The 280,971-nt window shown below is 36.8% G+C and overlaps 4 protein-coding genes across 4 annotated transcripts in view; 3 read left to right on the top strand and 1 right to left on the bottom strand.

The window, feature by feature from the left end:
- Window positions 1–58,429: 58,429 nt before the first annotated feature.
- Window positions 58,430–99,876, bottom strand: NUDCD1 (NudC domain containing 1; the record flags this gene model as incomplete). The annotated part of the gene is made up of 10 exons (XM_084230115.1): window positions 58,430–58,722; window positions 60,719–60,878; window positions 63,309–63,434; window positions 65,468–65,612; window positions 70,596–70,800; window positions 74,398–74,577; window positions 77,625–77,805; window positions 78,385–78,570; window positions 86,101–86,255; window positions 99,759–99,876. 10 exons carry the CDS (start codon window positions 99,874–99,876, stop codon window positions 58,430–58,432), a joined length of 1,749 nt encoding a protein of 582 aa, XP_084086241.1.
- A 1,914-nt stretch (window positions 99,877–101,790) lies between these two features.
- On the top strand, window positions 101,791–109,701 carry ENY2 (ENY2 transcription and export complex 2 subunit; the record flags this gene model as incomplete). Its single annotated transcript, XM_084230789.1, has 4 exons — window positions 101,791–101,858; window positions 105,854–105,924; window positions 107,218–107,292; window positions 109,625–109,701. 4 exons carry the CDS (start codon window positions 101,791–101,793, stop codon window positions 109,699–109,701), a joined length of 291 nt encoding a protein of 96 aa, XP_084086915.1.
- Window positions 109,702–120,464: 10,763 nt separating this feature from the next.
- Window positions 120,465–259,884, top strand: PKHD1L1 (PKHD1 like 1; the record flags this gene model as incomplete). Its single annotated transcript, XM_084229761.1, has 78 exons — window positions 120,465–120,540; window positions 122,601–122,690; window positions 131,724–131,868; window positions 132,767–132,875; window positions 135,011–135,068; window positions 136,076–136,169; window positions 139,213–139,266; window positions 140,115–140,188; window positions 141,347–141,389; window positions 144,916–144,986; window positions 146,166–146,276; window positions 147,239–147,328; window positions 156,339–156,607; window positions 157,787–157,878; window positions 160,617–160,776; window positions 161,059–161,194; window positions 161,953–162,096; window positions 163,556–163,713; window positions 164,998–165,111; window positions 166,550–166,699; window positions 167,757–167,881; window positions 173,076–173,239; window positions 174,071–174,243; window positions 177,107–177,254; window positions 177,753–177,907; window positions 178,206–178,328; window positions 178,996–179,101; window positions 182,346–182,456; window positions 183,476–183,640; window positions 184,549–184,670; window positions 186,883–187,015; window positions 187,433–187,628; window positions 189,366–189,508; window positions 190,248–190,352; window positions 191,025–191,213; window positions 192,038–192,208; window positions 192,765–192,991; window positions 193,663–194,647; window positions 196,356–196,604; window positions 197,290–197,439; window positions 199,156–199,330; window positions 200,272–200,428; window positions 200,759–200,915; window positions 202,063–202,142; window positions 202,651–202,780; window positions 203,793–203,922; window positions 207,150–207,391; window positions 208,548–208,684; window positions 210,123–211,152; window positions 212,446–212,637; window positions 215,777–215,928; window positions 216,833–216,992; window positions 217,534–217,705; window positions 219,487–219,575; window positions 219,933–220,078; window positions 221,844–221,973; window positions 223,327–223,445; window positions 224,620–224,749; window positions 226,153–226,326; window positions 227,127–227,230; window positions 228,163–228,292; window positions 235,539–235,660; window positions 236,954–237,044; window positions 237,528–237,676; window positions 237,758–237,880; window positions 238,416–238,527; window positions 238,608–238,724; window positions 241,848–242,013; window positions 244,763–244,995; window positions 245,178–245,345; window positions 246,690–246,847; window positions 247,969–248,104; window positions 250,928–251,272; window positions 254,737–254,888; window positions 255,261–255,407; window positions 255,975–256,128; window positions 257,722–257,973; window positions 259,778–259,884. The coding sequence occupies 78 exons, from the start codon at window positions 120,465–120,467 to the stop codon at window positions 259,882–259,884; spliced, it is 12,846 nt and encodes a 4,281-aa protein (XP_084085887.1).
- A 12,314-nt stretch (window positions 259,885–272,198) lies between these two features.
- EBAG9 (estrogen receptor binding site associated antigen 9) overlaps window positions 272,199–280,971 on the top strand; it is a gene marked incomplete at its 3' end in the record, with an annotated part of 12,537 nt that continues 3,764 nt past the window's right edge. Inside the window, exons 1-5 of the mRNA XM_084229352.1 lie at window positions 272,199–272,296; window positions 273,923–274,001; window positions 274,761–274,919; window positions 275,934–276,041; window positions 279,600–279,691. Of these exons, the coding sequence (XP_084085478.1) occupies window positions 272,214–272,296; window positions 273,923–274,001; window positions 274,761–274,919; window positions 275,934–276,041; window positions 279,600–279,691 (521 nt within the window). The 5' untranslated portion in view covers window positions 272,199–272,213. The remainder of the gene's footprint in view (window positions 272,297–273,922; window positions 274,002–274,760; window positions 274,920–275,933; window positions 276,042–279,599; window positions 279,692–280,971) is intronic.

Raw genomic sequence — 280,971 nt, 5'->3', positions numbered from 1 at the left:
ATTGAGAAATAATTTTCTTACAGAGATAGTTAAGGCCAAATGGATTGTGCTGAGATAACCTCGTCTGTGAGATTCTGATTTCAATATCCAAATAATCTCTTTTTAAAAGGGTGGCCATGAATGTTGGTTGTTAGAACATACATCTGGATTAAACAGTACAGCTAGAACAGTGCATTGTCACAACTGTCAAATCTGGATTCATCAAGAAAACAAAAGACAGTTTTATAGCCAATAAACAGCAATCCATAAAATGATTGCCTGTATGATCTCACGGAGGAATATCAGGGTAAAGCCCATACAATAGGCTCTCAACTGGAGTAATGGAAATAAAAACACTTTGAAAATTGTAAAAGTTAAAAGACTGGAAATAACATTGATTTAAATAGAATTCCTTAACTTTGTTGAGCCCAAAGCAACACCCATAAGTGATTATTTTGTTTCTCACAGAATAATGGATTTGATTCTTTTGCATGTGCCTGCTCTCTGACTTACAAAGAAGAGGGTATGAATTTTCTCAAGAATGTTATGGAACTGCTATAGATAAGGATGGATACTTTCTAAAAAAAGAAAACCAAATACAACATGGCACTAGAATAAGATTCCACCTAACCTGAGATCTGCATTCAGAAGTCCGTGAGAACATTCTCTGCATTCCTGGAATGGCACTAAATGTACCAGTAAAGGGACCAAATGTTTATCCCCTAGCTAAAAATAGAAACCACTCCCACTTTCCTATATGTAGAATTTTCCAGAAAATATATCTTAAAAGTGCCTTTAATTGGCCCTGCCCCAAGAAATTCTCAAATCCCAAGTGATTTTGATGTCCAGAGGCCTCTGAGCACACCATGCAAACACCAGGCTCTGCTCCTCCCATATAAAGTCTTCGAGGCTCTTGTCACATAATTCTTAACAAGAAACCACATGTTCAACTTCTTAAGGATGTAAGTCTATATTTGTATTTCACAAATTATCTAAACTTAGATGGTGTGCCTACATTTCTATTAAATAAATGAAGAAATCAATGAATCCCAAATGAAGGATTACAATTTTTAAAACTTCTGGTGATGCCCAGTTTTCCCCTAGATCTATCCTCACAATAAGATAATTTTGTTTTCTTTTTTAACATTTTTCCCAGCTCATTGAAAGGCACGCATTAAGTATGCTAGATAATGGTTCGAAGAATCTCTTACCTATGTCTAATGCTTAAAAATTTCAGTAGCACTTTTACATCCTCATTAATAATTCTCCTAATTTAATAATGAGAGCTAAAGAATAATACATTATCTCTGCCCTTAAGGACATTATAAAATTAAGTGACAACATATTAACACAGAGATATATAAGAAACGCAGAATACATAATTAGAAATCAAACTGTATGATTTCAGGTTCCAAATAACTATCAATAAGTTCATCAGAAGTGTATTCAGTGGGGCCAGGAGTCATTGAGGAGAATGTTGTAGAGATGGTGGGGATCCTTTAAGGGTACACTTGATTTTGATAGGTAAAAGACAAGTCATGTGGGAGAAATAAGATGAATGAGGGCAGGGCCTCAAATAAACCTCAAGCCTGTGGGCTTTGAATATGTGTGTCCAAAGCAAATCCATTATGTGAGGGTTTGATGAAGGAAGGCAGTACTTCACATTTGCAGTACTTCACATTTGCCCCACATAAGCCCCACGTAAAAGGAGAATAAAGAAAGTCACACACCTACCTGTACCTACATTTGGTGTGGAAATATTGACCATGTTATGAGAATTAAAATTCATCTGTCAGCTATGTTTGTTTCCTAAACTTTGTAAACTTTATTATCTGTAGAAAATAAAGTACATTATTTGGATCATCTATAGATATTCTTATAGTCTTAAATTTCCAAGTGAAGGTGTATGTGTGTAGCTATGTTTCTATATTGTAATGTCACCATATATTTAAAACTATTTGAATCTCTGTATATTATTCAGGGTCCTTACCAACTCCAGATTTAGCCAATTATGCTAAACATAGAAATCAGAGCTAGCTTGGGGACCTAGGCCCTTCATAAACTTAAGCTTCAAGATTCATTGTGAAATTGAAAAGCATGTAGTGATTAGCTTTAGATTATTGTGATAATATCATGGAACTTGCATGATGCTTATGAAGTGCTTCTGAATGTGTTGGCTCCTTCTATCAGTTTTAGAAAGTTGTATTCTGACTTTTACCTCATTACTTGGGAATTAATCATTGTGTCCTTGTGGGAAGAAGATTCTCCTTTAAGAAAGTACAGTATTATGTTCTCTGCTATGGGAAATTGTGTGTCTGTTCCAAAATGTGTATTGTGAGCAATAAAGCATCAAACTGAAAGATCTGGCTCCTTAGTTTTCTTTTTCTTCCAAGCTATTTCATTTTTGGTGTAATTTGACCCTAAACCACTTGCCCAGAAGACATCACTTCAATTTGTTTTAATCTAATGGCATCCAACATGTATCTCTGTGGGATTTTTAAAATGATGGAAATATACAAATGACATTTTCCATTTTAATAACAAACTGAATATGTATTGGAGCAAATATGATAACACACCACATCATCATGAAATAATATTAATATAATATTCTCTTTGAATCTGTCTATGGATCTAAATTATTTTAAAATAATATGTATGCTAAAAAATGTTGGTAATGGAAATCCAGAAAGAAAGAAAATCTAGAATGTTTCCCCTATAAGTCCCCAAATTATTTGACATTAAAATATTTTTTAATTAGCCATGACAGAATTAGGGAGAACTTCTTAATAAAAAAGCAAAGCTCATAATTGTCAAAGCATAGTTCAAGTGCAGCAGGTTTTTTTTTTTAACAAGTTTTTGAATAGCTCTCACTTCAGTCAGTTTTATATTTTATTATAAAGCAGTATAAGTGAGAAAAGCCCCACCCTAACCCCAAACACACACACACACACACACACACACACTCCTATAGAATTTATAGAAGTATAAAATATAAGATATCCAGAGTGACTAAGACATATTTCTCTCTTCAGTAGTTACTAGTTGACTCCAAGGACTCTCTAATGATTCTGCCTTTGCTTAAGCTACCCCCCGAGAAACTCCAGCATTGATGATGAAATGGTATTTCAATTTTAACCCCACACTCCAGACCTTAATGCCACATGTCTTTTTTTTTTTTTTCCATGTAGGGTAAGGGATACAATTGGAACAACTTCCAATTTCTAAGAAAAAAATTCAAATCAACTCTTGGTCTAAAGATCTTTGAAAATAAGAGATACTATCAACAGCTAGATTATTCATTTGTTTCCTTGTTTAGGTTCTGAGTCCTATTAGCTGTGATTAGACAGAGGTATACAGAACTATCTTAAGCTATTACCCTAATGGTCAAAAGAAAGGAAGAAAAACAAGAATAAAAATAAACAGGATCAACTAAAATAACTTACAAATAGCATAATCTGTGCTGGATCTAATAGAGAAAAGCTTCTTTCAGAGTTCAATATTCAACATTTAGTATGAGCATCATAATTTTTTTGCAATCATTCATTTTTTCTGGGAAGAGTACAATTGGCCATGAAAAGGATTTGAGACAGGCTGAAAGAATCAGTGCCTTGCTTGGAACATTGAACACATTTTTCTTAATGCCAAGATATGAAGGATGTGAAAACTGATTTCTATAGCCCACTGGTGAACAACAGCTTCTTTCAAATTGAGCATTTGCTAAGGATGCCCGCATCATGCATTATTCACATAGGCGACATGCTTCATACAGGCCTGCTGATCAGAAATGACAATGGACGGATTGCTATCAATTAGTGTCATTTAACTTCTTATGACAGTTACCTATGTTTGGGATTTTATAAAATATAATATTGGTATGTCTTATAACTGGAATGATATAGTCAAATAGAGTGACACTTAGAACACTCAAAGGAACTGGGATCAAGAATCGAAACTGATGCCTGAATTAAACAAGCACTAAGAAGGGAGATGAGGTGAGGGCCACCAATCTATAGAAGCAGAGAAGGAATTCAGCCTATTAGGAAAAATGGTATCCACATAAATCAATTTAAGGCAATAAATGAGTAATGAGCATCTATAATGAACCAAGTCTATGACAGGCAGCATACAAAATACATTATACATACTAGATATTAGAAAGTTTCTTTTTGATTTAAAGGTTATCAAGACCACCTGGAGGGCCTCCCTGGTAACGAAGGGGTTAAAGACAGCACTGTGAAGCTCTCACCAGCCACTGCAGCACAAGTTGGATCTCCTGCCTGCCAGGGAGCAACCCACATGGCGCAGCAGACCTCTCCTGTCTCCCCAGCGCTCCCCTCAGCTGTGATTTCAGTCGATCCTCCTGTTCTGCTCCCCACTTTGTCTCTGGTGAATCCTCTCACTCCCCACACCTCTGGCCTACACCCCAGTTCTTGTATGCATAAATAACTAAATCTTAAAAAAAAAAGACCACCTGGAAGAAGTTAGTGATACTAGGAGATTTAACTGGGGAGATATCAATGTAAATAATAATCAGAGATACATTAAAGTGTGGGTGATGGTGCTGTGCAGGGGGTAATGTGTTGTGCTTATATGGACTCAACTGAATTCACAACTTATTTGAGAGGCCAGAATTGGTCCAAATCTGTAAGGTGAGGCCAATGACTTCAGCCTTGAAAAGGGGCATTTGGAGACTCAAAGACCAGACAGACCTGACCGATGTCAGGCTGCTTTTTTCTCACCCACTTGAACATTGTGATTACTATTCAGGTGTAGGAAAATCCCAGTCTGTCTTTTCAGGGATAGAATGAGCAAGAACACATGCTGCCCCAGCTTTGCTTATGTACATGCCAGAGCAAGGTAGGTCAGTATTTGAAGAATTTGAATATCAACGTTGAGTATTTTAAATAAAATTTCTTATTGGATAAAAAAGAATGAACCCTGTGTTTACTAGTTTTAAAACTCACATTAGCTAAGATTGAAATGGTTTCCAGAAACAAATAAAAATTATTATGATCTTTTTGTTGCGTGCACGTGTGTGTATATGTGTGTGTGTATGTGTAGAAATCATGATGACAAGTGGTGGCACATGCTGTTTATAGTATAACAACTGAAAGCATTGCTTTGTTTCAGGACAATTTATCTGCTGAGACATATACAGATTTTAAGGGGGAAAGTTTTCATCATTGTGGTGATGAGCAGCCACACCCCGACTGTGATTCTCCGAAAGAGGAGCCTGTCAGGAATGAGACACTGAGGCTTTCCCAATTCCAGTGGGAAAAGGAATAAACTGAAAAGGAATACGATCTGTGTTCATTAGCTGTTATAGAAATTAATCCGTCCATTTTGGGAAATATCAAATCAAAATATGGAAATTTACTCTAAAGATTTTGAGGCTTTAGAGAAAAGTTATCTAGGTTGAAAACCCAGTTCTACAACTGTTATCATTGTGATCTCACGGTGACTGTGTCATTTCCCTGAGGATCTATAAAACAAGCAAGTAAAGATTCAGATTAAGTATGCATGAGACATTGATGCAAAGTTTTTGGCACAGCGATGCCCACATTAAGTGCTAAATAAGGACAGATCATAGTAGAGAATTTGTAAGAAATTTTTAATAAATTCCAAGGGATTGGAACCACCATGCTTCATTAAGTTATTTGAGGCATGTGCAAAGCATAAACATTTCTAGTTCTCTTCCCAATCATGGAAATAAGGAATACTACATATCTCAGCTCCTCTGCAATTAGGTGGTTCCTGTGATTAATTGTGGCTAAATGAACTAATATGCAAGTTAACCTTTGTCGCTTCTAGGCAGACATACTTAAGACACAGTGCTCACTGATCTCTTTTTCTGGAAATATGCTGACATGTGTCATGATGGGGTGACAGGATTTAAAAAGCTTGGCTCAGTGATCGCTCAGATGGGGTCTCTAGAGAGTCATCCAGACTCACAGCAGGCAAGATATCAGCAACATGTGGCTTCATGGCAGCAGTGCAGTGAGACATTATGTTGTTTGTAACTGCAGCATAAACTCACCTATCCTGGATGATACTTAATGGAGACAACAACACAGTGCAGACGTAAGACAGACATAGAGCACATATATATAAGAGGCCTGGGCATTTGTTTTAGCCCTTTTGGGTTACTGTGAAAAATTACCATAGACTGGGTGATTTATAAACAAAGATTTTTTTTTTAAGATTTATTCATTTATGCATACAAGGGCTGGGGTGCAGGCCAGAGTTGCAGGGGGTGAGAGGTTTCACCAGAGACAGAGTGGGAAGGGAACAGGCAGATTGAAGTACACTGCTGAGGGGAGCAGCAGGTGAGTCAGGAGAGGTCTGCTGCACCATGTGGGTTGCTCCCTGGCCGGCCAGGGATTGAACTCCTGCTGCTGAGGCTGTGGATTGCTTCATTGTGCGGCACTTTAATCCCTTTCACCACCAGGGAGGCCCCCCAAAGACTTCTTTACCAAGATTTCTACCTTCATGACCTTTTTCATGTGCCAAGGAAGCCACTTTTTCATACCATCACCTTGGGGCTTAGGATTTCAACATATGACTTTGGGGGGAAAACAAACATTTCATCTTTAATGGTGCTAGAGTCAGTTAGACTTGGGTTTGAATTTCCATTGGCGATGTACTGAGCTCAGTTTTCTCATTTAGAAAATGCAAATTATAATATCTACTGTGCAGGTTGCTGTGAAGAATAGAGAGGATCAATGTAAAATAGCGACTCGAGGGAGGTCACCACCAGCATCATCATATTACAAATAACACTCGTAAGTAAAAAAAGCAGTCACCTCTCCCATTGCTTTCTGCTTTTCCTGGCTTTGAAGGGTCTCCTGACATTCCAGGAGATTTACACAGCTGCACAGTGTGCCGGCAGAGTACATTGGTGGAAAACAGCCATTCGTTTAGGAGGAGAGGAATTGATGGAGAATTATAAGTAGCAAAAAGAAGTCTCACAAATGAAAATCCACTCATACTCATGTGAGAAACTTCTTTTTACCAACAATATTTTAAAAAATTAAATGTATGAAAATCTTCCTTTGCCTTCTACGGACATATTATTATACCAAAAAGAGGCCTCCCTGCTTGAAGAATGTGCAGTAATAAGAATCAATAACATTTATTCAATACTATCTATTATACCCCAGGCATTATGCCAAGCATTTTACTTGTATTATCTTGTATAAATCTCCCAATGTCTCGTGAGATATGTACTACCTACTTCCTTTTAGAAATGAAGAAAATCCACCATAGAAAGATTGAGAACATATCATGTGCCAGTCACTGTGCCTAGAGCTTTGTGAGAACTGAGTCCATACAAACTTAGTCTAGACATGTCTAGAAAGCAAAAAATCTTAGTTTGACTAATTGACATCCTAATACAAGTAGTATTTGGGAATTAAACAGGGAGATTTAGCTGTTAAAATGTTAAAAGCAAATGTATTCAGTGATACGTATTCTGCTTTCCAGCTGTTTTTTTGAAATACTGACTAGTCTGAGATCACAAAGCATTCTGTGCAGCAAACCTAGACGTGTCGGATTGCTTCAGTGTGTTTGGAGGGAGACCACACTTTACCTTCCCCTTCAACCATAACCACAGTTACGGGTTCACAAGCTGATGGGATCACAAAATTCAATTTTATGGTCAAAGGCTGCTGCATTACTCTCTCCATGTTTTAGAGACCATCAAAATTATTCATTCCTTTCTTTCACAAGGATCTCAGGAGAACAAGATCTAAATCTTCAGCTGCAGGTAAATACAAAACAGAACTTTCATTAGCAAATGAAGAATACAAACTAGAAGCTTAATTTTGGTTTCCACATGCAAATCACAAAGTAGCCACTCAGCCAGGCCCCCTGAACCCAATAAGACCAGAATCAACTAAGCATTTTTAAATGGAATCCTAGAAGTCATTTTCCCTCTTTGCATATTACCTCTCCTGGAGAAAGTTCCCCAGCAATTAAAGATGTTGAATTCCTGCAGAGTGCCTGTTAACACAATGAAACCATATACAGAAAATTGGGAAACACATCACAGCATCAAAAACCATAATTAAGAAAATTGTGTTTAATGCTTTTCTATGAATGTGAAAGACTGAATAAAAGACTGAGCTACCAGCCTCTTCATCCCAAGAGAGCTGGATACAAGAGAAGTTCATAGGACCCCTGAAGAGCGAGAAGGAAGAACAGTCAGAAGCCGACCCATATCAGGAAAACAGAGCAGCCCAGACACTTGCAAACAGAAGTAAAAATGAATGAAATTGCAGCTCAGGTGCATGTTGCCAAAACGTTAGCCTGGGTCAGAAAGAGGAAATAAAGTAGACTATCCTGACTGACAAGCATCTTGGAAAATTGGGGCTAGTGGCATCTGAGGTCTAAAACTGGGTTTTCCCTGTTTTTAGTTACCTGGCCTCGGTACTACTTGTTGTCCTTCTCGTGACTCCTGCCCTACTCACTTTTTTTTTTAAATAAATTTTATTTTTATATTCCCCATACAATTGCAACCCCCTATTTTGACCCCAAGCCCTCCCCTCCCCGCCTCCTAACCCCCATAGAGTGTCTCTGGTTCATAGTTGTTTGTTGATTTTGATATTTTCTTTCTTATAGTTATTCTTTTTCCTGGTCCCTAATTTAAGTTTTCTAGATTCCTGCTATGAGTGAGACCATCCGGTATTTTTCTTTTTCTTTCTGGCTTATTTCGCTGAGCATGATCCCTTCCAGCGCCATCCATGTTGGGGCAAATTGCATGTGTTTATCTTTTTTGAATGCTGAGTAATATTCCATGGTGTATATGTACCATGGTGTATATGTTTTCATATCTTTGTGCTTCCCTCGAGGGCAGGACTGGTGCAAACTTGTTGATTCTAAAAGAAGAAAGCAAAGCAGCATTGGACTGGGCTCCCAGAGGCCCCCCAAAACCTGGTTGGCAGAAACAAGACTAAAATCATGTATTTGGGAGGCAGATGGAATCCAACATGACCTGGGTGAAGAAAACAGTCAAGGATGAAGAACGATGAGGGTCCATCGCTTGGGCAGTATTTGCGCTGAAAAGGAACAGTTCAGTGGTTCTTGTTCATAATCTGCTAGACCGAGTGCCATGTTCCAAACAGTCTCCAAATTTACTTTACAATGATTCTGTTCCCCCAAGTTGAGCCTTTTCAGTCCATAAAGGTCATTTAAAATGCTATCAGGAACATTTAAACATATGCATCTGGAGCTCCTTGAAAAGAAATACGTGTAGAGAAAATACATATTTAGGAATATTTCTGAACATTCAACATTAGAAGATTGAGTGAGTTATGATATTCTTATAGATCGGGCACCTAAAAATATTTGGCATAGGTGTAATGATCTGATTTTACATATATCTACAAATGTGTGTATAATTTGGATAAATACTAATTTTGTGTAATTTTTTAAATTCCTTTACCTTTACCAAGTGAGAAATTGGTAAACATCAGCCCCTGTTTTTTTTAGGGTGAGAAAGTGCATGCTGAAATTAATGTAAAACAAAACCTTGCAGAATTTGATCAGGTCATGATCTCAGAATCGTGGCTAGGAACCCAAAGGACTTCACAAGCCATCACAATTTCAACAACAGAACGCCTGGCTTTCCAGGATTGCCCCAAACAGACTTTATGGGTAAGAAATCGCCTTGGGGCGCCTGAAATAAATTACCCTTGATGAAGGGGCTAGCTAGCTAAACTCTTGACCACGCCTTAAAACCAGAACCAAAAAGTTTGGTGGGAGGGCTGTTTCCAGCACCGCATGCGGCTGATTTTGGAAATCGCTCTGGAACTAGCCCCTTGGGGCAAACACCCCTTCTACTCTTTGAATGCACCACTAATAGGTTCAGCAGATACCCCGAGGGAACCAGTTCTCAAACTCTCCACCCACAGCTGTTGGTGACTGCTCCATTCAACTGTATGCAAAGCACTTGGGACAGTATCAAGTTAACAAAATTGCAAGCATTCCTGGCTTTTCTAAAATTCATGTTATACCACTTTGCTCTTACAAATGACCGACAACAGTACCTGTCTTCACTAACAAAAAGAAAGCTGAAGAGCATTTGACCTTTACAACAAAAGGCAAAAAGGCAAGTTGGTGCTCAGCGTTTTCCTTGCAAGAGAACTAGAGACGGCTCTACCCCACTAAGCTTCTTCCCTGGTAACTACTTATTCCTGTTTTTACTCTGTTAGTGTTATTTTAGGTTTGATGTGTTATTTGATGTGGGTCGGTAGGTTATTGTGGGGAGAGAGTCTGGGAATGTTTAAAAATTTTTCCTTCTAACAGAATGGTAATGGCTCCTTTGCTCCACACCATTTCAACTCACTTGCAGCAGGTGTCATCAGAAAGCTCTACTTGGAAACCTGTGCTAAGAATCAGCAGCCTTTGAGCTAATTGATGAGCATAAATTGATCTGTAGCTCCTTTTCTTAGAAAGAAGCAGGGTGAATTTCTATCCACACGTCTGTAAAAAAAAAAAAACAAACATTTTATTGCTCCATGTCACCTGCCTCTACTGTCTCCCAAAAAAAAGTAGTCATTTGTGCATATTGTTTAAAATTTATGTCTAATTATTATGCAGTGTGATAACAATTATGTAAATCACCAAATGAGTCAGATCAACTTTAAGTTTTGTTTGAGTACAACACAAAATTGTGTGTTCTCAGGCTTCATAATTAGCTGTTCCTATAATATATCAGTTGGTATGGTTTGGGTTGCACTAGCTGAAGCCATGATTCACCCAGGTTTACAAATACGGAACTTATAGCATCAACAGCAGGGTGATTCTTTTTTTACTAAATTTGTTTATTTTCTTACATCACTGTTCATTTTTGTACATTATTTGATTTCTGCCCTTAGGTGTAGTCTCCATATTCTCCCACCACCACAGCACCCATAACCCATCCCCACAGTCCCTTGTGCTCTTCCCTCCTCTGTTTTGAACCCTCTCTCCTTCCCCCTCCCCTGCTGTATGCCTCAGACCTATGGTCAGTTTGAAGGTTTTATCTTTTTTCAACTGCAGGGTGATTAGATTCAGTGGCTCAAGCTACGCCATCATCAGGCGCCCAGGATTACTTTTGTCTTTCTACTATGTTATCTAGTGTGTTGGTTTTCTTGTTCTAGTCATAAAATAGCTGCCAGCTGCAAGGTCTGTTGTTCACATCTAGAAGGAAAGTAAGAGAGAAATAGTGAGAGAATGTCAGATGCCGACCCCTTTAGGCTAATTATTTTCCATTGTTGGTACTGGGGATTGTGTCAGTTTCTTCTCAATCGTATAGACTCTGTGGTGCAGGAAAAATACCTGAACAAAATCAGGATTGGAAATAAGCAGAGAAAGGTAATGAATGTCAAATAATTTGACAGCAGTTTTTGGCTTAGAAGTCATGTGGGGAGTTTATTTTTCTGAGGAAGTACACGTAGGAAAGAAAGAAGCTGTCAACCAAGAATCACCTGTGAGTGGCTCGCACACTTAGAAAATTGCAAACAAGTCTCTATGTTGTAAACAACCTGGAAGAGCAAATTTCTAAATGTCTTAAAAGATTTGTCGGGCCTCCCTGGTGGCGCAGGCAGTTGAGCCCAGCGCTGTGAAGCTGTCCGCAGCACCTGCAGCGAGAGTTCTATCCCGGCAGGCCGGGGAGGGTCCCACATGGCAAGGCAGACCTCTCCTATCTCACCCGCTGCTCCCCTCAGCAGTGTATTTCCTCAGTCTGCCTGTTCTGGTCCCTGCTCTGTCTCAGGTGAATCCTCTCACCCTCCCATGCATCTGGCTTGTACCCCAGTTCTTGTATAAATAAATAAATCTTAAAAAAAAAAATTTGTCATCAGTATGCTAGTAGTATGAAAGAGAAAAGTTAAGTGAGCTCACAGATCACTTAATTGACCCAGCAGTGTTGGGCCAAAGTTATACTCCCACTAAATTCAAAATATCCCATTGTACTCAAACCAAGATCTAATTCCTTAACTTTTCCTTTCTTGTGGGTGAGCTCTTTACAATGAGGCTTTTCCATCACCTCTAAAAACTCAGTTGCTGGTGACATTACCCTGTCTGCCATCAGACACAGCTGGACATGTCTGAAACTAAACCCCTGGGGTGTACAATCCAGGCTTCTATCCACGACTCAACTATGTTAGCAGCCTCTTGCATTAAAAGTAGAATTAAAACAAGAATGATCAATAGCCTGAATATACCCAAGTCTTAGCTGTTCTCTGCAGAGAGTTAAATAAATGATGGTTGAAGCTAAAATCCATTTTACCAAGTAGAAGAATTGATGTTAGCTGATTAAAGCATAGCCTGTTGGAATCCAAAGGCCAGTGTTTTATCAGACGTTGTGACCTAAGGCAATTATCTGAGTTTAAAAATCCTTCAGACAACAGCTGCCTCTGAAGGTTCCCTCTGAGGGCTCGATTAGATTACACATTCTCCAATTCATAGACCCATGGCAATTGGAGTCAATGAATGTGTGAATCATGAAAGCTCATTTATTATGTAACAATTTAAGCTTCCACCACGTGCAAGGAACTGTGCTAAGTCAGGCCACCCATATCCACAACTATAAATTGGCGTGTATGGCTACAACGAAATATGCTTTTTAAATTATAGATCTGCAAAGTGCTTTGCAGTCACAGACTAAGTGATAAATTCTTTCTGAAGATATTAGGGCAAAGGAAAAAGTCCTTAAAATACGTAAATTCTTGAGATAGAGAAAAGAATTGAAAATGCATTGGTAGGGAAAGGGAACTTTATGGGCAAAGGCACAAGATATGAACAAATGACAAAGTCAAAGAATGTTAATGGGCAAAAATGGTTAAGATTTCAGGAAGAAGGGCCTCCCTGGTGGCACAAGGTGTTAAGCACAGCACTGTGAAGCTGTCCGCAGCCTCTGCAGCAGGAGTTGGATCCCCAGCCCGCTAGGGAGCAGCCCACATGGCGCAGCAGACCTCTCCTGTCTCACCTGCTGCTCCCCTCAGCAGTGTACTTCGGCCAATCTGCCTGTTCTGTTCCCTGCTGTCTCTGGTGGAATCCTCTCACCCCCCGCACCTCTGGCCTGTACCGTGGTTCTTGGATGTATAAATAAATACATCTTTAAAAAAAAAAAAAAGATTTCAGGAAGAAAATGGAAGGAAAATGAATACTGAATAAATAAATCTAAAAAATATTTAAAAACTTTCCATTTAAAAAAAAAAAGAAAGTAACAGAAGTAGGACTACAACTTAGATGCATGAATTTTGATTACTTAGCTATCAAGTTGGAATCAAATTTTTAAAATAACAAAAGACAAAGGAATTGAAATGTAATTGGAATTATATTTTGATTTATTGCCTGTTAAATAATTCTGTAGCCTCAAAATACTAACACATTTCCTAAAAAGGTGCTATTATCCATGGGGTCCAAGAACCTCTGAAAGATGCATTTCCATCAGTGACACTGTCTGTCCTTGTCCTACCCTCTAGGACATCTCTGAGCGTACCATATTATGAGTGGTCTGGAGTTTGTGAATCTAGACCGAAACCATTTAGAACTACTTTGTAGCAAGCACATCAAATACTCATATATTCTTGCCAACGAATCCACAAGGGAGATATTATGTTCTCCATGTTATGGAGGAGGCAACTCCATTCCTATGAAAAGAACTAACTCCAAATTCCCACAGTTGTCAGTGACAGAGACAGAATTCAAAGTAGGCCTGACTGCAAATTGTACTCTTTTGTATAACATCATAATGCCACCAAGAGCCCATTTTAGACAGGTGGCCTTCTAACATTCAGTGTAACAACCATTCAGAAAAACAAAGACATGTGCACGCCAAGTTTAAAGAACAGGGTTTTCAGAGACATATCATCAAATGAGAATGACATTCAAGATTCCATTCTGATTGCTCCTCTCCGGAGAATTTTAAAGATCAGAGCTCATAATAGAACAAAAACAATAAAATTGGCATGATGCAACAGTAAATTGGTTTGGTAAACCCTGAGAGCTGAATCCAATTTTCCTTCTTATTTTAGTCTCAGAATCTGTTTGTGAAACTACTTGTGACATAGGTTCAAATTCTGTTTTCCAGTTAATGTTTTTGCTCCCAGGAGTCCATTTCTAGATGCAACACATGTTCCTTCTAAATGACTCATTATTTGAAACCTAGAGAAAACCTTTTAGGAAGTCAGCTTTTTTGTTATCATTCCCAAGCTTCAGAAAATTCACATATTTCATGTGGAGAATTTTTGTTTGATTTTGGTTTTGTTTTGTCTTTTCAATGGGCTGAAAGGTCAGAATGGCATGTTTTATTCTGTTATCACTCATGCACAATACAATGAACATTCATGTTCTGAGAGAGCATTAATAAAATATCTACCTACCCTCCTACCCCAAACAAGTTTTAATCTGTGACTTCCTTTAAACTAACTGAAGCAAGACCATGGCTAGCATAATGGCCATATCTATATTTCGTAGATATAAATGGGGTGTAGTCATAATATATGATTCTTTGTTTGAGATAAAGAACAGGGAGAAGCTGACTCCAGGTTTTTGGTTAGGCTGGAGGATGAGAGAGGGTTTAATTTTGAAATTTCTACAAACATATATCCAGCGTAGGCTGTACACCTGCACTCTTTGGATGCTGGGGAGAAAGTGATGGGCAAAATAATATAGAGTCCCTGACCTGCTGTGGTTTATGATCCACTAATATGTTGAGGCATTAAGTGGAAATGTCTAACATTCTGGAGGGGGATCTTGCTAAGAGAAATTTTAATTGAGACCCATGTAGGATTATTCATCACTAAGTTAGGTGATTGATATAACCAAGGACAAGACAAGAGGGGCCCCAATGGTTGTTGCATTGTGTTGGGAGAAGACAGACAGACGTTAGCCAAGAACTTTGTGATGGATCAAATAGATGTAAATCCTCTGAGGATACACAAACCAGGGTAAGGAGAGAGAAAGTGGGAGAGATAGGTAGACACAGTATTTTAAATTGTCTCTCCCACAAAGAAAGAAGGCACCATGGCAACCACTGGAAGGAAATTTGCATACCCAGAGAATAACAATACCAGGCATTGTAATTGAGGCATTGGTTGGTGTTTCCTAGGAACAGATAAGAGGCCAATGCTATCAAAGCTCAGTGAGCTGCAGGAGGCTGGGATTCAGAACCCAATGGAGTTCACATCCAATAGAACCTTGTAGGCCATGATAAAGACCAGACTTTCTTATCAATGAGTTGGGAGTTCCTTGGTGATTTTTGAGAACTGATGTCACTTATGTAAGTTAGGACCATTGGCTACTGGGTAAAGATATTTTACACAGGGTTAATCCAAATTATTTGTACTGAATAGCTTACTCTAAGTAGTTATTTTTTTAAAAGATTTATTTATTTATTTATACAAGCAGTGGGTACAGTCAGAAGCGCGGGAGGGTGCGATAATTCACCAGAGACAGAGCAGGGAACAGAGCAGGCAGATGGACGAAATACACTGCTGAGGGGAGCAGTGGCGTGGCAGGAGAGATCTGTCATGCCATATGGTACCCTCACCTGAGGCCAGGAATCGAACCGGTGCTGCAGAGGCTGCGGGCAGCTTCACCACCCAGCGCTCAGCCACTGCACCACCAGGGGAGACCCTCTAAGTGGTTATTATACAATGAAAAGCTAATGCTCTCTCTCTCTGTTCTTTCTCCTTCCCACTCTCCCTTCATAGAGTCCTTCTCAGCATCCTGTTGGCCTAGAAGAGCTGCCTGTATAGTTAGGGCACTGTTTTGTTTCAGAACCTAACAGGGAACAGGATGGTGCCTCAAGAGGAAGCAAGCAGATTAAAAATTACTGATGTAATTTTTCAGAAATTAAGGTAAAAGAGATCTTTGCAATCCCTTGCATATTGTGCATCTTGAAGTAAGACTTCAAGGCAGAAGTCTCTTTGAGAAATAGCCATTGATTTCCGTGGAGGCTGTATCTGGTGCCTCAATAACTAAAACACAACAATGAGTGGGGTTAGGGGCTTTGACTTGCATTGTGAAGAGAATAGTGAAGGAAAAACCCCTATGCTCCATTGGGGAATGAAGGAAAGCTAATTTGACTGCCTTTCTGAGGAACCCAAATCTACCTGAGGTGTGCAAAGAGAAATGGAAATAGCTGAGCTTGGGCAATGCCTAAACGTGAGAGACAACTGCAGAACAGAAACCACACTGCGTTTTGAACTCAATTTGCTTAAGGCAAGGGAATGAGAAGCCTTGAAGTTGCTTTTACTAAGAGAAAGATCTTCTGCCTATACAGCTGAAGGCAGGTGTGTGTGCTTCTCTTTTTATAGCAGACATCCTTATTATTATTTGCTGACAGATACAGTTCAACTAAAATCAAATAGGGCCTTTTCACTTCCTCAATCCTTAAGCCATGTAGCCCATGAGGGTTCTGCAAGGATCCCTCTTGTTTCTTGCAGAAGCTCCATATTCTCACCCCTGCTACATAGTGGAACCACTTGTCATCAGGAGTGCAAACAATAATGTGCTGCCACCACACACCTAGTAAAATGGCCAAGATCCAGGGCACTGGCACTGCCAAGTGCCAGTGAGGATGTGGAGCAGCGGGAACTTCCATTCATTGCTGGTGGCAATTCAAAGTGCTGATACTTTGAAAGCCAGTCTGGCAACTTCTTTCAAAACTATACATGGTCTTACCATACCACCTGGTAATTATGCTCCTTGGTGTTTACTGAGTTAGGAAAAAAATACACACATCTACACAAAAACCTGCATAGAAATAGTTGTAGCTGTTTTATTTTTTTTTAATTCTTTTTTTTTTTTTAGAGGCATGTTTTTATTTATTTGTTTGCTTGTTTGTTTGTTTTGTTTATACATGCACTGGGTACAGTCAGAAGCGCGGGAAGGTGAGGGAATTCACCAGAGCCAGAGCGGGGAGCAGAGCAGGCAGAAGGACCGAAGTACACTGCTGAGGGGAGCAGCGGGCGGCAGGAGAGGTCTGCATGCCACGTGGGATCCTCCTCCGGTGGCCAGGGAGCAGCCGGGGATTGAACCGGCGCCGCAGAGGCCGCGGGCAGCTTCACAACCAAGTGCTCTACCGCTGCGCCACCGGGGAGGCCCAGTTGTAGCTGTTTTATTTGCAATTGCCCCATCTTGGGAGCAACCAAGAAGTCCTTTAGCAGGTGAGTGGATAAATAAACTATGATAAATTTAGACAATAGGATGTTATTTAATGCTAAAAAGAAAAAGAGCTATTAATCCATGAAAAGACGCAAAGGAAACTTGCATGAATAATACTAAGGGATAGAGGATCAGTCTGCAAAGGCTGATAGTTGGACCTAAGTCCAACTATATAACATTTGGAAAAGGCAAAACTAGGAAGAGAGTAAGCAGATTCGTGGTTGCTTGAGGATAATGGGGTGGAAAGACAGAACAGGCAGAGCACGGAGGAGTTTTAGGGCATTGAGTTACAACACTACAATGCAGACACGTGTTATCATGTATTTGTCCAAATCACAGAATATACAACACTAAGAGGGATCTGTAATATAAACTGTGGGCCTTGAGTGATAATGATGGGTCAAAATAGGTTTATGGGGTATAATAAGTGCCGTTCGCTGGTACAGGATGCTCAGAGTGCGGGAGACTGTGCTTAGGGGCAGGGAGGGCAGTGGTTACCATTGTTCTCCAGACTTTCTCCTCAATTTTTCTGTGAGCCTAAAAGTGATTTGGGGGGTTGGAATGATGCCCCAGATACAACCCCAAAGAAGTTTATTTATTTATTTATTTAAATTTATTCATTTTTCCTATATTTTTTAATTTATTGCATCATTCATTTTTGTACAGTATTTGGTTTCCCCCCCTCAGGTGGAGCCCCGTAGTTTTCCCACCACCATAGAACCTGCCACCCATCACCATAGTCCTCTGTGCCCTTCCCTTCCCTGCCCTGACCCCTCTCTCTGCCCCTCCCCTGCTTGGGCCTCAGATCTAAGCTTTGCCTACAAGTTTTGTCTTTTTCCTGCTTCTTTGTTTGCTTTCTCTATAGTCCGTCATAAGTGAGACCATCCAGTGTTTTTCTTTTTCCCTCTGACTTATTTCACTTAGTATAGTCCCTTCCGGCTCCATCCATGTTGCAGCAAATGGCAGGAGTTTACTAAAGATTAAAATTTTACTGGTCAGAGGAGGGAGCTGAGCTTCAGTGTGATTTTATAAGTTCTCCATGTGATGCTGAAGCACTGCCAGGTGAAGGGCCCCTGCCAAGTAAACATGTCAACCAAGTGTCAGGCAGATAATTAATTTCTGACTCTTGGCTTTATTGCTGAATTCTAATTAAATTAGTATTTATACTGTTCTTTGTAATTCCCTGCCAAAAGGCATTTATAACTTTTCCCCTCTGTGGTATTAGTAAAATGTCAGTAATTAATCCTTCATATTGAGAAAAATAGGAAATCAAAAATTCAACTTGCAAAATTAAGGCTCTAAGTTTATGGTTTGTGCATGCCTTTAAACAACATCTTTATTTCTTCTTATCCTCATTCCCTTCTAAGGCCTACAACATCAGTATCACAGCAGGATTCGAGGCTCTAAACAAAGTGAATTGCAGCGTCCTCTTAGTCATTTCACTATCAAAAATGAAGAACATCAGAATGAACTTTTCATTTAATGATCAGTAATGATTGAGGAACAAGAGTAACTCCGCCAGTGGATGTTGGACAGATTTTTTGGGGGCGGGGTGGTGACAGATGGTGTTTTTTGGTGTACACAGGGCACAGCACATTTTTTTCTTTTCCAAGCTTTGTCTTCCTTAAAAGAGAAGGGTCTTTATTATACTTAGTCTTTTTTCTGGTCCCTTATTTAAGTTTTCTAAATTCCTGCTATAAGTGAGACCATCCAGTATTTTTTTTTTTTCTTTCTGGCTTATTTCAGTGAGCATGATCCCTTCCAGCTCCATCCATGTTGCTGCAAATTGCATGAGTTTATCTTTTTTGATTGCTGAGTAATATTCCATTGATCTTCTTGATCCAGTCATCTATTTTTGGGCAATCAACAAGCAACTATAAATCAGAGACACACGACAGGGGAGGGAGGGGAATAGGGATTAGGGTCAAAATAAGGGGGGTGGGTGGGAATTGTATGGGGAATATAACCAAGATGAAAATGCATACATTGTGCAAAAATGAAAAATGATGTAAAAATATATAAAATAAAATTTAAAAAAAGAGAGAAGGGTCTAAGAAACCAGGTCAGATGCTGCTTTGGAAAGCCCTTCAATAATTTGACAGCTTGACAGAATGAGTAAATTATTTATTCACCACTTGGCCTTATACTGTGATATAGCCACAATTAACTAGATTCTTCCTCCTCTCACTAGTGCCTTCTATGTTTCTGTGCTCTAAAGAACAGCTAAATATGGACTTTGAAAGGAGCACCTTAATATTAGTAGAGCCTGTTAGTAATCAAACCAAAACCACCTATAAGAATCTTAACAGTTCACATTTCTTGAATACTTATGTGTCAGACTTTCTGTTAAGCATTTAATATGAATTACTACATTTCTCACAATAATCACATGACATAGGTGCTATTTTCAGCCCCACTTGGCAGGTTGAAAAGAACACATCTCCCATGCTGTAACTCCAAGGCCAAAAGTCCAGGATCACGCAGTCTTCCCTGTGGGCGTTCCTGTGTGAGCCATCTAATACAAATATGATTCCAAGTTGGAGAATATCTGATAATTCCTTGCACTAGAAATTCATACCTAAAACAAAGTTTCCCTTACCAAAATTATGTAGGCTGCTAAGCCAAAAAATTTTCTGAGGTGCTGGCAATCAACCAGAAAACCAAGACCCTGGTTCTTACCTTTGCTACAGATAAGATTCATCTATGGAATTGTAACAGATTGGAAGCATCTCTGCTCTCAAACTCAGAGAATCTGATTTAATTGATGCAGGTTGGGACTTAGGCATTGGGATTCTCATATCCCAGTTATGTAGCTTCCCAGACCAGCTACACAATTGGCAGGGCCCATTTCAAAAGAAAAACATAGGATTGTTGTTAAAAATTAAGAATAATGTGTCTGAGGAGGTGACCCTATGCCTCTGATTAAATACAGTGTTGCAAACCAATGTTCCTAAAAAAAAAAAAAAAATGGCAAATATAGATAATGTTAAGTTGGTAACAGCAGAGCAATAGGCCATTGCCTTTCTCTGGATGAGATCCACACAGTTCTTTGGATGACGGCACAGGTCACATATCCATGAAGCCAGCCACACAATGCTAGTATGCTGAAAACTTTGAGAGCTATTGACCCAAGGGGTACCCCTGGCCAGACCCCACCCCTGTGGCTTGGGTGGCTCTGCATTATCATGACTGTCATTATATGCACTGAGCTGTTTGCAAGCATCATGTAATCCTCACAATGATCTTATCCAGAAAGACTTGCAATCGCATCCCCATTTTTCAGATGAGATAACTAAGGCTTTGCTAAGTTTCGTTCCTGGGGTCCCTGAGGAATAGTCAGGGATGGAACACAGCCCACAAAGATTCTGGATTATACACTCTTATTAATCAGTCTATTCTGGAACAACTTGAGTTAAGTAGTTACTTCTTTAAAATTCTCTGTTTGGGACCTCCCTGGTGGTACAAGGGGTTAAGTCTCAGCACTATGGAGCTATGGCCAGCCATTGCAGCAGGAGTTCGATCCCCTGCCAGGGTACTGACCCACATGATGCAGCAGACCTCTCTTGTCTCACCCGATGCTCCCCTCAGCAGTGTATTTCAGTCAGTCACTCTGTTCTGTTCCCCAGTCTGTCTCTGGTGAGTCCTCTCACCGGCCCCCTCCCCTGTACCTCTGGCTTACACCCCTACTCTTGTATGCATAAATAAATAAAAAAAAATCTGTTTGACCATAGTCCTAAATGTAAGGAAAGCACCATAAATGGAAATAGATTTGTGTCCAAAAATTCATATCATTTAGTTTACTCTCATGATAACACTTGAATTTTTATTGTTTTTTGTTTTTCTTTATTTCTACTTTGCTATTATATTGTGTATATTGTGTGTACCCTGGTTAGAATATGCCTAGACATATATGAGAGTATCACTTGTATATAATGTCATTTATAAATCTTGGGAAAGGATGCAGAAGCCCCAAACCTCTACCTTCTACAGCTTCAAATTCTCTCTGGGCTTGATGATACTGTTACATTCTGTAACTGAGCAAGAAGAGAATTTCCGAACCTTGACTCGGGAATCTTAAATAGCTTTGCTTACTGTGAGATTAATCAGATTCTCTTTCTAGGGATCAATAGTTTAATTTAGTCCTTGTGGAGACTTTTGAGTGTGGCTCTATTTCATCATTCTATAGGATGCTCCTAACCTTTCTTGTTGAGAAGGAAGTCAGTATATGCAACTCTCTCATATGGAAAGATAATATACTTTCCTCCCCACTCACCAGCGCAGGCTGCTTGTGACATCACTGTATCTTATTGCAGCTTTTGTTGAAGGTCCTGAAATAATTTGTTACATTAAGGCCTTACCTTAGACCATGAACTTTGGTACAGAGACTGAGTTCTATGCATTTTGTGTCTCCAGCTTTAGATAGGGTGTCTGACACATACTTGGTTTTCAGTGTTTATTAAGTGAAAGAATGCAAGCAAGAGTGAAGAAATATCTTTCTCTCAAAAAGAATAGATCGTGAAACTCACACATTCATCTGTTATTTGAATGCCCCTCACAGACTCTAATCTTGCCCCCTTTTTATGACTTGCTTCTGCAGCTAGTTTCTATAACTTCTGACAGCATTTCACTTATTTTCATTTATGTTCCACTGTAGACTCTAAATAACTCCTTATTTTTACAGCCGTCATTTGTAGTTTATGGAAATTCTTCGTAGAGTTTGCTTGTGCTGCTTCAGAAAGTTGTCTTGAGAACTACTATTTGTCTTAGCTTTTAGAAGGATTTTGATTCCTAGCAAAAGGTTGTGGTGTTGGAAAGTGTAAATTCATTATTATCCAAGCTCTTGACAGTGGCTTGGGACTAGAATTATTAGGATAGTTTTAGCCCCCCCTTTGTGATTTTAATCCCTTCCCATGCTATTTCCTCTTGGTTTCTATTTCTTATTCTTGCCAGGCAGTATCATTTCAAAAGCATCGACTATCACATAAGGTAGAAATTTGAATTTACACTTATAATCAATCATGCGGCACTTTATTTTGTTGATTACCCAGATATTTATCGTCACTTGTTTTACAAAGACATTTGCATATAAAGTTAATCTCCGGTATTAAGCTTCTGCTTTTTGCATTATTTTTTACTCTGTGAGTATTGATTAACATGGAGGCACATACCCCAAACCTAGTCTTTCTATCTGATGGTCATCGATACTTAAAACTCTTGGTCACACGTATGACATTTTCTCCTTAGGGGAGTTTCAGTTTTTTCGTATCCATGTCTGGCTCACTGATGTGGTTTCAGCATTCCGTTCTTATGTTCTGACATTCATGATTTTCCATTTTTTCTTATGAGTTTAACACATCATTTTGTGTTGCTGTAGCACAGACAGCTCTAATAGTACCTTAGTCCATAATACTCCTAGAAGTAGACTCCTTCATTCCGTTCTGATTTCTGGTATTAACTTCTTCCTCTCATCACGTATCATCCCTTTGTTTATTTGTACAACTCCTATTGAAACTTAATATCATACTGAAATCTTGTACAGAGAATTAATCATTTATTTCTATATATTAGTTCATTAAGTATACAACATTCCCTTTTTGCCCCAATATCACATTGTAATCTATTTATTATATGCTTTTGTGTCTTAAGTTCCTTGACGGTAGAGGTCAAATAACACCCAACTTTATTTTTTTTTTCACATGTCCCTACAACAGTATCCTGCAGATAATAAAAAGGATAATTATTATAGAAAGAATTAAATTCCTCTTGGTTTCTTAATGTGCACTGCAACACCTGATTGGACCTTCCATGCAGACTGGTAAACTCATGCTAGGCCAACAATGGAAGGGGCTTCACTGTGGCTGTTGTTCATGGAAGGACAAAGCAACTAAACTGTATTCTTAGTTTGTTTTTGGGATTTTTTTTTTTGCATTCAAAAAGAGGATTTATGTTCATAGAAACAAATTAAGAAACTGTGGCTTCCCTCTTTTCCAAAAGAGTAGGTAACATTGTGATTTTATTGTACTTTCTCATCAGATTCTTGATTTCTTTGTTAATAAATGTTCTCTCTCTCTCTCTATCTCTCTCTCTCGGTGCCTTTACCCCTCTTAAGCTTTAAGTTTACATATCTGTTAAATAGATCCATGACTGATTTTCTTTTAGAGAAGCACAGCTTTTTCACATTTTCCTAAATATATATCAATCACTCTCTATATTAATTCCATTTCAGTCCTGGAGGTGAGAGAAAGAAAGGCAGTACTTGATGTCTAGGAGCAAGCTGAGTATCCCAGCTAGTCCTTAATGCTCTCCTATTGAATATAAACAATTTCACAGAAGTTCAGCATTAGACAATGTCACTCCATGAGCAGGATGAATCAAGACCAAAATAGGACCATTCCATAATCATGCCAATGACAAAACACAAATGTTGCCCAAGGCACAAAATACCAAATACCCCTCTCCCAGTTAATATGAGTGACTGCAGCTTCTTAACCAATTATGAATTTAACCTCAATCTAACCTCAATTTCTCTTCCTAAATAAGATTGACTAAGCTATCCAGTCATAGAAATAACCCTGAATGCTGATGGCATGCAATTAAAAGCAAAATCATGCTTTTAAAACTTAACACAAACCCAAATCCCATAATGTTTTCCCTAACATTCTTTCATTGAGTGTGCTCTCCCTCATGTCAATGAGCCATAAATCCAACTTGTCAAATAACTGGAATGTTCCTGGTAATCTCTGGCTGAAGAGTTATAGGCAAGGATGTCTTTTATTGAGTTCATGGTAAACAAGGATAAAAATTCACTTTCCCCCGCTAGCTGACACATCCAATGGCATTGATGAGAAAGAAAGAAAAAGGAAGAAATTAGAAAGCAGGTGGGTAGGAAGAATGGAAAATTAGGGAGGGAGGGAGCAGGAAAAAGACTTAATATTCCTAAAAATATGTTGGAAGAGAGACTGGCTTCCTATATATGGTTTTTGTTTGTTTTGTTTGTGTTTTGTTGTAGCCACTTCTGACCCCACTTCCAGACCTCATGAAGGGTACTCTGAGGCTTGGACCAGCTTCCAGATGTTACAAAAATTCATAAGAGAGCTTTAGTATATCAACAACCTGTACCTTCAAACAGATAGAAATTACCTAATAACCCAATCTTCTACATCCCTGTGGCTCAGAAGTAATGATAAAAAAAAAAGGTTTACAATCAGTGCATGGAGCATCTTTTAGTGTTTGCCTCCTATGTGTATGTATGCAATGTGTATACATGCAAGAGTGTGCTTAGGTCAAAACTTCTAGAACCATCTTTTTTATCAGTTTTGCCTTACAGATTTCCCTTAGCAAGTATTTCCTAAAGATTTTCTACATCTTTAGCAATGTTTATGGGTAAATGGCAGGGAATACGGCAGATGTGGTCCTTGAGTCAAAAAGAGCCCAGTAGGTATGACACTACCATCCTTAGTAGGGCCTGCTTGCAAAGTGGATCCTTCGTGGCATCTGGGAACTTGGTTCTCAAGTGTTCCCAGTCTACAGTTCATTGTTAAGGGCTAGACTATAGCTAGTTAATTTATGTTGCACATAAGCATCTCTTACCAGAGTCTGTTACATACTAAACACGCAATGCTTATGGAACAGTCTCCCTTAGAAGTCCTGTCCTCTGTGTCTCTAATGGACTTCCAGGGGCCCACAGTTTGCTGCTTTTCATTGCTGGAGAGAAAGCGAATTCCATGTGGCCCTTGTAAGGATAGCATGAATGTAAAGAAGCCTGAACAGGAATTCATGATTACACAGCCAGGAGTGCATCTATATAAAGAGTTTCATGAGCATTTCTAGGGAAACTGAGGGAGGTTAGGGTTCTCCTGACATAGACTCTCATAAGTTTCCTAATCTACTAGTGAAGTTTATGATTTCTCAACTACATTGTGTGGATCTCTGGAGACCAAAAAATAGTCTCAAGGACTCAGGAGCTCTATCAAATTTTTAAATTTTGTGTATCTATGTTGATCATTATTCAACAAAATTAATATGAACTTATTCTAAAATGTCTAGATAAATGCCTTATTGTTGCTAATGCAATATAATTTCAGTACCCATTGAAAAGAACAGGGGTGGACTAAATACATCAATGATGTATTCTTAGTCAGTGAAGATCAAATGAGATTTTAAATGGCTGTTGGAACAGACAGCAGTAATTCTAAGAGAGATACTTGCTAGGGGGGAAAGACTGGCACAATTAAAGAATTCCATGACACAAGAAAACATAAGTGTGTCAAGTTTAAAAGAAGTCACAGAGGGCCTCCCTGGTGGTGCAAAGGGTTAAGCACAGCACTATGAAGCTATCTGCAACCTCTGCAGCACGAGTTCAATCCCTGGCTGGCCAGGAAGATACCCACATGGCACAGCAGACCTCACCTGTCACTGCTCCCCTCAGCTGTGTTTTCAGTCAATCTGCCTGTTCTGTTCCCCACTCTCTCTGGTGAATCCTCTCACCCTCCCACACCTCTGGCCTGTACCCCAGTTCTTGTATGCAAAAATAAATAAATCTTTTTTAAAAACTTAAAAAAAATAAAAGAAGTCACAGAATAGCAGTCAGTGATATAGCCTCTTCATAAATGGCACTTTGGTTTCAAAAAATGTCAGCTGCCACATAAATTCAATATTATTAGTACAAATTATATCAGAGATATCAGAGTGAGGTATTGTTTGAATCCAGATAAATGACTGAATATATCTCTCTTTCCTTAAGATGATTTGGCATAACTTAAAAACAGTCACAGTCTATAATCTTTTTAGCCTTATCATCCTTTCATAATCTGTCAGTCAACCTGCGCATAAGCTGGTGGTCAGATTTTTGGAACAAAATTATTCCAAAGGTAGATCCAGTTGTAGAAACAAGAAGCTGACTCTGTTTCAGTCTTAAATTCAAATGCAAGGCAAATTTAATATTTGAAATTCCTCTGTGAGGTGACAAAAACTAAGGGTATGGATTTTAAAGAAAGTCAGAAAATGTAAATTGCTTATAAATGTAGATGGAAAGTAGGAGTGAACGTGACAAAAAAGAGAAGAACAATAAACAAGAGTAAGTATGTCAGCAGAAATATGTCTGAGAATAACTAATACATCCTGGAAAGGTCAGAGACATATTATGACTTATATTTGATGAGAATACAAAATCTAATTATTATGACAAAGTTTGTATAAGAAACCCATGAATCTTTTTCATCCTCTATGCTAGAATCATTAATCAGAGTTAACTGTGTATCAACTTTATTTTCCAAAGCTTAAAAATCAGCCATGTCCTATTGCATAAACTGTCAATGGAGTTGACCATATGGAGGGGGCTACATATAATGGAAATATCTCTCCAGATTTAGGGGGTTGTAAAAGTGTAACTTAGAAAGTTGGGGATGAAGGACTAGCCACAGATGTGCTTTCTTCCTCTGGGAGATGTCTAAAAAGAGTTGCCACAACCAGATCCCTTTCTGAACATGCTAGTGAATGACGTCATGGTATTTCTTTAAGGCAAGTCCATTCTTTAAGATGTTCTAACTATGGTCTATCTAAGTTGCTTATTGTAACTAAACATGGAATTTATAATTGTATGGAGGATAGCTCACAGGAAAATGCCGTAAGTTAGCTCATTAATGGGGTATGTGATGGAGAAGTTCCATTACTAAAATGGCAAGTGATAATACCCAAGCATCACTTAGAACCTCATATGCTCTAATATACATTCTAACATGGGAAGAAAGAATTTGGGTAACGTTGTTGATGTACTTAGACTTCTCATGTTTAATGTAGTTGCTTTACGCTCTGAATTTAACAATTCAACCTTCAGTGTCATCTCAGAATGAGAAGTTGTTAGTTTAGAAATAAATGGGAATTCACTGGGTAAAACCATAGTGAGAGGTAAAGAAAGCTATGGACAAGAAGTTACAGAAAACCGCAGAGAGAAAAAAGTTTGTGAAAAAGTACATTTAGGAGTGGTGACCGAGGTTTGGGTAGAGCAGAGAAAGATGTAGTAAGTAGAAGCCAACCCACAGAAGGACCTTTGGGCTATGAGAAGTTTTGTCATTCATTCTCAGAACACAGGAAACAAATGAAGTGACTTAAGAATATAAAAGACAGGCTCCAGGTTGTTTTGGTGGTAGGTGTGTTATAGTAACAACCTCTGGAGAGGAAAATCCTATACCTCTAACACACAAACAACATTGTAAAGCAATCTTACCTCAAATAAAAAAAGAATGTGTTGCTTCACTTTACCCAACAATTTTATAAGCCATTTGATACCCTAAAATAAATACCTGCCTGCATAATTTAGGTAGAGTACATTCTATTACACAAAGTAGAATCTATTTTCCACAACTAAATGCCAAGCAATAGTCACTAACATTGTTATCTGGACTTTAAATATTTTCTTTGCTTTAATTTCGTCAGTAGGAAAAAAAAAATGGTAGCAGGGAAACAAAAGGACTCCTTTCTGGTCCATAGGAGTCCGACTTGCATATGACCTACACACCTCCACAACATCTTGCATCATTCTCTCTACTCCCACCTACAGGGTGCCTCTGCAGACAGCTGGCAGCATGGCCCCATGGAGACAAATCTATACTTAATAACTGAGAAACTACACAACAGACATGCTGACTATATTTAGACCTCACAAAGCACAGCGGGAGGGTTTAAATTGAAGCTATGAAATCGAAATTGAAAGACTATTAGTTCTAATTTAGTATTTCATCCAGATATACAACCTGCCTGCACCCAAGAGCTTTTTGCTCTGTTAAGGATTTTGTGTTGAAAATGTTTGTGGGTGGGCGTGGTGTATGTAGCCCGCAGTGATGGGAGTGAGTTGATAGGAAAAAGCAGAGGACAGAAAGGGAGAGGTGGTGTGACCTGGCCTTGGGTCCTCCCATCTTCACTCCATTGCTTTAATTCTTATCCTCACCTCTTGGGCCCGGTATTCCTTTCCCTTCCCGCCCTTCTGCTCCATATGCCCATCTTTACTTCTACCTCAGTCCTTTCCTCCTCCACCTTTCTCTCTTTTTGTATCTTAATCAAAAGAAGAAAGCAAACTAGCAGAACAAAAATATTCTGCAAGAGATAAATAAACTTCTACTCCTACATCTACTTCTCTTCTCTCCTATATTCAATTATTTTTACATGTCAGAATGACACAAATGAAAGGAAAGAGAAAGGAGAAGCCATGCATTAAAATAAGAAACTGGGGCCTCCCTGGTGGCACAAGGGGTTAAGATACAACCTATGAAGCTATCAGCAGCGCCAGGGAGCAAACTACATGGCGTGGCAGACCTCTGCTGCCTCGCCCGCTGCTCCCCTCAGCAGTGTATTTCATCAGTCTGCCTGTTCTGTTCCCCGCTCTGGCTCTGGTGAATTCTCTCACCCCTGCACCTCTGGCCTGTACCCCAGATCTTGTATGTATAATAAATATTTTTTAAAAAGAGAGAGAAATGGTCTCTGCTATTTGCCCTTATAACTAGAGAAAAATAGTTTATTATTCCAAGTCACTGAGGAGTTATTTAGCAAGCATTCATCCCATTCTATGAATGGAATGTTCACCCTAAAAATGGGTTAAGAACTGGATAGAATATGCTAAATAAGACTCAGTCCCCCCACTCAACCAGTTAATAAGAGAAACACAATACTACAATAATGGTAACAAGATATATCAATAATCCAGTTTGAGTCAAAAATCCTAGTCATCTTTCATTTGTCTCTAGAGATAACTGTTATCCACCCTGCTTTCCCCTGTGGGTTCACACATATCCTAATAATTTATTGTTGGATATTTGTTACCTCCATCTCAAGTGTTTGCCTTGAAAATTTCCAGGGAGTCCATCTATAGAATGTCTAGGGAAACTCTTTTGGACTTAGCTTACCTGCAAAAGTCTTCTGTAGCCATCCTTACTCACGTTTCACAGGAAATCACTATTGATTGACCTTTTTTTTCCTTCCTTCATTTTGTCACACACACACACATACACACACCCCATTATCTGACCCGTGATCAGGTCCCATTTCTATCTCCAGAAAATATCTCAAATTCATTTACTTTTCTTTATTTACATTAAAATTCCCTAAAGAGAAAGGAGGAAGGGGGCACCTCCTTGGTGGCTCAGGGGTTAAAGTCTCAGTGCTACCAAGCTATCACCAACACTGCAGCATGAGTTCGATCCTCAGCCAGGGAGCTAACCCACATGGCACAGCAGATCTCTCCTGTCTCACCCACTGCTCCCCTCAGCAGTGTATTACATTAGATCTAAGTGTTCTGCTCCTCACTCTTTCTCTGGTGAATCCTCTCACCCCCCGCACGTCTGGCCTACATCCCAGTTCTTGTATGCATAAATAAATACAATCTTTTAAAAAAAGAAGAAAGAAGGGGAATTTTGATGCTTTACCTCCAAGATCATCTCAAATCTGCCCTCTCTTTTTCTCTCCATTGTCACTATTATAGTCCAAGCTACCGTCATGACTCAGCTGCCTATTGCAGTAACCTCCTAATAGTTCTCTGTGACCCTTCATCTCCTCAGAGTAGCCAGAAGCATCTTTTAAAACATAAACCAAATCATCAAAAAGATTTCAATTGCATTGAGCATAGAATTCAGACTTCCTTCCATGGTCCATCAAATGTTACATACTCTGGCCCCTGCCTAATTTTTCAAAATATCCCAACTGCCAGACTAATGACGAGGACACTTCTTTTGATTCTTGAAACACATGACTCAGAGCCCTTGTCTGGAATACGCTTCCTCCTGACTCTCTATGGCTCTTTTGAATCTTAGTTCAAACTGTTCCCTGCCCCAAGAGACAAACATCCTATGCATGATAGCTACCTCCATCAAGCTATTCTTTTTTCTTTTTTTAAGATTTATTTATTTATGCACACAAGAACTGGGGTACAGGCCAGAGTCATGGGGCGGTGAGAGGATTCACCAGAGACACAGTAGAGAACACAACAGGCAGATTGACCAAAGTACACTGCTGAGAGGAGCTGCAGGCAAGTCAGGAGAGGTCTGCTGTGCCATGTGGGTAGCTCCCTGGCCTGGGATCGAACTCGTGCTGCAGAGGCTGTGGGTAGCTTCATATGTTGCGTCTTAACCCCTTGTGCCACCAGGGAGATCCCATCAAGCTATTCTTTATCATATGACTTAGCCACCATAATATTTATTATTATCTGTACATATTTTATTCATTTACCTCTTCCCAGCTCACATGTAAGCTTCCTGGTTTTTCAACTTTCATGTATTTAAAATGTGAAGCAAACTTCCGTGTAATGAAAAATTATCCTGCATAGAGAAACAAATGTCTGTGTACCTTAGGCATCCAGAACAGTGTCTAGAGTGTGTTTGGCACTCAAATATAGACATAATAATTGACGCAAGGTATTGCATAACTCTTAACACAGCCCTGAGGCCAATAGTTGACATATCATTGATTTCCTAAGTTAAGCCACACTAATGTGTCCATCTATATTTTATCTAAAAATGGTTCTGGGTAAGCCCAAGTCTTCAAGTCTTATTGCTCTTAATTTTTCTAGTGCAAGGAAGTTACCCCAGTTCTTTGATCATGTGGTTTGTCTTTCTCAGCAACACATTGTTTTTTATTGTTGCACTTGTTGATTTTAATATACTAAACTCAATTCTCAGAAGATGATCTTTGCCTGTGACCATCTTTGCAAATATCTATAAATGATGGTGGTAAGAAATAATATCTTCTAATTGGACATTTTGAAATCATTTGTTTAAATTCAGGAGCAGTCAACTTGCCAACAGCCTTTCTTTCAAACTGTTTTACCACGAAGAAATAAAAACAAAAATAATCATTTCCATTCTGAATAATTCTAACCATCTACATATGGTTATTTGGGCAGTTAGAGAATATTTACAGAGAATGAGTAATGTCTTACTTAAACTCCTTCTGTCAATTAGCACATTTTTAAAAATCAGATGCTAATCTCTCCTTTAGGATAAAAATAAACAGAGTTTCTCCAAATTGTCCCAGTTTGTTTAACTTGAGTCTTTATTTTTCCCCAATTGCATTCACCTAAATGCTTTACAGTTTGTAGGAAATGAAGTCAATTTTTCAAGTTCTACCTCTATAAGCTCAACATTTACATAAAATATCTTCATGAAATCTTCATTAGTTCCCATTGTATTTCTATTATACAAATTAAACCACAGAAATCCTTTCATTTTCTCAGGCATTCTGGTCTCTTGTTTTTGTTTTTTGGGTTTTTTTTTAATTTTTGAGTCTTTTTTTTATTTTGGTGGGTTTTTTTGTTGTTTAATCCTTGAATTATCACCTTGGCCCCCTTTTAGGCAGTTGAGGGTTACAATTAGCCAATACCAGAATCATCACACCTGTTCTTCTACCAAATGGTGGAGTCTCTGATGAAGTTGTCAGGTAAAACTGAGACCCCAGGTTCTTTTCCTTGGTTCTTTTATAGACAATTGTCAGTTTGAGAGAATATTTGAATTGCGAATCCTCTGTCCCCCCAACCATGCTCAGTCAAGAGTTTTGCGAAAACAAAAGCAGGAGACAGGTGGAAAGTGGAAAATGTTTTGTTTTTTTTTTTTTTTTTTTGACTTGGCTTCATCACCCTGCAAAGTAAAAAAAAAAAAAAAAAGTCAAAAGCTGCTATAGCATGTCTAAAACCGGAAAAATTATGGCAAGAAAAAAATTCTCTGAATTCAAACTCTGTATCTTGGAGAACTGGAATTGTGCTGCCCCGCCATTTCATCTTGATCATCAGAGTATCCTAGAAGGGTCAAGAAAACTAATTGAAGTCACACTATAAACAACACTGGGAACAGCAATAGAAAGAAACCAGGACAACAAGCATAATGTGCGTTTGCTATTATTAACAGGTGGTGGGAGAAAGAAGCTTCTGCTGAGTAGTGGGTCTATTTAATGTTCCAAGTGCGTGATGATGGCAGGGACGTGGCGGGTGGTGAGGGCGGCTGCCCACCTCTGGTTAATGAGCTCCGACAGGGAAGCAGTTTGTTCCCATGTCCTGCAGCGTGTGCAAGAGGACATTCACGGGGTGACTTTTAATTTACAAAGCCTTAGCTACCCCTGCTCCTTCCACATGGCAACAGCGGGTCAAAAATAATGGAGGATTTTTGGTTTTGAGCAGCAGTTTGGTGATTTGAGACTTCTCAAAAATCTGTTTATGGCTTGACTTTACTTATCCTTTAGTTGCCAAAATATTTTCCTCATTCCTTCTGCATTTAACTTTTTGCATTTTTAATCATGCAAAAATTCAATTTTTTTACTGTGTTTATTTTTAATTGAGGTAATATTTGGATCCCCCCCCACCCCCGTGTTACCACCACCTTCTACATTTATTAATTGGAATTCTTCTGTAAGGAAAAGCCACCCCTTTACCCTTGTTTGTTTATTCAATGATGTTTTTATGTCAGTTTGAACTCATGTATTTTTATTTTATTTATACTTAATCATAATCCAGTACTTTTGCAACTTTTTGTTGCCTTGTTCAAATTGTTCCAGCTTTGTCCTTTGGGAGCTCTTTCAGATTAGGCCTGGTGTTTTCCAACATGACTCTCTTCACATTCTTTTTTGAGTTTTTTCAAGTGTTTGAATTTTGATTTGTTTTTAAACATATTTCCAGTTGTTGAATTGTTTGTTGGTTTATTTTGCCTTTTTATTTAGTTCTTCAAATATCATAATTGGTCTTACAATTGAATAAAATCTTTACTGGGATATGTATTAAATTAAATTTATTGATGTATAACTTATAAAAGTAAGCTGTACCAATTAAAGTATAAATTCTATGAGAAAGGAACAAGAAGCTATAAAGCAGAAAGGAGATCAGAGAGATTTGAAGTGCGAAAGGATTTAATAATATGCCAATATTAATTTCTTAGTTTTGACAAAAGTGTCATCATTACACAAAATGTTGATATTGACACCAGGGTGTCAAGAGCCAGCAAGGGAACAAGGAAACAGTTTGCAAGGAAATAGGTCTCACAATTGCATTATTTACAGTTGACTTCTGACAACAATGTGAATGAGCTATGAAGCAAATTCACTCCAGAGCATTCAAAATCCACCCTGGATTTTGTCTTGTGATAGGAAAACTAGTTGAGTTTACCTGACTTCTGACCTACAGAACTGTGAGATAATAAAATAATAAAAATTTATTTTAAGTGAAAATATCACATTATATTTAAATATAAACATTAAAATAATGTTTGTATTATAATAAACAATTTATGTTGTTTAGTTTTTTTTTTTTTTGCACAATGTATGCATTATCATTTTGGTTATATTCCCCATACAATTGCACCCCCCCTTATTTTTTTATTTTTTTTATTTTTTAATTTTCTAGAGGCATGTCTTATTTATTTATTTATTATTTGTTTGTTTGTTTGGTTTATACATGCACTGGGTACAGTCAGAAGCGCGGGAGGGTGAGAGAATTCACCAGAGCCAGAGCAGGGAGCAGAGCAGGCAGAAGGATTGAAGTACACTGCTGAGGGGAGCAGCGGGCGGCAGGAGAGGTCTGCACACCATGTGGGACCCTCCTCTGGTGGCCGGGGAGCAGCCGGGGATCGAACCGGCGCCGCAGAGGCCGCAGGTAGCTTCGCAACCCAGCGCTCAACCACTGCACCACCGGGGAGGCCCTATGTTGTTTAGTTTTAAGCCCTTGTTTTTGTGGCAATTTTTATGGCAACAATAGAAAACTAATATAATAAACAACTGTTTAAGAACCTGTAATTTAGTTAGTAAAATAACAATGTTAATTTCCTAGTCTTGACAAAAGCGTCATCATTACACAAAATGTTAATATTAGAGGAAAGTGGATGAATGGTATATAAGAATGCTTTATTTTTTCAGTTTTTCTGTAAATCTAAATGTATTTCAAAATAAATCATTTCTTTAAAAAAATCTATGATAAATGTCTACATCTGTGAAACCAGCTTCACAAGCAAGATGAAAACCATTTCTAAAAGCCTAAGTGTCCTCATGTCACTTTGCAATCATCTCTTCCCTCTGCTCTGCTCCTAGGGAACCCTTGATTTACAGTCTGTCATGTAATATCAATTTGCATTTACTAAAATTTCATAGAAATACTTCGTTTTCTTTTACTTGTTGCCCTACTCACTCTATCTTTTGGAATTTAGTTTTTGTGATTGCTTCATGGATTATATGTGTCTCTCATTTACCCCAGTCTATATAGAGTTAAATATAGAAAACACAAAACAGAATCATTTGATATACCCTCATCCTTTATTTATTGTTATATTTTCATTAAATACATATATGGGTGTAGATACATATAGATGTATAAGCAGTTACCAAACTGAAAAAAAAGAGAAGAAAGAAAAGTGTATATATCATTTCATTTATATTTAGCCCCCTGTTCATCATTCCTACAGTTTTTCATTTCTCGTATAGTTGAGTTGCCATATGGAATCGTTTTCTTCTACTTGAAGAACATTCTTTTGTATTTTTTGTAGTACAGACCTACTGCACTGATTCTCTCAGTTTTGGTGTGTTTGGAAATGTTCAACTTTATTATTGAAGTTTATTTCACAAGATGTAGAATTATTGGTCACCAGGCATTCGTCATAACATTGTTTTTCTTTGTAAAATGTTGTTTTCAATATATTCTCTTCGGGATATTCTTTTAATCTTTTGCTTTCTATAGTTTGACTCTGATGTGCCCAGATTGGTTCTCTTTTCATTCAGCTTGAATTTCATCAAGCTTCTTGGACCTGTCTGTTAATGTTTTCCACAAATATTGGAAAGGTTTCGCTGTGATTTCCTCAAATGTTTGTTTGCTCCCTTCTTTCTTTCTTCTCTTTCTGAAACTCCAATTATACATACATCGAATTGACTAGTAATACTCTACTGATCTCTGAGCCTCTGTTCATTCCCTGATAAAAAAAAGGAATGAAGAACTGAAACATACAATAACTAGAAGAATTTAAAACATGTAAGTAGAAAGTCAGACTCAAAATGCCTTATACTGGATGATTCCTTTTATGTGAAACATGCTAAACAGACCAAAGGGACAGAAAGAAGATTAGGGATTGTCATGGAATGGAGAGAAGTAGAAATAGGGAGCGATTGCAGGTTACCACATCACACCCACCACCAGGCATCACAGTTCTCATCCGTAGTCATTGTGCCCTCCCCACATTCTTTCCCTTTCCCCACACCCCATTTTATAGCCCCAACTCCACAGATTCCTGGGATTTGTTTTGACTTGGTTTTGTGTAACCAAATGTTTTGTTTCTCTATATTCCACATATAAGTGAAACTTCCCTTTTTCTTTCTGACTTATTTTGCTTAGGCTTATCTCCTCCAGTTCTATCCATTTTCAGAGGATTTGAAAAGGCATTTTCTAAAGAAGACATACAGAAGAAAGACATACAGGTACGTGAAAAGTTGCTCTACAGCACTGAGCATAGACAACGCAATCAACCCTGTCATAAGACACCATCACACATGTTAGAATGGCATTCGTCAAAAAGACAAGAGGTATCAAATGCTGGCAAGAATGTGGGGGAAAAGAAACCCTTGTGTACCATTGATGGGCGTGTAAATTACTGAAGCCACTTTTGAAACAGTATGGAGGTTCATCAATATACTAAAAATAGAACTAACTTATAATCCTGCAATCCTCCTTCTGGGTATATATCCAAAGGATATTAAAATAGATTGTCAAAGAGATATCTGCACTCTCACATTCATTATAGCATCATTCATGGTAGCCAAGACATGGAAAGAGCCCGAGAGGCCATCAGCAGATAAAGAAAATGTGGTATGTGCAATGGAATATTCTGCCATGGAAAGAATCATCCTCTTTTTGCAACAACATGGATGGACCTTGAGAACTTTAAGTTAAGCAAAATAAGTTAGGCAGAGAAAAACAAATACTTCTTGGTTGGCTTATGTAGCATGATATAACGCAAAATAGCAGAAAAGTGAGTAGTCAGGGTAGATGGTGGGAATTTTGGAGAGGTGGGCTAACGGCTACAAAACTTCAGCTATAAGAAATCTGGGGATAACATATAGCTTGGTACTATAGCTGACAACACTGTAGGGTATGATTGAAATTTGCCAAAGAGTATAGCTAAATGTTCTCACCAAAAGAGTAAAAAATATGTGAGTGGTAGATAAGTTAATTATTATGTAGATGGAAGAAATCCTTTTGCACTGTCGACAGGTATCAAATTATCATTGTGTACACTTTAAATATCTTATAATTCTATTTGTCAATTATGTCTCAATGCAGCTAAAATACACAAATAAAAATTGTAAAACTAAATAAAAAGTCACTTGACAAAAGTATCATAGTGAGTAGAGTGCTGAACATTAATTATGGATTGGGAACTAGCATATAATTTTCCATCTTAGTAAGGGGCTTTTCAGTGGGTTGAAGAGAAAAGCCAGAAGTAGTGTATGAGAAGAATTAAAAATCAAGAAATTAGAAATAGCTATATTCTTTATTTCTTAAGAAAGGAAAGACACAGGGAGACAGATAAAAAGGGATAGAGGATTTTATTGAAAAACTAACATTCTGAGCCAGCATTTAAGAACATTTCTTAAGTTGTTTAACATATAATTTTCCAACCAATGAAACTATGAAAAGGACAACTACTATAATTGAGATTATTTAGATCTTTGAGAAGGAATATGTATTTTTTTTCTGGCATCATAATCCCTTCTCTATCCTTACTTAATAGCAATCTAACATGCATAATAGTTTCCCTAAAATGAGTGGCTTTAACCATAGTTGCTATTTTATATTCAATTTCCTACTGACAATGTCTATGGCTTCGTATAAATTTAGTATTTTGATGCTATGCCAACAGGCTATGAAAATCTTTCTCAAATATAAAGAAGTAATACATCACATACAGGTAATATATATTTTACTTTCAATTTTCTGTCTTTCAAAAATGCCTTTAATTTTGCTACCAGGTTGTAATGAAAAGGAAACAAGTAATTACGAAAGAAATAGGCCATGTGACTTAGTCACCCCCTGCTTAAATTCTCTTATGTTTGGAGGAGCACACAAGTGAAAGCAATTGAGACAATAGAAAGGTTTTTGCAATAAAGAGACATGAGAATTAATTAATAGAAACCCTGTTTAAGTGAGATCAGGAGGTGATAAGAGAGTTCCCTCCCCTACCTGTTGGAAGGAAGAAGGAATTTCTTTTTACCCAGCAATAGCTCCTCATAAGATAAGTGGGTGCTGGCTTTAATACTGGGGAAGTGCCTTTTTATTGTTGTTTCCATATAAACCCATTTTGTTGGTGAATTAAAAAAAAATTCTCTTAAGTTTGGCTTTTTACGTCTCCGGTAAGAAAGCTTCTTTAAGTTTGTTATGTGTTCTTATAAACTAATTTTTAACAGCTATATTTTTTGCTAATTTGAAGGTTCTTACCCACTTTTTTTTAAAAGATTTATTTATTTTTCTACAAGAACCAGGGTACAGGCCAGATGCACGGGAGGGTGAGAGGATTCACCAGAGACAGAGGGGGAACAGAACAGGCAGACTGACGAAATACACTGTTGAGGGGAGCAGTGGGCAAGACAGGAGAGGTCTGCCGCGCCATGTGGGATTCTCGCCAGCCGGCCGGGATCGAACCCGCGCTGCAGAGGCTGCGGACAGCTTCACAGCGCGGCGCTCAACTGCCTGCGCCACCAGGAGGTCCTGTTACCCATTTTTCTAAGCACCTAAGATACTTTAGAGAACAAACCTGAGAAATCCACATCCTTCTTAAACTTACATTGTAGTAGAGTAAGACAATAAATGGAAAATCTAATCATGAAATGATAAAGTATGCTCGAGGTAGTCCTAAGATACATTCTAACAGTGGTCAGATAAATTCATGCACATTTATATATGTTACATTGGGACTGCAGCCAAGGAAGCTTCTGGACTTGGCTGTGGTCAGGACTAAGAATGGGCTCTCCTGCCTGAGCAGTGTGCAGGAGGCTGGCCCAAGCAGCCTTGCAGGTGTTCCTGATCAGGAGTGCTGCTCAGGAGTGGGGGGAGTTCCTTGAGCAGTAGGTCGGGCTATGGCTTAGCTCACCTGGGTAGAGCTGGAGCCAGTCAAGCAGCTCTCCAGGTGATCCGGTCAGGAGCTCGGCTGTGGGGCATAATTTAGCTCCCCTGCTTAGGGAGGAGCAGACCAGGCCCCGGAGCCCGACAGGACCTTCATTTAAGGACCCAAAGAAACCAAGCTGCATCACTCCGAGTTCGTGGTCAGATGTGACACCGTCTTGTCTTGCAGAAGGACAAAGCCGCTGGCTGGAACGACTGCTTGGCCGCTGCAGGTAGGACCCCCTGACCGAGAGCTGAGAGCTGGTTGCTGCGAGCTCCTCCCTGCTCCTCTGCCAGTTTCAGTGCTGCAGAATCCTCTGCTAACTTTGTGGGGTCATATTGAATTAGGGGTTCTCAAGAAGTGACCCACACTGCTGGTGAGCTGGATGTCCACCCTGAGTTCTCTTTTCCCGCTGACTCAGGGGAGACTTGTTGGCATGATGCTGGCCTGGCCTGGAGACAGGGCAACGCGGCCCTCCTCCTATCCTTCCGTTGGTCTGTCTTGGTCTCTGTGGTTTAGTGGGGTGCTTCAGTTTCACCCCCATATCCTAGGCTTTTCCCAGCAGTGTCTCAGTCATGCATAGTAGTTGTTATTCTGAGAGGAGTAAAGTCGGAAACAGCCTATGTTGTCATCTTGGTGACATCACTCTCCTGGTCTGGATAATTCTCTGTCCTGGGGGCTGCCTTGTGGGCTGCTGTTGCCTAACAGGATCCATGTTCTCTACTGCTAGATGATAATGACACCCTCCACCCTAGTGTGACAACTAAGTCTCCAGACATTGCCAAGACCCCCTGGGTAGCAAAATCACCCCTAGTTTAAAAGCATCTTGTTAGAGGGAGGCTAGAAGGAGAGATAAGTGGCGATGGTGTTCAGAACTTTGTTACTACTCTCATCAGTTTTGCCTCAGAGATAGTAGTTCTCGTTTCTGGCTGCTTTCAGTGCTAAGCATCAACTTCATTATGGCCCTGCAGAGGCACTGGTGGCTGCCACACTGGGCAGTGCCCTTCCTCAAAGTTGTGACCACTGGTAACTTGCAGCCTCTGCTTGGAGCGTCAAGTAACCCCAGCTGGGCCCATTGTTATCCCAGCTGCAGATGATGGGTTTAGGGACTTATCCTATCATGGCTCATCAAAGAACCAGCTGTAGGTGGGTTAAGTACCTGCAAAGTTGTTTTGAAATCCAGTGCCTCATTTGGCAACCCACACATAGTGTCAAGAGGTGCCTGTATTATCTTTATTTTTACTAGTTTTAATTGTTTTGGACACATGTCCTATTTTTCTATCTTGGGTTTTAAATTGAAAATATACCCATTCTGACATACTTTTATCCTTACCAAAAATGCAAGTGAACCAATTATTTTGGTAGTTGCCAAACCATCAGCAAAGGCAGAAGGAGCTTAGGACATATGTGTTCTTTGTTCAAACATCTTTGCCTAAATTTGGGGAAGTCAGATTAACTTAAGAAGTGGGTAATTCCACTCCTAGGTATTTACCCAAAGGACACAGAAACATCAATTCCAAATTGCACCTGCACCCCTATGTTTATAGCAGCACTGTTTACAATAGCTAAGCCTTGGAAACAACCCAAATGCCCAAAAATAGATGACTGGATCAAGAAGATGTGGTACATATACACCATGGAATATTACTCAGCATTCAAAAAAGATAAACACATGCAATTTGCAGCAACATGGATGGAGCTGGAAGGGATCATGCTCAGCAAAATAAGCCAGAAAGAAAAAGAAAAATACTGGATGGTGTCACTCATAGCAGAAATCTAGAAAACTTAAATAAGAGACCAGTAAAAAAAATAACTATAAGAAAGTAAAAGTCAAAATCAACAAACAACTATGAACCAGAGACACTCTATGGGGGTGGGGGGCGGGGAAAGGAGGGATTAGGGTCAAAATAAGGGGGTTGCAATTGTATGGGGAATATAAAAAAAAATTAAAATTTAAAAAAAAGTGGGTAAAGAGAGGGACAGACAGAAGCTAGGAACCAGTCACAATAAAGGTTTACAGTTTCACAAAATCCTTAAAGATTGATTTAATGCTTCATATATTGAGTTATGGAGAATTCAAAAATTGCTGTACTTAAGCCCCCTGGTTTTATGAGTCTTTGCAGTCAATGTCTGCCCTCTACCTGAATATACCTGGTGAGAAAAGGAAAGGACCTTCTTTAGTCACTGTCTTAAATTCTGATCTAGTTTGGCTTGAGACAAGTAACAAATGAGCTCTTCTTTCTTCTGTGACAAAAACGGTCCTGCCAGTACCTTAGGTAGGATACTTGCTAAGAAGTATTAACACTTGCATCCAGCAAATAAAAGCAAAAAGAATGTATTATGAGGATATTGGAGGATCTCACCAACACATTGGAATGTTGGAAACAGGGTCTTGAATTTCAATGGGACTTAATATTTTCTCTCCTGCCTGCACATCTGTTGGTTTTTTTCCTTGTAATCAATCAGCTTTCTGGCCAAAACGTTCAAGTTTTATAGGATCCAGCTTCAGTGACCAGAGAAAAACTGCTAAGTGTTCTGTTCCCAAGTCCAAAGCTATGAAGCAGAATTCTTAGGTTTTAATCCTGCTTATTACTCTTCAAGTGTCCCCTAAATAGAAGTTCATTTAAGAATACAGAGCTCAAATAATAGACAGCAATTATGCCTGGGGATGTCAGGCAGTGGTAACAGACATACATTTCACTGAGCATTTGAAGATGAGAAGGAATTGGCCAAAAGAAAGGTGGGCTACGCATACCTGACTAAAGGAACCACCTCTGCAAAAGTGCTGAGGTCTATGAGGGTCTACAGTATAGAGAGAGTTCAGTTTTCAGTGTGATTGGAGCATAGGATGCCTAGGAGGAGATTAAGCTGCAGCAAGGTAGGAGCAAACAGGTTGCTAAGGATTTTATGTGACTGTCAAAATTCTCCTATGCTGTATAACAGATTAAATTTAACATATCAGCAACGGGAGATAAAAAGCAGTCTCAGATTAAAGCTATCGCCATAGTTTCCAGACACTAATTTAAAACAGTGATTCTTAATTGGGGGTTCCCTTGTCCCCTAAGTGGATATTTGGCTGAAGACACAACTTGGGCTGAAGTCATTTTTGGGGTTGCTGGGTTCAGAAAGTGGGGTCCTTGGATTCACTCTGGGAAAGATTCCCCAGAGCTCCCCTTTCAGCAGTACCTGCTGGTTTCTTCACAACACAGAGATATTACTTACATCCAAAAGGGCAGGTTTATTATAAATGGAAGAGAAGAAAGGACATTTGCATAGACTCAAGTGGGCAGAAAGGGCCACCCCAAAAGGGGCAGGTTTGCTAACAGAGGGGCCTGCAAGGTCGCAGGTAGGCAGAAGTACTGCTGCCCCAACCCAGGGCATACATTGCACTGATGAGTCTTGTCTTTGCGAGGGGCTCATTCCTTCGTGAAGCAGTTTGCTGTTGATTTTGGATAACTATGTAGAATTTATGTAGAATTTGAAAGGGACCGGAGATTCTACAATGGCCCTCAGTCTCCGTATTTTTATCTCCAGGTTACGCCCTATGACACTAACAGCATCTGACACTTTGCTTGGGTCTGTGCCTTGGCACCTAAGGATTTTTAGTTCCTATAGCTGGTTTAAAGACTATGTACTTACTACCCCCACTTCCAGGCCCCTGCATTGTGTGAGACCATTCTGGTCTTGTGGCGCCTCCTTTCCAACTTTTCTCTCCTTAACCTCCATCATCCAGTGGGTAGAGGTCAAAGATGCTGCTAAGCATTTTATAATGCACAGGATAATCTCCACTATCTAGAACCAATCAGTGCAAAATGTCAGTCATGCTGAGCTTCACATGGCTAAGATCATGATTGTGGGGACTGCAAGGCTGGTAGAAATGTTTGAAAGTAGATGACTACACACCAGCTTTTGAGAAAACAAGTTTAATGTGTGACAGGAGACTGGAGACAAGGCTCTCAAATTGTTCTCAAGGATGGGGCATTGGGCAGTATTTATGAAGCTGAAGATAAAATGTATAAAATACAAGTTGGTAGAGTCTGATTGGTTATTTTTTGCTAAGTCATGGTGTAACTTAAATTTGGAGCCAAAAATGCAACAGACTAGGCAATCCCTGCTTCTGAATGTTATCCAGATTGACTTTGAGTCCAGTGTCTTAGTTCTGTCTTTCATGGCTTCTTTTGGTCCAGGCAATGAGATGTCATTTTAAGAACAATGAACACTCTTCTGGGTCTGTGATCTGTAATATCAAGTGATCTGTAGACTTATTATGGACTGGGAATTTTTTTCCTTGTTTTAAATGGGTAGGGGTATTTTTGTCCCATTGTTGCCAGCCCACTGGCAGTTCTTGCAAGAAAGAGCAGAAGACCATTATGATTTCAGGAACAGATGATGTTAAGGGTCACAGTGACTCAGAGGTAACTGCCTGAGGATCTTGGGTGTCACTCATGCCATTAACTGAGAACATATGTATGGTTTGGGTGATAACAAGCATTCATTTAAGATCCTATCCCATTGGTATGCTGCTCCCACCAGAAAATTCAAAATGGATCATCAAAGAGGAATTTGATTATATATCATCTCTTGCTACTGTAATAAAGGGAAACAGAAGCTCTGTTAGGTCTTTAGCCCTACAGCTGCATAATAGTATTGAATGAAGCCCATAGACTATTGGTCATTATATATCAGAATGACAGACTCTTATATATTCTATCCAGGGAGATATTTAATACTGTTACAGGGCAACCCCAATGGGAAATGAATTGGCCTGACTATGGGTCCTCACCCAGACGCTTAAAAGGGACTTATAATGAAGGCCTCCCCTGGTGGCCCAGCAGTTGAGCGCTGGGCTGCAGAGCTGCCCACAGCAGCCTCTGCAGCGCCAGTTCAATCCCCGGCCACTGGCGAGGGTCCCACATGGCGTGCAGACCTCTCCTGCCGCCCGCTGCTCCCCTCAGCAGTGTACTTCGGTCCTTCTGCCTGTTCTGCTCCCCACTCTGGCTCTGGTGAATTCTCTCACCCTCCCATGCTTCTGACTGTACCCAGTGCTTGTATAAATAAATAAATCTTAAAAAAAAAAAAGGGTAACTTATAATGAGACTCAACTGCAGACACACAAAAAGGATAATAAAGGGTTTGTTTACAAAAACAGGGAAATGAAGAAATGAATAGCTTAGGTAGAAAGAGATCGAGATAAATTGGTGAATGCGTCCTACCAGTTCCACTGAGCTGGAACCCCAATAGCACACTGAAAGCTGGTGAAAAACCAAGGACCTCCAAGGACCATGTGTCTGGTTATATATCCAACTTGGCTGCTTAACTCCTCCCTTAGTTCCCTGCAATCTTCCCTTCGGTGGTGATGGCATTATAGGATTTGCAGTCCTTGGTGTCTTGGATCTCTCTGGTCTGAGGTGGGGGTGGGGTCCATAAAACCTATCTGTGGAGTTTGTTCAGGACTTCCTTTCCCCCCAATGATACCACTAATATATATTAAAATTAATAGTGTTTATGCTCTTTCTGTCCATCTGATTATTATTCCTTAGTGATTCGATACTTTGAGTAAAAGTATACCAAGTAGGAAATGAAAATTATTTTAAGATGCTATCATATCTGTTATAATCTTCATATAAGTTCTTTCTATTAAAGGAAATATATTTAAAAATTGGCAAAGACCCTCAACTAAACTTAAGTCAGTTTCCTGTAAGTCCTCTCAGTTTTGATGTTGACATTCATCCTTGTCAGACTGCATTCATTGCCCCGTTTTAGCAAGAATATTGCTAAGTCAATTAGAAACCCCATTCTCAATATCTGATCAAATTCCTCATGCCCACTTCTGGTAATGTCATCACTCTGGAGCTACTTCAGCAAGACTCCTGTTAGGTTTATTAAACAAACATCCCTTACTACCTGTAATGTTCATCTTAATAATTTTCCATCCACTGATTCCCACTCTGCTCTTTGGTTATAAATCCCCACTGTATTATATTTGGAACTGAGTCCAATTCTATACTAAAGTCTGTTTTCTTGTATTACAACAGTTCGTGAATAAAATCTGTTTTTACTGCTTTGACTACAAACCAATTCAGGTACAGTCCTAAAATGTGAGTTTAAGCAATCTCAAAAAACCTAAAGACCTGCCTGGTCCCATTACTATGCTAAGTGGTTATGTCAGTTAGGAACTAACCAGGAAGAAGCAGTTGAACATTTAAAACAGAATTTAATGCAGGCCAGTGTTTACAATGGAGATGGGAGAGCTGAGAAATCAAAGAGCACCCTGAGGCAAGGCAGGAGCTTTCAATTCACAACTTAGAGTTACTGCTCCTAGGCCAGAGGGATGATAAGGAGATGGGAGGGCTGAATCCCAGAGCTCAGGGCACACATCAGAAGCTGACACCACAGTGCACATGGTCAGCAAGAATTGGGCCCAAGTAGAAAAGAGACTGCTGCCAGGTACATCATCACTCAGAGAGGAGACTGGCATGGGTTGGGAGGGAGGGGTACCCTGGCTTCTCCCACACTTCTAATCCCCAACCATCATCACCCATTGGTTGTCTCCAACTGGGAAATGCCATCTATAGAAATGCCACCCACCTGTGACAGAGCAGAGCCAGGGAAAGGCAAGGAACTGATCTGAGGCTGGAGATACTATGGCCTAGGAGAGTGGTTCATTCTGTATTTAATTCTGCAACTCTCAATAAGGTATTACCCACTTGTACAGCTGAGGAATCCTAAGCTATTTCCGTTACTTGCCTAAAGTCACAAAGTCCATCAAGGATGATCTGAAAGTTTTACCAGAGTCCATACTCATCCCCCAGCAGTCTTGAATAGCACAGTTGGGGTTTCCAGACTGTAAATCCTGAAGAACAACTCCGAGGAGGACCGATATCCTCTGGGAAACAATACCAGGAGATTGTCTAAATCAGAGAGATGCTCCTATAATGTAAAGCTCCAGGACTACAGGTCCTGAAACCCAGCTGCAGACTGTGAACCTTTTCATTGCACAAAACAAAGGTTGTAGCCTCACTTTCTACATAAAACATTATTGTTCTACTTAATGGGGCTACCATAGACCTAATAACCCCAAGGATTTGCAAGCATGTTAATGAAAAATACACTAGGATTTTAGAAGTAATTTAGCCCAGGGGAACTGAGTTTGGATACAAGGGAGATTTATTCTTGGTAGTCAACAAAGAGCTGTTACCTGGGGATGCAGCGCATTAGCACAGATGAATTTATGTGATAAGCTGTGCCTGCAAAGAGCAGAGCCTGAAGACAAGTAGAAGGGGACAGAAGTGGGGGGTTGTATGAAGGATGACAAGAGGCAAAGGGAAAAGGGAAAATGAGCTGCCTTGCAGAGGCAATATAATTCAAGAATAAGGGAATTGCCAGGGGAAGCTTATTGGGTGTGTATTGTTACTATTCATTTTGCCGCTTCCCTATGTATTTCTTAAATGCGTGTTGCATGACCATCTAGTTTGACAGTCCATATTAGCAAGCTACCTTCTATGGGTTTATAATGTTAAATAATATGGAAAATTCTTCTTGGATTCTTGTAGAACAGGTGTCTATATATTCCGATCTCTATCCTGATGGGTTAATAGGGCTACAGATAGTCCATGGTTTCAGCTAATTCTGCTGGAACCCAGTGACGCTCTGACACACAACTCCTTAATGATTAGGGTTTTTGTCGCTGATGTTTCTTTAGGATCATAATTTAATCTTGGTATTAAAGACTCATCTAGGTTTGGGTCTTCTACACTTATTCACTTATATTAGCCTGAAAACTCTTCTTCAGTTCTGGGAAATTCTCTTCTATAACTGTTCAGTGAATGCCCATCACAACTTTTGCCATCACAGTTATTTTTGTTTAAAACAAATGGGTAGGTCCTCCCTGGTGGCGCAAGGGGTTAAGCACAGCACTAGGAAGCCATCTGCAGCTACTGTAGCACGAGTTCTATCCCCAGGCAGGGAGGTGACCCACATGGTACAGCAGGCCTCTAATGACTCTCTCGCTGCTCCCCTCAGCAATGTATTTCAGTCAATCCACCTGTTCTGCTCTCCACTCTGTCTCTGGTGAATCAACTTCACCCCCACCCCCAGCTCTTGTATGCATAAATGAATAAATCTTTAAAAATAAATAAAACAAATGGATAGATTGCTTCTGTGAATATTCTGGGCTATTTGGTATCTTGGTCCCTTTTATGATCCGTAAAGATCTCTAGCATAAAGAATCTTGGCAGGGAGTTTTAGTGAAGCATTTCAAGCTAAGTCACTTAAAATCTACTTCATTGTGAACCAACAGAAACCCATTGGAGGGCCTCCCTAGTATTGCGGGCGGTTGAGCGCAGCACTGTGAAGCTATCTGCAGTCTCTGCAGCACGGGTTCCATCCCAGCCGGCAGAGAGATATCCACATGGTGCAGCAGACCTCTCTTGTCTCTCCCACTGCTCCCCTCAACAGTGTATTTCCGTCAGTCTGCCTGTTCTGCTCCCCACTCTGTCTCTGGTGAATCCTCTCACCCTCCCGCACATCTGGCCTATACCCCAGTTCTTAGATGCATGTATAAATCTTTAAAAAAAAAATCAACCGTTTGTAATGTTACAAATTTACCCAGATTCTAGAATGAGAAATACTTTTCTTGGAAGTTCCAAAATCTTCAATTTCCTTAGCTATCTTGAGGTAGCTAAGGAACTAGTTCTGTTTGTTTTTTCCTTAAAACAGGCAACGAATGTTTTTCTTGAAAGATACCATCTGCTTCTATGAGCAGGATAGAGGAATAAAAGGAAGCCTGCTGACACAGTTGGCCCATGGAGACATTTAATTAATCCCTCATTTACTTTCAGCCTCATTCACTTTCTCACCTAACCAAATCAGAGCCCAAAGCCTCTGCTGTGTTCCATTTTGGTAAACTGGCCCCCGTATCTTCAGTATTATGATTCTCTCTACCTGTTACATCATCAACACACTTTCAATTTCTTTTTTTCAGAAGTTTTTCTTTAAATACTTAATTTTTCTATTTATTTGAAGGTGCGGTCTAGGCTTTTATTACCCATTCATGTGAGCATCTAATCTATAACATGGTAACAATAACAAATATTTTTACTGGTATTGCATTTCTTCCTTGTTTATACATTGTCTTATTTCAAACAGGATTTAAGATAGAGATTGCTTTAAAGATACAGTTTTTTGTCATCCAAATACTTATAATTTTTTAAAGTTTATAATATTAGAATCCTTATATTCTAAATAGCAGGCTGCATATAGTTGTAGCAGGTAGAATAACTCCCCCTCCCCAAAATGTCCACATGCTAATTGCCAGAACCTGTGTTTGTTCCATTACAAGGCAAAGGAACATTGAAGTTGCATTTGGAAATAAGGTTATTAACTCAGCTGACTTAAAATAGGGAGATGATAGACAGCAGACCTCTGCTGTCTCACTCAATGCTTCTCTTTGTATATTTCAATAAATCTGCCTTTTCTGCTCTCAGAAAAAAATAGGGTGATTATCAAGTGGATAATTATCATCTGGGTTATTCAGGTGGACCCAATGCAGATGAAAGGGTCCCTAAAGGTAGCAGAAGGGAGCAGAAGAAAAGCCCAGTGTTAGAGTAAATGCAACATGAGATAAAGTGACCACCATTGCCAGCTTTAAACATGAAAAAGAATTCAAGCCAAAGAATACTCAGAAAGTCAAGGGAACAAATACCCCCCTACATCTTGTTTTTGCCCATTGAGAATCATTTGAAACTTCTGATCTCTGAACTACTAAGTTTGTGTTGTTTTAAGCCACCAGATTAGTAATAGTTTAGTAAATACCTACCATGTTAAAGATTCTTTCTGGGATTGTTTAGTGCAGTTCAGATTCAAATGGGCAAACCCAACTTGCAACTGTTTAGTCTTCATTTAGCACAATAGTTCTCTGTGTGAAAGCCATATCAATATATACTAGTTTTTTTAAAGATTTATGCATATAAGAGCTGAGGTAAGGCCAAAGGTGTGTGTGTTGAGGGGGGAGGGTCCTGAGAGGATTCACTAGAGAGAGACTGGGGAGCAGAACAGGTGGAGCTACTGAAATATACTGCTGAGGGGAGCAGCAGGAGAGACAGGAGAGGTCTGCTGTGCCATGTGGGTCAGCTCCCTGGTTGGGGATTGAACTCATCTTGCAGTGGCAGGCAATAGCCTGATAGCTCTGTCTTTAACCCCTGTGCCACCAGGGAGGCCCAATATATACTAGTTTTTTAATGTGGTTTTAAGTACAATTCTTGGATAAAATTAAGGAGTAAATATGCCACATTAAATAACCTAAATATTTATGGCGATGTTGAATTTTTATTAAAAGCAACATTTCCAACTCAGCCTTGATGCTGAGTTGGTGCTTTGAACTGTCAGTTAGAAAAGTTGGCATTTATTTGCCTTCAGACTACTGTCAGTCCTAGGATCAATATTTATTAACACCAAAGAGAGAACATTTGCTCCAGGACAGATGGCTTGCACCACTCCTTTCCCCAATTCTCCATAATGAGTCAATCCTTATGAATCATTGTTCCAGAGTCCTACCAGGAATGCAGTGGAAACCACTAGTTAAATCTCTACCAGAGCAGCTCACTCCTCTCATCTCAAAAATCTGTCACTACAACTGGCTACATACACAGTATGAAGCCAAATAGGTCAACAGACATTGCAGTTTTGTTCATGACTCATGGATACTGGGTAAATCAGGGAGCTCAACAGGTTGCTCAGTCTTTGTCAGAGGTCTTTCGGTTAAAAAAAAAAAACAAGTACTTTTAGCCCATGATTCAACACAGGTAGAAATAATACCTTGAGAAATTCAAGGCAGGGGACAGAGAAAGGAGCCAAAATTGCAGGAGAGGGTTCACAAACAACAAAAAAGAAACACACACACCCTCAACAAAAACAAAACAAAAAAAACTATGAAAGAATCATTGCCTGAAGGATGACAGTTCAGAAACAGTTGGAGGGCATTTTTTTCCTTTTCAGTATACAAAATTATAATAACCCTTTTAGAGCTAATTAGAATTAACATACAGCTGAGGTCACTCTTCAGATCACTGGGGAAACCATTAAAAATCATGCATTTGGAAGGAATTAGAGTTTTGGTGTTTTTTTTTTGTTTTTGTTTTTGTTTTTTTTGCTACTGTAACCACTATGGAAATTATCTAGCCCCACCCCACCAAGCATGGCATAAATTCATGACTTTCTAAAATTGCAAACCAAGTTGTCCCATTGATTTGAATTTTTTTTTCCTGTGTATATATACATTTTTGTTTTGAAGTAATGTGGCATTATAACATTATATAATTTTCAGGATTTAAATATTTTTAATTACTTTCCCAGAGTTCTGTCTCTAAAACTACTGAATACTGAAAACGGAAAGAAAAAAGCCAACAAAAACAAAGAAAAATAATTGGGGCACAAATACAATGTGCCCCAAACTCCTTCCCCTTGAATTCCTAGAGACTTGGGACACACATGCTTTGTGACAACACTTCCACCACAATCATCAAGAAGTATGTAGAGGCCTCCCTGGTGTTGTAGGGGTTAAGTCTCAGCACTATTACCCATTGCTATTAGCCGGGTTTTACCTGGCCAGAGAGCTAACCCATACAGGTAGCAGACCTCTCCTGTCTTGCCTGCTGCTCCCCTTGAAAAGGAAATGCTAAGCAAATAAATCTTTCCTGTTTCCTACTAAAGGGTCTTAGGGCTGGTGCAGTAAATAATCCAATGCAATTGTAAATAACAAGTTTGCTTCCCTAATAAGCATATCTAAAGGAGGTGACATTCTAACACAGTCGAAGGAACCAGGGCCAGGCTGATTGATCTCCCTGGCCATCCTCAGATATCTGCAATTTTCCCCTTTTGTGAAGAACTTTTGTGATCACTGACCGATGATGTTATCAATGTAAGATGGTGATGTATAAAAGAGACCCTTTGTCTCTAGGTGGGAGCTCAGACCTTAAGGGACTGCCCGGGTCTGAGACCTCATGCTTGAGTAATAAAGCTTCTCCTGATGTCACCATTCCTGAAGTACCTCTTGTTCGTCCCCTGTCCAGGTAAAAGGCTAGAATTTATTTCTGTAACATTCTCAGCAGTAGATCTGCCTTCGCTGTTCCCCACTCAGGCTCTGGTGAATCCTCTTACTCTCCCCCCACCTCTGGCCTACACCCCAGTTCTTGTATGCATAAATCAGTAAACAAAAATTTTATATGTATGTAGACAAATCACCACCTATGTGTACAAAGCAGATTTAAAAAGTGACTAAGAGCTCACTAGAGTCTATATTGCCTTGCTTGAAATCCTGGCTGTGTTGTTGACTCAAGCACATTATTTCTCAGTGTCCCAGTTTCCTTCCCTATAAAACAGTAAAGGGGCTGTCATAAGGAAAGTGTTAACATGTAAAGTACTTGTAACATGTAAAGTGGCTGGTGCAAATGCTGAATATGTATTATTCGTAATTTCTATTATCCTTAGAATTCTGGGGTGCCTCAGGCTCCTGGGCGAAGATTTTGCTTGTCATTTAGATAAACGGGTAAATTTAAGACAGTATTACTTGTCTTTTATTTCAAAGTCCCTAAGATTTTTGATGGCTTGGGTTATTTTGTTTGTTTGGTTGGTTGGTTTTAAAAGAATTCTGTCTTGGGCCTCCCCGGTGGCGCAGTGGTTGAGCGTTGGGCTGCGAAGCTGCCTGTGGCCTCTGCAGCACCAGTTTGATTCCCTGCCAGCCGGCGGCTAGGGTCCCACACAGCACAGCAGACCTCTCCTGCCGTGCCAGCTGCTCCCCTCAGCAGTGTATTTCGTCAGTCTGTCTGTTCTCCCCACTTTGGCTCTGGTGAATTCTCTCACCCTCCTGCGCTTCTGACTGTACCCAGTGCTTGTATAAATAAATAAATCAATCTTGAAAAAAGTAAAAAAATAAAGAATTCTGTCTTTAAATTGTGGAAAGCTAAGCAATTTAAAAGGCTGAACTTTTCAATGCAGGATGTCCCAAATTGATGACAGTATATTTCTTCTTACATCTTGTTCCTAATCCTCAATGTATGATAGAAATGTTTACATTTCCTTCCTCCTTTGTCCTTGTCTTCTAATATTGTCCACCTGTCCTCTTTTGATTGCCACTGTCATTATTGCCACTCGGTTTCTCATAAACTCTTGCAAGGAATGTTACATGGTCTCTTCTTGACCTCACGACTCAATATTCTCTGTTGCCTACATACTGTTTTATCAATAGATAAACCTATTTAAGTACCGCTGTTAAAAAAAATTAATGAAGTAACTGGTTTATAACATTACGTGGGGTTCAGGTATAGATCATTATAAATCAATAATATATTTAACACATTGTTACAGCACTGAAAGTCAAAATCTATCCTTCACCATAGAATTGACTTCTTTTACCCAACTTACCCTACTCCTTCCCCCTTTTCTGGTAACTACAAATTTGGTTTTATAGTGTGAAATTACATTTTTTAGTATACTGTTTTCTCTATATACATATATGAGTAAAATCACGTGGCATATATTTTTCTCCAACTGATTAAGCCTAATAGCTTCTAGGTCCATTCATGTTATAAGTGGCAGGATTTCATCTTTATAGCTGAGTAGTTTTTCATGGTGTATATATACCTCACCTTCTTTATCCAATCATTTGTCAGTGGGCATTGAGGTTGCCTTCACCTCTTAGCTATCATAAACTATGCTGCAAGGACCATGATTTTCTTGAGGTTTTTGTAAATATTTGTGGTTGTTTTTAAAGATTTTATTTATGCATACAAGAACTGGGGTACAGGCCAGAGGTGCGGGGGGGTAAGAGGATTCACGAGAGAGTGGGGAACAGAACAGGAAGACTGACTGAAATACACTGCTGAGGGGAGCAGCGGGTGAGACAGGAGAGGTCTGCTGCGCCGTGTGGGTTTCTCCCTGGCCGGCCGGGAATTGGGGACCAAACTCATGATGCAGTGGCTGCCAAGAGCTTGATAGTTTTAACCACTGCACCACCCCAGAGGCCCTTGTAAATATGTTGATGGAGATAGGAAAAATATCATTTGAAATTAGGACTGCATTTTCAAATTTCAATGCATGATTTATATTCCTCTAATAATCAAAAGTGATGAACATCCTTTCATGTGTATGTCTTCTTTAGAAAACTGTCCATTTTTAATAGGGTTCTTTTATTGTTGAGTTTTGTATGTTCTTCAGGTATCTTGGATATTAACTCCTTGCTGGATTTATGATGTGTAAATATCTTCTTACTTAATAGGATGCCTTTTTGTTTTGATGATAGTTTCCTTCACTGTGCAGCTTTTTAATTTGATGTGGTTCCGTTTGTTTATTTTTACTTTTGTTTTCCTTGTTGTTGCAGTCAAATCCCCAAACACATCTCTAAGGCCAATGTCAAGGACCAGGTAGCCCTTGTTTTTCCTTTTTTATGGTGTTAATTTTTACATCCAAGTTTTGAATTCATTTTTGAATTAATTTTTGCGTATGGTGTTAAATAGTGTTCTAGTTACATGCTTTCGTTTGTGACTGTCCACTTCCCCAACACCATTTACCGAAGAGGTTTTCCTTGCTCTGATTTATGTGCTTGGCTTGTCAGCAAGTAGTGTAGCTGATGTGCTGTTGTGATTACAGCTGCTGCTTTTCACCCCAGTAAACCTTAAACTGCCACAAGTTCTTGTCCCAGGAAGCCACAAAAAGGAATTCACAGACTTCTCAGATAAGCAGAAAGAAGCAAACTTTGTTCAAGAAAGTAGAGAAAAGTTTGTTTAGAGGAAAAGAACAAAAGCAAAGCCTCCAAGGTAAGGATGCCAAAGAGGGGCAAAAGACACTAAATGGGCCTGTGTGTCAGGGACATTCAAACCCTTTTTTCTCTATTCTAAAATCTCATCATCCTCTTTGTGATTGGCTCTGTCAGTGGCTCTATTTCCCGGGGCAGCTGTGTCCAGCTTACAGCTCTTAGTCTTTCTTTCACTGCCCCGTCCAAGGTCTCTTAAAATTTACTCTTTGTTAATCTTAAATTTTACTGCTCTCATTAGCCCTCCTAGATTTCTGTTATCTCGGAAGCTTTTTTTTAACTCTTCCAAAGTTCCTGCCTGCACTGTCCCTGAAACTGCCTAAATAACCCTAATTTGCCCTAGGACTCATTAATCCATAAATGTGTGGGTTCCTCAGCTCTTAATTCTGTTCCACTGATATGTTTGTTTTTTGGTTCTGGTTTTGTTTTTTTTTAAAGATTGTTTTAGTTATGCATACAATAGCTGGAGTACAGGCCAGAGTGTGGGAAGTGAGAGGATTCACCAGAGACAGAGTAGGGAGCAGAACAGGCAGACTGACTGAAATACACTGCTGAGGGGAGCAGCAGGCAAGTCAGGAGAGGTCTGCTGTGCTATGTGGGTAGCTCCCTGCCTGGGGATTGAACTCGCCCTGCAGAGGCTAGAGACAGCTTCACAGAGTTGCGCTCAACCCCTTGAGCCACCAGGGAGGCTCCTATGTTTATTTTTATAACAATAAAATGCTATTTTGATTACTGTAACTTTGTAGTATAGTTTGAAGTCAAGGAGCTCGTTATCTCTATTTTTGTACTATTTCCTGAGGATTATTTTGGCTATTTGAGGATATTTGTAGTTCCAATAAATTTTAGTTTTGTTTGTTCTATATGTATGAAGGATGCCACTGAGATTTTGATGGGGATTACATTGAATCAGTTTGCTTTAGATAATACGGTATTTTAATTATGTTAATTCTTCAAAATGATGAGAAAGGAATTTCTAGTTTGATCTCTGAACCTAAGCTGGGTGGAGCAAGGTTAGTACTTGGATGGGAAACCAGATAGACTTTTAAACCATATACAATTTGTCACTGGTTATTAGTACAAAGAGAACAGTTTTATTGACATAAAATAAGAATACTTAATTTTGTTGTTCTGGAGGAATTATGCAGAGAGAAAAGCAGTATTTGTCTTTGTTTGCAAAGGTATATTTTACAAAATTGTTTCAGATAGTATAAAAGAAAAGGCTTAGTATATGAGAAAAGGCTTTTTTAAAAATTCAGTTGTTTTTATGATCTTAAAGTGACTAAAAACCTACAGTTGCCAAAGTTCTCTCCATGAAATTTTTTTTAAAGACTTATTTTTATTTATGCATACAAGGACTGCAGTGCAGGCCAGAAGTGCAGGGGATGAAAGCATTAACCAGAGATAGAGTGGGGAGCAGGCAGATTGACTGAAATACACTGCTGAGGGGAGCAGAAGGCAAGACGGGAGAGGTCACCTCCCACACAGGGGATAGAACTCCTATTGCAGTGGCTGCTGATAGCTTGGTAGTGCTGAGACTTAACCCCTTGAGCCACCAGGGAAGCCCCCTCTCCATGAATTTTTAAAGATAAAACACATTAGTAAAAGAGTAAAGCAGAATTGTCCATGAATAATGAAATAATGAAAATGCCCATGGTTAAAGACTTGACAAGAGCAGATTGTCATTCTAATTATTTTGTTCATGTAATTCTAGACTAAGTTTTTCATTCAATTTAGAATATCAAATAAGTCTACTATGTTCAATATTTCTTTTATAGAAAAGGAGAACATATCTTACATGATTTGGAAAAAAATTTCCTAATAACTAAGACAAAAAGATGTTACTTATAATTTTTTTTCTAATCAGTATGTCAAAAGTTTTAAGGGTTTGAAACACTTAAATAAGATCAGATTATGAGACAATATTTAATTATCCATTTAATCAAAAGATTTCAAAGGCATATACAGAAGTGCCACATAATTTTATGTAAATCTTAGCTCCAGTTTTAGTTAACTAGGCTTACTTAAAGATCCAAAGATAAAGATAAATATTAAGTAAAAATTTAGCTTGACAGGTAATTGCTAAAAGGTAATGAAAAACCTTTATCAGGAGTTTGAGTGTTAAAAAAAAGTTTTGTCCTTTTAATTGGGACAAAAGCAAGTCAAAGAAATCTATTTTAATCTTAGACTGTTTGATCATACATAATATACTTCAATTTTTTTAAATCCATAATTTGCTAGTTTCACTTAGCTTTTGTTCATTTTTTTTCCCACAGACCAACTGTTTTACTTGAAAATAAATTACACTTTTTTCTTCCTTTAAAAGCAAAAGAAAGGCCATATTCTTTATGATCATACCTAAATCTCTTCATTTTCCTTGTTTCTCCTTTTCTACTTTTCCAAACACTCATTTTTCTCACTCTTAATAAAACATTTCTATTCCTTATGTTTTCAGTAAGAATCTTATTTTCCTTGTATACATACTTTCCTTATTTTCATTAGTTTTATATACACTAGACCTTTTAATTCTTAAAAACTAAATTTCTAGTGAAAAATTAAAAATTGTGGATTGTCTACTATATTCATATTCTGTGGATTGGCAGACATCATAAAACTTGTAATTTTGGAAGTATACTTTTCCTCACAGTAAATTTCCCAATGTGGCACAAATATTTCTGATGTCTTAAGTTTTTTAGTAATGATAAAACAAAAGAGTAAACTTAGGTTCACTAATTAATGATTTACCATCAATTTTATTTGGAGATAGTCTAGACTTTCAATGAAATCTCGTAACTTAGCAAAACTCCAAAATCTAGGTTACCAAATAGTTGAGAGTGATTAAAAACTATTGCTGGCATGTTAATTTAGATTTTTTAAAAAGATTTATTTATTTATACAAGCACTGGGTACAGTCAGAAATGTGTGAGGGTAAGAGAATTCACCAGAGCCAGAGTGGGGAGCAGAACAGGCAGACTAACAAAATACACTGCTGAAGGGAGCAGCAGGTGAGGCAGGAGAGGTCTGTTGCACCATGTGGGACCCTCGCTGGCGGCCGGGGATTGAACCAGCACTGCAGAGGCTGAGGGCAGCTTCGCAGCCTAGCACTCAACCACTGCACCACCAGGGAAGGCCCTAATTTAGATTTTTTGTTATATTTATATTTACCTACGCTATTTACTTCCATTATGTTTAGATTAACTATTAAAATGTAGGTCATATTAATCAATTATTATTTTAATCTATATTTCTTGTTAGAGAACATGAATTATTTTGATTAATAAACCCATCCAGGTGGAATAAAAATATTACACTTAATGTTAATTGTAAAGACATCCCTGTTTGCATTAACTCAATCTAAGCTTATTTTCATTACCAAAAGTTATCCCGAATTATATTAACTTGAAAAGATTTGGGTTAGTTTCTATCACTTTTCTAATGTTTAGAAATAATCTCTATAAAAATTTATAAATCAAAACCCATTTTACAAATTACCTTGGGTAACACCATCTGGGCAAAGAAAATAACAAATATATGTGAGGCACAAAAACATATAAACATCAAATGAGACATAAACACAGATCTTATGACTTTCATTTAATTATTTTTACGTCATGAGTCAGGTGAAATGCAAAAGCTCATTTATAAGAACAGACTCAAATTTTGTCTCTGGCAATTGGAAAAGTTCAGATGAGCGCCTCGATGACTAAGCTTAATATTTGAGGAGAGACATCAGTATTTTTGTATTTGTGCTCAGTGGGTTTTGGCAAGGGAACCTGATAGCTGCTTTGATTAAATAGGGCTTATTTTTTTATTCTTGTCTCCTTAAAGTTTGCATTTTAAGGGAGACCTTGAACTGCTCTTAGAATTTCATTTTCTGATCTTGCAGAGGTTTATAAGGTAAAAATTCCTATCAGCCTAAAGAGAGTAGTTGCAACAAAGACTTTAAATAGGGTAACTATAACTGGGAGGAGACAAGGGAATGTGGATGGAGCAGGTCGAAAAGGTGAACAGTAGATCAGCCCGTTCTGCTCCCCACTCTCTAGTGACTCCTCTCACCCCCACTCCTGCACCTTTGGCTTACACCCCAGTCCTTGTATGCATAAATAAATCTTTAAAAAAAAAAAAAAAAGAAAAGCCACTATCTCAAGTTTAGATAGGTGTAAAGTAAACAATTTTCCAGGTAAATGCATGCCAAAAGAAATCCTAGGAAATAAACTAAAATTCAGGGCAAAAAATACCTACTATACTCAGGAACTTTTTCTTTTCTTTTTTTGTTACGATAATCTCTGCTTTTTTTTTCCATTTTTTTAATTTTATATATTTTTTACATTTTTCATTTTTGCACAATGTATGCATTTTCATCTTGGTTATAGTCCCCATACAATTCCCACACCCCTTGGAACTTTTTCTTAACTGCAGAAATATAACATGTGACAGACTGTTATTAACAGTCCAAGGAATCATACTTCCTGCTATCGGTACCTTTATGTAATCCCCTCTCACACACTCTCTAGACTTAACCAGGTGACTGACTTTGTTCATTGGAAGATGAACAAGCCTCATGCAAGCAAAGGCTTGATAAGCTCTGTTGTATTAGGCTTGCTCTTTTGGAATGTTTTCTCTGTCATGGAAATAAGCCCAATCTAGTCTACCAGAGGATGAAAGGGCATGTAGAACAGAAATTTCTAATCAAGATCATTGAATCATGAAAAATTAAGACATTCTTGTTTCAGACCACCAAATATTAGGGTGCTCTGTAGTGCAGCAATGGAGAAAAGCTATAATTTGTGGAACTTCATCGTGTCTCTGTCTGCAAGGCAGCAAATGCATAAAAGTGAAAGAAAGTTATATACTTAATTAGAAAAAAAACACATAGGTTTTTCAGTAAACTTTAACAACATTAGACCAGCTGTACCCCCGCTGTATTTTCCCCCTTCCTCAGCTATTTGGTCCATTTAAATAAATATTACAAGATTCAACAAGTAGTTACAAGACTGTTATCCTATACATTCTGTAGGTATAGCATGTAGAACCTGTATCGATGAACAAAGAGTACACGAGAAATATTTTTATTTTTAAACATTGAATTGTACATTTCATATAAAAGATGGGAGTCTAATCTGTTTTTAAAAATTAATTATACATGCTAATGCTATCTTTACATTTTTTTTTTACAGAAGCCAATGTTCTCTAAATTTACAGCTTCATTCCACAGCTTTTATAAAATCATAATCTCTTACATATATTTCTAAATCCCTTTAAAAAATAAATTCATACAAGATGTTTTTATTTAACACATTAAAACTTAATTGATTATAACTGCCCAGCTTTCCAGCTTCCACTGAATATTTTTCCAGTATAGAGAAGCCAGTAAGTTGAGTAATTAATTCTCTGTATTTACCTTTATTAAAAAGAGGTTTTTGGTAGTGAGAACAAATAATCTCTCATTTGTTGCTTGAAAGCCTAAAATAGGATCATTGGTTTCTATGCTAGCTACTTGCTGCTTAGCAACCTGCCCTATTTGTCTGCCTTCCTTTCTGTTGTAAAGTACAGTGGACATGGGGGTGGGCTGACGATAGATGAATACTCGACGGAGACACTCACAAAGGGCTGCATAAGAGTGATTTGGAGCACAGGCAAAAAATTTTTTGTCTCTCTTGGATGCTTGAACGTAACCTGCCAAGAAATGAGAAAAACTACATATTAAACAGGAAGAGAAAAATTGGGACTTAACATAGAATATTTCTTAACTTATTACAAATAAATATGCCTAAATATATATACATTTTCTTAATACTCAACATTGGTTGAATTCTCTCGCAACTGGTGCAAAAATACAGCCTTAATACCCAATGAGCAAAATTGATACAGTTTCCTACGTTTAAGAAAACTGAGTTCCATGTAATTAAGTGAATAATTAAAACACTAAAAATATAAACATGCCAAGCTATCTTTATATTGCCAATATAATAACTAGGCTTATCAATCACAGGTGTGGCATTGCAGAATCTTTATTTTCTTATCAAAGAGAAAAATGTTTACAGGATATCATTATAATGCAGCCACTTCCCTAAAAGTACTAATAAAGCCAGTACATTCTCTTAATAATTCTATTTTAGTGATATTTTTATACGCCAACACTAACACTGTAACAGTTCTGTTGTACTTCAGCTCCTAGAAGTAGAACCTTAAGACCACTGAAAGCTTAAAAGAAAGTTCAGGTATCTAATTTAAAACTTAATTAGGACAGGGCCTCCCCGGTGACGCAGCAGTTGAGCGCTGGGTTGCAAGACTGCCTGCAGCCTCTGCAGCGCCGGTTCGATCCCTGGCCGCCGGACAAGGGTCCCACATGGCGCGCAGACCTCTCCTACCTCTCCTGCTCCCCTCAGCAGTGTACTTCAGTCCTTCTGCCTGTTCTGCTCCCTGCTCTGGCTCTGGTGAATTCTCCCACCCTCCCGCGCTTCTGACTGTACCCAGTGCTTGTATAAATAAATAAATAAATCTAAAAAAAAAATTTAAAAAAACTTAATTAGGACATCCCTTAAAATCTAATAATTCTTAAAAAGATAAAATTTTTCTAAGTTTATCTTTAAAGATTAAAAGGGCACTTATATTTTAAAATATAAATTAGGACTTTCAGATTGGGACAATATTACTGAATGTAACAACATGAAATAAAAACTATAACAGTGATGTGAATTGAGGTTTTGTCAGACAATGAATGCGCAAACCAACCACTGAGCACAAGTAGATCAATACTGGTTTTTTAACACAAAGCAAGTTTGGAGGAAAAAAAAGATGAGGTAGATACCTATTTGAGAAGTTTACAAAGAGCTCTCTAGGCTAACTTTGACAAAACAACATATATAGTATTTCAAGACTACAATATCTAATGTAATGTTGATTTAAGTTTTCCTCCTACTGTAAAAAAAGGGTAAAGAATTTTAAAAATAGGCATGCAGTGGAGATGTTAGATATTATGCAGTTAAATTTTGATCAAACACTATTATTTTCACTCATAAATATTCACTTGGACTTTGAATTAACCAGCTTAACAATCTATATTATTGACTATAAGAATTTTCTCCCACACAATACTAACATATTTTGACAATCAATTATTGTATAAATCTATAATTATATAGCTTAAAAATTTCAAGCCCTAGTTTTAAAACTGGCATTTTCCCTTTTATCCTTCAATGTAAATTTCATTTCTGCTTATCCCCATTTTTCCTAAGTATTTTTATTATAATGGTTCTCTTTTGCACTTAAGTTTCATGGAAAATGGCTCCTAATGTTCATTACCGTAAAGCAGTGAAATTTCTCTGAAGAAACCTGAATACAAGTTCCATGTAGGTATTATCAAGTCCCTTGTTCATATTCTAATACCAGACAGCTTAACTGGAATAAGCAAATGACTGATTAAAATGACCAAAGTGGCTAGATAATCAGATTTATATTCTATGTTGATGTGCTGTACCAGCATAAAAACAGATTAATCCTACTATTTCAAATTACCAACATTCATTAGCAATAGCAAAAGCACAAATCAACCCAAATGTAATTAAGATGGCTCAGATTTTAAAAAAGCAAAAATAAACCTTAAGAAATATATAACATATTGGAAAAAAATTATATATTGGAAAAAGCCACCAAAAAGCTTGCTTTCTACCTAAAGCATTGAAAGTTGCTATGTGTTCCCACATGTCGTCTTGTTTGCTGGAGTGTGGCTGCCAGAGGAGGGCATCAACATCATGGCGCAGACAGAAGCAGGGCATTTCTTTAGGATCCACTATGACAGAGAAGAGGTACTGGTTGCTTCCAAGATTCACCTAAAATAAAAGCAACAAAAATCTTAATTCAACAACAAATTAATAAAGAAGATGACAACACCACAAATTACTATGTCAGCAACTATTCTAATTTTTTTTATTTCTACCCGTAATGTTTGGTTATTTATCAAAAGAAATTATTCCAGAGTTCAAATATTAATGTTTCATAGTTCAGGAACACAAGTCAGGGATAAACTTCCATGGAAGTCAAGCCAACGAAATCCTTTGTTTCAAGATCACTTTTCACTCTGAAAGATACCAGCCTTCCTCTTCTCCTTAAAGTCTTTCATGGGATCTTAATTTCCGTAGAAATCTGCATCTACCTCCCTTCTTGGTTCAGCCACAGCAAACTTACAACACTAGAAGTCATAGTAGGAGACTCCACGGAATGTTCTTCTACACTGAAGGAGAAAATAGTGCTCGAACTGCTGTTCTAAACTTTTATATACCTAATTTGAATGACTCTTCCATAATGCTCTTGGGAGAAATGTGCCATGAAGTCCATTTTAAAGCTGAGAAAAGTGATATACAGGATTTTTAATTTGCCAAAGGTCAGCCTGGTAATTAGTCATAGGGTTGCAATTTGAACCCTAAGTCCTGTTCTTAACCAATCTACTAACCTCTCAACTGTTAGTAGCTAGTTTAAACCATAATATAAGACATCAATTATGTAAGTAGAATATTATTTAAGCCACAGAATACAAATATCATGTTTACAAATGCTAACTAATTGCCAAGAACAATAGCTACAAGTATTTATAGGCATATTCTATATGCCAAGGATGTTATAAATACTAATCTCAATGATCAGAAAACTGTTAAATGTCTGTTAAATGTCTTTTAAGAGGTGAAAAACAGACTTGAAGAGCTTGAGTAGCTTGTTCAAGCTACACACAAAAAATTGCAGTGGGATTCAAACTCAGACCTATTTTTTTTTTTAAAGATTTACTTATGCATAGAAGAACTGGGGTGTAGACCAGAGGCGTAGAGGGTGAGCGGGTTCACCAGAGACAGAGTGGGGGGGTGGAAGGGACAGGTGGATCTATTGAATACACTGCTAAGGGGAGTGGCAGGCAAGATAGGAGAGGTCTGCTATGCCCTGTGGGTCACCTCCCTGGCCAGGGATTGAACTCAGGCTGAGACTTTACCCCCGTGCCATGGAGGTCCCCAGATCTGTCTATTTACACATTTACTTTGGTATACTATGTAACAATTAACAGTATCACTGTCAAGACTGCTATGTTACAGGCATTGCTATACTCATCACTTCTCATTTTAATACAAAATTAACAAGGTGAGACTCATAAGTGGATCCCATCTACTGCAGTACTATATTTCATGGAGACCGTTTACAATGATATGGTTTTAATTTTGTGGTTTTATCGTTTTCTTGCTCAGTTTTTTGTGTATTCCTTTTCTTTGATCTCAATATTAGAGTGCCTTTCAAATTGAGGGAGTGTCTAATGTTTGCAAACACTTTTAGCTTCTGTTAGTCTGAGAAGGTCTTTATTACCTGGCTTTTGCTGCATCCACTAAGTGTTGCTATGTTGTACTTTCCATTTTCAATACATTTTTTAATTTCTCTTATATTTCTTCTTTGACTCATTACTTTTTCAGTAGCAAGTTATTTCACAGATATGTGAATCCTGCAGTTTTTCCCCTTATAATTGATTTCTAGTTTCATGTCATTGTGGGTTAGAGAAGATGACTGACATTACAGTATTTTTACACATATTTAGACTTGTTTTGTAGCCTAACATATGATCTATCCCAGAGAATGTTACATAGTGTTTGAGAAGAATCATTGCTTTGGAAGTGCTGTTCTGTATTTATCTGTTAAGTTCATCTGGTCTAATGTGTCATTTAAAGTTGACAGTCACTTACTGATTTTCTGTCTGAATGATCCAATCATTTTTGAACATAAGTATTACTTTTAACTACTATTATAGCATTGCCATTATTGTTCCCCTTATGTCCATAATATTTGTTTTATATATTTAAGATGTCCTATGATCAGTGCACTGATATTTACAAATAATTGTAATCTATAGGACAACCACTAGACACACACCCTAATATATCAAGATAATGCCAAAGTATACTCCAACCATTAAAGCAGAGATTGAAAGAGCACTGGGAAATGCTTATATCATAATATTAAACAAGGAAAAACATGAAGTTATACTATAGGATCTTAATATATTGGAAAAAAACACCAAAGAAAACAGTCAAATCAAAGATATCAATATGCAGTTGTATCAAAACAACACTGCTTACTAGCTGTAATAGGACAAAAAGTTGCTTCTTTACAGATTGAGATTTATAACAACTACTAATGAAGTCATCTTTGCAAAATATATGTCATTTAATCAGCTCACCTGAATAATTTATATTCACAAATTTTTAGAAATATCATTATCAAGAACTTACCACATGAGTTGTTTTTGATGTAATACCATCGAATCTGCATAAACTTGAGCTCTCCTCAAAGAAAATATCACATTCTTCTAACTCTTGGGCATTACAAGGAGGTTTTTCTTTATCTGGATTTGGATTCTTTGGGGAGGGAGGGATGATAAGCAACAATAAGTGAATGGATTTCTTCATTTTTAAAGTTAAGATTATAGCAATAACTAAAAACTAAATTTTAGACCCATGGCCAATTGAAAATTATAATAAAAACAAAAATGAAGGAATGTTGGAATAGTAAAATATTAAAACAGCTATTATAAATGTTCTATAACTTAAAGAATAAAGAAAACATGAACATATGAGATATATGGATGATTAAAAAAAGAATCACAAACGTTTAGATATGAAAAAATACCTGAAATGGAAAACAAAATAGATGACTGACCTAACTGGGCAGTATAGAAGGAAAGACCAGTGAGCTTGAAATACAACTGAGTCTATATAAAATGAAGCATAGAGAAGACAAAAATAACACATAGGACTGCAGAGACCTGTGGAATAATATCAATGGTCGAACATGGGTAATTAACTAGAATGGGTCAGGAAGAATGCAAAAATAAGACAGTTTTTTTTCAAATTTGATGAGAACTGTAATTGTATAGATTTAAGAAGGTCAAAGAATCCAAACATACAAACATTAAAAATAATCACTGCAAGTCACATAATGAAATTGCTGAGAAATCTTAAAAGTAAAAAAGTCAAACAAATGGAAACAAAAAAAAAAAAACCGTACAGACCAATGTTCTTTAGAGATGCAAAACTCAACAAAATGTATTAGTGGGCCAAATCCAGTAATATGTAAAAAGGACAACATATCACAACAAGTGGAGGTATTCCACAAATAAAGAAAATGCATTTGACAAAACCATGAAACTTTTCATGATAAATTCTCTAGAGATACTAGAAACAGACATGATAAAAACATCCACTTAATGGTGAAATATACTTTTTTCCAAGATAGGAGAAAAAAGATAATGTTTGCTTTTATCATTTCTATTTAACAGTGCATTCTAACCAATACGGTAGGGCAAGAAAAAAACAATTTGAAAAAAACACCAACCACCTTGCAGAAGTCAAAATTCTGTTTTAGTCAAATGTAACAAATACACTGGTATCTGGGCATAAGTAACTTAAATATACCAATATATTGATTTGAAATCATGTTTAAAAGTCATTTTGCAATAATTACCTGCACTCCCCAAACAAGTCCTATCACTGTTACTATATCTCCAAAGCTCTATCACACTATTTATCTATAATATCACACTATTTATCACACATGATAGCATGGTTTGCAAGCATACTGTTAAGGTTTTGTAGTCTTATGTGTGAATAGCAGTGATCCCCGAAATTTTCAACTACTGCTAGCAAACAAACTGTTTCTCCGTTTTTATTGTGTTTTCTTTTCACACTTAATATTCTCATTTCTTCTTTCTACCTTAGAATGTAACTTACCCTACAGTATAAATAATTCTTCCATATAGTCTTCCTTATAATAGTTCTAGATGATATTCAGCCAAACATTTCACATATGCTAATATATATGTTCATTCACTTAAGATTATTTAACTGAAATTGTGGTACATTGCTGTATATGCACAAAGTCTTAAAGTTATTTCATTTAAGTTATCAAACATAGAATATATTCCTCAGAATCTGAGCTGAATGAATATTGTAGTCATCGTAATCATTACCATGAATATACTTTGTCAATCAGAAATATTGTAGTAGATGTGATATATACCTTGATATTACAAGGTTACCTAGAAAATTTCAGTGATAAGTAGAATTTCATACCATCAAGGCATATCATACAATCAACTTGTGCCAAGGACAGAAATGTCAGTTGATTCTTCTAAGGAATAAAAATAGTCATACACACATGCATAGGTACATACAGACACATGCTCTATACAACATGCCCCCCCCCCCAAACACACACATATTCACACAAGTATAAGGAATATTAGAATTTTAAGCCATATACAAACACCAGGCCAGCTAACCTGACTCTTACATTAGAAAAACCTAAGGTAACATATGAAAAACACAGCATAATCCTCACAAAACATACTTCTGGATTCTGGGAAAGTCATACCACTGTTGGACTTGCTTACCAGTTCTTCAGAAGTCAAATGCATCAAACGCTCAGCTATTGCAGCACATTGGGCTGAGTCTCTTATAAGTTCCCCTTGTTTATCACCAACTACTAGCTCTGGCCATGTTAGTCCTTCATTCTTCTTAATCAAAGAAATCTCCAAGCTAGAAGTTGAAATGAGAAAAAATGGTATTAGCAATTATACAAATAATCAATAGCAAACAGAAGAATCTTCCACAGAAATTACCCCTCTGGCATCTAGAGGATGTTTTACCAAAAATCATGTCCAGTTTATTTTAATTTTTTATTGAGGTAAATCATGTTCATTTTAGCTTTGCATGATGGATAACTTATAACCCAAGAGTAAATAATTGAATGAGTAAACAAGAAAGTAACTAGAAATGGTGTGTCAAATTGTCAAATGGCTTGATGAAGGGAGTGACAGGATATAGTAAGACTATCCAGAAAGTACTAAAATTTAGAGGAAAGTACTGAACTAAAGTAAAGAAAGGTAGGCCAGCAGCACTGGAATGGCGGGGCGGTGAATATGGTGGCTGGCTAGGGGTGGACATGTAAAGTTAATCGGAAAACGTCTAAAACTAAAGGTACTTCTTTGTATGTGAAGTCAACAATTACCTTTATATTCACAAACAGTAGCAATAATATTAATCTAAGGATGAGGCTGGTTAAACCAATGTTAACTTTTAAAATACATATTTTAAAGAAATATGGGAATTGAAAAATTTTAACTTTGGTAATATGGGGGGGAAGCTAATGTGGTCTCTGTGAACTTATTTAAAATCTAATTCGTGGGCCTCCCTGGTGGCGCAAGGGGTTAAGTACCGCACTATGAAGCAATCCACAGCCTCTGCAGCACGAGTTCAATCCCTGGCCGGCCAGGGAGAAACCCACATGGTGCAGCAGACCTCTCCTGTCTCGCCCGCTGCTCCCCTCAGCAGTGTATTTCAGTCAGTCTGTCTGTTCTGTTCCCCACTCTGGTGGATCCTCTCACCCCCCGCATCTCTGGCCTGTACCCTAGCTCTTGTATGCACAAATAAATATTAAAAAATATTAAAAATCTAAATCATACATCTAAGTCACCTAACAAATTATAAATGCACTAAAAAGTACCTACCAGGGAACTCTGAGATTAAAAATTGACAAGCTAAAAAGGGAGGCTAAATCAGGGCAGATTATAGACACAAGAGATTAGGAAGTTGTCCATGTGACTCTTGAACAAGGGAAATCCAAGTTGCTTTGGGAGCTAGTTACAATACAGAAAAAGATTGGGTGGTGGTAGTTGTTCCACAGCAAAGCAATTTTTTAATTTTGTCACCTTTAGTACATATGTGCCATGATAACCCCGTGCCCTGGAACATAATTGCAAGCAAACAATTGTTCAAACACAGTAACTATTGTCATAATTACCAAATAGATCACGCAAACTTAGCTATTCTTTTTCAAGGTTGTTATCACCAACTCATGAATTAATTACAGCACTTTAAATTTGCTGAAACTACTTATTTTAAGAGACTATACAAAATAATCTCTTATGTAACATGAGCTCCAATAATAGCATTACAATTACCACCACAATCAATGCCCAGATTTAGTTATATCCTTAGGAGAAAGTTAATCTTGATAATAATAATGACAAAGCCTCTAAGTATAATGCTTACCATATGCCCAGTGTGCTGACTGAAGTACTTTACATGCTTTAACTTATTTATTGCTCACCACAACCAAAAAGTAAGTACTATTATCTCTGCTATACAAGTTAAGAGGGAAAAAAAGCACTGAGGATTTAAGTAACTTGCCAAGGTCACAAGCTAGTAAAGCAGTCTGGTTCCAAGTTCTCGCTCCTCGCTACTGTACTATTCTGCCTTTCTGAGAAAATAAATGTAATAACTATAAAGACTTTTTCTCCAGTGACGAGAATAAATACTGTTCTTAGTAGTTGCTACCTAAATAAGTTAGAAGAGTTCATAAATCAGTTACATGGAATTTCTCAACTATCATAAAGCTGCATACCTAGTCAGTGTACCCCTTTTAGCACAACTGTATTTCTACATTTTAAAACTAGTATAATGTACTATCATTTAAGTGAAAAGGAACATAAAAATCCTATACATTTTAAGCTGCAGACTAGTTAACAAATCCTTCCTAAGTGAAAGGGAACATTATTTGAAAATGAGATATGAATAATTTAATCAAGTACAGAGAAAAGCATGTGTTTTAAACCAATAATACCACCTACACATCACTGTAATTATCTTTTGTAACATAAAATTGCAATCAAATAGCTCAAATTTAATGGAAAACAATACTGGTGCATGTTCATGTATTAAATGCCAAAACTATCTGCATAAGGTCCAGCTATTCTCCTAGACCTTTGGCTGCTTGATGACATATTTAACAACATGTTCTGGCTGGCTTGCCAGTTTATAAATGCCACCCACATCTCTCAGGTACATAAAATGTTTAAATAAGAGTATGTGGAGATATAAAATATTTTTTAAAGAACATTTCAGAGAACTGAATTATTGAAATAATGTATTAAAAAGTAATAGTCACCAGATATCTCCATTAATAAAATGAATTCAGAGTATCTGCTTTAAAGCTTAACCTTTTTTTGAACTAGATATTTACGTTCTAGACTCCCAGAATATAGACACATACCACACTCAAATGGAGTAATCAAGAACTACAGTTAGAGTAAAAATACATAATCTACACATATTTGACCATTTTTAAAATTAATGCTTAGTTCTATTAACACATCACAGAATTTAATAATTACAAAGATTTGATATATTATGAAAAAATAATAGTATTAATCCAAACAGTGGGGAGTGAAGTATCTGACACAATGTATTTCTAAAGAGGCGGGGACAGGATTAGAGTTTTGTAAGACACTTAATTTTTTGACATAGTCCTTTCATTGAGGTGTAAGCTATAGACAAAATAAGAAGTGTAGAATTCACTGAATTTGACAAATATATATACCTGTGTAACCCAATGAAGATAGTAAACCATTCCAAGATAGTAAACCATTCCACAAGTTCCCTTTTCTAGTTCATCTGCCTATATCTAAGAGATAACCATTATTCTCATCTATATCAGTATTAATTAGCTATACCAGTTCCAGAACTCTGTATATGTGGAATCAAACAGTATATGCTTTTGTGTGTCTGGGTTCTTTTATTACACATAATGTCTCTGAGATTCATTTATTCTCTTGTGTTTCAGTAGTTCATTCTTTTCTTCTACAAAGTAGCATTCCATTAGATGAATATACCATAGTTGTGTTTATCCATTCACCTTTTCATGAACATTTTACTTATTTCCAGTTTTGGCTTTTAAAAATAAGAATGCTTGAATATATTTCTACTTTTTAATACTTTCATTTCTTTCATATTCTCAATGTCTAGGAGTAGAATTCCTTTGGTTTCAAAGCAGGTATATGTTTTTTTTTTTTTTTAAATTTTCTAGAGGCATGTCTTATTTATTTATCTATTTGTTTGTTTGTTTGGTTTATACATGCACTGGGTACAGTCAGAAGCCGGGAGGGTGAGAGAATTCACCAGAGCCAGAGCGGGGAGCAGAGCAGGCAGAAGGACCGAAGTACACTGCTGAGGGGAGCAGCGGGCGGCAGGAGAGGTCTGCGCGCCATGTGGGACCCTCCTCCGGTGGCCGGGGAGCAGCCGGGGATCGAACCGGCGCCGCAGAGGCCGCGGGCAGCTTCGCAACCCAGCACTCAACTGCTGCGCCACCTGGGAGGCCCATCAAAGCAGGTATATGTTTAATTTGTTAAAGTGCTAGTTTGCCAAAGTAAGTGCATCATATTCCATTCCTACCAGCAATGCACAAGTTGTTAGTGATCCACACCCTTGCCAACATAGGATACTGTCAATCTTTACAGTTTTATTATTTTTTTTTAAAAGATTTATTTACTTTTATACAAGAACCAGGGTACAGGCCAGATGTGTGGGAGGGTGAGAGGATTCACCAGAGACAGCGGGGACCAGAACAGGCAGACTGATGAAATTCACTGCTGAGGGGAGCGGCAGGCGAGACAGGAGAGGTCTGCTTCACCATGTGGGATTCTTACCGGCCGGCAGGGATCAAACCTGGCACTGCAGAGGTTGCGGACAGCTTCACAGGGTGGCACTCAACTGCCTGTGCCACCAGGGAGGCCCCAATCTTTTTAGTTTTAGCCATGCTAAAACTAGTGTCTCATCTGGTTTTAATTTGTATTTTCTTAATGACTAATGATTATTTTTTCATTTTTCATATTTTTTACTAGACATTTCTGTATCTTCTATTTTAATACAGCAATTCAAATAACTTAACCACTTTTAAAAATCTACTGGCTAATATTCATTTGTAATGGGATTCCCTGATACATCAAGATGTAAATACTTTGATAGAATATAAGGAATATTTTTCCTAAGTCTAGATGTGCCTCTTTTTTTCTCTTCTAAAGACATCAGTAAGAAAACAATTTTATGTATAGAAAACTTTTCTTTAGAAGATGAATTTATCATGTGTTTCTTAGTGTATGTGTCCTGAACACACAATTCACAAAAGAAATGTAAATGGATAATTTACATAAGAAAATATCATTCACTATTTTCAGTGTCCCATTCTACTTGCAGGTATTTATTCACATATATTCTTGTGCATGTGAATTTTTTAAATGGTTGTGCATTTGATAAGAGTAAAACAGAATGAACCATAAAAGGTTATTCAAAGTCAATAAAAACTAGTAGCATAACTGTGTATGTTGAAAACCTTTTTGCTAAAAAAATACACTACATGAATATCCATAAAAAAACTAATAGTAAATGTGGAAAGAGAGGTGACTGGAGTCTGAGTCAAAGCAAAACCTTTCACTGTATACCCTCTTATTGATCTTATTTTAAAGACTAGGAATGTGTTGTAGTCAGTAAATTACAATAATTTATACTAGTATCTTTAATCTTCACTAGACTTACGTTCTTTCACACAAAAATTCTAGTCTTAGGAAAAATAATCAGCTATACAGATAGCCCTACTGTAGTATTCACCTTTGATATAACCACTGTGGGAAGGATAAGAAAAATAATAATGAAAAATAAAATTTTAAATGTAAATTATAAAAATACCTATTATTATCTTTCATTATCCATGTACTGCTTTCATGATCAATAGATGAATAGAGATTTCCTTCCAAAAACCTCTGGTCCTTTACCACAATGTTGATACGATCAGGCAAAAACTGTATTTTAATGTCCTCCTTATTACTATCTTCTGGAAGCCGTATTATTACTGTCAAATCGTCTTCAGTCTGTTGCCAATAATACAAAGGTTCTATTGGGAAAAGAAAATGCATTGTGTAATAAAAAGCGTTGATAATGTGACACACAAAATTAGACTCAAACATCTATCTAAAAGAATTTTATTTATCTTACAAGAAAGTCATTATAAAGAACACACATAGACCTCTTTGGGGAATTTTCACTCAAAGGAGTTAAAGCAGTTTCATTGGACAGGTTGCCCTTCCAGACTAACCCAATATTCAGAGGATAAGAACTCATAAAATACTAGTGACAGCAATTCTTTACCCCCCATTCCTTTTTTCCTTGCCTCTTAGTACCTCTCTCTTTCTTCCCCTTACATACATACACACATATATGGTGGATTCCTATTCAAAGGATTAACAAATGTGTCATAAACCACAGATTGAAACTTACATCATTGCCTTGATTTGTCCATGTGATTTATGCCCTCTGTGATATAGAAGACCACTATTATTTGATGGGATATACATCCACACAAAACAAAAGCTCTATTTTCCTTACAAAGGCATTGGCTAGTCTATCCCATGACTTGTTGCATGAAATCAATTACATTGGAAATTCAAGGGCTATTAGCATATTTGGCTAAACTCCCAGTCAAAAAATCCTTTCTTCACCCTCTCAACCTGTATCCTAAAAAAATCAGTTACTAACAAAACCTACCATACTATAGACTCACCATACTATAACCATGGAATTAAAATATAGGTCATAAATGCAAAATGAATAAACATTTGCATAATGGCACCCATAGGCATTAATCTGTCCTCTTATCAAGAAGGAACATAACATACTAGATTAGGAAGGAATTCTCAAACTGACTAGTCCTGGATCATAGTCCGACCATTCATTAATTTTCGTATACATACTTGAGCTTTTTTTTTAATATATTTTTTAAATTTTTATTTATTTATTTATACAAGAACCAGGGTACAGGCCAGATGCGTGGGAGGGTAAGAAGATTCACCAGAGACAGAGCGGGGAACAGAACAGGCAGACTGACGAAACACACTGCTGAAGGGAGCAGTGGGCGAGGCAGGAGCGATCTCCTGCGCCATGTGGGACCCTCGCTGGTCGGCCGGGATCGAACAGGCGCTGCAGAGGCTGTGGACAGCTTCACAGCACTGCGCTCAACCACCCGCACCAACAGGGTAGGACCCATACTTGAGCTTTTTGAGTAAAAAAAAATTTTGGTATACAACTGTATGTCAAGCTTAATTTTTCTAATCTGGAAAATAAGATATTACCAGCCTCTAGGACTACTGGCACTTACAAGACTTAATGCATATTAAAACATACAATCTCAGGCCTGTTACATTGGAAATTCAAGGGCGTTAAAGCAATTTCATTGGACAGGTTCCCCTTCCAAATTCTGTTATCTAAGTATATTATAAACTAAATGTGGGATTTTTTAAAATTTTCCCTCTTAGCAGATACCAGATAGGCTCAAAGACACTGGTGTATCTTCTTGCAGGGTCACTTTTACTTTGTTAAAACATTTAACAAACATGTTATTATAGAACTAAATAAAAGAAATTTCATAACAGAATTGCTACTCTGAGGTAATTTCTGACTTGCATCACTTTCTTTAAGTAGTCTCTCAGACCTTTTTTTTTTTTCTCTTTTGACTTTAGAAGTACTTTTAATATAAACTCAAAGAAAATATCTGAACTATAGCTGAAAAAATAACTACAAGCTCCTTAAGGTAATTGGTTTTATTCATCTGTGTACAACAAAACTTAACAAGGCAGTTTATAAAAATGACTCAATGGATATTTATGCCAGATACAGCAATAGGAGAAGCCTACCCCCCCCAAAAAAAAAATCACAAGAGCTCTTTGTATAAATTAAAAGTCAGATTTTTTAATCCTCTCTTCACTAAATGTATACTATCACCTAAATTATAGTATCAGTTAGTTGCTTTGAGTGCCTCTACATTTTCAATTATGTTTTAGGTCTTACAAAGAAAATGCTATTCTTTATATCATTATGATGATACTAAATGGGCAATAGACAATATCAGTCTTCTTGAGGTATACAGAAAATAAAACCGGTGTATATCCACAAGAGTATTTAAAAGGGGGCCTCCCCTGGTGGCGCTGTGGTTGAACGCTGGGCAGCGAAGCTGCCCGCAGCCTCTGCAGTGCCGGGTCCCACATGGCACAACAGACCTCTCCTGCCGCCCACTGCTCCCCTCAGCAGTGTACCTTGGTCGATCTGCCTGTTCTGTTCCCCGCTCTGGCTCTGGTGAATCCTGTCACCCTCCCGTGCTTCTGACTATACCCAGTGCTTGTGTGTATGTATGTATGTATGTATAAATAAATAAATAAACATAAATAAATATAAATAAATAAATGGAAACATTAATGAACTATTCGTATTTTTTAAATTACACTTTTCCCTTCAGCACTGTAGAAATCCTATGACAAAATGAATATGGAATAAATTTTCCAATAGCTATTAGATACAAGAAATTAAGTGAGAGCTGTTCATTAGAAGAAAAACAGAAAAATGGACAGGACTTGAGGTTTACATCAAAATAGACACAACGATGAATTCAGGAGGAATTCAAAATATAATGTGAGATATCAACAAGAAAAATACCTGGATTGGCAGTTAATGATGTAAACATATGTTGTGTCCCAACTACAACACTGCAATCTCTTGGAGCCACATGTCTTAGGTACTAGGCAAAAAGGTTCCAAGGATTAAGACACTTTTTCATCCCTTTGCAATTACTCATCAAAAGGGGTAGTTCTAAAAGGCATGTGGTCGAGATCTGAACAGCTCTGCTGGCTAAGCTCTAAGAGAGTGTAACACTCTAACGAAGACAAAATAGACCTTTCCTTAAAAAGGGATCTTAGAGATAATCTAACAAAAAACATATCACACAGGAGGAAACCAAGTTGTTAAGAGGCCAAATAAGGGGTCATCAAGCACAACTCTTATATTCTAAGATATGTATATAAGAATAGGGAAAATTTTTTCAAATATTTAATATATTAGTAGTTCAGTACTTTCCAAAAATATTTTTTAGAAAGCTATACTTTAAAAACAAACCATTACAATAATTTGTTCAGTAACATTAAAGGCACCATCATAAAGTACTGTTAAAATCTTAAGTAAAACATGAGCAGTAATGATGAAGGTATTCTCTTTAGTATTTTTAAAAGAATGTTTCTCTGTATATTTCTTTTGAAAGAACTTATCTCCTTATTACTTGTTTCATTCTAAAGCATACAAAAGTTAAAAACATGAAAACATACCTACCATGAACAGAATTTAGCATATTTGAAGAGTAATAGCTTCAATACTAATATGCTGGATTCACAAATACCAACAAATAGTATTTATTCATTTAATATTAAACATGTTAATCAGTTAAGTTTATAGATTTTTAAACATTTTTGGTGATTACAGAATTATATAAGCAGTTCACCCTATTTAGGTGGTATTACAAAAGAATATCCTGGGAAGTACACATAAATAAAAAAAAAATACATACCTGTAACCTGGTAAAACCTATAACCTACCTGAGAAGACAAACTAGATATGAGTATGTATGTACATAAGTACACACAAGTTTTATGAAGACTGGAAGTAAATATACCTTTGATTTTCTCTGACATGACTTCATCCTTATTTTCTTCAAGATCTTGATCACCTTTTACAAATGTGAAGGACTTGTAGGAGACAACCATCAGACCATTCCCATCAGACTCAATAGCAGCATAATGTGGCACTGACTTGCCACGGAGAATATCACGCTTAATAAGTTCATATTTATTTTCTATAAGAAAATATTTGAGAAAAATTACAAAGAAATATGAAAATATTCTGGAAAATACGTATACAAGTTAAATATTCTAATGTTCTTCTAAAAGGCACAGTATTAAATATCTTATGTGAAGAGAAAAAAATTTAGAACTTTCTGTAAAAAAAATTCCTATGTTCATACACTGGGTCTAATGAAATTTGCTCTGGATTGTGCTAATTTGGTAGCTACTAGATATAGGCTGTTTAGGTAAAATTACACAAAACTTGAAACTCAATTCATCAGTTAAACCAACCATATTTCAAGTGCTCGATATCCAAACATGGCCAGCTGCTTTTATGCTGAATGGCACACATATAAAACATGTCCATCTTGCAGAAATTTCTACTCAACAGTACTGCTATAGATCTGGAAAGTGACAAACTGAAATATCAACTTCTGAAGGATCTACCTGTTCCTGAAATACAGCCTGCCTACTTTCCCAGCACATATAGGAATGATAAGCATCTTCTGAAAGAGCCACAAACTGAAGATAAGGGAAAAGTGTGGTGTGAATTGTTTTTCTGCCCATTCTAGCTACTAGAAATGGTTTTTCTTAAAATGAATTGTTTACAGTAATGATTTTCATATACAGAGATAGAGCAGAACTACATGGCTGTCCATAAGCAAATATAAATAAGGGTATATAGAATTAAGATATGAACAACTACATTCTGAAAGTTTCTGGTAAATTAACTGCATTTTTATTCTATGAAAATAGTTTATCTTTTGCTTCAAAAAGTGCCCAAATATTTCAATTGAATTTATGCCTTTACTTATCTTGTTGCTCTATTCGTGGGTTGTACGTGTAAGCTTCACACTGAGGAATTAAAAATAATGTCATGTAAGTTATGTTAAATCTGTACTAAAATATCTGTCATTTTTACTCTAAATCCTCATCTTTACTTACACGTTCATTTAATACAAATTTAAGATAGAACTAAAAAGCCTTCCTATTTTTCCTTCTAGGGTACATGTAGGACAGTTCTACCTGTCTCTAAAGACCCAAACCTACAAAGTATATATTTTATAGGGTACCTTTTTCCAACATATGTAGAACAGAAAATAAAGGGTGGGTTTCAAGTGAATTCTATGATTAAGTTAGACAATTTAATTTTAATACAACATTTCCTAACTCAAAACTTTCAGAAAAGTCAATAAACCTTAATGTGTAATGGGGATATTATGTGCCTACATTTTCAAATTTATTTCACCATTTATTATTTCAAATTTATGTCAAATGTTCTACTCAACATGGTTTAGAAAAACACTAAAAAGTAAATTAAAAAAATAGAAAGGAATAACAAATTAGTAGGAGCCAAGACATTAAAAAAAGAAAGATTAAGTAAACCACAGGAAAAATCTATAACTACAACCTTGGGAGAAAACAAAGGGTGAGTCTAAATATATCTGTCCTGTTGAGACAAGGAACCAAAGATGAAGGAACTAGAGCAAAGTGTCACTGTGTTCTGAGGCAATATGATGCTTGAGCTAAAGCTGCCATTGAACCAACTGTTAGAGAAGACAAGGAACATTTCTCCTGTAAGGTACTGCGTTATAAACTTTACTAAAAAATTTAAAGCTATTATCTAAAGCAAAAATCTGCAAACTACACCTGTGAGCCAAAGCTGAATTTATGCCAATTTTTGTATGGCCTGTGAGCAAATAATGAATTTTACATCTTAAATGGCTAAAAAATAAAGAATGTTTAAATACATGCAAAAGTTATATAACATTCAAATTTCAATGTACATACATAAACTGGAACATAGCTTTCCTCATTCTTTTACAAACTGTCTATGGCTGCTTTTGCACCACAATGACATAGCTTAGCAGTGGTGACACAGATTGCATTGTTACCATGCAGCCCTTTAGGGAGCAAGTTTTCCAGCCCCTAAAGTTTTAAATTACTATGTTCCTCCAGTGATCAACTACAATATTAAGAAAAACAACAAAATTTGTTAAACACTTCAGAGAACAAATCTAGATTTACTCAGCTTTCTTAAAAGCTGGTTTTATACACACACATACTTATATATATATGGATACACACACACACACATACACACTGTCCCTAACTATGTACATATATGTAAACATGTATATATACACACAGAAAGTATGTTCATTGTAAAATAAAAGGGCAGGTCTTCTTAGGAAACAAATTTTAACAACCTTCAACAGATTGTAAACTGGCAGCTATGATAAATTTTTTTCTAGAGATCAGTGGTCATGTGAGCTGTTGAGTTAATTAATTTAATAAAAACTACTGAGAAAAAGAGGAAATTCATCATGAAAATAAGCTCCATTAATTCTCAACTACAGGAAAAGCCACTGGATGACTCAGTAAAAACTGACCACTGGCAAAGAGCAAAGTTATATCATCAAAGTAATCTTAATTAATAAAGGAAAAAGTAGTTTTTAATGTCCAAGTCAGAAATTTAACAGTTTCAAAGAGACCAAACGTCAGAATTTTTCCACACATGGAAGCACTCTGGGTAAAAAAAACTTGCAGGTTTCCTGGGGGCCAAAACAAATGGCTAAGTTCAATTCACTTTAAAAGAAATCAGAGGTGTTTTTAAGGAAATAAAGGTATTCATTTCCATACAGGTAGTTTTATTTCATTTCTATTTCAATTGCACTGCAATATGAAGTTAATTTGCATTTAGTTTTATATACAAATTCTTCTGTGTGTGGATATATGTATGTACAGAAGAATATGTATGTTTCGTATTGTATATTAAATATATACACTAAAAATATTCACTTTAAAATTCTTCAAAATTTATGTGATTCTATCTTTTTATACAAAATGTCATAACTGTGAAAGCACATTATTATTTTTTTCTGTAACCTACACCTACAAAGAAGTGATCTACAGATATTCTTGCTATTCGGTTGCAGATACTAAAATCGTAACACAATGTCCAAGAAAACTCAAACAGCATTTACATAAACAACTTTGCCTTTCAAAACATCCTAAATTATGTCTACTACGGAGATTGAGAATTTTGTTGTTTTACCTTTATTTTTCTTACTGATAGTGACCCACTCCAAAGAAACATAGAAACCACTTCCTTTCATATCCAATTCTTCTTTCTCTATTCGAAGAAGTAGAGTAGCTATTGAATGTTCTTCAGCTTTCAGCAAAGAGATACTATGAATTATGATAAAAGGATTCCCAAGCTCTTCATTAAACATTATCTACAAAAAAGGTTACACACACACAACAAATGTACAAATTACATGAATACATGAGGAAATACATAGAATTCTGACAATCCAACAATCAATTTAAATACTACTTCATACAAGGAATACAAAAATGAAAAAGGTCTAAGTAAAAGGTGCAAAGTTAAATAATATTTCTTGAAAAAAATTTTCAAAGTTCTGTTTGTTTAACAAAAAACTGTTCAGTACTATTGGCTTAAAAACAAAGAAAATAAAGCACCTAAAAGAGAAAAGGAACTGAAAGCAATCTCCTTGAAAAGAATTCAGTGAAACAGTGCTCAATACAAAGAGAGGACACCAGTAGATCAATTTTCATTCCTCCATCTCTTCCCGAGTCACATGATTTATTTCTGCTTTCTTCCTCTTAAACTCCTGGATAATGTAGTCTTGTATGGTTTCTTCCTATTATTTTTGTTCTGTTTTAGTTTGTTTTTCGGTTTGTCTTCAGGGAGTTTACAAGAGCCAAAGGAACTGTAGAACACATCACTAAAACTCTTATCTCAAAAACAAAGTCCCTTTACATTTAAAGATTTAAGAAACAAAAAAACTTACCTCCCATTTTTCAGAATCATTATTTCCACGTTCACCTGTTGCAATGAGATACAATCTCCCAGTTCCATCTGACAAGGCAACCCAGCTAGAAGATGTGAAATGGACAGATGCACAAAGGCGATTGTCATAAGCTGTCAAATCTGTAGGAAGTCGAAATACCTCTCGGGGTTTTCCTAAGGCAGTGTCCTAAAAAAATAAGTCAAATGATATAAATGAATCCCTCCCTCTTGATCTGTAGTGGTTCCTCTTTGCGAATAGAGTAGGTACCTAATTGAGTATGAGCTGTACTACACTCACTTCTAACTAAATACTAAAGAAGGGATGTTAATGTGACTTCTCCAATTAGGTAATGAGAGATTTGAAATCTTCTATCTTGCTCTGTCTCTCGGATTGCACATGCTAGGTAGACCTGTATGGGGAGAAACTAAGGGTTCCTGCCAAAACCAGTTCCCTGAGGGTGAATCATTTGGGGAATATGTCCTTTACCCAGCCAAGCCTTCAGATCACTGTAGTACTGACTGACATTTAACTACAATCACGAGAAATCTGGAAATGGAACCACAAAGCTAAGCCACTCTCTGATTTCTGACCCACAGAAACTGAGAGATGACAAGGATTCACTTTTTGTTGTTGTTGTTGTTTTTTCTTTTTTTTAAAGATATATTTATTTATACAAACACTGGGTACAGTCAGAAGCGCGGGAGGGTGAGGGAATTCACCAGAGCCAGAGCGGGGAGCAGAACAGGTAGAAGGACTGAAGTACACTGCTGAGGGGAGCAGCGGGCGGGGCAGGAGAGGTCTGCACGCCATGTGGGACCCTCGCCTGGCAGGCAGGGATTGAACAGGTGCTGCAGAGGCTGCGGACAGCTTCGCAACCCAGCCCTCAACTGCTGCGCCACCAGGGGAGGCCCTGTTTTGTTTTTTTTTAAAGATTTATTTATGCATACAAGAGCTGGGGTACAGGCCAGGGATGCCGGGGCTAAGAGGATTCATCAGAGACAGAGTGGGGAACAGAACAGGCAGATTGATGGAAGTACACTGCTGAGGGGAGTAGCGGGAGAGTCAGAAGAGGTCTACTGCACCATGTGGGTTGCTCCCTGGCAGGCCGGGGATCGAACTCGTGCTGCAGAGGCTGAGGACTGCTTCACAGTATGGTGCTTAGCCCCCCTTGCGCCACCAAGGAGGCCCCAATATTCACTGTTTCAACACAGCTTTCACCTACACCCACTGCTCCCCTCAGCAGTGGGTATTAGTAGATCTGCCTGTTTTGCTCCCCACTCTTGTCTCCGGTGAATTCAGCAGAACATTGTGCTGAATTATCCCCCGTACCTCTGGCCTACACTCCAGTTCTTGCACACATAAATAAATAAAAATAAATCTTTAAAAAAAAAAATAGAATCCTTGATTTGTGGATTTCATTCAGTACCCCAGAACTATTTATATCATGTACATATTAACAAAATTTAAGTAAACTATGTCCTTACGGCCTCAAGTTTTCTGTAACCCTATATTTCTAAAGCATACAATTTAGTTTTCTTTGAAACATTACCTTTCAATTTTGTACTCCTATTTTATTGATTTATAAAACAGATAAAATAACTCGCCCATAATGCCACTGCTAGAAGATGTCGGGAGCAAGATTATGATCCTGCCTGACCCACCTGGAAAGGTGATGGTCTTCCCTGTATTCTAAACTTTCTTGGGAAGAAATCACTTCCCAAGTGAAATGATAATCTTGTATCTCATTGTGACTTCTAGGTACTGCCCTCTCCAAAATAAAAACCCCACCATGAATGCAACTATTATATTTTCTTCAGGATAATATTTTTTCAGGCTAATATTCATATTTTCTTTAAGCTAATAACATACCGCATTTTATTTATTTTTGAATTTTGTGTGTGTGTGAAGAACAACTAGGGTGTAGGCCAGAGGTGCAGGGGAGTAAAAGGATTCACCAGAGACAGTGCGTAGCAGAACAGGTAGATCTACTGAAATACACCGCTGAGGGGAGCAGCAGGTGAGTCAGGAGAGGCCTGTTGCGCCATGTGGGTTAGCTTCCTGGCCAGGGACCGAACTCAGGCCACAGGGGTGACAGTGCTGAGACTTAACCCCTAGGCCAGCAAGGAGGCCTGTAGAGGAATGATGGCCAAAGTGCAGGTATCTATGAACTGACAGATGGGTAAAGGAGAGTCTTGGAGCCCTCGGTGGCTTTCTCAGGCTTTTATTGAGCTTTACATGTATTGCAGCAACCAAGTACATGGCAGGCAGGGGTGCCAGGGGGCCAGGAGGCCGGTAGGTCTTCACTCTGGGCTTCTCTGGCTTCTTTTGCCCTTTCTCTCTCCTGCTTCTTCTGCTTCTCTCTTGGTGACTATCTCAATATTCCTCCCATGACCCACAGAAGTAAACAACACAACAATTTAACAACTGCAGGTGGCCCATCAGGCAGGGCAATCGTAATGGTGGGAGGGCAGAAAAATCATTTATCAAACCATTTACCCTATAAGGCCCCATATATAGTATTTTAAATTAGGCTGTTGCATTTAGAAAACAATCCAATAGTTTTAATGTCCACAGGCTGTAGACTAAGTGACCCTGTAAATAAACACTAAATATGTAATATGTAAGCTGTATATATTTATGGAAAATACCTCAAAACAAGGAAACCAACAAGCATTTTTCAAATAAATAGACATTTATAGAAAGAAAGATGGAAAAGAAATTCAATAAGGATGTCATTTACTGGTGTTATTAGAAATTGACATTTAAAATTTTGCCCTTTTAAAAGGAAGTAATTTTTTTCCAGAGAAAGGCTATCATCACTAATTATTGGGGGGAGGGGGGAATCTTTTTTCCTTCTTTTTTGTTCCTAAAGCTTAAAGATGTTTTAAATTAATTGGAATTTGAGTCATTTGATTTGTAACTTAAAGCTTTCAATAATGAATTAAGTACACACAGTTCTGACAACTTAATCATCCATTTTTTTTCTTTAGTTAATTAACTCAACTGTAGACTATAATCTGATATTCATGTCTCAAGGTGATCATAATGGCATACAACTGAACTGGACAACTAAGTACTTGAACCTGTCACTACAAGACACAGTCTTACAAATACTCACAGATGGAATCCATTAATTTTGCTCTGTATCTTTAAGTGCAATTTAAAGAGGTACCGTGAGATGATATCCTTCTACAGTAGCAGAAACTAGTTCAGATAGGAAAAAGTTACGACAGAATTAATTCCCTAAATATTAGGAAACGGAACACATTACTTTAAGCCCATAATACCATAATAAAATGACAATAAAAACTAAATTTTAAACACTTAGTTTAAAATTGTGTTTGGGATTTCTGTTTTTTGCTTTCTTGAAGCATTTTTTATGTCCTGAGCACATTTCCTCCCAATTGACATTTCTCTAAAAGAGGATTGTTAATCCACTAGTTAAACTTGAAAGTACAATGTCTCCTAAAAATCAGTGTTAAGCTGCTGCCATCTGCTGGCAATTTTAGGTAATATCAAAAGGACAACACAATAAATGGATTTTCTTTCTTAAACCTTCACCGTGGTCACATATAGTATTTAGATAGCCCAGATTTTACAAGGGCAGGCATTTGCAAGCCAGTCACAGGAATCCACATTTTATCAAGCACCTCAGATAATTTTTGCTTGTGGTCCAGTGGCCAATTTTGAGAAATTCTGTACAGAGTACCACACTTTGTTACTCATCTGTAACCCCCTCTCCTAGTCAAGTACAATACAGAATCTTTCCAGTCTTTCTTTTTCACATTTCTCTGCTTCACACAGAATGACATGACTAGTCGTTCCAGCCTCCTTTCAAAAACTGTCCTTGCCATCCTCATCCACCATAGTCTATATACTACTTAGGCCCTACACAAACTCTGTGTTTCAGGAAACCAATGCAGAGTATCCATAGGGTGTAAAAATGAGTGTGGAAATTTGCCGAATAAGCCTCTTGAGTTGTATGCACACACAGCTGTCCCAATCTTCATAGGAAATTAGCTGATCATTCAAAACTGTTAAGGTGACATATCCTCTGAAATCTTTCCTGAAAATTTCCTCCCTCAACTCTTACCATTTTCCCTTTCTACACTACGTCTGCATTTTATCCCTGTTTCCACTGCTACATGCAATTCATTTGTGTCTTTGGCTATGAAGCACATAGTAGTGGTCTATAAAATGTTGGGGAAAAAAATAAGTATTTCTTATTCATTAAAATTAAATTATTTACTCAATAAACCAAAGATTCACACCTGTACCTAGAGAGGAATAACAACAGAAAGATCTTACCAAGACTGTAAAACCAGAACAAAGTAGAAGACAGTATCAGAGAAGGTTGCCTGCTTCACGCGAAATGGGAATAGGAAAGCGGTCCAGAGGCACTGGACCCAAAGGCTAATGTGCTTGGGGAAAAAATAGAGGACCACTTGGACATTGGAAACAAACACTGACTATGCCACAAGAGACACTGAGGAAATTCAACTCCATACAACAAAAGAATGGAGTGATGTCTAGAGACAGCAGCCATTGTTTGAGCCTGCAATGCTCCCACATGTGGCTGGCAACAATAGGAAGGAGAGAGCAGATGAGTGCAGAGGCACAGGCTTAAGTGAGGGGAAATAATGAGCAGAGGAGCTTGGATGTCCAGGTAGACCCAGTTCCTCAGTGAAGGATACAGACTCAAAACTGTACTCCGCCTGCCCTACCTCTTTGTGACTTAAGATGATCCTGTAAGGTACAAGAGCATAGTGCCACAGACTGTAGAGACACAGGTCTGGAAACCAAGAGAGGAGAGTTCTCAGCACAAGCCACCCCTTGCATACCACTTTCACTTATGACTGGACCCCACCAAACTCCTCCTTGATCCAACTCAGTAAGTGCAGATTATCTCTCAAAAAGATACTACAGTTCCATCTGCTGAAAAAGTAGAAATTCTGCACTCTTAGGACATGGAAAAAACAGCAAGCTGGAAAGCTACAAAATAGGCAGCCAGAAAAATAAAAGACATGGCACCTTGAGTCCTGAAGGAAATATTTCACCACTGAGACAAAACAAATCTCCAGAATGTAACCACAAAGACATAGAAGATCTTATCTATCAAATAGTTCAAAATTTCCAAGAGAAATGGAAGAAAACAGAGAAAAGCTGATCAAAGATATATGAGAAAATTCAGAAAATGAATAAATGTCCTAAGAAATAAAATAAAGGAAAAGAAGATAGAAAATGAAGCTTTAAATAAGAAAATAATGGTGGGCCTCCCCTGGTGGCGCAGCAGTTGAGCGCTGGGCTGCGAAGCTGCCCACAGCCTCTGCAATGCTGGTTCGATCCCTGGCCACTGGCGAGGGTCCCACATGGCGTGCAGACCTCTCCTGCCACCCGCTGCTCCCCTCAGCAGTGTATTTCATCAGTCTGCCTGTTCCGTTCCCCACTCTGGCTCTGGTGAATCCTCTCACCCTCCCGCACTTCTGACTGTACCCAGTGCTTGTATAAATAAATAAATCCTTAAAAATAAATAAATAAATGAATAAATGAATAAATAAAGAAATAAAAGAATGGTGATGTGCAATGTAAAAGATCAACAGAGGAAACAAAAAATGCTGGGGGAAGTATGGGAGTAGATAACCAAGTAGAAGATTGAATCAGTGACTGGAGTATGTAAAACACAAAGAATCCAGGTGGGGCCTCCCAGGTGGCGCAGCGGTTGAGCGCTGGGTTGCGAAGCTGCCCGCAGCCTCTGAAGCACTGGTTCGATCCCCGGCTGCTCCCCGGCCACTGGAGGAGGGTCCCACATGGCGTGCAGATCTCTCCTGCCACCCGCTGCTCCCCTCAGCAATGTACTTCGGTCCTTCTGCCTGCTCTGCTTCCCGCTCTGGCTCTGGTGAATTCTCACACCCTCCCGCGCTTCTGACTGTACCAGTGCTTGTATAAATAAAAAAATAAATCTTTAAAAAAAAAAATCCAGGTGGAAGAAGAAAGGGTAATAAAAAAAAAATTGAAGAAGAAATATCTGACTCTATGAGGAAAGGCAATATAAAAAGGGAATTTCAGAAGGGGAAGTGAGGAGGGAACAGAGAACTTACTCAAAGAAATTATAGATGAAAATTTTCCAAACCTGAACAAGTAAATTTACGAGTCCATAAACCTAAAAGAAAACTGGGTTATCTAAATGTAATGAGACCATACCAAGATACATACGGATAAAACTGCCAAGAGTTCCAGACAAAGAATATTGAAGCTGGGTAGGAGGAAGAAGCAGGCATCTTATAAAGATACCTAGATCAGCTTACATAGAATTTCTCTGAAAAACCACGATGGGCAAGGAGAAAATGATGATGTATTTAAAATACTAATTTAAAAACTGTCAGCCAAAAAAATATATCCTGCAAGACTCGCCTTCAGATAAGAGGGAGAAATAAGTGTTCTTAAACAAAGCTGAAGGAGTTTGCAAGCACTAGATATCCCTTCCCAGAAATGTTGAAAGGTGCTCTTGCATCTAAATAAAAGAACATTGAAAAAAAACCTGAAAAAGGAAACAGAACCACCAAACTTAGGAGAAAATAGCAGTAGCAGATCTTCAAATATCCATGATTACCCTAAATGTACATGGACTGATTCACCAATCAAAAGGCGTGGCTTGTTAGATCAGGAACAAAACCAGCTTACCTGAATTCTAAAGATAAACATAGGTTCAAAATAAGGGGCTGGAAAACAATCCTACAAGCAAATAGGACACAAAGAAAGGCTGTGACAACCATACTTATAACAGATGACATAGATTTCCAGATTAAAAAAGGTTATAAGGGACAGGAATGCATGCTGTGTAATGATTAAGGGAACGATACATCAGGATACTTAACACTCAGTATATATTCATGACGTGAAGTAGCATCAAAATATATAAGGCAAATATCAAATGTGAAAACAGATACTGGGAAAAACATAATAAAGGAAGGGGACCACAACACCCCATTTTCACCAATGGACAGCTCAAACAGAAAATAAACAAGAAAAGAAGAGCCTTAAACAAAGAATTAGACCACATTAGACCCCCAAAAAGCTGACTACATATTCTTTAAAGTACACATGAGACATTCTCCAGACAAATCACACATGCTGGCTCAAAAAACAAGTATCAATAAATGAATAAATTCATGAAAATTTAAATCATGTTAAGTATCTTCTCTGATCACAGTGCTATCAAACTAGAAATCAACCACAAAAATAAAGCAGAGAAAATCTTCTTACATGTGGTCATACCATTCATTGTAGCACTACTTACAATAGCCAAGTTATTGTAAGTGCCCAATGACATATAAACGGTTTAGGAGAATAATACAATACAATGAAATTCTGCTCAGTCACAAAAAAAAAAAAAAAAAAAAAGAAACTTTTGCAAAAGTAAAATAAAAGTAAAAATTGCCAAATCTCTTATAGCCGCAGCTATAACACCTCATAAAAGAAAGGCCAGGCATAAATAATTATATCAGCATTGAAATAAAACCCAGTAGAGTTAGCTGCCAACAGAAACTAAGGGAAAAATTTTAATTGAGTTAAGCAGAAGTGAAGCCTTAGAGAGACTAATTATAGAATTCTATATATTAAAGGAAAAGGTACATCAATTCTCTGGACACCAAATTCAAAATGAAAATTAAGATTCAAATTTATTATAAAATCTTAGCTTTATGTAATTTTCCTTACCAGCATTACTTTTAAGTTCATAATTCTTCCAAGGTTATCAATGTAGTAGACGCTATCTTGAAACCATGAATCACAGTGTAGGTAATTATACATTCCAAAAGCGTGCATATGTTCCAGTGTATACTGATCATCTCGAAGTTTTACTTCTGCCACAGCTGAAACAAAAGAAAAAGAAATAAACATCAAGGGTCTTTCCTCAGATGGTTCTTTTCTGCAGAATGCCTATAAGGCAAAGAAATCACAGAATGCTAATTACAAAGGCCTTCAGGACAACTCACTACACTTCATTCAAAATAATTTTTCAAAAAAAATTTCTGGACACTTACTAGGCAGAGGATAAACAATAAAACTGACATGGTTCATGCCTTTATAGAACTTACGGTATAGGCCTCATCAGAGATAAGGCTTTATCAAGTTATAACCCTCTTTTCTCTCAGGTACCTCTTCCTTGTAATTAGGAATTAAATGAACAGAAATGCTAAAATTGAATGATTTCCTACCTGCTGGGCAAATATTAAGTCTACTTTATTATAGAAATACCTTTTTGGTTTTTTAAAAAATGTTTTACCATTGGGGCCTCCCTGGTGGCACAAGGGGTTAAGCACAGCACTATGCAGCAATCCACAGCTTCTGCAGCATGAGTTTGATCGTCGCCAGGCAGGGAGAAACCCACACGGCGCAGCAGACCTCTCCTGTCTTGCCCGCTGCTCCCCTCAGCAGTGTATTTCAGTCACTCTGCCTGTTCTGCTCCCCGCTCTGTCTCTGGTGAATGCTCTCACCCTCCCATACATCTGGCCTATACCCCAGTTCTTGTATAGATAAGTGGATATTTTAAAAAAAAAGAACTATTAAAAAATAATGAAAATTATTTATCATCATACACTTATGGAAATAAATATAAACACAAATGGTGACTTCTCCAATGCTACACCACATCTTTCTCAAGAGTACAGAAAATATTATACCTGCAATAGAAACAGTATTTTCTATGTAAAGAACAGTGCTTTTTCCATGAGGGTATACAGCTGCTTCCCCAATTTTACATTTTCCAGGTTTATGGAGATATAAGTGGCATAAAACATTGTATAACTTTAAGGTATGCAACATAATGATTTGACGTGTATGCACCACACTAAGTTTAGTTATCACATTCATCGCCTCACCTAGTTAAAAAAAATTTTTTCTTGTGAGAATTTTTAAGATCTACTCTTTTAGCTGCTTCCATAATTTTAATCTGTCGAATGTGATTCTTGCTTCTCACTCCTCATGCCTTTCCATGCAGACAGGAACCCGGTGACCTAGAAATAATTTCTGCTCCAACAGAAAACACAGAAGTGGGCTGAGCCAGGTGGAGGGGGTGAGGAGACAGGGAGAGGGGGAAGGAGAGAGAGCGGGTGTGTGTATGTTTGTGTAACCTTACACTAACATAAAAAATCACCTTACTGCTTTGGGTCTGATTACAAGTCTTTTCTTCTTTTACCAGAATGTACATGTGTTCCTACAGCTATTACTACCTGGAATCCTGAGTGACTTTCATTCATTCACTCATTTATTCAGCAAATATTTTAACAGGCAGCAATGATACAATGAACAAAGATACAAAGATACAATGATACAAAGAACACAGAATCTACCCTCTTAGCATTTATGATCCAGGTGGGGAAACAGACATATAGTCTATCAAACAATCACATAAAGAAATGATTCATTAAGCTGTGATAAATGTTATGAAAAACAATTCCCTGGTATCATGAGAACAAATAACATTAGGGGTTGATCTACTAGCATGCTAATGAAAGTTTTCCAAAATCTGAACCAAGAAACAAAGGCTAAGGAAGAGTTAATGAAATATATGTACCTATTCTCCCCTCTTCTCTCTTTCCCCCTCACCCCTACTTCCCCCCACCCCTCACCTCCCTCCTACTTATCACAGGCAGAAGGAAATGCAGGCAAAAGTACAAAAGTAGAAAGAAAGACAAGTATTCAGAGTGGTTGAAATACAGAGCACTAAGGAGAACTCTACATGGAAAGGCTACAAATAAATGAAGCCAGAGAACTGAGTAAAAGAGCGGGGTCATGATTACGTATACTACAATATGGAAAACATATAGGAGAAAAGCAGGGGTAAACCCAAGATGACCCATTAGGAAGCTAACACAATCCTGGGTAAAGGATGATTAAGGGTTAGAGGTGTTTCAGAAGTAAAATCATCATAGCTCGATGACAGATTTCATACACTGTTATTATATAACTTGAGGAAATGTTTATTTTATAAGAAGCTAGTCGAAATACATATCCCATTGATTAGGAAGGTAAAAATCATTAAGTTCATTTTTTTCACCACTATGTGGGCAAAACGTGATACTGGAGAAAGTGTACTTGGTAACAGAATGGCCCAGAGCAGTAATATTCTTGATACTTGTGTCAAAGACCCCTGGGCAATTCTCAACAAATCAGAGGCTCCTGAGCCCTGTGCCTTCTTATAACACATTATCTAGGAACATAGGGCTCTGGAAAACCATTGGGTAACTACAGCATAGTCTAAGTCTTTGATAGTTGCATTTTAACAAGATAATTTACGGAAGTTATTATGACACAGAAGTGAGCATAGGGCGCATTACAGACTGTTTTGTAAAAGATGTTAATACACAGAAAAAGGTTACTTCTCTGGCCCCAAATGAAAAAGGAAAGCTATCAATGCAATAATCATTTTGAGTATAAAAAAGGAAGGCAGAGCAACAAAGAGAAAAACTGTCTGGAATATGACAAACTTAACCATGGGCAGTGCAATTTTGCAGAGCCCTCTGAAGAAAGGAAGTGGAAAGCAAGGAGTCTCAAATCTCTCCTAGGATCTTTAAAATGGTTGAAGAGGAGGAAATTCTTTATTAGAGGGTTAAGATATATATTAGTATGTAGTAATATTTTATATATTAGTATGTAGTAATATTTTAATTATTTAATATTATATCACATCGGAAATAAGGCATTGCTGAAATCTCCTTATCTGTTAGCCTTTCAAGAAGAACTTAGGCCCCAGCAAGGAGAAAGAGTCCCCTAATCTTTACCTTAAATTCTTAAAAAGCATGCATGGAACATCAAAACCCATATTTTCATTCATGAATTATTTATTGCATATTCACTATGTGCCAGACACTCTCCTTGGCATTGGGCAAACACTGGTAAATAAAACAGGCATGATCACTGCAGTACTATGGTTACAAGGATATGTTGTGTCTTTTCAAAATATACTATATCATGCTGAACTATACGGAATTGCCAATATTCAACTCTTCTGACACCAATTATGATTATATAACAATGTAATATTTATTATTTGCTAATATTACTCATTTTCATATGTAAGTAATAGAACACATTATTCAACGATACTTACATAGGCAAAGCACAATAGTAAAAAAAAAAAAAGTGGGGACAGAAGCACAAAATATTTACAAAGGTCACTGCTTAGGCTATTATTCATCTTCCAGAATCAAACCAATGAATCCTTTTGCATACTCAATTTGCTATTTATGTACAAAGGGACATTACCAAAAAAAAAAAGTACAAGTTTGTATATAGGTTTATCCTGCTATCCATAAGCAGAACATTCATATTTGGTACGACTTGGTAGGTTATTTTTGGAACAGGGAACACTGAAATACTTTGACAAAAATTAATGGTAACAGTGTTCTCAGACTCAAAAAATAACCCACCAAATAGGAACATTCTACTTTCAGACAGCAGGAGAACAGTATGGGTCCTGCAGCAAGATTTATGGAACAGGGAGGACTAGAATTAGAAGCATTGCTCCCACTAAACTATTCTATACAATGCAGTTGCACACAGAACAAATTCACTGCCTAGCTTTCCCGTATTTTCCTCCAACAGAGTCAGTGTAAATTTCACAAACTTTACATACATAGATACAATGATTACCTGGCTCTTCTCTCCCTTTACCTCTCCTTGCCCTTAGAAAAAGCCCTAATACCACATAGATTAGAAAAAGCATGAGCTCTAAGGATAGGTGTTGCCATTCACCAGTAGCTTGGTTAAGGTACCTAACATTTTTATCTGTCTCCTCATCAATAATAAATGTGAATAAATAACACCCAATAAAAGTATTGACAAGCTTAAATTAAAAACATGTCCTTAAGAAAAAGTGCTAATTTCCCTATTTCTCTTTCCTCTTCCAAGGCTAATTCCCACATAGGTGATTATGATTTGACTGACTCTTTGGAATGTTTGAAGTAACTCCCTCAAAGTCAGGAAAGGACAATTTAAAAGGATTAGAGGGAACCTGGTTGGGTACTCACACAAATCTGGGCTGTGACTATTCCTACCAGGCAGACTAGAAAACTCCTAACACATGGGAGAAGGGGTAGAGTACACAGAAAAGTCTATCTCAAGAGTGGGGAATAATTAGCCCTAGACTTGTCTCAGTAATGGAAAATGATTAGCATTGCTTCAGTCTAGCCTAAAAATTACAAAAGCAAGACACAATGGCATCAGTCTGTTTCCAAGTAAATGAACTTTATCCCACAACAAAGATCATGAAGATTTGTAAGAATACAAAACGTCCTCCACCCAACAAGGTAAAATTCACAATATGTGGCTTCCAGTCAAATATTACCATACATTCAGAGAAAACAAAACCCATTAGAATAGAATAACCAATCAACAGATGCTCAACACATAGCTGGCACAGAAGTTATAATTAGTAGATCATAACAGTAAAACAGTTGTTAAAGTACATTCCATATATTCAAAATGTTGAGATATGAAAGATGTAAAAATGATTTAAACCAAACTTCTAGAGATACAAACTATAATACTTATGGTGAAAAATATACTGAGTGGGAATTAATGACTGATTAGATATTACAAAAGACTAGTGAAATTAAAGGCATTAAAATAGAAACTATTGGGCCTCCCTGGTGGCACAGGGGGTTGAGCGCAGCGCTGTGAAGCTGTCTGCAGCCTCTGCAGCTCCAGTTCGAGTTCCAGCGGCCAGGGAGATACCCACATGGCGTGGCAGACCTCTCCTGTCTCGCCCGCTGCTCCCCTCAGCAGTGTATTTTGGTCCTTCTGCCTGTTCTGCTCCCTGCTCTGTCTTTGGTGAATTCTCTCACCCTCCCACGCATCTGGCCTGTACCCCAGTGCTTGTAAAAATAAATAAATATTAAAAAAAAAATAGAAATTATCTGAAATAAAACAAAAATCCCAAAGCAAAGAAAGTGAAGAAAAAGATGAACAGCTGGACTACATCATATTAAAAAGCTTCTGTACAGCGAAAGAGACATTAACCAAAACAAAGAGACACCCTACTGATTGGGAAAAAATTTTGCACACAATACTACTACTGATAAGGAACTGATCACAAAGATCTACAAAGAGCTGACAGGACTCAACAAAAACAAAGTAAACAATTCAGACAAAAAATGGTAGAGAAGGGAGTAGGATCAAAACCAGAGGGGTGGGAATTGTATGGGGACTATAACCAAGATGAAAATGCATGCATTGTGCAAAAATGAAAAATTATGTGAAAAATTAAATAAAAAATATTTAAAAAAAAAAATGGGCAGAAGAATTAAAAAGACACTTCTCCAAAGAGGAAATGCAAATGGTCAACAGGTATATGAAAAAATGTCCAACATCATTTGTAATCAGGGAAATACAAATCAAAACCACAATGAGATACCACCTTACACCAGTGAGAACAGCACAAATTAAAAAAAACAAGAAAGAAATATTGACAAGGATGTGGAGAAAAAGGAAATCTCTGATACCACTGGTGGGAGTGCAAACTGGTCCCACCACTATGGAAAGCTGCATGGAGGTTCCTCAAACTACTAAAAATGGAGCTTCCATATGAGCTAGCAATTCCACTCCTAGGAATCTGCCGAAAGAACACAAAAACATTAACTCAAAAGGATACCTGCACTCCTATGTTTATTGCAGCACTATTTACAACAGGGAAGATATGGAAACAAACCAATGTCCCAAAATTGATGACTGGATCAAGAAAATGTGGTATATATACACAGTGGAATACTATTCAGCAATCATAAACTCATGCCATTTGCAGCAGCATGGATGGAGCTAGAAGGGATTATGCTCAGTGAAATAAGCCAGAAAGAGAAGAAAAGGATAGGATGGTTTCACTTATTGGAGGAATGCAGGGGAACCACAAATAAGGGATCAGGAAAAAAAATTAATACATTAAAAAACAAAATTAACAGGCAACTATTAATCAGAGATACTCTGCAGGGGAAGGAGAGGGAGAGGGATCAAAACAGGGGAGGGAAGAGCACAAGGGATGATGGTGATGATGCACAGGTGAATTGGTGGTGGGAATTTTAAGGGGACTACACCTGAGAGAAGAAAGCATGCATTGTACTAAAAGGAGAATGATGTTAAAAAAAATTATTTATTTATATATATATATATAGATATATATATATACACACACATATATGTGATATATATGAATGCAGGGTTGGAAAACCAAAAAAAAAAACAAAAAAACAAAAAACAGATGAGCTAGGATCAACTTTCAGCAACTTAAAAATCAGTAAACTGGAGTTCTCAAAAAAGAGGAGGGAAAATGTAAGACATAATGACATGAAATTTTCCAAATTTAATGAAAACTACAAACCCATAAATTTAGGGGGTTAAGAATCATGAGGACAACCTAAGAACCCAAGCCTAAGAATCTTGAGGACAACCACACCAGTGCATAACTAATCAACCTGTTCAAAACTCATGTGAGGGCCTCCTGGGTGGCGCAAGGGGTTAAGACGCAACCTATGAAGCTCACCACAGCCACTACAGCACAAGATCGATCCCCAACCAGGGAGGTGACCCACATGGCGCAGCACACCTCTCCTAACTCGCCCGCTGCTCCCCTCAGCAGTGTATTTCAGTCACTCTGCCTGTTCTATTCCTCACTGTGTCTCTGGTGAATCCTCTCACCCCCACACCTCTGGCCTGTACCCCAGTTCTGGTATGTATAAAATCTTAAAAAAAAATTCATGTGAAAGAAAAAAATTAAGGCAATCAGAAAAAACAAGACATGTAATATATAAAAGAACAAAGATAACATCAGATTCTCAACAGAAGCAATGCAACTGAGAAGAGTATACCCCAATCTAGAATCTCACACATGGTAAAATATCTTTGAAAATGAAGGAAAAATAAAAATGTTTCCTACATACAAAGCCAAAATGTGCTCTCATCAGAAATCCACATTATAAAACTTACTCAAGATGATGGGAAATTATACAGATAAGATATGGGTCTACATAAAGGAATGAAGAATACCAGCAATGGCAAATATAGTGGTAAATAAACAAAACTTACATTTACATCTCTTTAAGAGAAAATTAAACTATTTCTACAAAAACAGTAACAATGTATTTTATGTAATAATACATGCAAAGTAAAATGCATAAGCCCACCATGAAGGCCAGGAAGAGAGAGATGGAAACAAACTACCATAGCTGGCCCTCAACCCTCAATCAATGGTTTACCTTCCGTAGTTGACTGAAGTTCAAAATTATTACATACAATAATATATTTTGAGAGAGAACACATTCACACAACTTTTACTAAAGTATTTAAGTTGTTTTAATTATTATTTCTTATCTATATTGTGCTTAATTTATGAATTAAACTTTATTATATATATTTGTGTATAGGGGAAAAAAGTTTTTTCAGTATTGTCCATTTCAGGCATTTACAGAGAGTCTTGGACCATATACCCCACAGATAAAGAGGTAAGGAGAGTGCTGCTGCATTGCTGCATTGCTGTATTTTAAGGGTCTTATACTATATGTGCAGTAGTACAGACATACCTTAGAGAGACTGCCAAGTTTAGTTCCATATCACCACAATAAAGAGAATATGACGATAAAGTGAGTTATGAATTTATTGGTTTCCCAGTGCATATAAAAGTTTAAACTGGTCTCATAGGTGTACAAAAACACTACTGTCTGTGTACATACTGTTGGAAAAATGGTTCCAACAGGCTTGCTCAACACCAGGTTGCCACAAACCTTCAAATTTGTCAAAAAAAGTATCTGTAAAGCACAATAAAATGAGGTGCAATAAGTCAAAATATGCTTGTACAATGCCACTTGAATATACCATGTAATAAGTTAAAGATGTATTCTACAAACCCTAGAGCAACTACTGAAACAACAAAACAAAGAGCTATTAAGCCAACAAATGTGACAAAAATGGATTCATTAAAAAAAAAATTCAATCCAAAAGGCAGAAAATGGGAAAATTGCATCTTCCCAAAGATTAGATGGGACAGAATACCAATAGCAAGATGAAAGCTATAAACATACTAAAATAAATAATGACATGGAGTGTAAGCAGTCTAAATTGAAAGAAAAAGATTGCATAAAAAAGCAAAATCTAATATTTCTGAAATAATGAAAACATGTGAAATGCAAAGATACAAATAGGTTAAAAGTAAATGGCTGGGAAAACTGTGTGTGTGTGTGTGTGTGTGTGTGTGTGTGTGTAGTAGGGTACCATTAATCAAAAGAAAGCTGCAGAGAGTAGATTTCAGAGCAAAGAATACAAGGACAAAGGTTATTTCATAATGATAATGGGGTCAATTTATCAAGAAGACAAAAATAATGTTTATGCAACATAAAAAAGTTTCAAAAATATATGAAACAAACTTATACAACTGCATGGAAAAAATTTAAAACCCACAGTTACAATCAAGAGATTTCAGGATCTCTCATGCAACAATGAACTCAAAATGATAATGCTGAGTAAAAAAGCCAGACTACCCCCCCAAAAAAACATAAACTGTCTAATTCCAAGTATATACAGTCTATAAGATGCAAACTAATCTATAGCCACAGAAAACATATCAATAGTTCTTTAAGAATGGGGGGTAGTTGTGGGAAAGAACTGAGGACTGGTTACAGAAGGGCACAGGGAACTTTGGGGCATGACAGCTAAGTTTAATACCTTGAGTGTCATGATGACTTTAAGAGTACAGTAAGTCCTCACTTAATATTGTTGATATTAAGTTTCTTGGAAACTGTGGCCTAAGCAAAATGGTATATAACAAAAGCAGATTCTTGAATAAAGTCATTTCTGCCAGCAGCAGCCAGGATAATATTTTCCTCAGGTAAAACAACTTTATTCAAGGAACTGTTGTATACATATATCAAAACATGTGAAACTAAACACTTTAAAATGTGGTTTGTTGTCGATTATATCTCAATAAAGCTTGTAGGGTAAATGAAAATTATCAGGATTTTCTGCCCTCCCGCCATTAGCATTAATGATAGACCCCTGTGGTCCTACATGCAGGCTCGATGGCAGACACCTGGAGTAGGATGTGGGCCTGCATAGGTGGGCGCACCTGGGCTGAGACTGGGCATATAAGGGTAGCATCATGGGGACGCCAGGAAAAACAGCAACGCCAGCAGAAGCAGCAGCAGAGAGCAGAGAAGAGCCCACGAGAGAACACTAGAGAGGTCGGAAAGAGTGAAGACGCGCCGGGCCTGGGAAGCCTGCCAGCCTCCTGGTCCCCCAACCCCCTGCCTGCCGTGTACATGGGTGCGGCACTACAAATGGTGTGAAAAGCTCAATAAAGCCTGAAAAGCCACCGACAGCTCCAGGACTCTCCTTTACCTGTCTGCCGGATCATAAAGAACCTGCTCTGCACTTTCCTGGCACTACAAAGCTGTTTGATGTGTATGTGATATAATGCATCAGTCACCAGGTATGCTCCAGTCCTAGTGATAAACATTTAAAAAAAGATGAACACAGGACAGACACCAAATGCCACAAATGTAATTACAAAGTCTAGGAGGTATCAGCTACTGTAGCAAAGTATAGTACAGATTATATCTCATAGATTCTAGCTAGGTAGTCAATAAAGGAATCTCTCAGGAAGGAACATGCAGTCAAGATGAAAGTAGAATGAGTTAGCTCCATCAAATATAGGAGAAAATACACACAAAGACACATAGTAAATGATGATTCTAGGGTGGGGGGAGTCTGTAAGACGAAGGTCCAGATATGTAACTGCTGCATCAAAGGGCAATTTATAGAAGAAATATTGTTTAGGTTTTTGAAATTGAAAAAGGTAGACATTTGCTATTTAAGTAAGGGGGAATTTTTGATAACATTATTAAGACAACATCCTAAGCTCTTCAAGTTCAAAAATCACATCTTCACCCTCATAACTTAAATGCAGAGCTTTTGGCAAAATTTAAATCTCTACTTAGTAAAGTAAGAAAGAGGCAAATATATGACAGCTGAGCTGTTAAGACTCACAACAGTGTTACCCGCTAACGGTTTGTTGAATATAAACTCCTTGGGTTCGCAGAAAAGAAATCAAATTGTCAGGAAAAGCTTCTCAATCATACCTTATTGCAGGGCCAACCAAGTGCAGGGTGGGCAGAGCCAGGAGGCTGGCAAGCCCCGAGCCCAATATGCATGCTTTCTCTCCTTCTCACAGTGGTGATGCCACACCCCTATGTGATGCCACCCTTATATCCTCAGCCTCCAGGCTCATGTGTGCACACTTACACATGCCCACATCATACTGCAGGTGTCCACAATCAAGCATGCGTATCCCAAACCCATTCTCCCAAGCCCCATCTGCATTCAAGGCTGCAGGTGACAGCCACAGCAGCTAGTGGCATAAAAGCCTGACCAATTCACTTACTCTACACTTACCATCACTACAAATGATAGTTTTTAAAAGAACTAACCTCTTCTTCATCATTCTCAAATAATACTTAATGAAAAGCCTTTCTGTGAACTATTGGAGAAAGCTCCAACTATCCAGTAGTCTCCATTCTTCTCACCTTCTAAACTCATCTTCCGAACCTTCACAGATCTAAGCATCTCATCCGCAAATCTGTCCTATTTCCTATTTCCCTTCTATATTTAAAACTCTTAAATGACACCTCATCACTTCCAATTATACACCCCAAACACAGAATGTAAGACCAAAACTGGTGAAATGACAAAAGGACAATCTAGTGATGTCAATAAAAGTTTATTCAATTTTTAATATATTCAATTTAAAGAATTATGGGATTTCATTTCCTACTTTTTTGGTGTTAAAATATACTTTGTTTATGAAATAATTAATGAGTGCATGATAGCTTTAAGAAACATCTCCACTTTGCAAATTTAAAATGTGGCAAATCTATGACAGCTGAGTTTTACTTTTTTTTGTAATGGCTAATGAAAAAAGTCTGGCAAACTCTGACCTGCAAGATAAAATTCAGAAGAGAAACTGTGCTCACACCTCTCTTAGTCCTCTTTCACTTTCCCAAGAGATTTTTTTGCTCCAATGTCCTACATACATCAACTAATTCTTTCCCTATATTCGTGATTTTCCATAAAAGCAATAATCTCAACTCCTTTTCTTCTTCATTCACGCCATCTAGTACCTACTATGTCAAGCCCTTAGAACAGAGGAGTAACCAAAAGAGATACAAATTGTCTTCTTGGAGCTCATAGTCTACTTAAGGAAACAAACATAAAAAACAAAAACAGGGCCTCCCTGGTGGTGCAAGGGGTTAAGACGCAACCTATGAAGCTGCAAGCTATGAAGCTGTCCGCAGCCGCTGCAGCAGAGTTCGAGCCCCATCCAGGAGCTACCCACATGGCGCAGCAGACCTCTCCTGACTCGCCTATTGCTCCCCTCAGCAATGTATTTCAGTCACTCTGCCTATTCTGTTCCCCACTTTGTCTCTGGTGAATCCTCTTACCCCGTCCACCCCCACACACACCTCTGGCCTGTACCCCAGTTCCTGTATGCATAAATAAATCTTTTCAAAAAAAAAAAAACAACAACAAAAAACCCAGAATTGAAAGCTATCATAGGGCTGCCTTGCAGAGACTGCAATGAAGACTGCAATCCAAAAATGACAGCAGGGAGACTAGTCAGAAAGTTACTATAGTTCAAGCAAAAAATAACTCTGACTAAGACAAGGTTGGAAGCACTCAGAAGACAAAATCTTGAGTTGGGTGGATTTACTGACATTGAATAGAAAACTAAAAAGAGATGAAATATTCCATGACTCCATAATAAGCTACTCTGTAAACTTGCACTAATATCCCAATTTTTTATGACACCCTGGATCTAAGCAGTTACAGGAAGTGCATACTAAAGGGCATAGATCCAGGGTGGCTTAAAAATTGAGACTATTAATGCAAGCCTATATAGTTGCCTATGGCCAATGACATTAAACTCACTCCAAGCAGTACCTTGTGCATTGCAACTTTTTTCTTGGAATAAGCCTGATTTAGTCTGCGGAGAGATGAGAGGTGACATGGAAGAAAATCAAGCAGAGACCACATGAAACAGCCTTAAATCAGTGGACAGCCAGAGAATGCCCCAAACATATGAAGAATTCCAGCCAAGATGGGCAGAACCACTAGCATGTCCATAACTGAACTAAGATGCACAAACCAGCCCATATCCTACCTGAACTGCAGACCTGTGAACAACAGTAACTGCTTACTTTTTTGAGCCACTGAATTCTGTGGTGGACTTTTAATGCATAAATTACACAGTGGTACCATTCACTGACATGGAAAGAGAGCAGGAAAGAGCAGACAAGAAAGATCAAGCTTATTTTATCTCACCATGGTCAACTCTTACCTATCCTTCAAAGAACTACTTAGGTATCGACTCTTTCAAGAAGTTTTCCCAGAAAACCCAGGCAGGTTGGGAAAGATAGGTAAGTACTTGATGTTTTGTCCTCATCAAAGTCACTGCCTTACCACATCATTTTATAATGATCTGTTTACACTTTTCTTCCCAAACAGACAGCAGTGCTTTCACTGTGTCTCACTCAGCTTGGTATTTATTATCACTATGTAACATAAAACAAGCTCTTGATAGATATTTCCGAATTTTATAAATGAGTCATTAAGCCCTGATACTATAAAGTCTCTTAACTCTAGGCCAATCAACTATTACAGATCTAGATCAGTATTTCTCAAAGTGTGATCCAGTGACCACATACATGCATCTGAATCAGCAGCTTGAGTGTTTAAAATGCAAATCCCTAGGTTCTTTATCATTATCGAAAATGCCATTCTTCACATGGTAAAAACAAGCATGACTATTCTTTCCAGCTCCAGCTCAAACAAGCAGCAGAAGCGTGGGTATTAAACCAACTTCCCCTCAAAATATTCTAGAGATGATCAATATCAGAGAGTCGTTAGTCTGATAGCACCAGGTAACTGAAAATACTCTGAACTGCCATGGGGTTTCATCTAGAGGAACCAGGAACTGGGGATCCTCCAAGGTATGCTTTGCCACAGCACACGTTGAGAGGATGCTCCAGCTTTCTCCACAGCAGGGGCCAAGCCAGGGGCCGGCAGGCGGCCGGAGCCTTGACAGCAACCGCGTGCTGAGCCCCGAGCCCCGAAGGCCGTGCAAAGGGTCGATCCAGGGTCCCACGAAGGCGGCTCTCACGGGGTTCCGGGGTAGTGTCCTCCTCCAAAGGCGGCCACCCTGAGTCCACCCCAGCCCGATATGCCTTAAGAAGGCCACGATCGCCTCGCCTGCCCGAGTCGGAAAGGAAGTAAATTCGGGCGATAGCAGCAGCGAAGTAAAAGCAACGGGGTGTAAAGGGGGCGCCGCCGCTTCCCACCTGCATCAAGCTCCAGCTGGTAACAGGGCAGCGGCTCTAAGGAGAGCTTGTAACCCTCGAATCGGGGATCCAACAGCGGTCTCTTCACTCGGAGGGAGCAATTAGCAGCCACCTCCATGGCTCTCCAGGGTCCCAGCGTGGAAATTAATAAAGCTCTTGTTGAAAGGTCCGCGCTTCCCTCGTAGCACCCAGGCTGGGAGGCGGCGTGGTTCCCATCCCAGAAAACACTGCGGGACAAAATGCCTTCTGGGAAGTGTAGTACCCGTGAGACCGCTGACTGTTGCATGCTGGGCCACGTAGTTTTCTGGGCACCTAGCGCCCAAGGCCACAGCGCTGTCTGGACTCTCTTACCCAGAAGGCCGAGCAACCAGGAGGCGGCCCGCGCTGGTTAAATTCTCACATTATAGGCAGGGAGGCGAGACCCCGCCCCGGAAATGCGTGTTCTAGCTTTCTGTGTGCTTAGGTGCCCGAGCTACTGAGGGTCTAAGTCTGGGCAGCCGAAGAGTGTGGTAGGTAACGGTCGCCAGCGCAAGGGTCATTTCGTCGCTGGGAAGGGACGGCCCTCGCCCGCGGTGATGGTGGTGAGCTATGCCCGTGGTCCTTAGGGCCGGGACCCGGGCCCAGCCCAGGCTCCTTTCGATGTGCTGTCTTTCCTTAGCTTCCCCGACCCGCGCTCGCGGGCCTGTAGGGCGCTCCGGCAGGGCGTGCTACCGGAGTTGGCCCGAAGCCAGTCCTCGCTTTGTTTTCTGGCTCCTCCCCTCCCGCCTCTCCCGCTGTCTCCGCCCTATTCTATTTTCCCAAAGAATGTCTGAACTGGGAGGCATCCCTTAGCGTCCTTCTTTTAACAGTGAGAAAACTGAGGCCTTTAAAAATTAAGTGACTTGTCCAAGGTCACTATCCATATTTGAGGGGCCAAGGAGAAATCATATTCCGTTTTCCAGGACTGGTGCTGACTGGACCTCAGCATTATTTTGAAAGTGTTAGCCGCCAACTGCAAAAGCAGACATTTCCCAGAGGTTTGCCCGGCCCCTTCTTGACGCTGTTCACCTCAAGAAAATAAAAACAAAAACAGAAATCAACTGTGAAAACTCCTTGGCAAGTCTTGAGTTTTCATATAGGCGAGATGGGAGACGACAAAAGTAGGATCAAGTTAGTGACAGGTTAGGTGGGGGGTAACTTTGGCTTAGTCCGAATTTTACAACTTAGCCTTTCTCTCCTTTTTTTACAGCATCTTCTCAAAAAAAAAAAAAAAAAAACTGAAAACTCCTTTGCAAGTCGCGTTTTTATGTAGGCGAGATGGCATACAACATCTTAGTTTGGTTTCTCTGTTTTTACTGAAAATTGAGATTCTCTAAATGAGGAGAATGAGTTTCAGATTTTCTTTTCACTGTATCCCCAGCAAACTTTGGTTCAAAGCATCTTGGTACTTCACTGCTAGTTTGGCAGTTGTGATTCTGGGTACATCCTCAGTGAAAAGTCAGCACTTCAAACTTACCAGGAAATCTCATTCTTTTATTGATAGGTTGTTTTGAGTGCAGTGAAGGTGCAGAAATGTTTAGCAGTCAGTTATGTGCAATTACAGTGTTCAGGGGTTCTCAGTTAAAGTACCTGAGTTCAGATCCTGCCTTCTCCCTTCTATATCTCTGTGCCTCAGTTTCCTCATCTGTAAAATGCAAATGACGTTAAGACTTACAAGAATAAATTCTGGGAATTAGATGTGATAAAAACCCAATAAGTTAGCCCAATACCAAGCACATAAGTGTTACATTAGTTACTTCTGTCCAGAGACTTGTTAACAAAGAGGATATGGGGGAAGAAAATTATATAAAGTGAGTTCATCAGTATGACTTCTTGAGATACAATAAATAAGATTAAGAGTAATGAAATTTATAACACATTGTTGAAATTTATTACCTTTCAGTTGGTAGACAGAATGTTAAATGTGTTGGTATGTTTGCCTAGAGGATTTAGAAGAAAATGCTTTGTAAGTGTTCCGTATCTGAAAATACATGTTGATGTTCAGGTTAGCAAGATGAACAAAGATGCGCAGATGAGAGCAGCGATTAACCAAAAGTTGATAGAAACTGGAGAAAGAGAACGGTAAGTAATAGATTATGTTAATAGATTTGACATCTATACATTATAGTTGCATTATAAGAATCAAAATGTCAAGGAACAAAACTGATGTCAGTGGAAAGAATTACAGTAAACTGAGATTATCAAAAGTTTCGTTTTTCCAACATCTATAAGCAGGTATGTTCATTATTGCAAGTCTTTGAGGGAAATGAATGATGTAGAAATATGAAAATGACTCAAAGAATTATAATCTGCATGGAAATAACTGCAGTTGAAGACATACATAACATTACACAGGTTTTAACAGAAACAGTATGATGGAGCCAGTTTCAGCTTTTAACCTTGGAGCAATATGTGTTGTTCTGATATCAAACATTCTTCTTCCTTCCCCTCATCTTATTCTCTCATCTTTTCAGATTTTAATTTAAATACTATATCTTCTAGGACTCTATTAAGTCCCCAATACTTTGTTATGTCCTAACATTCTGTTACACTGTAACCACCTCCTTTTTAGTTTCTATCCTCCAAATTAATCTAAATTTCTTGGCAGCAGAAATGTCATTGTATACCCAGCATTGTGCCTAGCACATGACTGACCAACTGCGTATTTGAGAATGAACAGGCTTAGAAGTACAGAGAAAAGCTTAGAAACCAAGAATGCTTCCAGGAGCAGGGTGATAAGTTGTGTAAGAGAAGTATATATAAGGAACAGGATGGCTCTTTCATCTTTACGTAGGGATTAAGATGATCACAGTTAAAATCTCACCGAATAGTAAAAAAGGTACTTCAGCTGGGAAAGATTTGTAATTCTGCAAACCAGTAGAGAGGGCAATCTAGGTAAATTTAACAGAATGTGCAAAATCACAGAGATATGTTGCAACATGATAATATTCAGAGGAACTATAAAATGAAAACTAGAAGGTAAACTGTTAACACATGCATAAGAGGACTGTGGATTTTGTGTAAGTCAGAATTCTATCCATTGAAAGTGTTAAAAACTGGACCTCCCTGGTGGTGCAGGGGTTAAAATCTCAGTGCTATCAAGCTATCACTAGCCGCTGCAGCATGATCCCGGCCAGGGAGCTACCCACAGGGTGCAGCAGCCTCTCCTGTCTTGCCCACTGCTCCCCTCAGCAGTGTCTTTCAGTAGATCCGCCTGTTCTGCTCCCCACTCTGTCTCTGGTGAAGCCTCTCACCCCCCTGCACCACTAGCCTATACCCCAGCTCTTGTATGCATAAATAAATAAATCTTTTTTAAAAGAAAAGAAAATGTTAAAATCTGAACTCAGGGCCTCCCCTGGTGGTGCAGTGGTTGAGCGCTGGGCTGTGAAGCTGGCCGCAGCCTCTGCAGTGCCGATTCGATCCCCGGCTGCCAGGTGAGGGTCCCACATGGCGCACAGACCTTTCCCGTGTAGCCCTCTGTCCCCTCAGCAGTGTATTTCGTCAGTCTGCCTGCTCTGCTATCCCCTCTGGCTCTGGTGAATTCTCTCACCCTCCTGCACTTCTGACTGTTACCAGTGCTTGTATAAATAAATAAATAAATCTTTAAAAAAAAAAAAAAAAACTGAACTCAAACTGGCTTAACCAGTGCAAATACATAAACTTATCTAACTAAAAAATCTGGAGTTTGAAGTTGCTTCAGGCACCACTGGATTCAGGCTATCAAATTGTTTTCAAGAATATGTCTTTTCTTTCTGCCCTGTTTTCTCCCCTGTTGGCTTTATTCTCAGACATGATCTACCCAACTCTGTGGCAGAGGTTAGCATTTCAAAATTTACTACATTCTGCCTAGTAGTTTCAAAAAGCCACCTAACTCGCTTCTACTTGGGTAATATACCAATTATCCACCAGCTTTGCTTAGGTCACATATCTGTCTAGATCCCTATCTAGATTTCTTATACTGAGAGTGGTAGAGTGGTTTTCTTGGTGGTGGTGGTTTTTCTTTCTGTCAAAGAAGGGACAGGAAAATGAGTGGTGGGTTTGGAAAAACTTGCGTTGTTGTTTTCATCCTTGGGTGGTAGGGGTCACAACAAATTTTAAGAAAGGGAATGACTTGATCACGTTTGCATTTTAGGAGTGTTGTTCCAACAGTGTGGAGGGTAGATTTGTAGGACTAGAGATAGATTATAGAAGAATGTTAGAAGATTATATCAGGTGGAAAAATGAAAAACAGCAAAATTGGAAAGGAGAATTTAGAATTTTTTTTAAAAACTAAAAGCAGCCCTCAATACAGGAATGGGAAAGAAAAGACATCTAGAACAATGCTGTATGAAACTGAGAAGATAGCAGCGCCAGCAATGAGTATGCATGATTATATTTCGTCATTTGTTTGTGTTTTCAAACACATGCAGCTTAAAGTTAGAGTTTCTACTATATGTCATGTCTTGTTAAGGTGCTAGAGATACAGTGGTGTACAAAATGAAGGCTATTTTTCATTGGAGCTTACATTCTACTGGACAGAAACAGACAATAATTGTATAACATGTCAGATGGTGATGAGCTCTAGAGGAAAAATAACACAAATAAGGAAGTGGGTTATTTTGGATAGGGAAAAAAGCAAACACAAAAGGCTTCACTAATAGGAGATCAGAAAAAATATGAGGGAGTGGGAGGAACACTCTTAAGAACCAAAGTCCTAAGACAGGAATTTGCCTGTCATTTTTGAGGCGCTCATGGACGCTAATGATACTGAGTCAGTTGGAGGAGAGAAGCGATAAACACAGGGGTATACCTGAGGAGGGGCAGATCATAAAGGGTCATTTAGGCTACAGCACCTGGGATCTCATTCGGCATAAAAGTCACTGACGGGTTTTGAGCGGTGGGAGGAAAAAATATACAAAGGAAGAAGCAGGGGGACAAACTACAGACTTTGGTAACTGTCCGTTCAGGGCGAGATGGTGACTTGAACAGGGTTATATGGCAGAGAAAGTGAAAAACATCAGGATTTTAGGTATATATTTTAAAAATGGAGCAAATAGGATTTGCTCTTGGATTGAATGTGTAGTGTTAACAAAATTGTTGGGGAAGGACACTGCCTGAATCAGAAAGAACGGCGGAGTTACCATTCTGACTCGGACAGCATGATAACATGGGAAAGAAGCCAGAGTTAGGTTTTCGCCTTTTAAATGAAAAGACCCAATTAAAAATCGAGGATGGAAATGCTTTCGTGTAGGTGTCTAAGAATTTTGAAAGAATTGTTTGGGATGTAACATGTTTAACCAGAGAAATTTAGATAATTTAGGTTGCAAATTGAGGATTTGTAAGAGTGGATATGGGGGAAAAGATAAGAAAGTGCTACTAAGAAAAATGGTACGTTTTGTCACACCCATAAAGCCATCAATTGCAATACACACCATTATTTTTTTCCTAGTAAGAAGAAAACATTGCCAACTAAGTTATGATAGACATGCCAGTTACTAATTGTTAAAATGTGGGAAATAGCCATCTTAGAATCAAATACCATAGTTACTGTATAATCATTGTATAATTACTATGTATGTCTAGTATAAGAAATACCATAGTTAATGTATAATTTAGAACGTAAATGGGAAGAGAGGGGGACGTCTATGACATTTGACAGATGATATGACGGAAGAGAAACCAAATTTTGACCATAAGAATTTGTATTCAAAAGAATGGATTTTTGTGTTTGAAGAAGTAGTACAGCTGCTACAAGCTCAACTAATACCCTCTAGAAGTTCTACAAGACCCACAAAATGGTGGAGAGAATTAGGAAGTGTACTCAGAAGTCGTAACTTAACTCAAGAAGTATTGTGTCCCACCTACTTAGTTTAATTTTAGTGATGATGAAAATGAGGCCCAGAGTTTAAATGACTTGCGTGTGAGGTCACAGAACGACTTAGTGATCGAACCAAGATTAGACCATGGGTAAATTAGGGTTTGGTGACAGGAAGGCAGGAGGTTTTTAGTTGAACGATTGAACCTTTGCTTCAAACATTCTTATCTAAAGTATTGTACATCATTGTAGTTTAATTCAAAAATACTTCTTCTTTCAACAGCCTCAAAGAGTTGCTGAGAGCTAAATTAATTGAATGTGGCTGGAAAGATCAATTGAAAGCACACTGTAAAGGTAATCAGTTTCTTTTAGAAGATAAGCTAATTCCATTGCTCTCAACTGTGTTGGAATTCACTAGAAAAATTAGTATTTTAAGATAGATTAAGTGAGCATAATTTTAAACAAATAAGTAATTAAATTTTGTGTAATGATTTCTTCCTTAACAATATATAGACCTAATCCCTACTTTTTCCGTATGTATCTCTTAAGTCAGACAAGTCTTTAGATCAAAAATACGGAATCCCACCTTTTTTTAGTGTTTCTGCTCAAAGTTAAGTATCAGTTATTTCTAATACATTTTAACTTAACAAATTGAGCACTTTATGGTTGACAGACTTTTAGGAAATATATCTACGGTCTTTAACTGTTATTTTTAAAAGCTCATCCATAAAAGTATAATTAGAGAATTATACTTAATTTTTAGAATGCAGAATGGAAGTTGTTAAATTGCTGGGTATTATTGATTATGCATGTTACCAAGATGAGTCTCCTTATTTTGTAGCTCAACTTTTGTTATGATGGAATGCTGGATATTTTTAGTGAGTTCAGTTGTATTACAGGTTTCTATAAATAATCACGATAATAGAAACTGTAACATAAACCCTGAGAAGACAGTGTGGCAAACTAGTGACAGCATAACTTCGCAGGCATATGGCTCTCCACTGGTAAAACATTAGAGCTGGGTTTCAGCTTGTTTGGTTGAGTTATTTCTCATCAGGCCTCATTTGCCTCACCTGTGAAGTGTGACAGAAGCCCAGCCTGGTAAATTGTTGTGGTGCAGAACACCCAGCACATAATAGACGTCCAGAAAATTTTAACTACTTTCCCTCTTCTAGTCCTTTTGGCTCAACCTAGAGAAGATAAAGGAGCAAAGGAATTGTATATTTTAATTTTGGACTATGAAATTACAGGATAGTCTCAAATGACAGATTTTCCCCCCTCAATATGTTCAAGAGATGGTAGGATTATAATGAAATAAGACATCGGGTACAAATTTCCAGCTTTTTGCAGATGTTAGATTTGAACTTTCAGTCAGATTCATTCTAAGTGTTTCAATTATTTGTTAATTTATAGGTTATTTATCTGAGAGAAAAATGGGCTTTTATGTTTTTGATCTGATGAATACTTAATGTGTTTAAGGTTGAATTTAAATCTTCATTAGAAAAGAAAAAAGAAGTGTCCTCTTTAAAAAAAAAAAAAAAAACCAATCTGTACTCTAAAAACATGATCTTAACCCTTCCTCTATGAAAATCTTTCTTACAGATAATGATTTTAAATGATATGATTTGTTTTTTGCTTTTGCATAAGAGGTAATTAAAGAAAAAGGACTAGAACACGTTACTGTTGATGACTTGGTGGCTGAAATCACACCAAAAGGCAGAGGTAAGGAATAGATTGTGTGCAAGGAAATGTGTATTAAAAACATGATTTTTTTTTTCTGCTTGCTGTTCAGCTTTCTGTCTTTTTACAAGGAAAAACACCTTTCCAGAATTATTTGGGTACTTGGATTTCCTCGTTGAGAAGAGTTGTAATTGTTTATATCCCTCTATAGCACGCTCTTGAGTTATAAATGAGACGAGTCATAAATGTTCTTGCCCTCTAAAACAACATGCAAATGTAAATTTATATGGTTATTAAGACAGATAATTTTTAAAATACAGGATTTTGTAAAGGCAAATATTACTGAAGCTAGGATTTTAAACTTTAATCAGATTTGGCCCGACTGCTCTTAAATATTTAATAGTTTGGCGTTTTACTCCAGTTACTGAGTCATTGCTTTGCTTTCTTTTTCCTTGTTAAAAAATAAACAAAACTCTGTCTTCTTGAATGTCTTAAGAATGTGGTAACTCCATAACTTCATGTTCTGCATTATCCATATTTAAGACTCACTACAACCACCTTCATATCTCCATTTAATGTCTGGTTTACAGAAGGTACTGGGAAGAGGGGAAAACATTGATGATACGTAATAAATATTTGTCAGGAATTGCATTATATTGTTACATCAACTATAACTGCATTATTTACATTTATTTTGAGAAACTTTTTGTAGTTGTCAGTGAGTGTAGATAAATTAGATGACCCTCTAGTTGTTTTCTTACAAAGAAATGGTAAAAAGAACTTTAAGTATTAAAAGTAAGTAACTTTGAAGATTATTTCTAGAGAATACTATTTCCCTGAACTACTGCCTGCTGGGAAGGAGCTTTCCAACCATCTCTTTTGGCCTGTGTATAACTGAAAATATGACCCTTTTTTTCAAGGATGTCTTAAGGGGAAAAATGATATTTTGTGTGTGTTTGTGTCTCTCCACCACCCCCCACGAATTTATAATTCAAATAATTTTTTCTAACTTTTTCTGGTTTTGTTCTGTGATTTATGCTTAATCTAGTAACATTTAGGAATTTGTTATACAGGGTAGAATTTGTCTTTGCTTATCCTTCAATACTTATATCTTGCACATTTCAATCCCTTATAGCTCCCTTGCCAGAAAAGGAGCAAATGAAGAAAAAAGAAGTGAAAATAAATTTTTTTGTTTGTGTTTTCAGTCATCTTTTTATTGTTAAAAGAAGTTTGTTTTTTTTTTTTAACATAAAGTATAATTGGCATTTTTCCCCTTGAGTGTGTAGCCCTGTGATTTTATCTACTTGTATAGATTCATGTAATCAACAGTACTCCCCCAAATTTCTCCATGCTATCCCTTTGTAGCCACACTATCCCTAACTGATTTGTTCCCAGTCACCATAATTTTGATGATTTGTGTACTTCTTTATAGAATTCTTTATGGATTTATTAAGATAAATCTGAAATTTCCTGTTTTCTCTGAATATTAGCAAATAACATTAGAAGCTTGCATTAGTTCTCTATTAATAGTCACAAAAGGAAAAACAATGGTGTAGATTTGTTTGTTGACATTTATAACTAAAATTCCAAGGAGCAGGGGTTTTGTTTTTGTTTCTGTTTTCATTTTTATCTGATTAGATAATAGTTACATGGTTCAAAATTCAAAAAGTATAAAATAGCAAATATTAGCACTGTAGCAGTTTTTGTATCTGTGTTGAGTCACACAGTATGCACATGTATTCCAATTATATGAAATTACTTTCCCAGTGATGTACCAGTTTATAGCCTTATCAGCTTCTGTGAGTGCTAGTTTTCTGTCTTGCCAACACAGTATATCACTGACCTTTGGGTTTTAGCCACTCTGATTGGTAAAGCATTTATCAAACTGTGGTTTTCATTTTCATTTTTCTTGTGAGGCTACTACCTCTTCTGTTGAAGAACTATGTGTTTCTCCTTGTCTTCATCACTTTTGTTCATTTTTCTCTTAGCCTGCTAATCTTTTCTTTATCAGTTTGAAGAAATTGTAGAGATTACCCCCGTTCATTGAATGTTTCCCCAGATTTTGTCTTATGACTTTGTTTATGGTGAGTTTGACCAAACTTAACTTGTTATGTTTAAATAAGATTTCTCAGTCTGCTACAAACTTGGTTTTAAAAGGACCTTCTCCATCCCATGTTTAAAGAATTTGTTCAAGTTTTGTTATCATTGTGCAATGTATTTAAGTATTGAATAGTTCATTCAAACAATGAATTGCAAATATATTTTTGCAAATAGTTTAATCTTTTATTGGTAATTCTGAATTAAATATCAAGTATTAAATTGATGTTTATCAATTGTATCTTCGTGCCCTTATATTTTTATTTTTGTATTTCAGCCCTGGTACCTGACAGTGTAAAGAAGGAACTTCTACAAAGAATAAGAACATTCCTTGCGCAGCATGCCAGCCTTTAAGATTGAATTAGATTGTGTTGTTTTGTGGTTTTATTTCTGAAAGTAAAACTTGACATAAATTAGGAATCATTTTCCAAAATAAAATCCTTTTTTGTATAATGGTATACATTTTTCAGTAATGATGTATACATTGTATTGATTTTTTTCCCTAAATGTGTTATTTTAATAAATATCTCATGAATGAGTTTGAAGTTTCCTTGGATTTTGGAATAAATGGGACTTTATTAACAATTCACCAAATTTGTTGAGAAAGAAGTCAGCAATTAATATAGTTTAAGTGTTAAGTATGTGCAAATCTCTGTGCTAACAACCAAGGAGAAATAAGCAGCTGCTTCTGATTGTCTGGATGTGGTGTGTTCCTTTTTTAATCCCTTTAATATTTTATATGTCCCATCTTGTATTACAGTTTTCTTATTTCTTGTTATAAACTCTGAGGATTAGGACTGGGTCTTACTCATCTTTATGTGCCTTCCTTATTCCTCAAAGAATTTACCATCCTATTGGAAGAGAGAACATGCAAACTGGCTCCATACCACGCTCCTCTCACATACTCATCTCAGCTGAACTTTGAAAGCAGAAACTAAATTGCATCCCCACATACTAAGGTCAAGAAAGAACTTAATGGGAAGTAATCTCCACCCATAGCTTTACTCTGACATCAAGATTGCCAAATCCGATGGACTCTCGTGTATTCTCATGTGACCTCTGCTGGAAAATGAGAATGTTGAGCATCCTGCCACTTGGAACTTTATTCCCACTCCTCAGATTGTTTCTTCCTACTACTGGAAGTTCCTTCTGTTTCTTGTGGAGTACCTTTTGTTGTATGGAACTTTAAATAATGGTGTTTCTTCCTCCTGGGCTCTCTGCCTGACAATATACTTTTCCTGAGCAAATCCTTAAAAATGGGTCGGATCATGGCTTCAAACATTAACAGGTTGATAATGGTAAATGCGTCTCCATATCTGACTTCAACCCAGCCTCCAGATCCATATACCCAACTGCTATGGATCAGCTTTCATGGATGTTCCATAAACACCTCAAACTGATCATACCTAAGATAGTGACTTTTTTCCTTCCTGTAACTGCCCTACTGTATTCCTTATCTCTGTGAATGGTACCTCCTAGATATACAGATAATCTGAGGCTTGTTAAAATGTTGATTCTGAAGGGTAAGGTGTGTAACACAAGATTCTGTATCTCCAAGAAGTTCCAAATTTAACACACTGAGTGAGGACCACTTTTGAGTGTAGAAATGCTGTAAATTGTCCACTCCCTGCCCTCTTAACTGCCTTAGTTCAAGCCCACATTATTATAGTAAGGTTCTGATATTTACTTGCTCCAGAAGCTCCATGCCTCCAATATCCCACACTGTTGCCTAAGTGTCCTTACTCAGATTCAAACCTGGCCATTGTATTTCCCTGCTTGAAATTTCTCAATGGTTCTTCCTAGTTTTTCATGGTACATTCAAACTCATCCATAGCACCTAGACCTTTTTTGATCTGACCTTAACTTACTAAGTTAAAGAATCTCTAAAAATACCAAGTTGTATCATCCCTAAATACTTAGAAAACCCAGCAAACTAGAAAGCCCTTCTATTTATTTCATTCTCACTTGACTCAGCTTTTTGTGGCTCAAACATTCCTCTAGTTTGATTCTCCATCACTACAAGAGGCACCTGTACATAGTTTCTCTTCTACACTGTGGTTCTTGAACTTTTGCATGCATCACCTGGAGGGGAGGAAAAGTGACTTTTTTGACTTTGTGTGATACTTGTGGATGAATGGACAAGGGGAAATTAAATGGATGAACGTTACAGGAACACAAAGATAACACAATTGGGTATAGTTGAAAGATTTCACATTGATTTTCGGTTCACTGTTCCAGAGATAGCAATTTTATCTTTCTGATGAGTTTATATTTTAAGGTAGTTTTTGAACCAACTGAACTTTAAAGTTCTGACTCTTGAGACATGCACACGTACAATCACAAGGCTACGCAAGAGTTTTTTGTTTCACTTCATTTCTTAGAAAGTTACGATCTAAAGAAATGATAGTTATCATTTTGCTACCCATTATCAAAAAGGAAATAATTTTCAAAGGTATTTAGAAAATGTTAAAAATGGTGGGTAGTTATTTCATAATACTGTATATGGAAGCTAAATTGCTATAGAGTTACTATTTTACTAGCTTAATAGAAAAAAGGTTTTATGAAATTATTTTGAAATGGAACAAAGAAATAGTTGAACTAAAATACTTAATTGAAAGTACTAAAGAGCATACAGAGCTTTAAAATGATAAAACCACATCTGAAACGTTATAATGCAATGTTACTTCAATATTTTTTAATGATAGTGCCAAAAACTTCCCACCTCTAGTTTGACATCTTACAAATGTCTTGTAGTTTGCATCTAGAACCATTGATATATTTCAAATAAACCAACTTTGTGAACATCTTGACTCACATCATTGATTTATGTAAACTAGGAATATATTCTTGAAAAATCTTGCCAATTTAATGCTCAATGTTGAAAATGCAATATATTACTGTTACATGACTGCACTGGGTGAGTAAAATACTAATTAGGATTATTATAAGCTCTTTTATAGGATTAAAGAAGATCCAACTAAATTATTTATGTAATGGCTTTGCTTTGGCATTGCTAGTGTGTCATTTGGTTGAGCAGTGCCAAGCCAGGCCTGGTGATGCTAGACATTGGTAATTCTATATGGTACTTTTCATAACTTGATATAAGGCTCCATCTAACTCAAGAGAATTGTGACAGCTGCTCAGTAGCTGATGTTGGAAATGATCCAATGAGTGTGTGTGTTTTAACCCTTCTTCTAAATAGCAATCTTGTATTACTCAGTGACTTCATAAAACCCTTCATATTTACCATTAGAAGCCACAAAGTCATTGGATGAATTACCCAGAAAACAGAGGTGAAATCAAACAAAATTGATTTCTAGTATCACCTGTGATACTGAATTATCAGGTAAGACTGACTGCTTGTCCAGTTTCCTCATCTGCATAATATTGTAGACCTGATAATGTTGACCTTGAAAAAACTAATTTTTAAAACTGTAAGTAGTATTAATAGGGCAATCATAAAAAGCAATCTGAATAATTTTAAAAAAGCAGTATAGATTCATGTCACTCCTAGGAAAAATTATAGAAATGTTCAATTAGTTACTATGTGATTTTTAGATTTATATAGATTAGTTACAATTTTGTTTTAAAAAATACTACCATTATTTTTCCGGAGTTCCTTGGTAATATTAATTGCCATGAGAATACCTCCAGAGATAAAGATTACCAACATACAATTTGAACAGCATAAATATCATTGAAATAGCATTTAACAGGGAGGGCTGAAAAGCGTTCATTGTATGAAATGCTCTATGATACAAACTGTATCCTATTTATCTTTTGATACACAGTGCCTAACAGCAAATTCTTGATAAATTCTTTCAAAGGAATGAGTAAATAAATGGCAATAGAGAAAATTTTGATATGCCACTCACTTTATTTTGAACTTCAAATTTGATTTAGTGTTTTTAGTTATTTTTTCAGCCACCAGAGGGCACCTGAAGGTTGTATTTTGGGCCTTCTCTGGTCTCAAAACTGCAATGCATTATTTCAGTAGCTACCATTCCAATTCAGGCCACCAGTTTTTTCAAGATGTAAGTGATACTGAATTAAAACTTAATGTGAGGACCTCAAAATATGCTTTTTGTATAAATTAAGATCAAACTACAGCGAGATGTAAAAAACCAGTACATTCTTAGTAAAAAGCAAAAGAAAAGAATTTCCAGTGTCTATTCTCATTATTATTTTCACTCACAGAGAGTCCTTGTAAAAGGGATTATATTCATATTTTCTTTTTAATGTCATTTTATTTTCTTATAAAATATAAATAGAACATTCTGTAGTGGCAAAACTCTGTAGACATTCGATAAATCGTGGCGTATATTGACAATGGCGAAGAAAGCCAAAGAATGAAGGCGATAGAATCTGCACTTGTGATTCAATGCTGCTTTCAAAGCAGTGGTGAGTAAAAGGGCAGGTGCCAGTATTTAGCACATTCATAAACACTTATGCTTTATGCCCATTATCAGAAGAGCTAAGTGATAATAAATAGCAAATACTGTATTCCTTCTTATTCTAAAATTGTTGAGGACACACCTTTGAGAATTTATCCTTCCAAGACAACTCCTTATATCAAAGTTGAGATTTTGATGGGGCAAGTGGCACAAGGTAGAGTCATTAAAACAGACATGTCCATTGACCTGCAACCTGTCTGACGTGCTGCTGATTTGCAAGGGGTGTGTGGGGGGGATATAGTGTGTGATTTGAGGAGCAGTTTGGCTAATATAGCATATAAGTGCTCTGATTCTCTTCTCATTTCTACCATTAATGTGCTTAATGACTTCATTAGTCACTTAAGTGTTCTGCATGACAGTTGCCCTATCAACAACACATCTCTCTGCTAGGGCTTCTGGGAGTATAACGCAAGAGAAACCTGAATTACCCCTCTCATCTGCTTAGAAGGTGTGACATAAAGTCAAAGTTATGGAAAAGAACTCTACAACTCTCTCTCTCTGTGTCTCTCTCACACGCGTGCGCGCGTGCGCACACACACACACACAAACACACACACACTCTTCTTGTCTCCTAGCAATGGTGCTCATAAAACAGCTCTGTCTCTGGACTCCACCTCCTGTGCATAAACATGGGGCTTCAGCAGACTTATAGTGAGAAAGAACATATTTATTCACTATCAGTTGCCTTTCCTATGTTTCTGATCCAATTCTTTGACTTTATAGAGACATTGTAGAGATTCTGAGTCAACTTGATTTGATGGTTTGACCTTTTCTTCCTTTTTCTAGTCACATGTAATTCTGCTTAAATCAAACCTCCCCACGAGCTTACCCTCTGCTTGGCATCTGATCACCAGAATTTTGCAGAATTCCACGCCCCTTCTGAGATGTCCCATTCTAAAGTGCCAACTACAACATTCTGACAAATAATTGTCGTAGATCTTCAAAAAATGTTAATGGAATCAAAGAGGCAAAGCAACGGGAAAAGGAAAATAGCAAAGGTCAGGAGTGTTCTTTGTTCAAAGAGAATAAAAAAGCACTGGTATTTAAAGCAATAGATAAATGAACAAAACACAACTATGAGCAACATTATTAAAACAACTGGAAAATTTTAACCATGTACTAACATCTGTGTTTTAAATTTCCTGAGTGTTACATTTATGGTCAAGAAAAATGACTTTGTTCCATGTTGAAGTATTTAGGAATGAATGTAACATTGTTACTAACTCTCAAAAACAAAATGGTTCAACAACAAAAATGTATACATGCTAAATGTAAACATGCTGAATATGGAGAGGGGGAAGACAGAAAATAGGAAGCTAAAGAGAGGGTTCACAGAAACACCGCAGGCAAGTCTGAAATTTTTCAGAATAAAAGTTTGAGAAGTATGGCTATAAATCCCAAATAAATGCTTCTTCTTGTCAAGAATTCTACTATACTTCCCTAGTAAAGATACTTTGCCAATCCCCAAAATGCCTGGTTCACATTCCTCTCCCATTCTAACACTGAATTGTGTTTTACCAGGAAACAGCAGCAATTAGACTAGAACCCAGCATCATCCCATCTCCAAATGGGCCAGCCTTCCTGAATCTGGACCCATGATGGTGCTCTAGATCCTAGTGTTTTTGCTCTTCATTTTCCTCCTGCAGTTGTCCACATTCTCTTCCATCAGAGGTTGCACGCTCCATTTATTGCATCAGCCCTAGCAGCATAGTCCATTGCCTTGGTATTGCCCATCTTTTATAAAAACCATGTCTTTATCACAGAGCTCCCTCAAGAAACAGCCCCATTTCTCTGCTTCCATTCCAAGCAAGAAAGATACAGCCTCAAGAAACAGCCCCATTTCTCTGCTTCCATTCCAAGCAAGAAAGGCTTCTCAATTAGGTTGTGTATAGGGAATGTCTCCACATACTCACCACTCACTTGCTCAATCTGAGGTTATGGAAATTGTCATTTCATGAACATATAGGAGGTTGGTCAAAAGAAAATTCGATCTACAGCCTCTCATCAGCATTGGAAACAAAGCAACACTCTCCATCTTCAGGCAAATTCTTCTCTTGCTTTCCACACTCTGTACCACTCCAGCTTTCACACACTAGCTTATTCCAAAGCATGGCTGCTGCCTCTCGTCCTGTTTGCTCGTTTTTCTTCTGCTAGACTGCTAACAGTTGGAGTTGCCCCAGTGCTAATCATGAGACCTATTTTCTTCTCTATCTGCATTCTCTCCCTAAATTGGGGGTTCATAACCTTTTTTGTGTCCCTTTTAGGTAGTCAAGCACAATCTATGAGTCCTTCCTCAGAATAACATAACTGAAAGCATTTTGGAAGACAGTTTGGAGATTTTTACAAGACCAAATATACTTTTAAAGCATGATCCAGCAATTATACCTCTTCATATGACACAAAGGAGCTGAAAAATACATCCACATGAAAACCTGCACGTAGATGAGATTAGCAACTTATTTCCTCATTGCCAAAACTTGAAGGCAATTAAGAGGTCCTTCAGAATGTAAGTGGGTAAGTAAACCATGGTACATCCAGAAAATGGAATATTAATCAATGCTCAGAAGAAATGAGCTAGCAAACCAGGCCAAGACACAGGAGTAACTTTATTTTTTTCCCCCCAAACTTTTTTTTAAAGATTTATTTATTTGTACATACAAGAACTGGGGTACAGGCCACAGTTGGGGGGATGAGAGGATTCACCAGAGACAGAGTGGGGAACAGAACAGGTAGATTGACTGAAATACCCTGCTGAGGGGAGCAGCAGGCGAGTCAGGAGAGGTCTGCTGCGCCATGTGGATTAGCTCCCTGGCTGGGGTTTGAACTCACACTGCAATGGCTGTGGCTATCTTCATAGGTTGTGTCTTACCCCCTTGTGCCACCAGGGAGGCCCCAACACAGGAGTAACTTTAAATGCATACTCTGGAAAATCTCTGAACCCTCTACTCCATTTCACCAACCTAAAATATCTTATTTTTCAAGTACATTAAAAACAACCATACTTAGGTCTTTGTGACCCATCACATTAACTAATTCACTAGAGTCTAAGATAGGAAGCCACAGTTACATATGAATTCATTGTTGGTCTAATAATTCCCTTAAGTAATGATGAGCATAAATTATGTTGTTTCAAGATGTCTCAATAACTGTAATCTTATATGGAAATATCTGTTATTTCCATTAGTGGCAAATCACAGATACTGGTAACATGAATGTGGTTTGTACCTACAGTAAGAATTGACGAGAATGCAAAATTTCAATATGCAGAAAGTAAAAATAAAACTACTTTTTTTTCCCACTCACATTCATGAACATCTACTTCAGAGAGCTCAGCCATTCTTGAGACTGTAAATTTTATCTGTAGGTTGATAAATGACTCCCACATTTTGTTTGTTCATTTGCCTGAAATTTGCACTTTTTAATGACAGCTAGCATTTGTTGAGAGCATATACTAGGCACTCTTCCAAGCATTTTACATTCATCAATTCACTTATTTCTCAAAACAACATCATTAGGTAAGTTCAATGTTATTCTCATCTTACAAAAAAGGGAAACCTGTAGCACAAAGATGCTAAAAAGCTCATTCAAGTTTTCCAGCTACTAAGCTTCAGAGAATGGAGTCCAGGAAGTCTGCCTCCAAAGCGGTGCTCTTAGCTTTTAAGCAATCCTTCTACTAATTGGCACCTAGAATTCAGGCTTCCATCTGAACCACCTATTCTGAAACTGTACTTTCCATGACATAAATGATGCACTATCCATCTAGGCATTATTACCCCAAACCTAGGACATGCTAAGCTTCCTTTATTCTTCAAACCACTCCAAAATGTAATTCCAAAAGTAAGTAACAGTGCTGTCTCCAAACCATATCCGGGAATTGGCCCATTTTCTTAACAATTCCAGTACTAGCTTTCTAGTTCATCATCTCTGATCTAGACCACCACGTCAGCATCCCAGTCAGTCTTGTTTCCATTCTTGTCCCCAGTTTAATCCCTTATCACAAAGCATCTACAGTGCATTTTCTGAAACACAAATCTATTAAATAACCTACTTACACTCAAAACCAGACAAGCCCTTATTTGAGTCCTAAAACCCTACCTGATTTGGCCGCATCTCTCTCCAAAGTCATCTCAGCCTCTCTTCCCGCTGTTGACTAGCTCCAGTTACACTGCCATTTTCCTCCTTTTCAGTTTTTCTCTCATTTAACCTTATTTATCATTTATTGTGAAAGGGATGGAAGAGGGCAATAAATTTCAAACTACCACTAAAATATGACCAGAAGTACTTGTTATTGATGTGGCATAGCATTGCACTACCTGATATTTTCCCCCAGCTTTATTGAGACAGACATAATTAACATATAACATTATGTACTTTCAGATGTAAAAAATGATAGGTTGATATATGCATGTACTAGAAAATATCACCATAATCATTTCACATATCCATCATCTCACATAATTACAATTTTTCTCTAAAATAAGGACTAGGCTAGGATGCCTACTCCCACCACTCCTATTCAACACAGTATTGGAAATCTTAGCCAGAACCATTAGGCAAGAAAAGGAAATAAAAGGATCTTAATCAAAAAGAAAGAAAGAAAATTGGCTATTTTCAGATGACATGATAGGTGTATAGAAAACCCTAAAAATTCTACCAATAACCTGTTAAATCTAATAAATGAATTTAGTCAACTTACAGCATGCAAAATCAGTATAAAAACAAGTTGAATTTCTGTATACTAACACCAAAATATCTTAAAGAGCTGTTTAAAAAACAACCCCATTTATGTTAATAATTCACTTATGTTAATAATTAAGTTTGTAAATTTCATGGTATGATCTTTTCCAGAAAGTCATATATATATATATATATATATATATGCACTAGTTAAGAAAGAAATGTTGGAGTTGCTCATTCATTCAACAGAAGTTGAGTAGAAATCTATATATTCAAATTATAGTTCTTGGCTCCGATTATGGATTTTTTTTTTCTATAGGAAAGTGCCTATTTCAATGTACCTCATGAGAAGTCACAAGTTGAGAATTGATATGGGATAAGACTTTTCACTTAGGTACATCCAACATCTTTCATAATGCTTTGGAGTAACATTTTCTACTTTTTTGATACCAAAACACTTAATATTTTAAGTATCATTTTGCTTATTCCTCATACTCCATTTTAAGTTATAAATTCAAAAGCATCCAAAAAAGCAGAATTTTGCATTGAATTGCATTTAAATTACTTTTTAAGTGAAATTATCCCAAACTTAATTTAACCTTAATTTGAAAACATCATAAAGAAGTCAAAATTAGCCAAACAAGTCTATATAAAGATAGCACATTAACTTTTACCTTGGCTATTGATTTTGAAATACAAATGTCTACATATTTCATAGCTAATAACCAAAAGTGAATATTTTTGTTAATGCTACTAAATTGTTCTTGATAAAGCTGCTATGTGTGCTATACAACATTACAGTCTTTAAATTTACCAAATTTGGTGAATAATTAAATGGCAAATTGGCATTCAACTAGCTGATTTTCTGCTTCCAGATAAAGAACAGGAAGAATGAATAGAACCTGCTGAAATACCAACCTTCAGGGAAGAGATGAAAGAGAAAAATATGCGATAGAAGTGATTGGAGAGGTAAGAAGAGACCCGAGGATAGTGAAAGGAATGGAATTTCAGGGAATATTTTAACAGTGTCAAATGCTACAGAGTTCCAAGAGAAGGACTGTCTGGGGTCCTTGCAGGCACTATTTCCAGAAGACTGGAGACATTGGAAGTCGGTCTGCACCAAGTTAAGAGATTAATTATCAAATCTAGCAAAAATTATTTTCTCTCTCCCAATGAGATAGATAAAAACTTCTTATTTTACATATTAAAATTTAAGGACTTCATTTTATTTATTTTACTCATGTTAGGGTTCTCTGGTCTATTTCTTCTCTCTCCTCGGGGGCTCCCAACTGGAGCTGTGAGATTTAGTAAATAAAAATAGAGGATGCTGACTTCAATTTCAATTTCAGATAAACAATGAATCATTTTTCAGTTGAAGCCTGTCCTAAGCATTGCAAATCCTCCCTAGGAGTCTGTGGAACTGGGGGCACTGGAGGGGATAAGAACACAGACTCAAGTCACTGTGTAAACCTCACTTTACACTTATTTGAATGACCTGTGGCAAGTAACTTAACCTTCTGCCCTCAGTCCACAACTTGGAACAATGGGAATAACAATAACAAGAGCAATTGGGTTTTACTTTGTGTTGAAGTTCTTAAAGCCCTGGGCGGGTGTTCAGAACTTGGCAAATGACATCGGGATGGTTGTGAATCAAACAGGTACCACGAATTTACACAATACGGAGTCGGGGATGGTTTGCGGTTTGGGTATTAGGCCCAGCTGGGGGTGATCAGCAGCCAAGGTAGCCAGGCAGTTGAAAACATGCAAGCCCGGGATTTTTTAAAAAGCTGGATCGAAGGGACGGTTTGAAGGTTACAGACCTACCGGGCGCGGGCAGCGTCCCTCGGTGCAGGGGGGTGTGTGCGGATCCCGAGGCGCGGGGCGGGGCGCCGGGGGCGGGGCGCCGGGGGTGCGGGCCGGCTGCGCGCTTGGGGCGAGTCGGCGGCGGGTGAGCTGCGGGCGTGCGTTGCGCGCACCTGGCCCACGATGCCACACCTGTGGCTCTCGGGAACTTGGGGACTCTGGGGGCTGCTTCTCTGCTCCTGTGCGGACCCGCGCACAGGTAACTCAATCGGGGCGCCAGGGAGGCCAGCAGGGAGGTGGGTGTAGATCCAAACCCTGCGGGTGGGACCGCCCGGCACCAGCCCTCCCCAAGGCGGCCGTGCCCTTGCCAGGCGCGCCTGGGGATGGGGGGCCCTGACTGAGAGAGGGGAACTGAGAGAGGCTGCTCTTAATTCATCAGCCTTGCTGCTGGAATTATAGAAGCTCACTCCACTCCCCCAAGTGACTGCTGAGACGCCAGACATTTGGTCTAGAGGCTGCAGGGCCCAAGAGGGAGGTAGCCTGAGTTCTCCCGCTCCTCACTCCCCTTAGGTGCCTTTCCCCATGAAAAGGAGCGCGGGGTCTCCCATTAGGACAGGAATTTTTTTTTTAAACTTTTTATTTATTTATGCATGCAAGAACTGGGTGTGGGGGCTGAAAGGATTCACCAGAGACAGAATGGGGAGCAGAACAGGCAGATCTATTGAAATACACTGCTGAGGGGAGCAGTGGATAAGACAGGAGAGGTCTGCTGTGCTGTGTGGGTCAACTCCCTGGCCCGGGATCGAACTCGTGCTGCAGAGGCTGTGGATAGCTTCATAGTGCTGCGTCTTAACTCCTTACACCACCGCCACTGGGGAGGCCCCGGGAATGGGTTTTTATGGCGGGTGTCAGTCACTTCCAGAGGCAGCTGCCTTCTGCCTTCAAAGTAATACCCAGGAGAGGGTTAGGAAGAGCCTGATGAGATAAGAAATTGGAGTGGTCGGTGAAGATAAGGGAGGATGAACCTGAGATAGGTGAAGAGCAGCATGGGTTTGGAGATAGGAGCCAGCTCTCTCGCTGGAGTTTCCTATTCTTGGCAGTGGGCTGCTGGGTGTTATGAAAGTGCCCCTAGCAGGAGCAGTCTAGGAACTCTTGGCAAAGACAGATGGGAAGAAAATAGGCTTTAGATGGGGAGGGGGACAGGAGAGGGGAGGGTAGTCTTTATGTTGGAGAAGTTTTGCCATTATAGGTCAATTTATTTAACCTATGCTGGTACATCCATTGCAAACAGTAATTGCAGTGGCTTTCTGTCCTCACATTTTTTTTTTATCCTACTGTGAGAATTTGTTATAGGATCTAGTCATTACTAGCTCTGTACAGGTTAAGCAGAAAAATACCCCTTCTAGCCAATTATGTGTCTTTTGTCACTTTAAAGCACTGCCTGCACTTCTCCCAAGAAGCAGCTCACGATGTTTGCGTGGACTGCTCCTTCTGTTTAAAACTTGTTTTCAGAACACTGGTTTGGTCTAGCTAACTCATATTTGCCCTCCAAAATCAGCAGGGTTGCCCCTTTCAAGAAGCTAGTGTAACACAAGCAGTGGGTGGGGAGCCCCTCTGACTCAGCCACAGACCCTGTGATCTCTTGTCATTCTGGACTGTCTAAGCTGAGCTTTGAGAAAGTTCAGCTTGTTACACATTTTTATGTTCCCAGGAACCCAGCACCACTGGTTGAATGAATGAGTAACTTTACATTAAGTACTCACTAACATCATGAGGCTAAAAAGATCCTAGAAATTCTCTTCTGAAGTCTTACTCTGTTATGGAAAAGAGTTCCTTCTTTCAAAAACAACATTCCCTTTTGTACCTGGAATATTCTTTTGCTTTACCTTGTTTGGCATTTCTTATGTGCTTTTGTAGTGACCTGTTCCCTCCTCAGTGCTGTTTCTCCAGCTTTGTCTGGGGCTGTGTGGTCTGGGAACTGCAGTTAGTAAAATGCCTCATGAAATTAAGGGTTTAAATAAATGTTTTATACTGTGATAGACAAGAATAATGAAGTCGATCATGTATTATTCCTGTTCTTTATAGCATCTGAGGTTGAGCTCTGAATAAAGCCAGTGAGTATTAACTAAGTTAATGGCTTCACGTTCCTATCAAGTCAGTGGTTAAAAAGAGTCAAAAGTAATATTTAGTTATTTGTATTTACTTTTAGCCCTATAATCTCCACACTTTTCTTACCATGTTGTACATACAGTACAAAATTTCATGCTTGAAATTAAGTCCTCAGTGACTTTATCACTACCATATTTTGATTTCTTTCAGTTGATTCTAAAATAATTCCCAAGGTCACAGAAGTAATACCAAAATATGGCAGCATAAATGGAGCGACGAGGCTGACTATCAAAGGAGAAGGTATGGTTGCCTTTTTATTTAACCAAGGTTGAAGTTTTTTTTTAAGATTTATTTATTTATTTATGCAAGCATCATCGGGTACAATCAGAAGCGCGGGAGGGTGAGAGAATTCACCAGAGTGGGGAACAGAACAGGCAGACTGACAAAACACACTGCTGAGGGCACAGCAGGAGAGGTCTGCACGCCATGTGGGACCCTTGCTGGTGGCCAGGGATCGAACTGGCACTGCAGAGGCTGCGGGCAGCTTTGCAGCCCAGTTCTCAACCGCTGTGCCACTGGGGAGGCCCTAGGGTTGAAGTATTTTAAGGACTTTTTCACAATTAGAGCTTTGTTGTTTAGAAAATATTTCCACTGTGGCTGTTTCTGCTCTTGACCAGAATAATAAAACCCTATCACCTTTGACATCTAGCAGAATTCCCAAGGGTCTCTTTCAACTTAATCATTTGAAGTTGTATTATAATTACTTGCTTAACAATAAGATCTGGATTATAGTGAATGAAATAAATGTCTTTAATCCAGCTCTGCAATATTTGCTTTATTCTTCATGGGTCTAAAAGTATTTAATCTTTTTTTTTAATAAAGTAAAACATATGGGGGGGTTGAAATGTTAGTAAGAGGGTATGCTAGAGAAATAGAATAGTAATGAAAGAGGAAGGGAATTGAAAGCAAAACTTTGGATCCCTTCTCTTGCCACCTAATCCTTATCATATGCTTCATCAAAGCATGGGTTATGTATGACTCTTGCTCCTTGCCTGGGCTTGTGATGGAAACATAGTAGACAATCAATGGATATATTTAATGAGCAAGTCTTCCTAAGATTAAATGGAAATACTGGTTTTTATGGCCATAAAGCTCTGCAATCTAAATGAGAGTAGTATTCAGATAGATACTCATAAATTTTTGAAGGATGGGAAAGAAAATTTTAGAAAGAATATTAACAAAAGCTATTATGTAGTCTTTAAGCGATATGAGGAGTTTTGAGATTCAGAAAATAGAGATGACAAAATATTTGATTATTCTGTTATTATATTGAAATGTCTTTCCATACTTGTAAGTAATATTTCTGCAGAATTTAGCCTTTCAATGATGTGCTTAAAATGGTTTATGCCTCTAAATTGTGAACAGCATATTTTGGATTAAAGTTTTCTTTTTTAGTGTTAAATGCCAGGAAACTATGTATTCATTAAAGACTTGTTTTTAAATATCTTTATCCATAGCTCCATTATTTCGTAAATAGCTGTTATGATAGATTTTGATGCCACTGAGTCTTAAACAGAGATTTACATTCTATGAAAGAAATGCCCAGATTTAAAAAACAAAGCAAAGCAAAATTATAAATCCACCCAGTGATTTTCATCAACCTTGGGACCTGAACTTTTTCTGATGCAGGAACTATGGCTTAAGTTTAAATACATACGTCCATATCCCCCATTGTTAGAAACTGGAAACAGAAAAATAGAACATTCTGTTTTTCTGGTATTTTGGAAGAACATCCTTATTCCTTAAATATAACTTTGGCTCTTTTGTAAACTTTTCAAGTTTATAACCATACTTTGGAGATAACTAAAAACGTGTTAGCATGTGTCTGTCAGAGACTGAGTCAAATCACTATTTTATGTACATTTAGGGAACCCAAGATAGCTGTAGAATGTGTTAAAAACAGTGATAATGAATTTGCAAAACACACCAGAGATCTATAGATGCATGAATGTGGTACTTGAACAAAGTTTATTGTGGTGGAGCTTCAGTCCCATTATTCATCAGTGCTGTCTCTGCCCCATACTCCATGTTTAGTATAGTGTATTGCATGCAGAACAGTTTATAATCACCCAAGAACACTTAAGATATGAAGTTGTAAATGCTAGGTGATTACCTAACTGTTGGTCCTTTGTGACTTTAAAAATGTTTTATTTTTACAAAAGTCATGATGGAAAAATAAAATTCTATATATCTCTCCATTGCTTCCTTGATATTTATGTGATTTCTTTTTACTTTAAAAATCAGTAAGATTTTACTTTTGGCTCTTTATTCTAGATATTTTCTTTTTACTTTAAAAATCAGTAACATTTTACTTTTGGCTCTTTATTCTAGATATTTTTCTATCACAATATCTGGTACATATTTTTGTTATTCTGAAGTGTTGAATTATATAATTTTTATAACGTTAGGGAAAGCACAAGAACTGTGGTCCAATCTGATTGCTTTAACTCCATCTTTTCCATTTCTTATCCTGTGACTGGCGCACGTTCTCTTAACCTCAGCTTCCTTGTAGGTAACATAGGATATTAATTCCTACTTGTTGGTGCTGTTGTGAATATTGAAAAGGATGATGTCTCTCAGACACCATGTGTAGCATCTGCTCCATAAATTAGAGCTATTCTTCTTCTTCTACATTTATGTTATAGGTGTGCTCTCATTCTTCAGGAATTGTCCTCCATCTCTTGCACCTTTCCTTCCCATTAGTTTTGAGTGTTACAGCTTTTATGTAGGGTTATACACTCTCAACTCCACGTTTCTAATCTTAGAGAAACCTAATCAGCCTGCATTGTGCTGATGATTGCTGGCTTTAACTGCACTGGCATCCACCACGCTAGACTCACAAGACCTACGTTTGGTTGCTGTTATCAGGAGACCCAGGTTTGAGTGCCTGGCAACTCTTGTCTCCAGTTTTTCTGCAAAAGAGAAAAAAGTACATCAACATGTCAGGAATTTCTATTTGAAGCCTCAACCTTTTCTGTTTCCAGGCTACACCCAACTCTTCCTGTAATCTTTGTACCTTGGAGTACTTCCAGAGGTACCTTATTTATACCCTCTTTTTAAATTTAGAATTATAGTTTTAAATTAAAATTCTTTTTCTAGGTGATTTCTTTGTATTATTACTTTTTAACTATTTGAAATTAGCTAAAATTTTTGAAGTATTTCTGTGTTTGTTTTTTAAGCAAACTATAATGAAAGTATTTACTGATTTGGGTTCACATTTTCTCAGACATTTTACATATTTCACATAGATAATATGTGCATATATCTCTATGTATACATCTATGAATCAATATACACACACATCTATATCCATATCTATATATGTGATGGTTAAACAACCTTTAAACTAAAAAGAATATCATCTTCTGTTTGGCATTATTTTTTAGAATTGTATTTGTCTTAGTAATGCTGAAGTACAGATTTTTGTTATTCTGTTACTGATGTGACATATGGCGAATAGGAAAGTAAATACATACATCACGTCCTGAACCACACCACAAGTCAAACTTTCCATTCTTTAGTTAATTGCCAGCAACCCGCTGTGTGTTCCAAACTCAATGTGAACTCCAAAGATAAGCAGAAGTTGGCAAAAGTAAGAGTGGGTTTACAAGTAATTTTCTTTTCCGTGTTTTTATGTATCTTCTCATGACTCCACCTTAGCTGTAATTGATGTGCTTCCTCAATTCCTCAGTTCCAAACTGCAAATTCAGTGCAAATACTTTTCACAGGTTAAGTTGATGCTTGTCTTTGCACCTTAGTCTTTCTGGATGAATCCTATTTGGTTAAGGTTTAAGTTTAGAAGAAGAAAGTGATGTTTATTGAAATTCCTACCCTTTATTGAATTTCGATTTACTTTTTCTACATATAAAGGATAGGAGAGGAGCTCAAAACATGGAAGCTCCATGGGTAGCAGGTAATAATTTTGTAATGTGCATTTTAAGTATCATTTTTCTCTGATTCTCACAAGTGTACTTGTTTGGCATCTACAACCTGGATTCGAATCCTGACCACCCACTTAGTGATTTCTGTTTTTTAAAAGGGGGATGTATAATGATACTGAACCTAAATTGCAGGATTTTTATGACTCAAAATAATGGCAGATGTCAATTGCACTCTTAACAAATGAGCCAGGCAACCTACTCAGCACCCCATATAGATCTTCATTTGGTCTTCCTAGCAAATCAATAAGTAGATTGTTATAGTCACTTTTTTTTTTTCTGGTGAGGACACTAAGGCTGAGTTAGTTTATATTTGGAACTTTAATATCCAAGGTCATACTGCAAGGAAATGCCAGAGCTGAGATTTCAGCTCAGGATCCAAAAGGCCCTACCACCTAGCATTCAGCTTTATCCATTCTTGGAGGTTAGGGATTAACATTTGATAAACATCTGGCACAGTAAAGTACTACTTTCAATCCTACATTAATCTGTGCAATAGTCATCATTTCTAACAAGCCTTTGTAGAACACTGAAAATGTTCAATAATTTAAAAAGCAGTCACATCACAGATATCTGGCAATCCAATCCAGCCATTGTAGTTATTTAATGTGAGCACATATTATAGTGGTGATAGTTTTACTGAAACATACTTAAAAACTACTGACAATGGTAAAAACCTAATGTTTATTTCTAATATTCCTAATATAAATACATAGGATTTACAAAGTTAAATCTACGTATCTGGGTTTATCTATTTGGTTATCTTTACTGATCTTGTTTATTATTGTACTGTGGGACAATGTAGGGTTGTAAGTTCTGAAATTTAATAACTTATAAATTATTATCAGTCTTTTATTGTAAAAGAAAGTTTTTCATAACTTCAAGGATATTATTAATCATTATTTTGACTACAGTGATGTTTTAATGTTAAGCACTAGTGATATTTAGAGGAAAATAATATTTAAAAGTACATTTTTAGAACTCAGAATTTAGGAATTGTATACTTTGAAGAAATCTGGCAAAAACTGTATACCAATTTAACTTTATTCCAAGAATATTGTAATAGACAACTTCATAGACTCACTTTTCGTATGAGCATGTTAAGTGCCTCTTAAACATTTTTATTAGCATATTTAATTATAGAATTTAATTACTAGAGCATTATAGAATTCATCTTAACTACAGGCTGTATTTCTTTTTTTTTCCCTAAAGATTTATTTTTATTTATTTATGCAAGTACTGTGCCTTTAACTCCTTTGCCACAGGGAGGCCCCCAGGCTGTATTTCTTGAGTTTAATTCAAAATTGATTGTTGTTCCAACAATATAAAACACTTTTATGTTCCAAAAATTACTAAATTTATGCTTAATTACTTCCAAATCTGGTTTTGCATTTCCTACATTATACTAAGACTAAAATAATTTTCTACTCTGTTTCATGTCATTCATTTCTCTGATTTTGTTGGAGCACACAGTTAGCATAAAAACACACAATTATTTTACCCACTTGAAAAAAAAAGTGAAATCATTAACCTTTCCCTTGCTTCACACCCACTCTATCTACTACGCTATTTCTCTGTTTTTCTTTATAGTAAAACTCCCCCAAAATGTTTCATGTATTTGTTCTCTTCACTTACGGTATTCTAATCTCTTGAAGCCTTGCCAAAAAGTCATTTATTCATGACTCACTGAAATATCATCCTCACTGCTGCGCACTCTATTCTCTCTCCTGCTCCTAGTCTGTATTCTCAGAAGTGCAGATGTTTGGTGACCCTTGGAAAATGTTATGTCAGATCATGCCACTCCTCTTTTTCAAAGCCTCCACTGGTTCCTCCTCATGAAGTTAATCTAAATGCTTCAATTTTTGGTCTTATCTCTTACCACTTCTTCTCACTCATAATTTTCCAACTATGTTTGCTAATTCCTGAATCCACAAATGTGCTTGTACCATGAGGAACATCGTGTTCCTTTTATGTGAACTGCACTTCCAGTAGATACTGTCATGACTTAGTTCTGAAAAACTTCCTTGATCATATATCTGATGCCTCCCATATCCCAGAAACAGGATTGGAAGATCAAAAAAATTCTGGAAAGTGGCATGTGAGTGCATTAGTAATATGTACACAAAGCATACAGATCTATTTGTCTCAAGTCAATTCTCATAAGAGAGTGTCCTTCACAGAGGAAATAAAACAACAGCTTGATTGCTTGACTCAGTCAGGAGCTTCTGTGCTGGGCCACTTCAGTGCTAGTGCTTGTGCAATGACCCATGGACAGAGGAGCCATTGGATAAAGGCTGTGCATGGGCCAAGCCTATGGACTCCCTTTCACCAAAGCAGAGCTACTTAATGTTATTGCTGAATACTTGATTGCCAGTGATCAGCACTGAGCTTTCCATGAAAAAGTCCACCCAGCCAGGCAGTGACAAGTTGACTGAATCACTCTCCTCTTATGGAGAGCACAGAGACTCATTATATCTGGTTCCCTACTCTACCCTACTCTAAATAAAGGTTTTGTCTTCTTTTTTACAGTGCTTCTGTCAGCCCCATCTTCTGAGAGGTTACAGTCTGATTTACTGCTATGAGAGTTCATAAAATAGTGTCTCAGCAAAAGGAACCTATTTTATAGTAGTAACATTTGTGCTAACAGGCACGTGGCCATGAATTCTGTCATGAACTGCCTCACCCTGAAACATATGGCCCTGCAGAATGGTGAACACCCTATAAAGGACACAGCTAACATCCCAGCTTGGGGACAACCTCCTGTGGATTAGCACGCTGTCCTCCACCATAGGCATATTATTGAGCCCAAGGCAGACACAGGCTGTTGTTTCTTGGCAAATAAAAGACAAGGAATTGGAAAAGAAATTACTTCCCTTCATTATCACTCCAAGTAATCCAGAAACTGCATCAGCTTTCTGTCCTTATAATTTTAGGTTCTTTTGGATTTGGGGTCTGAGTTTCCAGCTAAGGAATATTTCTATCAGGCATCCTAATATGGGTTCCACTGAACTCAAACTACCACAACTACTTGATCAGTTTGAATTCATCAAACATCATTAGTAAACTGCTGGTGATAATCAATTCTGATAATCGTGAAGGGCTAAGGTTGCTTTTTCCTAACGCAGATAGGGAGGTGTATGTCTGCAATTCAGGGTTTTTGTGGGGCATTTCTTGGTTTCTACTTCTAATAATAACTGTGAATAGACAATTGCTGAAAGCACAACTTCACAAGGGCAGAGAAAGGGCTCAGATCTTCAAGATGAAGGTTTGTGTTACTTCATTATCTGAATGCTGGCAAAGGATAAGGGGTTTCTATAATAACTAACAGGTGACTTGGCAAATATCAATTATAGCCTCACAACTACTTGTATTAATGTGGCTTGTACCTTGTTGCGCCACCCCTCTTGTATATTAAACCTTCAGCAGAGCTTTTAACTGGCCCCCACCTTGGAAACTTGAAAATGGATTGTACTTAAAATGTCTGGCATTATATCTGCAGCAATGTGAATGGAACTAGAAGGAATTATGCTCAGTGAAATAAGCCAGAAGGAAAAAGAAAAATATCGGATGGTTTCACTTATAGCAGGAATATAGGGGAACCAAATAAGACATCAGTGTTAAAAAATAGTACAAAACACAACAAAGCAAAAATGGACAATTATAAATCAGACCTACTGCAGGAGAGGAGGAGGGAGAGGCATCAGAGGGAGGGAGGGAGGAGCACAGGGGGCTGAGGTGATGGTGCACGGGTGCCTTGGGGAAGGAAACTCTATGGGGACTACACCTGAGGGGGTGGGGGGAAGCAAATATTGTTTAAAAAAAAACAATGATGGGCCTCCCTGGTGGCTCAGGCGGTTGAGTGCCATACCGTGAAAGCTGTCTGCAGCCTCTACAGCGCGGATTTGATCCTGGCCAGCAGGCGAGAATCCCACATGGTGCAGCAGACCTCTCCTGTCTAACCCGCTGCTCCCCTCAGCAGTGTATTTCAGTCAGTCTGCCTGTTCTGTTCCCTGCTTTGGCTCTGGTGAATCCTCTCACCCTCCCTCGCATCTGGCCTGTACCCCGGTTCTTGTATAAAAATAAATAAATCTTTTAAAAAAACTGATATGAAAAATAAAAAAAAATTAAAAAGATAAAATGTATGGCATGAGCTTATTTTTATGGTGCAAAAACTCACCTATAGAAGATGCCTTTTATTCTCAGCCTAACATTCTGGTTCTGTTGCCTTAAGTCTAACCACACCTGTAGCAAATATGTAGCAAATAGTTTCCTGTAGACTTTGATTCAGTTTTATCTTCAGCTTCTTGCCTGTGAGTTTGCACAGCCTGTCATTGTCTACTCTTTCAAGGCTTCTCTGGTACAGTGACTTGGGACATGGGTTATAGATTGGGTGCAGCCTGACAGTGCATGAAGCCTTCTTTCCCCGCAGGGGAACCCTCAACAGCTTGCTACTGACTGCTGCTGAGAGGTACTTTCTTTTCCTTAGAAGTTCTCAGAAAGAGTGAGCCCCATATGTCCTCGAGGTGTTCTGATTTTCTTTTTTCAACTTTTATTCTCCCTTGCCCCTTAAAATCAGCATCCAAATAAACTGGAAGTCCTCACCTCAGATAATGATTTAAAGAACTCCAGGTAAAGACTATCTGTCATAAAATAGGTCTTTTCCTGATATTCTCTTCCTATCCCCATGAGCTTGCCTTTTTCATAGTAGTTATCCCCAGACAGATAGCATCTGGTGATAGCTATCTATCATGTCTATCATCTATTGATATCTATACCTCACCCCAAGCTAGCACTAGCATATATTACTTCATTCCTTTGCATATAACAGCACCTGGCAAATTGTATATTCTCAAGTATAACTTTTATGAATAACTTATTTAAATATCATTTTTATGCTTCCAAAGAGGTTTACACTCATAAGGGTAAATATGAAAGAGGTGACTGCTTACTTCAGTGCTGTTCCTTATTATTTATTGAATTATGCAGTACTGAATAAGAATCGTTAAAACTCTGAAAATAAGGCCTCCCCTGGTGGCACAGCGGTTGGGCACTGGGCTGTGAAGCTGCCCGCAGCCTCTGAAGCGCCGGTTCGCTTCCTGGCCACCGGGGAGGGTCCCACTTGGTGCGATGGACCTCTCCTGACGCCCGCTGCTCCCCTCAGCAGTGTACTTCGTCAGTCTGCCTGTTCTGTTCCCCACTCTGGCTCTGGTGAATTCTCTCACCCTCCCGTGCTTCTGACTGTACCCAGTGCTTGTATAAATAAATAAATAAATCTTAAAAAAAAAACTCTGAAAATAGAATTGCATTAATAATACAATTATTATGCTTTTTCTAGGTTTTGCTCAAGCAAATGAATTTAACTATGGAGTTGATGATGCCGAGTTGGGAAACAGTGTGCAATTAGTTTCTTCTTTCCGATCAATTTCTTGTGATGTAGAAAAAGATTCAAGTCATTCAACTCAAATTACGTGCTATACTAGGTATGATTTAAAGTATCTTTCATAACATCATTTTCATCATCAGATTCATATTTATACATATTAGTATGGTAATAGTTTTATCACTGGCTATTCTTATATCTTTCTGATTATTACTTATTTTGTCTGATTTTGTAATGTTTAGTCTTACACATTTTTTGTATTCAATTATGATTTCCCCTTGTATTAGCATCATGCAAGTATATTCTATATCCTTTCCCAGGTTATTAGAGCTATTATCTTATCATTATTGATCTCTTTTAGAAGATAAATGGCTACTATTAAATTGTAATGATGCTCCTCAAAATATCAAAATTATACCTTCTTGTCCAGTTTAATTTTATTCAAAATCTTGACATAGTCATTAAAATTAAAGATGATCATTTTGTGTGGTGACATTTCAAGTTCTTTACTATCATCACAAATTGATGTTTGTTATTAGCAACTTGGGGGGAAAATTAATCATTTTAAATTGGAACTTTCAGTATTGAAACAGGTAACATACTCAAGAGAATTAATCTACATTAAGTTTGTTTGCAGTTTTTCAGCAGCAAAATCTTACTTAGGGGGAAGTTTGATTCATGTTTTTAAACAAAGCATAATATAAAACAGTAACATGTTATTATTTTAAGTGATTCTATCTACATTTATTATTACTTTAGTTGTAGTCTAAATTCTAGTGTACTTAGAATAACGATGGGCCTGTGGTTCACAAGGTTAAAATTTGCAGTACAGAGTTCAGAATGGAAATCACCCTTGTGTAATATAGAATGAAATTTAGTTGCATGTCAATTAGAATTTTACACGCTATTGAAAAATGATAGTCTGTGGCAGTATTTTTCAGTAATACTATACACTGATAAAGAAGTTACTGTACTCATATCCTTAATTTGCTTTCCAGACCAATGCCAGAAGATTCCTACACTGTTAGAGTCAGTGTGGATGGGGTTCCTGTTTCAGAAAATAATACCTGCAAAGGTCATATCAGCAGCCAGGCATGCAGCTTCAAAGTATGTGGCATCTCCTCTTTAACTTATCTGTAGTTGATTTTGTACTTTTTCCCTGTAGAACTGAGTATTTATTTTTGAAATTTTTACAGCTTGCCCCATATGTAATTATCCAGCCCATATGTAAAAATAGATTAGTGTGAAGCTAAGAATAATTTCACCTAATTTTAATTATCTTCTATAGTAATAGAATCTGTCATTCTTTGTTTTCCCTTTTAATTTAAAGGGGATTAATTTATTAACAAATTCAACTTGACACATTCAAATTATTTTCTTGTTCATACTACTTTTTCTCTTTCTCCATTTCTGTTCGTGGTTGGATTCTCCCTTATTTTCATCAGACTTACCTTCACTGTAAATTGAAACATAACTTTTTTCCTTTCTTTATGTATTTCTGATGTAATGAAATGAAATGTGACTTCAGGTAGCATAGGAGCCTTTTGAAGTGCAGCTACTGTAAATGTATTATGTTTAATAATACATTTTCTTCTAGCACCATCCAATATATATTTTTAAATTATGTTTTAACCCTTCAGTTGCTGAGTACTGCAGTATTCCAATGTAAGGTCAAATGTTGAAGACAGTCACCAAGAAGCTCTGTCCTCAAGAAGTTACTATGACTCTCAAATATAATGCCAAATATGATCACTAAATACCTCTGGCATCTTTCTCTCTCCCTGAGTGTAGAGTCATGCTTTGTTTCCTAGTATGCAACAACTTGAAAGGGCCCCAAATAACAAAATTCGGCATCTCAAATCGAACTTCTATTTCTTCCTAAACCGTCTTTTGGACTCAGAAACCTCTTACCATCTTTGCTTTCTCCCTTGTGTTTATTTTCAACTCCACAGCTACCCAAAAGCAGACCATAATTTATCCTCTAAATTAACTCTTAAGTTCATCATATTTGCTTTCCTGCCATGGCCTTTACTTTGATTGCAGTCTTGTTGTTTCTCACCTGTTATCACTGTCTCCTCTTCTTCATTGCACTATTCATTTGTACCCTTCAAAAACAAATGTTATTATCATTTCCCCTGCTCAATATTTCTTCTTCATTCATAATCTATAGGTTTCCTTTATTGAATCGCAGTCTGGAACCGGTTCTGTGTCCATCAGCTCTACTAACATTCTGTCTAACCAAGGACACAAACATCTTATCCACTTTCTAATGAGTCCTGCTCATCACTCAAGATTCTTAAAATCACCCCAGGCAGAGCTAAGTGCTTTGCTTCACTAGATCTATCACTTGTATAGAGGTTTAGTGCTATAGCTCAGGATTCAAATATAGACTTTATTATTTACTCTGACTTAGTCATAGAGAAACTATGCTTCAGTCTCTTCATTTTCTGTACAGTGAAGATATGTAACATGGAAATGTTATAGCTTCATTGTGATGATTAAACAATACAAAACTATTAAGACAGTCAGGAAGCTCTGACACATTGTAAATACTGCATTTTGATGTTTTTATCTATTCTACATATTACTGTTTTAGTACCTAGTCCACTATACAGTGATTATATTTTATTATGGATCAGAGGACTTTATTCATCTCTATGTTCCTAAGAACAAGCATTCATTCTGTTCTCTCCACATCCCATTTGGTATCATAATTCTTAAGAATTATACTTGCATAGTTTTATAAAATTATCATTACATCGATTACTAAAGCTTTGTAACTCTCCAAGTTTTGCTTCTTTGTTTTTAGAATATGCTTTGCTATTTTTTCTTCCCAGACTTACCTAAAGGGGGTCTTACAATTTTATTCCACCAAAACACTGAAAGTCTTTTCTTTATTCTTTTTTTTTTTTTTGCTCACCTCCTTGTTTGCCTCAAATTACTAAAGGTCTTTTTACCTGAAAGCCTGTTACTGTGGTTTTACTTATACTGATAACAAAAAATAATTGAAATTTAAAATTCCTTCTAGAAACATTCTGAATGAAAGACAAATTTTTTATGATCAGGAAAAAACTTGAATAATCAGATTAATAATATTCTAAACTATATTTCTTATGTAAAATGGAATGTTTTGACAATCATTTTATGGATATTATTTAAATATATTTTGTATGGAGAAGAGACTATGAGTAAAACTGGAAACAAAACAGAGATGGATGTTTATTAATATTATTATTTTACAGGCAAAAAGTTTCAGAACCCCAACAATAAGGAGCATTACACCTTTGTCTGGAACTCCAGGTCTGCTAAATGACAGCTGAAATAATTTTTTGGCTTGTGGTAGTTAATTTACTTTTAGAATACACAATTATTATGATACCTGAAAATTTGTAAATAGCATTTTTTCCATTATGAAATAACTCCCATTATTTTAAAGTCATTTTTTAATGCCTGTTTCTGAATCTACTATAATGTATTTAACTTTCCCCAATTAAACATTTAGCTGGCTTCCAGTATTCATTATAGAAAATATAATTATGCCAGTCTGTGACCCTATCAGAAATAAGTGAGAATGCCCTTTTCTTTAACTTGGGAATTTTATCTATCTATATCTATACTATATCGATATAGATATGTAGGGTTTTTACTATTTTTTCCATTTTTTGATTTATGTAATTAAATTTATTATAATATCTATTTGTATTTCTTCTCTTATAGATTACCTATTTTTGTCCTTGAATAAATTTAAGACTAGTCATTTTTCCCATACTAACTTACAAGAATTTCTATATATATCTTAAGAATAATAACTATATATCGTATGAAAGTGGGAATTTTTTCATTTATCTATTGCTTTTAAATTTATTAATATTTCCTTATTCAGACCCCTATCATTTCATTATCAAATATGTAAATCTTAACTTTTGTTAGTTCTTCCTTCATTTTTATGCCATAGAAAACCCCACCATCCAATGATATAAGTATTATATAATTTTCACTTAATTCTCAAGAGGTTTAATGGTTTTATTTTTATATTTAATTTTTATTTCACTTAGGATAATTTTTTTGTTCATATGGAGATCTTATTTTTCTTCAAATAGTGACTTCTTTACTATGAATGCTTATAATACCTCTTAAATACTATAAATGTTTCTTCATGTTTTATTGTATTCACTAGAACTTTTAGAACAATGCTAAACTGTAGTGGTGGGCATGAAAATGTTTTTACTGGAAAACCTCTGTTTTGATATTAAATGTCTGGATATATAGGTAGATAACCTTATACAAAGCTTTTGGTGTGTTTATAGGAACATTAATAACAATACAAGGCAGAACCTTCACTGATGTCTATGGAAGCAATACTGCACTAAGCTCAAATGGGAAAAATGTTAGGATTTTAAGGTAAATTTTCAATGTTGAAGCATATTCTTATAACTCATAGATCGAACATCTTACTCCAAAATGGTAGGTCCAATGACATTGAAAGCCACTGCAATGTGATAACATTAACCAGTATTTTTTTCAGCCATATTATAGAAAGAAAGATAGACTGTTGGATATTCTTTGACATGGAAGCAATGACCAATATTCTTTTCATTTTTGGTCTGACAAATCCATCTTATATTATGCTTGATTTTATAAATGGAAGGCAAGTTCAGGAGTATTAAAATGAAAATCATAGACCTTTATTACTGGAAAACTTTGTTGCATAGTCTGACTCACTCATTTTCCACACACACACACACACACACACACACACACACACACACTGAAGCTCGGCAATCCACAACTAATTCAAGATCAGGAGGATCTAAGTCATCTAAAATGCAATTTGTCACTTTCTCTACCACACTCTGGTGTACAGAATGTTGACACTAAAGATGGTCAATGACTTAATAACAGCCTAGGATTAACCCCTGCTTCCTCTGTTTATCAGCTGTGGAACAAATAGTAGCATTGCTGGTTATCTATAATTAAAAAATAATTGTTCACAATTTACATTGGAAAGTAGCATCGTCACTAGGCTATCTTCCTGTACCACAGGTGGGGTGATCTCAGTCCTTAAGGATGAAAACCCTGTTCATTTCTTGTAGGAGAAAATACAGAATCTTGACTTTCAAGTTGCTCCAGGCTGATTGCATGCATGCATAAAACAGAAATGGATAAGTTAAATGACCATGAGGCAGGATTTAGAGTTTATTAAATATTAAAAAGATAATTACATACATGCATGTACATACATAATTTTGTAAAACAAACAACTTGAAAGTTTTTTTAAATGGAGTAAAGGTGATTTATGTGGCATTTTATGAGGTAGAGCTCAAATCTCATTTGCATGCTTATATAATTTCTAGAAATGTACATATTGATTCCTTATTTAGTAATAAAAGAACAACTTACTGGAGAAACAAATATTTATTCAACGTTCTATTGGTGGATGTGGTGTTGTGACAGACATCTGAGAAGGTGTGCACCAATTTCCCTAAATCATCTACCATGTCGTAAACCAGTTACCGCTATTAAAAATATACACATATATTTAACATTTTATACAGATGACTTAGCATATAATTTTATACAGATGACTTAGCATAAAGATCATGTTTGCTTCTGAGTAGAATGGCTTATTTTCTAATTTTTAGATGACAGTTTGCAAGTCATTCTACCCAAAGTGATACCAGGAAAAAGAGAGCTTAACTTTCAAAATGAGATTCCTTTTTTCCTTCACTATAACCAAAATTTACTTCTACTTAATACAAAAGAAAAGATGGAAATTATGTCATGAAATCACAGAATCCCATTTGAAGTCTTCTCAGATTTAGGCTACCCTTGTACTCTGTAAATCATGGACACTCTGTCAATATAGGAAGATTTCTCTCACACCTATTAATGAGAAGGGCAAAGGTCTCATAGCTGCATTTATCTTCTTTCTATCATGCTATTTGTGGCACTAGGGTCCCAGAGGCATTTCCCTGTGCCTGAATTTTCTTAGTAGGGACTGATGGCCTGTGTACTGAGCACGAAGTCTAGAGATCAAGTGCTCAAAGCTGCTTTTGATTCACACAGATCTCGTCAGTTGGGTAAAATTTGCAAATTCAGACAACTACATATTTATAGAGGCTGTGCAAATGACTTGAGGATCTAGTGACTACTAAGAGCTTTTGGTCCAATAAAGTCCATGAGAAAAAATTTCGTTATTTTTATTTAAAACCAAATACAGTAGTATCATCATAGACAGGCAAACCCAGACAAGTGTGGGGATCACTGGGTATGGTTAAAAGCATGCCCCCAGCTCTACTCTCTGATTTGGACAAGCTCTTTCACCTTCTGCCTCAGTTTCTTCATCTATAAAATGAAAGGATAATAGTTATTAACCCACAAAACAGTTGCAAGGATTAAATGAACATAGTAAGGGCCTATACCTGTTGGCTGTGAAATTTACTATTTAAGTGCAGTGAGGCAAAAGGTTGGAAAGAGAACATGAGCGTGAACATGTCTTCTATAATGGATATATTCAGTTTATTTTCTTTGCAAGCCTAAAATAATGATCAGCTGAAAGGATTTGGGTGTAAAAGTTTATTAAAAGGTCCTTTCTTTTTATATTTCATGTTTCTACTGTGCCTAATCTTTTGAGTTTGGGATTTGCAATCCCAGAAGTAGGCGGTACATCCTGGTGCTGCAAACAATGCAGTACCAGTTAGTTACCTGCAAGTCTCCAGTAACAGCAGATTCTATCTCCCTTGGTCTACCTGGTCATCTAGGGAGATGCAAAAACTCATGTTCGCTCTGCAGCCTAACCCTGCCTCTTCTCAGCTTCTTTAATTTTTTTAAAATTTAATTTAATTTAAAAAATTATATTATGTTTTATTGAGTTAATGTTGGTTTACAACAACATATATGATCTAGGAGCAGAGGGTCACAACTCTTCCGATGTGTGTTACCACACCACACCCACCTCCTTAATTCCCATTTCAATCTCCTGGATACTATTCCCTTCATCCTGATTACTTTGCAGGGTCTCTGCTGTGGACTGAGTTTATTACTTATGCTTTGAAACTTATTGCAAAATGTTTTGTATTTTAATTAATTGAACTACAGTGGCAGAGTTCCCATTATCTCTTTCTGTGTTTTCTACTCCCAAAAAATTAATCACTTTCTAACACACCAAATATGTTATGATTATCATGTTTGTTATCGGTCCCTCTCATGACAGTCCCACAAGGACAGTGACACTCGTCCTGTTCACTGATGTGTTCTGGTACCTACATCAAGGAAAGCTACATAATAAGTGTTCAATAGATTTTTGCTGAATAAATGAGTGAAGGCTACTATTATGTGATTTAGAGAAGAAATATAAGGTGCCAGTTAGCTTGGTGGGAGGAGAGCATTTTTGAAGCGATTTATTAAACATAACTTGATCTTTTCTGACTAAATATTTATACAGAGTTTATATTGGAGGGATGCCCTGTGAGCTTCTCATACCACAATCTGATAATTTGTAAGTAATTCAAGTATATTTATTTATTTATTTATACAAGAACCGGGGTACAGGCCAGATGCGCGGGAGGATACGAGGATTCACCAGAGACAGAGAGGGGAACAGAACAGGCAGACTGACAAAATACACTGCTGAGGGGAGCAGTGGGTGTGACAAGTGAGTTCTGCAACGCCATGTGGGACCCTTGCCAGCTGGGATCGAACTGGCTGCAGAGGCTGTGGATAGCTTCACAGCGCAGCACTCAACCGCCTGTGCCACCAGGGGAGGCCCTCAAGTACTTTTTTTTAGGAAAATAAATAGTAGATATTGGCACATAGTTTAAATAATCATTTCTAGCAATATTGCATACCAAAATGCTTTATAATACATCTACATATAATATTTTGTATAAATTATGAGATATGCAGTATAAATTACATTATTAATTATAGTATTAATTACAGTATTATTTTATGTAGTAAGTTAGCAATCATTATATACTTAAATATAATCTCCCCTGTTGTCTCTAGTATGGTATAATGAGAGCTATTATTTAAACCATTGTGAGAAGAAATGTTTTGAGAAATATCACTATCAAATAATTGTTTCACCTGGTAATATTTTAAACTCTTTAAAAGAAATCTCAATGAAGATAGCCAGATTAATCTCCACATGCTTAATAATTAAAGTTTTATTCAAGTATCTTCAACCAGGCTAGGAAATACCTTCATTTTATAAAAAGTTTGGTTGTACCACACTTTCTACCTTGATATATATTCTGAAATTAATGAGATTTTTTTAAGGAAGCACAATATTTAAAAAATGTAATATCCATATAAACTTTGAAATTAACTTATATATTTTGTTAGGTATGGTGTAAAACTACATCATCCAAATGGAGATATGGGGTCTATAATTTGTAAAACTACTGGAACTTATATTGGTAAGCATTGATCTTTTTTTTTCAAAGATTTTACTTTTTTATGCATAGAAGGATGGGGTGTTGGTCAGAGGTGCAGGGAGTGAGAGATTCACCAGAGTTAAAGTGGGGAGCAGAACAGGCGCATCTATTGAAATACACTGCCTAGGGAAGCAGCAGGCAAGACAGAAGCGGTCTGCTGTACCATGTGGGCTGACCAGGGATGGAACTCATGCTGCAGTGGCTGGTGATGGCTTGATAGCTCTGAGACTTTAACCCCTGCACCACCAGGGATGCCCTGATGATTATTCTTCACAAATCTCGTAGATGACTCAATTTCTTTGTTTCGTATTCTCCCTGACTTCCCTCAACACTCACCTCTTCTTAAAAATTAGCATTTCTTCTTTCCCTTGGCTTCTTTACAGTTGTATAAAAATATACATGAACTACCTTTTCTCTGGGTTGACATTTCAAGTCCTCTTGTTCAAATTACTCCTTTTCTTTTTCTTCTGTCATGCAGAAAATTCTATGACTAACATAACTTTTTTCTGTCAGCATAATTTTCCTCTGTTTTTCTCTGGCTGTATGTCCTCCAGACACATCAGTCTTTTCATACTTGAATGAGCTTCATTCCCTTCTGTCTCAGGCCCTTCGCAAGCTTCTCATCCCAAGCATTTTGGATAAAATTTCATGCTGTGAAATAAACCTTTTCTGATCCCTTCCATTCTCTAACTTTGCCCTACTTTTCCTTGCTAACCCTATCACCATTTTCAGTTCTCTGTTACAGTCCTTGCTCTTGAAGGACTGTGTCCTCCACTGACAATATAAGAGCAAGCTGCACTCACCCTGCATCTGACAATACATAACTGCATAGCTCTGGAATGGACATGAAATTTGAGGGGAATATATTTACATTTAGGTTCTCATAATTTTTCATTCATTGCTATTTTTTGTCAGTTTTTTCCAGTTATAAATAACCTTGAGACATCTTACTATGTATATTTTAAAATAGTGAGTGCTTTGTATAACTCCTTATTTTTATTACTTTGAGGATTTATAGATGGTTGCATAATTACAGTTTTAATTTTATATTTCTTTGCTTTTAAATCAGTTTTATAATACATAACTATCATTCTCCTGTGGTTGGGAATGTAATTGATTGTGTATTTTAATTAATTCCAGGTCATCACAATGTCAGCTTCATCTTAGATAGTGATTATGGAAGGTAGGTCCTTTTGTAAATAACAATGTTTATAATTAATTCAGCTTGTAAAGTGAAAGAGTAACTTTACTTTGTGCCATAAATCCAGGGATTAAAAATTAATCAGTTTCTTCCTCCAAATTAGCATTTAGGGGGTTTGTAATTCCCTTTCACTCATAATTTGTGTTTCAGACATGCCCTGTCAACTGTTGTGAAATCTTGCATTACCTAAAATGGTAGAAGTCTTTGATATTGAAAAAGTGTTATTCATGTCTTACATCATTTCTGAGTTAATTCTCATTTTTTTGCTAAACTAATTTAATTCGACTTGAACTAATGTAAAAATAATTAAAACTTTATGGTTTATATTATCTGATAATGGCTCTTTTAACATATTATAACATACAATGATATGAAAAATGGTAGTTACAGATTTCCATTTTCCATCTTAACAGCAATGCTAATAATTTGTATTTATGATTTTAGTCAAATAAGAACTCACCTCCAGATATCCTACATGTTAATTTCAACAAGAAAGGTCATCATTATGTTTATAACATAATGAACATTTAGTGGCAGACATAGTATTAATTACCTAACCCATATTATCTAGTTTAATCTTTCCCAAATCCTATATATTGAGTGCTATAATCCACTCCATGTTGCACCAGGGGAAACTGAGACTTAGGACGGTTAAGTAATTTGCCAAAGGATATTCAATCTGTAGGAAGCAGTGCTGGTATGTGAACACATGGAGTCTACTTCTAGAACCTGAGCACTTCTTTCCAGAGGCTGCTATGAATGACGGAAAGTTTCAGCCACAGAACTCTTCTCTATTTAAATCTTCATCCAGGATTCTGTGCCATGACGATGTCACTCCACTCCTAGGTGCCTTTGCAAACATGTAGGGGCATTTCTTGGTTGTCATAGTAACTCGAATGTGTTATAGTTGCCCTTGTGGGCAGGACTATAGTGTGCCAGACCTAATTAAATTGTTTTGCCAAAATATGATCATGTCTCCCATTGAGAAAATAAGCCACTGAGCCAGAAACTAAATAAGTCACATTTTTTTAGTCCTCTAGTACCAATATAACTGTAGGACATCAATGGGCAGATCTGTGTGTTTAGTTGTTTTGTCTGAAGAGAGACTCAAGGATGAGAAATTTGAAAAGAACAACGATACTGCGATGAAAGTAGATATTGTTTCTGGCCAGTGGTCAGAGACTGCAAAAGAGGGTAAGGTTTGGTCCTCCATGTATAGAACTGCATTGAGTTGGTGAGACTAAATCTAGTATTTTCTGTTTCTAGACACCTAAAGGCCATAGGTTTATAACAAAGTGATGCCTGGGGTGGACACTTGATTATAAATCACTATAGACTGAACCAAAACCATGAAGATGGGTATTCTCATTCAAAGGCAAACCAGGGTGGATTATGTATATATGGTGTGATTTACATGGGCCATATACCTTAGAGTCCATGACATAAAACTTTGTTAGTCCTTTGCAAGAACTCAACCTATATACATATAACTTGATAAGACAGGGCAATAGGATTTTATTAAGATATTAGAGAATCATATTAAAAGCAACAACTTCCTGAACTATATAAGGTTCTTCAATGCTCTCAATATCATTGCACTGAAGGTGACAAAAATTAATTCTTAGTTCTGAGCCAGTATGAAAAGGTATTAATTGCCAAATCCATCATGTATATATCTCAGCAAGAAAAAATTATCCAAAAATAGGTTTGAGTACAATTGATAAGTATGCATAAATCAATTTGCTTCATTAACATACTCTGAACCTTTCAATGAAAAAAAAAAGCCATTATTTTTTTGCTATAATTTAGCAAAAATACTGCATAAAATTGCTGATTTTGTGATGTTGACATAATTCCTTTTTTTAAAGTCTATGTTCTTTTGTATTACTATCTCAGAATGATAAAATTGTATTTCTATATAAAAAAATCTTAGGAATTGAAGATAACAATGTGACATTTACAGAATGATAAAATTGTATTTCTATATAAAAAATCTTAGAATTGAAGATAGCTGTTAACAATGTGACATTTACTTCTTTAGAGCTTAGTTTTATGATTGCATGGCATTTTAAAAATGCTAAATCATTTTGTAAATTATAAAATCCATATTTTACAAATTTCAGGGGCATTCCTAAATATCAAATAAACTAATTAAAGACCATGTGGCATCTACTCTGTATCTCTTTTAATAGCCAACCTCCCCTCTGCTATTACCCCAAGTTCAAACAACAGCTGTTCCAAACTGATAAGGTTCAGATGAGGCTGACTTAATTGAGAAATGCCTGGTCATTATCAATGAATTAGTGAAAATCACCTCAGTGTCAAACCAAATAAATTACATTCAAATTTTATTTCAAGAGGCAATTTTCCCACCAACTTAAGAAGCACAGTTAATATTTCAGATGTAGGATCTGACCCTATACAAGATTGTTGGAACTACCATAATTTCAGGTCTTTGGAAATCAACTGAAAGGTTTATGCCATAAAAATATAAAGTCCAGTATGAACTTCTTAAATAACTAATTTAGCATAAACTATATCCAGGGACTCATTAGTCTTGCAAATGCACATTTTAATGGCTGGGTTACATTTACAGGAAAGTGAACTGTTTGTCTTAACCACAGATTTACATTATCGTTTCAATTTTAGATCACTGTGTTATAATTGTGATGAAGGGGCTTTGAATATTAATATTTGGATTTCTTAACATTTCTAATTATAAATTTCATTGAGGTCATTACAAGAACAGCGTTTAATTTCTAGGATCAGACTCCTTCCCTTCCCAAACCTCTAGGCTATGAAAATGCAAGTGTATATCAGAAAATATGAACAGACTCTGTATTTATTAAAGATTTAAATCTGATGTGTTATTGCTAGTTGCTGTCACCCCATTGTCCTCTCAACAAATTATGGCAGGTGAAGAGAACTACACATATTAAGAGCCAAGGATTGAGACTCAAATTCTGTTTCTGCTACTTACTCTCTTTGTGATCTCAAGTAAGAGAAGTAAATTTTGAGTTTTACCTACCTCATGGGGTTGATATAATAATTAACTTGCATAATAAATTAAAGGTTTAAAGAAGTCTTAAAAGTTGAAAAATGTTAGTGTGATACCTGATACCTTTCCGTAGTGTTATTTAGGCACTAAATGGCTTATAAGTGCATTAGGAGAGCTGAATGATCAGCAGAAGAGTCCAGTCTTTATGAAGAGCCATCCTTCTGTTTGTTTTTTTATGTTAATATTAAATCTCACTTTAATGAGGAATAATTTGTGTATAATTAAATTCACACAGTTTAAGTGTAGTTCAGTAAGGACTGACAAATGTGTTTTTGCCTATTTGTGTAATCAACAACTGAGTCAAGAGACAGAACTTTTTACATTCCCAAAGAGTTCTGTCCTAATCCTTGGCAATTTGTATGATTTCTGTTGCTAAAGTACAAAATATAGCATTTTTCTAAAATAAAGCAGCTCATTTAAAGCAAGAATTTCTATCTTTGTTTTAAATAGGAGTTTCCCAGAAAAGATGGCATATTTCATTTCTTCTCTGAATAAAATTTCAATGTTTCAAACATATGCAGGTATGTGACATTTCTGAATGTACGTGAAAGAGGAAGGCGAGGTCAATATTTCATTTCATAAAAATCAAAGACTATAATGACACACTTAGGTGTACTATATTATTATAGGTACTTGTAAGAGAGGAAAACTACCTAGAATGTGGAGTCTGAAAAGAAGCCCTGATAGTAAGTTAGCATCCCCAAAACTGCATTGCTAGTATAAGGTTGATTGGGAAATAAACTCATCAGACTAAAGGAGACAGCAGGGGAGATTGCTGCATGTCTCAAATTTGCCATGATTAAGGAAGGGAAAAAAAAAAAAAACCTCCCTCATCAATTTAAACCACAATCCAGTAGTTACTCTCTTAGATTTATGCTCTCAGTGTAGTCCAAAAGGATCTTCAAGCAGACCATAATTTACTACAATTCATAGAGATCTCAGGTGAGAAGTACCTCTGGGAAGATGTCATTAGCAAATATAAATCCTCCTATAAGTAGAATTATACTTCCTTCCAGATCTGGAGTGATTCAGATTTCAAAGATGTTCAAATTGGGGGGGAGGGGGATAAAGGGGAAGGAACCTATCTTGGAATCAATCAAATTTGAGATTTTCTTTTTCTTGAAATTTATGTGGAACTCATGTAAAAATACATAGAACTTTGATAAAACTAAATAGAATATATATATTTTTAAGGATTCTGGCATGCCCTGGGCTGTTCTATCAATATATCTAAATTTTCTATATAGATGGCCCTAAGAACTACAATCATAATTAATGGATTACTATATAAAAAAATAAATATATGTTGGCCTGTACATATAGGAAATATTCATTGTTAAGAGCAGCGGGGGACAAGAGGCTATATAGTTTGCCTGCCTTCCTGTCCTTTCATTTAAACCAAGTATCTATGCACAGCCCAAGCTTTCCTCTACTCCCTGTATCTTCCCACTCCAGTATCCCTTTAGCCCTGTCACCACCAAAGCCTGGTCCCCAGGACCAGGCACACACAGATCTCTATGAGAGTCACGTTCACTGTCCTTTCTGCAGGATTGCATCCAAGAAAAACTTAGTGAACCACCTAATTCATTCACTTGTTAATGCAGTACTTATAAGTAATTTGGAAAATTTGTGGAAGTCAAGTGTTTAGGTTTACACATAATATTCATAACATTTTATTCAATGTGCTTCATCTTCCTTAGAGATCACTACCATTTCACCTTCACAAGGAAGCATTCAAGGCGGCACCTTGCTTACTATAAGTGGACGGTTCTTTGATCAGACAGATTTCCCAGTCAGAGTTCTGGTTGGAGGTACTTTTCTTTATTTCAAATATATCCATTTATGAGATCAAACCCTGTCTTTCCTTTAACATTTAATTGAAGGGAATAATAATTTTTTCTATTAATGTCTTAAATTTAAGGTTAGGTATTTTCACACGTGTTTGGTCCTGGGGCTTGATACTTTTCCCTCTGCAATTTTCCAGAGAAGGTCATTCCTTCCCATGGTATATGACCAGGACTTGTGCTGGAATGCTCCTCTCATTTCTGTCACATAAACAATTCCGGTCTGAACATAGTAATTACAGATGTTATTGGGAAGAGCATTAATATGTCATAGGTCACAATTGTACATAGAGCTTGGTTCTCTGGTATGCATTACTTTTATGTATAAGTGTAATCACTCTCATTTAGACCCTTGTCTATTTTTGGCTTCAGTCTGTGCCTGTGAAAGTAGTATTTATAAATCATTATTCCTTTTCTTTTCATTGAAAGAGCATGATAAAACCACTATTATATTTGTTGTTGTGTTATTCTACCTGAGAGAACTTTTATACATCTACTTCTTTTACTCTTTTAACTTTTACCTCTACTTTTGTAAATTCTAAACATCATGTATTTTATTTGGCCACTTTTGCCAAGGAAGAAACTGTAATTACTTATTTTGGACCCAGGAGTGAAATCTTTTGTAGTGCCATAGTTTGATCAATTTTAAAATTTTGTTTCTCAGGTATTGTAAAATTCTTATAGAACTCTAATTCAACTCTAACTTGTTATATTTTGCCAGGAAAATGTTGCCTTGTGGAGGTATGAAAATTAGTAAGTTAAAAGGTTGAATGAAGAACAGGTGAAAGAAATGAAGACCTCCCTACAACTTTACCTCTTGCTTGTGCAACTTTGTTTTGATTGAAAAAATACCCCTAGGTAGGCTGCTCTGATTTGCATTTGCATTCTGAATCTCTATAGTAATAGCTCTGAATTTTGCTTTTCTACAGGTCAAACCTGTGATATTTTGAATGTCACAGAAAGTAACATATATTGCAAGACACCCTGTAAACCTGATAGTATCAGAACTATGTATCCAGGTAAGTTACCAGGAGAGAGAATGGCTATTTTCACATTTACACATGAGAAATATTATTGACATGTATCATTAGTGTCTCAGTTCATTTGGGTTGCTATAAAAGAATACTGTCTGATTTATCAACAGCAAGTGTTTATTTCCTACAGTTCTGGGGGTTGGGAAGTGCAATATTAGGTGTTTGGTAAGGCCCTGCTTCCGCAGATGCTAGCTTTATATGGTTAGAGTTTTCTGTGGGTCTGTTATATAGGAATGCTAATCCCATTCATGAGGTCTTTAGTCTCATGACTATCTCCTTAATGCCCCACCTGATAATACTATTACATTTAGTATTAAATTTCATCATGAGCTGTTGGGGAATACATTCATCCCATAAAAATTAATAACAAAAAGTATCATTTGACCTTTTTAGAATTTGTAGTGAGCATTAAAATAAATTTCTTACTAGTTTTTTTTTAAAACTTTCTGGATTAGGAAATACTTATATTGAAGTAGCTGTATCAAGGCTGCACCAGTAGAGGTGAATCTAGCCTCCATTTTTCCAAAATCCTACTGGAAACAGCACATCTATGACAGAGTACAGTGATGGTTTCATTTCAAATTAAATGATGATCAGTAAATATTTGTAGAGTCTACATGGACACATTTCTAAAAATGCCTGCTTAAAAATAAATGGCAGAAGTTAAATTCTTACTTGTCTAGAATAATTTAGGAGTAATAAAAGGCGATGAGAGTAATGGAACACAAGGCTCTAATTTTTAAGACTTTCACCTGTGGCCCAGTGTAAGTGCTGCTAGTGACCTCACTGTCCACAGTTATACCAGGGAGTTTTACAGTTGTGGCAGTGGGTGGGTCTCTTCCTGTGCACACTGTAAAATTGGTTTATAATTTTGTCATTGGTGGGTATTTCAAACCAAATAAATTCTGTTCACCACCATCTTAAATCTTTTTGTTTTAAAATTGATATTAGGGGGAAAATGACCAGTAAAAAAAAGAATTTTGACATTTATAATTGATAATTTTATCATTATTTTAATTATTATATTTTTTTTGCTGAGGTGATGTTGGTTTATAACACTGTATGGTTTAGGAATGTAGCTTCACACCTCTTCAGATATGTTACCACACCACACTCACCACCAAGGCACACCTAGTCTCCACCATGGTCCATTGGGGATCTTTAAAGGAAGTTGATAATACTGAGAATTCTACTGCTATAAAAGGTTGAGCTACTCAAACTTTGCTCCAACCAAACTTCATCTGAAAATGAGGAATCTTTGCTGTCTATATCCAGACAATTCAGATATATTAAGACAGAGGAAGGCATAAGCCTCCATTGTTGTATTTTAGGGAAGAAAAAAAGATGACGATTTTTTTTTTTTTTTTACTTTCAACTTCATTTTTTCCAGATATATTTATTGAAGTAAAGTTGGTTTACATTTTTGTATTTGTCTTTAAAGTTATAGGTTCAAACCTCCACAATTGTATATTTTCATACCATGCCCACCACCAAAGTCCCGGTAATCCTCCACCATGCTCCATTATGTCCTCTCCTTCCCCAACCCCCACCCAGACACCTTCCCCTTCTGATTGCTTCAACTTTGCAATTAGATGTCAATGACTGGCTATTGGTTTGGTTTTGTCTGATCCTTTGTTTTATTTCGACATTCCACATGTAAGTGAAACCATTTAGTATTTGTCTTTCTTTTCTGGCTTATTTTGCTTAGAGTTATCCTCTCTAGTTCCAACCATGTGGTCATAAATGGCAAGAGTTTATCTTTTGCATAGCTGAGTAGTATTCCAATGTTTATATATATCACATCACATTTTTATGATCCACTCCTCTGTCTTTGGGCACTCAGGTTGCTTCCATAGTTTGGCTATTATAAATGTGGTTGCAGTGTCATTTCATTGTGGTTTTGTTTTGCATTTGAATGATGATTTTTTTTATGGTTTTATTTATTTTTTTTAATATTAAATTTTATTTTTATATTCCCCCATACAATTGCAAACGCCCCATTCTGACCCCAATCCTTCCCCTCCCACCCCCCACCCCCCAAAAAGTGTCTCTGGTTCATAGTTTTTTGTTGATTTTGATTTTCACTTTCTTATATTCATTTTCCTGGTCCCTTATTTAAGTTTTCTAGATTCCTGCTATGAGTGAGACCATCCGGTATTTTTCTTTTTCTTTTTGGCTTATTTCGCTGAGCATGATCCCTTCCAGCGCCATCCATGTTGCTGCAAATTGCATGTGTTTATCTTTTTTGAATGCTGAGTAATATTCCATGGTATATATGTACCACATCTTCTTGATCCAGTCATCTATTTTTGGGCATTTGGGCTGTTTCCAAAGCTTAGCTATTGTAAACAGTGCTGCTATAAACATAGGGGTGCAGGTGCTCTTTGGAATTGATGTTTCTGTGTCCTTTGGGTAAATACCTAGGAGTGGAATTGCTGGATCATATGGAAGCTCTATGTTTAGTAGGTCCAGAAATCTCCACACAGCTCTCCATAGTGGTTGGACCAGTTTGCACTCCCACCAACAGTGCAGAAGAGTTCCTTTTTCTCCACAACCTTGCCAACATTTGTTGTTGCTAGTTTTTTTAATATGTGCCATTCTCACTGGTGTGAGATGGTATCTCATGGTAGTTTTGATTTGCATTTCCCTGATGACAAGTGATGTTGAACATTTTTTCATATGTCTGTTGGCCATTTGCATTTCCTCTTCAGAGAAGTTTCTTTTTAGCTCTTCTGCCCATTTTTTGACTGGATTATTTTCTTTGTTGTTGCTGAGTCTCATCAGCTCTTTGCAGATTTTTGTGATCAGTCCTTTATCATTAGTGTTGGGTGCAAAAATGTTCTCCCAGTTGGTGGGGTTTCTCTTTGTTTTTGTTATTGTCTCTTTTGCTGTGCAGAAGCTCTTTAATTTGATGTAGTCCCAGCTGTTTATCTTTGTCTTCAATATCACTGCTTTGGGTGATGTGTCTGTAAAGATGTCTTTGATGTGCAAAACACGTAGTGTTTCGCCTATATTTCCTTCTATGTATTTTATGGTTTCAGGTCTTATGTCTAGTTCTTTAATCCATTTTGAGTTGATTTTTGTGTATGGTGTGAGGTAGTGGTCAAGCTTCATTCTTTTGCATGTAGCGACCCAGTTTTCCCAGCACCATTTATTGAACAAACTTTCTTTGCTCCAATGCATATTCTTTGCTCCTTTGTCAAAGATTAGTTGACCATAAATCTGTGGGTTTATTTCTGGATTTTCTATTCGATTCCATTGGTCTGTATATCTGTTCTTGTTCCAATACCATGCAGTTTTGATGATTATGGCTTTGTAGTATAGTTTGAAGTCTGGGCGTGTGATGCCTCCATTTCCTTCTTTTTTTTTTCAGTAGAGCTTTGGCTATTCGGGGTTTTTGGTGATTCCATATGAATTTCATCAATAATTGTTCTATTTCTTTGAAGAATGCCATTGAGATTTTGATTAGAATAGCATTGAATCTGTATATTGCTTTTGGTAGGATGGCCATTTTAATAATGTTTATTCTTCCAATCCATGAGCAGGGGATGTCTTTCCATTTCTTTGTGTCTTCTTCTATTTCTTTTAACAGTGTTTTATAGTTTTCTTTGTATAGGTCCTTTACCTCTTTTGTTAGATTTATTCCCAAATATTTGATTTTTTTTGTTTCGATAATAAAAGGGGTGGTTTTTTTGATTTCTTCTTCTTCAGATTTATTGTTTGTGTATAGGAAGGCTACTGACTTTTGCGTGTTGATTTTGTATCCTGCCACTTTACTGAATTGATTGATGAGTTGAATTAGTTTTTCTGTGGAGTTTTTGGGGTTCTCTATGTATATTATCATATCATCTGCAAATAGTGATAGTTTGACTTCTTCTTTTCCTATTTGGATTCCTTGGATGTCTTTCTCTTGTCTTATTGCCCTGGCTAGGACTTCCAGTATTATATTGAAAAGCAGTGGTGAGAGTGGACATCCTTGTCTTGTTCCAGATCTTAATGGAATTGCTTTCAGCTTTTCACCATTGAGAATGATACTGGCTGTTGGCTTGTCATAGATGGCCTTTATGATGTTGAGGTATGTTCCTTGTATCCCAAGAATTTCAAGGGCTTTTATCTGAATGGGTGTTGCACTTTGTCGAAAGCTTTCTCAGCATCTATTGATATTATCATATGGTTTTTATATTTCTTTTTGTTGATGTGTTGGATAACGTTGATTGATTTTCGGATGTGAAACCATCCTTGTGTCCCTGGAATGAATCCAACTTGGTCGTGGTGAATTATCTTATGGATACATTGTTGGATTCTGATAGCTAAAATTTTATTGAGGATTTTTGCATCAGTGTTCATTAGGGAGATTGGCCTATAGTTTTCCTTTTTTGTGTTGTCCTTATTCGGTTTTGGTATTAGTGTAATATTGGCTTCATAGAACATGTTTGGTATTGTCCCTTCCTTCTCAATTTTTTGGAAGAGTTTGTGAAGGATAGGCACTAATTCGTCTCTGAATGTTTGGTAGAATTCATTTGTAAATCCATCAGGTCCTGGGCTTTTGTTTTTGGGGAGGTTTTTGATTACCATTTCAATTTCGCTAATTGTAATTGGTCTGTTTAGGTGTTCTATTTCTTCTTTATCTAGCTTTGGGTGATTGTAGAGTTGTAGGAATTTGTCCATCTCCTCTAGATTGTTGAACTTGTTTCCATATAACTGTTCATAGCAGTTACTGATTATTCTTTTGATTTCTGCTGTGTCCGTTGTGATTTCTCCTCTTTCATTGATGATCCTGTTTATTTGTGCTTTCTCCCTTTTTTCCTTTGTGAGCCTGGCTAGGGGTTTGTCTATTTTATTGATTTTTTTCAAAGAACCAGCTCTTGGTTTCATTGATCTTTTGGATTGTTTTTTTAGTTTCAATTTCATTTATTTCTGCTTTGGTTTTTATAATTTCTTTTCTTCTACTGGTTTTGGGGTTTATTTGTTGTTCTTTTTCTAGATCTTTGAGCTTTGAGATTAGGTTGTTTCTTTGAGTTCTTTCTTGTTTTTGATGTGAGCTTCTATTGCTATATATTTTCCTCTTATTACTGCTTTTGCTGCATCCCATACATTTAGGATATTGGTGTCCTCCTTGTCATTCAATTCAAAGAATTTTTTAATTTCTTCTTTGATCTCCTCGTTAGCCCAGTGGTCTTCCAGTAGTGTGGCTTTTAATCTCCATGAGGTAGGATAGTTCCTTGCCTTCTTTTTATGATTTATTTCTAGTTTGATGCCTTCGTGGTCAGAAAAGATGGTTGGTATGATTTCAATCTTGGTGTATCTGTTGATGTTTGTCTTGTGCCCCAGTATGTGATCGATCCTGGAGAATGATCTGTGTGCGCTTGAGAAAAATGTGTACTCCGTTTTTTTTGGGTTTAGTGTTCTATAGATGTCTGTTAAGCCCAAATGCTCTAGGTCCTTATTTAGAGCTTTAGTTTCTTTACTTATTTTTTGTCTTGTTGATCTATCCATTGTTGATAGTGGTGTGTTGAAGTCTCCCACTACGTATGTGTTTTCTCTGATGTCTGTTTTCAGAGAGGACAACAGTTGTCTGATATATTTTGGTGCTCTTTCGTTTGGTGAGTATATGTTAATGAGTGTTATTTCTTCTTGAAGTATTGTCCCCTTAATCATAATGTAGTGACCATTGGGGTCTCTTTTTATTTTTTTGAGTTTGAAGTCTGTTTTATCTGATATAAGTATAGCTGTTCCTGCTTTCTTTTTTGGCCCATTTGCTTGTAGGATTGTTTTCCATCCTTTGACTTTGAGCCTATTTTTATCTTTTGTAGCTAAATGTGTTTCCTGGAGACAGCAAAAGGTTGGGTTTTGTTTCTTAATCCAGGCTGCAACTCTGTGTCTTGTTATTGAAGAGTTTAGTCCATTTACATTTAGAGTTAATATTGATATGTTAGCATCTGTATTTGCCATTATGTTTGTCTTTCCTTTGATTTTATTTATTCTTTTAATAACTTTTTTTTTTTTTTTGGTCTTCTTTCGTTGTTATTCGTCCCTCTGAGCTTCTGGTTTTAGGATTCCTTGTAGTATTTTTTGGAGTGGGGGTTTATTCGTAATGAAATTCCAGAGTTTCTCTTTGTCTGGGAAGGTCCATATTCTTTCTTCATGGAGGAAAGAGAGCTTTGCGGGATAGAGTATTCTTGGTTGGTATCTGTTTTCTTGGAGTCTGTTGACTATGTCCCTCCACTCTCTCCTTGCCCGTAGTGTTTCTTCAGAGAAGTCTGATGTCAGCCTGATTGGTTTTCCTTTGAATGTTATCTGTTTCTTCCCTCTTGTCAGCTTCATTATTTTTTCCCTGTCCTGGATTCTTGGGAGCTTTACTATTATGTGTCTTGCTGTGTTTTTCCTTTCGTCGTGGAAGTTTGGTGTTCTTCTTGCTTCTTGTATATCAATTTTCAGCTCCTTCTTCGCATTTGGGAAGTTCTCTTCAATTATCTCCTGGAATATTTTCTCTGTTCCTACATCTCTCTCCTCTCCTTCTGGAATTCCTATATCTCTTATATTTCCTTTCCTCATGGAGTCAGATAGTTCCCGAAGTCTTTCTTCATTCTTGTTCCTTCGTACTTCTCTTTCCTTTTCTGTTTTGGTTCTTTTTATTTCTGTGTCTTCAAGAGAACTTATTCGTTGTTCCATTTCATCTATTCTGCTTTCCTTGCTTTTCCCGGAGTTCTTTAGTTCCTCCATTAATTCTTTGATCTCCTGCATTTCTTTTACTTCCCTCTTTAGGGGCTCAATTTCATTTTTCTGACCATTGTTTTCCCTCTTTAGGGACTCAATTTCCTTCTTCTGATCTATCACTTTTTTAATCATGGCAATTTTAAATTCTCTTTCTGGAAGGCTCAGAAGATCTTCCAAGTTGCTGTAGTTGCAGTCTGGGGAGTGGTTTTCTTTTTGTGGTGTGCTTCTTTCCTGAGGAGTTGTTAGGTTGCGTGTGGTTCTTCTACTCCCTACTGTCTGTTTTCTAATTTGTCGTATGCGTTGGGACACTGTGTTGCTCGGACTGACTGGCATCTTGGGTGAACTTCTCCGCTCCCCTCTGGCTCTTCCAGGAGCCATGTCTGTCTTCTGGGGGAGCTTTCTGCTGGTTTTAGGCAGTTTTTACTGAAGAAATGTCCCTGTTCTCAAATGGCGAAGCGGGATGCAGTCCCTGCGCCTCTGGTTTCAGGCACACTCTTCTGCGCACCCGGTCTGCCCCGGACGTGGGTGCCTGCTCCCTCTGTGGGCTCAGACTGCTGGACGGAAGGGGCCTGGCGTGGAATAACTTCCCGGCTGGCCACTGGGTCCTCCAGAAGCCTTCTGCCCTTTTCAAGCAGTCTTAAGAAATTTCCTGTTCTATGGGGTGTTAGTGACTTTTTTTTCCTGGTCGCTAGGTGGCGCCAGAGATCTCTCCTATTGTCCTTGGGGGGCTGTTTTTCGCCTCCCCCCACCCCGTGGGACAGGGAACAGAGCGGGAATGGTAGGGTACACCTCAACAGCTTTGGGGTGCTGTGTCTGCCTTGTGCCCCACCGTCGTGGTGAACCCACGCCCCGAATTTTCGTGCCCCGGGTCTCAGTTCAAAGCCCTCAGTTCCAGGATGTGGGCTGTAGCCCAGTTCAGTGGCGCGGGAATGGCGCCTTTTGCACCGCTCCCGTGCCTGGGCGCCTGGTTCCTGCTTACTCAGGGAGGGACCTTCACCTCAGTGAGGACCTCCGTGCGTCTCCCCGCAAGCCTAGGTAGTCTCCCCGCAAGCCTAGGTCGCAGGCGCGGGGACCTGGGCAGCCACAATCCCGGTCTGCACTTGCTTTTCAATCGCGCAAGCTTACAGGCAGCCCGGGCTGTGTGCGTGTCTCCCGGGGTCTTTGTTCTTCTCTAATGGCGCCCAGAGCAGTTCGCTCACCGCCGCGGCGAATCCTGCAGGGTTCGCCTCAGCTCCCATTCACGGGGTGTGGTGGCTGCAATAGTTCCTTTCCACTCACAGTCCCGCTTGCTGTGTCGTTTGTTCTTGTTGGCCATTTTGGTTTGTTGTTTTCCTCCTCTCTGCGGGTCGGAGAGTGCCGCCTCTGTGGGCGGGGGAGGGGAGCAGGGTTCTGCGCTTCCCTCCCTTCTAGTCCTCTTTTATGGCCACTTTCTTCTTCGGGTATTTTGCTGGCGTCACCCGTTTATCTTCTGTGTCCCAGTTCTCACTGGGACCTGCCACTTTTCCTCCCTATTAACTTTTTTTAATGGGAGATCTTACTCGCAGCATCTCCTCGCCGCCATGTTGCTCCGCCCCCCCCCATGACAATTTTTGGTGAAGAAAAAGTCTTAATCCATAGGGTTTATACTAGCAAGTGTAGATACACCTGAATGAGAATTTTTCTCTAAACTCATCCAAGGAGGTGAACTATTTAAGCAGAATAATGTTAAAAAATGCTTAAAGAAACCTTAAAACCAAAAGTATCTGTTCTTTGATCAGTTGTAAACCATTAATTAACTTTTGTTAAAAAAAATAATAGAGGAGTTTTGTAATCACATGGTCTGAATCTTGAGGTTTTGAGACTTAGCTATATAAGGCAACATCAGTCATATCATAGGTGGTAATTACGGTATCATGGTTATCTGAAGTAAAATACTAAGTGCCAAGTGTTTTACATATATATTATACAAATATTATATATGTACACACATGTATGCACATAAATTATGTACATATATATTGCATGTAATCCCCATAGCAACCATGCACATTGTAATATTGCTTCCATTTTGTTACATATGTGGAGCCTGTGATGCAAAGAAATGAAATGATAAAAAAATTGTAAACTGTCATCACAGTGTTGTATCCTTTGGCATGTATTGTAAATATAATTCTTTTGTCTCCATTCATACTCTAAAACGTGAACTAAAATAGCATATCTATAACACCACCCACCTAGGTCAGTGAGATAACCACATCAAAATTCTGATGAAATACTCTTTTTATTTTACTCTGTCCAGGTGGGAGAGGCTTAAAACTTGAGGTATGGAATAACAGCCAACCAGTACATCTTGAAGAGATACTTGACTACAATGAAAACACACCAGGGTACATGGGTGCCAGCTGGGTAGATTCAGCTTCCTATATTTGGCCCATGGAACAAGACAAATTTGCTGCACGCTTCAGTGGATTTTTGGTGGCTCCAGATTCTGATGTTTATAGATTCTACATCAAAGGTGATGACCGTTATGCTATTTATTTTAGTCACACTGGACTTCCAGAAGATAAGGTAGGGACGATCATGGTTTGATTTATAGAAGCAAAGTAATAATTTTATATGTATCTCATTTATTCTAAACCAACACCAATGAATATATTAAAGAAATTATGAGATACATTTACACATTATTGAATTCCTTGCTACTTTAACACATGTAATTTATGAACTATAAAGTAGTTATTGAAAACTTATGGACTAAAAGAAAATGTTTTTTCATATCTAGATTTTCTCTAGCAAGAAAAAAACACATGTATTTCTTTTTACTCCATTCTTTCACTATTACTTGGTTATGAGATTGAAGTCTACCATTTCCTTATGTCTCTGTTTTTCACATAAGTAGGATCATATTTCCATCCTCAGAGTCATTTTTGTCACACTAATGATTCCACGTGCTATTTATTTATATAACACAATTTTAATGACTTATAGTCAGTTAATGCATTTACTGAATATAGGTAACTTCATAGTGATTTTTTAACTTCTGATTTTTTGTGACCACAAATAATACTATATTGAACATTTTTGTTCATTGCATTATTCTGTATTTTGTACTATTTCTTTAGGACAGTTTCACAAATATGGAACTAATAAATCAAATCAAAAGACTCCTTTGTGACTAAATATAAATTGTAGAATTGCCTCTCAAACTGGATGAACTAATTTAAATTGCTTTCTATAATACATAAAGCAAATGTAAATTGCTTCCTATAATATGTAAATATCCAGTTTTACCATTGATTGTCAGCATGGTTCCTCCACAGATAGGGCAACTTCCTGATCTTTGACATATTTGAGAACTGCTTTTAATAATCTCATTTGGATTAAATCCTTCAAAGTTCTCTGCAGAGTAAAAGAATATTTTATTTAGCAATAAGAAACTTCCTCTTCCATAACAACTCTAATTGTAAAAAATGTATGGTCTTTGTTTATTCATGGTACAGTGGTGTTGATGTTAGTTAAGTGTAGAGAGAATAAAGTGAGTTTTGATGATTTTTAAAAATCATTTTATCATGAATAACAGATCTTAGAAGAAAATATATGAAGTGGTTTCACACTTTTCTACTGTAAAAATTCTAAGACTGTTTGAAACAATAAATGATAAAGAAATACATGCTGAGAATGTTTATTAATAAGTCATTAATAATTTCTGCCCTCTCTTCTGTCTGTATTTCTTTTTTGGGGAATAAGGTGAGGATTGCATATAATACTGCTAATGCCAACAGTTATTTTTCCAATCCAACACAAAAATCAGATGACATTTATCTTCAACAAGGAAAAGAGTAAGATTTTTTTCCTTTTCTTTGCATTGTAATGTGGTGGTTAAAAACTCTAAGTTTATATGTAAAAATCTTTCAGTTTGTTCTATGCAATGGGACAGGGAGAAAGAAGAGCGAGAGGGCTGGAAACATGGAGTGGAATTGCACAGGAGCTGTGGTGATGGACTGTGGGTGCTTTGGTGGTGGGGGAACTCCCCCCAACCACACTTGAGGGGCGAAATTCTATACTGTTCAAAAATTAACAAGGATATAAGAAAAAGATACTTTATTAGAAATAAATTAATAAAAACATTTTAGAAAAAGAAGTAATATGAGTTTGTTGGCTTAATTTATAATTGGTTATTCTCTATAATTTTATTAAATTTTATTTCTGTATTTTCAACAATACTAGCATTCATCTAACCAGGGAAATTTAAAATCTAAATTATCCCATTTCACAAATTTTAACTTTGTGTAATTTACTTAATTCTAATGTTAATTTCTTGTTAGGACCTTTCAATCAATCTAGCCATCTAATTTCTTTGCTCCTGCACATGAATTCTTAAACATTACCAGAGAAAAACATAAAACTACATGAATCAGTGCTATAGTTGATATGTTTTTAGACTCAGGGGTGAAGAAATAGACTTCATTTCTGATGAGCTTTTTATTTTCATTCTGCCATATCATCCTTTTGGATATCAAGGAGATTGAGCTCATAGGAAGCCCCATGAAGATCTGAAGGCACTGGGTCAGAGAAGGCTAAGATCAGTGGTACCTGGGTGTAATCAGTCTTAGTTTTCTCACTGAGGTCTTAATAATAGTGACATAGGGAAACATTTCATTCTTTTTCTCCTCTTCTTTCTACTACTATTTTTTAAAAAATATATTTAAACATTTTTTTTAACCAAGATCCCTGCACCTATCTAACCAAGATCCCTTACCATTCAGGGTAAGTAGAATGCCGAATTAATCCCTACTGCTATTAAGTGTCAATATACTTTAGGCTTTGTCTTAGTCTTGGAAAATGAGTTCAGTTTACCTCTTGACAGAAGCACAGAGCTGGCATGAAGGCAACTCCTAAAACAGCTGTTGCTTGGTATTTGTGCTCCTGAACCGTTATTTGGAATTTACACTCTGCACTTAGATGCTGTGAATTCTGAAATTGAGGTCACCTAGATGATGTGTTACCCAGTGGTCTGGTCCCTGGGCCTCCCCAGAGATAACTCATAATGCCAGTTCATTCTGCTCAGACAACACAGCCTATTGCTAAATGCATGTCCCTTTGATCACCCCATTCTCTTTGACTCCTACCTCTATTACTAATTTAAATAATCTTTCCTTTTTTAGAACTCTTTCAGTCTATTAGTCATAAGAATGTAAAGAATAATAATAATATATATGTATTTTATAGGAATTTGTGAAGATTAAATAAAATGTCTGCAAAGTGCTCAGTTTAGTGTCTAGCAAATAGAATATGCTTATAATAAATATCTTCCAACTGACAGATAAGACTACAGAATTTAATGGTTCTTTTTTGAGTCTTGTACCTTGAATAGTATTGCCTAACTCAAATGGCACAGTAAGCCCAGAGCCTAATGGCTTGATGTAACCCTTCAATATCATTTCTATGAGCGGGGTGACCCAGATCTGGACAGATAGCACATGATAAATTCAGCATCATTCATGAACTGTGGATACTTATTCTCCATATATAAGTGTATTTGTTGAATGATGTGAGGCAACTTAGAGCAACTCCCAGCTGGCCTCTCCAGAGAGAGGAGCAATGGCGGTATTGATAGAGATTAGGAGGGAAGCAGCAGCTTTGTACTCGCAGTACCGGCTGTTCAGCAGGGCTTATCCTGGGTAGGCATTTGGATGGTGGGCAGGGGATGTCAAGAGTCAAAAATTCTAAATATAAGTATGAATCCCATCTAGCTTGCTGAAGGTCCATAGTTAATCTGTCAGTAAAACTTTCTCCAGGCATTTTTTGTTCTTCAAGTCACAGGTATTCAGGGAATTCAAGAATAGTAACTTTGACACCTAACCACTCCGATAGAATATATATCATGTGTCATACAAAGAATCAGCTTGTCATTTTCAAATGCACATTAAGGTATTTAACCTCAATATGTTTGTGTTTGATGCCAGGGTGTTTGTATTATAATCTACAATGTAATTTTGTTTTAAATTCCTTGAGGATAAGGGATAGCATCATTTTCTTTTTTTTAAGATTTATTTATTTATGCATACAAGAGCTGGGGTGCAGGGCAGAGGTAGGGGGAAAGTGAGAAGATTCACCAGTGACAGAGTGGAGAGCAGAACAGACAAATCTACTGAAATACACTGCTGAGGGGAGTTGTGGGCGAGACAGGAGAGGTCTGCTGCATCATGTGTGTCAACCCCCTGGCCGGGGATCGAACTCCGTGCTCCAATGGCTGCAGATAGCTTCATAGTGCTGCTACTTAACCCCTTGTGCCACGAGGAGGCCCCAGGAATAGCATCTTTTTCAATAAATGTTTGTTGATAAAGCTGAATGAATTGGCATGAAGGGAAGCAGCTCACTGCTAATGCAGGTATTTTACCAAATTCATTTCAACAAAGCACTGTAAAACTTTTAATATTGTAGTGTTTAAAATCAGGGATATTACAATATAAATCATTTCACAGGCTGGTGTTTGATATAGTGTTGAAATTTATTCATTGAGAAAATGTTTCTGACCTCTGGAGAAAAAAGTAGTATTCATTATTCTATTTTCCAGATATTACATTGAAATCTTGCTGCAAGAATATAGACTAAGTGCTTTTGTGGATGTTGGGTTGTACCAGTATCGCAATGTCTACACTGAGGAACAAACAGAAGATGCAGTAAATGAAGAACAAGTTATCAAATCCCAGTCGACAATTATTCAGGAAGTACAGGTTCGCTATGATCATAGATCCACTTTATAGAAAGTACATGTTCAAAGGCAGGAGCTTTATTTGCTTATTGATTTTTCTAGGTAAGTTACTGTTTGGGGATAAAGAAGTTATGGGAAATTATTGAATTGTGACTTGGAATATCTGTATAATAAGAGGTTATTTGATAAAACAAATTTTAAAATGTAGTAAAATTGCGTAATGAAGAGGCATTGAGTAGCTAACTTATGATGATTTTAAAATGTGTTTTTCCACATAGTAAAGATTTCTTAAATTGGAAAATAGGTTATAACATTGGAAAACTGGGAAACAACTAATGCAGCTAACGAAGTTCAGAAGATCACAGTAACCAGCCCATGTGTGGAAGCTCTTTCTTGTTCTCTTTACCGGTACAGGTTAATCTATAACATGGAAAAGACTGGTAAGCTGTAAATAATAAGGGAAATGTTATTGCTTTTTATTAAATTATAAATATGCATTTGCTGTAGTCAAATTCTACCATCCAGAAGATATCGTTTTAATGGTATTCTAAAGAAATTTGTAAAAACACGCTGTGAAGATAAATCTTCAGATTGGAATAGAAAATGGCATCAATAAAAACAACATTCTAGAATATACTATCATTTTCTTCTATAAAGATGATGATAAATGTGTATTTCAGTGCACATAGGATTTTATAAAACTCTGTCACCCATAGGTATAAGTTATTTAATAGGAATTAATCATTACAGAGAAGTAAACTTTTTTTTAATATCTCAAATTAAATGGTAAACCTATGAGACTAATTTATCTGTTAATAAAGACATTGTATTACTGCATTTTATAATCTGAAATGATCATTTTGCTCATTTTTTTGTTCATTGTTTCAATAAGTAAATATGGTTGAGTGTTAACTTGTTTGTAAACACAGTGCTTATTACTATGGAATGTTCAAACAATAAAATATGAACCCTTTCTGCAAGTGATTGCAAATTAAGTAGTTAATATTATTTAACTTGACTCAATTTCAAAACACAGTTTCGCTATGTAATAATTTACATGGTTCAAACTATAGATACTTTAAAAAATAAATATGAGACATCAGTGCAGACTGTGGTAATGCAGAAAAATTTTAGCTCCTCTTCATTTTTTAAATTAAAATCCCTAATCATTTGACTTTAATTTTTTTACATCCAAAAGTCTTGCTGCCTGCTGATGCTTCTGACTTCATGCTGCAATCAGCCTTAAATGACCTCTGGTCTATAAAACCGGATACAGTTCAAGTAATAAGATCACAAACCCCCCAAAGCTATGTTTACATGGTAACCTTTATATCTACTAGAGGTAAGCATGTAATTCATTTGCCCTTCTGTACTGTTTTTCTAGGAAACAAATTTTATCCTATGCAATTCCACTGAAAAAGATAAAAGCGTCATAAAATGACAGAGGAAAAGAATTAGATTCATATCTTGATCAGTTTTTGAAGAATTAGAAATTAAATGGTTAATTTTTATTATTTAAATTTTAGTATTGTTTCAAGGAATATATAACTCCATTGCATAAGAAATATAGTACATATACCACAAATGCTCTTGATGGCTTATTTATATTTAGTGAAAATTTGTGAACATATTCTGGAAATGAAATTTAAGGAAATTACTATTGCTCACGATATGCTAGTCTGGTCAGCTCTTGCCTCATGAAAGACATCTGTGGTCAAGTTCATATGGGAAATATTATATATCATAGCTTCTCCTTGAAAATTGACATTAGAATATACAGAGATCATTAGAATATAAAATTCCTGAGGGGTCCTACAATGAGAAAAAAGCAAAAAAAATTCATCTGTGTTTAATACATTATCCCAACCCTTCTACCATTTTTTTCTGAGTAATAGGTATTTACTATCTGCTAATGTTTTATATTTTCAAGTTTTAAAGCCAGATATAACATCCAATTTAGGTATTTGTGATATCAAGCTCCAGAAATTGTACTTTTCTTTGAACAATTATTATTTTTCCCCTCATATGAGTAAGATATTTCATTATTTGTTTCTCATTTTATGTAGTTGCTAATTTGATTGCTGAGTGGTGGGTCAAGAATTGTGATTAAAATGAATTTAAGTTCTAAAAATTTCCCATAAGTTAGATTGTTAAAATGTTATATAAATGAAGATAGGACTAGACTTGTTTCCCAGAAATATGTTTATGGATCAGAGAAGAATCTTAAACCTTTGACAGAGACCTTAAGAAACATGGTATCAAAATCATAACTGGACAAATTCTAGAACTTTACCAAATAGCAAAGCTCACGGAGATGCCACTGGTAAAGCATCCTTCAAAGAAGAGAAACGTCTGAAGACAAGTCTTTATTTCTCTCAAAGTGAGGTTGTATGAACAGACTTGGGGCTGTGTCCTGGAGTTCAACTTTGTTATTTATTCACATCTAAAGAAGACATCAATATCTTAGCACTTTATACTAAGATACTTGTAGTGGCCTAAAACAAAAAGAATTTTTGGAATATAAACATTGATCTTTAATTAGTGGTCCCTGTTTCTCTTTTGGTCTATTTTATAAAACTTTAGAGTCAAAGAAACAAAACCTTTAAGGAATAACACTTTATGAGCATTTTGCTGTTTTCCCTGTGGATAATCGGTTTAAATTCAGAGATCTGTATTTTTCCCACTTATCCTTCCTTCATGATAAATAGAACTGAAAATAAAAAATGCTGTTAAGTTTCAGTGTCTATTATGAATATTTTTATATTTTATTAAGTTCGATTTTTGTTGTTACTTCATCTCAGGAGACTTTGAACTGCTCGGTTATGAAGTATTTGAAGGGAGCAATGTCACTCTGGATATTACAGAACAAACCAAAGGAAAACCCAGTTTGGACACATTCACACTGAACTGGGATGGGGTCACCTCTAAGCCTCTCACCCCATGGTCATCAGAAGCTGAAGTATGCTCTATGTTAATTTTTAAAATTTTTTAAAAACATTTATTTATTTAAACATACAAGATCTGGGGTACAGGCCAGAGGTATGGGGGCAGGGAGTGAGACAATTCACCAGAGACAGTGTGGGGAACAGAACAGGCAGATTGACAAAAGTATTCTGCTAAGGGGAGCCGCAGGCGAGTCAGGAGAGGTCTGCTGCGCCAGGTGGGCTGCTCTCTGGCCGGCTGGGGGATCGAACTCATGTTGCAGAGGCTGAGGATAGCTTCATAGGTTGTGTCTTAACCCATTGTGCCACCAGGGAGGCCCTATGTTGATTTTTTTAAGTGGAAAATCATGTATGCATCCCCGTCTATAAAAAAAAATTAATTGGAGGTGATTAAAAGGGGTCAATTGTATGGTGAAGGATTGGACTTTTTGTGATGAACTTAATGTTGTATATATGCATGTTAATGATGAAACCTCAGAAACTTAAATAATGTTATAATGTAACATTAATTTTTAAAAAATTAAAAAAGAACACTTCAAGGTGTAGTCATACAATCTGGTTGGAAAGGCAAGTTGAAGCTGATCCATGGTGAGCAGAGAAGGGAGGAAATATCACAAAGATGGAGGGAAAGAATAGGGGAGTTATTAAATTGGTATCAGTGGGATCCAGTATATCTTCCCATGGGGGCAACTGTTCAAAAAGAAAGAATGTCTGCTTGTGAGCTACTGAATTTTGACAATGACCTGTACAATAAGTTTAAGTTAATAGTTGTTTGATAATTAAAAATCATATATTATCTTGAGTCCTTCATTCTAAACACCAATTGTATTTGTGCTTTGCCAAAGAAGTAGATGTGGAAATTATAGGAGACTTTGTGAATGTTTACCAATTCCTATATAATGACAATTATTTATTACTTTTAGTGAATTATCAATACAGGCTTTTAGTACCTGTATATCTTCTTTTGAAAAAAATGACATGTATTCGTGTGTATGGTTTTTTGGTGGCTAATTTTGAGTTAATTTGGAAAGCTACACATTGAGAATGTGTTTGAGCATTGATTTATTTAAGAAAGCTAGTATTAGCCAGTTGTATATAATTATTGTCATTCTAAAATAAAGCTTTTGAAAAAGTCAATGGACACCAAAGTCTTTTGGGGTTTGGTCTCATCATGATGGCTAACTTGTGAATTAACTTACTAAAATGTTCTGTTAGAATTAATCAGTAGAATTAGTACTATAATAACTAGTATTCGAATTTCATGAAAGAAGACACTATTAAAGTTCATTTTGTTGCTTTAGTTTCAGGCAGCAGTGGAAGAAATGATCACTGCCAAATGTCCACCACAAATTGCAAATTTTGAAGAAGGATTTATTGTGAAATACTTCAGAGATTATGAAACTGATTTTGACTGGGTATGGCATGGAATGTTTAATGGACTGAGAAACTGACCAAATCAGAATTCATATAAATGTCTGAAATTTCTTCATTTCTTTTTTTGAACTAGCATTAATTCCTTTATCATTCAAAATCAAATTGCAAAAATTATTTTGTTATACATTTACTGGTAACATCTGTTGTAGTATTTCCATTCATTATAATGTGATTCATTTGTGAAAGCAGTATTCCTTTTACACCTGAATTTTCCTGATCAATACAAAGTAGATAAGGTAGGCAAATGTAACAGCATTTATTTGTTTGTTTTCTTCATTTGAATGTTGAATATCTCTTTTTCCTGCTCATTGGCTTAAAAGAATACAATTAGTATTTGGCGTTATGTAATAAATTGCTTTCCTTACTTGTTGAGATTACCTGCTGGTTAGTTAGTACAATGCCTAGTTAGTATTTCCTTTTTGGTAAGACATAGAGATCTTTCTTTGATGTACAGTAAATTTAAAAATACGCTTATAGTCTTAATTTTTATTTTGAAGATGTAAGGAAGCAACTGAAGGTCATAGAATATGAGAAGTATGGCCTACTTATTCAAATCAGAACAATACCCTAGAAATAAAAGGAATTCTTAAAAACATATGCCACATGATGCTTTATATGAGCAATTTTATTAGTGAAAAAAAGGGAAAATCTTTCCAGATAATGGGCTACCTTTTCAATCTAACTTAATAAACATGTCTTTGGATCCTGGGATCTGCACTATTACTTGCAGCCATGGGAACTGACAGCTAATTCACATTATACTTCTCTCCTGCTTAATCTCTCATCATCACACCATGCATTCCTACTTTACCTTACCTTGGCTATTTGCATTTCTCAGCACCACCCTCTCACTCCCTGCTTCTCCACACATAATTTACCCACTCTGAATCCCCTTGGTTCTCTTTTCCTTTTAAATAAGTCTTGTTCATGTTTAAAGATTACTGCTTTGTCACTTCCTCTGAGTTACCTTTCTTGATGCTTTTAGGTGAGTTACATGCCTCCCTTCAGTCTTGATTTTATAATCCATAGTTCCTTTGTCCCAAAGTACATGGGTTGCCATGTATGGGGACAGTATTATTCACCACTTGAACCCTGAAGATTAAACAAAAAATAAAGCCCTGACACACAGTGAAAAATGAGTTTGTGGATGGAATGAATAAACAGCCTTAAGGAATTCATAATATAAAGATAAAGATAGAATTTGGGAAATAGTCAAATATAGGAATTATGTATTATAGAAGCAAATGAGTGATATAGGATGAGAGCCTCAGAATTTCAAAGATGAGAGTGTACGTTTCAAGTTAAAGTAGTTTGGGAAGCAATAAGATCTAAACTAGTACTTAAACAACTTGGGTGGATATTGGGGAATCAAGAGGACAATTAATCATGTTTTCATTTGAAATATTACTGTTTCTTTAGGACCATATTAATAGAGGGCAGAAGACAGCTGAGACTGATGCTTATTGTGGTCGTTATTCCCTGAAAAACCCAGCTGTTCTTTTTGACTCAGCAGATGTTAAACCAAACAGACTACCATATGGAGACATTTCATTATTTCCTTATAATCAGGTAAGCTCCATAAAATGATATGCTAATTAAATCTGCAAAATACATTGGTAATAAAATTTCATGAAATTTTCAGACAAGGCAAAGTACTTGTCGTGTGAAATCATGTCACATTGGACAGGCACTGCAGTTCGCATGCTGGGTGTGTGTGATGTGTCCTCTTCTGTTGGGTCTCAAAATTTTTTTAAAAAAATTGTAGCACCCTACATGTATATACTGCTTTATCTCATACTTTTGGAGGAAAAGTATTTGCAAACAAATTTAAATACCAAAACAATTAAAATGTATAATCTGCAATTAAAATGTATAATTAACAATTAAAATGTATAATCTCCACAATATTCCTTTACATTTAATAAGAATAAACAAAAATGGGTAGCCATCACAGAGTGACCTTGGGCATCCAGTCTGGGAAAAGTGAGAGAAAATAGTGAGCAGTGGAGATGACAGTTTTGGTACAGCTAAAATTAGCCCTCATAAATTTAAGCTTTCTCTTATTTTAAAATTTTCAAGTTGTAGCACATGTTCAAAGTCCAAAGTTCTGACTATACTTGGCATTCTTAGGAATTGTAGAAAATTAAAATTGGTTATTTAATTACTGTTTTATAGTGACATTCATCTCTATTTTTCTATACACAGCTACATTCACATCCCAGTTAATCTACCTGAATATTTATCTCTCTTCTCTATATGCAATGAGCTGACGAGTTCAGTTAGAGCTGGCCTTAGTTCTTACATAATTCCTTGAGTATAGGGAGTGAATTATTTCTATTTCTTTAAGGACATTAAGAAAATAATTTTTTCTACATTTAAGAAAACAATAATTATTAATTATAAGGTCATTTCAACTCTATTTACTCTTTTACAAAATCTTCCCCAATATTTCTGCACCTAATTTTCTGAAACTACTCATTTTTTCTCTGTTTGGATATATTTTGTACAGAAAATGCTCTATTGATACCTACTAAATTGTATTGAGTCAACTTCCAACTTAAATTGCTACAAAACCATTTAGTTATAATATACTTTTACTGATTTTTAAAAACTATTTTCTTTGTAGTTATGTTTAGCATACAAAGGAACCCTGGAAAATCATATTGGATTGAAGTTCCAATACCAAGATAAAAACAAGATTATTAGAAACATAGATGAACAGTTTACATTTAATTTTGCTGATGGAAACAAGTAAGTTATGCAATGAATTTGAAAACTAAAGTTATTTCTTCTTTGTTTTGTTCCTTTGTTTTTGAGAAATCTTGTACACCCTGAATCTAAATGTAGTTTTCCTGCCCTTGACATAAACTTCCTAACATAATTGGTTATGCTAAAAATAAATCTATGGTTTATGAAATTAAAAGTTAGTGTAGCATGTCATCACTCATGACCATTTAGAAGGCAAAACTAGTAAACCCTAGAATTTAAATTATGCATCATTTTATTTAATAATGTTTCCAGCTGCTGAAGGAAGGTAGAAAGAGATTGTCAGTAGACTTTGATCACTAAAAAAATTAAGCGCTTGCTCTGTATGATTGGAAAAAACAAAATATTTCAATGAATATACCAAAATTAAGGTTGAAAAGACATTTTAAAATATTGATTTGCTAAAAGACACATGGAAATGCAAATAGAGAAGCATAGGGAGAGGAACTAAATAGCCCAGAGAAAGCTATTTAATGACCATTAATTGTCATACCCTCAAGCACAGTTTAGTCCTGCATAATTATGTTTTGGTTATTATTATTATATCTTCTGAAATGTATGTCAATCCTGACTTTGCATTTCCATGTACAACAGCTAAAAATTTCACTTACAATAGAAGTAATACTGAACAAACACACACATTCCCTTTTTTATTTTAAAAAGTATGTCCCATAATTTTAAAGTCATGCTTATTGAAGAGTAATTTACATAAAATCATAATTCACTCTTTTAAAGCTTTTGTTTAGTGAGATTGACAGACATGCAGTCATGTAATGATCACTGGAATCAAGATATAGAACAGTTCCTCTCCACAATTTTGGAAAGATTTTCTTTCATAAAAAGCTAATGTTAAAAATAACCATGGGTTGACTTCTGTCTTCAAACTATTTCTGATATATTTCTTTTGTGCCTTTTTCTATCATAGCTACATAAGAATCTTCTCTACTTTGCACAGATATGACATTTTGTGGCATACTTTTATATATCTCATTCAAGTTGTCATCACTGTGTCATTATGGAGAACATTATCTATTTGTATCATAGGGACTGGACTATGATCACTCAGAACTGTGATGTAGGGAGCAGGTGTGAGGCAGAATGAATGACTCTAATACTCAGACAGAAGGGTAGAGGAAAGGACCCTGAGTTAGAAATGGAACCAAATGCTAACTACAAGGAAAAAAAAAAGGCAAGAAATAAAATAAGCACACTATGAAAGATTTGAATAACCAGATGAGAAGAAAGAAGAGTCTTGATGGAGGAATCTAGTTCTGGATAAAGATTCTGGGTGAAAAAGTTGCTTCCAAAAGCTCTGCAACATCAAGCTTCCTGTTTTCTACTTTGTCTCAATACTGTTTTCAGAAATGCAGGAACCCATGTTCATTCCATACTTTTATATAGACGTATACCCCAAAATTCATGGAAAGTATTGGAAATGGAGCCTTGTTTAGTGAAGACTTCTGAAAAATTTGTGGAGGTGGCCAAACCACCAGGATGGGAGCCTGGAGTGCTCCAGCAGAACGGGTTCCAGCAGAGTTGGGTGCCTGGTTTCCATCAGAAGGAATTAAGATGTGCTCATTGGGGCACTGAGTTACAAGAGTAGTTACAAGCAACAGGACCAGACCTGGACAGTGCGTGGGAGCATATCAGAGCCAGTTGGAGCCATCAGATCTGGAAGGGCACCCTTAGATAATTCCCCATGTGGTCTAATCCAGGTTTTTAATCTGAAACTACTTTTGTGGGGTTTTTTTAATGGCATTTTTGAGGACACTTTGGTTTGCAGAAATGCATTTAATTTAGGGAATATAAGCTCACACCTCTTCAAATGTAAATTATGCCACACCTGCCACCAAAGCACCAATAGTTCTCCACTGTAGTCTGTCAGGTCCCCTTCCCTCTGCTCCCAGCTTCCCACCTCCCCCTTCTGGTATCCTCAACTCTAACCTCAGATTTCAAAGTAACCTGAAACTTTTAAAGAAGTCTTACCAGTGCTTTTAGCTTTCCTTCCTACAGAATTGGGATGACCTTTTGTTAAAGGAAAGTAAGTTAAGAGTCTTCAGTTTTTAAAATAAAATATCCTATTTGATAGCTATTTCTTTGCCTTCATATTTTAAGTTTATGAGCCTAATGCCCTTCAGCTCCTTTAATCAATAGATAAAGTGGAGGAAACATTTTTTTATTTTTAAGATTTATTTATTTATTTATATAAGCACTGGGTACAGTCAGAAGCCGGGAGGGTGAGAGAATTCACCAGAGCCAGAGGGGAGAGCAGAGCAGGCAGAGTGACAAAGTACACTGCTGAGGGGAGCAGCAAGTGGCAGGAGAGGTCTGCGTGCCATGTGGGACCCTCACCCAGTGCCCAGGGATAGAACTGGCACTGCAGAGGCTGCGGGCAGCTTCGCAACCCAGTGCTCAACTGCTGCGCCACCAGAGAGGCCCTAAAGTGGAGGAAACTTTGAGTTTAAATTTTTAATTTTAATAACAGCAAGTTCATATTTAATGTCATAGATAGGTTCTTGGAAACTGAAACTTAAGCAAATTATGTGTAAGACAAGAAGGTCTAACATTTTGTTCAACATTGGCCTGGATTCTTTTTTCTGATCAGCGTTACAAGAAATTGACATTATTCACATACCTGGTTTGCAGATGTCAGAATCTCTTTAACCCTGAGGGAGGAAGCCATAGTTAAAGTGTAGATATGCAGCAGATGTTTGTCAAAGAGAAAATCGTCAATAAGACCATTAAGCCTTCCAAAGAATTCTTTAGAAGACACACACACATTCTTTTTTTTTTTTTAAAGATTTATTTATTTATGCATACAAGAACTGGGGTACAGGCCAGAAGTGCAGAGGGTGAGAGGATTCACCAGAGACAGAGTGGGGAGCAGAACAGGCAGGCAGACTGAAATACACCGCTAAGGGGAGCAGTGGGCGAGTCAGGAGAGGTCTGCTGCACCATGTGGATTGCTCCCTGGCCAGGGATCGAACTTGTGCTGCAGAGGCTGCCGAACAGCTTCATAGGTTGTGTCTTAACCCCTTGCGCTACCAGGGAGGCCCAGAAGACGCACACATTCTGTGGCTGATGCTCCTTACATGTTAGAGTAAGCACTAGAAAAGGCACTCAGGTTTATCTGACCCCAGAAATAAGATATGTACAGCATTCCATAGTATGTAAAAAAAGAAAAACTCTTGTTATACAAAGGCAGGAAAGGAAGTTTATCAGATCCTTAAGTTTAGTAAAACTTAAAGTGGACCTCGGAGGTGAAAGGATCAATGTGGACAATGTTTGCACAGAATTATAGAAAGCTGCCCTCGAAGAAAGTTGTAGGACACTCTTGGGTTATGATTTCCCATGAAATGTAAAATTATCAAAACCAGTTTTATTCCCCAACAAATTAAAAATACATTTTCCTGAATTGATGCTTTAGGAATAATCTTTTTTGTGACAACTCAGATGTAGCCCTCAGTGGCGTTTGACTAACAGTCTATGGCTTCTGTGTGTGCACTTTTGACATAGTTTATACATTTGATCCATCTTTGGTTTCTACAGAAAAAGGAGGAGGGAGGGAGAGAGGGGGAAATAGAGGAGAGTATTGGAGAAGGTGTTGATTTCCTCCTCTCCAGGCACAAAAACATACTTTTGAGACTGTTGCACAGTAGATGTGTTATCATCAGCTTTGTTATTCTTCAGTGCAGTGTGAATATCAAAAGTGGCATTTCCCCCTAAGAAATGTTCTATAACCTTCCAAAAATAGTGATGTTTATAGTTGTAAATCAAGTTTCAAAGTCTGGGAAGTGAAATTGGATTTTCCTTTAGAAAATGAAGTTATCCAGCCATAAAGATACAATGTGCCATTCGCTCAAGTTTTGATATCATTTGTAGTCTCTCTCTCTCTCTCTCTCTTTTTTTTTTATTTAAAAAAACCCTATTTGGGCCTCCCTGGTGGCGCAGTGGTTGAGCGCTGGGTTGCAAAGCTGCCCGCGGCCTCTGTAGCACCGGTTTGATCCCTGGCTGCTGGAGGAGGGTCCCACGTGGCGTGCAGACCTCTCCTGCTGCGCCCACTGCTCCCCTCAGCAGTGTACTTCGTCACTCTGCCTGCTCTGCTCTCCCCTCTAGCTCTGGTGAATTCTCTCACTCTCCCGTGCTTCTGACTGTACCCAGTGCTTGTATAAATAAATAAATAAATCTTTAAAAAAAAAAAAAACACCCTATTTGGCATACCAGATTTTCTAAGCAGTAGTTTTTAAAAGCTCAGAATCATATCATTATCAGGAGAATTCTACTTAAATTTCTAAACAATCTTTTAAATTTAAAGAGCATTTTAACCTGATGGATTCTGCCTATAGTTTTCTAAGAATGATAAGCCAGTCTAAGCTTCGTGCTATAGAATTGGATCCCACAGTGAGCTTGCAAACCATGAAGGAAATGAGAATAAAATGCACTTAAGCAAACTCGTCAGTTAATAAATACAGCTGATTGTTGTTAAACTGTATGTCAGTATTTGGATGGCAGTCTTTACCTCTTTGCTGCTGTTTCTCACAGCAGAAATTGCCTAATTATAATTCATGGGATTCCAAGGAAATTAATATTTAATAGAAACTGAATATAAGTTAAATTTAGAAGGTGCTGAGCACCTTCTTAAAGTACCTTCTAAAAGAAGGTAAATTTTTAGAAGGTACCGTCCATAAATGTAGAAGGTACTGAGCAGCTGTTTGTATCTATACCTACCTTAGTACCTTTTGTCACTTAGAATAGTGGACAATACACCTCCTGTGACCTCTTTTGGAAGTAATATCAGTCTCCTGTTGTATTTCTTAGTACTGAACTGAATTTCTGTTCTATCCCGGACATTTTTTTTTTTTACTCAAATGGTTCATTCTTGTGTCTTTTTTGTTTGTTTATGTGCGCTACACTACAGTGCATGCTCCTTAGTTTACTTACCTATTGCTACAGAATGTTATTTTATATTCATAGGGCTATTTCCAAGGCTACAAATAAAAGAAAATCTACATTTGTTTGCAATATTAAATCTTTTACTACCAATGTAAAATGCTGCCTGCTGTCCTTTCTTATGGGGGAAAAAAAAAACCCTTTTACTCTAAGATTTTAATGCAGTTTACAATGTTTTGTTTACATTAAACAGTATAACTGATCACACAACTAATCAACATTCTTTCAGCTGGACTTACACTTGCATAGATCTTCTAGATCTCATACAAACCAACTATGCTGGGACAAATTTTTCTCTTCAAAGGATTAGTTTACAGAAAACATTAGACTCACGGTCCTTTTATGTGGATATAGTATACATTGGACAAACATCTACAACCTCAACCTGGGATGGTATGTTGTATCATTTCACTTCTATGTACACCTTTAAATCTATTTAGTACAAAAATCTTACTGTGGCAATAATTTATATTCTGTAGATTAGAGAGAAACATTAATCTCTAAATATTAGTGAGTTGTTCTTTCATCACAATGATGTTATGATTTAAATCATATTTTTTAAATGAATAAGGCCAAGTATTTTTTCTAAGGACAAATACATCTGTTGTGTAAGATTTCTCATTATAGCAAGAATTCCTTTATAGTTCTGTATTTGCTTACAGGTCAACAAGCTGGCAAACATTTTCAGTATGCCTTGTTTTCATTGAAAAATCAGCTACCAAGACAGAGATATATTCCTAGAAAAAAAAAAAAAAACAGCATCTAGTTAATTAACGTCTAGTAAGATTGAGTGAAACTTTCCATTGACTTCATAGTGATAATAATGCAATAAATGAAAACTTTATTCTTGATAGTTTTGGCATTGTTTTTCAAGTCATATTAGACATATATATGATGATAAAATAATAAAGTTAAACTGCAATCTTCTTTTAAAAAGCAACTGAAGATATGAAAACGAACGGTGTTGGTGTATTATGCTTTTTAAAGCTCTCAAACAATTATATGTGAAATACATTTTGTCTATCATAAAAGAAATATCAGCCTGACCTGAGAGTTAGTAAAAGTTTACCAAGCTTCCCAAATTACTGCCTTAAAGTCTTCTTTTTATAAGTTGAATTTAAACAGCTTATTCCATGATATGTGGTTATTATTTGATGATTTTTTTTTTTAGCGGTAGAAGCTATGCAATTTTACCTCCTATTTTTGTTTATCTCTATTCTTCAGAAATGCCACAGAGAAGACTTCCAGCATTAGCAAACAAAGGGATATTTTTAAAGCACTTTCAGGTGAATCAGACCAAAATTAATGGACCAAATGTGACTAGTCAATATTCTATCACCATGACTTCATATAATTGCGGTTATAATATACCCAGGATGGCTGTGAGCTTTGGGCAGGTAAGCCTTGAAATTTTACAAGTTACTACTTTCAACTTATGAAGCATTAGCTGTGATCTAGTAGATTTTCTTTTTAATTTTTACCAATAATTAACATACAAATTGAATATCTTTTATAAGACATTTATTTAAATGTAAATAAGTGAAGGTTCAGCGGCTTATAGAACTGGACCATGAAAATTCAATTTAAATATTAAAAAAATCTTCAAGAAATAAGTGTTTGGGGTGAAAAAACAGGGGAAATAGCCTTAATAAGTGGTCACATTTAAATCGTTTTCTCCGTTGATTTAAAAGGAGAAGTTGTGGGCTGTTCCAATGAAAATCCTTGAACAGAGATTATTGAAAGAATAACGAGATTCCACTTTATATTTTTATTTTGTTTGTCATAAATACCTTTTTTGGTCATGATTCCAAAAGGTTCTGAACAATTCTTTGTAATACATTGTTATTTATAAATGCAGTTAGTATTACAAATAGGAGTATATTTACATTAAGTTACCTACAAAATTATGCAATGAGTTATTTTCTGCAACAAACCCAAAACATTAAGTTCAAAAATAAAGGTTAAATACTAATTAAATAATATAAAGTCTCACAAAGATCTTTTTGCTAACCAGATGATTTTATGACTAAAAGTATAGGAAAACTTAAAATTGTCTCTAATCCAGCCTACCCCAATGTTTTAATCTTAATATCTTGAAGATGAAAATGTTTTGCAAGATTCCTCATTAAATGCTAATTAGCAGTTGCATCCTCTCTCTTTGATTATTTGCCCATGATAAACCTGGAGAATGTGGGACTTACATTTTTGTGACCTTTTAAAAAAAACTTGAAGTGAGAGATTCATGCAGCTTTGTGGCTATATTTAAATGTTCAGATAAATGAATTGTTTTAAAACTGTAGCTTTGAGATAAGTGTAGATTCATGTACAGTTATGAAACATAATGTAGAAATATTCCTATACCCTTCACCCATTCTTCCTCAATACATAACAGCACAAGAGCACAAGGAAACTGATACAATCTTGAGACCTTATTCAGATTTTGCCAATTCTACATGCTTTCCTGTGTGTGTCTATGTATCTATGTCTTTGTATGTAGGTGTAGTTGTAGTTGTAGTTGTAGTTCTGTATTAGATTTTCACTTGTGTCGATTCACCTGATTACCTCGCAACAATTCCATCACCAAGAGCCCTCACATTACCCTTGTTTTAGCACAGTTATCTTCCTCCACTTCCCAACTCCCCAACTCCTTTATACCTGCAATCACTAATCTGTCTTTGCAGTCTAGTATAATCATACCAGATTGTTGTCCTTTGAGATTATCTTTCTTCACTCAGCAAAGTTTCTTGGTTTCTGTCTATGTTATATCAATAGTTTGTTCATTCTGATTGCTGAGTAGTATTTAATGGTTTGGATAAACCACAGATTGTTTAAGCATATGCACATTGAAGGACATGTGAGTTGATAACGGTTTGGGGTTATTATGAATAAAGCCATGACCATTTATCTACTGGTTTTCATTTGACATAAGTTTTCATTTTCTGGGTTAACTGCCTAATAGTGCAAGTATGTGATAATATGGTAAGCGCATATATATATATATATATATATATGTATATGTGTGTGTGTGTGTGTGTGTAGTTATACTTATATAGTTTATATATATAGTTAGTGTGTGTGAGAGTGTGTGTGTATATATGTATATATGTATATTTTTCAGGTCAGATCCTGTACAGTTTTATTAGATGTAGTTATAAGTACTTCATTTTCTTTTAAGTAATTAAAGATGATCTTGTGTTAATTTCTATTTCTACATGTTCTTTATTTGTATATAAAAATGTTTTTGGTTTTTGTGTGTTGTTCTTTATACACTGAAACCTTGCTAAACTCTGAATTTCTGCAAAGTAAATGCACTCAAGAGCAAGATTTAAAAAAAAAAAGATTAGTCCCCCCGAAACAGAAGACCTTCTTGTGCCTTCCTGTCATTAGATCTCTCACCCTTTACCTCTAGATAGTCCTAGTTTGATTTCTACCATCATTTATTAGTTTTGCTTGTTTTTAGTTTTCATGTCGATGAATGTCAGCATGTATTCATTGCGTCAGTTTCTTTTATTTAATATTGTGAGACTCCTATTGTTCATGTAGGTGTAGTTTGTTCTTTTTCATTGATATACAGCATTTCCTAGTACGAACATTCATTCTACTTCTAATGAGCTTTTGCATTATTTCTGATTTAGGACTATTAGGAATGAAACTACGATGAACATTCTTAAATATGTTTTTTGACACTTTTTTATTTTCTCATTTCTGTGGATAACAATAATTTTATCATTATCAAGAGCTTAATTTTAAATTTCACAAGATTAACAAAAAATTGTGACAGAATAGAAGCTGATGAATATCATTTTTGCTATTGGAGTTGCAATCTATAATTTTCTTTTAATTTTAGGTAATGAAATGTTTATAAAGACAGTATCTCATACCCATGAGGTTTGTCGTTTTTTGATAACCAAGAGACCGTGTCGTTTCCTTGCCTCTCTACAGTGATTAGCACTGTACCTTGAACAGAATGCCTGCTCAATAAATATTTGCTCCTTGAGTGATGGAGGGTGCAGTCTGGATTAATGAGCTATTACTGTGGTTCCAGCTGATTGCTACACAGATGACTGAGTTGACTTTGGCCTCATTATTGCAGCTAGATAGGTATGGCCTGTGTTGATTTATGTGACTCTCCTTAATGTTCGGAAGAATCCTGGATACCTGAGGCTCAGTAAGTCATGTCACAGGCCCGTATGATGATAAATCGGGATCATGTTAACCATTGTTATCTTTAACCATTTTAATATTTATTTTTGAAATTAGGTGATCAGAAATGAGAAAGAGAATGAATCTGTTTACAGAGGAAATAATTGGCCGGGGGAGTCAAAGATTCGCATTCAAAGAATTCAAGCAGCATCTCCACCTATCGGTGGCAGCTTTGACATTCAGGCTTATGGTCATGTTCTCAAAGGTATATGAAAAAGATCAGAAATTGATATGTGTCGATTGGGTAGTCCTGGTTTAGACAACCAAATCGATATGTTGGTATCTATTTTTCTAATATTATTTCCCTACATAATGTACATACTTGAGATTATAAGAAGTGTAAAACTAAATTCTCCAGAACAAATAGCATGTTCATCATTGGCTTAGCAAGTCGCACTCTCGGAAATTTGTGTGTCTTATATCCATAGCTTATAAGTTATCGATAAAGTTCATTGATAATAAAACTAAAAATATTTGAGCTGGAAAAAAATATTTGAGCTGAGATTATACATGTAAGATTCTTTTTCATGTAATTTTTTTTCCTAGAAATATCTCAATTCTTGACATAAGTATGATGCAAATTTATTTTTTTTTACTATATTGGTGCTGGACAGTGGGTTTACAAGTGATGTATATAGCACACAATTTTATGAATGGCTTATGAATTTTGACTCCTGCTGTTTGCCGTCCCTTGTGAGTGCAGGCCTCCCTGCTGCTGTGTCGGCTACAGATTTACAGTTTGCTCTCCAGAGTCTAGAAGATGTGGGACAAGTCTCTGTTACACGAGAGGGAACGTGTGCTGGGTACTCCTGGAACATCAAATGGAGAAGCACATGTGGAAAGCAGAATCTTCTACAGGTTCCCCCATTTGACATATATTATTCCAAAAATTCAAGTTAATTTTAATCATTTAATTCAAGTTTTAATTGATGCATTTATGATAATGTAATGATCTTAGCATTTAATTCCTTGGGTGAATTGTGCTCATTTTTGAAGAGGCTTGTTTTTTCCAAAAATGTGACTTAACAAGTTTTGAACAGTTTTTTTTTCATCCTTTGACTTTCATTCACTTTCAGCTGTGCTTACATTTAAAGAGGAAAACTAGCGTAGTTATATCGTCACCACTTTTCTAAAAAAAAAATCTTTTTAAAAATAGGTTAATGATTCCAACATTATTGGAGAAAAGGCTAATATGACAGTTATGAAGATCAAGGAAGGAGGCCTATTCAGACAACACATACTTGGAGACCTGCTTCGTACACCGAACCAACAGCCACAGGTATTTATCAAACTTTCTTCATGACTTTTAATGTAATTTAAAATATATCACTAGTTTCTAATACACTAAAGAGCTGGGAAAAAAGGAGAGATGACATCTTTAATTTCTTGTGAATATTTGTTAACAGTTAACTCAATATTATTTTATGATTTCTTGAAAAATTCTTTTATGATAGAAGAATGGATTTTTGAGCTCTACTACTGCCTGTTAGAATTTGAAAATATACTTTTCATTTACCTTTTATACTAAGTCTGTGAAGTAATTATTGATATTGTCACTTTAATGATAAGAAAAGTAAAGTGTAACAAGTTTAGGTGACTTTACCAAGAGCCTTTATTTTCCTACATAGCACTTACCACCCCCAGGGTATAGTAAGCATCTACTTTTTCTTTTTAATTTACAATCTTATACAATTCTCTGTCCTACCGCCACTAGAATATAAATTGGGTGTCGGCAGAGTTACGTCTGTTTTGTTTAATGTTCTAGTCCTATAGTCTGACATTTACTACGTGTCTGACACATAGTTCACATATTTGTTGAATGAATCAATGAAGTATAAAAGCAGAAAAAGTATTAAATAGAATACACTAACCTTTATCTAAATTCTGTGCATGTTCTGTTGAATCATGCCAAACTCTGTTCTCTGTTTCTCATTCCTAATTTGTAGGTTGAAGTCTATGTCAATGGCATTCCTGCTAAATGTTCAGGTGACTGTGGTTTTACCTGGGATCCCAAGGCTACTCCCCTCATCTCTGCTATAAACCCTTCTCAAGGTAACCTTGTGCTTCATTACTCTGTGCAGAGGGTAGAAGACCATTAGCAAAAATGTAAACTTTGGGGCCTCCCTGGTGGCGGGGGGTTAAAGATAGTGCTATGAAGCTATCGTCAGACATTGCAGCACAAGTTCAATTCAATCCGACAGGCCAGGGAGCAATCCACATGGTGCACCAGACCTCTCTTGTCTCGCACGCTGCTCCCCTCAGCAGTGTATTTCAGTAGATCTGCCTGTTCTGCTCGCCACTCTATCTGGTGAATCTTCTCACCTCCTGCCGCCATCCCCACACCTCTGGCTTACACCCCAGTTTTTGTATGCATAAATAAATAAATCTTTTTAAAAAATGTAAACTTTGATTTTTTAAAGAGTCATCAAGTAAGGTGAGCAGGGATTTCTACACACTGAATAAAAAGTCTATCACATCAAAATAGTGATCAAAGGGAACACCAGTTATTTACTAACTCCTTTGAAAATGACTCATGAGTCTTCTCCAATGTCACCAACTTAGAATTATCTCTGAAATTTCACTTTGACACTGAGGCATTTTTGTTAAACTCTGCTAGGTAGGGGATTAATAGGAATAATTCATCATATGAGCTCTCTTCTAGGAGATTTAATACTAAAAGGCCGTAATAAGACAATTGCCATTTAGCAAAAGAACATAATTAGGTCCTAGAATTGAGAAAAAGATAGAAAAAATATTAAGAACTTAAACGAGGGGGACACATTCTTTTTTTTTAAGATTTATTTATTCATACAAGAACTGGGGTAAGGGCCTCCCCTGGTGGCGCAGCAGTTGAGCGCTGGGCTGCGAAGCTGCCCGCAGCCTCTGCAGCACCGCTTCCATCCCGGCCGCCGGTGAGGGTCCCACATGGTGCGCAGACCTCTCCTGTTGCGCCCGCTGCTCCCCCCGGCAGTGTATTTCATCAGTCTGCCTGTTCCGTTCCCCACTCTGGCTCTGGTGAATCCTCTCACTCTCCCGCACTTCTGACTGTACCCAGTGCTTGTATAAATAAATAAATAAATCTTTAAGAAAGAAAAAAAAAAGAACTGGGGTACAGGCCAGAGGTGCAAGGATTCACTAGAGACAACGTGGAGACCACAACTACTGAAATACACTGCTGAGGAGAACAGTGGGCGAGACAGGTGAGGTTTACTGTGCCATGTGGGTCAGCTCCCTGGCCGGGGATCAAACTCATGCTGCAGTGGCTATGGATAGCTTCATAGTGCTGTGTCTTAACCCCTTGTGCCACCAGGATGGCCCTGAGGGGGACATATTCTACCAGATCTACATAATATATAACTGCTTTAAAAAATATAACTCGACACCTTGTATCTGAACTCTCAAAAGGACTGAAAAAACGGGACTAAATACTGTAGGGAATGACTTTTTTCGTCAGAAAACTAAGCTCAGATACTATAATTACTTGCTTCATCTTGGTGAGTAGCAGGAAAATTCATCTGCTCATTATACATTAGCAAAAATTTTTTGAAATTTTTTTAAAAGTATGCTTTTGTATTGAAAGAATATATTCTTCAGACTTTCTTACTGTCATGCTATTACCTTTGGGATAATTCATTTTACATGGGAACAAAGCTATCAAAACTAAGCATTTGATTGACATTAATTTTGTTTTAGCCCTTTGATGTACTTATTTTTGTATCCATTCTTGTGTTTTGTAATGAATGTCCACTTTCACATGTATTTTCTGAAGAAAATATATTTCTTACTCAAAATAATTAACAACCTAAGTCTCCTTTTGGCACATTTTGCTAAATTTAAAAGTAATGAAAAGATAAATATGAATAATGCTATGAAGCATCCATGTTCTCTTCACTGGAAACTTAACAGCTGTTAATACTTTGTCATATTTAATTCCTATCATCAATTTAAGAAGTAAAATATTACAGGAACAGCTGAAATCCTTTTCTGAGCACCACCTCTCTTCCTAGACTCCTCTAAACCTCCCCTGAGCCAATTACAATAATTAATTTTGTGTGATTTCTTGCATGCCACTTGTGTATAATACACACATGGTAATTTTGCCAGATTTTTTATTTTACAAATGAGATATTGCAAAGTAAATATTATCTGCATCTTTTGCCATTCAGCATCATTTTGAGAAGCACATGGTTTTATGTACAACACTTTAAAATATTTCATCAGTGTATCAATTTATTTATTCTTCTATTGAAGACATTTAGATTGTTTACAATTTTTTTGTTTTTACATATAACATTGTATTAAGCTTTGTTATATAATTTTATGATTGTATACATACTAGAGCTTTTTTAGGGTAAATGCCCAGATGTGGCATTGCCGGATATAACTGAATACAAGGTATTCAGTTTATTAGGTGATCAGATTGCTATTCAGTGTAGCTTTATTTCCAGCAGATGTGAGAACACCATATTTCCCACATCTTACCAGCTCCCTAATTTTGGTCAATCTGGTAGATGAAAGAAATTATCAGTTGTCTTTTAGTGTCTTATTCATGGAAACATTTAAATCATTGATTTATTCTAATTTGTGTTATCTTTTCCTTTATGGCTACCCATGCCTTTTTGTTTCATATTTAAGAACTCTGTCTCCACATTAAACTGATTAAGATATTTGATTTTATTTACTTCTAAAACTTCAGGGATTTTTTTTTCATTTTTAGCTATTTAAATCCATGTGGGATCTATGTCCTATGTGAGGCTGTTCAAATGGGGAGGCTCTAGTATGTACTAATAAAATTTGAACACTTAATATTAAATGGTAAAACATTAGGTATAAAATACTGGACAGCATGTTAAAACTGGAAATAACCCAAATGCTTTCTAATGTGTACCACTTTAGATAGAGGAATCTTATTTCAACCGAAAGAGTCCACTATACTTATTGTACAGTTTCTCTTCTTTTCATGAATTTGTGATGGCAAGTCTATCATAATTCTGTCAAATAAAGATATTTATTTAATTGCTATGCTATGGGAGTAATTTTCGTTCTCTTATCTCATTCCATACTTCCAGTCAGATAATTTTTTCTCCTTATCTCTATCAACAGATTCAAATCATGAAGCAATGTTGAATAATTAAATGGAAAAATATTGTTTCTCAATAACTATCATTTTTTCCCACTTGCTTAGGGGATTATTGTACATAATTAAAAAAAATAAGCTTTTTCTGAGAAATATATAATTTCATAATAAGAGTCTATGTTTTCATTTTAATATTTTATACATATTTATCATTTGCAGGGTCCTATGAAGAAAACACAATTCTAACCATATTAGGCTCTGGATTCTCTCCTATTTCAGCTGTGTCAGTCTCAATTGGACCAGTGGATTGCCCTCTTATTTCTGTGAATGGTAGGTCCATTTTAAAATTATTATTGTTGAGTCTAATTGTTCTCTAAGAGAAAGTGGAATCAGACTATATTATCCTTTAGAGTTCCCTATAGAATCATGAAATGTTAGATTGCTCTGGATAAATCCATTATCTTTAAATATTTGGTTATGACCACAGACTAATTCTTTCATTGTCATACTGTGTCTACGTCCTCCAACAGTAGATTCATTTTTGCTCTTTTTTCCACCTTCTTTGGTGTATATCTGGGACACAAAATATATCAGCTGCTACTATGCCTTCTCTTCCCATACTTTGATCATGCCACATTAGTCTTGCAGCAAGAGGACATGGTCATCTTCCCTGGCTGCTCGTCCAATAGAACCTCTGTCCATTAACACAGAATTTCAAGGTCATTCATATCCTCTACTCTTGACAAAATGATGATCATCATAATTGCATTTTCCTTCCTTCATTTTAATAGGTTGAGAGTTCATAAGTAAATCCATCTTGCGTGTCTTTTAAATTAGATGTCATATGCATTCTTGGAAACCAGCAGTCAATGTTGCACTTCCATTATAAGTGTGCTTTTTCTGTTCTAAGTGAAGTGAAGAATGTTTTCATTTAGTTTAATCAGCTTTCTTGATGAGACCTAGTATTTTACTCAATTTGAGACCTAAACAACATGTTGCAACAAAATTGTTACAATAATTGTTTTTTAGAATTATTGTTATCAATAATACCACTGATTAGGATTTTAAAATTATTTAATACAGACGAGTAATCTCCTTTTTCCATGTTGCAATCAGGAGCAGATTGTTTAGTTTGATTTTACTATTGGGTTATCTAACTCTCTTTTAAGAGTTTGATTCATTATATCATGTAGTTCATAAAAATGTCCTTACGTTAATATAGTGGTCTTTCTTAGATGTATTTCTTGGGGATTGATAAAGAAGATCAGTATCTATATTTTCAAATATAAAATTTCAGTTATTTCTTCTCATGAAAACATTGCTTTATCATGTTCTTTTTTTGTCAAAAGAAAATGAGATCAAGTGCCAGATTATGAATGGGAGTGCGGGACAGTTCCCAATTGCTGTGTCCATTGCTGATGTTGGCCTAGCCCGAAATGTAGAGGGTGAAGCATTCCACTTCATCTATCAGAGTCAAATCTCACACATCTGGCCTGCATCTGGAAGTCTAGCAGGTAATAATTATTCTAAGAAAAGAAAACTGCATACATTTCTATCATTTCATTGTGCTTTTTCTAGAACAGGGTGAAAAGAAAGGTACCCCAAACTCCTTCGTATACAAAAAAAGGAGACTTCCCTTTTAGAAGACAAAATGATTCAGTGGCTGAGTAGTTCTTTTGTTTCTTATGAAGCACAAGTCAGGGTGACTGCTTATACTTACATCTTAGGTTATTGAATTAATATCATCAATTATTACATGTTTCTGTAACAAGCTCATCAATTATGTCAAGATAAGATTTATTAGTTATTATTCTGCTTACCAGCTGCTCCATTTGTAAGCACAGTCTCAATGGAGCTACTTGACCCAGAAAAAGTTCCGGGAGCAATTCAGAGAAAGGAAGGCTGATGCAGAAGATGGAAAGAAAATAACTTATTTTCCCTGCTCTGCTACATTTCCTTTGTAGTTGTTTGCTTTATCATGCTTGGTTTTGAATTTTGTTCTTTGGTCCTGATATTTTTGGTGTGTTTTTTTGATTTTGTTTTAATATATGTCATTGTATCTTTTCCCTTAATTTTCCTTTCATTTAGTTATTAAAATTTGGAGCTTGGTAAAAGACTTACTTTATTCTCATTGCTCCCAGTAGTTGCTAGTTGTGTACCAAAGCAAATGTTGGTTGCAAATCAGTGTTCTTTCATTGAGACACTTCACCAGCTACTTTATGGTCATCATAAAAATCTAGCTCTGAGTCTTCAGAGCTCAAGCTTTGGTGTGTGGTGGTGATTATATACATCCTAGGTCTGACCTTGATCTATTTGCCAACCCATCTCTTGAGTATTTAGACAATTCTTAAGTGATGAGTTCGATGATTGTCAACGTTTCTTTTTGTTGTAGTTTATCTATTGTTGACTTTTCCTTTTGAAGGTGGTACTCTCCTGACATTATCTGGATTTGGCTTTAATGAAAATTCAAAGGTGTTAGTTGGAAATGATACTTGCAATGTGATTGAAGGGGATGTGAATAAAATAACCTGCAGAACACCAAAAGTAAGTCATCTGATTACAAATCTTTTTTTTTTTCTAAATCCAATATTGAATGAATTAAGGAACACCTCATTGTAGGGTAAACACGGGGCATCTTATTTATTTATAAACTGCAGCATTTCAGTTTTTTTGGAAGATTTATTTATTTATGCATATAAGGCCAGAGGTGTGAGGGGGTGAGAGGATTCACCAGGGACAGAGTAGGGAACAGAACAGGCAGATTGAATGAAATACACTGCTTACGGGAGCAGCGAGCAAGTCAGGAGAGGTCTGCTGTGCCATGTGGGTATCTCCCTGGCTGGGGATCGAACTCGTTCATAGGTTGTGTCTTAACCCCTTCAGCAACCAGGAAGGCCCAGCATTTCAGATTTCCTCTTTAGAAATTTCTTTACCATCTTTCTGCTAAAATCTAACTATAAAACACTGTCTCCACATTTAAGATACTTAACAACATTAAGGAACAGAGACACATAAATCAGTATTAAACAATGTGTTTCGTTTCAAATAACTGAATGCGATACCAAGTAAAGATAAAATACAGTGGGGGGGAAAGTGTCTGAAAGAATTTCATGGGAGAGTTGATGTGCTGCCAGAACTTGAAGGATGAATGGGAGATGACCATATAAATCAAAAGTTGAAAACAATTCACTGCTAACAAATAATTAAAAAATTTCAAGGAAATAAATCTAGACTTTTAAAAAAAGAATATATATTTTAAATACACTGAAATTTCAGTTTGTTGACCAGAAACAAAGTTCCCCGTGAGGCATTGCATCTCAGGACCAATTACTGCTTTTATTTTAGAAAATTAGATTTAAGCTACGACTCTGATTTGCTTATTATGTGTGGACAAATAATGAATTAAGTCACTAACATTTAAAAAAAATGTAGTAGACTGGGGCCTCCCTGGTGGCGGAAGGGGTTAAGCACCACACTGTGAAGCAATCCACAGCCTCTACAGTGCAGAGTTTGATCCCTGGCCGACCAGGGAACAACCCACATCAGGGAACAACCCGCATCGTGCAGCAGACCTCTCCTGTCTTGCCCACGGCTCCCCTCAGCAGTGTATTTCAGTCAGTCTGCCTGTTCTGTTTCCCACTTTCTTTTTTAAGTTTTAAAGATTTATTTATTTATTTATACAAGCACTGTGTACAGTCAGAAGCACTGGAGGGTGAGAGAATTCACCAGAGCCAGAGTGGAGAACAGAACAGGCAGAAGGACCGAGGTACACTGCTGAGGGGAGCAGTGGGCAGCAGGAGAGGTCTGCGCGCCATGTGGGACCCTCGCCCAGTGGCTGGGGATCCAACTGGCACTGCAGAGGTTGCAGGCAGCTTCTCAGCCCAGTGCTCAACTGCTGCGCCATTGGGGAAGTCCCTGTTCCCCACTTTCTCTGGTGAATCCTCTTACCCCCTGCACCTCTGCCTGTATCTCAGCTCTTGTATTCATTGAGAAATAAATCTTTAAAAATAAACAAGTAAATAAATAAATAAATAAATAAATAAATGTAGTAGGCTAAAGTAGATATTATGTAGTTGTAATCAGTAGGAAAAGTAAATTTGAGCACATGTTGGATTGAATAATGAAGATGAAAATCTGGGGTATGCAGTAAATTAGAAATTATTTAATTTAATTTAAATTTGAATTATGTCATTCAGTTAAACAACAAGTGTGCAATAAGTAAGTAGTAGATTCCAGAACAAGTGGTTTTCCTAACTGGAAATTGTTTAGGTGCTTTACCAACGGAAGCACAAAATATTTCTCTTAGTGGTTCAAATGTTCATATTGGATTCTGAAACTAAGTCAGCAAAAGACACAATAATGTGAATTATCAGTGAAAAGGAATAAAAATTGTACTTGAGTCTACTTTAAGAGCAAGAAGCCAAAACTTGTGCTTTATAGATTAGAGAATCACTTGTCCTGAGTGTCTCAACTATATTGTAAAAACCCTTGGGAATCCAGTAATATAAATGCATTAAAACTGATCATAAACACCCACAAAACTGTTACATAATATCTCTTTATCTAAATAATTCAAATATACAACCTCCATTTGACACCACAACTTTTTAAATTTCTGAAAACTGGCTCTGATATATGGCTTTGAAACAAAACACTTCCAGAACTTTATTTTTGAATAACTCTATTTGGTTGTAACTATTCAATTTTTCTATCTTAACATTTAATATTTTTCTAATAATTTTCCCTATTATTTCAGAGAATTGAGGGTACAGTTGATATTTCAGTTATTACCAATGGATTTCAAGCCAAAACAAAGGATGCTTATAGTTACAATTGTTTACTGACTCCAGTTATAACTGATTTTAGTCCAAAAGTACGGACAATATTAGGTAAGACATTTTTCAATAAGATCAGTCATTTGATATGTATGTAGAAAGAGAAAGAAGCCATTTTTAGAAAGGTTTTTGAGGGATGGTTTTCCTGCAGTTCTGTTTCAGAAAGCAAAACCAGTCACAAATTTGTTTATCTTTAACCACAGATTAGTCTATTTACTTTGAACATGGAGAAAAATAGTGTTTCTTAATCTATACTTTGCCTTTTCTTTTAGTGAAACAACTGAACATGAATTTTTATCTCCATGTGGCAGCTATTGGTTCTTTCCTTGAGTTTTCTTTTCACCTTGAAGGTGTTAGGATTTCCTAAATTTGATGAAATATAAAAGATGAATTGGTTCTTTAAATATGCAAAGTTCATATTGTATAATAAGTTGAATTTTTTGTGAAACTCTTTTTCTTTTAAAATAATAGGAGAAGTTAATTTGACAGTTAAGGGTTATAACTTTGGAAATGAACTGACACAAAACATTAAAGTGCATGTTGGAGGAAAACCCTGCCAGATTCTTCACTGGAACCTCACAGATATTAGATGTCTTTTGCCCAATTTGTCTCCTGGAAAACATGACATCCATGTAGAAATCAGAAACTGGGGTTTTGCATCGACCAGGTATTGTAATGAACATGATGGAGTTCTGGAACACAAAAGAATAATAGTATTGGGATAGGAAAAGGAATAGTCATTAACATAATATTTTAACTGCTTTATTCACCTTTTTATATGTCCTTTTGCAAAGAGAATTCTTTGCAAAATTCTTTGCAAAACATTCTGAGACTATCTCCTAAAGTACAATTTGGTACTTAGTTTTGAGACCGTTACCCCTCAGATAGTCTGTAAAAACCTCTCTTCATATATAAAGATATATATCTCACGTGATATTCACTCATTCTGGAAATATTTATCAAGAAGTTTCTAGGAAACAGACAATTGCTCAGTGGTGGATTTATAGTGATGAATAAGGAGGAGGTGTCTCCACCATTAATGATGCCCACAGTTTTGTTGGGGAGACAGATTTCAAGCAAATAATTATGTCGATGGCTTCCCTGGGAAACAGGGAAGTTTTTTTAAAAGATGATAATTAAGTCAAAAAATTGAATAGGAACTAACCAACTGAAAGAGAGGATGAAGATAATCCTTCTCTAATTGGTAAAATTTCTGGCATAAAGAAGTTTCTGTTTTAGAATACTTAGAAAAAAGAGGAAACTAAAAATCAGAGTTGCCCTTTTGGTTTGTTTTGTTTCTGTGTAGATCTGAGGTATAGGCCAGAGGTGTGGGGGTGAGGGGATTCACCAGAGCGAGTGGGTAGCAGAACAGGCAGCTTTATTGAAATACACTGCTAAGGGGAGCTGCGGGGGAGACCGTAGGGGTCTGCTGGGCCATATGTGGCTTAGGTCACTGGCCAAGCATCTAACTCAGGTGATAGGGATGATAGCACTGAGACTAATCTCCTAGATTCACCAGGCAGAACACACATGGATTATAAAAGAGCTATTGGTTTGTGCTTGACATGATGATATCGTGGGTAGAATTGGCAGCGTAAAAAATTGAGTATTTCGGAGGTGGTTCAAGAATTACCAATTCAGTCATGCTGAGGAAGTTAAATAAAAACACAAAGACCCATTGAGTAAGCTGGGATCAAGGAAGGGGGCATGTGTTCTGTAAGTCAGGTCAGAAAAGCATTGCACCCTTCTATGGCCTCTTAGCAGACATGTTGTCTGTAACAAGGCAAAACAAATTTTAAAACCCCATCATTGACATAGTGGGTAGGAGGAGCGTGACAGGTTTCCAGTAAACAGAATGACAAATTCCAAAATAATTGCACAGAATGTTTATTAGTTATATAAAATGTATGGAATTCCATTGTTGTTCTTTTTATAGCTGAGTGCTGCCTTTATGTTTAACGCTAATGAATAAATAAAATACTTTTAGGGATTTCATGATATTTTCTCATGATTTCATTTCTCATAACCATATTTTTCCTTTAATATTGTAAAATCTTTTAAAAGCTTATATTTCAAATTATTCTACCATGGGATTTTCAAAAATCTAATTTACCTATTTTGGGAAAATTCAGTATGCATGTATTATAATATGAAATATATATGTTATATACATAAATATATGTGTCTATATGGGAAATATATATGTATATATATATGAAATATATAAATTGCATATATAATCCAACCAAATTAAGGTCATAATAATTACCAAAGTATCTAGTTTGAAAAAAGGATGTCTAAAGATTCAATTACTTTGTTTTAAATGAATTATATCCTAATAAAAGTTTAGCAGCATGATTCCATGAAAGGCTCATAGAAGAATTGACTAATTTTTCTTTTGCAGAAACAAGTTAAATGCTTCTATACAGTATGTTTTGGAAGTAACCAACATATTTCCACAGAGAGGCTCTTTATATGGTGGAACTGAAGTCACTATAATGGGTTTAGGATTTAGCACGATACCAACCGAGAACACTGTGCTCTTCGGTAAGAGTTTCATCTTCATAGAACTGTTAGTCATTTTTCTCACCTTACAGGATTTATTATAAGTGATGAGATAAATACTCTGCAATTACAGCAGCTTTATTTTTCTATTAGTCTATATAGGATTAGGTGTATTCAGTTAAGGTGTTAAAGAGAAACTGAAAAGGGCCTCCCGGTGGTGCAGCAGGTTAAGCGCAGCACTATGAAGGAGTCCGCAGCCTCTGCAGTGTGGGTTTGATTCCTGGCCGGCCTGGGAGATACACACATGGTGCTGCAGACTTCTCCTGTCACACCTGCTGCTCCCCTCAGCAGTGTTTTCGGTCCTTCTGCCTCTTCTGCTCCCTGCTCTGACTCTGTTGAATTCTCTCACCTTCCCGCACCTCTGGCCTGTACCCCAGTTCTTGTATAAATAAACAAATCTTTAAAAAAAAAAATAAAGGCATGGGACAGACACCATGTGTGGCTGCCCAGTATTTAAAAAAAGAGAGAGAAACTGAACAATTGCTTTTTATTTCAATGAATTATTATTGTATATTTAATGTCTACAGAACACTTAAAAGGAGGGCATTCTCTGTTCTAAAAATAATCAGTAGTCAAACATGATGATGAGAAAAAAAGAATAAAGATCCTATGGGATACTTGTACTTTTTTGATTATTAATTATAATAATTAATAATCAACGCAACATTTCACATAAAACATAAAACATTTGAAAACATTTTTGCCTTTTTATTTTTTCTAGGGTCCTTCCCTTGTAATGTGACATCATCATCAGAAAATGTCATAAAATGTATTCTTCAGTCTCCAGGGAATGTATTCAGGATTACCAATAGTGGGGAGGATTCAGGTATCAGCCAGTATTTATATATTATAAATAATGGAAGCACTTTACCCTGGAATTAATTTCATGTTTATTTATTTACTACTTCAAAAAGAGAATAAGGATTGTTATTTCTTTCTGTAAATTTGTCATTATTTGGTTTATAATTTATTTCATTGACATAGCAGGCTACAATCGGTGGTGAGTCTAAAAGACAATTTTAAAATTTCCAAGTTCAGAAGTTGACTTTTGATTTGCCTGCAGTACAAAACCTGCAGAATAACTATAGCTTGTTATTGGTCATGGCTTTCTAAATAAATGTTCAGATTGAAATTATATAAATTTTGTGCGCTTCTACACCTGAGAAAATTCTTACGCATAAAGAATTGTATATAGGGTAACAGACTATTCTGTATGGTGTTTCAGAGAATCCTGTTTATTGACTTTGTGATTTTTTTCTGTTGTCTCTTAACCATCTGCTTTGAAGTTTTATGGTTTATTTTTTCCCTTTGTTTCTCATCATCTTATTTTCCATTATTTTTCAGTTTAAATTATGCACCTGAAAGTTTTATAGTGTTAATCAAGAAATTTCTTAGTAATGACTGTATGAAAATGTAATACTTTGTCAAAGATAGTTACTAGGAATTTTTACTCCTTTTCCTTTTTTATTCTAACATATGACTCATTTCTTGTTCCCAGTACATGGAGTGGGCTATGCTTGGTCGCCATCAGTGTTAAATGTGTCTGTGGGAGACACAGTGATGTGGCAGTGGCAAACACATCCATTTCTTATGAGGATAGGATTTAGAGTTTTCTCTGTGTCCAGTCCCGGAAGTGTAGTTTATGATGGTAAAGGGTTTACAAATGGAAAAGAAAAATCTGCTTCAGGTATGCTTCAGTACTTTGTTGAGTATTGTATTATGCTTCTTTTTCCTAGATATAATGAAAAGACAGTTTAGATTTAAAGTGCTTTTATACAATGCACAGTACTAACTACTATATTAACTCAATAAAAATATTTAGAAATAATTGTCTCCCACAAAATAGTGTTTTTACATGATATATACAAATTTACAACATGTTTTAGTAGGCATTTTTATACTGTAGTAAAACATTACACATTTATAGAATATTATATATATTTGCAAGGTATCTCATACATTCAAGATGAATTCTGGTATCAGAAATGCTCTATTCATTTTGGAAGTGTCAATTAATTGAAAAATATATCAAAACTGGCAAAGTAGAAAGAAAAACTGGAATATGTGTTTTGATCATACCAACCTGGTAGCAAGTAAGGTACTCCTAGTGATTGTAATTAGCTTTAAAATCAATATTTCTCCCAGGACAGCTCAGTGGGGGTGCCTTTTAGACTGTGTTTTGTTCTAAATGTGTAGCAGTTTGAGCCTTTCACTGGTGAACACGAGCCACGATTTGTTTTTCTTTAATATTTTATAAGTTACGTCAGACTTGATATGGTTTCCTAGAAAAATGAATGCTAGATTTTGTCTTCCTGGGATGTAATTCCATTATACAAAATAGCTCTTTTACAGCCCATGAGTCATTTCCTTACCACTTCCTATTGAAATACCACACACATCAGAAATTAGAAACCTGTCAACCGCATCTGCTTTTGAATGATCACTTCAAATTTCTTTTCAAAGATGCATTAATTGCTTGTATTTATTATGTGCAATCTTATTTTATGGCAGGTTCATTTTCTTACCAATTTACTTCACCTGGAATCCATTATTATAGCAGCGGGTATGTTGATGAGGCTCAGTCTGTGTTTCTCCAAGGAGTCATTAATGTTGTGCCAGCTGAAACCAGGCATCTTCCCCTACATCTGTTTGTGGGTAGCACTGAATCCACATATGCTCAAGGTAAGAGGGTCAAAGACAAACCCTATAACTCAGGTGGCCAGGGTAATGTGACCTTTTTGAAATAGGAAGCATGTGACTGGTCTAATTCTGCCTCTGTCTCTTCCTGGCCTCATGACCTTGAGTAGATCTGGACTGCTCTGGGGCTGGGATGTATTCTATAAAATAAAGAACTTGTTAATATTTTCCTGCCAGTTTTCCAGAAACTTTGTAAGCTTCCATTGAGAGGTCATGTGATAAAGTTCTGATACAGTACATGCCCAAAATATGTTAAAATGTGCGATGATGTTATTATTTTCCTTTTGCCTGGGATCTGGCCTTAGGTAAATTGAAATATAATTAATTTTGTATTCATTCTCCTCTCTTTACTGTTCCATCTTTGTCCAGGTATTGCTTTTTAGCTTTGTATTAAAGCCTGTGCCACTCTTGTCATTCAATAAAAAGGAAATATTTTACCAAAATACAAACCACCATCATCAAATTAAAGAGTAATGAGTCTGAAAATAGTTCTTGCTTTAGAATATTATCCATGACTGACAGGTAGTTTTTTTGTCTAAAGGTGAACCTGTGAATTGGCACCTGGGAAGCTCCATGGCAGGTTGCTTAGCAACAGAACCACCATGTAGCCTGAACAATACTAGGGTTAAAGATTCAGATAGATTCTTCTTTCAACTCTCAAGTTGTTTTTCACCATCTATAAACAAAATTAGTCCTTCCACTGGAACAGTAAATGAAATGATAACAATTTCTGGACGTGGCTTCAGTAATATCACATGTGCTAATAAGGTAAGAATATAAAGATCTTATTCTATATCCTCAATTAAAGGAAAATATTTCATCCATAACCTTATAATTTAATTTCGGAGAGTTTCATTGTGATATAATTCACATACCACACAGCACATCCATTTAGGTTCCACAATTAGTAGCAGCTTTTAGAATATTCACAGAATTGTGTACTTTTCAACATACTCAATTTTAGAACATGGTCACTATCTCCAAAAGGAACCTTAGGCATTATTTCTACACCTTCCTCCTTCTTGGCCCTAGACAACCACTAATCAACTTTCTGTCTCTGTGGATTTCCCTATTCAGGACATTTCTTAAAACTAGAACCATATAATACATGGTCATTTGTGACTGATTTTATTCACCAATCATAATGTTTTCAAAGTTCATCTTTATTGCACTAAGTATCTATTTCATTTCTTCTTATGGTTGAATATGAATGGGTTGTTTTCATGTTTTTTCAGCTTGTGAGTAATATAGCTATGAACATTCAGTACAATAATAATGTAATTTTAAAATGATCCAAAATGTGCCTTAATCAGCCCCCAAAATTTAATTTAAAAATAAAAAATCTGCACATGATTAATTTTTAAGTTGTTGCTAATATAAAATTTATGTTCATTCTAGAGTAATGTAGTGATCTGATTTTATACTCGTTTTACTTTCAGGTGACAATTGGTGGCTACCCTTGTATTGTAGAAAAAAGTAATGACCATTCCATTATGTGTCATATTGACCCTCAAAACACAATGGATGTTGGCATCAGGGAAATTGTCACATTAACTGTCTCCAACCTGGGCACTGCAATCAACACCTTGTCCAATGAATTTGATAGGCGATTTGTACTTTTGCCAAATATTGACATCGTGGTGCCAAATGCAGGGTCAACCACAGGAATGACAAAAGTGATCATAAAAGGATCCGGATTTGCAGCTTCTTCTGCAGGTGTAGAAGTCCATCTGGGGCATTTTCTTTGTAAAGTTCTCTCAGTGAATTATACAGCCATTGAATGTGAAACATCTCCTGCTCCCCAACAGCTTGTGAAAATAGATCTTCTAATACATGGAGTACCTGCCCAGTGTCAGGGGAACTGCAGCTTTTCATATTTAGAAAGCATCACTCCTTTCATAACAAGAATATCCCCAAACTCTATCACAGGGTCTGGAAATGTTCTTATTGAAGGAGAAGGTTTTGGTACCATCTTGGAGGACATTGCTGTTTACATGGGAAACCAGCAGTTCAGAGTAATAGATGTTAATGAACATAACATCACTGTTCTTGTGACTCCTCTCCCAGCTGGACTCCATTCTCTTAGTGTTGTAGTGAGACCCAAAGGCTTAGCTCTGGGAAACCTTACTGTCATCAGCCCTGCAGTAGCATCTGTCACACCAACTTCAGGAAGCATTGGTGGTGGAACAACACTGGTGATCGTAGGAAATGGCTTCTATCCAGGCAACACCACAATAATTGTTGGGGATGACCCTTGTCAAATCATCTCTGTCAACTCCAGTGAAGTCCACTGCCACACTCCTACAGGGACAGCTGGAAGAGTTGGTGTGAAGATCTTTGTTAATGCAGTTGCTTATCAGCCTCTGTCATTTACCTATGCCTTGGAGAATACTCCGCTTCTCAGTGGAATTGTCCCGCGTACAGGTACTCCAATATCTGCCTTTGATTGTCTTGATATCATATTTTCAGTAATATTTATTTGTATATATTAGAATAATGTTTATACATGATTATTAAGATGTAATTTTAGACAATCACACTTGACCCAATTAATACATAGGATTCATGATATTATATGTGGTCTCTATTTTGTGTATTCTGCACATTCTTTTTTTATTTTTAAAGATTTATTTATCAATGCATATAAGAGCTGGGATACAGGACAGAGATGTGGGGTGTGAGAGGATTCACCAGAGACAGAGTGGGGAACAGAACAAGCAGATCGACTGAAGTATACTGCTGAGGGGAGCAGCAGGCAAGTTAGGAGAGGTCTGCTGCGCCATGTGGGTTGCTCTCTGGCTGACTGGAATTCGAACTCGTGCTGCAGAGGCTGCAAATTGCTTCACAGTGCAGTGCTTAACCCCTTGTGCCACCAGGGAGGCCCTATTTTGCACATTCTTGAGATAAAATATTTAGTCAAATTCCAACTTCTATTTTGGAACAAAATCCTTATTAACATGACTTAAATTTTAATGAGGAAGAAATAGATGAATATCCATGAATTAAAACTGGTAATCTATGCCATTAATATTGATATAGGCTAAGAAAACCTCTTCAAATTCACAAGCAATTGATTTTACCAAGAATGATAATTATTCAAATATCTTATTTCCATAAATATAAAAATAGATTATTAACTAGTTGATACAAGAGAATTCTTTTTAAGGAGGTATTTGGCCCATTCAAATGAAGAACATATTATAAAGATTTACTTATTTAGGGCCTCCCCAGTGGTGCAGCAGATTGCGCGCCATGCTGTGAATCTGTCCCCAGCCTCTGCAGCGCCGGTTCAATTCCTGGCTGGCCAGGGAGAAACTCACATGGTGCAGCAGACCTCTCCTGTCATGCCCACTGCTCCCCTCAGCAGTGTCTTCATCTGTCTGCCTGTTCTGCTCCCTGCTCTGTCTCTGGTGAATTCTCTCACCCTCCCATGCCTCTGACCTGTACCCTAGTTCTTGTATAATTAAATAAATCTTTAAAAATATATATGTATATGAAGCTTAACTTTAAAAATAAAGATTTACTTATTTAGATTGATTCATTTTTCTAAGCGAAGACTAGATCGTCCTTATGCTAGTTTGTTTGGTAATTTTCAGGCTTTTGAAAAGCTTATTTATGTAACATTCCTCTACAAGTCTAAATTATGTCCTCATTTTTTGTATTTACTATATGACAGATAATTTTATATCATAATTTTGTTTATCAAGTCATATATTTTGAAAATATTTTAATTAAGAAAAATAGTCCATCCTCAAAAGAATTGTGCAAATCGGGAAAATATCAAATATAAAAAATAGTCAACCCCATTCTTGTAATATACTCCAACATTCCTGCTCAACTTCTGTTTCCTAACTCTAGATCTTTCCTTTCTTCTCTCTTGTCTGCAAGGAGGAATTAGTAGCTTACAACTCACTAGAATGAACAGGTCTGGAAAATAATGAATGTTGAGGAAAATAACTAGCAACTATTACAATGTATATTACAATGCATATTATAGTGAAATGCATATATGTGTTTTAAACATTAGTTTTCAAATACCAGATCTTATTTTGCTTTTGGAATTAAATAGATCTATCTTTAAATGCATCTGCAAGTATTGGAATTACATTGTTTGATTTTTTTTTTTTTAAAGGTCCACCAGGAACTGAAATTCAGATCTCTGGATCTAATTTGGGTGTTGATGTCTTGGAAATTTCAGTGATGATAAATAATGTCCCATGTAATGTAACCATGGTCAACGATAGTGTGTTACAGTGCATCGTTGGAGATCACTCTGGTGGCACTTTTCCTGTTGTGTTGCATCATAAGACCAAAGGCTCTGCCGTGTCCACAGTTGCATTTGAGTACCCACTAGATATTCAAAATATTCATCCAAGCCAAGGTAGTCCTGAACATGTAGCACCCTAGAAATATTTTATGTTGTTTGAGGAAGCACTTAGGTTATCTTGGGAAAGGAAACATATTCTTTAAACAGGGTCAAAATTTGAATTCCTATGACATAAAAATCTTTCATTTGTGTATCGAATAGGGAAGCATTCAAGAGTATCAGTCATTTCAAAATATGAGTTTAATGCCTACATTTTACTTAATGTTATAATGTTAAAATTTAACCCTACTTAAAATGGCCAAGGTACATGTGAAAGTTCTTTTTTTTTTTTTTAGTAATGTTAAGACGTCACTGGCTTGTAATTATGTCTACATAAATAAGTACTGTTTTCTTTTTAAACAAAGTATAACCAGTGTAGTCTTAAGTATAATAGTAATTAAAAAAAATTTTTTTACTGCTCTGAAACTCTTTACCATCTCTTTAGAAGGAAATTTTAGTTCCAAAAGTTATTTAAATAAATGGTTAGATACACAATTACTCAGTGAAGGTTTTCATGAGACTGTTGCATTGTAAAGGTCTGATATGATATGATATCATATATGTGATATGATACATAATTTCAGTTAAGAATCTTTCATATACTCCAACTTCCATTTCAGGTTTTAAAAGAAAATTAAATATAGACAGAGCAGGTTTTCTTTTAATTATCTGTGTTTTGCTGTTTCTCTTTCCTACCTAGGGAGCTTTGGAGGAGGTCAAACCATGATCCTGACAGGCATAGGGTTTAATCCAGAAAATTCAGTTGTATTAATATGTGACTCAGAATGTGCAGTCGACAGGCTTATATCTGATGATAAAACATTATTATGTAAAATACCACCTAATAATGGTAAGTTGCCAGGAAAAAAAAATGGCAGTCTTTAAAAAATGGTTAATTTTATGAAGATTAGAGTCTGAATTTCTCTTTTCAAGTTTTTGTGTATTTTGGAGTAATTCAGCATCTTTATTACTGCTCTGATTTTAAGTATTCAGAACTTTGTTTTCTAGGTTTATCTGTCTTTAAAGATTTATAACTTTTAGGGTTGTTTGAAATGCAGTTTTTCAGTTTATCACATAAACAGTAGGCTCTTAGTTTATGAAGCATGCCTAATAGAGAACACATTTTAGTTCTCATTGAAGTGTTAGATTAGTTCCTATTTAGAGAGTTAGATAGGATGGTGTAATGGTTATGAGTGTGAACTCTGTTCGCCAAGGTTCAAACCCAAGCTCTTTTTGGGGTAAGATAGTCAACCTTCCTGGGCCTCAGTTTCCTCATCATGAAAGTGAAAATAATGACAATAACTATTTTATAAGATTACAGTGAGATTTAGTAAGTTAATATATAAAGTGAATGTTATATGAAAGATGTGCTAAATGATTTGATAATATCACTTATATTTATTTTTATTTAGTGATTAAGAGATGGACTCTGAGTAGCCTCTGCATCTGTTTTGCCACTACTGTTTCACCTTTAACTAGCTAACTTAAATCCCCTCTGCTTCAATTTTTCCATCTATTAAATACACATATAGTAACCCTCCTCCAGTGGGTTGTTATGTGTTTTAAATATCTGGTATTTTCAGATGGTGCCACTAATATGTAGAATACAAGTAACTAAGCTAAGAATAAGATAAAGACAAGCTTAAAAACTAACCCTTGAAAGCTTAACTACAGAACGGAAGTATCAGGGAGGTGGGGCTCCGGGAAGAGGGATAAAAACAAAGAAGGAAGTACAGTGAACATGGTGGTGGACTATGGGTGACTTCATGGTAGGTATATTATGGCGATAATACCAGATGGGGTATTCTAGTATTACCTCAATTGAAAATAAATAAATAAATAAATAAATAAATAAATAAATAAATAAATATCTGGTATTTTAAATTCACAATACATTTTAATTGTCTAACAGTTTAAGTAGAATCAAGGGGAATATCCCAGATGATATAGGACATATTTTACATACAAATGTTTTTTAAAAAAAACTTTAAAGAAATTTGGCTTCTTTCTCTGATTTATTAGACAAAGAATGTTGAAGAAATTGTAACTTTTTATGACCAGGCTTGTTTACCATTTCAACATCAGAGTTTGTATCCTGACTTTTTTTTTTTTAAATGCAGCAGTGCTGTCAAGATTTCTTGAGGTTTTTAGGTTGTCTGAAAACTAGCTCTGCTTCCTTTTTTGTTTTTACATGTTTTTATTGGTTTCTGTAGTTTTTCTGTCTCTTACCTTGCTTTCAGCTGTCACTCCTTCCTATTGTCTGTATGCCTGCCGTTAGCAGTTCCTCCTTCCTTCTTGATGTAATTTGCCATGTTGGATTGTCTAGGGCTGGAAGTCTAACAAGCAGGTTTGTAGAATCATCGGTGTAAGACACTCCAAAGGTGAAAGGATTTTTTTTTTGAACCTGTGATAATATGCATGAACCTGATGAATTGACAATGGCAGTAGATCGGTATGATTACACACATATACTGGAAAGTGATTTGGGAAAGGAAGATGTTATTGAGGATGTTGGAGGTTTTGTAAATGAATAAGAATGGTACTCAATTGACTCCTCTTATCATAGGCAGCGGACCTGAGCAAGCCTGTGAAGTGAGTGTGGTCAATGGAAAGGATCTGTCACAGTCCATGACTCCTTTTACATACACTATGTCACTGACTCCACTCATCACTGAAATATCTCCCAGGAGAGGCAGTACAGCTGGGGGCACCAGACTTACAGTCATGGGTTCAGGCTTCAGGTAACTGTCTACACGTGTACATACATTGGTGCTTATTTCCAAACTCAAGTCATCATGCCTGCTCTCTTGTATGTTAAGACGGAGCTTAAATATAGTCTGTAATGTGTAACCATGTGCTCAAAAGTCATGCAGGAGGCATGTAATCATACTATAGCTAACATATATGGACTACTTAATCTGTTACAGCACGTCCCTACCCCATTCCTACCTTCCCTTGTTAGATATTATATTTAGACCATTTTATAGTATGGAGATTGAGATTAGAGAGGTTAAATAATGTCACGAATCCTAGTAAGTGTCTTTAAAAACATAAGTCACCTTCTTGTTACACTTTCCTCAACATTTTAACAACAACAATGAACTTGCTTCATTGGGCTGACGAAGCACCTCTTCGTGCATCAGGAATATTTCATTGTCATGGCCAGATTCTTTTTCCCTAAATATATTCATTATTTGCCAAAAATTTTTGTACTTTACTGTCCTACTGTCATTCTTCAAATGGATAAGGTTGATTTCAAAATCAAAGAAGGCAATTTTAACTCCACAAATATTTATGACTTAATCTTGCATTTTCAGATGGAGATTAAAGTCTGTGAATTGAATGAAACGTCACATAGACAAAACAATCCTGAAAGTCTCTTGTGAAGTTGCCTGTTTGGAAACTGGCAAAGAATCTTTCAATAAATTGAACCCAAGGCAGTTTTTCCCCAATCCTGAAATGCCTATTAGTTTGTGCAATTTTTTTCTGCTGGTCTCTTGATCTCCTAGGTTACCTTTTTCTCAACAAATATTTTGAAACCTTACTACTGAAAAAAATATGTCAGTCTGCACTTTGATGAATGTAGAGTAAGATCTTTATTCAATAGTGCATATGGCCATTAGGGTTTGACCGTGTGACCTAGAAATTTAAAAAAAGCATCTAAGTTCTTTTTCTTTTTCAGTGAAAATATGCAGGATGTTTCAATCACCATAGCTGAAACCAAATGTGATGTTGAATATTCCAACCAGACACATATCATCTGCATAACAAATGCCCACACACCTTCAGGGTGGGCTTCGGTGCATGTCAGTATCAGAAATGTCGGCTTGGCCAAACAGGTAATAGCAATAGTTGGGAGGTGATGTAATTGGTAATGGAATTTTCACTGTTAAAGTCTCCAAAAACCAACTGAGACATGACTATATAATAAGATGAAAACAGTTTATGTTTTTATTGCTTATTACTAAAATTTTATTATTTCAGAGTTTTAATGAGTCTGGGTTGGGGGCTAACTGGCAATGGATGTTTTGCTTTATAACATACTTAGAATAGGTTATACTTTACTATGAATTAAAGTATCTATTGTTTTAGAGAGGGTTTTTTTGAGAAATTGAATGTAAAATTCTTATCATAGCCTCTAAATTTAAGCCTCTCATGTTCTATTACAGGGTAAAGCTGACTTCCTATATGTCGATGCTTGGTCCTCCAACTTCTCATGGGGAGGAAAGTCTCCCCCAGAGGAAGGGTCACTCGTTGTTATTACAAAAGGACAAACAATTCTGCTGGACCAAAGTACTCCTATTCTGAAAATGTTGCTTATTCAGGGTAAATGTCTGAAAATATGTTTATTAAATTCTGAATATGGAATATTTCTGTGCAGTTAATTTAATCTGAATTACTGATTATGAGCTTCAGTCATCATATCATGTGCTTAATACAGAGTATAGTTCAATTATATGGTTGTTCCAAGTAGATGCTTTTAATGAAATAAAATATCAAAGTTTGTATTGTATAGGCAATCATTTTTTACAGTTAAATGTTTCATAAAACCTTTGTTTCAATAGCAATGTGCATGTGTGTGAATGTGAGTGAATGTGCTTGCACTTGTGTAGTTGGCAGCATTAAAAGCTAGCTCCCACTTAGAAAAACACTGGGATAGTGGGTCCCCAGGGTTGTAAAATCTTAAAGAGGTGTTAAATTCTATACCAATGACACCCCTGACTCCTCTTGGATACTAGGCTGTGATTCTCTCCCTTGCCTGTTAACCTGCTGTCGATTGTTACCTGCAGTTCTCTCTGCTTCTTGATATTCTGTTTTTACTATAGAAAATAAATAACCTGAACCCTTGTAATTACATGTAAAAGAAAGAATAACTCGGAAGAGAAAGCACTTTGGGCTTTAGTGTATAAACTTTGTCATAATGCCTGCAGCTGTTTGAAGACCTTTGCGTTTTATTTTTGTCTTTTCTTCTGGGATTATAGTACTATTTCATTTTTGAATTTATTAACTGTTCGGGCTTTGGATAAGTAAAAATTGACTTTTTACAAATTTATGTCAGTTTCATAAAAAATGGATTGACATACATTCTTTACTGTTAATTAAGCTGTAGCTACGAATTAACAGATAAATGTTCAGAGGTAATGATATTATAATAGTTTCTAAAAAAGTGCTATTCTTTAACTTTGTTTTTGTTCTTACCTTATATTCTGAGGCCCTCTGTAGAACTATAATTCATGTAGCTGCACATTTTTAATAGCATTAAAACAGAAGATGGTCAAAGGGAAATAACCTGTCCTGGGATTTGTGTTTCTATAAACTTCCTCTGTCTTGTTTGAAGTTTTTATACTAAAATGAAGTGATATGCACAGTAATAGCAGGATAGGAGTAAGAAATTAATGTTATTCTATAATTTAACAAACAATTTTTAATAATAATTTTCCTCTGAAGTGCTTTTAAATTTTATGACTTATAGGTGGAACGCTAATATTTGATGAAACTGACATTGAGCTCCAGGCAGAAAATATTCTAATTACAGATGGAGGCCTTCTTCAGGTATATGGCAAATGTGGTAACATTTTCATTTTTACCTTTCTCCCTTTTCTTTTTAAAATACTGTCTGCAAAATGGAGCATTAATTATACTAACCTCTCATTAGTTTATCTTTGTGTAGGTCTCTGTTATTAATACAAAGTCCTTTTAGGAGAAAAGTTACCCTGAGTAGTCTTGTGCTTTTAATGGAAAGATAATAACATATTATAATGGGACAGAATTGAAAATAGAGCAGAAAAAGAATATAGCTCTGCAGTGTGGTTTAAGGTAATGTATACTTTCCAAAGTTCAGGCCTTGTTTATTTGGCACACTAGAATATTTGGGTGGTTTTTTTTTTGTGTGTGTGTGTGTGTGTATTTTTTTTTTTTCCTTTTTGAAGAAGGAGTCTGAACACTGAACAACTGCTATTCTCAAAATGGGGGGGGGGGCATGGCAAGAATTACTTTTCAGTGATTAGAATTATGGATCTGTGTTTAACTTTCAGAACAATGCCTGCCAAATCTCTTGCAGATTGGTACTGAAGCATCCCCATTTCAACACCAGGCTGTCATTACCTTGCATGGGCATCTGAGGTCTCCTGAGCTCCCAGTATACGGTGCCAAAACTCTGGCTGTGAGAGAGGGCATTCTGGATCTGCATGGTAAAGTAGGGGGGCTGTCCTATTATAATATGCCTAAATTAAAACATCCCTGATATTGCAATTTCCTTCTTAACCTTCTTTATCTCTGTCCTCCCCTTTTCCAGGGGCAGCCCCTATATATGATCAAGAATCAAGAAATAAAAACCAATATCACTCATGGGGAAGCTATTTAGACTTTTTGCTTCCACTTTATTCCTTTCCATTTGCTCCCATAATACCTTCTGCCTCATTTAATACTTACCACAATACCTACTGATTGTTTACTGCATTCATTTATCTATATGAGAAAGCATTAAAGTTTGGAGGTAGAAGATTGTAAATTCTTACCTTTGTATTTTTAAATGACTCTTTCTAAAATAAAACCGTAAATTTATGGTCATATTTTTCTCTAACTATATTTTGGAAGATTACCAGCAAGTAAAAATGATTCTGATCATGTTTGAATTATCATGGTAACTTAATAAAGGAAGCTTGGTGTGAATCCTTTGTATAATGATGTTTTCTACATTCTAACAATTTGTCTTTCGTAAATTTAGAATGTAAAAAAAATTAATTTATGATGTATAAACATCATGTTCTATTTTGAACATGAATGTTCTGCATTATGCTTAATTCACTTACTAGTATAATTTTCAGAAATTCACACATTTATTTTGTCTTTAAATTATAAGCAATTCCTGTCAACAGTGACAAAGATAATAGTTCTCTTCCCATTTTATCACAGACATCACACTGCATTTATATGTGTTCTTATAAAGGTTATCATAAACAGACTCTATCATTTGCAGAAGAATTTTTTATTTCATAAACACATATATATTATTATAAACTTTATTGCTAGTCTTATAAAGTATTTCTTTTATAGTTGTACTTCCTTTTTGAGAAAGGTACAAAGTGCTAAGGTAAAACAAACCTTCCAAAAATTGATTTGAATAAGAAAAAGGTTATAATACCCAAAGTTCTCAGTGAGAAAGCACATCTTAATGAGTCCTGGGTTTGTATGTTGATCCAGGTCTGCCAGTTCCTGTGATCTGGACATGTTTGGCTCATACTGCAAAGGCTGGGGAAAGGACTTTGATTTTACAAGAAGCAGTAACCTGGAAACCAGGAGATAAAATTGTAATTGCAAGCACAGGACACAGGTATGATGTTTTCTGGACCTGATAACTTTGATTTAGAGTAGAGGTTTGTTTTTGAATATGGAAAAGAGGGATGAATCAGAAGGACAATAACTATTTAATTTAAATTCAAATCCTCTAATAAAGAAATATGAACAGCCAAGTGTGTATTTACTAAATATTAACAGGTGGTTGATCACTGGTATGTTGTTTGCATTGATTGAATTTACAGTAAGAAAAAAAGTATAGGGCCTCCCCCGTGGCACAGCGGGTTGAGCGCCGCACTGTGAGGCTGTCCGTAGCCTCTGTAAGGCAGGTTCAATTCCCTGCTGGCCAGGGAGAAACCCACATGGTGCGGCAGACCTCTCCTACCTCGCCCGTTGCTCCACTCAGCAGTGTCTTTGGTCCGTCTGCCTATTCTGCTCCCTGCTTTATCTCTCACCCTCCCGCACCTTTGACCTGTACCCCAGTTCTTGTATAAATAAATAACTCTTAAAAAAAAAAGAAAAAATATCAATTTGAACCTATAAGGTAAATATATATCAATAAAATATCTTGCTTTTTTATGGTTATATTATATTCCTTTATAAGATTTTAATTGAAGGGAGCATTCTGCTATTGAAAGTTATTAGCAAGCATCTGACTTGGAGCTTTAGCTAATGATTTATGCAAAAAATGTATATGAACTTCCTTGTTTGCAGTCACCAAAAAACTTGATTCAAAGTAGCTAGTGAACTATTTTCTTACTCTATAGCATTGGCAATGGTTTCCATGGAGCAAAATTGTTAGTAAAGTTTGAATACAAGGGAAGAAGTCATTATAAAATGAATGATGATTAACATGACCTTTTATAAGTCTGACATTTTGCAGTTTAAACTGGTTATGACCCTTAATTTCTGTTTAATTATATATTTTAGTAAATAAGAAAGAAAAGGCTAATATAGTTATACCAACAATATTTTTGGGGAGAGGGTGCAAGAGGAGCTTTAATTTTGCTTAATTTTTCAAATTGCAGGTAATAGCAAAATTGCATATGTTTTTATGCTTATCAGGGAACACAGTATCTTATGACAAGACATAGCTGAATTATATTAAATCTGTGACTCAATTTAGAATTAAAATTCAAGATGGCCTTTTGAGTTTGCCATTTTTCAAGTTAAAAATAGACTTGCAGATGTCAGGAAGAGTAAAACGTATACTTAGCTTTATAAATGACCATTTTTTTCGCCCTTGGAAGAAAATTTAATTACATAATGGCAAAAATGAAATAGGAGCAAAATGATAGGGTTTACTAATAGAATGGAAAGTCCTCATTTACAGCTTTTCTCTGTGAAATTGAAGTGTAAGTTCAAAATTTACCACATAAAAAGTATACTTGAAGAAATAAAAATTAAGGAGTTCCCTACCAAATTTAAATCAGTGTTCATTATTTCATCAGTAAATGGTATTTGAGAGTTTGTAGAGCCTCTGGTTAACAACACTGCTAACCCATACTAAAGATTTATATTCTACCTGTGGAATTACGAAATCAATGACATTTGTAATTAGGGAAGTGGCATTGTTGGAAAGACACACCTATACATTCATAGTCATATATTTTTAAATAAATATCACTGACCCTAAAACATGTGCAGGTTATCCACCAATGTCACCACAATAAAAATTGATACTATTTTTTAAAAAATAAATATCATTGGGCCTCCCCGGTGGCACAGCGGTTGAGCGCTGGGTTGCGAAGCTGCCTGCAGCCTCTGCAGCGCCGGTTCGATCCCTGGCTGCTCCCCGGCCACTGGAGGAGGGTCCCACATGGCGCGCAGACCTCTCCTGCCGCCCGCTGCTCCCCTCAGCAGTGTACTTCGGTCCTTCTGCCTGCTCTGCTCCCTACTCTGGCTCTGGTGAATTCTCTCGCCCTCCCGCACTTCTGACTGTACCCAGTGCTTGTATAAATACATAAAATAAATAAATAAAGATAAATCTTAAAAAAAAAATAAATATCATTGTGATGGCTGGAAAATAAATAAGAATACTACTTTGTAAGTCAGCCTGCCCAGGTTCAACTCCCAGCATTACCACTTAGTAGGCATGCAGTCCTATTATTTCACTGTGCTTCAGTAAAATTGCAATTCCATTAACATCAATCTCAGAATGAATGCAAGAATTAAGTGGGATTATATGTGTAACACTTAAAGCAGAACTTGGCTCCAAGTAAGTACTATAGGGAGTCAAAAGGACAAATAAGCACATCTGTCATAAGACTGCAATGAGCTCTGATGGGGCATGAAACAGGGTGTACTGGGTATTTAGAAGAAGGACAGGGAAAGGTAAAAGAAGTGACCCTTAACCTATTTCTCAGATGATATTTGAATTGGTATATAGTGGAAATAAAAGATTTTCCAGGGGAGAGGAAAGTCAAAGGGAATGTCAGGAAAATACACATGTAACTCCCCTAAGCTTATCTGGGTAACAGCACCAATCACAAACCGATCACAATATGGTAGGCACAATACAATTAGGGTTGACAGATGTGTCTCCTTAAAGTCAGGGGCACTTTCTACTTGGTGCCCCCAGCACTAAGCCCTGAGTCTAGAAAATGGGGTAGGCCCTCAATAAATTTATTATTGAATGACTAAATACATGGATATGTGTAGTATAGATCAGTAACTCCTTTTGCTTGGCCAGAACTTAAGGTGTACTGAGGGAATGGTGGAAATGAGACCTCTGAAACATTGCCTCAGTCATTTCTTTGTCATGCTCACAAACCTCTAATGGTTTCCCTTTGTAATGGTTTCTCAGCCTTAGCACTTCTGACCTCTTGGACTGGATAATTCTTTATTGTATGTCATAGGATTTTGGAAACATCCTTGGCTACTACCCACTAGATGCCAGGATCACTCTCCAGTGTGACATCCAAAAATTGTCCATGTGTTGCCTTATATCCCCTTGGGGGACAAACTCATCCTCAATTGAGAAGCACTGAGTGTGATCCTCTAATTTATAGATGAAGTTCTTTTAAATACTTTATAGGATTAGTGCAGATCTATGGACAATGGATGTACCAGGAAAATACCTGATTGAAATGCATCTGTAAATGTATGTAGAAACCAGTAAAATGCTCTATTCAAATTACTTTTCAGAATGTTGTATGGCATTAAACATTTTCTGTTTTACAAAGTGTTCAGGATAGCATAAAGCAAATATACCAGAATACTATGTTGATTTATATTAAAGTGAATCTTAAAAAATTTTTACAGACACAGTCAACGAGAGAATGAGAAAATGACCATAGCATCTGTATCTGCTGATGGCAAACACATAACACTGACTAATACACTGAATCACACACACCTCGGGATCACTGTCACACTTCCTGATGGAACTCTGTTTGAAGCAAGGGCAGAAGTTGGAATTCTTACCAGGAATATTTTAATAAGGGGATCTCATAATATGGAGTGGAATAATAAAATCCCACCATGTCCTGATGGATTTAATGCAGGTAATTTTAGCAACTATAGTGTATTAACTCAAAATGCAGAAATGTTCCCTGGGGGCAAAGTCATCTCCCAGTTGAAAGCCCCCGAACAAGGTTATATTGTGGTGATCAGTATTCCAAACCACAGTGATATATAATGAGAAAGGTATGTTGTTCATATATGCAACATGTGTTCAATATGGGTTAACAGGGGTCTCTGTTCATTGTAATTATTCCAGAATCTAGGCTGATGGAGGCTCCATTGCAACCCGGCTCTCCATGGTCTCTGAGACAGGAGACAAGATGGCTGGAGACTCAAGCACCAGCATTAAACTTTAGTCCTGAAATGACACCTATCTCTTCCATTCAAGTGTCATTAATCAGAACTGATTCCATGACTGCTATGCTTAACTGGGTATAGCACAAACCCTTTTATACCCAGGAGTGAAAGAGAAGTGGATATTGGTGAAGCTTCATGTTTACCACAGTTGTTACATATGTGTGTGTGTGTGTGTGTGTGTGTATTTAAGAAGCAAAATATATTTTACTAGTCTCTTTTAAATATTTTACATAATCATTAATACCAGTACAATCCTATAAGCAGTTAAATAATAAGAGATACAGCACAGATACATGATTTTTTTCAATGGAAAGTATAGTATTAGACAGAGTTACCTGGATTTGATGTCATATGACCTCTATTCTGATTCTACATCATCTGCACCAAGTCTCATGATGCCCTTGAAAATCTAATTTCACCCTGTTTAAAGTAATAATACTTACTATTCAACCTACTGCTATAGTTGTATGAACTAAGCAAGATAATGCATATTCTATTTCTATACAAGTATAAGATTGCATGAATTATGTTAAGTCCCCAAATTTTGGGAGGAAGCTTCAGAGATAATAAAACAAATACCTTATCAGTATGCATTCAACCATTCAAATATTTAGTATCATTGAAAAATGCTTTAGTAAGTATTTAGAGAATGTGAAAGGTGAACGAGATGGGATATTACCATTATTATTATCTACAAAGAAGTGCAAATGGTTATGTTCCAGAATAAGATAAAAATTTCATGTGAATGAAAAGATATAATTAAGTATGAGGAGAAATACCTTCATATAGAGTATTTTGACATGGCTTTTCTCTATGATGTCTTCAAAACATTTTTTAAAGGTGAATTTGCTACCCAGACATGTTTCCAAGGAAAGTTTGGTGAAGAAATAGGAAGTGACCAGTTTGGAGGCTGCATAATGTTTCATGCTCCTGTACCTGGTGCTAACATGGTGACTGGAAGAATTGAGTATGTAGAGGTAAGGGTGATGTTATACCGAAGGTCATCCATTTCGCAAATGTATATTGAGTTCCTGCTGTTTGCCAGATGTTTATACTATGGTAAAGGAGAGAGATTAGTCAACAGACAATTCTATTAAACCTAGTTTTTCACTCCATTTTCTCACACTCCACATCAGTAATTTTTATCTACTCTGTGCACAAAATTTATAGCTTATATCCATTCTTTTTCTACTATCTTCATCTAATTCCTGGTCCACTCCACCATCAGCTCTCACTGGGATATCTAACTGGTCTCCCTGCTTCCATCTTACTCCAGTGGAATCCACAGCAGAGCCAAGGTAAAAATGTTTATGTATAAATCAGATTTTTAACAATCTGTTCAAAACCCATTATTAACTTTATATTATACTTAAAACAAGAATGTTTGGGTGCCTCCCTGGTGGCCTATGGGTTAAGTCTCAGCACTATCATTAACTATGGCCTGAGTTTGATCCCCAGCCACGTGGTGCCACAGACCTCTCCTGTCTGGCCTGCTACTCCCCTTAGCAGTGTATTTCAGTAAATCTTCCTGTTCTGCTCCCCACTCTATCTCTGGTGAATCCTCTCCCTTACACCTCTGTCCTGTACCCCCGTTCTTTTATGCAAAAATAATAATTGGTCAATCAATCAATAAAAACAAAGTTTGAGTCTTTCCCATAGGACCCACATGATCTGCCCCTGAGCTGGACTCTGACTGTACCTACTGTGATTGTCCAGTGGCTCACAGCATGCTCGCCACCTGACCCTTGACCGTGTCAAGCACATTCCTGCCTCAGCATCTTTTACACTTGCTCTTCATTCTGTTTAGAATGTTCCTCCACCAATATTTCCATGGCTCACATTCTCATTTAGTCAGGTCATTTCTCTAAAAAGATACAGCAGAATGGTTAATGAGAGCACCCACTATAGGATCAGCCCAACTTATTTTTAAATGAAGTTTTGTGACAATGAACAGACTTTCTACACTTCAATAAATGAAGTTAATGACAAGTGCCTGTTTTCATTGAATTGTGATGAAGTCTGTGATAATGTTTATAAGACATTTTGCACAGTGTCTGGTGCCTGGTAATCCTTCAAGAAAGGTTATTATTATGTAAGAATCAAAATGAAGGGGGAAAAGACATCTAAGAGGTTTTATTATTAGCCCAAAATGAAAAGCAGAAGAGTCAGAGATGGTTTTTGTTTGTTCACTCATTTAATATCAAGTATGGCTGTTACATAATGAATAAAATAAGGCAGAGTGGGAGCCAAATAATGTTTTCAAGGATAAACATGAATAATACTAACAGATTTATGTGTTAATAATAATGTGTCAATGATAATATAAAATTAAAGATAAGTATTTTGAAACAAAATATGTACCAGCAAATCTGAGTCCACATGTATCACTAAAGAGCTGTGATCTTGGCTTGACAGATATTCCACGCTGGCCAGGCTTTCCGGTTGGGGCGATATCCAATACATTGGCACCTGCTTGGAGACTTACAATTTAACTCTTATGTAAAAGGTTGTGCAATTCACCAGACCTATAACAGAGCTGTTACCATCCATAACACACATCACCTTCTGGTGGAGAGGAATATTATATATGATATCAGGGGAGGAGCATTTTTTATAGAAGATGGTATTGAACATGGTAATATCCTACAATATAACTTGGCAGTATTTGTACAGCAAAGTATGAGTCTTCTGAATGATGATGTGACCCCAGCTGCATTTTGGGTAACCAACCCAAACAACACTATAAGACACAATGCAGTTGCTGGTGGCACTCACTTTGGCTTTTGGTACCGAATGAACAACCACCCCGATGGTCCATCCTATGACCGAAACATTTGCCAAAAAAAAGTTCCTCTTGGAGAATTTTTTAACAACACTGTTCATTCTCAAGGTTGGTTCGGAATATGGATATTTGAAGAATATTTCCCCATGCAAACAGGATCTTGTACTTCTACAGTGCCAGTACCTGCAGTATTTAATTCACTCACTACTTGGAACTGTCAAAAAGGAGCAGAATGGGTCAATGGAGGTGCCCTTCAATTCCATAATTTTGTGATGGTAAATAATTATGAGGCTGGAATTGAAACTAAGAGGATCCTAGCCCCTTATGTTGGAGGATGGGGAGAAACCAATGGAGCAGTGGTTAAAAATGCCAAAATAGTTGGTCATCTTGATGAGCTGGGAATGGGGTCTGCATTTTGCACAATGAAAGGCCTGGTTCTCCCATTTAGTGAGGGCCTGACTGTATCTTCTGTGCACTTTATGAACTTTGACCGTCCCAACTGTGCAGCTCTGGGTGTGACATCCATCACTGGAGTCTGTAATGACAGATGTGGAGGCTGGAGCACAAAGTTTGTTGACATCCAGTATTTTAATACACCAAACAAGGCTGGCTTTCGATGGGAACACGAAATTGTACTGATTGATGTTGATGGTTCACTGACAGGTAATGTTATATTTTAAATTTTGATTAAAACACATTGGGAAATATGTTTGTACTAATACAGGGAGGTAAAATGTCAAACAATCATAGATCTTATCTAGCACCAAACTTTATCGATGTTTAAGGTATACACCAGCACTAGGCACAGATGAGATATTCTTTTCAGCAGGAACCACAAATGCAGTCTCTAATTTTTCCTTTTTCTCCTGCACTTGCATTTTGGTTTTTGAATTAGCAGCATATTTTGAATGATATTTATAGAAACATTGATCTCCTCCATTCATACTCAATTGCACAAATGAAAAATTGCTTATCTGACTACCCAAATTCTGCAGTCATATCCCACGAACTTGTAAATTCTAGGTTTATTTGAATAAGCCATGTGGACAAACTGGATATATTCTGTTAAAATACTTTAAATGGAAGAAGTGAATTACAGGCTTGCTGTGAACCTTTTTTTTCCAATCTAAATTCTAAATTTGGAATTAGTTCAAAGAATATGTTAACTCTAGCAAGAAATTCAACACACTTTGTGGGTTACATAATTTTCAATTTAAGTTCAGGGTATATCACATTTTCTGTAAATATTCAGAGATTCCAGAACTTAGTGTGCTTATAAGTTTTTAATGATAAGGATTTTTCTAAATAAGATAGCAAGGGTGTGTGTGTGTGTGTGTGTGTGTGTGTGTGTGTGATTTTGCATAATAATTTCAAAGAGAGACAATTGATAAGACTACAGATAACAATTTACTTTTGAAAGGTGAAGAGTCATCTCAACTTAGAAACAGACTGCGGTTTTTACAGACTGAATTTACAGACTATATTTACAACTATAGAAGTTGGCTTTGTCTCCTGTTCTAATTGTGACTTTGAAAGAAAGAACACTTGAATGATTCTAATATACAAACCTTTGTGTTAATCTTTATTATTTTATTTAATTCAGCTGAGATGTTTAATGTCAGTTGGCAGTCTGTTAGTTAAGAGTACAGATTCTTTGGTCAGACTGCCTGAACTTGAATCTTTCCACATGTCCTTGACTAAGTTACTAATCCCACTACCCATCCCCTACATTGGTTCTCATGGGCGCTTCAGATCCTGTGTTTCAGCTACATCCACAATAAACTTCCTGACTGGAGTCCACTGTGCTAGCTCTCCTCACCCCTGGCCAAAAATTACCGAGCCATTTAGATTTCATTAGTGGTCCTATGGGTCATCATGTCTGTACATTATAGACTAGTTGGTGTATTCGTTTTCTAACATGAAATAGAAAATATGCTGTTTGTGTTCATTTCCAAGGTCATGAAGGACATACTGTCCTTCCCCATAGCTCACTGCTGGACCCTTCTCACTGCACTCAAGACGCCCAGTGGAGCATTGGCTTCCCTGGGTCTGTCTGTGACGCTTCAGTCAGCTTCCACCGTTTAGCATTCAACAAGCCTTCTCCAGGATCACTGCTGGAAAAAGATGTGGTTCTCTCAGACTCCTTTGGTAAGTGAACTGTAATAATTTGAATTGCTAATTTAGGTGTATTTTTCTAAATTTCATGGTCTCGTATTTCTGAATTTTTGAGGTTGTAGCTTTCTTGTAGTGTCTCTGTGTGCTTGGATTTCTTTCACCCTTCAAAAGTTAAGTGTTCTGTTTAACTGCTAAACTGTGAATATATTGAGAGTAACATCAGTTAACTTATATTTCTGCCACACATAAGATATTATAACTAAAAGGGCTCAGTAAGTATTGAATGAGATGGAATTCATTGCAGCACTCAAGCAATATTGCAGAGTAAAGAGCCTCCCTGGGTGTGCAAGGGGTTAAGACACAACCTATGAAGCTATCCTCAGCCACTGCTGCACGAGTTGGATCCGAGGCCAGGGAGCTACCCACATGGTGCAACAGACCTCTCCTGACTCACCTGCTGCTTCCCTTAGCAGTGTATTTCAGTTGATTCACTTGTTCTGTTCCCCACTCTGTCTCTGGTGAATCCTTTCACCCCCCTCCACACACACATACCTCTGGCCTGTACCCCAGTTCTTGTATGTATTAATAAATAAATCTTTAAAAAAATATTGCAGAGTAAAGAATGCACCATAGCAGGCACTTTTTAACATGACGTGAAGACTTAATCAACTTTAATAATTAGGCAAGTTTGACTTTTTATTGTATTTCCATTGAAATTAAATAAATTAAGTTACTACTAAAAATTAAAAACAGAAAAAATAGTTCGTTTGCATTGACTTTATATGTATTTTAAATGAATCAAAAGTTCAATAAGTATACTAGATCAGAGGAGAAATTTAGTATAACTTTACATTTATCTTTATATGTCATTCTCAAAGCATGTCAGATATGATGTCCCATTATGTAAATATATATATGAAGTTAGAATAGATGGCAAATTAATTTGAGACATTTACCTTTAATGATACTATTTTTTTAAAGATTTATTTATTTATACAAGAACTGGGATACAGGCTAGATGCGCAGGAGGGTGAGAGGATTCACCAGAGACAAAGCAGGGAACAGAACAGGCAGACTGATGAAATACACTGTTGAGGGGAGCAGCGGGCAAAACAGGAAACATCTGCTTCGCCATGTGGGATTCTCGCTGGGCAGCTGGGATTGAACCCGTGCTGCAGAGGCTGCAGACACCTTCACAGTGCGGCGTTCAACTGCCTGCACCACCAGTGAGGCCCTAATGATATTATTTTTTTTTTTTATAGAGGCATATTTTTATTTATTTATTTGTTTTGTTTATACATGCACTGGGTACAGTCAGAAGAGCAGGAGGGTGAGAGAATTCACCAGAGTCAGAGTGGGGAGCAGAGCAGGCAGAAGGATGGAAACACACTGCTGAGGGGAGCAGCGGGCAGCAGGAGAGGTCTGCGCGCCATGTGGGACCCTCCTCTGGTGGCCGGGGAGCAGCCAGGGATCGAACTGGCGCCGCAGAGGTCGCGGGCAGCTTCGCAATCCAGCGCTCAACTGCTGCGCCACCGGGGAGGCCCCCTAATGATATTATTTTTTTAATATCAGCTTCAAGGAGTTTGTATTTAACTTCAGAATGCTTAAATTAACATGATGAGAATAGAATAAGTACAGCCAAGAAAAACACAAATAACTAGGAACCGTGAAAATGTTTTACTTATAAAACTGTACTGTCAAGGAATGTCAGTTTAAAATGTAATTCCATGCATTAGAAATCTTCAGTGGAGATTGGGCCTGCCAAATAAAGAAACAAATTCTAGAAGTTTTGTATAATTTTAATTGACTCTTATTTGGCAGCAATTGTTTTGTCACAGGCTCTCGAAATTCAGTAACTTAAACCTAAGTCATTTATTTTGATTGACATGTCTTGGTTGATCTATGCTGGGTTCAACTGGGTGGCTCTGCTTGATGGTGAGGATCCAGTGGACTTTCCTCCTTCCCAAGGTTGAATTGGGGCTGATCCATGTGTACATTATAGTTTTCAGAGTGAAGGGGGAACTGCTGGGGGAGGCGCTTCACTGTCATGTCAGAGGCTGGAAGGCAGAGGCCTTAGACAGCCAGCCTCATGTAGCAAGGACTTCTCAAACCTTTGCAAGTGTCATTCTGCAAGAAAGTCATCCAACACCCACAGGGTGAGGAACTGTCTGCAATGTCTTAAAAAGGAAGTGTGGATATTTACTGACAGTACCCACATTGTCAGAGTTCTCATATACTTGAATATTTTTGGAACCATAAATTTTTAGTGCCTGTGCTCATGACCCTTTCAAATCTAATCCTAATACTTAAGTCCAGTAATTAATGAATTTGGTTCCTTTTGATACTGGATTATTTTTTTGGCTTGATTCTGAATTATTATTTTTCTCTCCCTCCTCCAAAATAAAAAGGATGACAGTTTATTTTGTAATCTTGCTTCTAACTTTTCCTCTTTAAATTTGTAAATGAAGAGGTTGCCCGTTTAAAACAAAATTCCTTCAGAAATGGAAAGAATGACTAATTACCTATCTTTTCTTTAAATTATATGAGATCTTTTTGAATCTTCTACTGAAGTTTTCAAGCTCTATCTCATGATGAAATTATGTAATTTTCCCATAGTTTGGGTCCAAGTTTGGCATTCACAAAATTTAGGTATCATGGCCAGTGATAGGGTTAGGTCTGGATGTAACTTAGTTCCTTTTAAGATTTCAAATCAAAACTTTCCATTAGTAATTGTTAACTCATTAACTTAACAAGTAGAATAGAGTCTAGTAATGAATCCGAGTTTATGTCTGCATAGTCACAAGAATTCTGAAGAATATAGTTCTTAAAAAATGGAAATGAAATTATATTTTAGATCCGTGATAGTTGAAGAATCATTAATATATTTAATCAGTTTTGTCTTATAAATTGGTATCATGTTTCAATTTAACTGTCCCTAAATAAAGGTGTTGCCTCAGTTCAAAATTCCAAGTGAGGAAGCATTTTATGTTTCCATTAAGTGTGTCAACATTGGGGCTTTCAGTTAAAGATATTCAGAATATGAGAAACAAAATACTGTACTGAACTCTTAGAGACTTCCATAGACCAAACAGATATTTTACATTAACCTTCAGAAAATGAGACATTTCTGTGAGGTCGCAATTGCTGTTATTTATTTCATGTTTCCTTACAGGCACAAGCATTATTCCCTTTCAGAAGAAACGACTGACTCACATGTCAGGATGGATGGCTCTCATTCCAAACGCCAAGCATATTAACTGGTACTTTAAAGGTGTAGATCATGTAGCCAATATATCATATACATCTACCTTCTATGGCTTTAAGGTAAACAAGGGGCTATAAAATCCATCTTACAGTAATTATGACTGCATAGTACTCACACGTAGTCTACACTCTCATCCTTACCCCAGGTGTTGGGCTGAGAATGTCCTTGCCTCCAATATAGATTTGCCAAAGTCCTGCTCACTTTCCATGACCCATCTTAAATCTAAGAAAGCCAAAACATAGCAACCCAAAGCAACTTGTTTAAGAATCAGAAGTAAACAATTATTCTGCCATAAACCCACAGCACTAAGCTTCTGTCCTATAATTAGTATCATGATAATATCAATTTTTTACTGCCTATGATGTTTCAGGTAGCAGTTAATGGTTTCATTATCTTTATTGTGAAATATATAAACACAGAATATAACAAGCCATGTCCTGTATGCCCACCACCTTGCTCTGTCTGAGTCTCACATTTTATTTATATTTACTTTCAAGTTTTTAAGATATAAGCATTTTTGATGAAGTGTAAGTTGCCTTTAGATTTACTCTGATCATATTACCATCTTTAACAGTAGCCAGTTAAAGATGGCTTTAACCTGAACTGTCTTTTTATGTTCTCCTGCCTGTACTACATTTGAGTGCAGCCAAAATAAAAATGCCTAGCATTGTTTTAAATGTTATAGAAATGAAATATTGTTTAAATACACACATATGTTGGTAAGTATGTGTATATGTAGATAGAAAGAGAGGAAGGGAAGAGGGAGGGAGAGAGAGAGGAGAGATAGTGATATTAGAGTTACCATTATTGCCATAGAAATATTAAATGTTAATAAGAAAAAATATAAATGCATGATTAAAAACAAATAAGTGCTAATACAGGGGCTAATTAATTTCATCAAATTAATGTATCATGCAGGGTATAAACATTAAACTAGTCACACTTATTTTTACCAACTTACAGGAAGAAGACTATGTAATCATATCTCATAACTTCACACAAAACTCTGATATGTTTAATATTATTGATATGAGGAATGGCTCTTCAAATCCACTGAACTGGAATACTAGCAAAAATGGAGACTGGCACCTTGAAGCTAACACTAGTACTCTATATTACTTGGGTATGAATACATTGGGCAGAAGTGATTGTTTTGTCTAAAGCTTCATCTAAAGGAGGAGAAAAATTGCTTAATGGACAAATATATTATATAGTGCCCAGTATATAGCAGAATCCAGTAGATATTTGAGGAACAAAAGCACTGGAGACAAAATTTATGTTGGAAAAATCCTTGAATTAAGAACTTACAATTTATGTTTGGAGATGGCACCAATTCTCTTTATTTCACAAAGTTAGAGGAAATGAATACAATAAAGTGTCATATATATTGTTTCCATTTTTATCATTTAATTATTTTGGAAAGTAAAACTATTCAAGAATAAAGTTTAACTGAATTCTAAAGTTTGAGTGTTTTGTCAGGCTATTTTGACTTATGTGCTTTTCAGTAAGACGTGCATTTTGTGAGAATTTCTCCATAGCTATTTCATACATTTGAGTTATGCCAAGAAACCGTCTGAAGACTATTTTCAAATTGCTATGATTTTTTTAACATTCAAATATTTTGATCATTATGTTAACTAAAATTGCTTTTACTTCACTTTCAGTCTCAGGAAGAAATGACCTTCCTCGGAACCAATCCATTTCTGGGACCCTGGATCCTGATGTGAAAGATGTTGTTATTAACTTCCAGGCTTACTGCTGTGCTCTCCAAGATTGCTTTCCTATGCATCCCCCATCAAGAAAATCAACTCCCCGGAAGCGACCAGCCACATATAAGTATATAGGCCTTGTGATTACTAATACTCCAATAGCTGTGACATAATAATCACTTTCATTTGACTCCTAGGTGAGGAAGACATGTCCTTCTACACAATGTGTGTAGGTCACAAAAATGCTTTCCCACTTATTGCTTCACTTGACTCTTTTTTTTAACTTTTAAAAAATTTATTTATGCATACAAGAACTGGGGTGTAGGCCAGAGTGTGGAGGTAAGGGGTGAGAGGATTCACCAGAGTGGGCCGCAGAACAGGCAGATCGACTGATATACACTGCTGAGGGGAGCAGCCAGTGAGAAAGGAGAGGTCTGCCACGCCATGTGGGTGCTAACTGCACACCATGTGGGTGCTAACCCATGCCATGTGTGTGCTGGGGATTGAACTCATGCTGCAGTGGCTGGCGATAGCTTCATAGTGCTGTGATTTAACCCCTTGCACCACCAGGAGGTCCTCACTTGACTGTTTATTCCACCCTGATGAGAAAATGAAAAAAATCTCAGAAAAAATATGTGTGAAAGTTACTGGTGAGCTCAGACTTGCATATTAGATCTGACTTATTAGACCACCTCTCGTATTACCTATGTGAGCAAGCTGAAGTACAGTGACCCTGAATGAATTACCTGACATCAGAGAATTTCATGGCACACGCAGAACAGCACCAAAACCTCAATTTTTTCATGAATACATTGTTTTCTGAGTGAGAGCTCTTACTCATGGTTAAAACTTCTAATACAACTTATTTCATTATATTTTAAATTTTAGCTTCATCAATATAAGTTAATTCTTACAGGTAAAAATAAATGTGCTATCTTTTGATTTTGTACATTTTCCAGTGGAAAATATAGTCAACTTTATAATAAATATTATACCAATTTTTCACTGACGTAGTTTCTAGAAGGTACAGTGTTGAAAAGTGGAAACTATCACTCCCCCAATGTCCATTCATTTTCATTTAAAATAAGCTTTATTCTGGATACAGGCCTGCCATCCCCACCCCCAGACCAAAGGACTAACCTCATTGACTCATTCAGAAAACATTTTTCCTACCCGTCCCTTCACAGAATCTAGCCCACTACTCTCCTATCCATGTCCTGATGAATTAACACCATGCTTAAGGTGTTAATTAACAACATATGTAACAACTTTAAATGGACAAAGGTGGATATGGTTCTTTTCACTTTTCTACCACAGTAGGAAATTAAATAAATTACACATTAGAACAACTTAAAGGTATCACAATAAGGACTTAGTGGGAGAAAAAGTGATTCAAATTGTGGATGGAAACAAATGTTCTTCTGTGGAGCTAAAAACTAGGTAAGTAGTTTTTGCGTATTGAATGTTTTACTCACTGCACATATTAGCCTCTCTCATGAAGTTGTAAACTCTCTAACTTGCATTCTGACATCCTTAAAACATGTGATATAGGGCCTCCCTGGTGGCGCAGCGGTTGAGCGCTGGGTTGCGAAGCTGCCGCAGCCTCTGCAGCACCAGTTCGATCCCCGGCTGCTCCCCGGCCACCGGAGGAGGATCCCGCATGGCGCGCAGACCTCTCCTGCCGCCCGCTGCTCCCCTCAGCAGTGTACTTCGGTCCCTCTGCCTGCTCTGCTCCCCGCTCTGGCTCTGGTGAATTCTCTCACCCTCCCACGCTTCTGACTGTACCCAATGCTTGTATAAATAAATAAATAAATATTAAAAAAAAAAACATGTGATATAGTGCTACACCCTAAGGAGATGGTCATTAAATACAGAGCTGATATTTAATGGAAATACTTCTCTTTTCAGCTTATGGTCAAATAATTCTTTTTGGCAATCATCTCAAGAAAATAATTATACCATACCTCATCCAGGAGCAAATGTGGTTATTCCTGAAGGTAAATCCATGCACATAAAGAAATAAAATGCTTGAGTTTTTGAAACATTAAGTTAAAAGCTACAATATTTAGTGTTTCACCCTTATGCAGTTAAGGTGAAAGGAAAGGGTGGAGGTGAAGATGGAGTCTATCAGTATTATTGTGTCCTGCGTAATAGACTTAACCCTCTGGGTTTCATGTGGATTTAAACCTTAATACTGAGAATCCTAGATTTTCTGGGAGAGGCAAGAATCAGTCATTGTGTGGAAAATGGTGACAAACTCAAAACCAAGACTCACTGCTAATTTTGTCAATGTTTCATCTGCAGACTATAGCCTATGAATTGTTATTATTTTACATTAAAACATTGTTTTATAGGAACATGGATTGTGGCAGACACAGATATCCCACCAATGGAAAGACTTATTATTTGGGGGGTTCTAGAACTGGAAGACAAGCATTTGGGAGCTGCAGAAGTTTCTTACAGGAAAGTTGTTTTAAATGCTACATACATATTATTACAGGTAAGTGTGAGGCTCTTGTAATTTATACACTAATTAATCAAATTCTAAAATGTTAGAGATTTACCTGAGCAAGTTATAAGAAAGCATGTTCAATTGATGCAAATAAAATCACAACTGACTCTAGCCCATGAAATGCATGTAAGTTCATAAAGCCCATCTAAGTTCAATTAAGTCATCAAGGACATTTGGTCAATGACAGACCACACATAGGACATAGTCAATACATGGCCGCATATAGCCTAGGTGTGGTGGTACCTTATACAATGTGGGTCATTTAATTACCCTCTGGGATGTTTGCATCAAAAATCAGCCTAATGATGATATAGCTGTATTTTGTTAATGTATCCCCGTTATTATATGACTCATTTCTACTCTCCTTTAAATCGTAGACTAAATATTCTTTAAGGAGTAATTATCATGCTACTACTGTGAGTTTGCCCATTTTCATGTTTGTATTATCAGGTAAAAGTAAAAACCGGAAAAGAATTCTGAATTGTTCTGGAAAAAATTTAAATGAATTTAAGTCAATATTTCTAAAAATGAAGGTCCATAGATGGAACTATGAAAATTGGATCACACCAGTAAAAATATTTCAGTTGTTTGGAACAATCACCTCATTTTCTCATAATCCCTCATATGTTCTTGAACATGCAACAAATGAAATCAGCTTAGCGGTGCTAGCAGTCTTTTATTATTGCTCATTTAAAAGAATGGTCTTGTTGTATTTTGTATTGTTATTATTTTTTTTTTACGCTGATGTCTTATTTGGTTCCCCTGTATTCCTCCTAGAAGTTAAACTATCTGATATTTTTCTTTTTTCTTCTGACTTGTTTCATTGAGCATAATTCCTTCCAGCTCCATCCATGTTGCTGCGAATGGGAAAGGAATTAGAGGGAGGTAGAGAGGAGTACAGGAGACTGTGGTGATGGTGCACGGGTGCATTGGTAAAGGAAATTCTATGGGGACTACACCTTGATGGGGGAAGCAAATATTATTTAATAATGAACAGTGATGCAAAAATAATTTTAAAAATTTAAAAAGAAAAAAAGAAAAGAATGATCTAACCAAAAAGCTATTATTTACCATAAAAAATAAAAGTCTCTGTAGGTTTTTTAAAGAAAACTAGGTCTTCAGTGACTTAAAGATCTGTAGTATTTTAATTAGGTGCATAGCCTTTGAGGTCAATTAAAACTATGATTGAATCCTTACCTCACTGTTGGTGGGTGGGTAGCTATGGGTAAGTTATTTGACTTCTTTCTGCATCAATTTTTTCACCTATAAAATTAAAATAATAATAACATGTTCATGGATTTAATGTAAAATAAAGTGATATATAATCATAAATATTATACCCAACATAAAACTAGCAAGCATTTAATAATAGCTATTAACAATGATGTCTCATAAACAGCATAGCTTTGATCTAATTATGAAGAGTTTATTTTACATATGCCATATTATGCTAAAATACAATGTCCTCTGTTCAAACAGTAATAGCTTGTGACTTAGAAGTTCATCTAGATGCACTTCTGACATTATACAGATTATTGAATTTGTTAAATGGAAAAAGTCCTTCAGACTGCCTATTCTAAAGTGAGTGAGTGGGTTAAATTAAGGTCACTTTCAGTTACAATGCTGTTCTTTGTGCAGTGAAATTCATTCCTTTTTATTAGCAGAGAATGTCAGAAACTTCCTAATTCCTTCTTTATGGAAATTTTTTTTCTACTCAATTTTTAAGTGTTAACAATTTTCTGCTTCATTGCAGGGAGGTAGATTAATTGGTGGCTGGGAAGATAATCCTTTTAAAGGAGAATTGCAGATTGTTCTTAGAGGAAATCATTCTACTCCAGAGTGGGCTCTTCCAGAAGGACCAAATCAAGGATCAAAGGTCTTAGGTATGAGTTTCCAGTTACCAAAGTGTCAGATCGGTTTTGAAAATCTATCTTAAAACATACAGCACTAGAGTAATTGCTATCAGTTTATGATGTTATGGTATCAGAAGCTGTCACAGACATTTATATAATGTGTAGGAATATAAAAGTAGCAGAGACATTTAAAAATAAAATTATGTCCCATTAAAGTAGATGTAGATGTGGATACTTTAAACCAAAATGTAACTCATTACGAAACTAACATTAACAAATATCTGTATATATATATATATTATATATATATATTACTTCTCCAATCTAGTTTTCTTCATAATCTTTCCTTTATGTTAACAGTTGTACTTTTCATATTTTATTGCTTTTCCCTTAAAAGGTACGTTTTTTACATATTCCATTTACAGTATTAATAATCTGTGAAGTGGTAGACGCTGCTATCAGTTAGCCAATCACAACTATTAAACTTTAACAGTTGCATTTGTATGACCCTATGCATTCCTACTTGAGCCTAAAAGCAAAGGATCTGAGAAGGTCTAGTTTGGTCACAACTAATAGCTGCTTTTGTTAATACTAGCACTATTAATTTAAAAGACATATACAAGGATATGCTGCATTTGTTCCACTGTACAATTTCTAAAACAGTGACAATCAGTAAATAGGTGGATAAGAAATGGTGTGAGATTGAATTAGTCATCTATCCACTGGCAAATGTCTCCAGGCAGTCAAATTACTTTTATGTGTTTATTTTTTATTTCAAAAGTAACATTTTGAACAACAAAGAATATCATGAAAAAATATATATCTTTCTGATTATAACGCCTCTTTAGGAAACTACCATTAGTTAACAATTTTTGTTTTGCATTGTTTTTATCTATACCTATATTCATATTCCATATATTGATTTGTTGTGATGGTGGTATTATGCCTTATATAAAAAGTTGATTAAACTGAATATATTACTCAATTTTATTTTTTCAGTTAACATATTATAGACAGCTTTCTAGATCAATACTTATAGATAAAATTCTTTATTTCTATAGCTTTTTAATGCAACTGTGTCAGTTTCATTTTTTTCACCATTCTCTTATCAACATATATGTGGATTAATTGTAGTTTTCTAGTATTTCCAACATTGTTGTATAAACATCCTTATTCATGTATCCTTGTGCACTGGCTTTAATCTCTATGGACTGGATTCCATAAAAGGTGGTTCAAATGGCCAAAGCCATTGACAGCTCTGAGCAGATTGCCCATATTCTTTTCATTCATTCTAAAATGTTCAATTATCTGTTAAAATTAATCAATAAGCGGTTTCATTTTATATTGGCACCTAACTCATAGAGTGTATATTTTTCCCCCCAGGGGTATTTGGTGAGCTGGATCTTCATGGAATTCCAAGATCAGTATATAAAACTAAGCTCTCAGAAACCTCGGAGGCAGGTTCCAAAGTCCTATCTCTGGTGGATGCTGTCGATTGGCAGGTAGAGAAAATGTACTTCTTGGGAAGTGAACCTTTAGAAGTTTTCTTCTTTATTCTCATGGATATTTACTTTCTTCTGTGATTAACCAAATGAGAAATGTATATTTTGCAATTAACTAGAACTCAAAAAGCTGACCTGCTGGTAGAGATTTTAAAATTGTGGTCTCCAGGTCCTTGGGTAAAAAATATTTGCTCATTATATTTCTTACAAAACAGAAAATGGAATTATTTTAGGTACATTTTATTGTTATGTTGGTTAGCTCATTTTTAATTTATAGCTTCCTATGTTAAACCTTTGGAAAGAAAAAAAATCTGATGCTAAGTGATATTCACATAATACATGTGTTAAATGAGGGATTTTTGTAAAATGTGAACAATGGCAATTTCTACCTTCATTGTACTTCGAGGTGTGCATAAATCAGGGACTGACATGATAAGCAAATACTATTTTGAATCCTGAAGGGTCAGAGAAATGGAGAGCCCTTTCCGAGCTCTCAGATCTCAGCCAGTTCTCTTTTGCTAAGAATGAGCTTTAAAGTCACACAAACAAAGAAGTTTAGTTTAGTAAATCAGTAAAAATCATAAAATTATATGGGTTGACTTTCTAAACAGTTTAAAATCAGTAAACAGAAGGAGAATTTATTGGGACATATTGTAATCTACTTGCAATATATTCTTGTTTGTGATTAACAATAATCAAATGATTACAATATCCCTATTATTTATCCAATTAATATTTTTGTTTGTATGATTAATATTTTCAACATAATTATTTTTTCAATAAGTAATTAACCAAGGACCAGTTGTTTTCCTAGCTATTGAGGATGCATACTGAAGAAATTGGTCAAACTGGAGTGGAGTTTGCAGTAGGGTACAAGAAGCAGACACTAAATGAGCAAATAAATATGTATTGATTTCACTTGTAATCTGGGTGATAATGGAAATAAACAGGTAGTGTGATAGAGATTGCCATGGTATGGGTAGCAGGTAATTTACATAGGGACAAAAATGGCCTTCTCAAGGATTCTAGGCATGCATAGCAATAGTTTGTTCTTTCTGATAAAACCATAATTGCTAATCAGATACAAATTAGAGTTGTTTAATAGTTCTTAAGAAATATAAACATATTTTTAAAATTGTTTCCAGCTAAAATTGCTAACTTGAATTTTTCTAAGGAGGGAGAAGAGATTGTAATAACAACCACAAGCTATGATGTCCACCAGACAGAAACTAGAAGTATTGTTAAAATCCTGCATGATCACAAAATTCTTATTCTCAATGAGACTCTTTCCTATACTCACCTTGGTAAGTGGCTGTTCTTTCACCAAGTAAATGTGTAATAACCAAGTGTGAATTACTCACATTTTTAATGTTCTCCTTTGTAATTACATTTATTTGATAAAAAACACCTCCCAAATATATTTGAGGAGCATTTCACTCAGATTTGATACCCAAGGGTGCTACTATTTATGTGTTGGCTACCAATAGTTTCATCTGCATTCATTCATTTATTCATTCATTCAGCAAATATGAGAGAAGACTACTGTATCACAATGTATCAGGTAAGAATGTCACTTTTTTAGGCAAGCTTCTAGGTGATTCTTATGTACACGGAAATTTGAGAACCTCTGATCCAGAAGCATATTTGTCCTAATTTGTTTCATTAAAACATTCCTCAACTATAACTACATACAGGCAAGGTATAATGAAATAGCAAAACTGTTCTTCTCAAGGAGAGAGGAAGGCCAGGGCTTTCCCAGCATCCCAGCCTCTTCCTATTTTATATGCTACCATCATCTGAATCCCAGAAAGTGAAAGCAGAAGCAGACAAGAGTGTAATGTTAGAAAGCCATTCAGATACCTCTGATTCTCATGAGAAATCTGCTCTAAGACAGCATGGTAGGAAGGTAAATATACCATCCCCACAAAAAAAGAACCTTAAAGAATTTTTGAAAGCAGCATTTTTATAGAAGCTCATGTGTCTATAATGCTGTCACCTTTCTTTAAATAGAAAGAAAAGATTTCATTGAAGATTTAATCATAAAGCAAATGATTTTTCAAGTTTGATAATATAGATTCTTTTATTTACACCATTCAAACATTTCCCTTTATTTGAAATGCACCTGCTTGTTGAGGTTTTGAATAAGATTTCTAGAAAAGTAGAATATAGATTTTTTCCAATTATTAAGGTGTAAATATACAGATGGTGTTTGATATATTGCTACATATTTATAAAGAATTATGATATAAAATATGCCTCAGGAAAAGAAAGAAAAGCCTAGACTGAGGCCCCAGGAGAGATAATATCTATGTGTTACTGATTCTCTGCGTGGCCTCAGGCAAATTCTAGTCTTTTCCTCATTACTTTTCTATTAAAATTACAGTCAACTTCTCACCATGCCTTATATCTTTGTTTTAATATGTAATTTGACTTGAATCCAAACTACTAATCATGCAATAACTTTATTTTTTCAATCATCTTTTTGGTGTAAACAAAATAAATGCTTTTTATTATATTTCATTTCTAAATAAAGTATAATTTTAATCTGCCATCTATGTACATTTCAGCATACAAAACTAATAAATTTACATTTATTTGTGTTGACTTCTGGCATATTAGAAAGTTATGTGGCCTGTGAACTACAAAGTAACTAATCAAAACAGGTATTTCACAGAACTGCTAATAATCTAGCTGTCTTTTGTTACAGGTGAAAGGTACCATGTTCCTGAAACAGATCAGAGCTACACATTAGCAGCTGATGTTGGGATACTGAGTCGAAACATCAAAATAGTTGGTGAAGATTATCCAGGTTGGTTGGAGGAATCTTTTGGTGCACACATCCTGGTCAGCTCATTCACTGAAAATATGACGACATTTAAAGGTTGGTACAATTTTAATTTATTTTTCTAAATTCAATGTAACATGATACCTTCTATGCTTAGTACTTAAATAATTCTCACTTTTTTATAGGATCATGTGGACAAATAAAGCTTTGGGAGGGTTTGTGTAACTCAGGTACTACTTTCCAAAACCAGATCCCTAACATTATTCTATGTATGAAGATATACAATAAGAGTGATCAAACTAGGGCCTCCCCAGTGGCGCAGCGGTTGAGCGCTGGGTTGCGAAGCCGCCCACAGCCTCTGCAGTGCCAGTTCGATCCCCGGCTGCTCCTCGGCCACCGGAGGAGGGTCCCACATGGCGCACAGACCTCTCCTGCCACCCGCTGCCCCCCTCAGCAGTGTACTTTGGTCCTTCTGCCTGCTCTGTTCCCTGCTCTGGCTCTGGTGAATTCTCTCACCCTCCCGCGCTTCTGACTGTACCCAGTGCTTGTATAAACAAATAAATCTTCAAACAAACAAACAAACAAAAAAACCTTTACTAAACAATGATGTGTGCTCTTCCAAAGGAGTCACCATACACTAAGAGACAGATAGTATTTCTGTGGTACTAAAATTTCATGGCCAGTGGAGGCTAATAGGGAAAAAAGGTCTAAATCTAAGAAGTTTCTAGGGGAGGGAAGTTAAAAAGCTCAGAAATACTTCCTATTTGGATTAAAGTAGCAAGGATTTCCATGAAAATGTTGAAAACAAATTGGAATTTGGAAAGTTGAATTATCCTTTATAGTTTTACACAAATATTCTCATTGACTCTTCCTCTCCTTATCCACGACCCCTGCAGGAAATGCAAGAATAAGTAATGTGGAATTTTATCACAGTGGACAGGAAGGCTTCAGGGATGGCACAGATCCAAGATACGCTGTAACATTTCTTAATCTAGGACAGGTTTGTACATTATTTTTCATTTTTGCATAATTCAAAAATAAAATATTTTTATTTTATTTCTATTTAATGTTACTAAACAAAATCTTAGAATTGCTAAGACTATAATCTAGGATAATAAAACTTTGTGAGGTTTATTTCTTATAAGTTTTCTTAGATTCTTGTAGCATTTTATTCCACTCATTTTTCCACTCATTTTGTGCATATAAGATTAGTTAAAAAATCAGAAAAAGAGCACAAAAACAAAATAAATGAAGAGCTATAATAGTATTTCACATCTCCATTTATATTACAATAACTGTCAAAAGTGGGAAGAGGGCCTTTTATTTTCTTTTGAAAATAAAAAAATAATCATGTTGGTTTAAAATTGAGTCCCCTAATCTACCCATTGATAGGTTCTTATGGACTTTTGGATTGTAACCTCTTGCTCAGAGTATCATTTTTCGTAATGAACATGGGTGGTTTGGTAGAGGTGAAAAAATTTACATTGTTTTCAAGGTTTTCTAGAGCATATATCTGAAGGTTAAGAAATACTTTTTGCACCTAATCAGACCATACCAAGAGTGTTATAATAAAAATGAGTTCACTCACTGAGAAAAAAATCTGTTTATTCCAAAGTAAACTATTCTAAAAAATAGTTTTTAGTACCTTAGCATTTTATAGGTAATGAGAGTCATATACATGCATAGAAAAGTACTTAATTTTTCAAACTGCATTTAAAATAAGGAGATATTTTTGTTTTCTGTAATCATAATGCATTCAAGTTAATATGGAAATTTCCTAGGATCTACTGGGAAATCATCTCCTTTAGTGAATTATAGATTGGGAATTTTGTTTATTAAGATTTCTTTCCTGACAATCATCTACTTCAAATTTTTTTAATCTTTTTTTTTAATTTGTTTGGAAAATGTTCACTGAATCCTAATGTTTCATAGAGTCAAGAACATGGTTCCTCTTATATTCGAGGCTGTGCTTTCCACAATAGTTTTTCTCCAGCAATTGGTGTGTTTGGGACAGATGGATTGGACATAGATGATAACATCATTCACTTTACAGTGGGAGAAGGTAATATAATAATATTTTGTTCCAATCATATATCTTTCTGAGTCAGTCTTGTATATATACTCGTACCAACTTGCTGTCTGATGGTTCACTCTGAATAACGGAAAAGGCTGTGTCTGCGTACATATGGTGGTTACTAAACCACCAATGGTCATTGAGCCCTTGACATATGGCTACTGTGACTGAGGAGCTGGATTTCTTATTTTAATTGTACTCAGCTTAAATGTACTTACTTTACATTTAAGTACTCATATGTGACTGTGGCTTCCCTATTGGACAGGACAGCTCTGGAATTACATAGCAGATTGTCATCTTATGTGAGGTATCCAGTCAACCATAGTTTAAATTACTATGACTTTTGAATGCTGCTCACATATCAACCAAAAGATTATTTACAAATAAAGGTTATTATCTTATGAAATTATTATTTTATTTTAGATGGTTATCCTTTCTTGAATGTCATTTGTAACATAATACAAACATTTAATATGTATAATATTTGTGTGTATTTATTTAAAGCTGAAGTGGAGCTTGTGAATCCATTTTTTTTTTATAAATTTTATTGTTATATTCCCCATACAATTGCAGCCCCACCATTCTGACCCCAATCCCTCCCCTCCCGCCACCGCCCCCCTAAACGTGTCTCTGGTTCATAGTTTTTTGTTGATTTTGATTTTCACTTTCTTATAGTTATTCATTTTCCTGGTCCCTTATTTAAGTTTTCTAGATTCCTGCTATGAGTGAGACCATCCGGTATTTTTCTTTTTCTTTTTGGCTTATTTCGCTGAGCATGATCCCTTCCAGCGCCATCCATGTTGCTGCAAATTGCATGTGTTTATCTTTTTTGAATGCTGAGTAATATTCCATGGTATATATGTACCACATCTTCTTGATCCAGTCATCTATTTTTGGGCATTTGGGTTGTTTCCAAAGCTTAGCTATTGTAAACAGTGCTGCTATAAACATAGGGGTGCAGGTGCTCTTTGGAATTGATGTTTCTGTGTCCTTTGGGTAAATACCTAGGAGTGGAATTGCTGGATCATATGGAAGCTCTATGTTTAGTAGGTCCAGAAATCTCCACACAGCTTTCCACAGTGGTTGGACCAGTTTGCACTCCCACCAACAGTGCAGGAGAGTTCCTTTTTCTTCACACCCTCGCCAACATTTGTTGTTGCTAGTTTTTTTAATATGTGCCATTCTCACTGGTGTAAGATGGTATCTCATGGTAGTTTTGATTTGCATTTCCCTGATTACAAGTGATGTTGAACATTTTTTCATATGCCTGTTGGCCATTTGCATTTCCTCTTCAGAGAAGTTTCTTTTTAGCTCTTCTGCCCATTTTTTGACTGGATTATTTTCTTTGTTGTTGTTGAGTCTCATCAGCTCTTTGCAGATTTTTGTGATCAGTCCTTTATCATTAGTGTTGGGTGCAAAAATGTTCTCCCAGTTGGTGGGGTTTCTCTTTGTTTTTGTTATTGTCTCTTTTGCTGTGCAGAAGCTCTTTAATTTGATGTAGTCCCAGCTGTTTATCTTTGCCTTCACTATCACTGCTTTGGGTGATGTGTCTGTAAAGATGTCTTTGATGTGCAAATCACGTAGTGTTTCGCCTATATTTCCTTCTATATATTTTATGGTTTCAGGTCTTATGTCTAGTTCTTTAATCCATTTTGAGTTGATTTTTGTGTATGGTGTGAGGTAGTGGTCAAGCTTCATTCTTTTGCATGTAGCGACCCAGTTTTCCCAGCACCATTTATTGAACAAACTTTCTTTGCTCCAATGCATATTCTTTGCTCCTTTGTCAAAGATTAGTTGACCATAAATCTGTGGGTTTATTTCTGGATTTTCTATTCGATTCCTTTGGTCTGTATGTCTGTTCTTGTTCCAATACCATGCAGTTTTGATGATTATGGCTTTGTAGTATAGTTTGAAGTCTGGGAGTGTGATGCCTCCAATCCCTTCTTTTTTTTTTCAGGAGAGCTTTGGCTATTCGGGGTTTTTTGTGATTCCATATGAATTTCATCAATAATTGTTCTATTTCTTTGAAGAATGACATTGAAATTTTGATTGGAATAGCATTGAATCTGTATATTGCTTTTGGAAGGATGGCCATTTTAATAATGTTTATTCTTCCAATCCATGAGCAGGGGATGTCTCTCCATTTCTTTGTGTCTTCTTCTATTTCTTTTAACAGTGTTTTATAGTTTTCTGTGTATAGGTCCTTTACCTCTTTTGTTAGATTTATTCCCAAATATTTGTTTTTTTTTTTCAATAACAAAAGGGATGTTTTTTTTGATTTCTTCTTCTTCAGATTTATTGTTTGTGTATAGGAAGGCTACTGACTTTTGCGTGTTGATTTTGTATCCTGCCACTTTACTGAACTGATTGATGAGTTGAATTAGCTTTTCTGTGGAGTTTTTGGGGTTCTTTATGTATAATATCATATCGTCTGCAAATAGTGATAATTTGACTTCTTCTTTTCCTATTTGGATTCCTTGGATGTCTTTCTCTTGTCTTATTGCCCTGGCTAGGACTTCCAGTATTATATTGAAAAGCAGTGGTGAGAGTGGACATCCTTGTCTTGTTCCAGATCTTAATGGAATTGCTTTCAGCTTTTCACCATTGAGAATGATACTGGCTGTTGGCTTGTCATAGATGGCCTTTATGATGTTGAGGTATGTTCCTTGTATCCCAAGAATTTCAAGGTCTTTTATCATGAATGGGTGTTGCACTTTGTCGAAAGCTTTCTCAGCATCTATTGATATTATCATATGGTTTTTATATTTCTTTTTGTTGATGTGTTGGATAACGTTGATTGATTTTCGGATGTGAAACCATCCTTGTGTCCCTGGAATGAATCCTACTTGGTCGTGGTGAATTATCTTGTGGATACATTGTTGGATTCTGATAGCTAAAATTTTATTGAGGATTTTTGCATCAGTGTTCATTAGGGAGATTGGCCTGTAGTTTTCCTTTTTTGTGTTGTCCTTGTTCGGTTTTGGTATTAGTGTAATGTTGGCTTCATAAAACGTGTTTGGTATTGTCCCTTCCTTCTCAATTTTTTGGAAGAGTTTGTGAAGGATAGGCACTAATTCGTCTCTGAATGTTTGGTAGAATTCATTTGTAAATCCATCAGGTCCTGGGCTTTTGTTTTTGGGGAGGTTTTTGATTACCATTTCAATTTCGCTAATTTTAATTGGTCTGTTTAGGTGTTCTATTTCTTCTTTATCTAGCTTTCGGTGATTGTAGACTGGTAGGAATTTGTCCATCTCCTCTAGATTGTTAAACTTGTTTCCATATAACTGTTCATAGTAGTTACTGATTATTCTTTTGATTTCTGCTGTGTCCGTTGTGATTTCTCCTCTTTCATTGATGATCCTGTTTATTTGTGCTTTCTCCCTTTTTTCCTTTGTGAGCCTGGCTAGGGGTTTGTCTGTTTTATTGATTTTTTCAAAGAACCAGTTCTTGGTTTCATTGATCTTTTGGATTGTTTTTTTAGTTTCAATTTCATTTATTTCTGCTTTGGTTTTTATTATTTCTTTTCTTCTACTGGTTTTGGGGTTTTTTTGTTGTTCTTTTTCTAGATCTTTGAGCTTCGAGATTAGGTTGTTTCTTTGCGTTCTTTCTTGTTTCTTGATGTGAGCTTCTATTGCTATATATTTTCCTCTTATTACTGCTTTTGCTGCATCCCATACATTTAGGATATTGGTGTCCTCCTTGTCGTTCAATTCAAAAAATTTTTTAATATCTTCTTTGATCTCCTCATTAGTCCAATGGTCTTCCAGTAGTGTGGTTTTTAATCTCCATGAGGTAGGAAAGTTCCTTGCCTTCTTTTTATGGTTTATTTCTAGTTTGATGCCTTCATGGTCAGAAAAGATGGTTGATATGATTTCAATCTTGGTGTATCTGTTGATGTTTGTCTTGTGCCCCAGTATGTGATCGATCCTGGAGAATGATCCGTGTGCGCTTGAGAAAAATGTGTACTCCGTTTTTTGGGGGTTTAGTGTTCTATAGATGTCTGTTAAGCCCAATTGCTCTAGGTCCTTATTTAGAGCTTTGGTTTCTTTACTTATTTTTTGTCTTGTTGATCTATCCATTGTTGATAGTGGTGTGTTGAAGTCTCCCACTACGTATGTGTTTTCTCTGATGTCTGTTTTCAGAGAGGACAACAGTTGTCTGATATATTTTGGTGCTCCTTCGTTTGGTGAGTATATGTTAATGAGTGTTATTTCTTCTTGAAGTATTGTCCCCTTGATCATAATGTAGTGACCATTGGGGTCTCTTTTTATCTTTTTGAGTTTGAAATCTGTTTTATCTGATATAAGTATAGCTGTTCCTGCTTTCTTTTTTGGTCCATTTGCTTGTAGGATTGTTTTCCATCCTTTAACTTTGAGCCTATTTTTATCTTTTGTAGCTAAATGTGTTTCCTGGAGACAGCAAAAGGTTGGGTTTTGTTTCTTAATCCAGGCTGCAACTCTGTGTCTTTTTATTGAAGAGTTTAGTCCATTTACATTTAGAGTTAATATTGATATGTTAACATCTGTATTTGCCATTGTGTTTGTCTTTCCTTTGATTTTATTTATTTATTATTTTAATAACTTTTTTTTTTTTGGCCTTCTTTCATTGTTATTCGTCCCTCTGAGGTTCTGGCTTTAGGACTCCTTGTAGTATTTTTTGGAGTGGGGGTTTAGTTGCAATGAAATTCCGGAGTTTCTGTTTGTCTGGGAAGGTCCATATTCTTTCTTCAAAGAGGAAGGAGAGCTTTGCGGGATAGAGTATTCTTGGTTGGCATCTGTTTTCTTGGAGTCTGTTGACTATGTCCCTCCACTCTCTCCTTGCCCGTAGTGTTTCTTTGGAGAAGTCTGATGTCAGCCTGATTGGTTTTCCTTTGAATGTTATCTGTTTCTTCCCTCTTGCCAGCTTCATTATTTTTTCCTTGTCCTGGATTCTTGGGAGCTTTACTATTATGTGTCTTGCTGTATTTTTCCTTTCGTCGTGGAAGTTTGGTGTTCTTCTTGCTTCTTGTATATCAATTTTCAGCTCCTTCTTCACATTTGGGAAGTTCTCTTCATTTATCTCTTTGAATATTTTCTCTGTTCCTACATCTCTCTCCTCTCCTTCTGGTATTCCTATAACTCTTATATTTCCTTTCCTCATGGAGTCAGATAGTTCCCGAAGTCTTTCTTCGTTCTTTTTCCTTCGTACTTCTCTTTCCTTTTCTGTTTTGGTTCTTTTTATTTCTGTGTCTTCAAGATTACTTATTCGTTCTTCCATTTCATCTATTCTGCTTTCATTGCTTTTCCCAGAATTCTTTAGTTCTTCCATTAATTCTTTGATCTCCTGCATTTCTTTTACTTCCCTCTTTAGGGACTCAATTACTTTCTTCTGACCATTGTTTTCCCTCTCTAGGGACTCAATTGCATTCTTCTGATCGTTGATTATTTTTCCCTTATCATTGTTTTCCTTTATGACTTCTGTCAGTTTTTTAATCACGGCAATTTTGAATTCTCTTTCTGGAAGGCTCAGAAATTCTTCCAAGTTATTGTCGTTGCAATCTGGGGGCTGGTTTTCTTTTTGTGGTGTGCTTTTTCTCTGGAGAGTTGCTAGGTTGCGTGTGGTTCTTCTCCTCCCTACTGTCTGTTTTCTAATTTGCCGTATGCGTTGGGACACTGTGTTGTTGGGACTGGCCGGCATCTTGGGTGGGCTTCTCTGTTCCCCTTTGGTTCCTCCAGGAGTCATCTGTCAGTTTCAAGCAGTCTTTACTGGAGAAAGGTCCCTGTTCTAAAATGCCGATGTGGGGACACACTCCCCTGTGCGCCTGGTCTGCCCCGGCGGTGGGTTCCTGCTCCCCTCTGGGCTTGGAATGCAGGCCAGAGGGGGTCTGGTGTGGGCGAACTTCCCCCGCTCACCTCTGGCTCCTGAGGAAGCCTTCTGCAGGTAGTCTTTACTGAAGAAATGTCCCTGTTCTAAAATGGTGATGTGGGACACACTCCCTGCGTGTCTGGTCTTAGGCACACTCTTCTGCGCGCCTGGTCTGCCCCGGCTGTGGGTGCTCGCTCTCCCTGTGGGCTCAGACTACTTGTTCAGAAGGGGCCCGGTGTGGGCTAACTCCCCAGCTGGCCACTAGCTCCTTCAGGAGCCTCTGCTGGCTTCAAGTTGCTAGGTGGCGCCAGAGATCTCTCCTAGAGCCCTTGGGGAGCTGATTTTCCACCCCGTGGGACAGGGAGCAGAGCGGGGATGGTAGGGTACACCTCAACGGCTTTGGGGTGCTGTGTCTGCCTTGTGCCCCACCATCGTGGGGAACCCACGCCCCTAATTTCGTGCCCCGGGTCTCAGTTCCAAAGCCCTCAGTTCCAGGACGCGGGCTGTAGCCCAGATCAGTGGTCTGGGAATGGCGCCTTTTGAATCCCGCTCCCCTGCCTGGGCGCCTTGTTCCTGCTCACTCAGGGAGGGCCTCCGCGCGTCTCCCCGCAAGCCTAGGTCACAGGCGCGGCGACCTGGGCAGCTGCGATCCGATCCGTATCCGCGTCTGCTTTTTCAGCGCGCCGCTTTCCTCGCAAGCTTACTGGGCGGCCGGGGCTGTGTGCTGGTGCTGGTCTCCTCCTGGGGGGTGGGCTCTCTTTAATGGCGCCTGGAGCTCACCTCTGCGGCGGATCCTGCAGGGTTCTCCACAGCTCCAGTTCACGGGGTGTGGTGGCTGCAATAGTTCCTTTCCACTCACAGTCCCGCTTGCTGCATCGTTTGTTCTTGTTGGCCGTTTTGGTTTGTTGTTTCCCTCCTCTCTGCCGGTCGGAAAGTGCCGACTTTGTGGGCTGGGGAGGGGAGCAGGGTTCTGCGCTTCCCTCCCTTCTGGTCCTCTTTTATGGCAACTTTCTTCTTCGGGCAGTTTGCTGGAGTCGTCCGTTTATCTTCCGTGTCCCAGTTCTCACTGGGACCTGCCGCTTTTCCTCCCTATTAACTTTTTTTAATGGGAGATCCTACTCTCAACGTCTCCTCGCCGCCATGTTGCTCCGCCCCCTGAAATGATCTCTGAATCCATTTATTTAACAAGCACCTTCAGAAGATTCTAACTCAAGGAATTTATTAAAGAAGTAGAGTTTCACTATCTAAGGGTTTAGAGGACTCACTCTATAATGTAAGAGGTTTGTTTGTCAGATTCAAATTAGAAAATTTATTCTGTGGGAAAAATGAATGGTATCTCCCATAGTGGACAAATGTACATGTATTTTGAAGGATTTAATTTTTTTTACAGGCATTAGAATATGGGGGGATGCCAACAAAGTCCGAGGAAATTTGGTTACACTTTCAGTTTGGCCAGGAACCTATCAGAACAGAAAAGATCTAAGTTCAACTCTCTGGCATGCAGCAATTGAGGTAATGTAAACAAATTTATAATTATCCAAATTATCGAGTATAGTTTTCTTATTCTGTAGAAATTGTGAATCTTAAAATGTTATTGAATTCTGTTTCTTCCTTAGATAAAAACTTGTGAACTCCTAAACTGAGTAATTAAAGAGTGATTAACTTTCTTAAAAGATTTTGCAAGCTCCAATTGCCATTGGGTTTTACTTTGTGTTTTTCTCCATTGGTTTAAATAGTTCTTATGTCCTTGCTTTTCCAACATTAATTATTGCTTTCAGGAATGTTGGATATGGGGGTGGTATGATCCTATACCTCTGAATCTTATACAGTATTGTAAACCAATGTTACCTAAATAGAAAAAAAAAATGTTTTTTAAGTAATTATCACTTTCAGGTTCTTGCCTCGTAATGCTAGCTGACTTCCAATGGTTATTTTGCTGACACCAAAGGCAAGAACTAAATCTTCTGTGCTGTATGCTTTTCATTTTCTGATTCTTTAACTTCACTCATAAAATAATTTTTTTTAGTAATGGTTTAACAATTTTGCTAGCCTAGTGTTTTATTACAGTGGATTCTACTTAAACTAGTGAACATCTCTGTTGAATGTTGTGGTCCACTATAACCAGTTTAGTTATCTTTTTTCTAAATAAATCAAATTGGCAATAGAATTTTACCAGCAAGAGTAATAAAATCCGGTAACCTTGTTATAATACTAGAATGTGGTCAGTGACTAATAAATACTGAAGTACATCCAGTGGATTTTGTGACTGGTATAAAAAAAATCTCTTTAATGCAGTTGTGTAATGAATGAAGTCTAAGGTATCATATGTAGTGCTGGTCTTACCCCAATAAACCACGGTAACTGCAGGGCTTCATTTTTAATATAAACTTGAATAGAGGGGCCTCTCTGGTGGCACAGCGGATTGAACACAGTGCTGTGAAGCTGTCCGCAGGCTCTGCAGAGCGGGTTCGATTCCTGGCCGGCCAGGGAGATTCCCACTTGGCACGGCAGAACTCTCCTGTCCCACCTGCTGCTCCCCTCGGCAGTGTATTTTGGTCCTTCTGCCTGTTCTGCTCCCTGCTCTGTCTCTGGTGAATTCTCTCACCCTCCCACGCCTCTGGCCTATATCCCAGTGCTGCTATAAATAAATAAATCTTAAAAAAAAAGTTGAATAGGATGAACAATGAATTAAATTTTTCCTCCTGAAAGTGTAGGCGTGATTAGTTTTCCTGTATTTGTTGCATGCTTGCTCCCATTATATAATCTTACAGGAGTCTGACTCAAAGCATTTTATCATTGCCCTAGATAAATAGAGGAACCAATACAGTCTTACAAAATAATGTAGTAGCTGGCTTTGGAAGGGCTGGATACCGCATTGATGGTGAACCTTGCTCAAGTAAGTTTTCTTGGCATAGAGTCATTAAATGTAGTCACTAAATAAAACTAAATAAAATGTGTTAGAAATAATTATTGTTTGTCAATTCAGTGTGTAATTATCTCTTCCTCGTGGGCACTGGCAGACCTCAACAAGCTAATTTACTTCAAGATACTGAGGTGCTAAAGCAAAAATGGATGAGCATTTAAGAATAACTGCTTGTATGTTAATGATCCAAAAACTCTAACAGCAACTTAAGTTCTTGATGTGACTGGTATTGGTATCATCCCACCACCTCTTTTGCAAAAGCATAGAAATAACTGTGACTATGGGGATATGACACTATTTTATGCTTCCAATTTAAGGAAATATAGCCTCACCATTCATGTTAAAACCTGCAAGCATGCAAAAGTCAAAGGGCTTGAGCAGTTAACCAGTACTATTTATAAAGCTATAGGGCATGACTCGTAATGTTAATTCTCTGGTTCTATATTTCCTTTCAAGGTCAATCTAATCCCAGGGAAAAGTGGTTTAACAATGAAGCCCATGGAGGTTTATATGGTATCTACATGAATCAAGATGGCCTTCCTGGATGCTCTCTTATACAGGGATTTACCATTTGGACATGTTGGGATTATGGAATTTATTTTCAGGTAAATGTGATCCAAATGATAGTTGTTAATTTTCTTTCATGATTGCATTTTGTGCTATGTAACCTTCAAATTGTGTTACAGACCACAGAGAGTGTGTATATCTACAATGTGACCCTGGTTGACAATGGAATGGCCATTTTTTCAATGATTTACATGCCAGCTGCTGTATCTCACAAAATTTCCAGTAAAATAGTTCAAATTAAGGTAAGAAGTGCATACAACCACACAAGGAAAAAGAAGCAACTCTGAGAAGGATAAAATTATTGAAGGCCTAAGATTGATTTCCTTAACTTCAGGCCTGGTAGTCCAAACCTCTTGATTTTGCACTCATTGCCTTCTGCCAGGAAGCTCTCTAACCATCACACCTTTCCTCTCCTTTTCTTGCTTATGACCTACTAATTTTGCCATTAGTTAACTTTTTACTTCCTTTATGAAGTCTTTCCTGAACCAACCTAAGTGGCCATTGACATTCCCTCTTCTTGTTCCTGCTGTTCCCTGGACATGTTTCCACTAGAGCAGCATTACATGGCATCATGGATATGCCTGTCTTCCCTCCCACTTTTGAGTGTCATTCTACTCATGACAGAAATCATCTCTTTTTCATGTTGGCTTAATAAATGATCTGCTTCTCAAATTCAGAGGTTTTGATTTACTACAGTAGCATTAAGTATTATTCCTTATTATGTTTACTTTTAGAAAAATCTATTATTAAAGATTTGCTGTTTGAATTTTTTAATAGAATTCATTGATTGTTGGAAGTAGCCCTGAATTTAATTGCTCTGATATCCTTACTAATGATGACCCCAATATTGAACTTTCTGCTGCCCATAGAAGTTCTAGACCTCCATCAGGTAAACATTTTGGGACTTTAATGTTTGTATTCATATGAGTGCATATTCAAATTTCACTAACTTTTTCCTTTTTATAAAAGGTGGGAGAAGTGCGATTTGTTGGCCTACCTTCGCTTCTGCCCATAACATGGCACCTCGGAAACCCCATGCGGGGATCATGAGTTACAATGCCATCAGTGGCCTTTTGGACATCTCAGGCAAGTTTAAACATAGCCTTTAACAATTAAGTTCTATAGAGAATTTGTAGCTCTCAATGTCATTTAATGTTGTTTTTTAAAGATTGATTTATTTATGCCTACAAGAGCTGGGGTATAGACCAGAGATGCGGGGGGTGAGAGGAATCACTAGAGACAGAGGGGGAACAGAACAGGCAGACCGACCAAAATACACTGCTGAGGAGAGCAGCGGGCAAGAAAGGAGAGGTCTGCTTCGCCATATGGGTTGCTTCCTGGCTGGCTGAGGATTGAACTCTCGCTGCAGAGGCTGCAGATTGCTTCACAGTGTGGTGCTCAACCCCTTGCACCACCAGGGAGGCCCAGTGTCATTTAATGTTTAATATTATTTAATTATTAATATTTCATTAAAAATAATGATCTAAATTAATCTGTGCAGCAAGACAAAGAGATCAGACATCAAAATTAATTTCAAGAATGGCTCCCTGGCAAAATTATTTACATATTAAAGAATTGACAATTAATTGTCCCTCTGAAATAACTGGAAAAAGCTAGATTGTAAAAATTGTAAATTATAAATTGTAAAAATCTTGTCATATAATTAGGATTATATTGTTATCCCTTGATAGTTGAATAAACTTTAGTTCATAGAACTTAAGTGTCTTGCCAAACTCTCACACCTTTTGACAAAGTTATGATTCTAATCAAGGTCTTACTTGAGATCCACTGCTCTGTCACTGAACCAATTTGCCTCTTTAAAATGGTTATTTATGAATTAATGTGGTGTGCATAACCGTTTTCATTTTGCCTATTTAAAACTGTCATTCTGTATTTCAGTTTGGTAAATCTCCCTTTCATGAAAAGTTTATTTTTTGCCTCCCCCTTCCCACATGAAAAGTTTAACCAGTCTTCTCAAATCAGTTCTTTAAACTAGACGTCTAAGTTGTGAATATCATTTCTCAAAACTCTAAGTCCCAAAGATGCAAAATAGTAATTATCATCATGATAAGAATGTCAGTGTTACTTACAGTGATGCCCCTGCCAAAAGTGGTTTAGCATGTCACATAGGTTTTAGTTCCACATCTATTGCTTTAAATAAAAAATATGCTCTTTACTATTATAGCTATGATATGGAAATAAAAATATCCTTATGAAATGAAACCTATGGACAGAAATTCTCAAAGGAATACAATTAACTTTTTTCTTTTATATGATACAGTCTTAGCAGGCAACATATGAATGCTGTTAGTCTTAGGTTAGTTTCCCTAGTAGAAGACCCTTAGAGGAAGATTTTTGTGCTAGTGTTTTCTTGAGAAATGCTTGCAGAAGGAAGCATGGAAGCAGAACAGGACAAGGGAAGCTGTTAAACAAGGACATGGTGAAAACTGGAGAACAGCTGCCCTTGATCCCACTAGGGCCCCAGAATGAAAATCAGTCACATTTGAGGTGGAATTGGTCATTCATACCCTGATACTAGTCAGTTATTGATTACAGCTGCTATGGTAGGAAGGGCCTTATTTCCTGGGTAATGTGACTCCTATATGGCCAAAACTAATTTTTGGAAAAGAGGGCCGCTTTGGGATGTTAGCAATCAATACTCAGAGAGATGGTTGTGCTAACTTGTTTCTACTTCAGTGCATTCCTTGAACCACCCCATCTACCTGCATGACCTCCAGACACACAGACCCTAAAATTGGGCTTCCAGGAGTGATGGTGAATAGCTTTTCCTACTAATACCCCTATTTTCTATGATTTGGGAATTCAGCAGCACATAATAACTTTCTTTCAGGTGAATGGCATCTTCTTGCAGGTTGTCACCTCCAGAGCTGGCATTGCACCTGTGCCTTCAAGAAACTATTCCAGCAGCCTGTTTGGCTGACGGTTCCTAAATACCACAACATGTATTAGTCTGGCCGACTACTATACCTCTTGGATAATGTCATGCAGTTACATCACTCAGTGAATCCTAGCATGGTGGTGGCAACTGAGTGTGTATAAAATGGAAAGGAAAACCCATAGTAGGAATGCAAATTAATCCCAGTCAAGAAAAAAGTGTTATACTATTCAGGGCAGAAGATATCTGATGTAATCAACTTTAATTCAACTGACTGGATCCTTGAGGATTGGTATATACAGGAGACACAGCTCTGGTTCTGTGACTGTCAGGTAGCTTCATGAAACTCGCAGAGGCCCATCTCCTTGGGCCTGTGTATATACTCCATTTCCACTACAAGACTGCTCAGTTCATATAAGAATTTAGGTATCTAAGGGCAGGGATTAGCTGGCCATGTCTTTGTGTACCTCGTTTCTTTTATGCTTCTTCTATAGTGGAAACTCCTTGATAATCTGTAACCTGCCCTTTGTGTTCACAGAACCATCCATAGGCCTTTCTGCCAGGCTTTCCTTTACCTAAATATCCAGTTCTGTTCATTCCAGGCCCCTGACCAGACATCCAGCTGTCGTTTATCACTGTCTATAGTCCAGGAGTATCCTGACCTCAGACCACATCTCTCTCCACATAAAGTAGATGATCCTTTACGCTGCCCAGACTTCTACCCAGTGGTAATGTCTCCCCATACCACATTCTTTCAAGACCACTCCTGCTTCAGGCTGAAATTCATTGACCTCACATAATGGATTCATCCCAATATGCCTATTTGTCAGAGCTCTTTAATCACTTCATAGTCAGTCATGAAAAATCTCACAACTCTGCTTCATTTATCATGAACAATCATTTTTTTTTCAAGTTTACAATAAACCCTGATGGCAAGATAGAGAATACCCCCATCCATATTGGCATACTGCCCCTTATCCAGCTTTATATTCTATCCTCCTTGAAATCTGCTATCACAATTAACTCCTAGACACATCCTCCTGATTCCTGATTCCTGCCATTATTTCTGCTTTATGCATGCCTGACTAGGGAAGTTCTAGGTCTGCTTTGGGTTGAAATGGGCTATACACCAAAGAAGCTAAAGGCCATAGCTCTACAGGACAAATAGTGCTAGACTTTTCTCCCACCTAGGGTTGGAACTCCATTTTCAAGGTAGTGTTAAATGATGTTTTTGGTGGAATATACATGAAATGAAACAGGTTTTAACACTTCGTTTAGAGAAGATAATTATTTTTCTATTATTTATATTATAGGTTCAACATTTGTCGGCTTTAAGAGTGTTTGTTCGGGTGAAACTAATGTGGTGTTTATTACTAACCCATTAAATGAGGATTTACAGCATCCAATTCATGTGATGAACATACAGCTGGTTGACACTACTGAACAATCAAAAATATTTATACATAGACCTGATATAAGGTAAAAATAATGAAAACTCAGTTTTTTCTTTCCTGTCTTTGTAGTTTTCATTGTCCTCTTTCCTTGCCATACTGAAGGAATTGTTCATTGCTGTAAAAATTTAACCAGCATTATGGAAATTGAGAATGATTTTAACTTGAAGTAACTAAGCCTTAATATGTTTATTTTACTCATACTGTTTGTTCCTTGCATCATAATTACCACCACCATTAAGTAGAAACACAGAGATAGCATCAGAAGTATGTTTTGTATTAGTAATCTCCATTAATTATCGCTGGGAATAAGAGAAATTTCTGTCATTTCTTCCCTTTTGTTTTTCTTTTTTGTTTCCTATTTCTTTCCAAATATCTTACCACATGTACTGCAACATATACTTGGAAATTAAATGTTGGTCATTATAATCACTGTGATGAAGAATATACAAAAACTTAGAACAGTGACTTTTCAACCAGAGAAGTCAGTTGGTATCAGAATATTTCTAGAAACTGAAATACTTAAAGCTTAAGTCTTTAAGGACTATAACTGTTACTCATTTTAAAAGGAGGAGACCAGGAATTCAGATATAAGATAGTATTGGAGACAAAAAAATTTCATTAGAGATCTTTGATCATGTTGATATTGGGAGATATCTAGGAATAATGCCATCTAACTAAACATCACTTCAGAGAAATGTATTGTTTCATAAATAGTTTGATTTCATCTGATTTTGATTTAATGACAATACCATATCTTGTCATTTAATAGTTGTTGAAATGCAGTGATTTTTGGTTCTCTATAGAAGCCTCTGCCCACCAAAAAGTTATTAGTTCCTATTTAGTTATCAATCCATCTGTCAGATTTAATATTACTTTAATATCTAGGTCATGAAGAAAATATCACATTTTGAAAGTTAAGGTCTTTGAATTCTGTGATTTTGTTAGGCTACAATTGACACTATCCCAGTTCTCTTTTATAAGCAGTTTACCCAGTCCCTAAATGCTCTGAATGTTGCCAACAAGAATTCACATTTGCCCTCTTTTCCAGAAAATTGTTCTTAGCCAACTAGGAATAACCGTAGGATGTTAAAGAGTTTAAACTTTCTGTACCATCATCTCCTTGTAGCCTACAGAAAATGTTTAATGTATAATTGAGTAGAAGAAACTCAATGTGGAAACAACTTTGGACACAATGCATGATCCAAAGGTTCCCATTGGAGCTGGTCTTCGGACCATCATCGTGTCTCTCTCGTTTCCTTCCCGTGTGTAGCTTCTCTCCTTTTTTAGGGACTCTCTTGATTAACACACTTAAACACAAATCCGCATCTGTTCTTTTGGAACCCGAAGTAAGACATACCCTTAAACTCTTAAAGTAAGAGCACTGGACAGTCTACCCACAGATTATTCACAAAAGCAGTCTGCACATACTTGAATACAAAGGACAGTCAACAAAAGAAATATGTCCGAGTCACCTCAAAAACTAATGCAGCATAGGGCCTCCCTGGTGGCACAGCATTTGAGCGCTAGGCTGTGAAGCTGCCCGTAGTCTCTGCAGTGCTGGTTTGATCCCTGGCCACTGGCGAGGGTCCCACATGGTGCGCAGACCTCTCCTGCCGCGCCCACTACTCCCCTCAGCAGTGTACTTCATCGATTTGTGTGTTCTGCTCCCCGCTCTGGCCCTGGTGAATTCTCTCACCCACCCATGCTTCTGACTATACCCAGTGCTTGTATATATAAATAAAAAAATAAATCTTTAAAAAATAAAAAACTGAGGCAGCATAGTCGGGGATAACTTACAGCTTCCTGTCTCAGTTACAGCAAAAAGGAGAAATATGCTAAATTTTCTCTAATAGATCAGAACTTTCCACTATTATGTTGTTGCTTTAAATCTGGAATAAATTATATTTCCCTATTGATAGAATATATAATGGGATAGTATAAGTGCACTTATGTATACTATAAAATGTATAGTACATCAAATTAAGCAGCTACTTTATTTTTATAATCAGTTAGCATTCACCAGTCCACGTAGCTCAAGATCAAGGCAGAATACTATCTTTAGTTGAACTAAATGATGAGTTTATAGTATCTCATCTCTCACAGTTCGGGTAATCTACAGAATGGTCACTAGAATATATAGCATGATTTTCATAATCCATGTGTACCTGTTTATATAGACACAGACAAAAGTCTACAAGAATACTAATCCGCAATTGATGATAAACCTAAGAAATTAAGGTAGGAGGGTGAAGGGGTCTGAGCTTTTATTATTAATATTTAGGTTATTTTATAGAAAACATACAACATTTTGTAATTTTTTAAAAACCTGTTAAAAAAAGAAAGAAGGGAAAAATAATAAAGACTTTCCTGCTAACAGAAGATTTTATATAACCTGCACAATATAGTTAACTGTTCACCAAATGTGTGGGGCAATAATATATTTGAGCAATGTAAAAATATGAACTCCATCACTCAACAAAATATGGAACATAAAATAGAATTCTAATTTTATATCCCACGTGTATAACTTATCCTTTTGAAATGTTAATGAATTCATAATAATAGGCCAAGTCAACACAATGGAAAAACATGCCTCATTACAATGCTAATTACATATGCTGTTTGGTCCCACTTTGAATCCTTTCTGAATTAAGATTCAATCAATCAATTTTTGGATACCTCTTATCAAATACTCCGGTGTCTTCAAATGCTATCTAGAAACTGGGGAGGGATACTGTATCAATGTACACATACATTTCTCCTTCTCTCCATAGTAAGGTGAATCCATCTGATTGTGTAGACATGGTTTGTGACGCCAAAAGAAAATCTTTTCTCAGAGACATGGATGGATCCTTTCTGGGGAATTCTGGTTCAGTGATACCTCAAGCAGAATATGAATGGAATGGAAATAGCCAATTTGGAATTGGAGACTACAGAATCCCTAAAGTGATGCTCACATTCCCAAATGGCAGTAGAATTCCCGTCACTGAAAAAGCACCTTATAAAGGTTCCTTAGATCTTATTCTATTAGTCCTCATGTTCATGAAAACAAAATGTCTCTTTTATTTTTACTGGTTGATGTGCGTCAAGAATATATTTTTCATAATCTTAATATAACAAAGAAAAGATTAACTGTGAATGCTTTTGCAAAGAGACTCCTTTTAATTGCATATATATGCATGTTTCTAGGAATTATTAGAGATTCAACCTGTACATACATCCCAGAATGGCAGAGCTATCGGTGCTTTGGGATGGAATATGCAATGATGGTGATTGAAAGCCTGGATTCTGACACAGAAATTCGGAGACTTTCACCAGTGGCTATTGTGAGCAATGGTTATGTTGATCTCATTAATGGTAGGTGTTTGGTGTATACAGACCGTAGCCCCTCAAAGCATTCACTGTTCATTACAGGCACAGAGACATCTCATGAATTATGTATCACATCAAACTCACAAGCATCAGAATGCCCTTGCTTTCCATTTGTAACAAAGATCTATGTGCAGGAGAGATACTTGACTCTTAGAAGCTCCATGTATTAGTAAGCCAGGACTGTATTCCAAATTGGCCATTAGAAGAAGAAAGAGATACCTTGAGTGATTTTCATATCTGTATTGCTAGGTATTGTTGGCATAGATATTGTTATGAATCCTTGGAAGTCTTAATCTTGAAACTTTTTTTTTCCTGATACTTTTGACTGTCAGGGCATCTTATCAAGCTCGAAAGTCTAGGTTCCTTCCATTGGACCATGTGTGGTTCTAATATAGAGATCTGAGTACAATGTTCTACATAAGAACTTAGATTGACTACAAGTCCAGAGTTTTTTTTTAATAAATCAAATGAATTTCTAAACATTTCTAAAAACAGAGAGCAAGGAATCTGTGTATGTGCCTAAAGTGTCATTGGGGGCTCAAAGATTAGTCCTTAATTAGGTTTAAAGTCTTTCAGATGTGATGACACATAACCTAGAACAGAAAGATTTCTGTGATTGACATTGTCATCAGATGTACTAGTACATTCTAATTTTTCAACAATAGGCAGCACCCAACAAGTTCACTGTTTAAAACTGGTTAAAGAGTAGAATGAACTGAATCAGGGGTGTCTCAGAGTTAAATGAGATTAATTAAATCTTTCCCCTCTTCTCCTGCCCCAACATGCAATCTGCCTGGTTTCTATCACCTGCAGTCAACACAGTTAATGAACCCATGGTTCAGACATACAGGTGGCCATGTTTTCCAGATGCAGGCTCTACTTTTAATAAATTAACTCTTTTTAAATATGTATCTCAGCATAGAGCTAAGAAAGTGGATTTCCATCCCAGTCTCATTGCTGATAGGTAGGAGAAATGATCAAGCATTTTCTTCCTCACCATGTGGCCTAGATTTTAATCTGATTTTTAAAATAGAGATCCATGTAAATCTACTATTTTCTTCAGTGATCTTATTGTACAAATTCTCAGCACTCTAGTTTACCCTGCTTAACATGGCCAGTGTGGGAGTAAGGATAGTAGAGAGGACTTGCTTCCCTGCTTTCCTTTTTAAGCCAAGGTTTGAGAAATAGATGAATGCATCATTGGATGGATGGAAATGGATCTAAATGCTCAACTTAATCATTGAAATTTATTTTCACTATTATCATGGAGATGTTGTACTATCTCTGTTCCTAGTGCAGAAGGTGAACTTTCATTTTATATGGATTTAGGCCCACAGGATCATGGCTGGTGTTCTGGATATACTTGCCAGAAAAGGCTCTCTCTGTTTCATAGCATTGTGGCACTTAACAAGTCTTATGAAGTTTACTTCACTGGCACCAGTCCTCAGAATCTTCGACTGATACTGCTTAATGTTGACCAGAACAAGGTAAGGGACAATAAGAATAATTTCTTAGGAGTTATTGGTATTGATTCTTTGCATGTAGTTCCAGGTGCAAGGGGCTTTCCCCCCTCCCCGCCCCCATTCTCTGAAACATCAGTCTTATAGATGACTTGCAAGGATCATCAGTGTACTACTAATAAAGGAACATTAGTTCAGAAGGATTTTTTTTTAAAGATTTATTTATTTATTTTTACAAGCACTGGGTACAGTCAGAAGTGCGGGAGGGTGACAGAATTCACCAGAGACAGAGCGGGGAGCAGAACAGGCAGACTGACGGAAATATACTGCTGAGGGGAGCAGCAGGCGTGGCAGGAGAAGTCTGCATGCCATGTGGGACCCTTGCCGGCAGCTGGGGATTGAACCAGTGCTGCAGAGGCTGCGGGCAGCTTTGCAGCCCAGCGCTCGACCACTGCGCCACCGGGGCGGCCCAGAAGTTTTCATCAGTTTAAAACTTGTATGACTTCTCCCAGTATACAGTGCTCCATACATGAAATGTGACAGTGAGGCCCATGATTTGTGTGATTAGCAAGCAAATCTGCATTTTTATATAAAAACAGTATATATCCAAAATATAGTTCAGTGGTCTACCCTGCCTGCCCCTCCCTGCTAGGCTTTTCTAGTTAGTCATATTCTGAGCTACCTTTTCTTTTTATTTATAGTCCTTATATGCTGATTTTTATTAGTCTTACTACCAAAATTTTTGAGAAAGAAGCGAAGCATTGTTTCAACATTAAGTCTCTGATCTTTACCTGACTTATACAGAATACTACTAAATTTCCTATTCCCCCCTCTACCCCTAGAGTTAAACTTTTTTCTCTTAAAGAAAGTCTTACCTTAATTTAGAAAAATTTCCCCAATAATTTCTTTCTTACATTGCACATTTCTACCAAAAATCATTGAGTTAAGTTATAACACCTGTATGAATGGTTGAATCTCCATTTAAAAGTCCATTTAAAAATCTCCAGTATTTATCTGAAATCCACAAAACTTTGGTTTCAATATTTTACAGGAGGCATATGTTGTTGAAGGACATTTTTAAATGCAAAATTCTAAATACTCTGTTTTATGGTTCTCATAAGATACAAAATGTTGTTTATTTTTAACAGGCTGTTCTGGTAGGAATTTTTTTCCCAACACTTCAGCGTCTGGATGTCTATGTGAACAATGTTTTGGTCTGTCCCAAAAATACAGTATGGAACTCCCAACAGAAATACTGTGAGCTTACTAGACATCTTCCTACAGGTATTTCCTTAGAAAAACATAGTACATATCATATGCATACCTCATTATACATGAAACTCTTTGTACTGTTTCAACATTACTATTTTTAGCTCCACAGTCATTGACAAATGCATGAGAAAATAAATTTTCATTCATGACCCATCAAGTACTAAGATGTGTTCATTTATAATGGGTGTGTCCTGAAAAACCACTCCTGATAGAACTCTTCTCTGCACAAATGCAGATAAAGTTTTTTCTTGTGTATATGTGGGAAAGCCTTTGCCTCCTGGGATCATTTATATTCTACATATTTAATTTAGTTATTCATATGTATACAGAAGATTTTGCTTAAGATTTTTACCCTAATTTTGGTTTACTTCTATTTCACAGAGATCAGAGTCTAAATAAATTGGCAGATACCAAAAGTATTGCCAAGAAGAGTAGTTTAACTACTATAACTAGTTATACTAACTAGTATAACTAGTTATATAACTAACTAGTTATATAACTAACTAGTATAACTAGTATATACTAGTTTAACTAGTATGAACATTATGAAGTAAAGTAAACTCTGGGTTTAAATGAAATAAAAGGCTAATGTCCTTATGAGGCTAAATTTACTCATTTATCAATATTTGCTTTAGGATTTATCTGTGCTCATTGAAATATTTTTGTTAATAGAACACTAATAAGGCCAATCCATTCCATTCCAAATGTGATTCTTATGATTTTTAGATATTCCCCACATCTTTGCTAACAATCATATAAATGTGTCATCAGTCATAATATAAGGTAGACGTGAAAATATGGATAACCCATCTATAGACAGGTACTATTTCTACTAATTATATGAATAGCTAATGTTTACATTTCTGTGTAGGCATTGTTCTAAATGCTTTGTGTATAATAATTCATTGTTCTATATTTTCATAATAACCCTATGAAGTACAGATGAGAAAACTAAGACACAAGGAGGTTATTTGCCAAGGTTACTGCCCTAGCTTGGGCTGCCATAACAAAATGTCATACATAGGGTGGCTTCAAAACAAATTTATTTTTCTCACAGTTTCTACAGGCTGCAAGATCGCGGTGCTGTTATGGTCAGGTTCTAGTGAGAGCCTGGCTCGCACATGGCCACCCTGTCAGTGTCTTCACGTGGTAGAGAGGGAGCGAGAGCCAGTTGTCTGGTGTCTCTTCTTATATCCATCATGAAATCCCCACCTTTGTGACCTCATGCAATCCTAATTTTCTCTTAAAGACCCCATTCTCAGATACCCTACATTTTGAGGATCAGTGCTCCAACACATGAATTTGAAGAGAACAGATCCAGTCCTTAGCAATGTGAACTCAGGTGGGGCCATGCAAAGACTTGAACACAGAGTCTGGCTCAAGAATCCATGCACTTAACTGTTATGCTATATTGGCTTCCATAAAAGTTGAAAGGGTCAATATTACCATTTTATATATAATTGATTGCGTATATTTACAACTTAATTTTCTTATTTAAAAAAATAATACCTTTGATACTGAATACTCTGTCATTCAAGGTCTGGAAAATAGAAACTATCTCAACAGGCAGAATTTCATATAGGAAATTGGCTACACAAGTGTTGAAGGGCTGAAAAACAAATACTACCACTGTCCTCTTATAGATTGTGTTTATTTGAAATAGCATTGCTTTAAAAATGAACATTTTTCTTTAGCACTTAGAATGTAAATAATGTTCCCATATTATTAACCTATACATATTTTTTTAGACTACCCAAATGTTTTATTATTATCTGTGTCTCTGTTTCCTTCCATTACTGTGACGACATGAGAAGGTGACAAAGGATGAATGGTTTATGCACCTCTAACTGTAGCTTGAAAGCAGCTTCAATTTATAACACAAAACACACTCTTCAAATATACAGAATGGATAAACCAAACAGCATCTAGAACTTACACTAATAGATATTGAAGAAATATATAGTAAAAATGAAATGATTTCTTAACATCATTGCTATGAATATCTGTTATATTAACAAGAATAACCATCTTTCTGAACTTTTAATTTCCTTTTCTTAGTGTCACTATGAAATGTTATAAGAAGCTATAAGGTCTCATTCTGGTACAATTATATCATTCAGCCTTTGGCTGAATACGCATTAATGGATTTATTACCTCTCAGACATTTTTGATACTCTACCATAAAATTGTGTATATATGCGTTCATTTTAAATGTATAATAATCTCAATCACTTTCAGAATATGAAGTTCCCTAATAGAATTTGTTTTGTATTAACCAAAGATTTTTAAGACTGAAATGTAAACCTGTTTCATTGGTGTAAGATCTTTCAGAGACACATTAGCTTATACTTCATTTGTATTACATACGTTTGTCATTGGTAAACATAGAATCACTGAATTTTAAATGTTCTTTAAGAGTTGTTACTGAGTACTACATAAAACCCATGGCTAGTAAAGTGAAATTTACATTTTTAAATTATCAAATGCCTTTGGCCAAGGCTTTAAAATCCTGAGCATTTAAATAGTATTACAACAGGGGCTCCTGGCTTCATATTAAATTTTAATTCTCATTTGTACTACATTGTTAGCAGGTTATTTTTAAAAGTAAGTGTATTGTATAATTATTATGAATGGTATCATTTAAATTATTGGCTTTAATTCTGAATGTCCATTCTGTAAGTGTTTTGTTTTCAGGATATAAACTTTCTTATGAAGGAATGACAATGTTGAACTTTTTTAGAATTTCCTAAATTTTAACATATATTGAATACTCATGGTGATGGTGTTACTTTAAATGTTTTTAACTGTTCTTTTTGGGCTCTTTTTCCTTCCTAGAACAATTCCTTCCTAACCTGAGTTCTACTGTTCTTGGTGAAAACTACTTTGATCCAATTTACCAGATGCTTTACCTTTTGGTTAAAGGAACTATACCTGTTGAAATCCACACCACTGCAGTCATATTTGTTTCCTTCCAGTTACCTACTGTAACAGAAGATGACTTCTATAGCTCTCACAATTTGGTTAGAAATCTTGCTTTGTTCCTGAAGATACCAAGTGACAAAATTCGTATCAGCAAAATAATACGAGGGGAGAGTCTGCGGAAAAAGAGATCTGTGGGAGTCACAGTTGAATTAGAGATTGGTGATCCGCCCCCTCAGTTCCTAAGCAATGGCACCACAGGTATGAATAGTAGATGGTTGAGATCAAGAAATGTAATGACCAAATTCATGTCAAAGGTAACCCTAGTATGGCCTTGTAAGCCAAGCCTCAGGATTTCCCACCAATTTAACATCCAAAACCCAGTAAGAGTCTAGAGACCATGTTCCCTGCCCTACTCCTACAATGCCTGACTATTTTGGGATTATGAAGAAATTCCCACATTTATTTTGTTTTTGTAGTGATTAATAAATTCAACAAAAGGATTTGTTTTAATATAAAGGATCTGAGAGGTAGCCTTATAGTTGAGAGATTAAGGATGAAAAATAGATAATTAAAAGAAGAAATAAGAATGTTCAAGTCTGAAGAAATTGTTAGTTATACTTTGGTTCATTTGGAAAAACTGAAAAATGTCTGATAGGTCTGCAGGGAAAGAGCCAGGAAGGGCAAATGCTGGAGATGATTTTGAGAGGTAGACAGGTGCAAGGTCATGGGAATCCAAAAATATTGCTCCTCTTTGCAAGCCAAATGGCTGTGGACTTTTTCCTAAGGAAAAGAGTAGACCCTTGTTGACTCTGAGCAGTGGAGTTGTAGATTAAATTTCTGTATTTTTTTTAAAGATTTATTTATTTATTTATACAAGCACTGGAGTATAGTCAGAGGCACGGGAGGGTGAGAGAATTCACCAGAGCCAGAGTGGAGAGCAGAACAGGCAGACTGATGAGGTACACTGCTGAGGGGAGCAGCGGGCAGCAGGAGAGGTCTGCGCGCCATGTGGGACCCTCGCCCAGCAGCCGGGGATCGAACCGGCGTTGCAGAGGCTGCGGGCAGCTTCGCAACCCAGCACTCAACTGCTGCGCCACCGGGGAGGCCCCTTAAATTTCTAAAGTCACAGAATGATTCTAAAAAATGCAAATGTGCAAGAATATATTCTGTCTTTAATTCCTGTGATCACCCCTTTCTTTGTCCCTTACTTCCTCGACCCCCACTTTCTAGCTATCAGATGAGAACTCAACTATCCTATCAGAGTTATCTTTGCTGGTTTAAATTATTTCCTTATGGCGACTCAGTTTGGGAATTTGGGTAAATGGTTAGTCCTTCATATTTTCTTCCTCTCCATCTTTTCCTTCTAACTTGGTATCTAAATACCGAGGGACTTTCCTGACCTTGGACTCTTATGTTGCCCTCTTACCATCACAGTATCTATTGCAGGGTGGGTGGTCATTTCTTCTCTGTGCAGTTGTACTTTTCTCAATGTGCAACTGTATTTTCGGGCCTCCTGATGTGCAGTTGCATCTCCAGCCACTCATTCCCTACCATGCTGTGTAGCACAAGTACCCTCACGTAGGCTTTTCCCTCCTCTAAATGAGGCTTTGGTCTCTGTCAAGAAGGTTAGTTTTAAGACCCTTCACTTGTACAAGTCCTCGAACAGGCTTTAATTTTTAAGGCCCTGTGAGAAGTCCATTTAATAACATGGTCAAATCATTGAATGTTATAATAAAAATGCAAAAGTAAAAATTTTGCACATTCACTTTTTAAAGAGTGCCTTCAAATTGCATACATTTCATACCCAGACATCTGCATCAGCCCTCTGTCTGTCCAGCATGCTTTCCATACAACTCCCAGGCTCTCTTTTGTATAAACCTGGATTCTGGGTGAAGTTCTCATCTTCTGTCACTAGGGGACGTCTCTCATTTCCCCAGGAGATTTGCTTCTCTGTGTTGCCCTATGCACTGCTACACGGTCATTCTGGAATTCTACCAGTTTGACAGGCACACAGTTATTCCCATGTGGGATTAACCTGTGGAAAAAATTGCAAGAATGGAGGGAAGTATTGATCAGCAGTCTTTGTTGAAGGAAGCGGGAAGCATGGGCTTGTGTTGTAACCAGATCTCTCCTGTGTTCTCTGCCTAGTTACAGGATACTTTCCTCTATCAGTTCTGTACTTCTTTGTATCTACAGGATGAAGACTTTGAACTCAACTTAGTCTGTTAACTTACTCTAGGAGTTGTAGTGATACACACGGATATTGCTCACCAACTCTTCAAACTCCCTAGTAAGACTTTACTTGCAGTGGGGGCCAATATTTATCATACTAGCCACTCAAATATCAAAAAAAAAATCCCAGTGGTTTATCATCTATAGTATGTGATCTAAATTTCCACAAACACCACTCCTCTTACACCCCCATCCCCTTAAAAGCATTTTCATCTTGTTAGTCATATTTTTCCAATCTAAAATGGAAAACAGGGTGGGGGAGGGACAGATCAATGGTATGCTCACCAGACATGGCTGGCATAGAAATTCAAGTCTTTTTTTTTTTTAAAGATTTATTTATTTATGCATACAAGAACTGGGGTACAGGCCAGAGGTGTGGGGGATGAGAGGATTCACCTGAGACAGAGTGGGGAACAGAACAGGCAGTCTGACTAAAATACATTGCTGAGGGGAGCAGCGGGCGAGTCAAGAGAGGTCTGCTGCACCATGTGGGTAGCTCCCTGGCCGGGGATTGAACTTGTGCTGCAGTGGCTGTGGATAGCTTCGTAGGTTGTGTCTTACCTCTTGCATTACCAGGGAGGCCCTCATGATTTAGCCTTAATGGAACAAACTCAATATCCAGAGTCTTCAGTACAGGAATCTGGTCATGGAAGGTGTTGATACCTAAAAACAAGGCCTCAGTAAGGTCTACTGTATACCAAAACATTATTCTGGGAAAGTTATTTTAAAAAAGGTCACTGACTCCAGTGTTTAGAATGAAGTGAAAGGCAGAGAGAACAGATCTGGAAAGCCAGTAACGTCCCAGATGATGACTGACTGGGATTTCAATGGCAGAGGAGACATAGATATTAGTAATTATAGAGTGGGGGATGAAGAGGTGAAGTCAAGAATGGGATCAAGCAAAACTACCAGACTTTGATAAAAGGAATATATTGAATAGAGGTGCTGTTTCCTAAGGTAAGGAGCAATATGGGGACAATGGGTGTAAGGGAACCTGACAAGGTAGAAGAGAACAAAACTACCTACAATGTGAAAACTAATCTTGAAAATAGTAACAATTTGTTAGTAATTTAATAATAACATTGACTACTTCTTAATATGCTTATTATAAATTTCACAGTGCTAATGATTTTTCTACTCCAGAATTGATGTTTTTTATTGATATGTGATGATAGGCACTCATGATAGTGTTTCACTTCTAAACAAAGAATGACACAGGATATGTTCAAATATATTTTCATTATGCTTTCATTCATTTATTTGTACTTGTTTTCTCTATCTTTCTCTCTTAATTTGGCTTAAAAGCATACAAAAAAATTGTTATTTTCCTAACCTCATGAATATGTCTATCATGTTTAGCTTATGTACAGTCAGAAAACTGTAGAATTCTCTTTGCGTATAACAATGCAAAACTTGTGAAAAACTCTCATGTATTCCCCAAATCATAAATTCTTGTAACCTGTATAAATATCATACTACTTTCACCATAGGTCAGATGCAACTATCTGAACTGCAAGAAATTGCTGATTCTCTTGGACAAGCTGTAATTTTAGGAAAAACCGGTAGTATCCTTGGATTTAATATATCTTCCATGTATATTACCAATCCTATCCCCAACCCAGGTGATTCTGGCTGGATTAAGGTAAGAAAATGCATCAACTAAAATGCATCTTAACTATCTAAAATATTATTGCTTATTTCTAATTTTAACTCCCAATTTCAAGGCAGTAGAGAGTATGTCTTTGTAACTTATTGTTGGCTCATTTTTATGGTATCATTAAAATGAAAAACTAATTGGAAATGAGCATATCTTCTAAAAAGTATTTACTGGTATAAAATGTGCTCTGCTTTAATAATTTTTCTTAAATATGACCTAGAGGGAATATTGTAATCATATAACTCACATATGGAGCATATTTTTAAACATGAATATTACCCTTAGCTGGGCTAAGATGAATTTTGTTACTGAATGTAGAAGATCATGTGATTATATCACCACTCATGACCATTCCAGATGACCACCCAGCCAGTCGAGAGGTCTGCATTTCCTGTTCATCATGTGGCCTTTGTGTCCTCACTCTCTTTGATCACTCAGCCCGTGGCAGCCCAGCCAGGGCAGCCATTTTCTCAGCAGCCTTCAGTAAAGGCAGTAGATTCTGATGTAAGTTACAACTCAAACCTTTATTTAAGTGAAGGTAATAAAGTGTATATTGTAAAAGGCAACCAATGTCATTAACCTGGAATACTGGCAGCTTTAGGTTAGCACTTCCCCTAGGGAACTGGAATAATGCCTGTAGGTACCATCTTTTACTGTTGTAAAAACATTTGTTTTCAAATGAATTTTGTCTGCTTGTGTAGGAAAGGGACCTACATTTAAAATTTGTAATAAGGCATTTTTAAAAAGCAAAGTTTTTTAAAAAGATTTATTTATTTATTTATGCATAGAAGAACTGGGATACAGGCCAGAGGTGCAGGGGGTGAGAGGGTTCACTAGAGACAGAGAGGGGAGCAAAAAAGATGGATCTACTGAAATACACTGCTGAGGAGAGCAATGGGCAAGACAGGAGAGGTCTCCTGCGCCATGTGGGTTAGCTCCCTGGCCGGGGATCGAACTCCACCCCTGCACCACCAGGGAGACCCCCTCTAAAGAAATAAAGTTTTACAGATCTTAAAAAGAAAAAGCATGGGAAACAGGATAGTTATGTTTCTCCACTATTTTTTTCTTTAGGGTAATTGTGTATCCGTTGGGATCACTTCACTAACATTAAAGGCCATACTAAAGGATGCCAATAATAACCAAATCAGTGGTCTTAGTGGAAATACAACAATTCCATTTAGCAGCTGTTGGGCCAACTACACAGATCTTACTCTTCTTAGAACAGGTGAGTTTTGGATCTTCAGGCACATACCCATGAAATAAGGACAATTATAATTGAACAAAACATTCCATAATCTGGCCAATAAATTACAGAAATCAGAACATTATACTTCATTTCAGAAAACATTTATTCTAGCTTACAAAAATATATTTAATATGCAAGGTAAGATAAATGAAAATAAGCAATTAAGGAAAATAGAACATAGAATTTGAAGCTAAATATCAAAATGATGTCATGAGTCCTCTCTCTCTCCCCTTTCTTCCTTGCTATCTTGTTTGCATTTGTTCATCAAATGTGGTCTCAGTCCCCTGATTATACACAGTAAGGATGGCCAAATAAAGTGGTCTCTTCATTATTGTTAGATTAGTTAGCCGATTTGTAGATGAACCACTGTAAAACTGGAATAACTACAAAGCATGTGGGAGAAAATTAACAAAGCATCTTTTTGAACACTTCTGGTAGGTCCTACCCACAAATCCTGCCCTGTGGGAAATCACCTCGCAGATTAGATTAGCTTGACAGTGTCTACTTAAAGCTCCATAAAGAGCAAAGCAGGGGCCACCAGAGTAGAAGAGATATGGGCTGTGGTTTCTAACACAGAAAATGGGGATGTGAGAATTAGCTGAGAAAAGGGTAGAAGAAGAAAGTAAACAGCTCAGATTTAATCTTTGATCAACATGGATAGTATTACTAATGGATAATCACCTTTGGGACATTATATCTAGCTACTTATGTCATATTTAGTGCTTGTTTCAGTTGCTATTGCTACATAACGAATCAAATGTAATGGCTTAAAACAATGACCATTTCATTTGCTCATAATAGCGTGGGTTAGAATTTGGGGAGGGATTGCTCATATGTCCTCCATGATGTCTGGGATTTCTGCTGAGGATCTTTTATAGTTGGGCATGCAGGGGGTGGTTGGCTAGAAGGGATTGATGGGACTCACATCCCTAAGGTCTTCACTGTGGATTTTTGCTGGGTGCTTTACTTCTCCATGGAGTGGTCCTTGCACCAGTCTAGTGTGGACTTTCTTTTTTTTTGTTTTTTAAGATGTATTTATGCATACAAGTACTAGGGTACAGACCAGAGATGTGGGGGGTGAGAGGATCCACCAGAGATAGAGTGGGGAACAGAACAGACAGACTGACTGAAATACACTGCTGCGGGGAGCAGCGGGTGAGACAGGAGAGGTCTGCCTCACCATATGGGTTTCTCCCTCGCTGGGGATCAAACTCGTGCTGCAGAGGCTGCGAATTGCTTCATAGTGCAGTGCTTAACCCCTTGCACCACCAGGGAGGCCCTAGTATGGACTTTCTTAAATACTGAAGAAAAAAAACCTAAACTTAATACACATCAAGTCGATATGAAAAAATGAAGCCATTCAATGTTTTTCTTTTTCCTCCTGACTTATTTCACTTAACATAATCTCTTCCAGCTTTCTCCATATTGCTGCAAATGACATGAATTTATCTTTTATGATCTCTGAGTAACTGGAATTATTCCATGTTTTTCAGTCAATGAAAATCCAATTGGAATTGTATGAAAACAGAAAAAAAAGAAAAACAGAAATCACATATTAGGATTTTTTTCTAGGAAAAAATTATAAGATTGAATTTATACTGGATGATGTTGTCCGGGTGGAGTCCAGGACTCTCAACCTGCCAGCACAGTCTGTCTCCAGTGGTGGGGGCAGCGGTGGCAGTGGTGGCAGCAGCAACAGCAACAAAGCATCAACTGTGGGCACAGCTGCCCAAATAATGACCATAGTAATTAGCTGTCTGGTGGGAAGAATGTTGCTCTTGGAAATATTTATGGCTGCAGTTTTGATTTTGAGCATAACTCTAGGTAAGTCCAGTTCATTTCTTGTAAAACGTACATTTCCACATACAGCATGAGATACCAGTGAATATTTACAAAATAAAGATTGAGTCAACAGCCCTTGTGCTTGGCAGCACTGCAGACACAAAGACACAGTGTCAGCCATTGAGAAAGTAATAGCCTCCATCTGGTAGCATGTAAGTGGCATATAGCCTCAGTCGTGGTTTATAAGAATGTGTGGAATGAGAAGTGCAGATAATGTCAGGACTCTTTCTGCTGCAAGAGGCAGAATCTCAGCTTGAACTAGTGTAGGTAGTAAAGTTAACTCACTTAACCAAGAAGTCCAGAAGTAGTCTGCCACAGCCAGAACCACAGGATTCAACACGGTTATCCAGAAGCTGGTTCTCTCCATCACTTGCCTCCATTTTCCTCAGTGGTAGATTCACAACCTGGCAGACTCTTCACCATCATCCCCAACTCTATGGCAAAGATACCCTAGGATATTCATGGCTACATTCTTCCAGCCCAGCACCTGATACAGAAAGAACAAACCACTTTCCCAACACTTCCAGCAAGAGTCCCAAAGAATGTCATTGCCAGGACATAGCCACACCGCCATTCCTCAACCAATCAATGTGGCCACAGATGCTGTGTTCAAATTAGCCTGGCCTGGGTCACATGGAGTGAGGCACTGAGGGTGGTAGGACTATTGGTTTTTACAAAAGGAAATCAAAGTACTGGCACCAGCAGTGGCAGGCAGACAGAGATCATGACTATTCAGGAGATTAATAGGAGGGAGAAGTCCTGGAATAGTTAAAGATGGTTGCTGATGTCACTCCATCAGAGTACTTTATCAAGAGGCTACACAGAATGAGTAAGATAAGGAAATGGAGGGAAAGTTTGGAGGGAAATGTACTGCAGAACAGGGACATGATAAATTCAAAGTGAAAAATAAGACATCTTCAGTTTTACATGTTCATTTCAGATTCCTCATCTTCCCCTTCCCAACATGCTTCTCTTCCTGCTACCCCATCCCAGTTAACTCCAGTGCCATCTTTCTGCTCTCTCAGGCTGGTACTTCTTAGATATCTTCAAGTTCTACATTTCTTCAATGTTCTGGGTCATCTGTGTCCAACCACAATGTCTCCCATCTGTCCTTCCTTTAAAGTCTTCCTGCACTGCTTACACCTTTATTACTTCCCACTTGACCTACTACAATACAATAGTGTCCTGCTTCCAAATGCCTCACTTTCAGCCTGTCCTCCATACTGCTGTCAGATTTGTCTTCCTGAAACCATGTAGTGATAAGGTCACCACAAACCCTTAATGGTTCCTTTCTACATGCTAATTATATTCTACACCAAGGGCCCTGAAACCAGTCTTAAAGATTGCCTCCTTGTACTCAAACCATTCTTTGAAAAGACTCTTCTATTTTCATATATTTGTGTATATATATGTATATCTTATATATATATTTATATATATATGCATATGTAGGGATTTATAACTCTGTGTAAAAATCAATCTCTCTCAATATATATCTCCAAATAGCAAAAGATGATAAATATTGTCAGTAATAAGGCACGTAAGTATTGATAGATTCTTATATTTGAGTCAAAATGAAAATTAAGAGAAACACTTAGGAAGAACTTGAGGTGGGGTAAGAATTTCAGAAGGATACTGAGGTATCTCTAGTAGTAAAAGACAAGGCTATTTTTTAAATTTAAATATAAATATGGTCAGGATGAAGGCACATAATAAGGCTGTTTCTGGGAGTAGCAGAACAACCAGCGGCTGGGGCTCCAAGAATAATCCTTTCTTCCCTCCTAAGGGCAGAAACTAATTAGGAGCCAGCTGTCAAGGGGGAGAGGGGCCTGGTGTGAAGAGCCTTGGCCCTGCCTCTGCTCACTGAACAGAGCAGGAAAGGTTTGGAGCTGAGGGACTGGAGGCAAATGCCCAGCACACATGCTGTTGTATTATATGCAGTTTTCTTGTCTCCAGAATTCTAATAAGAGTAAAACCAGTTTTTTCTTTTATAATAGCACAACGGGTATTTCTTAGGGTAGTTTTTTCTTCCTAGAAGCATTAAAAAAGGTATACGTATTGCTTACAATGGATACATTTTGCATTTCCTTATTAAATACATCATTTGCTAATTATTTTCAATCGCTTTTATCCTGCTTGTTCCTGACAGCTTCAGAATTTTACAAAATTCAGAACATTTTATTTTCAATCAATAGTGAATCATGTTGTTCCTGGTGTGTTTTTATTAGCAGGTTGTTTACAGATTTAAAAAGTTAATCAAGTACTTCTTTGCTACTAAACAATCTGTCATTCTTCAGTTAAAACGTAAGATTATTTAAACGCTATTGTCTTAGACCTTTGGGGCTGGTGTAACAATATGCACATACTGAATGACTTGTAAACAACAGAAATTTATTTCTCCCAACTCTGAGGACTGCAAGTCCCAGATGAGGGTGCCAGCGTGGTCAGGTGCAAGCCCACCATGCAGGTTGCAGACCATGGTAACCATTAATAAAATGAGGTGCTGGGTTGGTTTCTTTTAATATCCCTTTGTATGCTGAATTAACAATATTTTAATATTAAAAACATCATGAAGTTTCACTAAATGGCATAACTGGAATGTGAAAAATGCAGTCTATAATAGCCACTATTCTCTTTTCACAATTCCATAACAAAGAGCACACAATTGATTCTAGCATTAAATTGCTAAACTTTGAAATACTAATGTTTAAAACTCTTGCCCTATTTCTTATACCATGAAATAATAGAAAAGCTAAAATTAATAAAACATTTTAAATCATGTTATATGTTACTTCTACTTAAAAAATGTTTGCCTTATTTTCACTTTTCAGGAAGCAACTGAAGTGCTGTCCTGAAGAAAGCTGAAAACAAAAATTTGAGAACTACTTACTTATGAGCTATTTTGTTGCACAACAAGAAAAAAGTCTATAGCATCTTTATGGAATATGCTAAAATATTTTTATAATATATAAGATGTACTCATTAGCATTAATCATAGAAATTGAATTTCTTCAAAATACAAATTTCTTTTGATTCCTTATATTTGTTTTTTTTTTTTTTTAATGCTCGCCATCTCTTTTTTTTCCTTTAATATTTATTTATTTATTTATTTATTTATTTATACAAGCACCGGGTACAGTCAGAAGCGCGGGAGGGTGAGAGAATTCACCAGAGCCAGAGTGGGAAGCAGAGCAGGCAGAAGGACCGAAGTACACTGCTGAGGGGAGCAGCGGGCAGCAGGAGAGGTCTGTGCGCCATGTGGGACACTCCTCCGGTGGCCGGGGAGCAGCCGGGGATCGAACTGGCGCTGCAGAAGCTGCGGGCAGCTTCGGAACCCAGCGCTCAACCGCTGCGCCACCGGGGAGGCCCCGATTCCTTATATTTGTATGTTATTTCACTTCAAAAAAACACTCCCCTTTCCCTACAGGGGAGCTCATATAATTTCCAAGAGTCATCAATATTCTGCCCCTTCATTTATTCATATATTCAATGAACAATTTTTTGTTACTTATCTATGGTGTGTCAAGCACTGTTATAAAAGTATTAGGAATGTACAGTGGCCAAAGCAGTAAAATCACAGTAACAGTAATAATAATATTCTGAGTCTATAAAATTTAATTTCTAATGGGTAGAGAAAGACAGTAAAATAATTTAAGTAAGTAAAATATGTAGTATATCAGATACAGGTTTAGAAATAAAATACTGGAAGGGTGGAGCAAGAGGTGTTGCTGTTTTGAAAAGTTTGGTCAAGGAAGCTCTCTGTGATAAGCTGATGTTTGGGCAGAGATCTGGAGGCGGCAGGGCAGAGAGACTTAGATGTGTGTGGGAAGAGATTCTAGGCAGAGGAAAGAGCCAGTATAAATACCCTGAGAGGAGAGCATAAAGCCTGAGTTAATGCTTAGTAAGAAAGTAATGTTATTTAATTTCTAACGATTTTGGAGAAAGTGGATTGTTTTAGTCCTTTTTCAGAATAAGTTGCTCTTTTTCATATCTAGGAATTCTAGATTACTTTGGATTTCTGGGCCTGCCAAACTCTGGCCAGTATCCTAAGAAGAGGTTTCTTGGAATCTGTAGGACAGGCTTTTGGAATCAGTGCAAAGTCATCTGCTTATCCTTTCTTCCCACTCAAAACTGCCACTACTCAGGCTGATATCCCCAACAGCATCAAAGGAGACATTTTACATTGTTAAAATCATGGACACTGAGAAGATCAGTTTCCTTGAAAAAATTTGGCAACAGACATGTTATGAGAAAAATGTTCTGTGAGTTGTGAGATAAAGCAGGAGCTAGGGGAAGAGTCATAGGGGCTGTGCTTCTAACTGGTGCTCTTTAAAGCAAATGGGGCAAAGGTAGTGGAGGCTAAACTCAGAACTGTAGCTTCAAAGCTAATGAACTCTTTTTTCTCTTTAATGTGTTTTTAACATTTTTATTTATGGTGGTTGCTGATGACAGAAAATTTACATCTGTTTTCCTTGGAAACACTACTCCTTGCTAACTAAATGAAGATTCTGAATAGAAGATGATAAACGTGTATGCCTGGAAGCTTTTAGCGATTTTATTGCTTTGTTTCCAACACATAATTTTATATACAATATGCCACTTACTTTGAAAAACATATCCATGGGATAGGAATTACTAACCACATTTTGCAGGTGAGAAAAACTAAGGCTCAAACTTGTTCAAGGTAAAAGCCACAGTCTGTTCTGCTAGGTAAATGGATTAGGTTGCTGGTTCAGTTTTATTTTAAGTTTACAATTCATATACAAGATAAAGCATATTAAAAACTGGTTTATATTGATTGTGTGAATCTCAATAAATTTATCCTTAAAAATAATAAATGGCTTCAGATGACCAAATCTGCTCAGATTGAGTCTACTTGACTCATAATGTATCTGAGCTATACTATAGCTATAATAAAAATGTGGATATTATTCAAGAGGTAGAACATTGCTGAACTTTACTACTAGAACAGAAAAGTAGAGTTCACCCCATCTTTTACTTCTAATAAAAGACATGGATTGTTTTTCCCTATTCCTATCCAGGCCTCTTCTGGAGGGATTTAGGTAACTCTAAATTGTTCTTAGATTAGATCTTCCTCTAATTAGCAATAAAATTTACTACCAATGATATGTTATTGTAATCAATATGATGGAAAATATTCAAATGCTTCATAGAAAGTTAATCTTTCTTACAAGAAGAAATTAAAAGCTTCTTCAGGCTTTTTGATTTCACTGTTAAATAACAGGCTCTATTCAATGGCTATTATGACTATCAAAAAGTAAATTTTCAGAATATTAAAATGTGTTAGTTTGAAAGCAAACAAAGTTCTCTAAAATAGAAAAAAAAATTTCCTTAAAATTATAATCAGTTAATCCTTTGCTTTCAAATGTGTCTGTTAAAATTGTCACTAAATGAGCTTTAAGATTTTGTTTTGATCAAGAAATGAATGTGACTTTCTGATCTGTATTCAACCACGAACAGCTGCTCATTAATAAAAAGCCATTAAAGTCCAACTCAGAACAGCAGGTCTAAAATTGTGTTGAGGAAAAATATCCCTTTAGTGAAGCCAGGAAACTGGATTGGGGGAGGCCTGGAAGAACTGGGCTATTGTTTAGTTTGCAAGATTTCTTCTTTAGTTGACAAGACAATACCCAGATCCACCTGGAGAATTCTGAACTAGTTTACCAAGGCTTTGAACTGGGAGAAGCTAGTGATGTGTTGGAAACTGAGAGAATAAATTAACCTGGCAATTAGGGACTGGGCAGAGGCACAGATCAGAAGTCTCAGAGTAGACAAAATGGTCTAAACAGGGTAGGTAGAATTAACTGTACACCCATGGAGTACAGGCAATCCAGGAAGAAATCTTCCCTATGTTAATTTCCTTATGTTCCTCCCACTTGACCTTTGCCCCACACCCAACTCACACAAGCCTTGAGCAGAGGACAAAACTTAATATCACACATTCCCAAGAGGTGGTCCCCAAGCAAGATCCCAAATTATTAGCATCAATGATCCCCAAATACAGGATCATTCCTCTACAACTGAAGTAAAATGATTTCAAAATACCCATTTTTAGGTATTTTCAACATAAAATTGAAGTTTGCAATCTTTAGCAGGCTTTCTGTTTGTTTTACTGTTGTGTGGGAAGCAAGTTTGTTTGTGGTTAAATATATATATATATACACCACTTTTTAATTAATAAAGAAATCAAGACTAATATAACAAGTAACAAGTATCATCGAGGTAAAATAATCTGAAGCAAAGTGTCTAAGGAAAGAACATTCAGAAACATGTTTATGTCAGAATGTGGGTTAGGGTTAGGGTTAGGGTTAGAATTTGAAGAAATTTTGTAAGCTGTGAATTATTGGAATTCAGGCATTTGAAGAGACTAAGGTTAGAGCAGGTGTTTAAAAGACTGCCTAATGGAGCTATGTAGTTACTGGAAATTTTGATACAGTAGTAGCAGTGGCAATACCAGTGTTAGCACAAGAGATAGTGGCCCTTTGCCCACTAGGGAAGATTCACTAGTTGTAGGTGAAACATGAAGGCTTTATTAGAGAGCCTCATGCATGAGGGAGCCAGTGCAAGAAAGGAGAACATAGCATGGCCTCCAGAAGGGAGTTAGGAGAAGCAGGGAGGAAGAGCACAGTGTCAGCTTGTTCTGGCTTGGACTACACCCTGGCAAGCACAGACAGGATACATTTCAGCTATGCATGTGGGTTCTCAACTTCCTCCAGGAAATTGCGAGATACTCATTAGTTAAAATCTAACGCTTTTTTTAAAAAAAAAAATATCATGGTACCTCATGGTCTGTGTGGTGAGCCAAATTATTTGGAGAGAACTAGTGAGTCCCTAATTTAGTCCACCTGTTCAAACAGGACTTTGGGCATATCATCCTACCAGATCGCGAAATTTCTTTTACCTAGGCTGTCTCAACAGCGCTTATCTTCGAAAATTTATGTGCCAGGCACAACCCTAAGAACTTTGCAAACATTAGTCATTCTAGAAGCAAACGTTATTATGGCCATTTTACTGATGAGGAAATTGAGGTTAAAAGATGAAGTAACTTATCCAATCATTCCAGAGCCAGAGATAGAAACGTTTTTTTCCTTCTTGGGGAGAAAAAGGTTGTTACTCATAGAAGTATAATACAGATTGTGTTCGGGGTACTTAGGGGGAATACTAGACAGTTAACTGGGTAGATGGGTACTGGTCAGGGTGACAAAATAGAGGTAGTTGTAGTTTAAAAAAAAGGAAATGAAAAAAGACAGTCTGGGGAACAATTTGCATGAACTGCTTTTAGCCTTTGACCATAAAAACTGTCTTCTTTCACCAATCGCTTTCAACTGTGAGGCAAATCGTTTTGAGGATCGCTTATCCACGAAGGCAAGGGACCCTCGCCTTTAATAGCTTGCAGTATAAAAACAAGAGCCAGGCTTCAGCAACAGAAAAGAAGGGCACCTTAGTTTGAAAGTAAGGCTAGCCGGGGCTGCACTCGAGGACAAATGCAGGGACCTGTTTAAGGCCTCAGTATCCGTTTAAAGGAAATTCAATTTTAAAAAATGCACGGGAGGCTAGGTTCTGAACTGAATTCAGAGTTTCACACCCCTCGGGTGGCAGAATAAAATCCTGCCTGCCCACTGCAAATCATGCCCAGACGGCGGGAGCTCCATTTTTTGCAATGCACACAGTAACTTCCTTTGGTTCCATCCAATACCATGGTCCCGAGGGTGGAAGGAAAAGCGGGCTGGTTGGAACGGACGCACTTTTTATAGCAAGACCCACGCAAACAGCTCAGGTGCTCCGCAACCAGGTACAGCGCACACAGGCTGCAGCGCTCAAAAAAAAAAAAAAAAAAAAAAAAAAATCCTACCCAGGACTTAGCCTCAATTGCAGCCTCGCCTGGCGCCGCTCGCCCCGCCCCTCGCCGCTCATTGGCTCCCAGCCCCGACACCGGCCCAGCAGACTCTCTCCTATTGGGCCACCCAGGACCTGGGGCGGGGTGCGGAAGTGAGGGCCTGGAGACAGCCGTGAACGGCCTCTCAAGCCGGCGAAGGGGGAGGAGCTGGGGGCGGGACTGGGGCGGGGCTGGGGGAGGGCTTTCCGCGGAGGGGGCGGCCATGGCAGCTGCGCGGCGGCAAAGGCGGCTGCGACGGAGCGCGCGCCCGGCTTTGAATGAGCGGGGCTAGGACTGAACGGGCGGAGCGCGAGCTCGAGGAAACGACCGGCAGCGCGAGCGCGCGCGCGCCTTGTGTGCGCGCGGCCCGCGGCAGCTCGGAGCCTCCGCCGGGCGGGCGGGGAGGGGGAGGGGCAGGTGAGTGTGTGCGGTTCGTGCGCGCCCGCGAGGGGCTTCCCTCCCCCCACCCCCACCCCCACCCCGGCCTTGGGGGTGTCATCTGCCTTTCCTTTCGCAGCCCTCCTCTTCGCCCCGTACTTCCCGCCCTCCCACCTTCCTTTTCTCCCCTCCACCCGGTGCCCCCCCACCTTCTCAGGGCCGACTCGCGCTCTGGGGTACTGTTTCCGGGTCAGGGGTCAGGGGGCCGCGGCGGGTCGCGGCCCGGACTGGCCACACGCATCATGCGGGGCCCGCGTGTGGCACACTCGCCGGCGGGGCGCTGGCCCGGACCCCAGCGCCCTCCTGGGCCTCCCAACCAGGCGCTCCCCGACCCCGGCACATTGGTCAGCCCTGCTCGCCTTCCCTCTGCAGGCCTCGGCCCTTCCACAGCAGCCTTTTCCAAAACGTAAATCCCAGTCCGCCCCGCACCTGCCTCCCACAGGTGAGAACGTGTCACAGAACGTCCCGCTTGGCGTCGGGTTGTGTAACCTGAAAACGCGCTTGCTTTTCTCATCTGTGCAGTGGGTATGATTTTTTTTTTTTTTCTCATCAGTCCATTCCAGGTGGGTAAACTGACGTGAAAGCATTTGACTCATGAAATTCTTTGCTTATGAGTCGTCCTGGGCGCTCTGAACGCCTCGGTGGAGTCACATGTTGGAGGGCCTGACATTTGAGTTGCCAGAGATGGTACAGAATGTGCAGCTGGGCCCATGTTCCGCTCTGTCCCCTTCTCTCACCACTGCTGAACTTTTCTTTTTTTTTTTCAATTCCAGTGAGTTCCAGTAAATTTACTGTTGGAACGTTGTGGGATTCCTTAATAGGTGCACACGACCGAGGATGCTGAGGATCATGCATGGGTTTTTCAAATGTTGGTATTAAAAAAATCAGAAGCGCAGTCTTAGAAATACAGCTCTTGATGACTTGTTGCAAGAGCATAGGTTTTGACTTGGCTTGTTTAAGAAATTGTGGAACAGTAACACCACCGAAAGGATCGCACCAGCAATTTACGTGGAATTACATGGAAGAAATGTACCTCTTTCATGCTGCTAATATAGCATTCTTTTAAAAATATTATAGGTGAATCGGTTTCACTTGATACAGCAAGGTTGTCGTTTCTGTTGCTTTCCTAGAGAACATTCCTTCAAAAGCCCTGCCTGCAGATAGTTTGCTTCATGGCGCTGAACCCTGTTTTCTATCTCAAGTTTTTGTTGTCCTGTTAATTTTTAAGGAAATTTTAATGAAAAAATAGGTTATACTGGCACATCTCAGTTCTGGAAAGTATTTTGAAGTAACCAAAAGTGCAAGTTAGCCTCAGATTCATACTTATCAAATGTTGATCTAGAGGGTAATTCAAAATTCGCACTGAAGCAAGGAATATAAAATTAAAGTTTATCAGGTGGAATGTGGTGTGGGGAGAGCCTGGGCTTTGGGGTCAATCGCTTTAAAAACTGGGTTAGTGAATCTGAGCTTAACTCTCAACTTCATCTTTTTAATGGTAATAGCTGAACTTACTTCCTTTGTTGTTAGAAAGCCAATGAGGGGATAGAACACACATAGTTTAGAACTAAGTCTTTACTATATTGAGTACTCAAGAAATGTTAACTTCCCTTTATTCAACAAATAATTGAGTACCTATTATGTGCTTGGTATTGGCTAAGACCTACAAATACATTCTCAGCTACACTGATAGGGGTCCCGCCTCCTTAGGCCCTTGCATCTTTAGGAGTAGATATGTATCCATAGGAGCTTGTGACAGGGGTGCAGCAAACGCAGGATTTCTTTATACTGGGTCAGTAATGCTTCCCATTGCTGAGTGTAGTATTTCATATAATAGATGCTAAATGTATATATTCATTGAATTGAATTGGAATATTAAATAAATATAGGTCCCAAAGAATATTCCTGTCTGCAAATCAGTACAATATTAGTAGACTCAAAATATTGCTTGATAGCTAATTTGATTTCGTCTTCTATTTCAGTACATCTGGTTGGAAACTTTATATTGGAAATTATTATATCATTGAATTACTATGAATGGTTATTGCTAGTAAGGTACTCTTGGCTTTTGACTTAAATAGGTTGGAATTAAAATTATTGCATATCGGTATGTGAGAATGTGCTTTTATGAAATCAGAACAATAATACATATCTCATAAGGTGGTTAAATGAGACAATGTTTAGATAGTGCTTGGTAAATGAATATTTCTGTTTCATTAGTCACAAAAGTAAATTTTCCATAGAATGAGGATATTCTTAATTGCTCAGGAGAGACCCACTTTCTGTTTTTCTGTCGGAAAAAAAGTCTAAATTTTATTTCCAATTACTGAACTCACTGGAGTTGATGCTTACAGACCAATGATACGCAACAATATTTGTGACAAGGTGATGATGGAGTTTCAAGGCTCTATATGAAATTTATTCTTGTCTCTTCATGCATTTATATCCTGAGACACACTTCTTCTAGTCCTTAAATATTAGGTGTCTTTTCCCTAGCATATCTCAATTCTGCTACCTCTGCCCCCAAGTGTCATGTTCTACAGTTAGTCTAGCTAGTTTTGTTTGTTTAAAATTTTCTGAAATTTAGGCTAAATTTTCATGTTGGGAAGTTTGCTTTCTTTCGGTCATGAGTTTTATTCTTTACAAATGTAGCTCTGAGATGAAGGTTTTATTCATCTTAACTGTTCAAATCATTTTACTCATAAGCGATCAAAACTTTCAAGTCTTATTTTACAAATGATAGAGATACGATTCTCTGTGGAAGGCTTGTGCAGGGCAGATAAGGTAGATGGAAATAGTTACAGTACAAAGTAGAAAATATAATTACTTAGTTGTAGTGGAAATAAGAAAAAGTATGGTCAATATTAGAAAATGGTAAAAGGTCTACAGTCTACACTGTTTGGATCTAAAAGAAAAAGGAATCAAAATTGTTGCATTTTTGAAGCCTCGTAAACCACCAGTTGGAGATGTACTTGACTGATGTATTTTGGTTACCTGAACAGTGAACTTCTTAATAATTTCCTGGTTCACTTTCTATTAGAGATTCTGTTCTTTCCATCCTCTCAACTAGTAGGCTACTTCCAGGCATATGCATTCAGTAAATCACTCAGCTCATGTGGGGATTCAACCTTCACATCTGCAGAAATACATCAGCTTTGCTGAGGAAACCCCTTAGAACCCTTTTCTATGCCTTTCTTGACCAGAAGAGTTCATTTCTGTATATCTTAGTTTGCTGGTTGAGAAAATTAAGAGGTTGGATATTATATTCAAGTTATTACAACACAGGGATCATAATTTGAAATTCTTGCTCAGTAATTTTCTACACTTGACAAATAAAAGTCAAAAAATTAAAACATGTAATTCCATTATCAGAAACATTACTCATTATTCGTGTGTATACATGCGCCTGTAACTTGTGACTTGGTTTAACGTATAATCTACTCTACCTTTTTTACAGTGGAATAATGTGTTTTTGTTTTCATATATAGCTCTAGCTTTTTCAGGGCTATTTGTCAAAAAGACTGTCCTTTCTCCACTGAACTGCCTTTACATCTTTGTCAAATTCCATTGTTTGTAAGAGTGTGGTTCTATTTCTGTACCCTCCATTCTGTTCCATTAGTCTATTTTTTTATAGCATTTTAATTACCGTAACTATAACAAGTCTAGAAATCAGGTCATATTAACCCTTCTACTTTATTCTTTTTCAATTGTGGCTGTTAGAGATCCTTTGCATTTCCATATGAATTTTATTGTATGTGCTGACTACATGATTTTATTAAGTTTTACAGAAAGAAAGCCTGCTGAGATTTTGATTGGAATTGCTTTCTATCTATAGCTCAATTTAGGGAGACTTGATATCTTAATAACAATGAATCCTTGAGCCACGAAAGATCTTTGTAAGTTAATTCAAGTCCTTAAAAATTTTTAACAGTATTTTATAACTTTTAGTATACAAGTCTTCATCAGGTTTGTCACGAAATACTTGATTTTTGTGCCCTTACAACATTTCTTAAATTTCAAATTCAGATTGTTAACATATAAAATTACAATTGATTATAGATTCCATTGAATTTCCTGCATAGATAGTTATGCTTCCTTTTATTTCCTTTTCTTGCTTAATTGCACTCTCTAGAACTTCTACTACAGTATTGAAGAGAAGTGAAAAGTGGATTTATTTGTGTTGCTTACAATCTTAAACGGGGGAAGTGTCCAGTTTTACACTGCTAAATGTCATGCTGTTACAGGTTTTTCATAGGTATCCTTCATCAGATTAAGAAAGTTCCCTTCTATTCTTAATTTGTTACAGGAATCTCTGTTGAGGTGCATATAGTGGTTTTCTTTTTTAATTTGTTAATATAGTGAGTTACATTTGATTTTCAAGCATTAAGCCAACCTACCTTCCTGGGCTAAGGCCCAACTTGCTCATAATATATTACCCCTTTATACATTGTTGACTTTTAACTTACCTGTTGTTTTTTTTTAAGGAGTTTTATATCTATGTTCATAAGATACTCAACTTTGATTTTTTTTCCAGTAGTGATCTGTGTTAGCATCAGTATAATGAGAATCAGAGGAGGAATTAGGAAATACTCAGTTGTCTGACAATTTGTGTAGAATTGGTATTACTTACTCCTTAAGTGTTTGGCAGATTCACCAGTGATGCAATCTGGGATTGTATGATTTTTAACTACAAATTCAATTTCTTTAATAATAGAGGTTTTCAGGTTATCTAGTTCTTTTTGTTGTGCTTGCATAATTTGTTTCAAGAAGTTTGTCTCATCTTAGGCATAAAGTTTGTAGTATTTCCTCAATGTCCTTTTAATATCTTTAGACTCTAATAACCTCATTTACGATATTAGCATTGCTGTTATTGGTAACATAAATGTTTTGGATTAACATGAGCTTTGGATGACTGATTTTCTTTATAAAATAATCATTTTTAAACCTGCTAATATTATTTTCTCTAAATTCCATTTTCCAGCATTTGAAATAATCACTTTGACTTTTTTAAACTAGTGTTGCATAGTTTATTTCCCCCATTTTTAAATGTAATTGTCTTTATATTTAAAGTATATTTATCATAGGTGACATAGTGTGAGATCTTCCTTTTTTATCCAGTCTACTAATCTCTGCCTTTTAATTGGGATATCAGATAATTTGCATTTAATATTTATTTATATAGTTAGGTTTAAATCTGTCTTGGTGCTATTTGTTTTTCACATGTCCCATTTGATAATTGTTCCCTTTTCCTTGTCTTGTGATGCCATTTTTATTTAGCATTTATTTTTTATTTAGTATTTAGTATTATTAATCTCCTTTGTTGGCAAGATCACTGAATCGTGTCTATCAGAAAATATCATTTAATTGATTTACTCGGACGAGGCCCAGGAATCATTTTTTTACAAAGGATCCCCAAATGTGTGAAACATTGGACTGTATGATTTGTAAGGTAATTTCTGATGTACTAGCTCTGTGAGTTTGGGAAAGTTATTTGACTTCTGAATTCAATTTCCTGGGCTAGTACTCTTGTATTCATATGGTTCAAACTTAAAAAGGTACAGAAGACTCAGTATATACTGTCTTCTTTTTTAACTTTTAAATACATTGTACAATTACTTTTAGAAACTATTGGGAGAATAATTTGAAAAGTATTCTTTTCCTTTCTAGTACTGAAAAATCTTAAAAATATAGTTTCTTAAAATTTTAATGTAATTACCTTTTAATTTTAAGATCTACTCTGTTATATTTGTGGTTTCTAGAAAAAAGTCCAAAATCTCTGATTTTCCCGGTTCATAATAAATAGAACGTTTCAGGTTGACTAGGAGTAGAGCTTATAAAATCAACTCGCTACATTTATTTTTGTGCATTTCCACAGGTTTTGATTCCCACCATGGCTATCACACAGTTTCGGCTATTTAAAGTTTGTACCTGCTTGGCAACTGTGTTCTCATTCCTGAAGAGATTAATATGCAGGTAAACAGATTTTATGTTCAAACTGACCTGTGTCTCCTTACTAGTTTTGGATACCTTACATATAACTTCAAAAAAAGATAGGATAGATTTAAGTTAAATATCTTGACTGCAGAATTCATTCATTAATCTCTAGTATTTTTTAAATACATTTTTTTCTACCTCATATCTAGAAAGTAGAGATTCAGTTCTTTTCATTCTTTCAAAATCTTATATCTTCCAGTATAGTACTAATGGAAATATTAATACTCTTCTCCAAGACACTATAAAATTTCAGATATAAGTAAGCCTTTGAGAAAAAGGTGTTCTATTGTATGATGAAGGGCAGAATTAGACTTTTAGTGGTGAACTTAATTTAGTATACATAGATGTTGATTTATAATGATACATACCTAAAACTTATGTTATAATGTACTGTTACTTAAAAATTGCATAAAAGTATAAACTAGCTTTCATTATTTAAAATGAATTTTTATGTACATAATTATTTCATTATAAGAATGTTTTAAGGTGGGTAAGTAGTATGAATCATACGTATTTCTTTATATGCTGCGATGTGAATATTACTTTTATAATAAAGATTTCAACAATTTCCAAACTTAAGATTTTGGCAGGGTGGGGGGGGGGACTGTTAAGTAATATTTCAGAATATGTAGATAGTCCATGGCAAAATAAATCATAATCTGTTTTAGTAGGATATCCAAAGACTTAAATTCCTTCTATTTTGTCATACTACTGTACCCTAGATCTATAGTTCCTAAAATGTGTACTAAGACATCCCACGACTTGATATTAAATTTACCAGGGTGCCAGAGGATATATAAAATTTTCCGTCAAAATGCACTATTGCCTGTAATAGTTAACATTTATTGAACATTGCATAAACTACTGGCACAGGTAGTTAATATTTGCAACAGTAGATCCTATAGGATTACTTTTGATAATGTTCCTGATTATAAGATAAGGTTTGTTTACTTTTGTTTTTGGTGTCCCATTTTTGATGATAAAGCTAGGTCTTTTTGGTGACCCATTGCAAAGCTAGAATTTTAGGTTGTAGTAAAATTGCATAAAGCTAAATTATACCAAATTAATGTGGAGCAGAAAATAAGTGCAGGCGCTGTGCAGAATCCAGGAGGCATATCTTCCATTAGTAAGCAACTGCTTATTTAAGCATAAAATAAAAATACGATTTTTCTTTATATATTTTATACAGATGTGTTGCTTTTGAAATGACTACTAGGTAATTTGGACGTAAGCGTATTAAATTGTTTTTATCTAACTGCTTAATCAATGGGATTATTAGGCATTTCTTTTGGCCTAGTGGTACTATGAAAAAAGTAATGACACACTGAGTGGGATGGCATACAAGAGGAAATGGAGGTCACTCGGCACTCTTTAATGAACATGATTTAGAATTTGCACGCTATGATTCTATTTTCAGCCTACTCTCCAGAGCTTAGTCATCTGTCCACCTAGCTGCAATGAAGGCAAGGAAATGTCTTCTCTGACTAAATGGCCATTTTATAGTTATGTTAAGACTTCTGATAAGCTTTAGGTTACTATCCACAGTGTTTTTACTCATGCTGGTTTTGGTAATTCTTGAAATAAATGATTTCTTTTTTATTTTAGATCTGGAAGAGGGCGGAAATTAAGTGGAGACCAAATAACTTTGCCAACTACAGTTGATTATTCATCAGTTCCTAAACAGGTAATTGGTTTTTATGGTTGAATAAGTATTCTAGAATCATATTTTTATTAAATGTGTGCAGACCATTAGTATGTCATGAAATTATTTTGATAGTCAAGGTCAGGATTTTGTGGTGGTTATATTTTTTGGTCCTAGAATTTTCATTTTATTTTCTATACCTTTGCTGAGATGTCGTACTTTTTGCCCCACTGGTTTGAAGAGTTGGTGATGTTGTTTATTATAACTATTTTAAAGTCTTAGATAATTTCAGTGTTTATTTAATTTTGCGATTGACATCTGTTGACTGACTTTTCATGTGAATTGAGATTTCTTGACTTTGTTTGCTGAATGATTTTAGGTAGTTTTGTGGACTTTTTGAATATTTTCTTTTGAGACTTCATTTTCTTCAAGTCCTATCAAGAATGTGTGTTTTTGTTTTAGTAGACAGCTACTCTGATTAGGTTATTTATATCACAAGTTCCAGTCCTCCTTTTTTGGGCTGGAGTTACAATGATAGTTCATTTTGCAAAGTATTTTCTTTTCTTTTGTTTTTTCTTTTCTTTTTTTAGTGGATCAGATAGACTGTCTAGTTCATTGTAGAAATATTTTTTTAAGCCTTTGGTCTAGCTTTGGTATATAATTTAAAAAATGTTTATTTTGTAGTTGGTCAAAGACGTTTGAAAACCGCTGCCTTAGAAAGCCCATTTTTCTAATAAATGATTTATCAGATGTTAATTATGTTGCCCCTTTGTGGCTTACAATGTGATCAATTAAATTTAGACAGATGTTGAAGAATGGACTTCCTGGGATGAAGATGCACCCACAAGCATAAAGATTGAAGGAGGGAATGGGAATGTGGCAACACAACAAAATGCTTTGGAGCAACTGGAACCTGACTATTTTAAGGATATGGCACCAACTATAAGGAAAACTCAGAAAGTATGTTATTAAAGATTTGTGGACTTGGAGATTAAACTGTTAAACTTTTTTTTAGATTCTTGTGTTTAAAATTAGGCAATAGTGTTAATATTTGTTTGAGAGCATATTATCACTTTGCTTTTGTTTTCTGTTATGAAGAAGTTGTTATGTTCAGGTGACCTAGACATAGTAAGTTATATATTTAAGTCTTTTAAAATTATGTTTAAGTATTCACTGAAATCCTTACAACAAGATTCTACACTCTTTTCTCTGCTGTGGAGACTAAGATGAGTAAGATAGAGTTATAACCTTAAAAGAGTCTACAAACTGATCATTATTGTCAGAAAAGTCATGATGCAGTTTTTCTATTTTTCATCCTCTTCTACCTCCCAGCTAGTTTTAGCTGTACATTTATTTTTATATTTCCAATTGTGATAACATTTCCATTCTGTAATCATACTGTTTTTTGTTGAATTGTCAAAATGTCTCAATGCTGAAAGACAGTAAGTTGTGTATTCTTAAAGTTGTGTAACTTTATATGAGTTTCATAGTAGATGAAAACCTTGCATTGTGCAAGTATATTGCTGCTCTCAATAGGAATCCAGTATATTGTAATAGTACCATAATAAATTAATTAGCATGAAAATGCCTTTATGCAATAAAATTAATATTACTAACCTGAAAGAGTTAATGCATTCATAGGCATCGACATACTTAGAGAATTGGTTATGCTTTTGTAGAACATGATACATGTTCTTATTTAATACAGTGACTAAAAGTGCCTAATTATATTTTAGGGGAGGAAGATAAGAATTTTTTTAAGTGAAATGCAATTTTCTCAAATATATAACTGATTTGTGTGACAGATACCTGGGAATTTGGTACTCTTTATAGACTATTTTAGTTTTTACATTGTAAATTTTAAAAAGAAAAGTAGAGCATATTTTAAGTAATTTCAAAATACTTTGATTAGTTAATTATTTTGTCTTTTGATATGTAAAATGTTTTTATAATTTGTTTCAATTAATCTTGCAGATCATTATTAAGAAGAGAGAACCATTGAATTTTGGCATCCCAGATGGTAGCACAGGTTTCTCCAGTAGATTAGCAGCTACACAAGATATGCCTTTTATTCATCAATCTGTAAGTATGCTAATGGTATAGTTTCTAGGGAAGGACCTTTTTTGTGTGTGTGTTTTCTTTTCTCTTCAAAGAAGAAAAAAAACAGACCGAATTTAACATTTATTTGTATTTCTGTGACCTTGAAACAAGTTTAGCACTTTAAGAGAGACTGATCTAAAGTTCTACCAGTTTTGTCAGTTTTTGAGATTATAATATACATCAGATACTAGGATTAGTAAACAATTGTACAAATAAAAATTAGAGATAGAATGTTATATAGAAATATTACCTTCAAACAGATTAAAATGTGAAATTTAACCTTAAAACATCTTATTTCTCAGTGAATTATGATGTGTTTTCCTAGTAAAATTTACTTATATATAAGTGTGATTTGACTTGAAATGGGTGACTGAAATACAGTATTTTTTTTTTATAAAGATTTATTTATTTATGCCTACAAGAGCTGGGGTACAGACCAGAGATGCGGGGGGTTGAGAGGATTCACTAGAGACAGAATGGGGAACAGAACAGGCAGACTGACTGAAATACACTACTGAGGGGAGTAGTGGGCGAGACATGTGGGTTGCTCCCTGGCCGGCCAGGGATCGATCTCGTGCTGCAGAGGCTGAGGATTGCTTCATAGTGCGGTGCTTAAACCCTTGCACCATCAGGGAGGCCCGGAATGCAGTATTTTTAAAGACAAAAGTAGTAAGGACAATATATAACTGGTTCCCAACCTTAGAAGCATATCAGTGGATATGCTTTGGATTTTTAACAATGTCCAGATCCTTCCAAGACCTAAGCTTAAGCTTAAGCATGCTTTAAATCACACTTGATTGTATTGTTATCTACTGTTAAATAACAGCACCACTCTTGAGTTTCCTTATGACGTAACCACTGACTTTCCCAGAACAAATGATAGAGATTACATAAGGCCAAATCCTCAATGCCTGTTTATGACTTAGACTTATAAATGACACACTGTCCCCTTCATGTTATTTTATTAATTGGAAGCTATCACTAAATCCAGCTCACAAACAGAGGGAGAGGAATTAAGCTCTAGTGCTTGAAAAAAGGAGTCTCAAAGAATAGGCAGGCATAGTTATAAAACACCAAGTCTATCTGTCTCTATCTTATTTATTTGTTTAAACCGCACAGGTGCCTGTTTATGTAAGTTTTTAACTTATTGATCAGCAGCTCTTCCAACTAACACCAGTCACTGTGTTACTAGTAACATAACGGAAAGTAAGCAAAATAGACCCGGTCCTTGCCTTGGAAGCAACATTTTAGTGAGGGAGACTAGTAAGTAAATGATTGCACATGTAGCAATTACAAGTTTTGGCAACTCCTATGCAGTTATAAGATGTTTTGAGAGCACAGCTTTTTCTCTGAATAGCATCACAATGCTTATATTTTACTTTATGTTATTCTTTACTTATTTTCTAAATTTTAGACTTTATTCATACATGTTTCATCTATGTTGGTAAAGTGGGTCAAACCTGCTCAATGAATTAGCAGATGTTTGCCCCTAACTATAAGTTACTCTAATGCTAATGTAGCTCATTATAAAGTTGTAAATATATAACCACTTTCAGAGTTGTCAAAGGGGTAAATAGGACAAATGGTATTTCCACATATTTTCCTTCCAAACACGCATGATAAAGAGGAATTACATAGGTGAGAATGGTCACCTGTTGCAATTTTTTCTGTACACCAAAAATACCCTCCACCCGTTTTACAAATTACATTCTTTTAAACTGCACTTTATACATTTTTACTGGAATTTATTATTTATATTACTGTGAGATATCTTTTTATGTTAATATATTAATTTTCTCAGTTTTTCATAATTTTTCAGTTTATTGTTGGCTTTTATAATTCCTTTGAATGTTTTTTGATAAGTAGTATACTTAGTTTTTGTGTCGCATGTCTATCAGTCTTTATCTTTTCTTTTTCTTTTTTCCTTAGGAGGCAGTCTCTGCTAAAGTATCAGATATCAGTCTTTTTTTTTTATGGTCAAAGTAATGTCACTTTTTTTGTATCTACATTTTGATACACTAAAAATAAAGCTCCTTAGTGGAAAAATGGATATGTAAGAAAAGACATCCTGATACGATGAAGAAAAATTTGATCTTATTAGTCCTGAAAGAAATTTGGAGTAAAATAACAAGACGTAATTCTTCAATCTTAAGAAATATATTCTTTGCAAATATAGCAAAGAAGGTCATTATCAGTTTTGGCAAAGGGTAGAGATAACAAGACTTTTACTGTTGTCAGGAAAGTAAGTTGGTATGGCTTTCAAGAGGATCATTGTATTTTGTTTCAATGACTTTGAAAAATCCTCTTTGATTTAGCTATTCTACTTTTAGAAATTTACATTGAACAGATATTTAGCAATACTTGTAAATTTTTAGAGGATGATATTACACTTAAGGTTAGGAGGGGAAATCAATGTATTTTATTTTACTCTTAGATATAAGCACACAAATGAGAATATAATAAATCTGTTCATAGATTACTACCCTTTATGCTCATATAATTTCCTTACCTCAATAAATGTTTTAGATTTAGTATTTTCATTGGCTTATGGGAGAAAAAAGTAAATTTTTAGAATTCTGGGCTGGAGAATAGTAGTGGCCAAACCATTGCTGTCACGAAGGTAAAACATGCAAAAGGAAGCACAATATAGAGAAATATTCTGATGACAAGTAAATTTGGCTGATTGTCATTGTTACCTGGTACTCAGTACCACTGAAATATCTGTAAATTATTTAATGCTTATGTGAAGATGACTGTGCTAATTTGGAGACTTTGTTTCTCTCAGTTTATCTTTTCAGCATAGTGTAGTCCCATCAAGCATATCTGTTCAAAAATCTGTCTCCTTCCCTACCTCCCACCCCTGCCACCTCTTCCTTTACTGAAAAGAAGGAGAAACAGAAAGAAGTGGTCTGTTTATCCATTCTAAACTAAAGTAGACCAAAAAAAAAAAGAGAGAGATGTATCCTTTAAAATATAAAATAGGAAGAAAACTGTACTTGACAGGACTGTCGAGTATTGAAAGTAGTATAGTGCAGGAAACCCCTCCAGTTCCAGACAAACCTGGGACCAAACCATTTGGGCCACATGTGGGGAGTGATAAGGAAGAGAGGACATTTTATTTTATTTTATTTTTTTTAATTTTTTTTTTTTTAATAGAGGCATGCTTTTATTTAATTATTTGTTTGTTTGTTTGTTTTGTTTATACATGCATTGGGTACAGTCAGAAGCACGGGAGGGTGGGAGAATTCACCAGAGCTAGAGCGGGGAGCAGAGCAGGCAGAAGGACCCAAGTACACTGCTGAGGGGAGCAGCGGGCGGCAGGAGAGGTCTGCGCGCCATGTGGGACCCTCCTCCGGTGGCCGGGGAGCAGCCGGGGATCGAACCGGCGCTGCAGAGGCCGCGGGCAGCTTCTCAACCCAGCGCTCAACCGCTGCGCCACACGGGAGGCCCAAGAGAGGACATTTTAAAAGATTCTCTTTTTGACTGCTAAGAGGAAAGAGGACAACTCTTTACATAATTTTGTTTTGTGTTTTGTTGTAGCCTGAATTAGGGGACTTAGATACCTGGCAGGAAAATACCAATGCATGGGAAGAAGAAGAAGATGCAGCCTGGCAAGCAGAAGAAGTTCTGAGGTACTTGAGTAATATTTACATTACAACTCGAGCACAAAAACTAGATTTACTCATGCTGCCTTTAAGGTCAAGAAAGCTTACTCTACAAAATATTATTTTTCCATTTTTTCCTCATTTGAACATAAGGTAATATGGGATACTTCTTTTACATTTCAGACTGCATATACTATTTTATCAAATAAGAGTCTCACCGATTTTTTTTTTTTTAGTTAGAGAAATTTGTTTCTAGTTTGTAATGCTAATATCTGCAAACAAACATATAAGCATTAGTATTTCTGGACATCAGCCCTTTGTAATGTGGTAGTAAAATATAAAATTATTGTATAAGTGCTATGTAACTAAATTGCTGTTGCCATAAAAAGAATGATGCCTGGCTATTTTGAGAGTTTATTCCAGACTTTTTCTCTGGTTAGTTAATCTCTCCAATTCTAGGTGTACTTTTTTTTTTTTTTTTTTTTTAAGTTTTTTGACGTAACACTGGTTTATAACATTATATCAGTTGCAGAAATACAGCAGTGTAATTCAGTCTCTCTGTACTGCTCGAGCACCCCCATAGAATTGACTCCCTTTACTCTTTTAACCTAGCCCCTAAATATCCTCCCTTCTAGTATTCCCACTCTGTGCTTTGTATCTAATAATTTGTTTTGGCTTTGTTTTTGTTTATATTCCTCAGATGAGTGAGGACATATGGTATTTGTCTTTTCTGCATCTGACTTATTTCACTGAGCTTAATACTCTAGGTCCATCCATGTTGTCACAAATGGCAAGACTTTAATTTTTTTTTTTTTTTTTTATAGCTGACTCAACTTTTGTGTATAGGTATCTGTACTAAATCTTTAGCCATTCATTCATTACTGGACACTTGTTTCCGTGTCTTGGCTATTGTAAATAATGCTATAATGAACATAGAGGCGCATATATCTTATTAATGGTTATATAGTCTCTGAATAAATACCCAGAAGTAGAATAACTGGATCATATGATATTTCTGTTCTTAACGTTTGAGGAATTTTCATACTGTTTTCCATAGTGGCTACATTCCCATCAACGATGCATTTCTCCATACCCTCACCAACACTTGTTTCATGTCTTTTGGATAATAGTAATTCTGACAAATGTGGAAAAACCTCACAGAATTTAGAGTTAAGAATTTAAAGCATTGCAGGAACAAAAGATAATAATTTTAGGGCCTCCCTGTTGGCTCAAGGGGTTACATCTCAGCACTATCAAACTATCAGCAGCCACTGCAACATAAGTTGAATACCCAGCCAGGAAGCTGA

This window comes from Talpa europaea (genome assembly GCF_964194135.1).
Source record: "Talpa europaea genome assembly, chromosome: 3".
Taxonomy (NCBI): Eukaryota; Metazoa; Chordata; class Mammalia; order Eulipotyphla; family Talpidae; genus Talpa; species Talpa europaea.
This window is presented reverse-complemented; position numbering and strand designations above follow the sequence as displayed.